Here is a 265,690-nt window from a genome sequence, read left to right as displayed (position 1 = left end):
TCGGGCTTCGGGCCAGGCCAGGCCACCCATGCCCAGGTATAGGTGAAATGCCGACGCTGCGCCCTCGGTGCTCCGGTGCTATATAAGCCACCCAAACACAAGCACAAAGTCCACACCACAGCAGTTGCCCTGAGGAAGGATCGAAGATGGAGGCGAAGACAAGAGCGACCGCCATTGCTGCCATGTGCGTGGTCGTCCTGCTGTCGTTGCCATCCAGTCAGCGGCAGCAGGCGGCCGCCGCCACGTCCGGACCCATCCAAGTCAATCATCTGCCCCTGCTTCCACGTCGGGACCCGTCCACGTCAAGTGTGCTACACATAGTGTAGGGGTGCAAACAGGATCCCGCGAAAGGCCCACTTCTAGTTCAATTTTTCAATCTCCTATTTAAATTTTGAGCAAAATTTTGAACAGAGATTTGAAAATGAATTAGAAGCGGGCTTTTCGTGGGATCCCATTTGCATCCCTGAGGCAGTGCCACCTCGCCCACGGGAGTTTTGCGTGCTTAATGAAGTGTGCTGACGACTGCAGCCCCACCACCGCCTTCAGCAGCCGTGGCCGTCGCCACGGAGGGCGCTACGGTGATGATGACGAGAACGCCGAGCGCAAGGTGGCCTGCTTTGTCATCTCCGTCTGCGGCTTCGATGAGCCGTCGCGCGCCGGGCGCTGACGGATACAGATTTTCTTGCGTCGTATGATGTTCTTGCGCTGCATTTGCTCCGGTTGATCCTTTGTTACTTCTTTTGTTATTATCAGAGGATTGATTCTGAGTTCTGCATTGCCGTTTGATTTGCAGATACAGCAGCTGCTGGTGACGACACGGCGGCATGTGTGCGTGAATGCAAGGACTGGATCCATATATAGCTAGCGCCAAGTGACTTCGATGGAAGAGCTGTTCCGTTTGAAGAAAAATAAAAGTTTGGGGAGCTGGTTGGTCATGGGATTTACGGGATGGTGAAAGGCTGTGGTGGTGATACAGCGATAAATAAATAAAAAATGTGTTCTGCTTCGGCAGGGCCCTTTCTGAAATACAGATTTCTATCTGACACGAATTCAACACATGAAACAATTGAAACATCATGGGACATAAGAAGAGATTTAATGGGACAGCATGGGATACGGAATAAAGATAGGATAGACTGCAGATCGGGGAGCGCTAGAGTATTAGGCAGTGAAGTTACCTTGTTCCATATTATTGTTTGGCCCTGCCTAAAATCCTTAGAACATCATCGAATCGGCCAGGGAAGACCCAATCGATTTCTAATAATCACTTCTAATATAAGAACTAGGCTTAACGATCTTGTCAAAAGAAAACCAACAATGAAACTATTCATGATTTAACGATAAGATCGAATATTAGTGTAGTTTCAATAGAAAAAATCTTAAGAGGCTCTTCAAATAAGGGTGTCATGTGTCGCACGACAGTGCGAGTAAATATTCCCGGCTCTCCCGGAGCCGGTCCCTCATTTTTTGTTCAGGAAGCAGCGTGTGAGGTTTTTGTAGAATCAACTGGTTGTGACTGGTGAGCTAAAGTTTTTTTTTTGACGGGGTTGTGAGCTAAAGTTACCCTCCGTGAATTAGGCCCACCTGCAAACTGGCCTTGACTGTCCGGTATGCCTGGAAACCTGGCGTAGTATTTAGGGCCGGCCCAACTACATTCAAACCCGTGGTCAATGGACCCGGTCAATATGATCGGTCCACACAGGACAGCTAACTACTGGAGCCCACTATTAAACACCCGATCCCGTCTTACTCATCCCCCCCGGCCCCTGCTAACCTAATCAGCATGCTTCGCTAAAAAAATTCCTAATCAGCATGCTGCTCCCTGGAAAACCATCGCGGCCATAAATTCAGCATCTTGCTCTTGGTGAAAGATTGCTTATCCACAAATGTATCGTTTCTTCGGCAAAGATAAGAGCGAGAGAGCAGACAAGCTCAGAGGACTTTCAGATGAGCGCTCATTGTTTAATAATTGTCCTCCTTAAGACCTTAACCATGCATCATCTTTTCTGGTCGTGTCTGGCAAGGAGCGCCAATCGGCGCTAAAGCTGGTTCAAATCTCAAGATTCTCTTCTCTGCATGCTAATGGCAAGAGGATGCTCCTTTTTATTTTAACCTTTTTCTGCATGATGTCCTCACTTTTCTCTGAAATCAATTCCTTTTACTCTTTTTGATGAGGCACCAAACCTTTTGGCACTCATGCCTGCCATGCCTTTTTTTCAAACTGGTATGACTATCTGAAGCAAGTCTGAATTAACTGATGGTGTGCACATGCAAGTTGGGAGCAAACATGCCATAGGCATCTAGGTATTACATTAATGAGTGCTTGTCAAAGGTGTCATTTCTGGATCTGGTAGTTTAGTTCAAATGAAGGTTAGATTTGTCAAACAAGGATAAGCTAAGCTTCATGAGGATGAGCTCATTATGCCGGGATGATGCCAAAAGGGTGCAGCAAATGGGAGGACATCAGGCTACCAGCCAGGGAGATCAAGTGACTATATAATGAGGACTTTTTCGTGCATTTTGTTGGAAGTACATGCTTTTAGCCCTGCACTAAGCCAGGTCTTGGTGAAGAATATAGCTAGAGTAGGATAGGATCTCAAAGTCTTATCTGATTGTGTGTGTCCTTTTGGAATATTCCCCGTTGGTTAGAGAGTCAGTAGAACAACATATGGTTTGCAGGAGCCGGCATCTGGTTCATGTGATGATGGCTACTTTTTTAAGTGTTAAAAATTTGTGATATCGTAAGATTGCAGCTATGTTTGAACATTTGTGTCAGTTTGTCACTATGGAATATGGATATGGTGTGCTGATCAAAAGGATAGTTCCTGAGTCCAATGTTCTCGCAGAGATAGCATGCGCGAACCGCAGAGTGTTCAACGATGTAGATGGCACCTTAAGATGGCTATGTGCATTGGTATACAAATCGAGGGTGTCATCCTTTTTGAAAAGAGGAAAAAAAGATGACACACTAGTAGCAAACTCATTAAAATTAGGAAGACGTGTCAATTGATATAGAGGCCACATGAACTATGTTCTTTTAATCCTTACATTCTGAGAGTTTACAATAATGGAAAATATCATGTGAAAACCATCCTTACGGTGCAAATTGTGCAAATCATAGAAACCATGTTTAGAAGTTTTAAATAAAAACCTAGAAAAATACCGTATGTTGGAGATGTGATGTTCTATGGACATACTAGTGAATAGTGTCAAACAATAAAGAACTTCTATTCATGCTGATTTATTTTTTCTGTCTGCAATTCTTTTTATAATTTTTATTTTCTAATGGTTTTCTACGGAGTTTTCCATGTTAAGATGATTTTCACCGGATATGACCCCTTACAGTAGACGTTTCAATTCCAATAAAATCCTGCATTTTTTAGCTTTCCAAAATCAAGCATTCAAGGTTGTTGAGTAGACACATCATTAGTGCTATCATAGAATGGTTACTCCATAATGAATGCAAGTTACTCCATAAGACTTCGGATATATGAAAAGTTGGAACTGAATTGTAGAATAGAGCCACAGCTAATGTGCTGACATCTGTGCCCATTCATTGGTGTTCCTAAATCGACTATTTCAACCATTGATTTACATAAAAAAAGAGTAGATTTTTAATTCCACTATCTGATTGGGAGGTTGATACTCAAAATACTACAGAACATACAGGGAGGGCCAAAGTTTAACATATTAATCCAAAATTTACATGAATGGACCCCAAATTGACCAGATGAGCTGCTATATTTTCTTCCCCTCTAACAAAAAGAAATGTAAATTTTGTAATAATGAACCATGATTGCCCATTTGCATTTATTTTAGTGCAAAAGTCAGGAGTACAATAGCACACCTTCCTTTTCAAAAAACATAACAGGACAAAACAAGTGTCATCCACGGAACAAGATCCAGAGAGGACACGCGACATGCATGGTAGAGTACATCAGGGGCGCCAGCATATCTATACACAGAGTACACGGTCACAAGACACGCAAGAACAAAACTGAGAGGAGAAAGAGGCCAATAGCCAGCCATGACCCATTCATCGAGTCCTCCAGTCCAACCCCAAAACCCTGCAAACCCAGAGACCACGCAACCGCCAAAAACGTGGGGGCTCTGCACAAAAACCCTTCACAACGAGATGCAAAACCCCAGGAAAAAGTTGCCGGCCGGGGTGGTCATCGCAATCGCAGTCCACTGACCAGAAAACCGCCGGTTCCAGCTTTTCTTCCTTTCATGCACTCACTCCCCAGTCTCTCAGACGCGGCCGTGGCTTTCGCAAGGATCCAGAAATAAAAGGAGACAAAGCTGCGCGCCCCCACTCTCTTCTCCCGGCGCTGTTCCCCACGCAGGCAGCGAAACGCGAGAAATTTTTTGCACCAAAGGGGGAAAACAACAGGAACACGGGCACAGAGGGACAGAGGCCGGCGGGCTCCTATGGATGTGCCACAGTCACAGATGTCATGGCAGCAACGAAGGAGAATCCAATGCGACGTGAAATGAAGCGACGGACGGGAAAAGAGGAGTGAAAATTACTCGGACAATTCACATAGGATCCCTTCCCATATTGCTTTATCAGTTTCTTTTAGTTTTAGGCTCCCAACCATATTGCTAATGCTGCCGCCTTCTCGAAAGCATACCTTTTTTTTTTGTTTATTTGCAGTTGCTCCTTTTGTCCATTGATTGAGTCATTAAGTACGCTGGTCGTGGAGTCGAGTTAACTAGCTGGAGCACTCCACTAGCTGGCGTTCCCGCTCCCTGCCGAGCTTCTCTCTGGCTTTTTGCGTGCGTCCACTGCGTGCTCGGCTACTGGAAGTGGAGACTAGTATACGTTGGCTCTGCTGCTTCCCTCCATTTCGAATTTCAAACCGCGTCCGTTCCCCCAACGCTCTCCCTCCCACTGGCCACTGCAAAGCCGCCCCCCGCCTCGGCCTCGCACGCGCAACACGCAGACCGACCGACCACCTGTCTCTCGCTCTTGCTCGTGTTCTTCTTCTTCTTCTTGGCGCACTCGTTTATTTTCTCTTGCGTGCGTTTCTCTGCGGTTGCTGCTTGGTGCTGCTGTTCTTGGCGGAGGGGAGGAAGAGATGGGAGGGTCCGGGAAGTGGGTCAAGTCGCTCGTAGGGCTCAAGAAGCCGGACCGGGAGCTGGATTGCAAGGTGAGGGCGACTCGCAAGTGGTTTGTTCATTCAGTTCTTTCCGGAGATTCTGTTGCCTTTGGCAAAGATTTGGTTTTCTCTGAGCTCGATTACATTCGGCTTCACTGAGTAGACGAGTTTTGATATTGATTTCTCGCTATTGGTTTAGCAGCATCTAGTTTTTGAGGTCATTTTTTCCCCAAAAAGGACGCAGAGGGGAACACCAAGATTGTTCCTTTTTTCCTCCTGGAATGGCAAAAGTCTGCAGTTGAAATTGCCATCTCTAATGGCCACGGAAATGTCTCTTTCATTCTCGTGCACTTGTCTGAAGATCCGGCAACAGTCCTTGAGTGTACTTTGCTGTTTCTGAAGTAGGGTTATGTACTACTAGTAGTACTTTGTTTAGCTCAAAATAAATTTCCTTTTGCTCTTCATCTCTAAGTTTGTGTCTTCTTCAGCAATCATAGCCGAGTTATATAGTACCAGTCATTATATCTCGAGAAGTTACTCTTTTTTTTTTGTTTCTTTTCTGCTTCTGCAGAACAAGCTGCAAGTTCCCTCTGTGAATGGAGGCGGCGCCAACAAGGGCCGGAAGTGGAAGCTGTGGAGGAGCTCCTCCGGCGACCACGGCTCCCTGTGGCGCGGCTCCAGAGGCGGCAGCCACCGGTCCCCGGCGTCCGAGGCCTCCGACGACGCCTCCTCGGTGGCCACCGCCGCGGCCGAGATGTTCACCGCCGCCCTCGCCACCGTCGCCCGCGCGCCGGCCAAGGACTTCATGGCCGTCCGGCAAGAGTGGGCCACCATCCGCATCCAGACAGCCTTCCGCGGCTTCCTGGTGCGCACTCTGCCACACTACTCTTCACGCCGCGGCGTTCTCTTCTCGGATTAAAGCATTTGAACGAACGCTATGTGTTTGTGTTTGTGTTTATGTTTATGCAGGCGAGGAGGGCGCTGCGGGCGCTCAAGGGGCTGGTGCGGCTGCAGGCGATCGTGCGCGGGCGGCAGGTGAGGAAGCAGGCGGCGGTGACGCTCCGGTGCATGCAGGCGCTGGTGCGCGTGCAGGCGCGCATCCGGGCGCGCCGCGTGCGCATGTCCACCGAGGGCCAGGCCGTGCAGAAGCTCATCGACGCCCGCCGCACCAAGCTCGACATCCTCCGGGAAGCCGAGGTTACTACCTGTCCGCTATGCGTTTGTCTGTTCTTCAATACGATTTGTGATTTCCTCTTTGTTTGTATTCATTCGTCGGACGGAATTTGAACTTTCAGGAAGGATGGTGTGACAGCCAGGGAACGCTGGAGGCGGTGAGGGTGAAGCTGCAGAAGCGGCAGGAAGGAGCAATCAAGCGGGAGCGAGCTATCGCCTACGTTTATTCGCAGCAGCTCGAAGGCGTTCCGAAATGCAATGTACTGAATCAAGAGCATCTTTGCACAACTCTACAGCAGTAGTGCTAGTCCGAATTGAGTTGACATTGTTTCTGTTCTGCAGCAACCGAAGAAGAACAATGGCCGGTCGAACCAGTCGGGTCTCCTGCTCAAGCATCAGCATTGTGACAAGAACAACGGCAGCTGGAGCTGGCTGGAGAGGTGGATGGCGGCCAGGCCCTGGGAGAACAGGTTGATGGAGGAGCACAACCTGACTACTGCCAGCTCGCCGGACCTTGTGCCGTCCAAGATCTGCAAGGATACCTTCGGTGCCCTAGGGGACTTCTCTGAACCAAATTCAGTGAAGGTGAGGAAGAACAATGTCAGCAAAAGGGTCAGCGCGAAACCGCCGGGAGCGACGCACCATCCTCGGTTCAAAGCTCAGTCTATCTCGTCTCTGAGCACTGAATTGCACAACGACGAGAGCTCAGCGTCGTCATCTTCTTGCTTTGCGTCCACTCCAATATCGTTCTCCACCTTGGTGACACCAGAGAAGACTGATGGCAGCGTCAGGGCAAGGCCGAATTACATGAGCTTGACGGAGTCCATCAAAGCAAAGCAAAAGCCTTGCGGTGTCCAGAGAACAACGGTGTCAAAACCGTTGGAGGATAGGAAGGCCTTGAGCGTCGATATGAAGGTTGCCAAGGCGTGATCAGCCAGGTGTTCATGGAACTCCATGCAGAGACGAAGCCAATTTTCTAGCTCTCTCTAGGGTGTTTTTTAGGTGTCTTCGCTTGCTCCATCCTTCAGTGTCACGGTGCTGCATTCTTGAGTTGTATGTGTGTTGCTGGTCTCATGTTCATCATCTTGTAGTTGCATTGCCCTATCTCAGGGCAGTCGATCGTCATTGTCATTGGCAGTGTCTTTGTAAGATAGTTCTTTGACTGAAAAAAAGAAGTTTGTGTGGATTTGTTTTCAGGTTGTCGAGAAAATTAGTAAATTACCAAGCCTTACCATAGCTGTTAGCACTATAATGTGGACTTAAACAAGGCGCAAATCTGTGTGTTATATGCTGAGGAGTATACATGAAGCTCAATTGTTTGAGAATACTAAATTATCTTAAATGTTTTAGGGTTTAGACTCCCAGAAGACTAGTTAGGATGCGATATTGTTGTTTCCCACTGGAACACTTAATTGAACAAATAGCCTACAAATCAGGTTCTGGAAAAACTGCTACAGCATGTGATCCTACGTGAAGAGCTCACGGTAAGCATGGCAAAGTAGAAAAAATTCAGTCTTCAGTCTGACTAGCTTAAAGAATGGTCAAAAGTTCTTTCATCACACCTGTGCAATTGCCAAGACCAAGAACACTGCAGCAGATACTCAGCTTTAGCACTAGTGTGCGGTTCTGCCTGCAGATGACATTTTTAACAAGTAGTAAACCGGTGGTTTGGCCTTAAATGCACACGATAGATTCTGCCGTAAACTGACATGGTTAGCCTTGTTTGACCTCCTTGAAAAAGAACAATGTTGTCCCGGAGAACAGACAAGACACATAATCCAGGTCAAAGAACATTGTTGTCCCAGAAAACAAAGGACTAGACCCCTACTGATCTATGGAAAATATGCTAGTAGTGCCAATAACTTAGGCAAACACCCAACAATTGAGGGCGCAATTCTCTTAAAACAGATTCAAACAAGTTCATTATCAACACTGAAAAAAGAAGAACAGTTGAATCGGTCACCATGGAAGTTGAAAAAAGAGGAAATGAAGAACAGTTCATTTTGAGGGATAAGAAAAATACTCAGTAAAAAAATTGAATCAGTTGCCATGGAATCACTAGCAACGTTTTTTGAAATGCTGGGGTAGTTATTGTCCATGCTCAGGCTGCTTGCAAAGTGGTGACCCTTTTGAGTTTTTTCAGTGCTTCAGAGCGTGCCTCGTCTGAACTTGTCAACATGCCACAATCATGCCGACGGGACGGACAGAAAAATTTACTAATCGGATTCGTCTTGGGTATACTGAAAGTGCATTGATTGTGCTCGAGGAGGATGCAGAATCTAACTGCAGGGTTTCAGGACCACGTTATTGGCACCCGTTCAGTCAATCAATGCCCCGCACTGCTGTGTGTCCGGACATGCTGCCTGGATTGGAGCACAGGGGGCAAAAACGTAGCCGCTCAATGAACTGGCAAGCAACATCACATAAATGCTCAACAATCGTATGTAGTTACTAATAGTATAGTGGTAATCTAATGATACTTAACAAAGTTGCAGAGAAACAAGTTAAATATTTTGCTTTGCATTACATGGAGCATAAACATCGCATGAAATTTTGCTACTCCGTGGTATTCCCTCCATTCCATAAAGATTGGCGCGGCTTTAAATTTGAGCTAGTTCAAAACCGTGCCAATTTGTATGAAAAGGAGGACTATATCTTTACTAGATCAGCACAGCGACGCCTTGCTGTCTCGGCAAGTTTTTTTTTTGAAAGATGCAAGTTATTTGTTAACGGTTGGTTCGAAGATGACATGGCATACTGTGTCCATGGCGGCAGTGTGTTCTCTGCAGGTGTCAGAAAGCATGACAGATACAGTAAACACTCTGAGGGTGCAGCGAAAGGAGATAATGCGGTCACTGTACCTGGCTCCCGGCGGAAGGCTCCTCCAATTAACTCCTCATCGGCAACAAGACCACAACACAAGCACAAATGAAGCTTGCCTAAGTTGCCTTCATGGAAATCGAAGTTACCAAGAGAAATTCGGCACTACTTGCCGCCGTATTAAACAGAACGAAGGTACTAGTAACTGCTAAATTGTACGTACATGCACAAAGCTACAGTCAGCAGCTGATTCTTGTACTTTGCACGTCTGCTGGAATCAACTTGAAAACATCAGATGCAATAGATTTTCTTCTTAGGATCAGTTTTACATTGCTGAACTGTGCTGCGCTGAGCTTATTTTAAAATCTGCTGTGAAAAAAATACACACGAAAGTAGAATAAAATTGGTTAGCCAAACACAAAAAATAGTGAAAAGCAAGTGAAAAAACAGGATTATGATAATCCAACACAATGTCAATTGGAGCCTAAGTCGTATCTACGGAGTTTTTAGAAGATGAAAAAATCAACTATAAGGGGGTTACTCTCTACAAAAAAAATTACTCCTTCACGGTAATGGTAATCTTATAAAAGAAGAACGAAACAAGTTGAAGCTCTCTTCTTACCGTGCCATGTAGCATCATATGGGTGTAGAAGATTAATCAAAATATCAATGTTTGTTACTCAGAAGAAGATGAATCAAAAGATCCATGTTTATAGTAGTATCCTGTAATTCATTAAGTTACTAAGGTTACTTACTTCAACCTTACTATGATGCATAGGTGTATGTATGTTTGGATGAAACCTTCAAAAAATAAAACAATCTTTGTTCCAGTTTATGCTACTTATGCATTGAGAAAACTCCAGATAAACCTTAAACGCTTGATAATCCCCACGGGAATGGAAGTCTTTGTGTTTGTGGAATCTATGCGGAGGGGTAACTTCAACTATGAATAGCTCGGAGAAAATGAATTGGACCGTTAGTAAACTGCATAAAAAAATTGTGCATGTGAGAAAACAATTCATCACATGTTCTACGATCATCAATTTGTTATTTTGACATTTCTTTTACCTTGTATGATTGGCGAAAGAATTTTTTGTCGAAATGAGCATTATACAGTCATCGAGGTTCACTTCTTATTAGCTCAAAATAGAAACAAAAATCAAAGAAATGTCAGCCCTACAAGAAAACTTAGAACCAAGATGTTTGTGTATCATCTCGTCCGCCACCATCCGCTGAAACTGAGCATCCATCTTGATTGCGACCTTGAATTGCTAAAGATAAAGAACAATCTAATATTTAATCCAGTAACATCGTAGAGGAAATCATATTAAATGGGTCTTTAGCTACTCTGTAAAACATTTTAAAAACAAGCAATATTTCTTCATTTTCAGATAGTCTAGAGCAGCTGTTGCAATTAATCTCCTAATATTAATTGGAAAACCAAGAATTCACCCAGCCATATATTGCAAGTAAGTATATACATTGATGACATCAAAAGCAACATACCCTTTCAGTACAGAGAAAACACACCCTTATGGTTCTTTCCCCCTTCATGTAACAAATAATACATGGAAAAATTATTTTTGAAGATAATTTCAATTTACAAAATTCTTGAGAATGCAACACAACATGTTTAGTAATTAGAACAAAATAAAATTATTTAATCATAAGTATACCTATTGGACAAGAATCTACAATAACAAGCATGTCCTTTATTCGAAGAACGATGACCATTATTTGAATGCACTGAACCACACAGCTTTTCTTAGAACCAGGGTCGTATGTATGAATTCAAGGCCTTGGTGCAAAATGTATTTTTTTCTTTAAAATTTATGAAAAATGTTGCATAACCAAAGTATACTCCATTTAAGTACATCAACGTACGATTTTTTTACCTGGGGATTGGCGAAACAAAAGGAGACATGAATTTATTAAGTGGAGAAAATTGCATCAATATTCGAATAGTCAGACTTCATAAAAAGTCACGTAGAAATATGCCAACTACCGTCCCTCGTCTTTGCCCGTGTCATCCCTTCAAGCGATTTGGACACTGGATAATGTCTTTAGAATTGGAGATTGGCACGAACTTAAATCAGTTGGAGATGAACATAATCACAATGCGTCGTAAAGGGTGTGAATGAAAGTGAATCCAGATTTCTTCTTTCTCCTCGTAATTTCTTTATGAGTCTTTTTTCTGTTCAACGAGATTCTTTTTAGACTGATTAAGAATAGATTTGGTGCAACTAATGCAAAGTTTTCATTTCCATGTTTGATAGTCTTCAACTGAAAAATAATAATTAACATAACTAGTAAGAATTATGTGTATCATTCAATTTGTAACTTGGATTATCTGCGGAAGGAATCAAATAGGTGCAATTGTTATGCGAAATTTGCCCAAGTAGGAGAAGACTCAAACATGTAGTTTTGAAGTTGAAAACTCAAGATAGAGTGTAATTGTTTTTAGCGCACAAATAACATAACTCGCTGCTGTCTCTATGCGAAACAATATAAAGTTGTACGGACCTCTAACCAAAATGAAGAATGTTAAGTAACCTACGTATTCAGTTTACAATACACCTATAACATGATGAACTCAACTAAAAAATTAAGCCACCATAAATGTATTTCGTGTATGTCAAATTACAAGTCCTAGTAAACATGTACAGAAATGCATTATGATCCTCTTATGTTTTTCTCTCATTATCTACTGTGTTTACAAAAAAATAATATAAAAATGTATTCTTAATTTTCATGAAGCCAGCCCAGAAATGAGAAAAAAATATTGCATATCATAATAGAAGTTAGGCTATGTTTGGTAACAAGGTATTTAAAAAACTAAAGCACTGACAAACTACAGTATATTTTACTCTACATACAAAATACTGCAGTTTTGGCAAACTTGATTATTTTGGAGTATGGAAAATACTTTCAAGCTATTTGGTAACAAAGTATTAAACTACAGTATTCTTATTATCCCAGCTTCTCCTATTCTTCTTCTTCTTCCAATCTTCCTCCGCCCGTGCGCTTGAGTAACAGCAGGGGATGGGCATCTTGGGCACATGGAAAAGAAGGCCGTTCACTCTCTGTTCGGATCAGGATGCCATCGGCTCCACGAGCATGAAGGGGAGGAGCAGACGGAAGAACGAGGCCATCAGATCCACCACGAGCATGATGCGCTAATTAACTTGCTAATGGTTGCCAGCGGCACAAACTAGGGATGTGCTCGCCACGGAGTAGCTCCTCACCATGGCTCCGCGTTCGCCGCCTCCAATCAGCCCCGCATCGTGCGCCGCTCGCGTCCGCCGCCTCCCGCCCGCCCTGCCCCGCGTCACGCCGGCCGCCTCCAACCCGCCCCACCAGCGTTGCGCCCGTCCCTCGGCGCGGCTCGTTGTTCGACGTCTCCAACCTGGCCAGCCACGGAAAGCAATCGCCAATTCCTCCGACCATGCATCCCCGGCCCCGCCGCCCCCCTGCTCATAGATCGCTGGGATTGAGACGATAGGCGGCGGCGGCTTGAGAACAGCAGCGATGTTCGCTGCTAGCTAGGCGGAGACGTTTTTCTCGCGTGCTCGGTAAAAAATAAAGAGGTCTGGGGTTCTTTATTTTATTCAGAGAAAATACTACGGTTTTGCAGATACTATGGTATTAATACCGCAGTTTTTAGGAGTAACCAAACAGTTCATAGTAATTAAAACTCTGGTAATTATAAAAACCGTAGTTCGCTAAAATACAGAGAAAATACAGTGCTACCAAACACAGCATTGTTTATGTATCAACATGACTCATGCTGCTTAATGCGAAGATGATTATCGAAAATGAATTGATCGCTATTGGTTTATTATTTGCAAATAATGTAATGTTTGAATTGTTTATGTTTATGTAGTTCGTCACATCATTTGTTGCTTTTAATATGGATTATACGTTGACACGTAATAATTCGAGTTTATGTGCACGATTATTTTTATTTTATTTTATTTTAGTTTTACGGTTTAGCGGTGGCTGGGTGGTTAGAAACAGGGGTGGAGCCAAGCCGCACAGCCTAGAGCGTGAGATTTTATTTTTGACTAAATTATGAAGGAATTCAAACTTAGTTCCGGGTTTCTTCTCTAATTTCTTTGTTTTTAACTTCTATATATAGATAAATTGGCCCTGCTCTTGAGTGTATCCTGTATCCACCACTGGTTAGATAGTTGGTGGACCGAACCCTCGGCTCTGTGTGTCTTATACCATCGATCACTAGGCACAAGTGGTGATTTTGTAAATCTCAAGGTCCAGAGTACTCTGGGGACCGTGTGTGCGAGGGCATTCGTACGTGGGGGTAATTGTAGGTTTTGCGTCGTAACTAGTGTTTCGTAGGCGGAAAAAAAATATCAATAGCGTTTGTTCTAGAATCCCTAAGCCTGCAGATGCCGATTGAAACGGCCGATGCGGAACCCGTCGCGGCCAGTGCAGGAGGGCCGTCGCCGTCGGTTGTTAGGCATCACCGGTAGTACTACTACGTGCGTGCGTGACCGACGCCGCTTGATACCCGTTCTGATACCCTTTTTTGATTGATCTGGAGGCGACGTAGGACATGGACGACAAAGGGAAAAACGAACCCAAAACACGAGGCTAGCTCGACGGTCGCTGACAACCGACGACGCGCCAGTTCTAGCTAGCCTTTCCAATTCCCCTCGGCCCGGCGCTCCGGAGAGTATCTTGGCGTAGAGTACAGACGGCCCGTCGCCGTCGCCCGTGGGGGGTTATCGCCGGGAAGCCGAGCGATTCGAGTCCGTCGTTCGTCATCGGCCGCGTCGTCGATCGTGGACCACGCACGAATTAACGTAGGCATCAATCAATCAAGCAATCAATCCCGTCGATTCCCGGACCGGCTTGGTCGTTTGGAGGTTTCCGGCCCACCGACGCCGTAGCAGCAGTAGCAGTGTCTTCAGATAGAACGGACAAGGAAGCACGATAAGCAGAAGTTATTACAGGACGGAAACAGAGCATCGACCAGCTACCGCGCGCTCACACCGCCTTAACCGATGTGGAAGGAGGAGATCAAACATTCAAACCTAAAGTACAGAAGCTACTCTCTGCCCATCACAGACAGCAGCTGGAGTTACTATAGCCCATGCACCAGCCAAACTCCTAAAAACAAAACAAAAAAAGACAGTTGGCATGGCCGCCAAAGAAAGAAAAGAAATGAGCCGGCGCGGGGGGGCCTCGCGAATAAACAGCGCCGGCCGGCCTGTGGCGTGCGGGCGTGCGTGCGTCACTCGTGCCAAACTCCGACGAGACGGACCGTGGACGTATCAACAAGGGGGGGGGGGGGGGGGGGGGTCAGCGCCAGCAGAAAAAGATCGCGATCTCGCTGCACAGCGATGGAAAAAGGTTCGCCCAATCGAGATCGGCCATGTATTTTTCCCCATCCCAGACACTACATGCGCGCTGTGCGTCGCATTGCGTGCTGCGCGCAGGTCGATGAAAAGCCGCAACGCTTTATCGAGCTAGCACGATCTCGATCCCGTGGTGGATCTGCAGAAAGTTTCCGGTAATGTCAATCACGGCAAGCTAGCTAGCAACATACACGCCTAAGATAGCTTTATCCGGGAAATTTCGTTTTAACCACGGCCAGAAGGAACTGCAAGCGTAGCTGCATTACGTTACGTGCTTGCTTGCTTTGGTCTGAAGCAGCTAATTCGATCCGTACTCTAACGTACTGCTCCGTGCGCGTGTAACCCGTGACCAAGCGCACGCGCACGCACGCCCGTTCCAGAAATTCTGACCGTGTCGTCGATCGTTACCTTTCCTTCTCTGCGAAGTACTCCGTAGGAAGAGCAGTATTAGTTACTCTATCCGTTTCTAAATACTTGCTGTGATAAAATCTCGTGTTGCTTGAACGATTGGTTTGCTTCCCGCGCACGGTCCCTGCTCTCCACGTACGTACGGTTGAGTTGATTTCGTTTCCCCGTCCTGGTGAGGTCACAGCAGCTGCAATGATCGACCGTAAAAGCGGTCTTGGATGTAATCTCGGTTGCTTCCTTGAGACATTCACGTCACACGTGACCTGTCCACACATTCTAGTACATCTACCTAGCTATGCAATCCACACGTGCGGATGCTTTTCTCGATCCTACATGGAGTCGTAATTTTGCTCGATCGATCGGCCGGGTTCATTCCTGCTCCGTCTTTTTCTGCAATTAATAACGAAGGCGATCATCTAGTAGCTAGCAGTAGCAGTCTTCTTATTATTATTACAGGCAGGGCCGGCTGATCAATTACTGGTCTAACATCCAAGGAAGATCAACACGGACTGACGGAACAAATACGTATGAAAAAAGACGGTTTATGTCGTTCTAAAAAAAAAAGACGGTTTATGTCCGAACAGTCAATTTGATTAAGTATAGCTACTCGAGCAGTACTAGTCTTGAGACACGGTCGTACTTAATTTGACATGCCCATGTACACGGAACAAATACGTTCCACGATTTCGATCCTAGTATACGTACGATATCTGACCATATCTCCGCGAGGCCCGTACGTATCTGATCGTATCTCTGCGAGGCCATGTGTCCGGTCCGGTTCCTTTTCCTTTTCTTTTGTGAGACGAGGTCCGGTCGGGTTCCGGTATAAGATCAGTACGTATAGAAAGTATTCAACCCGAGTTACGTACACTTAGTACCCCGCAAAACAGAAAGAAAAAAAAAAGCCGAGTTACGTACTGGCCGTACGCACTGGTTCGACCTGCCCGGCACATTTCATATTCACCCCACCTAGGACCAATGATGATAAATAAAGAGAAGAGGAAAACTTCGCCGCTGCCGCGCGGCTCGCGGTCACGGTCACGCAAGCGTACGCGGCGTGTGACCCGGCCAGGTCTCGCCAAAGGGAAGCGCACCCGGACGAGGCACGGAGGCCAGAGGAAAGCGGCCCCGGCAGAAGAGAGCTACGGAGTGAACCCAGCAACCACCACCGGGACGAGACGGGACCCCGACCAGCCAACCGACGCTGTATCTGTCCTCGATGGCTCCATCCCCCGGATAGGCCAAAGCTCCAGCCCGTCGTCGTGTTTGCTGCTAGCTAGCTAGCGCTTCCCGCTCCGCCTTCTCTGGATCGATCGGTCCATCGCCCGGCAGCTATATATGGCTGTTGTACACATGCGCCCACAGCTCGGACGGACGTGGGTCGACCGACCCGCAACGCAAAGCCATTTTTACACCTGCGATTCGGTCGGTTTGCCGGTGCGAATGATATCGAATCGAGCTGTTTTGTTCGTCACCGTGTTGGGCGCCGGATTGACTTTTAGGATGCTGGACTCGCGGCATGTGCGTCCGGTTATTGGTTGACTTTTGCGCGCGTAGCCCGTGTCGTTTCCTGGTCTGGACTCTGGAGAATTACGTGCTCTGGTTTATTTAACGTGACACACACTGACACACCCTGTAATTGCAGAGATGGAAGTTGATAATACTACTCACCAGCGGACCACAGGCACGTCGTACTTGCGTGCGCTGTTGCGCCCCCACGGGGGTACTTTCTACACCACCCCAAATTTATCATGTTTTTTTTTATTGTGTTTAATGGCCGTTTGATTTTCAAGTTCCATCATAAAACGTTAATGGCTGCCTAGTTAGCTACTAGCAGACCACAGAATCGCGATCATGGATTATATCTCAGGAGAACATGATCGTATATACAAATTGAAAGAGATCAACGGAGAAGCACTGTAACTACCGTGCACCGACCGAACACCGCACTCGTCATAATTTCCCATGATCGAGAATCGCGTCCCCATATGATTCGCAAGCCAACGAACAAATCCAACGAAAAACACTCCACTCCTCCCACCACCACCAACAACAATAACAATCATGTCAAAACACTCTCAATAAAATAAAGAAAAAGCAATCGCCAATCATAGGGAAAAAAAAGAGAGGGAAAAAATAGAGAGGAAATCAAATGAAACGCGCATACATATAGACCCAAAAAAAAAACGTGCATGTGCGTGCATTGCGGGCTCCTCCTCCCTGCCGCGTGGGGCCCGCCGGTGACGTGGCGCGTGAGTTCGGCGAAGGCCAGCTAGGCCGAGAGAGAGAGCGCGGCAGTTGGTTGGTCGCGGCGCGCCCACTCCCTGTCTCTCTCGATCGGCAGGCCCCACACGCGCGCGTCCACATCCGATCTTCCGAGCAGCACCGGCCTCGCCCGCTGGCAGCCCGGCCCCACGTGCGCACCAGGGCACGCACGCGCCGAGGGCCGGGATCCCGTGCGCCGGTGCGCGCGGCTATTAAAAGCTTCCCCCCTTTTCTTTCTCCCCACCAACGGCTCCAAGCGGACCACGGGACGCGTCCGGGACGGGAACGGACAGACTACAGAGGGAGAGAAAGGAGAAGGAAAGGAAAGCAACCGGCGCCGAAGCGGACAAAAGGGTTACACAGGAAGGAGGAAGGAGATCGCGAGGTTGAAGGTGGAAGGCGACGGCATGGTGGCGGTGAGGAAGCCGTCGTCGTCGTCGCTGCCGCCGGCGGCGGGGCGGCGAGGGGTGCGGGTGGGGCCCACGAGGCTGGAGGGCCTGTGGGCGGGGCGGGCGCCGGCCGTGGCGGCGGTCAAGGTCAAGTGGCCGGGGGCCGGGGGCGCGCTGTCGCAGATGCTCACGGGGAGGCGCGGCGGCCGCGGGGTCACGGCCGTCGAGGCCGTCGGAGGGGACGGCGCCGTCCGCTGGGACGCCGACGCCGACGCCAACCGGTTCCGGGTCGACGTCGAGCCAGCCTCGGCTCCTGCGCGCGGCGGCGGCAGCGGCGGCAGGCCTGAGCGCGGCGTGTTCTTCTCCATCCTCTATGTGAGTGCCGCTGCTTCGCTGTTTCTTCCTTGATACAGTTCAATCACCAAGCTCATAGAGTTCTCTCCACTGTTTATTTTTCTTCTTCTCGCGAAGTTGCGATTCCGTGCATATCCCGTGTTAATTCTGAGAAGAATATACGGTTTCTACCTTTGCTTCGAATTTTATGATATTAATAGCACTGTTTTTCAACAAACAAAACATGGTTAATTCAAGGTGCTTAATTGAGTCTGTTTATGCTCGATAAACATGCTTTGATAGTGGCTTCAGATTTTGTAATCTATTTTTCATAATGAAAGCGTTGATGATATTTTTAGAGTTGCCTTGGGGCCTGGGGGCGTAAGGTGTGGACAGCATTTCTTGTAAAATGCAGAGTAAAATGCAAGTATGTGACCGTAGCTTCGATGTGGAATGCGTCAGGTCAATGCATAGCTTTTTGCAAAGTAGCGGTCAGCAATTCAGCATTTGGGGGAGAGAAGTCAATGGTTGCGTTAAGCAGGGCTCAGTAATTCTTAACTCTAGTGCAGGTTTGAACAAGAAGTGGTCGGCCAATTTTGTCAAAAAGGCTTAATGTGAGGTTTGAAACTGTGCGCATGGCTGAGATGGGGCCACGTGGGGCGATCCTATTGCCTATTGGCCTGATCAGTTATGTTTGACTTTAATTGAGCTTAGTTTTTAGGTAGCATGATCTATGTCATGAGTCATGGCATTTATTTTTGAAGGTTATGGTTTAACAGTACCTCTCGCTTTCGTGTACGTTAAAGCTGCATTTCACAAGTGATGCTTTCTGGATCTTTTCGTTAATTTCGGTGTTGATGTGTGGATGGTTGGTAACTAAACTTGAGCATCGTCAAGAAATGTTCAGTCAGTAAGAGTAATTAGCAAAACTTCTTCATTAGCTTCGCATTACCTTCAAAAGAAATTACAAGGGCACAATTGAATGTTGGAATCTCACCTCACATGGAAGAGAACCATAGTTGGAATCAAAGTATATTTTATTTTAGGCTCATTCCAAAGTAGTAGGAAACTTGACGAGTACAAGCTAGTAAAATAACTTGGGCAGGGAAATGTTGTTCCTTGAGCGAGCAACCTTGCCATTTTCAGGGCAATCATGAAACTTACAATGGAATCAAGAGTACCAACCAAGGCATCTCTGCTTTCTTTACGTCCCATTCTGTGTATGCGTAGGCTTTGGGGGCATTGAGGCTGGCAATAAGAATAGCTTTGTGATGCAGGGATTCCAAGAACAAGGGAGAGGCAAGGACCTTGTGAGGCTGGAGGAGATTGGGACAGCCATGATAAGCCTGGAGGAGTGCTGCTGGGAGATGCAACTGCAGCAGAACCAGCAGAAAGGTGGAGGTGCACCTCAGCAGCAGCTGGTGGTTGTCCCCATCAGGGTGAGGAAGGATGGATGGGCAAGCGATGCCATACTTTATGTAAGCAATATCTTCCTTCTTTTACACATGCTCGTCCTCTCGAATTGTCGGCCAATTGCATTTCCAGTGGGATTACTTTGGGATTCGGATGTTAGGTGTAATCAGTGCTTGCTGGCTTGCTGCAATTGACGAGTTCTAACTTATAGGTACAGGATTATGAGCTTGCATTGGTTTCATAGTGGTTTCGGTCTAGGCTAAGGAGTCCTACTCCCGTACTCCGTATTTGTTTCTGGCCATCTGGTTTATAACATAAAATAATGCATGGACGGAGTCCTGGTTTCTGACAGATGATGAGTTCCCATTAGTTTAGGTTTCGGTCTAGGCTAGGAGTCCTACTCCGTAAGTACGTCCGGCCATCTGGTTTGTAGCATAAATGCATCAACGCAGTCCTCGTTTCTGAGCGTGCTTAATGAACAGGTCAACGTGGAGCTCGTGGATCTGAACACTCCTGCGGAGATCGATAGAAGTGTTTCTTTCAGAGAGAAGCCGAGAACCAACATGGCACCAACTATGCGAGAGGACCGGAAGAGCTTGGGCGCGCCGACCTATCATGAAGTTCTTGATCTGAAGCAGCTGCTTGATCTCGCCGACAAGCAAGGCAAGGTGGCGGTGTACAGGAACAAGAGGAACTCTGACAGCAGCAGTGTCAGCAGCATGAGCAGCAGCAGCAGCACAATGAGCCTGAGCAGCGCCAGCACCAGCACCAGCGGCGGCGCGAGCCCAGAGCCCGGCTCCACGTCGAAGCGCCGGTTCCTCCCCTGGAGGAGGAGGAGCAGAGAGTCGCTGTCCCAAGAACTGAACATGAAATGCACGGTGAGTGAGCTCCTGAGAACACGATGAAATTACAGAGTTCTGATCATCAATTCCTTCTGGTATGCATTGGCATTGCTTAATAACTGACGCCGATTTTATTGTAGGATGATGATCCGACGACTGGCAGCTGGGAGACGCGCGAGTTCATGAGCAGGGACGCGGAGACGAAGCTCAGGACGCCGGTATTCTTCGCCTCCATCGACCAGCGCGATGATAGCGCCGGTGGGGAGAGCGCATGCACGGCGCTCGTGGCCGTGCTCGCGGCCGCGCTCCATGCCAATCACCCAACGATGCCCACCCGACCGGAGCTGGACGCGCTCATCAGGGACGGCTCATCAGAGTGGAGGAAGCTCTGCGATGACGAGGTGCACATGGAGCAGTTCCCCAACAGGCACTTCGACCTGGAGACGGTGCTCGCAGCGAGGACGAGGCCCATCGCCGTGCAGCACGACAGGGCCTACGTCGGCTTCTTCCAGCCGGAGAGCTTCGCTTCGCTCTCGGGCGCCATGTCGTTCGACGACATCTGGCACGAGATCAGCGGCGGCCACCGTGCACCGGGCCACGCCGACGTGTACATCGTCAGCTGGAACGACCACTTCTTCGTGCTCAAGGCGGAGAACGACTGCTACTACGTCGTCGACACGCTCGGCGAGAGGCTGTTCGAGGGCTGCGACAAGGCCTACATGCTCAGGTTCGACGGCTCGTCAGAGTTGCACTCCGTGCCATCGTCACCTTCGGAGCCGGAGGAGGTGATTGCCACCGGAAAGGAGTGCTGCGGGGAGTTCATCAAGAGGTTCTTGGCCGCCATCCCGCTGAGGGAGGAGCTGCAGATCGAGCAGATGGGCTGTGTCGATGCAGTCGCGCCGCACCGCCGGCTGCAGATAGAGTTCCATTTCACAACCCTTCAAGAAGACGAAGGAAGATGATGATGATCCACAGTGGGGTGTTCGTGACCTGACTGTACTGTATACTAACTTAATCAATGTACATTTCCATACAGCGTAAAAAGAAACAGGAAATTACAGCAGCATTATTTATAGGAAATGTAAATGGGGAATTAGGAATTCTTGAGTTTTCTTACTTTTACGGGATGGGAATAGGATACATCTTTGGATAGCTGTACCTGTCAATTATACTTGCTTACCATTTTGTAATCAAGGTCAGAACTCGCTGCATATTACACGATACGAGAGACAGAATTCAGTGAGAACTATTTCTTGGCTTCTTTCTTTCGATTCATGCAAAATAGTTGCACACTGTATACATGGCCGTAGACATCATCGTCTCTAATCAGATTCAGCTGTCTGAATCTGTGTTTGAGAACTCTAGGTATCTAAAACGGAGGCCCATTTAGAATACAGGAATCTATTTGTTCCTGAAGTTCTGCATTCCAAGTTTATTCCTGCAAGACTCTATCTATATACAGATATTACAAGGGAGCTGAAGTCCAGACAGTCAGACACACGCCGATGTCTTCTCCAAGTGCTGTATTCCTAAGCTCAAGTCAGAGGAGCAGAGTTGGTCTTCACTCCAGAAGTCCAGATGCCTTGCATTGCGTTGCTGTCATTCAACTAACCAATGCTGCTTCTATTCCAAAGTCAAAATCACCAATGGAGGCTGCAGAGTGCAGACTCCGTGACTTTGAGTCAACATCAGAGGATGTGTGAGTATCTTCAGCAGCCGGGACTACTTACATCAGCATGAAGAGCTGCCATTGCCAGATATTGTTGGCACAAGTCCTAGAATCTGGTTCTTTATGACAGAGATACAACTCTCTATCTCGTTGTAGATTGTGAGGTTCTCTGAACAGCTCGGGCGCAGCATTGAGAAAGCATGATCCAGGACACCTGCTATGTTAGCAGGTGGATATCGAGATTCGCTCAGGTCCTGCACAAAATTGGAGAAGGAAGGTAAGGAGGGAGATTACCATGATAATAGTGCCAACATATGATCATTGGTGTCTGATACTTTTACCTTGATTGCAAGAACTGTGGCAACACATTTTAGTATCAGGTCCGATGGAAGTTGGGCATCGTGAAGAAAAGCTTCAGATTCCAGGCTGCAATGTGTTGCTTGATTTGATAGGCATGTTCTTTCTTCATTACCATTTTCTGAGATTGCCTATACAACACATCAGCAACACATTGAGTTGAAAATAGAATAATACTTCGATTCCTCAAAAGTTGAAAATGACAGCTAGACTTTAATCTACCTGTATGGCTTCACCAACCATCTGCTTGGCTTGTGAAAGTGAGTTTTGGACAAATACAGTAATATAGGAATCTAGTTCATCATTGTGACCACTGCTGTTGCTTGAGCGACCTCTAGATTGTACAGTGTCATCAAGAGATTGGACTGACTGCAATGGTAGCAGTGCATACCTAGTAACGGTACTTTTGCTGGGCAGCATTTCACTAGCTACAGCAGATTCAGCCTGTTGATAAATAGATTAATCAGAATTAGCCTGAGATAATGCGATCACGAGAAATTGCATTTTACATAACAGTCAAGGACCGAGCAGCATTTTATGTCCATGGTCATAATAACTATATAATAGCTTAAACCTGCATAAGCATTGCATATTCAACCTTCAATGATTTACAAAATATAAATTTGGACAGAGTAAAACCTTGAGCCTTTCATCTGATTCTATATGTGGACTTCTGGATGGTTCAGATACAGTAAATCCAGGGTTGATATGACCAAACTTCTGTTTTCGTGCAAGCTCCAGAATGTGCTCAACATCTACTTTGCGACCTGCATCATTTGTGAGGGACCTCCTCTTTTTGAGATCATCAGGTAGATTATCCAACCAGTTTACAGGCATGCAGTCAGTGTCCTGAAATCGTTCAATAAAGCATATCAAAAATATATCGCTAACTCACTAAGCTAAATCATTACTATCAGATCAGATTCTCAAATCTCAAGTACATCAATGAATTACAGACTTTTCTAAGTTCAAACATGGTAGTAATCCCTTTCCATGATAAGAACAACTACTAGGATGCAACATATCCATGAAAAGTGCTGAATGACGACATGCCAAATTCCATAAAGCAATTGGTATGTTATCCTTACAAACCTCAGACTTGCAGTTTTATTAAACCATAGCAGAACTACTAAGGTTGTAGTAAAGTTAGTACTTCTCAACAGAAACTGCTTATGGGCAGGTGTTTGGGTTAGAACATGGTAGTAATCCTTATATATGTTAATGACCAAAGGTTCAATCCACATTTGTACAATAATAAACACATTTTTAAAAAACTGATCACAGGGGCAGCTTTTGTGCACCATGAATGTTTATTCTTCCTTCCTATAGCAAAATAAAAATAAAAATTGTCTGACCTCTTCTGACACAGACAGATGGCACGATTAATTTTGACAAAATGCCTAATTGAATACAAAATGGAATAGGCATACTGATAATTGTCAAAATAAAACTAAAATAGCAAATACATACCTTCACTAATGCAACACCTAGGTCAGGCCTATCAAACTGGACCTTATAATAATCCCGCTCCGTCCTTACTACTTTACCATCACAAAGTTCTCTGGAATTTGGGTGACGAACAATGACATGCTGACCAACGGAAAATGGCCGAGCTAGGTCTGCTGGTAGAGAATCTCGTAAATCATCACTTAGTTCAGCATAGTATTTCCTAACATTTTCGCGATAATCCTCAAGTTTTTCCTTTTCAACTGCCAGAAAATGACCCGAAAAACGACGGGGTTTACCAAGAGAGCTGTAGGTAAGAGCAACTCATTCAGCGTAGTGCAAACAAAAACATGTACCAAACAGGGACAAAAAACCAACGCTAATACCTTCGAATTGTGCTCCACTCAGATCTAGTAAGCCTTGACAGATGGCTCAAATTTGCAAAATTCAAGTAGTTCACAAATTCATTATTCAGAAACCATGGATAATCAACTGCGCTGTAGAACCACTCGTATGTACACCATCTACGAAGTGATTCAGATGACAAGCAATGCAGCATTTTCCTTGCCTGAAAATAGTGAAAAGTTAGGAGAAATGTCTGGCATTGTAGTATTTGAATCTACAGTGTTGATTATTAATTAGAAGAATACCTGTAAATCATCTGCGCCTTCATTGCAAGATGCGTACTTTGTTCTAGACTGCATTTTATATTTTCGTTTTCTCCTCCTTGACATATTGATTTCAGGATCAATTTCCATCCGTACATCAGGGGACACTTCAGCAGAAGTATTTGCAGTTGACACAGGTAGATCTATTGCTCCTCTTTCAAAGTCAGAATTCAAGGCAGGCTGCTTGGTGGTATCAACCTGAGGTGCTTCTGGTAGGACTGAAGTATTACCAGAATTGCTTTGCTCTTCAGCCTGCACCTGTGAAAAAAGGTACGACAAAAGAGAACTGCATCAGACTAACTGGAGAGTAATACTTGACTGAGTTTTAATGTGCACTTGAAATGAATAAACACAAGGAATTTGTGAAATATGTTTCGAAGTCAGAATTCAAGGCAGGCTGCTTGGTGGTATGACCTGAGGTGCTTCTGGTAGCACTGAAGTATTACCAGAATTGCTTTGTCCTTCAGCCAGCACCTGTGAAAAAAAGAATGACAAAAGAGAACTGCCATCAGACTAACAGGAGAGAGTAATACTTGACTGAGTTTTATGGTGCACTTGAAAGGAATAAACATAATGAATTTGTGGAAATATATCAATAGAAGGACCCCATTACAAACAAATAAAGAATCACTTTCAATGAACACCACGCCTAGAATTTTTATGAAGTTAATGGAATGCAATTACATGCTAAATTTCAAAATGCAAGAATAGTAAGCATCTAGTTGAAGAACTGAAGCATCTTCCAAAGTGCAAGTGCCGATTAGTTCTAGCAAGAAAACTGACATCAATCAACTGGGTTAATTTCATGTCTTCTATGAATCAGAAAGGGACCTTCTAAAGTTTGGAATCGTTGTACGTTCATTCGCAATATCTTACCTCTTCATCTAGTAACTTCTTTCTCCTTTTCTTCCTTGCCTTGGAAGCACTGCATTCAATAACTTGCTTCCTTTCTTTAGATTGATCCACTGGAGAAGGCTCCTCATCTGTTCTGTGGGATGACGCCGAAATATTTGTTCCAAGTGTACCTGGATCAGTGGATTGCAAAAAGAGAAGCACCGGCTATGAGCAACATTCCTGAGATAATATATAATGTGAAGCAAGACAAAGGAATATTAATCTCTCCTCTAAAAACAGGAATATTAATCCCTGATAAGATGAGATGGCTAACCTGACCGAATATTAGTCTTGGCCTGTGGCATTTTACTTGGCACAGTCAGCAGACTCTCCAATACATCTAAGACCATCATCTCATCTGCATAACAAAATAGGAGCCAAATATGATGCTCATAATTATTAGTAGTACAAAGCATTAGTAATGAAGTAATCAGGGCAAAGGACATATGACAATGAAGCTCTACTGAACCATAATTAGGAAGCAGAAGAAGCTAACTTGATTTATAAATTACTCAAATAGTTCAACATGTTTCTCGCTCAGGCTGTATTTTGTCGGCCACCTAATGGGTATGTAGATGACTTGGTGCACAAATTACTCTTGTCCACTGGTTGTGAGCTAGAGCATTTACAATAAGATTTTTGTTTCTATGCTGGGGTACCAATTATTTGAGTAAAAATAAGCCACGTAAATTGGACCATTTTGTGATTTTTTAGTTCTGGAAAGAAGTTCGCTATTCAAAGAGAAACATTTTTTTAGAGAACAAAAGAAAACTGAAGAACCTAACTACAACCAAGCCATGAGACATTGATTTTGAGCAAAAAGGCACCTTAAGCCATACTTGTGTGACTGCATTAGCTATTAAGAAGTTAAAACAGACTTTCCTCATTCCTCAGGAACCAGCTCAAGGGATAAAGGGGTGTGTGCACAGGCTCAAGCTTCCAAATATGGCAAAGAAGCAACCAGCAGAAAGTGGCAACACATATCTGATGGATTAAGTCGTGCATGATTACAAAAGGTAACAACTGTTTAACTTCAGAAAAAGATAATGCAACTGGAATCATATATTTAGAGGAATCTGGGTAATTGATGAGTTTATTACCAGTGATAAAGGGAAGCAACAAAATCATTGTGAAAAATACCTGGAGAAAATAATTGGCTCTGATAATCAGCTATGTTTTGTCCTTCTTCAGCCACAATCGTGGTTACATGCTCAACTTTACTGAACTGATCTTTGTCAATGCTTTGCTCAATTCTTCTCTTCTTCAAATATTGGTGAGTCTGAGATATATCAGTACCTCCACTTCCTTTCATTTCCAAGAAAGTCTGACCCTGAACAACCTTATTTGCTTCTGTAATTACTGAACTTCCATCAGGAGAGCAATCATTCATTTCAAAGAAATTGCCATCTTTATTGATCTCTCCATTAGCTTTTTTTGTAGACGGGTTCTTGATTTGTGGTGTGCAGTTATCAGTAGCATTGATGTCAGACGGAACCATCACTGGTACACGAGGAGTACGTTTCGCAACAGGATTTCTTTTAATGTACCTGACAAGTTCTGCAAAACCACACGAAATTATCAAAAACATGATTAAGGGAAAAGAAAGAAAAGAAAAGGAGATAACATATTTGCCAAAAGATACTTGCCTCCAAAGTATCTTTTTTTGAAAGCAAATGAAAACCCACAAATTCTCATGTCCTGGTAGTCGTGCTGAGGGTGAGGTGCTGCATTTTCTTTCTGCTCTGCAGCATCTCCACGTCTCCGTGCCTTCCCGGATGCTTTAACCTTTTGATCACTTTCTTTATGGCGTGGGGATTCATTCTGCCATTGGAGATTATTAGTTAGGCTTTATGCTAATCAAAACTCAGAAACCAGGTTAATTCTGTATCAAATTATCATTCGTCTTGCGCTATACGTATATTTCCATGCTGTATTTCCTTCCCTAACCACATGTCCAATGAATAATCACACACATGTGGAACTTACATAGCACAAACTACAATGCAATGGATTGTAGTTTGGTAGTCAAGGTTAGCAATAACCCTCATCACTGTAAAACTTGTTTTAATCCACTGGGAAAAGAAGTACTGATGGGCAACACTATAACTGAACTAAGAACTTCAATGATATTATATAAACATTCCAGTGTTACAACAGTAACAAAAAAAAATAGGGCATTGACATCGCGAGAATCAGAAATAGATAGTAATTCAAAACATTCAACACAAGTAAAAGCATCAACAGCTTACCAAAACATTATGATAGCCAGTAACCAATGTAATGAATCCCATAGCTGTACCATCACGTTCTGGAAGAGATAGGAAAGTCTACAACATGAAATGTCAATCTATAAATATTTCAAGATTCCCTGATAAAATAACACCATGCCAATGTAAACAAAGATCATAGTGTGAAACTGAACATGACGGAAGCTGAATTATATACTAGAACCAATGTTTCAATGTTCATGGCATATGAAACTCCATATAAATAGTTAAATACTATTTCTATACGATGCCCTGCTCTACATGAGCAAATTATCATCTTTAATTTGCCAAACCCAGAAAATGGTAAAGAATGTGAAGGAGATGCTCCTGCTGGATGGAATGCTTCTGGGGCACCAGGATCCTTCTGAGTGGTAGGAAATAATAGCATTAGAAAATTAGAATACTCACCCGATGAACACTGTATAGAGCTTCTACCATATCTGCTGATTTGCCACCAACTGCTGCACTGACCTGCAAAGTTACAACAAACAACTTTCTCATTATCCGTAAAAGGTACTTGGGAAAGAAGAAAATACAAAGAGAACAGGGAAATTGGAAATCGAACCTTTTTCCAATTTTTCCCATGTTGACGATAGGCTTCATAGAAGCGCAAAAGCTCATCCTTGCTCCATTCAGGTCCTAAGTCTGACATTTTCCTCTTCTGTGAAATCGAAACATTTAGTGGAAGAGAAAAGAGCAGCGGATTGAACATATTATTGTAGTGGGATAGTAAATACAGTGCAGTACAACTACTGGTCACCGTGTAAAAACAATCTATTATTGTAGTCCTTCGATATCTTACTTTTAGTTTCGCCTTGCTTGAACTAGTAGGATCCTCGTTATGCTGTCGATCGTCAAATCCTTTTATTGTGATCTTGGGGATTGTTCGAGAACCTTTTGCCGGACCCATTGAAAATGTCCTTGACTTGAGATCCAATAAATATTTCTGCAAGCCAGAAATGCAAGCTCAGTAATGGAATAGTTAATAACATATACATAATACGTACATACAGTTACACCGGAAACCAAAACAACAATGCAACCTATAAGTTCTAGAATTTACACCCAACTTCAAACGTTCCACATTCTACTCCAGGGGAGGAAAATAAATTACACATGCTTGCAACCCAAGATAAGATCACTGAGCTGTAAACAGATGCAATGCAAGGATCAAATGAATAAACACCTTATTCTGCCATCCATTTTGTAATCACTAGTCAGATTTGAGCAAATAAAGGTATCTGCTTCGGAAAAGACAAGAAAGACCTGCTTTGGAACCAAATATGAAGAGGAATTCACTTGAAAAATCCAGACTCCGCGGAGCTTTAGTAAAAAAATCACAAAAACTTTGAATCTCGTACCTTAAGTTAAGTAACCAAATTTACATAAACGTTCTTAGAATCTACCTGGATGTTAAGATATCTGTAATGACACAGGGAAAGACCCAAAACTAAGAGAAGACCAAACCGCTGACGCATCCACATCAAACAAAAACTAAATTTTTCAGGGAATTTTCTGAAGTATTGAATTTGTTGACCCAATAACCAAAACCTTTGGTTGTTCAAAGCAATGTACTGTGGTACCAAGTTAGATAAGATTGGCGAGTACATAACAGAATTACGGATCCGTGAACCGAGGGACGAAATAGGAAGAAAAAAAATATCCGCAGCAGATACTAATGGGAGAGGCAAAGGAGCAGCCCAGACAAAATTCCAGCCAAAATCTTATCAAAAGATACCAGCAACGCAACCGAGCAAACATCTCATCGGATTTTTTTTAAGGGAACATCTCATCGGATACCACGACGCACGAAAAAATCACGGAAAAAAATCGCTCCAGAATGCCGAGAGAGAGGAGACGACGAACACCCAGAAATCTCCGAATTCCAAGCGCACAAATACTAACCTGCAACCAAATCGTCGAATCGTCTCTAAGAACCCCAAGCGCCCGAAGCAAAACATCTATATGCCCAGAGAGAAGAAACCATCCGAGAACCGTAACTCACGGACCGCAAATTCCCCATAGAATCTTCTCCAAGAGCAACGGGGGAAAACAACCCGAAACATCCAAACCAGAAACCCCGAAACGAGACCAAACCAGGAGGGGAGGGGAAATCCGCGAACGATGAAGCAAAAGCATCTGCCCGGTGTAACGAAGCAAAGCATCTGCCCCGATTAAACCAACCAAAGGCCCCCAAACGCCCCGCAAATTGCGCACAAAAACCGCCCAAAACCCACCGCAGAAATCCCCCACGGCCTTCCCAGCTCGAAAGCCTCACCCCGCCCACCGACCGAAACCCATCTCACCGGAGAGACTACACCGAAATTCCAACAGCGAGTTCTGAAACAAAGCTTCACCTGCCTCGGATCTGGAGAAAACCGCCCGCGGAGCACCACGCGGACCCTGCCGGGCGCAGCTCGTCGCCCTCAGCTCTCTTGGCGCGGCAGGCGACGGCGACAACCACCGCCGGACCGGGCCGCGCGCTCTCTGCCTCCGCCCGCGCGTCCGCCTCGAAGAGCGGGGTAGGGTTTCGGCCGGGGTCTCCTGCGCGCGGCGGAGACGGATCGGAGGCGGCGAGGGAGAGCGGGCGTGGAGGTGGTCGGTTGTGGCGTAGTAGTACTTGGGTTGCTTGGCGGGCGCAGGATACAAGTAGGGGAGCGGAAGCAGAGAGGAGACGCCCCGGTGGGAGGGTGGTTTTGCGAGGTGGGTTGTATTGCAGGGGTGTCGATGTAAGTTTTTGCGTTTGAAAATTAGGGTCGGGGATGGGGTTCGGAAGGAGACGAGTACTCGGAGAGACGGTGAGGCGTGGGCTTTGCTTGGGCTTTTGTGTGGGCGGGCTATGGAGGTTTGGTGGTGTTTATATACTGGTTGGGGTGGAGCCAAGACGTTGCAATTTCTTCTAGAAACGGCCGAAAAAGATTTTTTTGTATAGACTTGCCAAATACTTGTATTTCTTTATTTATTAACCGATTGGCTCGAATACGCGTCAGAATCGCCGGTCACCGGATACGATGCATTACCAGGGAAAGTTATCTAGCCATACCATATGTTCGGCTTGGTCACGATACGATCGAATCGCCGTCGTATATTTGTTATTACGATCCATTACACTGGACGGCATGGGATTATGAATGTTTACAAACAGACCCTTGTCAAGTCTGCTCGTCATCACCAAGGGTCGTCGCGTGTCCCGAGGCATGCTTCGCTGCCAACAAAAATTTCGCCCACCACATGCAGGCGGGCTTGGTCTTGGGACGATATCCTTTGCATCTAGAGGAAGAGTTCTCCATCGTTGCCAATGTTACTTTCAAGTGATCTTCATGTGACGAGGGAGGAGCGGAAATGCCTGAAACAAACCCTTCTGTGATGGATCATATTTGTGTCATCCAGTGTAATGGATCACATAGTGACCGTGCAGACAGACGCGAGAAGGGTCTATTTGTAACCATTTGTAATTCTTTGTCATCCAATGTAATGGATCATAATAACAAATATTTGCCGTGATTCGATCGCATAATTGCCAAGCAGAACATGCGAACATATGGTATGGCTTGATAACTTTCCTTGGTATTCTAGTATGTATCCTATCTGGTGACCGACGATCCTGATGCGTCTACGAGTTAATACGCCAATAAATAAATATAAGTATTTGGCAAGTTTGTACCGTATCTTATTGGTTGTTTCTAGAAGAAATTGGAACGTCATGTTTGACGTCTTGGTTGCCGCCCAAATGTTTTTGTCTTCATCAGAGGAACCCTTGATTTGGCATGGATGGTCCGGCCTATCTTTGGGCTCTCAGATATGAACCATAACGGTTCAATTCAGGGCTCATGTGCTCTAAGCCCCATTTCTTCCTGTTAGAGACTCATCCACTTCTTGCATACTCTTTCATTGCTAGACCGCAAGCAAGAACACCAAGAACTTTCCTCTCTCCACAAAGAACCTTAACTTTGAATCCCGTGAGGACAATGAGAGGTTGGAGTGATGAAATGGCGTTTCAATTCCTAAGTGTTTTGGTGTTAATGCAACATGATTAGTGGACTAATCGTGTGCTTTAGTGTTTCAGAGTTGAGATCAATCGGCACAAGACGATTTGTTGCTCTCAAAAAGGAAAGAAGCGTAGAAAGATTTACAGCTTTTTATTTACATTAAGTCGTAGAAAATCCGTACTATTAAGAGAGAGTCCACATGGGTAAGGTTTGGGTGAATCAACTTCAGGTACACAAATCTACTAGATTGCACCCACATAAAGCCTAAATCCATTTGTGAGAAGAGGGAAGCCAAACACTGTCCTAAGTGTCGTGACTGTTTCAGTATTGGGTTAATTGGATCTATGACACTCTCTGTTCCACCAGTTGGAGATCTGCCATTTCAAAAATCTGACTTGGAAAAATGTCACTCTAATTTTCTGATACCTCTATCAATGTCATTTTGTCCAATACCAGCACGTATATTGTCTAAAGAGTTAACTCTATACGAACAGTTTTTTTCCCCATCCCAAGTCAAACAGTTCTATTCCTCTTATCCCCCAAGCGCTCCTCATATCCCGTCCCAACTGTACTGCTGAACATATACTGTCTAAATACGTCTAGACATAGGCATAGAATTTTTTGAACCTTTATGGTGCCCTGAAGACTCGAACGTACTGCTGAACGTTGTAAATTGGGATATTATGGTAAATATTGTTGCACACGCTGAAATACATGTATTTTATGAACAATTATTGGTATTAAGTGGAAAGAATGGCATTGATAGAGGTATAAGAAAGTTAGAGTGTCATTTCTCCAAGTCAAGTTTTTGTAATGGCATATCTCCAACCGGTGGAATAGACAGTGGCATAGATCCAATTAACCCTTCAGTATTTGCCGGTAGTACCGCCTAATTAAGTGGTACTGCTGGGGGCCGGAAGTTCTACCCCGGTACTGGTCAGGTACGGAAATGCTACTGGACTCTGCTTGCGTATTGCAGTAGGGGGCGGTAGCAGGGCAGAACTTCTGGTCTACTACTTGTCAACTATTGCTCTTACTGAAACATGTCGTAACGGTTAGATTTTGAAGGACTATAAAAGGGGCTTCGTCCCCAATGGGTTTCTTGCCCGAGCACAGCCAAGAACAACCCCTCTCTCACTCCAAGAACACAAGAGCTTCATTTATCTTGATCTCCCTCCCTAGTCCCCCCCCCCCCCCTTGATTCATCTTTTGAGGTTTGGAGGACAAGATCAAGGTCTAGGGTTTCACCAAGTCAAAAAGTTGATTTCCCTTATTTCATTTGTGGATTTTGGGGTTCCTAGCCGGAAGGTGTTTCCTCAATGACACTAATCTTGTGAGGTGGTGCTTGTGGATTCGGAAAGGAGCCTTCAATTAAGTTGTGGAGACGTGTCATTCTCTTTGTTTGTAAGGGTTGGCGTTTGCCCTCACGTAAGCCATTAGTGGAGCTCACCTTGCCTTTGTGGTGTTGTGAGCGGAGAATAAAATGAGCCTTTGTGGCGCCTCTACCTTTATGGTAGAGCACTACTCCAAACGGAGACGTACACCTTCCCAAAAGATGGAACTCCGGGATAAATCTTCGTCTCCCGTGTGGTATCATTCTTACCCCTTTAATTTACTTACTTGCTAAGCCTAATTGTTTATCTTGTGCTTCGGCTATTGCTTCAGCCGTCGCATCATACTCATCATTTAGACGTTTAAGTGAACCCATGTACTGATGTTTGTATTCCTTAAAAGTGAAAAGAGAAGGTAAAATTGCTAGCGCCTATTCACCCCACTCTGGTCGACCGTACCGATCTTTCAAGTGATATTTGAGATCCAATCCGATAAAGATTTTGCCCCCTCTCTCAAGAACCCTAGGTGGGAATCTTGTGAGGACTAAAAGAGGTTGAGGCGAGTTTTTGAGATCCAGTTTGAGCAACCTTTGTTCCCCTTTCAAGTTCTTCATCTGTGCTCGTTACCGTTGGAGTTTGGAGGCTCCTAGACAATTGGAGTCACCCGGGAGCATCCAAGCTTGTGAATTTGGTGTAGTTTGTGAAGGTCAGATTTCACCTTTGAAAGGAAAGGAATACCCTAGTGAGCAAGGTCTCGTACCTTGAAGGTGGGCGGCTTGAAAGAGAGCCGGTCACTCCCATATTCGTTATTGGAGCCACCTCGCGGAGACGTAGAATCCCCTCAAGGATTCGAACTCTGATATCAAATCCTCATCTCTAGCTCCAAATTCAGTTTACTTTTTCCATACATTACTTACACAAGCTTACGTTTTGTTGTGATATCTTTGTGCCTACGGTAGTATTGCTCACGTAGGATTCTTCACCAACTTGCATTTGCACAGAACCTTGTAATAGATCCTTTAACTTGCTTTAAAATCTATAGAGCCCCTAGGTTGCTATCTTTGATCCTCTAGTCTCCCAAAACTAATTAGATCCAAGTAAAGGGAGGATCAATATCTAAAATTAACCTAGACGAATGGACCACCCCTAACTCCGGTCAGAGTACCACCATGAGACATGACTAAAGGAAAAGGGGAAACCAACACGGTGATGGGGAACAACACAATATCGATTATTTGTGAAGCGGGTGCCCTGAACTTGCGTTTCGACGACGGCGATGACTAGGATACCAATGTAGATGGTGACAAGGAGAATCTAAGAAGTAGCAAGATGTTGGCGATCCAAACCCATCGATGTCAGTCTCCTGAAGAAATCCCCTAGGACAACGACTACCAACGGATCTCCGAAGCTCCTTCTCCCGCCCCAGAGAAGAAGGGGAGAAAGAAAGCGGTTGGAAGGACAGAGACAACTAGGAGAAGGGTGGGAGGAGAGCGGTGGAGAGAGTAGTAGGAGGTCTGTTGTGTTCACCTCATCGCTCAATTGCATGTCACCATATGATACCTCTCCACGACAACACACGAGTTCACTACTAAATCACACTATCGCACTTTGTAGATTGTTTAGTCGAGTAAGCACACCAATTTAAAAATAATGAAGAGGGCGGGAAAGTAGAAAGAGACCGAGACACTTTGGTCTTGTCAAACTGAAAACTAAAATGTACTCCCTCCGATCCTAAACCGTCGTCGTTGTTTTAGTTCAAATTTGCACTAAAACAGCGACAAAAATTTGGGATCGGAAGGAGTAATGTACAAAAAGTTGGCAACCCTAAGAAAGAGAAATTCATAAAAATTGAAATTCCCTAAAATTGTTAATGGAAATGCAAATGTACTCCTAAACAAGTTTGTTATGGTATTTTTCGAGGGCCTGTACTACAAATTGCGCTCGTTTGGTTTTTAACTAAACTGAACTGTGGGCTCATCTTACCATAGGACTCCCGGACCTGGATTCAGTGAAATAACTTCACCTGACTTTGGATGTCTGATACGTGGGTCTCACGGGTCGTTGGTCCACATGTCAGCCACCTCCACATGTCAGCCACCCAAAGTCAGGTGAAGTTGCGTCACTGAATCCTTCTGACTCCCCCCACCAGTCTCGCCTTCTCTGCCGCGCCATCTCCACCGTCCACCGCCAATCCTCACCTCGCCACAGTGCCACACCCGCCGCCCCCATGGCCTCGGCCGCCCCTTTCTCCCCTCTCTCCGGCGCCTTCCTCCGCCGCCGCATCCCCCTCCTCCACCGTCGCCGCCTCCTCGCCATCACGGCCGCTGCCCCGGAAGCCCCCGCACCTGCTCCCACCCCATACCCGGCGCCGCCGCGTCCACGCGGGAAGGGCTACTTTCCGAAGAAGAACGAGATCCTCGAGCTCACCTGCGAGGGGATCGCCTTCAAGGGGAAGGGCGTCTGTAAGGTCGAAGGCTCCACCTTCGTCCTGCTATGCGACGGCGCTCTCCCCGGCGAGCGCCTTGTCGCTCGCGTCCGTCGCCTCCGCCGCGGCGCCTTCGCGGAGGCAGCCAAGCTCAAGACCCTCGAGCCCCACCATGACGCCGTCGAGGCTCCCTGCCCCCTCGCCGCCGACTGCGGCGGCTGCAAGAGCCAGTCCCTCGCTTACTCTGCTCAAATCCACCACAAGTACATCCAAGTCCGCGACTTACTCATAAATTTCGGCAAGTTTCATCCAGGGAGCTTGGAGAGCTCGGATCCCGACTCCATCCTTAAGCCCATCGTGCAGTGCGATGAGATATTTCGGTACAGGAACAAGGTGAGGTTTGTGTGTGGGGTTTAGGAGTGGGTTTTTGGGCGAAAGGTGACACCTTTTTGCTGTATGTTTGTAGATGGAGTTCTCGTTCGGGACGAAGAGGTGGATGAAAAGGGAGTGGAAAGAGGACGAGGAGGTGGCAAAGGGGGAAGAGGAGGAGGCTGATGGTTATTCGCTTGGACTGCACGCACCAGGGTTCTTCGACAAGGTGCTTCATGTTGAGACTTGCTTGCTGCAGAGCGAGCCAGCAGATAAGGTGATGAACTAGTTGAGGTTTAAGATGATTACTAGATCCGCGTCCTTAAGGAAGTGTTGGATCGAGTGTGTCAGTACTCAGTACCAACTTTAATTGGTTGCCGTGGGGTGGTAGAGATATATAGGTCACATTGTTTGTTTGATGGTAGCAGCATTTGTGCTGTTCAGTTGGTTTGCTCCATGCGCTAAAGCTAAGGGTTTTAATTCTCTGAATTTTGGTAGTGTGATGTCTTGCTACATCAGATAAAACACACATATGCATTGCTAGGATGATTTTTCTTATAATGCATAACTATATTGCTTGAAGCTATTCGTTGAGTTCTTATGATCATTCTTTACCAGAAGTCTAGAACTCTGTAGTCCGGTGATTGTGTCAAAGCTAGACTGTTTGTGCCGTATTTCACTTCCAATGCTATGTTGTTTAGGAATTAGTAAGGTTGGGTATTTTTTTTGGACCACCGTTGTAGAGGTTGGCTTTTGTTTGTTTGTTCACCTTTTTCCCTTTTATGTCATTGCACTATCATCGAATTAGTTAGCACACAGTACACTGGTCTTAGTGTTTGAATTTTGATTACAGACAGGCGATGGAATGCTGAATTGATTAGTTGCTAATTGCCATAGGTTCTTGCAGTTGTTCAAGAAAGTTGGACGGATCCGGCTCTTGGCCTCACGCCTTACGATGTCTACAAGCATGTTGGCTTTCTCAAGCATCTTATGATAAGAACTGGAAGGTATGGTGGCCAGAAAAAAAAAATCTGATTGTGCTTTTACCTGTTCCAACAGTAATTCAGCTGACGCTGTATATCTCCATTTCCATGAACCTCAGTGATGTAACTTGATGTTGATTACTAGTATAATAAAAAATCTGATATTTATTCATGCAAGTCGAATGTGTAGTATAGTAGCAGACATGTTAATTTATTTATACAACATAACTACAGAATGGCACTACAAATGTATTATGTACAAATTTCCCAATTAGAAAAGTATAGCTGGTAAGGCAGGGACAAGTCATGTTCTTTCCCACCAAACAGAGGAAGCACTTGACCTTTTGTTACCATTTGAGCATTTCTTTTTGTATGATGAGCACGTTTAAAGATTCCATTTTGTTTATATTTCTTTCCCAGAAATGTCAGCACTGGAGCTCCAGAAGTGATGGTCAATTTTGTGACATCATGTTATAAACCTGAGCTACTGGCGCCTCTTGTTGACAACATCACAAAAATACCTGAAGTGGTACATAATTGGATATTTCCTGACATGATGTTAATCGACTTTGCTAATATATCCTAGTAGAGCTCTTCTATGCAGTAACTATCTTGGCTGTCCAATATTGATATTCCTGTTCTGCTAATGCAGGTAAGTGTCGTAAATAATGTGAACACATCAGTTGGCAATACATCAGTGGGTGAACAAGAATATACCTTGTATGGGAAGCCAACCATTACAGAGATGTTGAGAGGACTCACATTCCAGATATCTGCCAACTCCTTTTTCCAGACTAACACAAAACAGGTTCGTTTATGAATTAATGCATTGCAACATGTTTTCCGGTCACCATTGCAGCATGTCATGTGTCTCTTATGTGTCCATGTTATTTAACTTTTGGTAGAAGCATGAAAGTAGCTTTTAGGAATTGCATATATTAGGAGCTTGCATATTTACCTAGCTGCAGAAATGTGCTTGTATAAATTAAGTTCCGTCTCTGGTGGTGTAATAGCTGGGTGCTTAGTACTTGTGAGTTTTTCCTGTGTGGCTGCATATGAAAGTAGAATGTTTTTCTTGTAGGCTGATGTTCTCTATAAGCTTATTGAAGATTCTGCTGGGCTTAAAGGAGATGGCTCTGAGATCGTTCTTGACTTGTTTTGTGGAACTGGAACGATTGGTTTGACCCTTGCTAGAAGGTAGTTTTTCTTATAGAGGCTATTGTGATCCGTGAGAGCACAACTGCTACTAATGAGAGGCCAACTTTTATATAAAACCGTAGTTACTAAACATTCTTCTTTTGGTCAGGGCAAAGCATGTTTATGGATATGAAGTTGTCCCTGAAGCTATTGCAGATGCTCAAAAGAATGCTGAGTTTAATGGTATCAGGAACGCTACATTTGTTCAGGGAGACCTTAATAAAATCAACGAAACATTTGGGAAGCAATTCCCAAAGCCTGACATAATCATATCAGGTTTGTCTCGGTTCTTATTTGCTTTTACTATCCGGCACTGAAATACTTATGGTTGAAAACTACAGTACTTTCTGAATGTTGTCCTAAACTATCCAATAGCTGCTAACATCACATTTGGATATAGATTTTGTCGTAGTGAAACACTTACGCAACCAAAATCTATTAGAATTTTTTAATTTCAGAGCTACAATACATGAGATGGAAGCTTTTCAGCCTAATTTATGTCGATGAATTCTTCAGATCCTAACCGGCCAGGGATGCACATGAAGTTAATCAAGTGGCTGCTAGAAGTTAAGGCCCCTCGAATAGTGTACGTCTCGTGTAATCCATCTACTTGTGCACGGGATTTGGACTACCTATGTCATGGCGTGGTATGTTTTCTCCTATTGTTTTCAGGTTTGTGGTATTTTGGGTCTGTTGCAATGCTTAGCTGCTTCTTGAATTTATTTATCTGCAGGAAGAGAAAGGCTTGAGAGGATGCTATGAGCTGAAGCGTGTAATACCTGTAGATATGTTCCCCCACACTCCTCATATTGAGTGTGTATGCTTACTGGAGCTGTGCTGATTCTTTTTTGATCTGCTAGAGGAGCCGCCAGAAGGTTTTCATTTGTTTTCTTGTCTTTCCTAATATCTCCTGCCAATGTATTCTTCTGTCCTTTTAGTTGCCGTTCTGCTCCTGTCTCAGTTCTTGTCATATTCTGAATTGGGACACACTTCTTAGTGTAGAGCATATATAGGTACACGGTATTTGATCTGCCATTTTCGAGACTGTTTCCATCTGGTTTGCGTGCACCTCGTGACTGAGGAACCTGTTCCCTTTTCCGTGAGATTCCAGACTGGGCTGCTGTACATGATCTACTACTGAAGCCATTTGAGAGTTAACCAGGCACGTTGGCTGACTTCTTCAGTAAACATATCTCGGGCAGAAGAGGAACTGAAAGATTGCCGTTTGCGATTTCGCCTATCGTTGAGTGTTCCGTACTGGCTTACCTTTTGTGGCTAAAGGCTTGGAGGTTGGAGCCTTTGCACCCTGCAGAAGCCGCTGGAAAAAGAGATTCCTACAATTATTCAATTTATCACTATATTCGACAATGACTAAGTTTCTGAATGTGTGAAAAAAAAGGCAGGTTTCATTTGTCTGATGTCTTTGAGTTTGTGTGGCAATTATTCGTGTTTCTGATGGATTTTGTAGAACATAAAAGCAGAACAGAAAATTAGAGACGGAAATGGAGACGCAATTGCTTTCCGTTATGGAGCTTCGCTTTGAGCCTTTGACGCGTCCGCTCCTAGCTTAGAAAATTCACTGGTGTAGAGAGACTAGCTGGTCTCCGCACGGCGGCAGCCAACACAACACAGCAGAAAATGTCAGCCGTCGGCGACGACCCCCTCGACTCCCTACCGGCGGCGATCCTCGCCGAAGTCCTCGGCCTCATCGCCGACGCCGGGGACATCGCGGCGTGCCGCCTCGCCTCGCGCGCGCTCCTCGCCGCCTCCTACCACTGCCCCCGCGTCCGCCTCCACGCGGCCTCCAGCGCACGCCGCCTCCGCGGCCTCAAGGGCAGGGACTGGGACGGGGCGCTCCTCGCCTTCCGCGTGGCCGCCGGGAACGTCGCCTCTCTCCTCGGGCCGCACCTGCGCTCCCTCGCACTCGACGCGTCCGAGGGGCAGGGTTGCCCCGACGAAGCGGCGCGGGTGGAGGAAGGGGAGTTCGACGAAGCCGACGACCTGTACCTCACGGGCGGGGAGTCCGTGGCGGCGTGGGCGGGCACTGCCGCAGGTCCCAGCCTCCGGGAGGTGGACATCGCCGACTTCTGGCCGCAGTCCTGCTGGCGCAAGGCGGAGGCGCTCCCTGTCATCTCCCACTTCTGTCAGTCTCTCCCCCTCTCTAAAATTGGAAATAGATTTCAGTTGAAATTGATGTTTTGACAGAAGTTTGGTATTCCTGGCGGCATCTTATACTATGTTTCTTAAGCGAAGCTGAACTCGAGCTAAATTTGTGTGTTGCCATTGAGGATTTTCTGAAGAAAATAAGATAGAGTAGTTGAGTGCGAGCATGTTGGAGAATTGATTCGCCTAAGGGTGTCCACAATGTGCAAAAATGCTATCCTTAAGGCCTAGGTGGCAAGGCTTGTGGTTGACCTTATGCATTGTGAAATTTTTGAAGTTGTCCTTAAGCTTATGGGTGACATTAGGCTTGTGGGCAGCCCATAAGCAATAGAATATTATTTCTCTTCTTCATCTCTCTCTTGCATGCATCTATTACAACAACAAATGTGGGTCCTATCTTATGGGAAAAGTGACCTTATACATTGTGGCTATTTTATACATTGTGGCTATTTTCACAGGCTTTGTGGGTCCCAGCTTATGGCAAATGTTGGCCTTATACATTGGTCATGCCCTGATGAATTTGTTTGAACAATATACTCGGTTTTTGGGCCATTTTTGCTGGGTACATTAGAAACAGGAGAATTTGTAGGCTTGTATAGTGCATATAGAGGTGGTCAAACAGGTTTTCTCAAACCGTCACTTGAACAACAAAATGAGTTAAAAGAAAGTGAAACACTAGATTGTCCGTACAATCTTTAGTTAGTACATGAACTAGTACTTGCCGGTCTTATGAAACTGGTAAAATCATGCATCAACTTGCCAACGAATAAGCACTCCACAGAAAGAATTAATCAAAGGGTTCATAAATTAGGAGATCTGAGAAAATCATGCTTTCTTTTCCAATATGGGGGCAATCACATTTATGTTAGGCCTGTTGCTCATAGATTTGAGTTTTAGGGGCTTTTAGTTTTCAGTTATGGATATTGCTTGATTCAAATGTGATACTGTCATGCTGAAGCAGATAACTTGGCAGAAATTTAGCTTATTCATGTCCCTGTAGCAGCCCAGTTTGAATTTTAAAAAAATGACATTTTGACCGTTTCATTAACTCAATGAACAAAAACAAAAAGGGACCATGTTTAGTTGATAGTGGTACAGGAATCCCACTAAGCTAATGTGCTTGTTTCAATACCTGGTAAATGACGATGTATTGAGATATATACTGTACATCATTTGCACAGTCAAGGCCACATCCATCATACTCAGTTTGATATTCTGTTTTATTCTACATATTTAACTGCTTGACTTAACACTGCTTATATCTCGGGTTAAATTTTGACCATGCAGGTCATAATCTTTCAAAATTGGGCCTGAGAAATGCATGGCTCTGTGTTGATGGGCTCAAGATAATGCCAAATCTGACTCATCTGGCACTTGAGTTCATTAGATTAGATGACGAGGACCTCAGCAAATTGAACGAATGCTTCCCTTGTCTTCAGATTCTCAAACTTATTAAAGTCGGAGGGCTCAAGGACCCCAAGATTCACTTTCCTCAATTGAAGACTTGCTGCTGGGAGGTATCAAATGTTCCACGGTCTTTGGCTATCCATGCGCCTGCCTTGGTTTATCTTGAGTTAAAGTGTGTTCGACCAGAAATTCTCATTTTAGATACTCCATCTATGTCTAGTCTGAAACTGACCATTGATAAACTTGGCCCAACTGTTATAGTTGGTGGCCTTGTGAGTTTGACAAATCTTCGGATAGAGTCCTCGGATCTAAATTCACTCTTGAGAGTGTTTACAGATGGTCGAGACATCAGGACATTAGATCTTGAGTTACCAGCTTCTGCAAACCGCTACGAACTTTATGAAGCGGTGGACCCAGAACTGTTTTCAAGAACCACAGAAGTCAAGCTGTCACCAAGGTTTTCGTATGAACTGATGAGGCACATTGTATTCTGCATGACTACTCACGACTGCCGAAGCTGTTTGAAGAAACTCCTGGTTCATCTGCCACAATCAAACATTACTACCTGTCCGTTTGTACCCTTGCTTAACAATTGTGCACCGTCATGCGAGGTGACTGTTCTTTTCCATGCCGCTACCAGCGATGCTGTTCGTCAAGCTGCATCATCAGTTTGGCCGATGGGTTTTCCAGACATTAGTTGGCAATGGGGTACTTGGAGTTGATCCTGCATGGTCACTCCATTTGAGACTAGCTGGCGTAGTTTCTTTGCTCATGGCATGGTGTTGATGGCCTGATGTGTATGATCTCCCAAAAAAGGATCTATGGATGATGCATATATGGCTTGCTTTGCCTTACCGTTGTGCGTACATGTTCCAAGACTAAGCAGCTATACATGCTTGTCTTACTCGATTATGTACTTGCATGCCTGGGCACTGTACCTCTGCCTGCTCTATAAATTCTGCATTTTAGCATTATGAAGCAGAAAGAAAATTAATAGTGTCGTCCTTTGCCCCAACAAAGCTGCATAAATCCTTTTCCTCCTATAACACGGGCAAAAACGTGCAGGATGAGGTCCTTAGTACATGCCACGCGATGATTTCTAATCATCAAGTGTGTTAACCTGGTGCGAAGTCAAGTTTTTTTTTTGTCTCTCAACTATTGACTGAGTTTATATTTGGTACGTAAACTCCAAAATTGGACAAGTTCGATCTTTAGGCCGTCAAACTTTTATTCCCTCTGCTACCCTCGGATCCGCCAATGTCGAACCACACAAGACCTGCTCATCTTTTCCTACCAACTGGCGCCACTACAGAACACATCAAGCACCGGCGACATGAGATACGATGGATTCATATCTAGTCCAGCTTTGGGCTGTTCTCCAGACGACATACTACAACGACAAGACAAGTGCCTCGTTGTATGTAGCAAGCATGTCCGTCTTATAAAAAATCTATTTGGCAATGGTGCTCCTCTAGATCTTGCATTATTGGAGGTTGTGCTTCTCTTCCAGTGAGAGGCTCGCTCGAGTTTGGCGGCTTTTGGTTTCGATGTGTGCAGAAACTCCTAAGATGCTATGCGATATTTTGTTGGAGTCTCTTGTGCATTGCTTATCGGATCTTGTCTTCTCCTGGTCAGTTTGGTTGTTTTTCTGTATGTTTATTTTAATACTGAGTATTAATTTCTTTAAAAAAAAAAATAGCTCCCGTATCCCACTAATGAAGAAGAGCAACGGACGGGCAAGGGAATGGTACATTCCAAGAGTCGGAGAAAAAACGTGAAGCCACACCCGACAAGTGCCTCGTTGTATGCAGCAAGATGTCTCACTGAGCCACTGAGGAAGAGCAACTGGTTCCTCAAAAAAGAAAAAAAGAAAAGAGGAAGAGCAACTGGAATCAAATTCATCCCAACCATAAATGGCGATGAATGCCAGCGGCCCTAGGTTGCTTCATCTTCGTCGGCGTTAGGGTTGCCGGATCCTTCCGCCCGTCGTCCCAGTGAGACATCTAGGGACGACCGGAGGAGGTGGCCTTCGTCGGTCGGTCGGTGCTCGGTCTCTAGGTTTTCCGCCAACCCGGTTCCTGGGTCCCCGAAATCTCCTTCAACTTCCACCTGGTAAACGCATTCACCCATTCGCAGTCCCGGATAGATGATAGATCTCATTTCTTTCGATTTTGATTGTGAGTAATACCCGATGCACTCCCCCCCCCCCCCCCCACCCCCCCCGCTATTTATTACAGGTTTCTTCTAGGGATCAGAGATAATTTCTGTCTTTTTGTGTTTACTAGCTAAATACGGATAACACAAATTAGACTATTTAACAAGGTGAAAACAAATTAGACCACCCAGAACCTCAATGCTGCCAAACTTAGCTCTATGCAGCACGCCCAATAGTTCATGTACTACTGCAAGTCTGCAACCCAATTTTACCGGGGTTTTAGTCTATGCCAAAATTAGCTTAGTGAGACTTACGTTAGTGTTATCTAACATCTGGGACCACCATCTCAGTCATTTGTAACAGATCTAACGGCTCGTATCAAAAGGGTAGGTGGAAAGACCGCCGCCACCAGTTGACAGCTATATAAGATAATAAGAAAGGTTTATGCTTCCACATTTTGGGTAACAGTAGATGATGCTGCGAGCAGCAATTATTGTCATGCTGTAAGTCTACGACTAACTTAGCCCCTTAGGAGTACATTTGTTCATGACATGGAGCCTCGAGAGGTTACCTGTAGTAGTTGGCTTTGTTCTTCAGGCCGGTTAGCCATGTAATGTCATAGGATGATAAGTAGAAGGCCTTGAAGATTTGGCTAATTATGCAGTATATATGCTTCTAATATTATAGCCACTGCTACAGTTTGAACAAGTTACATTTCCTGGCTTTGCAGCTAGATTACAAGTTCTACTTCATATTCTGTTTCAAATGATATATTGCAAGTGCACAAAAGATATCTATAAGTAGCATCTTTTTGAGATTATAAAGAAATTTTAACTTGTGTATTTTCTCTTATTAGCATGTTATCAGTCAGAACTAATTTAAGCAAGCCATGCAATTAACCAAGGTTACATTGGGTATTTCGCTGTTTTTCAGCAACTTTTAAAATCTTTATGCAGCAATTAAGTAGTTTGTGTGTTATTCATTAGTTGCATATATCCTTGCTTACAATTGATAATGTGATGGTAGTTGTATGAAATCATTTTGTTCTAACCATTACAAAATTGGTGTGCATGGTTTAGTTCCCAAATATGTTATCTACTCCATATGGTGAAGATGCCATCAGAGCTGCCACTGAAGCTGATGCCGCTGCACAGAACGCTTCCACCCATGTCAGTGCCGCCACCCAACCCTTTTATATTCAGAGCATTTTCATTGAACATCTTTTTCGATGCTTGTAATCCTGAGTTTTTTGTTATTCAGTTTTGTAGGGTTCACGAATTCAACTTTTGTAGCTATTTTTACATATTTAGTATATGCCATTATTTTTTGTGACTGGTATATTTATTATAATTCTTATGGTCCTTTTTCTTCTTTTAACCAGGTGCATTCCATTATCAATTCTGTTGTGGAAAAGCATAGTGCTATCTGGGGTGAAGAATTTAGCTCATTTGTTTCCTCGATGAAATTAATTCACCAGAGACGGGTCTCCTTAATGGCGGCTGAAATTTCTGACACTGTTTCATCCCTCATGCACAACCACCAGACCAATGTGGATGATTCTTCCAGTAAAGTCCAAGATCAGCTACTTCCTTTTTCCCTCGAAAAGAAGAAAAAAGAAGAAAAAAGGAAAAGGCTACGTCCTTTTATTGCCTCTGAACATCAAGTTCCACATCCTGATCCTCATGTTGCATCTGAATGTCAAGTTCCAGAGGCTACTGTAAATTCAACGGATGCTCAACAAAATCAAGCCAATGACAACACTGAGGGTCTAATCTCTGATGATATTGTAAATGTCCCTCCTAGTCCTATTCAAGGCCAATTTCCCAACTTTTCGACAGGCATACATGCTGTTGCCAGTGATAATAATTCTCACAGAGATAATATTGCTGCTACAACACCTGCTGATGCTAATCTCAATGGTGGATCATCTAAAAGTCAAAGACGGAGAATAAACAAGAAAAGGAAAAGAGAGCAACTGGAAAAGAAACAATTCCTGTTTTGCAGGCCTTCATGTAATCCCATGCTGCTACGCGGACGGACCATGGTCCACATGTCAGAGGCCGGCGACCCGCTCGACTCTCTCCCGGTGCGGATCCTTGCCGACATCCTTGGCCGTGTCGCTGACATCGGAGACATCGCAGCGTGCCGCCTTGCCTCTCGCGCGCTCCTGGCTGCCACCTACCAATGCCCCTCCGTCCGCCTTGATGCCGCCACCCATGCACGCTGCCTTCGCAAGGGCAGGGTTGGGGTCGAGGGCACCCCCTTCTGTGAACTCATGGGAAACCTCGCGTCGCTCATCGGAGCACACCTCCGCTCCCTCTCAATTGACGTCTCAAAGGGGCAGGGTTGCCCTGATGAAGCGATGTGGGTGGAGGAGGGGGAGTTCGACGAGGCTGATGATCTGCACCTGACCAACGGGGGAGTCTGTGCAGGCATGGGCGGACACTACCGCAGGACCAACCCTCCAAGAGGTGGAAATCACTGACTTCTGGCCGCAGTCGTGCTGGAGGAAGGCGGATGCGCTCCCTGTCATCTCCCACTTCTGTGAGTCTCTCTAAGTCTCTATCTCTAAGAAAATGCTCTAGTTCATAAATTTACTGTTTCTAGGTTGAATTGTATCTTTAGCTTTAACCTGCCTACGTAAGTATGTGTTTCTCTAAGAATTGATCTTCCATCTAAATTTGTGCTTTGCCTATCAGAATTTAAGGAGGACAAGAGGTAAAGTGTGCGAGAATCGGAGAAGAATTTCGAGATTTTTTTTTTAACCATTCGTTAATTTTTTTAAATGAACTCAATTTTGGGCTGAAGTCAGCTAACTTTGATGGGTACTTGGTAGAAATAATAATTCCATTGGGAACAGGATAGTTTGTAGGGCTTCTATAGTCCATATCAGCTGCACGCAGAAATAATCAACTAGAATGTTTTAGACGCAAGAAGATTTGATGACAACATGCTCTCCATTGCAGTAGTGGTGCTCGGTTTATGTCAAAAGCCTGCTGCTCATTGGTTAGACTTTAAAGTTCGAGGTCTCTTAGATATTAGTTGTGGATTTTTGCTTCATCTGAAAACTTGAAAATGGCATTGGCTTAAAATGTTGACTACTCATGTACCGGCAGATTGCAGCAATGCAGTTTGAATTAAAAAGTGCCATCTGCTCATTTTATTAACTCCATGGATGAACATGAGTAGTGTCTTGTTCATAGTGCTATATCTCATATGAAAACTTGAGCTTATGTAGCTGGCTAGCTGCTACGTGGAACCTCTCTATGTAAATACTCTTGTTTCAACATGTAGTACTAACTCGTGTTATTAGCACTAAACAGAGATACATAATTTTTGCAGCTAAAGCTGCATCTGCCATACTGGATTTATGGTCTATTTAGTTTAAGATATTTAACTGGTTAGCTTAACCTCGCTTGTGATGATCCCAGATTAAAATTTGTCTATGCAGGTCATAATCTTTTTAAATTATGTCTGAGAAATGCATGGCTTTCTGTTGATGGACTCAAGATAATGCCTAACGTGACCCATCTGACATTTGAGTTCATTAGATTGGATGATGAGGACCTCAGCAAACTGAATGAATGTTTCCCTTGCCTTCGGATTCTCAATCTTATTAGAGTTGGAGGTCTCAAAAAACCCACGATTCACCTTTATCGACTAAAGACGGCTTAGTTGTTGTTGTTTATTTACAGGCCTCTTGTTATCGTAGGGTATGTTTTGTCGTCGTCGCACTGTGCGCAGGTATTCCAAGATAAGCAGCTGTATATGTTTTGTCTTACTAGATTATATACTTGCATGTGTGATCGAATTCTGTATTGTTAGCATGTGGATGGAACAGAAAGAAAATGATCAGTAGTTGCACTATGCACCCCATGTCAACATTGTACACTGTATCTCTCCCTGCACACCTCTGTATCATTCCTGTCCCGCCGCGGCGTTTATGCACATCTCCTGAAATGTCCCTGGCCGTCCCGTATGACATGCTTAATCCTCCCCTCCTAGGCAGAATGGGATCTACTACCTCCTGAAATGATCAAATCTATGGTTGGTTGCTTAATCTTTCCCGCCAGTTCTTCTCTCAGAGGCAGCAAGTGCACCGGCAGAAGCTGGGGCAGGAGCAGCAGCGCCATCGCCATTGGCAACAGCAGCAGCAGGAAGACCAGGCCGGGCATTCGATCCAGCAGCAGCCGCAGCAGCACTCCCCGCAGCCGCACCACCCCGGCTTCCTCCGCCGCCGCTCCTCCTCGGTCGTCATCTCCTCGAACGCCAACTTCCGGTCCACCGGGGTCGCCGGCAACGACTGGTCGTACTCCTTCCTCAGCTGCTGGTACCCGCCCACGCTCTCCTTCTTCCTCGGCGACGTCTCCGCCAGTCTGCGCATCGACAAAAGGCGGCAATTGATGGCGGGGCACACAATGATCAAGAGCTAGTAACAAGCTTCCATGTGCATATGGAAATGAAAGAAGAATCGTGTCGTACATTGGGAAGGCGAAGGAAAAGTTGCTGGAGCTGCCGGCGGAGCCGCTCTCGTGGCGGCGGAAAGCCATGGCCTTCTTGGCCTGGCTGCTATCGTCGGAGCCCCCGCTGCCCGGCATAGCGCCGCCCTCCGCTACCTCCTCGAGCGCCGGCATCCTCCAGCCTGGCTGCTCCCCACCGCCGGCCGCCATGGCCTCGTCGTAGAAGTGGTCAAAGTGGGACCTGCTGGCGGCGGCGCCGCCACTGTTGTAGAAGTCGTCGGACTGGCTGTGGCTGGCGCCGTGGATGCTGAAGAGCGACTCGTTGGACGTGATGCTCCACTCCGCCTGCTTCGCCTGGAAGATGGACGCCGGGATCCTGTCCGGGTTGAACGTCCCGCCAACGCCGCCATTGTCCGGCTTCGCCATCGTCTGCGCCCCCGGCGCCTGCGTCATCGGCCCCACCAATGCCGTGTCGACGATGGCCTTTGGCGGCGATTCCGGCCATGACACCCAGTCGTCCGGTTTTGCAACAATCACCTCTGCGGCGCCGGGACCGGCATTGGCGGTGGCATCGTCGTCGTCGTCCGGCGGTGTCGTTACCAGCAGGGTGCTCATCTCGCCCGCGTCGAGGTTTAACACGATCCCGACCGAGGACCCCCGTGACCGTGACGACGATGAAGAAGAAGAAGACGAGTGCCTGTCGGGCTTTGCATCGGCTTCCGGCGGCGGTATAATAATGTCCGCGGGAGGATCAGGCACCTCTGGTGTCGACGCCGGCGGGTCGGCCGGCTGGGGCTCCATGAGCGCGCCCTGCAGATGCCATGCCATGCCATGACGATTACTCCAACTAAATCCTCGTCCTTAGCGCAATGACAACAACAATTACAGCAGAAATTACGGACCTGGAGAAGAAGGGGAGCCCCAATTCGGTCGATCGAGACGAAGGGGGTTGGATAGGATGCAGCTAAAGAGAAAGAGAGGGCACTGCCGCGCGTTCTGCCGAGGAGGGGGCGTGGCTGGCTAGCTTAGCTATTTTTGGTTGACTCGGGACACTACGTAAGGAAGCGCTACGAGCCCGGGAAGCCACCCAACAGGCAGCGCGAAACCGCACCAAAATACCAAATCAAGACATGGTGCATGCTCTTCTGCTCCTGTGCGCTGTGCCTGCTGCCGGCGTGCGTGCCTATTTGCAGAGCTAGCGCTAGCTAGTGATTCAGAACAAAGCTGCACAGCTTAAATCCTGGAGCACAGGACATGTTTGTGAACAACAACAAAGCAATCCACTAGGGCTTCAAGAGATCCCAGATCGGTCAAAACCTTCGAGTATAATCGCCAACACGCCCATGTATCAAGTACCAATCCGTCACTAGCTCACTGCTATGGGAGACGACGGCAAAGGCGCCGAGATTATTGGCCTTGCGAACTGATCCCCGATAGACATTGAACTTCATGAACCCATCAGGATTCAGGGTTCAGAGATTGCTCCACCCTTTTTCTTTGCCTGAAGGGAGGATGGGCACTAGGTCGTGTACCCCGAATCATCGTTCAACAGGCTTTGTTTCTTTACCCGGACGATTGTTGCCTGGAATGGAACATCTAGATCGGGATTGTTGCCTGGAATGAAACATCGCAGCTTCGGTTTTTACCCCCTTTTTCTTCGAGGGGACCTTCCGGGCTCTATGGACCGTACTAGGAGACGAGCTACTTCAGCGGCCCAAAATACTACTATGGGCCAAACAAGCCCCCTGCAGATGTGGCCCGCCCAGCAAAGCATATGTGGCCCGATCAGAATGGGTAGATTGTTGGATGCTTTTACCTGAATGTGACCTTTCATTAGCATACAAATTCGATTGGTTGCACCTGTGCGTAATGTTTCGGCACGTTTACTGGGGAAAAAAAATGAACAACACAATAGCTCTCTACCCATTGACAGATATAGATGTCCCACAGTGTCACACAGAAGAATTGACAGATGTTATCCACGAAAAGATACCCTACGGGCTACGGCATTGCCATTAGATCACGAACCGCACATAACGTCAATCCAGTGTGAACTAAAGGAATTAAAGCCTGAGCAGTTGCTCAAGAACGGGCGGCATCACATTGACGAACAAAAAACCGGAACTTGACTGGTGCGGAGAAATGAAAAAAAGGAACAAGATTTCCATTCCAGATAATAAACCAGCTAGCATCGATCCATAAGTTCTATGCTTTGGCATCATCAGCAGATCATGCATGGAAGACAGAGGCACAGATTAACACGAGTATATGGATCGTCCACAGATCACTACTCTCACAGTCCCTCCCTCCCTGAACCTAACTAACAAAACACTCGCTCGCTAGCTGATTAAACCGCTTTGAAAATCGAAAGTAAGCTCCAACAAAGGATAGTTAACCATGGATGCATGATGGATGTGGTAACTACTAAGACTAACAAGCTACCGTCAACTGAACTAATAAAGACCTAAAGGAAAAGCAGTACTCCTAGATTAGAGCTGAGTCGTCGTCGCCGGATGGGAGCTGGAGCTGGTCCTAGATGGACAGGTCCGGCCAGCCCATGCCCCAGAAGCCCTCCGGCAGCGCCTGCGACACCGGCTGCTGCTGCAGCCCGGCAGGAGCATGAGCCAGCCCCGCGCTGCCGCTGCCGCCGCCGCCCAGCAGGAAGCCGCCGAAGTGGAGCGGTGGCTGCGGGGGAGGCGGCGCGAGCAGCGAGCTGAAGCTGCCGCCGAGGTCGAGCAGGCGGCGGTCGGGGTCGACCATGGACGCCGCATGCAGCTGCAGGCCGGCCGGGATGAAGGAGAGCTCGTAAGCCTGCATCGTCCCCGGCGCCGGCGGGAGCAGCGGCAGAGGCAGCGGCGCGGAGACCGAGAGCGGGCGGACCGGCGCGGGCACGGGGACGGGCAGAGAAGCCATGGGCGGAGCTGGAGCGGCATGGTGGGAGTTGGAGCTGGAGGAGCGCTTGCGGCGGGAGGCGGGGACTAGGCCGGCCTTGCTGCGGGTGGCGCCGCCGACGGGGACGTTGCGGAGCGCGCCGCCGACGGTCCAGTAGCGGCGGCAGCCCTTGCAGAAGTGGCGCGGCTGCTGGAGGTTGTAGTTGTTGTAGTAGCAGAACTTGGTGTCCGTCGACTCGCACCGCGGGCACGCCAGCCGCTCCGCCGGCCTCCCCGCCGCCGCCGCCGCGCTCGTCCTCACCACCATCCCCTCTGCCGCCGCCGCCTCCTCCGCCAGCTGCTGGTGATCCATGGCCGTGATGAGAACCATCGATCGCACTAGTCCTGGAGTGTGTGTGTGTGTGTGTGTGTCTCTTGTGTTTGTTTGGGTTTTTGGACCAAGGAGCGAGAGGCCGAGATGGAGGAAGGAAAGGCGAATATGTAGCGGATCGGGGGGAGGCCGTGCGTCCTTTTGTTTGTGTTGTGCCTGTGGGAGGGCAGGAAGAAGACAAGCGAGTCTTGGGGTACAGCCACAGGGCTGTGGTGGGGTACTGGTACGTGGCAGGGCTGAGGCTGAGCGGGGGTGGCAGGGTGAGAGGGGAGGACGGAGACTGACTGGCGGGCGGGAGGGAGGAGGGGCAGTTTGAATAGGGGTTTGAGGCTTCCATTCCGGGGAAACGGACACGAGAGGGCAGCGAAAAGGCTGTGCTTTGTCCCGGATGGACGGACGGACTACGGCGGGCGGGCTGTTCGGTTCACCCTGCCGTGCCGACCAGCGGCCGGGGTGAGGAAGAACTCCAGTCAAAGAGATGGCACGATGATCTGGTCTGCATGCAGCTTGCATGCTGGGCCTCCCTCCTGCAGAATGTTGCAGCCCCTGACCTATCCCGCCCCTCTCTATGTATGTACTGTTTGATTCCTTCCTTCCCACCATCCACACCACCTGTCTCTCTTCTCTCTGGTTTGGGGACCGGGCAGCAGAGGCTCATGTACCGTAGCGTAGGACAAAATGTTGAGCGGTTCTTGGCCTCTCTGGCTACTCCGCGCTCTCTGTAGTCTGTACCGTTGCAATCCGCGCCCTCATGTTGACGATACCTGTGCACATATGTCAAGCTAAGCTAGTTTCCTAGTTTCCGGTTCTTAAACAGAGCTCAAGTTTCCTCTCCTGCTATAGTCTATACCAATATATTAAATTGGAGTTGGTGGTGATGGTACGGACGTCATTTCACTGAAATTACGAATCTGCCGCCGATGTCCCTACGTGTCTTTTAATCCCGACTACCACAGTCCTCAAGCGCAGAAAAAACACGTACCGTCCTAAAAAAAAGAAACCAACAGAGCCCTCCTCGTTCCTCCTCCTCTCCTATGAATCTCACCCCTACCACCTGCCCGATCCGGATCTCGCCGCCGCCCTTCAGATCTCGCCCGTGCCTGCCGCCGCTCTTGGTCGCCTCCACCTGCTCGTGTGCGTCGGCGGCGTCCGTGTGCAGAAGGCAGCTGCGGACCACCGCCTCCGCCGGCTCGTGCCGCCGGTGGCTCCCCACGAGACTTGGACGTCGATGGGATGAGCCTGAGGCCGGGATTGCGGTGGCCTCGTGCAAGGCAGCAGGGACCGCATCGGCGCGAGCCATCGGTGGCCCTCCGGACGGGCAGTGGCGCGCGGCGATCGGTGGCCGAACGCGATGTGTGGGCGGCGGACAAGGCTACTAGAGGGCGCAGGCGGGCGGCGCACAAGCATACCTGTCCGTGCATTGCGGTGTGATGTTTGGTGGCGGGATGAATCGGGACGGAGAGAGGAGTTTGCACTCAAGGTGGATGGAGAGGATAGTCAGAGGGAGAGCGAGAAATTGAGAGAAGAGATTTGAGAAATAAAATACGAAGCATGAGTAATAGGAGAGTAGGGTAAGGAGAAATATAGAGATAAGACATGTGAAAAAAGAAAGAGATCAAAGTATAGCGCACAAAAATAAACATATCATAATTGTTATATCAACATTTAATTTGATGTTTTGATATGAATTTTTCGTTCTTCCGTGCGTTTTCTATTACTTACTGGTACCGGTCCATGCATAGGCCCGACGAGAGATATGGCTCTAGAGTCATGCACCGATGTCGACGAGTACTCGTGGTTGGATCGAGGCTCTAGCGGAGTAGTAGTAGCTAGGTAGGGTGCCGGGTCTGCGTCAAATCAATCGGTCAAGGTCGATCAGTCACACACACCTGCGCGAATAACAAGCGATTCCTTGGTAGCCAATCTATCCCATGTTTGGCTACATGCATCCAAGGTATCATCGAATCGAATAGCTAGGCAGGCAGGCAGGCGTCTCTGTAGGATTTGAAGTCTGTCGTAGACTATGAAAGTCGTGGCGAAGACTGTACACAAGTACTCGTTTCACACCATAGTTGGTTATCACAAGTACTTGCGGTTCGATGTGCATCGAAAGTTTTCCGACGAGTGAGGCGTAAAAATCGACGTTAAAATCTCAAGGGATGGCTTGCGGTGCTGTGAAGAGAGAGTATTCGCAGCAGGCCGGCCAGCAATGCATGGCAACGTACGGGCCACGGCCCACAGATGCTCAGCGGGCCTGACAGCATAGGGACCGTCGCCGTAGGACGGTAGTACGTCCCTCTGTGTTTTGATCCTGCAGGGTGCAGGGCCGCAGCAAGCCGGTGGTGGTGGCGGGCGTAGAGACTGCAGAGTACACTACAGACCCAGGCAGGCAGCAAAGGCAGAGAGACAGGGGCAGGGTTTGTTTGTTTGGACTGGGCAATCGCAAGTTTGCAACGGCTGGCTGGCTGCTGCATTGCATTGCATGCGTTGTTGTTTGTCTCCTTGCGTGCAAACTTCAGCTGGTGCATGCAGTACCAGCAGCAGCTAGCCCCCCATCTCTCCTGTGCTGTGCTGTGCTTTCCCTGCCTGCCACCGGCACAGGAGGCCGAGCCGGGACCAGCGCGGCAGCCGTACGTCCTGCACAAAGAGTCGGCTACCCTCCCTCGTCAGCCTCAACGTACGCTACTGTAATTTGCTGTTTGCAATTTGAAGACGGAACGTATACAATGTTCATTGTGAACTTCTCATCAACGTGCAATCTGAAAACCTAGTGTGCACGAGGACTAGGCTGGTTTCCATGTCCTGTGTTACATCGTGATGCCTTGTTCAACATGGTTTACCTGTTGCTAGAAACGTTGTGTGTGCACGGTGGGTGCACCATTTAAGTTACTGCGAGTTATGTATCCTGCAGGCTGCAGTCCGGATTAAACTAGCTATTCCCATATTTTTTTCAACAAATTTTTATGTGGATTCCTTAAATTGGTGTACAGTAGGAGGAATGTAAAGGCCTCTCCCTGGATTGTAGAAACATGTCTGCTCTTTTGAGGACCTCTTCCAGGTGTTTCAAAGGAAATGTAAAGGTCGCTTTGAGTTGTAGAAATTAGAAAAATATATAAAAATGATGTTAAATTCTCCAAACACAAATTTGCTTTATGCCTTTCTCTTAGGGTTTAGGGTTTAGGATACTTACTTCCTCCGTCCACAAATAAGTGTATTTCTAGGTTTTGTCCTAAGTCAAACACTTGACCAAATTTGTCGAAAAGAGTAGCAACACATCGGACATCAAATCGGTATATTATGAAACTATATTTCAAAACGGATCCAATGATACTAACTGAATGTCATAAATATTGTTACGGATTTGACCAACGGTAGACCAGGTCGAGTCCGGAGCCAACCGAGTGGTCTCAGTCCACGTTGGCACTAACATATGCGGTGCCCACATGACAGAAACATGGTTAACTCGCCTAATACTCTATTAAGACTTATCTGCAACGGATTACGACTTACCCCAATAGGTGGTGAAATCTGCAAAAAAATATCGTTGAGACGGTGTTTTGCGCAATACTTCCTCGATAGGCCGTGGAATGTAAAATTTCCTCCTGATTTGGCAAACCTTGTAGCCGCGGCCTGTGCGGAGTACCTAGCTAGCCAGTCTTGGCAGAACGGCAGTTCTAGTTGGTCTGCAACCGTGGTAAGTCCCACTTGCTTTGATCGATCCATGGATAGATCAAGCTCTGTATGAATGGTTCAGCCTGAATACACACACGTGACCTCTGGCTGGGGGGACTTGACGTGCACGGTCCGCCGGGATGTCTGGGTCGCAAATCACCATGGATGCAATGCAAGTTATCGGTGGTCTAGCACAGGCGTCCCTGGTGATCGTTTCCCAGCGCGCGCCCCGCGGTCAAGCCGATCACATCAATCAGGCAACGCTGCCCGAAACTTCGCCTGGCCACACGACGAGATCGAGCCAAGCTAGCTACGCGTTTACTCCGACAGGCGGCCGGGTCGCAACTCGCAACTAGCAAGTTTACTCTCGCAGCGCCTACGCGACGGATCGATCCAAATTCAAGGCCGGCCGGCCGGTGTTTGATGGACGTACGGTACGTACGTACGCGACGCGTCCGCGTCGTGTCCCCGCCGCGTCATTGGCCCATGCATCGGTTCCTTTCCGTAAAACCACGTCTGTCATCTGGGCCGTGTTTCTTCATCTTCCACTTGGCTTCACTTTTCCTTTTCTCTACGCCTTCGCCGGTGATCAACCACCGCCGGCCGTAGCGGCGTGGCGCCCTTATCTACTCCGGAGTATAAAATTAGAGAAAACTGTACCGTGGGCCGGGAAGAGACCCATCTAAATTTAACACGTAATGGGTCCAACCAACAGAGGGGCTGATGCTTCAAGAATATGCGATGGGCCTGAGTGGCCTCGTTTACACGTACGTAGGGAACTGGACATCGGCCCATTAGGCCACACCACAGATACGCGCATCAGCCAATGTAGATTACTGGAGTACAGTACATCTGTTTGGATGTTAGAATAGGATTTAGCTACTAACTCCAATTCCATAAGATTTTTGTTTTGCGAAAAAATTCCATAGGAAATTAATTGCATCACTTCATTGCCATAGTTGCAGGACATGGACAGGGGAGTAAAGCAAATCACAATCCACTCAATTTGCAATGAACTTTGAGAATACTTTCAACCAACAAGTAAGCAGCGGAATAAACACAATCACATGCACAGGTGACACAATGATTTACGTGGAAAAGCTCATAAACGTGAGGAGTAAAAAACCACGGGACCGACCGGTCCACTCCAACTTTCACTATTAGCAAATGGATGCAATTGAGGCTTCTTTAGAACTTCTAGAGAATCACAAAAGCACCATTACAAGTTACAAACTTGCTATCACCGTCAACAACAACCACTCTTAACAGGAGCAAAAGGATATAATTGAAAATCAACTAAACAGAGAAATGCAGTTTCTGTCCCTTCAGTTTTCATATTACTGTTCTTAAACGGCTGGACCAAAATGCGTGAAACTTTGTAGATATGTAGTTCTATGAGTCTTCAACATGCTGTCAAAATTTCAGTTCAATCCGACATCGTTTGACCCCTCAAACTGACAATACCCCAACACTGCGCATCTTTGAAGTTTCAGCAAACAGATCTGACGAAACCACTCTAATCCGGCTCTCTGACCACTTAATACTCAAACCAACGGACCAAATCAAAGTGCTCTGAGTGCGGAATGAACTCACCAAGTTTGGAGCTGATCCAACCACGTTTGAGCCTCCGACGAACAAGCTTGATGAATATCAACACGAAGCTCGAATTTGAACAGATTTTCTCTTCCTCCCTTTGGTTGTTGGTGTGTGCTGCTCTCTCCCTGCTCTCTCACTCTCAGCTGCAAACAAAGGAACTCTCTCAGCTGAGGAGGCAGGGGTTAGGTTTTTTTGTGTATCTCCTCTCTCAAGGAGCAACCTCAACCGTTGGATGTGACCGAGATCAACGGTTCACGTGAGCTGGACTTCTTGAGCTTCATTGCGCTGCAGCTCACCACCTCCACGTGGAGGGATCACTCTTTGAGGCTGTGGGAGTAGAACATAAGTTTTTTTTTCCCTTTCTATGAAGGTACTGTAGGACTTTCCCCGCAAAAAGAAGGTATTGCAAAACTTAACGTGAACCCTAACGTGAATACCTGCAAACAATCATGAAAGTATAACCGTTTGCAGCGGAAAAACATTTTAGATTTTTAGTACCATATGACTTCGAATTTTAGACACCACGAACAGCAAACCACAAACCACAAGTAGACAATAGAAAAACCGAGGAGGTAATGAATCATTTCCCTTAGGAAGAAAAATCCAGTCACAAAATTGTTGTCACCAACTGATTACAGTGGCAATTAGCTCACGGCGTAATGTGAAAAGAACAAAATCAGTTCTACTCGTCAAGCGCTAGCTGTCCCTGCCGTGCTGTCGGCGGCTTGCTCCACCTGTCCATGAAACGGCTCATCCTGGCCAGTGCAACGTCCAGCGTGTCCAGGCTCATGTTGGCGAAGCACACCCTGAACCACCCGGGCTCCGAGCAATGGCACGACGACCCCGGCGAGATGTTAAGCTTCACCTCCCTCAGCATCAATTCCCACAGCCTCAGCTCGTCTTCCACCGTGGCGGCGCCCTGATCGCCATGGCCGAGCATCCGCCGCATGTCCATCCAGACGAAAAGCCCGGCGTTGCCTTGCAGGCAGGGCACGCCGGCGCGCGCGAGGCCGGCCACCATGTGCTCGTGCCGCTCCTTGAGCCGGCCGCGGTTCGTGCGCAGGTAGTCGGCAACGAAGGCGGCGTCGGAGAGCATGGCGGCGAGCGTCCGCTGCGTCTGGGACGAGACGAGCGTGAAGCTGGACATGCGCCTGGCCGCGGTCACCACGGCGTCGTTGTACGAGTAGACCACGCCGACGCGGAACCCCGGGAGCCCCAGGTCCTTGGAGAGGCTGTACACGATGTGCACGCGCTCGGCGATGCCGTGCGCGTTCTGGGCGCGGCGAGACTCGACGAGCTCGGCCACGCTGACGAGGCCCGGGGAGGCGAAGACGGAACCGGAGTAGATCTCGTCGGAGATGAGGTGGATGTCCTTCCGGGACACGAAGTCGAGCACGTCCTCCAGGGCCGACCGCTGCACGGTGGTGCCCAGCGGGTTGGACGGGTTCGTCAGGAGCACGCCGGCCACGCGCGTCCCGGACGCCGTGGCCTGCGCGTACGCGGACTCGAGCGAGGCCGCCGTGACCTGGAACCCGTTGGAGCTGTCGCAGTGCACCGGCACGATGTTCACCCCCGTCCTCCACCTCAAATCCCGATCAAACCTGCAATTAATTAACAAGCCATGCATATCAGGACAAGATGGAGCTTCGATCTGGCTACAAGCACGCTATGCTTCTCCTAGGAAGCAACGGAACAGTAACGAAGATTATACTGTTGCTTGTTCGCGTGTGCTTACCCCGGGTAGTAAGGAGTGGGGATGAGCAGTGCGTCGCCGGGGTTGGCGAGGATGAACGTGAGCAGCTCGTTGGCAGCGGTGGCGCCGGCCGTGAGCACGATGCGGTCAGGGTCAAAGCTCGCCTTTCCGCCCCTTATCTTCCCCATGAAATCCGCCATCGCCTGCAACAAGCAAACAATGATCATCATCCATCAGTCCACGGCGTTCGACGCAAGCAAGCAATCAACCGAAAAGCAGATCGAGCACGATGCTCTTTGCGTGTGTCAATTACTCGCGACGTACGTACCTTGCGGAAGGTCTTGAGGCCGTGGTAGTCCTGGAACAGGGCGTTGTCCCTGAAGCTCGCCACGCCGGGGTCGGCACCGGCGCCGGCGCCGGCCCACGAGGCCGCCTCCGGGTGGGCCTTGAGGAAGCCCTCGAGGAGGTCGAAGGAGACCTGGTTCTCGGCCAGGCCCATCTGGATGACGCCGCCAGGGTTGGCCACGGCGTCGTAAGGGTCGTCGTCGTAGGCTCTCCAGCCGGCGAAGTAAGGGGAGTCCTCGCCGTGCGCGCCCGAGGTCGCCACACGCGAGAGGCGGGGCGAAGCAGCAGCAGGCAACAACTTGCCACCCATGGCAATGGAACAGGGATTACACAGGAGAAACTCTTCCGAGGTTGAAAGGATTAAAGGTTGCGAAGGAAGGAAGCTGGCAACGGCTCGAGAATATGAATGCGCTCGCAAGGCAGAGCAGGTTTGCTGTGGTGATCCTGCTGTTTCTTGAGAGTATATATAGGCTGCGAAAGGGTGTCAATCAGCCAATGTACTGGTGTGAAACCACTTAAATGTCAAACTTAATGGTGGAGGGTCCAGAGGATACTCTAGCTTCCAAAAAAAAAATCTCTCTAGAGAGTTCTACCAGAAGAATGAAAATAGAGTTGTTTAACTATGCGGAAGAACGAAAATAGTTTACTACTTGCTCCGTCCAATAAAAGATGTCTCAACTTTGACTAAATTTGAATGCATCTATACACATTCAAAATTTGACAAACTTGAGACATATTTTGTTGGACGGAGGAAGTAGCTCATTTTCTACCGCTAACTCAAAATGCAGGAGGGCCGAGAGAACACTATTCTCTTGTGCATCTAAAAAATTAAAAGAAACATGTAAACACGAACATTCATCTTACAAGAAGGTCGAATAACATTAGGTCTGCAAAAATTGGCTCTTATTTGTAAATTGCTAACCGGAGAAGAGTGAAGTAGGAAGAAGAAAAAACCTCACTCTTTGCAAAGAGTGAACTAGGAGTAACGTAACAGTCAACCTCGAAATGTTGTTCGTTTATCGAAATTGATGCAGACAAATTATAGAACCAGCTTAAAGACACAATCCATGGTATAAGTCATTTCATCATCGACTCTTTGTCTTTTATGGTTAGCCTTGATCTCTGCTAATTCCTGGCGTAGTTATTATTACCTCTCATGATTCCTTTTGTCGAAAAGAAGGAAAACCCTAAAGCTTATTCATCGATTCATACACACAACCAATTTCTCACGACTCCTATCAAGTAACACTTAGATTCCCATGAAAAAGAGTTAGATTCCCGCGAAAAGGAGCAACAATTACTCCCTCTGATTCTAAATTCTTGACTCAAATTTGCCTAAATATGAATGTATCTATTCTTAAAAAACGTCTAGATACGTGTAATATTTCGACAATAATTTAGGATCGGAGGGAGTAGATTATATAACCCAGAAGATGACAATCCGTAGAGTCGGTTTTTTTTTTTTACAATCCGTAGAGTCGTGGTAATACAAAAGTGTATACGTTTTAAAAGATTAGAAAATTAAGCTCGAGATGGGACTAGTTTTGAATTTAGAATGCTCGTAGCGAAAGAAAACCCGGGTTCGGTTTCCTTGCCTGCCAAGTCTGCGTGAAACCCCCACCGTTGGAAGCATAGACCTTACTATTACAACGTCATTATCAAATTATTCCCCATCTCTGCTTCCTTCCCCTGTTTCCTTCTTCAGGCTTGAGATCGTTGCAGGTAGCTAATTAAGCTAGCTAGCTAGGCAATGTACACACTGCACCGCTCTGCAGCGTACAGCTGTTCGATCCGGCTGCAAAAGCAGCCTTCACTCGTCGCCTTTCCGCTTTCACCGGCTGGCTCACGGAAAGCGATCCGATATTCCGATCGAGTTGGCAAACTGCAGCACACGCAGCAGGAGATTAACCTTTTTTGTTTGTTTAATCTCCGAATATCGGGCGTTCGGGGCCCCCATGACCACGGGGAATTAAGCTGCCGGTGGTTTCGCCCCCAACCAAATATCCGCGGGAATATACATTTGCCGGCTCCGGTGCGAGCTTCACAGCTCGATTCGGGGAATTTTTCCGATCACGGTGTACGTCTTAGTTTCCCTACGTCTGGTCAATTTAACAATCAAGCAAGAGCTCAGTGACAAGTTTGACCTCCCTGCTAAATGGCAGCGATTAATTAAACGAGGCTTGGCTGATGATCAGCTCGATCGACCCCGTGATGACGTACGTAAAAGGGGCGACTTTGTCTTGGCCCCTAGCTACAGCTAGCTGTTGTCGGAGGTTAATTAGTTCAGGGCATGCCATTTGAATATGCACCTCATGATCCACGAAAGGCCTATGAAAATGGTACCTAGCTGCAGGGTCGTCCAATCATCCATCGATTGGGGGGATTCGCCTCTCTGTTGGCCGGAGTATAATTTTGTGCGTGCCTTTTGGACTTTGGAACGTATATATAGCTCTTGCATTCACTGAAAATATATAGTAGAGCAAGTGGCCAAGTATACCATTATAGTGCAAGACTAACTACTTCGTACTACAACTACACTAGTATTAGCAGCTCTATCCGAAGGAAACCTAGCAAAGCTTGCGTGCACTAATTACCATTGAGAAGTTACAAACAAGGAGGCGTACGTAAACGTACAATACTGCACCGACTACTAGGAGAAACAAGACTCGTCGGACACTCGGACGAACGCAATGGTTAAGTTCGTGAATCAGCTAACATGATGGGATTAAACCACGGAACTTCTTCAACGGTTTTGCATGGCTAGGGAGACATAAACTTAATTTGGCGCGTTGCTTGTTGAAAAGCACTTGTGAGATTAATTTTATAAGATTTGTGTCTAATCATAAGTCAGCAATACGACTTTGTCTTCAGCACCAGGCTACCAGCTAGCAAGTGCATGACATATATTTGAGAATATATATTTTGGCGAAGCAAGTCCAAGCTATACAATTAACAGCCAAAAAAATGCTAAAGACATTATGCATGTACATATTCAAGTTTTTCGTATGCTAGTAAAGTTTCATGGCAAAAACAGTATGTGCTTTAAATAAATAATCAGTTTTGCCAAGGAGAAATTGTCGGTTTTTAGTAAGAGATAAGTTGACGTACTTGTCTATTTGATGTTAATCCAATGGCATCACGTGTGAGAGGAGGGAGTGATGATAACATACATATCTTAATCCAACAGTTCTGATGCGTTGACTGAGATTTAAGATTTTACTTAAAAATCAGGCACGGAAATATAGCCATACCCATAAATAATAAATTCAAATGCTCACAAATCAATGTTTAAGCGCTAAACTTGTTTTTTCTGTAAAGAACTCGAACATTTGATACTTTTCTTGATAATTTTGGGCATCTAAAAATACTAGTAGTTATGTTTAATTTCAACAATTTTGACTGAAAACAGAACTAAAAAAAATCTATAATACGGAAGGGAAGAAGCAGTTCCTTCCCCACCTAAGAGCACCCTGCTCCCAGTGCACAATATCCGAACAATGATGGGCATCCTAATTCATGTTGATGGTCTTTTTCACAACTTCGCACGCCTTCCGCCTGTCGGTCGATTCGTATTCGTGCAGAGTATCCTGCAGATTCATGGGAACAGGGCGAAGGGATTGAGAGCGGTGTATGATGAGTATTACAATTTCTAGAGTGAACTGTGTTATGTTGGTATAGGCCTGGCTTCGTCAAAATGACATCCTCTTCTGATCTATCGATTCATTGCGGACATGGACTTCTGCAACGACGACAAAATCAGGATCTTAATCATGCATGATACCTAGAGCCAGGGTGTTATACCGTTAATGTAGGTGGCGTTCACATTGACACATACACTGTAATTCTTGAACTTTTCTCGTCCAACTTTTTTAGCTTTACATAATGGAAGAGAAGACTCTCCCGGTCTCTTGCACCTTGAGACGCGCACAACGGCTTCAATTTTTAACTTACAGTGTAGCCATTTGGCAACACTTTGTGACAAATTAACCTCTTTGGTGCAAAGAGACGCACACAGAGAGAGATGGTCGATGTAGAGCAGGAGCTAGAGTTTGCTCTTTCGTTGTCTAAATATTCATGCTACTGCTTAAAATGCTCCATAATGCTACTCCTGGTCGAGTAATAGTCTTTTATTAGACTTAAGCTTAGTGTATAATGCTAATGCTGCTTGTGCATAATTAGCGTAGTCAGATCCACGCTATCCATGTCGATCGATACACTGATACTAGTATGTTAGGTGATCCTTCTGTATCTCTGCGCTTCCCAATCACTGTTATTAATTTATTTCCAAGATAAACCTTCTATTTAGCCTGCACATTCTTTTATCCTTGCGGATCTCTCTCTTTAGCCATGCATGTTTGTTTTTAGGATCGTGAGACGTGGTCCTGCCTAGGATCAGACATCATCCCTTGAGCCAGTTCCACGGGAACCATTTCCTACCTTGGAAGCAGAATCAAATCAGGCAAGACATCTGTTAGGTGACGCTCTGATTGGCGCCTAGATCCAACTTTTCGCTAAATCAGACCTAATCAAATTTTCTCTGGATTACAATCTCATCAACTTCGTATTTTATTTTTTTCCCCTAAAGATACCAGAGATTGTCGTTGGTTAGGTGCCGGTATTAATTAATTACGTGATAATTGAGATTAAAAAAAATTAAAGATGATTATATCCCGTGTCGTCACTCGTCATGTATTTAGTTAGAGCTGAGCTGTAGAACAACATTGGGGATACTTGGTCACATGCATATACATCGAGTATATATGTCTCAGTTCTCACAGGGAGGACACATTCCGTTGCACGTTAAACTTTTCTGTTTCAGCTAAATTTGAAGCAGTACCGTATCGGGTAGCCGTTATATACTACAGTACTATGACAGGCTAATCCGCATACAACACGTATTCTACAAATTCGGTAGCTAGCCAGCTAAACATCCTGATCTCTAACCGACCCCATGGTGTGTATATACGAATACGAGTATGTACGTATAATTGTAGATGTCCCTTTTAAAAAGAGAATCTGTGTAGTTGCATGTGTGAAGAAGAATATATATATATACTAGCTGGCGGCTTGGGGTATGTACGCCCATGGCCAGCCGTACACACGACGTACGTACAGACACACAGTACAGCTCTTCGATCCGATCGATCGAGTGAGCATATACGGCTGCTGCACGATCGGAGGCAGCGATCGATCGAACAGCCGAGCGATATATTCCACGCGATATTTTGCGCTCACAGAAAGCTCTGCATGTATTAATATGATGGTCCATTTGAATATTTGATGAATTTTTGCAATCCAGGGGCACAGCAGCAGAAACAAGACAAACAATGCCTTTTTCGCGAGCTATAGCTTTCGAGCTGTCGGGAACAACGAACGTGCATGACGGGCAGGGCAGCAACGGATGTGCTGTCGGTTGCGTGGAGCTGCCAATCATCGTTAAGTTTTCTCAGTTCGCCTTGAGCCGTTGACCCGGTAGTAAATTACAAAACCCCACCGGGCTATACGTTTAAAAAATACAATCTAGACATTTTTAAAATCTGAATTTGGGGCCTGGCCATGATCTGAGTAGTGGGTTTTGACAACATGCGTAAGCGGTCCCGCTTGTCGGATTCGAGTTAGCCAGTGCAAACCAACTTTTGTTGTGGATGCGCTCATCGTAGATAGACATGCCGTCCATGGTGATCTCTGTATCGTCGTTGTCGATGTTGGTGGGAATCCTGAAGCCGGAGGCAATCTATGTTCGCCATCACGGCATTGCTGGTGTCATTGGTGATCTCCAAAGCGACGATGTTGCGCTCGATCGGTGCTGCCACCCATGGTATTCAAGGGAAGTACCTCGGAAATCCAGGGCCACGGCTCCATCGCTGTTGATGTGCTCGAGGCCGCCTTTCCCCTTTCTTCGTTGTCACCGTACCCCGCAACCTCCTCCCCTTCTTCGCATTGGAAAGCTTGTGTGGCAACCACAGGCGCCAACTCATACCTGACAAGCGGGCCCGTCTTGTTGCGTATGTTGCCCTAAATTGGGTGGTTTTGAAAGATTCTTGAATAATGATTATTAAAAAAACTACTATCTCTATTACTAAGTGTACGATTTTATAATTTTGTCCTGAGTCAAACTCTTTAAAGTTTGAATAACTTCATAGAAAATGTACTAATATCTAGAATATCAGATAAATATACTAGTATGAAGATATTTAATATGACAGATTTAACAAAAGTAATTTGGAGTTGATGTTGGTAGATTTTTTTGTATAAACTTGGTCAAACTTTAAATTTTTGGACTTGTGACAAATCTAGGACAATCTAGCTTTTAGGAACAGAAAGAAGGACGAATAACTTAATGTGGTCGGTTTCTGTAATCTAGTCATTTGGACCTTGATCTGGATAATGGGAGGTGAGGTTGCCGCTCGTCGATCGACCTTTTTCCCCTCGGAGATGTTGATGGAGAGCAGATCGAGACCCGGTCAAGGCTCGATGGAGTTACATGCATGATCAACGGCGTTTGTCATGGGGCTAGACTGTGAACACGCACGTGCTCCTATCTACTCCCTCCGTTTCATAATTTTTGTCTCAAATTTGCTCAAAAATGGATGTATCTATTCCTATAATGTGTCTAGATACATGTAATATTTCGAAAGAATTATGAAACGTAGAGAGCGCAGTAACACAACCCAAAACCATCTCAATCAGACAACCAATCCGGTACAATCGGACTAAAAAAGATGTCCGCAACAGAATTCTGGAGGGATCGATGCACAACCATCCAATTCACGACGCTGCACTAGGCATCGATCTCCCGAAGCTTGTAGCACCGGCCATTTGGGTGGGCTCGATCGATCGTGTGTAGTCTTCAGTTTGTCCTTAAGCCAAGACGGGAAATTCCTTCTCCTATACCGGCGCATGCGCGCACACATGTACTCTCTCGGTTTACATGTATCTTTCATAATTCTTGTCAAAATATTACATGTATCTAGACGTTTTTTAGGAATAGATACATTCATTTTTAGACAAATTTAAGACAAAAATTATGAAACGGAGAGAGCACGTTGTTCCATTTTATCGAAATTAAGTTGAGGTCGCTATAACGAGCCCGCATGCAGGCGCGCGTTTCGCACTTTCAGTTGGCCGACAGAAGATGCCAGTGAACTCAAGTTTTCAGATCCAACGACCAAGCTCAACTGCTCAAGCCTTTCCCATGTGATTTTCAGTCCTCCAGCGAAGTATAACTAGAGATCGATCGATTAGTACGTGCCCACTCAGAAGATCAAAGTTAATACTGGTCTGATCGAACTGCTGACCATCTGATCTGATCAATCATGAGATGTACACTACGGGTACGTACGTGATCCTCGGCTCCAATGGCTATGCCGCTGGCAAAGCAAAAGCAGCAGAGCTCGATCGAACGACAAGCCTCTCCCGTAGCCAGGCTGGAAAGTGCTAACCATGCTGACTCTCGACAAGAGTAAGACAAGGCCGGAGAAGCACGGGAACCGAGATAGATCGAAAGAGATCCCCTGGCCCAAGCCATGCACTCCCTGGAGTATGATATTGGGCGCCAGGTTGGCGATGACACATGTATGCACCCGGCCCAGCCAATCCCGAACAATACAACCAAGGGTTTGTCTGCTAAGCTCTTCCCTTAACAGGTCATTAAGGGACAGGAGACTGTGGGATCCCAGGTTCTGTCTGCTAAGTGTTGCGCCATCTAGCCAAGCAGCCTGATCACGTTAAGGGGGATGATGCTGTTGGGGAATGCACGGGCAAGGCAGGCATGTCCCGGTGATTAAGCAACGACATTACGACAACAAGGACGTGTTTTAATTTGTCTCTGATTGTCGAGGTTAATTAGGTACGTGCTCACTCACTCAGCAGCATGCTGCATGTACGGGCGTCAGCAGTCAGCACGGAGCATGCATGATTGGTCCACTGTGCATCCAGCCAACCACTTTATATTACGTTTTTTAAGCACAGACACATCCATGTCTAGACAAATTTGAACCATTTAATATGGAATGGAGTAAGTATTCCACTGTGTATGTCTGTGTGAACAGTTGGACACGCTTGGCACAGGGAGCGCGTACGCACGCACACTTGGCTGTCTCTGGAGTGGCAGGCGAGCTAGCCTGGCTGTACTCCTGCTGCAGGAAGGAAACTGTACTACGTCCAGGCTGAGCGCATACGGGCCTAAATTAAGCTCCTTCTCCTGCCACTTGCGAATCAAACGGAGAGCTAATGCAACGGCCAACGGGTGAGCATGCAGATCGATTCAGATTGGGAATATGCTCTTCTTGTCTCGCAACTCTCGCAAGGAAGAACTCTTCCCGGGTTCTTTCTACAGTTGTACGATTGTCCAGCAAAGATGCCGGCAATTAATCGGGGAATAATGAAGCATCATAGTCGATCTCTGGCTTCAACTTTTTCAGGTTTTTGCGGCGCCGAGATCGAGAATGGTACCCGTAAAGCTGATCGATTTTTGCAAGTACACATCGATCTGCATCAAAGTTGTTGTTATATTATTGCAGAGAAGGTTGTGTCGTATGATCGTCCCTTTGCGCTGCTCAAGTTGCTCGTATTTTAGTGCAAGACTGCGCCCATGTTCTATGATTGGTGATTACGTACACCGTGCAACTCTGCAGGTGCAAGTAGGTATCCATAATCCCGCGCTCGAGATTTGAATGATTACGAGGAGAGGACTAGTCGTCGTGGGTAGGCGATCAACAGACGACACATCTGAGAGCCAGTTCGCCGCTGGAAAATAATAATAATGATACGTGCAAATTAAAATGATTTATAGAATGATTAAATCGCATATAAATCAGGCATGCATTTGACTAATGGATTTGTACTCTCGACCCTCGTAGGAGTATATAGTTCACAGCTGGTTTATGGTTGATAGCAACACTCTTCCTGGACCGTGACAGATCGATGCATGGTGATCGATAAATGGTAACTGGCACTGTCTACAAGTACTTATTTAACACACTTTGTCAAAGGTACGTTACTACTGCTGGGCAAGCTGCCGTGTTTTCATCTCTTGTTTGTTGAGAAAAGCTGTTTCTTGACTTGTACATGCATGTAAAGATAGGGATAGTCAAAACACAAAACAACTACCGCTCGTCCTCCATTAACAATTATTTATAAATGGATCGATCTCCCAGTAGCTAGCTAACGGCGCCAGATGGATAGGCATAGGATAGAAGCTCCACTGTGACTTAATTTGGAACCAGTCAAAACATATCTAACATAATATAGAAACTATATATGCATATACTGGTATCTTCTGAGAGGATCTCTTGATTTCCTTGCAAGCTAAACTGTAGCATAGCATGCACGCATATGAAATGATAAACGTAACTGTTTTAAGGTTTAAGAATGATCGATTAGCATGCATGGTGTCATCCTCACTCCACAGGAAGATCGATTGGGTAGATTGCGGCGACGACAGATGCATTGACACGGGCAAAGAATTCGGCTAGCCAAACCCAAATTAATGGCTTTATTTTATTTTAGAGCCGAACCAGCTTCCCATCTTCGCAAGTCAACCATCAGATAAACCAAAGTGTCGTCCTCACCTGCAGCTGTGCCTGTGCCTGTGCCTATGCTGATTCTCAAGGGTTTGACTTTGCGATGCAGCTAGCTTCCACTCGATCGCTCACTCCACACTTAAAATTACTATAGTGCTAATCTTGGAAGTATTTTATCTTAGGTCGGATGGATGATGATTATGGTCCAGCTGAAAACCTGCTTTTGATGGCGATGTCATGCATGCATTCCGGGGGCTCTCTGTCTCCGTCGCTCTCCAGATCCGGTTTTGGTTTCTCGTCGGCAATTCTGTCTGAGATGACGCCCAATTCTGTGTCTGCCTAACAATTGCGTCATGCCGTATTGCTGTCATTATTGGGAAAAAAAATATATGCATCTGGCCCGTCAACTCATGTACCGTCTCAGTAACATTTCGTGGATGTTTGGATTACCTGGGTGACGACGATGGTGATACTGCCATATTATTGCGAAGCATGTCCCTATTGGTCTCCATTTTTTTGAGAAAAAAACTTCCCTGTTGGTCTCCAGTTCACACGATCAAAAAAAGGCAGAGGAAGCTTAGGGTGCCATAGACATCATGCACTGCTGGGCCTTTCGGGACTGGTGCCTATGATGTCTGGACTCCTCTCTGGACCTATAGGTAACGAAGCCCAGTACCACCAGAACAATATTAGTTGGGCCTTCGCTGACGAGCAGACGGGCTACCGAGTAAGCCGAGACCCGAGAACGATATTAGTTGGACCAAACATATTTCTCCGTTCCCCTTTTGTTGAGAAATTTTTTTTTCGTTCCTGTCAAACATATTCTTGCTTTTTGTTTCATGAGATTTGCTTCGGTGCAGAAATTTACATGGTAGTTAATTAGAAGATACGGACTACTCCGTACGTCTTTTAATTGAAAAGAACAACATTGTCTATTCCACGCGCTCAAAGTCTCGAATCACAGATTACATAGACAACCCGCTGTCTAAAATCTAAATCAAGTCCAAGTTCGATAGCCTCTGGATTGTCGACAGGAACACCTTAAGAAAGCATGGCATGGCGGCCGGGGATAAAGTTGGATGGTTTGATGCGGAGCATAACTAGTCAACAATTGAAATGACGTGTTAGCCTTTATCGAGGGGCCTTAAGATCTGTGAAGAATTTAGGAGTGTACCAAAACCGATGTCTTTTTTTCCCACAGCTTTTGCAATTCCAAGGAGACAATAGAAGTTTCGATATTTTTTTAGAGGAAAATAGAAGTTTCAATATTGCAGGAGTATGCAATTCGTGCCGCAAAATACAGAGTTCCCACTGAACCTGTGGTTCCGCTGGTCGCTGGGTGCCTATCCAAATGAATAACCCTTCAACCCTCTTTTTGATCCAGGGGGGAAAAATTGCATGCTTTTGTAACGTGGTAAGTAAATAAGAGCCAAAACGAGCTCTGGCTCTGACAGGCGCTTTGCCACCTGCGTGCATCGCGGCATATATAGCTACGTGTCGCTGGCACGCTGCGTGGGGTGTTTCCGATCGACTTGCCCCCGTCGGTGGATCCACTACGGTAGTTTAATTCTTGCTGCACCCTGCATGTGTCTGACGAACAAAAATTAATCGATCCACCATCGATATTCCCACGGGACGTAGGCGCGCGGCCTCCCAGCTGGCGTCACGATTATTAGCCCGCAACCGCAAGCCCCGCCTCCTTCGTTAACCGAGGATATGTCGAGTTACAACATCGCGCAATGCAGGAGTGTATCATCAGTGTGTGCAATGACGCAGTTGTAGTTCGGGAGAAGATACGAGAGAGAGAGGGAGAAAAAAAAAACGTTCCCCTCTTTCTCTGTTATAAATGTTTGTCAGTCGACGACGTCCCGTTGTTTAATTTTACCCGTGGGCCGATTCTACGAGGCGGGTTTACGTTGTCGAATAATCGTAGTACCTACCACCACATCGGCATGCATGTGGTCAAGATACAGGGAGATCTTAAGATTGCCTAATCAATCAATCTTCGCGTCATCTTGCATGCGATCATTAATAGGCTAGCAACGCAGTATTGGCACCACGGCCCACACGTAACACACGCATGCAGCGTACGTGTCACGCTTAATTACATGTGGTACGGAGTAGTTGTTGCGCGCGACAGACATAAGATGAGACTCCATGGAATTCGGAAATGCGGTCGCCCGAGAAAAGGAATCGTGGACCGGGCGTTGATGGCTACCTTAACGGTATTCATGTACGTACCTGTCTGTACTTATGCTTCTTCTCTGAAATCTTGGCTGAATTCATTAACCATCTTCTTTACTGCCCGGGCCAGGCCTTCTTCTGTTATTCTTAAAACACTGTTGAGTCTTGCCCGCCAATTAAATGTCTGCTCATGATAAACGTATGGCCTATAGCGTACTAGTAAAAAATTCAAACTTAATTTGCATGCACATGTGCCATTAACATAGTACATCATTCTACAGGACAAACCTGTGGACCGAACATGCATGAAAGTGAAGTTTCTGGATCGACATTAGCCAATCAAGGCAGCTATTGCTCGATTTTGATTGATTTCGTTGTCACCGCGAGAATTTGCACGGCCTGTTAATAACTATAGTTGGGCGCCGTACATAGGCCTAACACGCCGAAGAAGTCGCCGATCGAGAGGCCGAAGAAGCGACCAAGTGGCAACACGAAATACTCCACGAATTAACGCACGCGCGCATGATGCAGATCTGTACGGCCATGTCCAATGCTAGACGCATATCTAGCAGCTTAACATGAGAAAATTAATCATCAACAAAATGAAAAATCAGACGAGAGTTCTACCGTCCAGTGCTGGGCGCTAGCTCAAGCCGCTTAACCACTATATTAAGACATTTGTCCGCACTATGCTAGCCACGCTTTGTTTAAATGTAGTTAATTTTGATTTTTAACCGTCTTTTCAGCACTTCAACAGCAGATTTTGCCAATAAAAATGTGTCAAATACTTTTGCCAACACGAGTATATTCAACACTTTTAAAATGGCAAGAATATAAATTTTGACGCAGTTTGAAGCCAAATTGACGCACTTTGGAATGCATCCGGTAGTCTACCGTGACGTAGTGCTAGCACATGCTTCCCTCCGGCTTCCACGCCACTGAGCCAAGAAATCACATAACTTGGGCGATTCATTTGGAGGCGACGCTGCGAATGAGGCTGGGATTTGAGTCATCTCAACTGCAAATTAGCAAGGATCACAACTCTGGCATCGGCATGTAAGCGCCCCACTGGACATGGCCTAATACGCTGATAAAACTGTGGTCGAACCTCCATAAGAAAGCTCTTCTAATTAAGCTTATCGATTTGCTTCATGTACCCACAAGAAATGACCGGCGGTGCAAGGTGATAATCACTTGATTGCTTGTTTGGTGTAGTGTATTTTTTAGCCACTAGTGTTTTGGTATTTGAGGGGTTTGGGTGTTCACCCAAAACTCTCAAAAACCCAAAACACTAGTGTCACTAGTATGCGAAGTGTTTTAATTTGTTACAAAAATGGAATGTTTTGTGGGGGGAAACTAAGGATAATCCTCTCTAAAGTCTTCGTGCCTTGTAATGTTTTTCAATTTTGGGGTGGATAATACCCTTGAAAACACCCAAAAAAATCTACCAAACAAGGCCTGAGTGGTAATGACGGATCTGACAGGAACATTTTGAGTGTGGTGATGCCGATTCAAAGCCATAACCTCGCCTTCATCCACTTCGGCTGCATGAACGGTCTAAAAAATGATCCCAGATACATCCAAGGACATCACAAGCAGGACGCAACATCATGGAGCTCTGTGAAATGTGCCCAATTTCCTCTTCCCCACGCCTCCACATGCGCATTCAAACCTCACCGATCCAATACCTTAATATATAGATGTACCACGCCTCCATTCCGCCTCGGGAACAGAACAACCGTCCTCTGCCTTCCAGGACCGGCGGTGATCTGCTTTGACAACTCCCCCAACCAACTCCTGCCATGTTCGAAAATGACCATTTTTTGTTGTATATATAATTTCCACGGTGCAATTACCTCTAATAAAGTAGATGTATGATTTGTATGATTTTTCATGATGCACGGTGCAACAGGTGCAAGGACTCTTTGGATCACGGAAATTCTAAAACAGAGACAAAAGGCAATGGCTTGAGCCCTACTAGAATTGAAAACACAGGAACATATAGTACTCCCTCCAATCAATAATAAGTGTCGTTGATTTAGTACAAAGTTATACCATTGACAAAATACAAGGATTTTGTATAGAGATTAGTGTATGATAGTTTTCATAGACAAAAAGAAATTTGTATAGAAGTCTAACCTCTTGGTAGAATGGATTGGGTGTAGGAAAGCAATATATAGGAATTTTGGAGAACCAATACTTCTGAAACAAATAACCTCTACAGGACAAATTTCTATGGGCTAAAATAATACAAAAGTCATTTGAAATTTCTTCAATCCAAAGATGTGGGGTGTTCATAAGTTGAGACTTCCGTTTCAGACACAAAAATATATTGTTACATGTATTTACCCTTGTCATTTAAACATGAGTATAGAGGCATAGCAACAGCCGTAATATCTTACTTGTGCCTTCTAAGATTAAAATCCAGTCTGGAAGAAGCCGTGGCAAATCTGTGTGCCTTCTAAGATTAAAATCTTCTGCTGGAAAGCTCTTCGCAGCACATTGCCGGCTCGAGCTATCCTGGCGGATAGGCATTATCAAAATGTCAGTCCTCAATGTCTGGTATGTTCTAAGAGACCTGAAGATATTCGTCATGCACTTTTCACTTGTGAAAGAGCGCACAAGGTCTGGATGTTTTTGGGATTGGATTCACTTATAGCTGAAGCTTGCTCCGTCGATTGATCTGGATCAGTATCGCTGGAACACTTGATCTGCCGCAAGAATCGATCCTTGGCCATCCCTCGATCCAGCCTCTTGTTGTTGTGGCTATCCTATGGTGGGAACACCGCCAGATTGTGAAAGGAGAGCATGTACAGGACCCGAAAGGTGCTGCCGCTTCTATCCTTTCCTTGACTGTGAATTATGTTAAATCCTTTAGAAAGGGTGCAGCTCCTCGATGCCATTGTGAATGGTAGATGAGCTACATGGGTTGTTATTTACGAGTCAATGCGTTTCTTTGTGGGGACTTCTAGCCATCTCCTAATGAATGTTGCCGATGTAATCACATTGAAGCTTGGGGTCTCCTCCATGGTCTCCAACTTGCCGGACAGCTAGGCTGCACAAAACTAATCGTCAATTGCGACAACCTCAACCTGATCCAAGATATGAAGCAATGCTTTTCTAGGGGTCCAGTAGCTGTGGTGATCGATGAATGCATTTTGCTTGCTCGAGGCTTCTCTAAAATTGTGTTTGAAAGAGAGACCAATAGCGTAGCTGATAGCTTAGCCAAGGATGCTTCTTCCCGGAGCAGATTTGGTTAGATGATCCCCTCGAATCATTAGCCCCATGTTACTCCATGATGTAACTATAATATGATGAATGAGAAGTCTTGCCCCATAAAAGAACCCGTAATATTTGTGTTTCATTTCATGATTATTTTTAAAAAATTGTATTGGTGCATTTTAGCAAGTCTAGGACAACAATATGATATTGTAATCTACTATTCCCCCAAGTCGAGATTCAAAGCACGTTTTGTTTATAGGTATACTTAACCGACGTTGGAATTACAAGTTTAACATATAGCTGTAGCACAACTACGATGTGCCACACTTTTTTCACCCTTTAAACTATATGTCAGATCCATTTACTAGCCATCTTATCGATAAGTGTGGCGACCAAAAATAACTGTGGCTTGCCACATTTGTGACAAAACACTAACTTAATTGTTTTCACCATAGGTATTTTCACACAACCCTCCGAGAATACGCAATTTGCTATCACGCTTGTATTTACAAATTGTCCACTAGTGATAAAGAAGAAAAATACTACATTTACTCCAATGAAACAAATTAGTCAACGGTGAAGTCCCGTTTGGATTGGATCATCCATACCGATGCCGTTCGCTGGTAGCAACAGTTGAGATCTGAGATAAGATTACTCATCACTTATTTTAATGTACTCCTTCTCGTTCGTCGTTGCCATCACCTATTTCGCCTCTGCCCAGCCACCTCGGCGCGAGCCCGCCACGTCGCCTCTGCGCAGCCGCCTCTGCGCGCGACCGCCGCTACCGCCTCCGCCTGATCCGCCGCTGCCTTCTCCGCAGGAGCTCGCCACGCCGCCCATCAGCCAATCAGGTGAGGAGCAGAAGAACCGAGGAGGGTGGGAGACATGGCCTTTTTTTAACCGTAGATGACCCACTAACCAAACGTGAAATTGGTAAAACTGCCCCTAAAATTTAAGGGAGTGTCTATTTCTCAGTCGCCTAAGAAATAGTTATTTCTCAGTCAACAATCGTAGCCATCCAATCAAGATTTTTTTATCCATTGGGACTACAATAATCTTACATGAATCTCGATGATTGAATTAAAAGATTGTTATTAACTATTTCTCAATCACCTAAGAAATAGAAAAACCGAAAATTTAACTGGGCCAACCATTTTACTCCACTCACCAACGTGAAATTGGGTGAAACTGCCCCTGAAATTTGGTTGGACCAACCATTTACTCCACTCCAACCAAACACATCGGTCTCGTAGGCTCGCTCGTTCCGTGGCTCGTCTTCCTCTCGCGCGAGCGCCGCCACCCCTCCCTCCCCGTCCCGCTGCCGAGCGCCCCAGCCCCTTAGCTCGTCTTCCTCCTCGCGCGAGCGCCTCCACCGCAGGTTGATCTCCCCTTCGATTCTCTCTCTCTCGCCCTACCATTGCTCCTCCCATCACCCCACGAACGGATTCCGCCATTTAGCTCCCCGTTTCATCTTCCCCAAATCATAACTGAGGCAAAAATCTCCTCCTCCCGTGTATTCTCCACTTTGTGTTTAGTTGGTCATTAGGCTTAAAACCTCTAGATTGTTCAAATGTGATATTTTAGCAAAAGGTGGCATTTAACTTTCCCAAAAATTTGGGAGTTCAACTGAACCCGCATACCCAACCGTCCGCTTGTTAGATCTTTTCATTTGTTATATACTATCTGGCATTGCTCTGTATTGTACTGTATTGATGGAAGTTATGGCCGCATAGATGGGTGGATCTCTTGTATTTTTGTAGCCAACATTTGATGGCGAACCTTGCTGGTTGCGAGCTAGGGTGGGAGACATGTTTTGTGTTGTCTTGGCAAATATTTGATGGCTTCGAATGCCTTAGGTTTGTGAACCGTGATGGTTGTGAGCTAGGGTGTCAATGGTGTGATGTCTTTGTTGAGGGTAGCCAATATCATCATTTTCTGCTTATGTAGTAGTGTTGGAGCAAGTTAGGGTAGGGCTTCTTTTATCTGTGTGATTGGTTACTAGATTGTTTGTGCTAATTAGTGCACTGTAAGCCATAAGCTTCATCAATTGTCTTGCTGAGGTTGACGTATTCACCTTTTGAGGAAATGCTGTATATGTGTGTGCATGGCATGGTGTATTTGCCATTTATGGATAATCATTTCGATAATTTGACTCTAGTATTTATTGGCAATGTATATGACATTTTTGCTATCCAGATTACTAGTATCTTATTTGATGTTTTTCTATGATCCCTTTTTGAATTATCGAATTGCGATACTTGACAGGGTATTAGCTGCCGTTGCTGGTGTAATGGAAGAGCCACCAAGGGACAATGCGCACTCAAAAAATGGCCCTGAGCCTGAGCTGGAACCTATGATACTGGATGACAATGAGGAGAGTAGATCCCATACCATGGATGATTCAAACGGGCAGTCTTCTATGGATATTGACATAGAGGGGTCTTCAATGGGAGAGCAGATTCCAGCTGACATGAACTTGACAAGCCTAGAGAAATTTTGCAAGGAAGCATCAAGGTCATTTTTTGAGGAAATCGGTCTGATTAGCCACCAGATAAACTCTTATAATGAGTTTGTCTCGCATGGGCTCCAGGAGCTTTTTGATTCGCTAGGCGAAGTGACTGTTGAACCTGGCTATGATCCTTCAAAGAAAGGACCAGGTGGTTGGAGGCATGCCATCATCAAGTTTGGGAAAGTGAAACTTGAAGAGCCTGTATTCTGGTCTGGCAAAATTGGTATTGACGAGGAGTCACTCAAGCTCAAGCCAAGACATGCTCGGCTCCAAAATATGACATATTCCTCCAAAATGGAAGTAGAAGTGAATATTCAGGTCAGGAGTTTTCATGTTCATCATGTGCTCGTTGCTTATTATTTATGCTGTTATCTATTAACAAGTGTGAGGCATGCATGCAATCTGTAGAATTGATGCCCCAAAATTACTTGAAATTGCCAAATGCTTTCACATGCATGGCATGATACTGTTTTTAAATGCTGTTGACACTACACAATTCAATCTTGTTTGTATAAGCTCAGCCTGTAAAAAGATGCAAGGCCTTGGCTGTCTATCTACTGAGCTTATGATGTTTTCACTTGGTAGTATTTTTATTCCGTGGTATCCTAATTAATATAGCAAAATGGTCCATTGATAGAATATGAAATGGAGCAGTCAATGAACAAATGTTTGCTTGATGTTCCTAGAATAGCTCAGCACTTGTAATATATGTGGTTGTAGATGTCATTGATGTGTGCTATGTTTTATGCACTTGATCCTATTGAACTAGTGTGTCAATATATTTATTTACACCAATAAACTATGTGCTAATTTTTCTAGTGCATAATTAAGTTATAGAATTGATATGTCTGTGCTCAGATTTGCACCACGTAGGGGTCGCAGTCAGAGCCGATTGACTGACATGTTCTAAACTGTCACAGGTTTATTCTATGGAGAAAAGTGATAAGGCTAAAACAGGGAATGATCATTTTGGTCACAAGAGAGATATTATTAACGAAACTCATTGGGTGACTATTGGCCGCCTTCCAGTTATGGTTAATTCAGATTTATGCTGGCTGCATAAACTTGGGGAAAGTGACTGCCTTTTTGATTCTGGTGGATACTTTTTGATCAAGGGAATGGAGAAGGTATAACTATATTGATCTCTCTTTGCTAATTTCATTCTTAATTCATTTATCATGCAGGGAGTGTTACACTATCACATGTTTAAAAACTTTTCTTTTGTACACTAAGATGGACTACAAAGTTGTGAACTTTTGTGATTTTGATTGGAAAATCTTATCTTTGTTCTGCTTTTATGTAACAAAATAAAGGAAGATGTCCCAAATATCTATTTTCTGAAGAATTAGTGCCAAACACTACGAAATTTTTCACAAATAATTGTAAACACACATGGAGGGGTATCAAAAGGTTTAACCACACTGCCAAAAAAGAGTTAAAATGACCACCATCTGAATTGGTCTGCTTCCATATGTTGGACTATTGTGCATTAGCCATTAGACAAATACGATGTCAATAAGCTACAATGTGTTATTTGGACCAATGAACCAAACATAGCATTTTATTGGACTAGCTAAATACCGCTGCATTGCTATGGATAAAAATGATAATGCAAGCATGTTGAGCCATTATTGCCGGCTTACCCTGTTCCATACTTTAGCTCTGCTGCCACACCTACCCAAGTTCCGCCTAGACCGGTGTCATGCCTGGGCATTGGTGCTCCGTCTCATGTTCCATTTTTGTTTGAGATTTTTAGGAGGTGGTTACCTTAGTCTGTGTGAGGATCCACTTTCTTTAGAGAACTTCAGTAATGTGGGAAAAGGAGGTAGGAGGCATGGATGAATGTGCCTCACTAACTCCAATTTAGGTAATGATGTTGTAAATGGACATGAGCTTCTGCTGATAACATTGGCATAACTGAACTATGTTCACGATCTTGTTAGGAAAGTTACATATTCTCTTGGTGAGTGACTCTCTTAGAGTATCAATTGTTTGCTATAAAGAGAAATGTTTGTGACATATATGAAGTTCTTGAATCTCATTATGTCTCCATTGCTGTAAACCCTGCAGATATTTATCGCACAAGAGCAAAGATGCTTGACCAGGATTTGGGTTGCTGATCGACCTTGCTGGAATGTCTCTTATTTGTCTGAAATGAAACGAAGACGCGTATATATAAAACTGATTGATTCTACAACCAACAATGATTTAAATGGGGCCAAAATCATTTCCATTTCCTTCTTGTATGCCAATATGCCAATTTGGTTACTTTTTTTTGCCCTGGGAGTATCATCTGATAAGGAAGTATTTGATATGATAGATATGAAAGACTGTGATGCTTCTGTTATCAACGCGATATCTGCAACTATTCGTGAGTCTGATGAACTGTGTGAAGGCTTTCGCCAGTCCGATAAAGCTCGCAAATATGTTGATGATTTGGTCAAGAGTTCAAAATTTCCTCCAGCAGAGCCTTTTACTGATTATGTTGCTAAATATCTCTTTCCTGGTATAAGTGGGAACAGGAATAAAGCATTTTTCTTAGGTTACATGGTCAAATGCCTTCTAATGGCTTTTACTGGGAAGCGCAAATGTGATAATAAGGATGATTTCCGGAACAAGAGACTGGAGCTACCTGGTCAATTGCTTGGAAGAGAACTTCGTGCACATCTTAGGCATGCAGAGAGACTCATGGTTAAGGCAATGCAGAGAGATTTGAATAGTGACCGTGATTTACAATTTCCTCTGCGATATCTTGATGCGTCAATTATTACTAATGGTATAAATCGTGCATTCGCTACTGGTTCTTGGAGCCATCCCTACATAAGAAATGAAAGATGCTCAGGTATTGTTGCAACCCTGAGGAGAACAAATCCTCTTCAAATGATGTCAGACTTGAGGAAAAGTCGTCAGCAGGTTGCTTATGCTGGGAAAGTTGGTGATGCAAGATATCCGTAAGCAATTTTCTTAAACCAAATGTTTCACACACTTGCATGTCTTTCTTTTGCTTTATGCGCTGTAAACTAACCTGAAGAAAACACTTTGCAGCAATCCATCCTACTGGGGAAAGATGTGTTTTATGTCCACACCTGATGGTGAAAACTGTGGACTCGTGAAAAATCTGGCTGTTACTGCTATTGTTAGCTCTAGAGTGGTACAGCCATTGATTGACAGATTTGTTTCTTGTGGAATGAATAAGCTCGATGAAATTAGTGCTAAGGAGATTCCTAAAATGGACAAGATCTTCCTGAATGGCGATTGGATAGGATCCTGTACTGATCCAGCTTCATTTGTTATGCGTTTAAGGTGCATGAGACGCGCCAATCTGATTGATCCACAGGTTTGCTCTCTTTCCTATGGTTAGAACCATTTGCTAAAACTATATATTGTTTTTTGAATTTTGGTGTCTAGGTTCAATGTTACGTACCATATTTAGTTTAAGAAGAGTTGCCAATGACGTATCATAAGTTTTGGAAAGGTCAAATATGCATGCTTATTTAATCAATGATCGCTGTAACTTGAATGCATTCTGCTTCGATATAACAACCATTTTCATAGTTCATGCCTTGTTACTTCTACTATGCGATTTTGTGGAGCTTCATGATGTATTCTGTACTTAGCTATTTCTGAAGAATCAACATTTTACACAGTTTGGTCAACTATAGCCATGGGTGTAATCTCTTCGTGTTGGGTTCATAAATTTATTGTCTAGTTTTCTGGGTACCATCTCTGTAAATGTACTTTGCCTTTTTGTACTGCCTAATCATTACTAGGCATTTCTTTTGTGTTTCCTACCAAAATTTAGTTATTTGAGTAATGTAATTTAGAATACTTATCTGATGCACAATAACTGAGATACTGGTTGCTACATGTGTTTTCCCCTTGCATATTCTTTTTGCTAATATGTTACCCTAGTGCCATTTGTGGTATTACTCATGCTTCGTGCTCCGTCTGATTAGGTTGAAATCAAAAGGGACAAGCACCAATTTCCTGGGGAAGTACGGGTGTTTTCTGATGCAGGGAGAATCCTCAGACCTCTTCTTGTGGTCGAGAACCTAAATAAAATTAGAAAATCGAAGGACCGTCATTACACTTTTCAGGCACTATTGCAACAAGAAATAATTGAGTACATTGGTGTTGAAGAGGAGGAAGATATACAATGTGCCTGGGGAATCAGGCACCTGTTTCCGAGCAGTGGAGAGAAGGTGTCTGGCTATACTCACTGTGAGCTGGATCTTTCTTTTCTGCTGGGATTAAGTTGTGGTCTTATACCTTTCGCAAATCACAATTTTGCTCGAAGAGTACTGTACCAGTCGGAAAAACATTCACAGCAAGCTATTGGATACTCCACAACAAATCCACTTACCAGAGTTGATACTCATTCCCATCAACTTTACTACCCGCAGAGACCCCTTTTCAAAACAGTTACAGCTGATTGTATTGGCAGATCAGATTATACTATTGGAAGAAAAGATGACTTTGCTAGGCCAGAATATTTCAATGGACAAAATGCAATAGTTGCAGTCAATGTTCATCAGGGATTTAACCAAGAGGACTCCCTGGTTATGAACAGGGCTTCTCTTGAACGGGGTATGTTTAGAACTGAGCACATCAGGAGCTATAAGGCAGAAGTAGAGACCAAAGAGCCCATCAAACGACTGAAACTGAAGGAAAAAGTAGACTTTGGTAAAATGCAAAGCAAGAGAGGACGGGTTGACAATCTTGATGATGATGGATTACCATACGTGGGTGCAAGTCTTCAGAGTGGTGATATCGTCATCGGGAAAGTGTCAGAATCTGGCGAAGATCATAGTATCAAGATGAAGCATACGGAAAAGGGAATGGTCCAGAGAGTGTTGCTCTCAGCCAATGACGAGGGGAAGAATTTTGCCGTTGTAACTCTGAGACAGGTAAAACTCTAGTTAAGAATAATTATTATTTGGCACATTACATGAAGTGAAGTTTACTACCAATTTTAATATTCTAGTCATTTTATAAATAGTAGAATTCAGCATGTTTGTCTTATGCTCTACAGCTTGATTGACAGAAACCAACTGCAACTGAAATGTTTCTTAGTAGGTTGCCCTCCTTTTATGGGCGCCTAGTAAAGTACTTCCTCCTTTTCAAGGCGTCCTCAAATTTGGAGCTTCAACTTTGACCATCAGTGATACAATTAATATATTAATTATTCGCTGTAAAATATACCATTGGGAACTTTTTTCGAATACGAATTCAATGCTATAATTTTTGTGGCACATAACCCATATTTTATTGGTCAAAATTGATGACCAATGTTTAATCTTGAAATGCGTCGACACCTTATTTGGAAAGGAGGGAGACAGGGAGTACCATGATTCAATGAACTAGTGAGTTCCTGCTTGGAGTGAGAGGGGGGGGGGGGGGGGGGGGGGCTGGCTCCGTGATCATCTAGCTCTTGAGAGAATTTTGTTGTACTATTATAATTTGTCTCCCCTGTTTTCTTCCCATGTAATTAAGAGGGAAATGGAAGATAAGAATGTTTAGCATCAGTACGCACTGATGGGTACCTGACAGAAGTTTACCTGCCTCCTACAATATTTGCATTTCCACCCATTCAATTTGAAACTAACCCACTTTTTCCTTTTCTATTAAGGCCTTCATTTTAGTTTTTATGGAACCCCTTCCATCAATTTTCTTGTTAAACTTCCTAAATTTAGATGGGCCTCCCTCATGCCATCCTACACCAATTCAGCAGACGTTACTCCCTCTTTTTACTAGCTATTGACTTACTCCCTCTGATCCTAAATTCTTGACTCAAATTTGTCCAAATATGGATGTATCTATTCTTAAAAAGCGTCTAGATACATGTAATATTTCGACAACGATTTAGGATCGGATTGAGTAAAAGATATCTTTTGATGGAATGCGATCAAACTTTCTAAATTTGCCTAATAAGCATTTTGATATGTAAAAGGTATACTAGATTCATCATAAAAAAGATTATCATGCCACTTGTTTTTGAAATACATTATGTACCGTGCAAAAATAAGCAAGGGATGAAGGACCAATAATATAGCATTGTTTTTATGTGCGCACAGTTTGTTTTTTGTACAGCACACAAACGTTAATATTTTTCCACAGCAAATTTGCTAGGGCACATGATGCCGTGTGTGTGAAGGGAGGTTTTCACCGGATACGCCGCCGTAAATGTATACATAGTTTTTTGGGCATTTTTTTTAAACTTGGGAGGTGATTTTTTTAACTGGTAGCATATGTTCCCATGATCATTTTGGCATTTTCTTAGTTTGTAAATTCCAAGTACATAATTCACACACGGTTGCCTAGTTCTGGGGACGTGTTGATCTGGTCTCAGGGGTGGCAGATTTGATGCTAATGCTAACTCTTCACTTCACTGATTTGCCGCATCGCTACTTGATGGTAGCCACTTCCGTCTCTAGCAATATCAGTTACTTATTGCTGATCTTATTTTTCAGGTTCGATCACCTTGCGTCGGAGATAAATTTTCTAGCATGCATGGCCAGAAAGGTGTTATTGGTTTTCTAGAATCTCAGGAGAACTTCCCTTTTACTTGCCAAGGAATAGTTCCAGATGTGGTGATAAATCCACATGCCTTTCCTACCCGTCAAACTCCAGGCCAGCTGCTTGAAGCTGCTTTGGGAAAGGGAATCGCTCTTGGTGGTGCAATGCGATATGCAACACCATTCACCCCAGCATCACTTGAAGTGATCTCAGAACAATTGCACAAGTAAGTGCCTCCTTGCTTTTCTGAATTCGAAACAGACTCATATATCTACTGATTTGAAACGGTTGAGCATTGCAGTTATCTTCTAGTATTAGTTAAACTTTGTAATTATCCAGACATACTAGTACAGTTTAAGTTACATGACTACATCTCTGGTGAACTTTGTACATTACTAAAGTGTGCCCGTTATCTGGAATGTTGTTAATATATGGAGTAAAAGAACACCAGTGTTTTGAATTCAATTTCTTTTTTCTTTTGAAGATAATTATATATTGAACCTTTGTGATTCCGCAAATGCAACCATAGTGTAGTGGCTGGAGCTATCTCTCCTAATCGGGTGGTCACAGTTTCGACGTTGTTCATCCACAGCTTAAGTTCAGTTTTCGAAAGGGATATGTTTTGTCCAGTAAACCCATTTAGGGGTCAGGAAATGCAGTAACTGACAATATTGCCCGGGAACCAAAACCCTGGCTTGATATATTGCTCCCTCCATTCCAAAATATAAGGCTCGTTTGGCTTTTCACGGTATTCAGTCTGAAATAAATGTTATGTGATACATGTTTTGTCTGGTTTGCGCTTCTGTTTTTGATTTACATTTTCATATTATTTAAACTTGTTGGTTGAGCCTAAAAAGAGAGCAGCATCTGATTAACAGATTACCGCTCAAATTAATTTCTAGATTTTATGTGGTTGCCATAGCCCATGCACTTACATGGTATGACAAACTACCATATTTATTGTTCACCTCTATTTGTAAAAAGGACATTCATCTGTAATTATAGCATACAGGTTGGGGTGGGAACATTTATGTATCAGTCAACAGAAAGTGAACTGCTTAGCACAATCATCTGATATATTTTTTTTTCCACTTTTCAATATCACTGTTTTTTCATTCTTTTCCTAGTTTTGCTTCGAACGCAGAAGTACGTGTTTTTTTCCTTCCTGCTGTTATGTACTCCCTCTGTTCCATAATTCTTGTCTCAAATTTGCTCAAAAATGGATGTATCTATTCATAAAAAGTGTTTAGATACATGTAAGATTTCGACAAGAATTATGGAACGGAGGGAGTATCATTGTGTGCCTTCTCCAACTAAGACATTTATACTGTCACTATCATATAAGATCCTGTGCGAGTCAAATTACATAATTTTGCTGGAAATATCTTCCGAGAAACCATAGTATGTTACTATTTATTTGGGGTACAGACTTGTACGAGTCATTGCCTTAATGACCAAAATTGATGCATTTCAGGGCTGGATTTTCGAGAGGCGGAGCTGAAAGTGTTATCAATGGCCGAACAGGCGAAAGAATGCACTCATTGATTTTCATGGGTCCTAACTTTTACCAGCGGCTGACTCACATGGCGGAAGACAAGGTAAAATTCCGGAACACTGGGCCAGTGCACCCCCTCACAAGGCAACCTGTGGCAGACAGGAAAAGATTTGGCGGAGTGAAGTTTGGAGAAATGGAGCGGGACTGCCTCCTTGCCCACGGGGCAGCTGCCAACCTCCATGAGCGGCTCTTCATGCTCAGCGACTTCTCACAGATGCACATTTGCCGAACATGTGAACGGGTGGCGAACGTTGTCATGAGGGGTGTCCCTGGAGGAAAGAGGATCCGAGGCCCGTACTGCGGATTCTGCCGATCTTCAGAGAATACAGTTAGGATCGCCGTGCCGTACGGTGCGAAGCTCCTCTACCAGGAACTCTTTTGCATGGGGATCTGCCTCAAGTTCCAGACGGAAATCTGTTAGAACTTAGAAACCTGTCATCGAGTCGTGATGTATATACTTTGCTTGTCTAACCGTTGATTTGAGCTGGGCCGTGTACTCGTGTTTACTGCGGAACGGATAAACGAATGGGGGCTGTTGCTGGTTCGAGCTTTACGTGGATGTGTTTGGTTCAGTCAAAATGTGAACTAGGGACTACAGAAAATCGTACAACGTGGATCATGCTAGAATTTCCTGCATTGGAAGCTTGCGCATTGAGGTGCCCTGAAGTTCAGATGCTAAAACCATTTATCACCCCATCGGGAAATACAATTTGCGTTTCTGGAGGCAATACACTGTTGAACAAATAACGGAAGTAACAAAAGTAAACTGAAAAGATATGAAACACGAGCAGTAATTGCTCTACTTCCTTCAGTTTAGAGGCTCGACCTCTGTAATCTGACCATCTTGGGCATCAACTTTGAACGATGTCCTGCAATGACAGGGATCGTGTGCATTGAACCTGGACGCCTCTGTAGTATATGGTCATAATGGCACGACTAGCTAGCCCATTGGATTACACAGATTTTCTCCAACGGAAAATACGAGATGCACGTGCTGAAAGAATTGTGCGTGGATTAGAAAACCGAGCGAGTGACGACGACACGCTGGGTTCGATCTGTTAGCTGGAGATACCTGCGGGGAAAGAAAAGAACAGTTGATGGATTCAAGCTTTTTTCATTTTCACGACTGTCTATTTCTATTTCGCTTGAGAAATTTGTCGATTCTTAGCGCTGATCTAATGGTTGATATTAAGAATCATGAGCTGGCAATTTCTCAAGATGTAATGTTTGATATAACTATTACCTCCTGAGAGGTCCAAGATACTAACAGCCATGCCAGGGAGAGTATGGACATGCTCAAGTCATGAAGCAAATTGTGGTAACAATACTTAATTAAAGCTGAACCTATATGGAAGCAAACGCTAGTTAATTTGTTTTATTTGTCAAATGCATGTTTAGCATTATGTGACATAGTTTTGAAGTATGCATTGCAAACGTAGGCTTTGCTTTAATCTGTTCTTACTACTACGTTTTCTTACAAGATGAATTCAGAAATATATCAATAATATAGCAGCAAACTACACACTTGAAAACATGTGTACTTAAGTACATTTCAGAGACAGAGAGAGATCAAATACATTTCATAAACTTAAAAAAATATTTACTTTGGAATCTACTCCAGATCGATATCAAAGACTTGACCATAGGGACTAGTGCTGGTGCGTGCATTTTAGTAAAAGTTGAGATATTTTTTATTGGACGGACGAATTATTGAGTTAATCATACTACTGATCGATTCTTCCAGCGCCGATCGCGCGCCATTAACGAACAGGGAATTCCGGGACCATCGGCCGTTCAACGTAAGAAAATAAAATAAAAGTTGGCTCAAGAAAAAAAAGAAAATAAAAATTGCTACTCAATCGATCAGTGACCACATTCAATTTCAACCCCTCAAACTCAAACACGCAGATCCCAGCAATGTGGGATGCTCTTTCGTACGCGCGGAAAGACCGCCGTGGCCCCTGAAGATGAGCTGGAAGTAGTCATAGCAGAGTACACACAGACAAACAGTATTCAAGAAGCCCATGGCCCGGGGGAGCACCGTATGAGTTGGTTGGTGGTCGCTCGCGAACGCCTTAAAACTCCGCACTCTGGTCAGTCAAGAAATGGACAGGCAGTCCGGCCCATGGTTTCCCATTCGGCACCAGTGATTCCCGATCCGTATGCATGCCGACGTGAACGGTGAACATCGGTCGATCAATCAAGGAGCTAGCGGCGCACGAGTTGAAGCCATGACGGGCCGCGTGCATCGGGGGTCCATGGTTAGCAGATGATTATGCGAACCAATGATTTGCTTGGTTTCAAGCCATCCATGTAAGTACTAGTACTTGTCTGGCTAGCGACCGACCGGCCCAGCAGCAGCATGCCGGTGAGCTGAGCTCCACGCGTTGCGGTTGCGCTCACCGACAGTTGCTAGCTAGAGAGATTTGTTACGAAAAAGTTAATACTTCCTCTGAACTCATGTTGATTGTTGTTCATTTGGTGCAATTTTCTAGCATTAAATCTGCGACAAATAATATGGACGGTGGGAGCAGTAACTTTCTTGGGTCACGTTGGAGAAAGCTGTTAGCCAAAAGCAGACCGGTCGTTTTTTGAGTTCATCGTACCGAGGCCACTCAGCCACTGATATGTTAGTTAGTTAGCTGCTTATGATGTTAGTTGCTGCTTGCCTTTAATTTTTTGCAGGGTAGTTAGTTGCCTGCTTGTTTTTTGGTTTGATTAGTCTGGCGATGGGTTCAGCCGTTCAGGTCAAGCATTTTAAAACTAGATTGCGATTTTCTTCCGATAAGAAATGGTTACTAAAACAAATCGACGGCCTTTCCTCGTCTTTGCAACTACTGGTCAAGCTTGCTTTCCCTTTTACTCTTTTTTAAAAAAAAAAGCAACAGCTTGCTTAATTTTGATAGATTGGTTTTAATTAATCAGGACAAATGAAGTCCGGTCAATTTCGTCCACACCCTGGGAGAAGAGATCAAACAAAATTAATCAGAAACCAAATCTGAGAGTAACGTCAAATAGGAGTAGCTAGCACAGCCAGGTGGTTAAGATTTTGGTGTTCATGTACCTGTCTGTACTTTACGATGCTTCTCTGAAATCTTGGATGAATTCATTAACCATGAACCATCTTCTTCGCTACTCCAAGCTTATTCTTTTTTTCTTAGGCCACTCTCAATGCATAGTTTTTTTGTAAGGATGTAAACAGAACAGTTTGAGCCCGTTTAAACCCTGCCCACAAGGCCTTTGGCAGCAAAAGCCAAAACGCTAAAATAAAAAACGTGCAGAGAGTCTGCTTGAGCGGGCTTGGCGGCGCTGATTAGCGCGCCGTTGACGTCCTTACTCTTAGGTGTTGTCTCTTAGCCCGTAATAAATGCTAAGAAGTCATAACCCCAATACATTGTCTCTTACGGCGGTATCTAAAGTATCAGTTATTTAATATCTTTGTGACAGAGAGTTAATGACTTTGTGTTGGTTTGCGTGAAGAGACGGTCGCTAGCATACAGTTTCATCATTGGAAGGGTGCTATGTTAGCAAAATGCCTAAAATGACGTGCTAAGAGACAAACATTGAGAGTGGCCTTAGAGCAACTCCAGCCGTCCCCCCTGAAGTCCCCCTAAACGGGCTTGGGGAGCGCAGGCGCGAAAATTCTGACCCAGCCGGCCTCCCCAATTTGTTTTTTAAGCCGGGGCGGCCCAAAAAGTTAGCCGGCGCCCCAGGCCGAACCCAGTCCACGGGGAGGCGAGCGGGGCGCCGACACCTCGCGTTCTTGCGGTGGGCCCGCCTTCTCATTCACCGGTTTCCCACCGGCTTCTTCTCGGCGCCCGAGGCGATTAATCGCGGTCGCCGGGTAAAGACCCGCCGGTTGCCACGTGGCCGCACCCCCGCGCATTCTTGATGCACTATTGTCGTGTTCACACCGCTCGTCGGATTACCTTCCCCGCCTATAAATAGCATCTCCGGCGCTCTCCCTTCTCGCCATTGCTCCTCTCGCCCCCCATCTCCCTCCCTCACACCCCTAGCCATCCAGCTTCTCGCCTGCAGAATCGACGGCGCCGACGCGAACGACTGGCGCCGCCACTGGCTGATGGTGGAGGAAGCCGACGCCCTCCACCACGTCGGCTACCCGTGCCCGCCGGACACTCGGCTTCCTAGCGATTGGAAGCTGAGCACCAGCAGCATTCCGACGCCACCGGTGCCTCAAGGGCCGAGGAGGCAGGCCGCCATCACGGAGGCCTTCTTCCATGAGCTGACGTCAGCGTAGCGCCTCCTGCCGGTGTGGGACCGGCACGGAGTGGCCAGCGTTCTTTGAGCGCCGGCACGCGGAGCAGATGGCGCGGTACGAGCCCGCCGCACCACTGATGGGCCGCCACGACACCATCGGTGAAAGATCGGTATGGTCGACTAGAGGGGGGGTGAATAGGCGACTAACAATTTTACTTTTACTTTTCACTTTTAAGGATACAAGCATCAATACATGGGTTCACTAAAACATCTAAATGATGAACACCCCTAGTATGATGCAATAGCCGAAGCACGAGTACAAGCAATAGATAATTAATTGAAACTTACTTGATAGCCGAAGCACAAGATAAACAATTAAGCTTTGCAAGTAACTAAAGGGGCAAGAATGATACCACACGGGGAGATGAAGATTTCACCGGAGTTCCACCTATTGGGGTCGGTGTACGTCTCCGTTTGAAGGAGTGCTCTACCACAAAGGCAGAGGCGTCACAAAGGCTCACTCTATTCTCCAACTCACCACACCGCAAAGGTGGGATGAGCTCTCACAACACCGCAAAGGTGGGATGAGCTCTCACAACACCACAAAGGTGAGGTGAGTTCCACTAAGTGGCTTCCTTGAGGACGAATGCCAACCCTTACAAACTTGACCGGGCTCTCTCCACAACTTAATTGGAAACTCCCAATTCGAGGAGAAGGGCACGTCTCCACAACTTAATTGGAGGCTCCTTCCCGAATCCACAAGCACCACCTCACAAGATTAGTGGCCTTGAGGAGACACCTTCCGGTTAGAGATCTCAAAATCCCAAGAGTAACAAAATCCACAAAGGAAACAAGGGGAATCAACCTTTTGCTTTGGTAAAACGCTACATCTAGATCTCCTCCTCCAATCCTCAAAGAATCAACAAGGGGGGAGCTCTATGAAGGGAGATATAACACTTTGAAGCTTTAGAAATGGTGTGGAGAGAGTTGAGCTTCGGATAAGTTCATCCCGAGGTAGGGGATGACTATTTATGGGGGTCCTGAAATCTAACCGTTATGCACTAAGTCTGCCAGGGGAGGAAGTTCCGGTACACCGCACTTGTTCCGGTCCAACCTCCGCCAAATACAAATGAATTCCAGCAGCATCACGGAGGTATGCCGGACGTTGTGTGGAATTTCCGCCCAACCGGTGGTAGGCCGGAAGTTCCGGGCTTGGAACAGACCTGGCAACACAGTTAGACTTTGGGTGGCTCTCTCTCGCACGGGTAGGCTTTATGTGGGTGCAAACATGGTAGTTTGTGTACGTGAAGTTGATTCACCCACTATCTTCTCATGTGGACTCTCTCTTAATAGTACGGAGTTCTTACGACTCAATATAAATTAAAAGCCGCTAAACACCACTTTGCTTCTTTCCTTTTTGAGGGCAACGAACCGTCTTGTGCCATATGATCTCAAATCTGAAACACTCGAGCACACGGTTAGTCCACGAGTCATGTTGTCATTAACACCAAAACACTTAGGGATCGAAATGCCCTTTCAATCGGCCAGCGCCTCTGGTGGGGGGAGCCAGGCCGCACCCTTGACGGCGTGCTGGCCCACATCGTGGCCGGCAACCTGCCGCGGCTGGAGTATCCGCCGGTGGCTAGAGTATCCGCCGGTGGCTAGAGGGCCAGGGGAGGACGCCACTGCTACCTCACGGCCTCCTCCGGCTCCGGCTCCTCTTCTTCCTCCTCCCGGCCTCCTCGCCTCCTCATCAAGGACGAGTCGGGCTCCTCTCGGGGGCGACAGACGCCTAAGCCGGAGCCGGGGTGGACGCCGGTAGCGGAAAACGAGCGGCGCGCGCTCGAGTTCCGCCTCGACGGCGACCCGGAAGAATTTCTAGGACAACTGGCGGCGGAGCGCGCCAACCAACGCGAGGCCGAGGAGGCGGCCCGGCTCGGCCTTGCCATGATGGAAGCCGAAGCCGAGGCATGGAGCCAACAGGAGGGCGAGAGGGAGGCGGCGGCGGCGGCGAGGGCATGGGGGAAGATGCCGGTGCTGAAGAAGCCGAAGACGGAGGTGAAGGTGGAGCCGATCACCATCGACTCCGACGACTCCGACTTCGACGCCTACCTCACCGACTTCAGCGACTAGCGTGCCCGTTTTTTTATTTTAGAATTATGTAAAAAACTTTATGTTTAATTAAATTTTGTCGAGTTTAGTTAAATTTCGCTTGGTTCATTTAAATTCCGCCGAATTTAGTTGAATTTTTTCAGATTTTCAATTTTTGGGGGAGTTCATATTGGGGACGCGGCTGGATCACGGCAGAACCCTAAAATTATTTTTGCACCGACGCCCCCAGCAAACGGCCTAAAAAACAGCTGTGCCGGATGCCAAACGGGGGATGGCTGGATTTGCTCTTAGGAAACACTGCTGAGTCTTGCCTGCCAGTTCATTGTCTGCTCATGATAAACGTAAGGGCTAGAGCGTACTGGAGTAGTAAAAAAAATTCAAACTTAATTTGCATGCACATGTGCCATCAATATACATCATTCTCCAGGACAAACCTGTGGACCGAACATGCATGAAAGTGAAGTTTCTGGATCAACATTAGCCAATCAAGGCGGCTATTGCTCGATTTTGATTGTATTTCGTTGTCACCGCGAAAATTTGCACGGCCCTGTTAATAACACTAGTTGGCGGTACATAGGCCTAACACGCCGAAGAAGTCGCCGATCGAGAGACTGAAGAAGCTAGCTGCGACCAAGTGGCAACACGTAGTAGTACGAATTAACGCACGCGCGCATGCAGAAGACCCAGTTTGGTTTCGATCGGTTCCATCCAATATATGCAGAGTAATATAGTCCAACACGAACAACTTAACAGATCGTTAATCCTCCATTTGGACTGCTGATTCGTCGGGTTTCCTGCCCATGGAACACAGACGGACAAGTTGTGTTGCTTGACCGCGTCGTACGAACACTTAAACATCTGGACCATTCCGTAAAAAGCCTCCTAATTAAGCTCAATGCGTCCAGCCTAACAGCTGGCTCTCACAAGTATAGAAGTCAACCTGCAGCATTGATCAAGAGTGGTAGTACTACGGAGTATTTACTTTATAATCTACTCAGATCGATATCAAAGACTTTAACCATAGGGACTAGTGCTGGTGCATGCGTGCGAAGTATATACTACTCCCTCCCTCGTATCAAATGATTCAAATTTGCACAAATATAAATGTATTTATGTTTAAAAAATGTCTAGATACATATAATAAAAAATCAATTAATATTTAATATGAGACGGAGGGAGTAGTATTTTCTTATTAGTTAATCGTACTCCAGCGCCGATCGCGCGCCATTAACGAACAGGGCAGCAGTACAGCTTAGCTGGAGCATTAAGAGCAGAGACGTAGAAGGAATCACGCCCCTATACTTAATCCTGGCACGACGTGCAGGGTCAGTTTGGTAATCCCATCTCTGGAACGTACCAACGCCTACAGTCCTAGCACACATGAACCACCGACGAAAACCTTGACGGCGACCTGGCAGCTAGCGAGCGCCGCGTGTTTCAGGGCTTCTTTGCCGTACTTTACGTCGGGTCACGACGAACGACCGTCCGTTAATACTAACAACAAGCACTTTTCTCGCACGTTGTCCTCGCGCGTCGACGCTCCAACACGAAGCTTTATTTGCTTACATTTGTTATTGGGGAGTACGTAGATTATTAGGACTGATCGGTCCATCGCCCTCCCGATTCAGCAAAGTCCATTTCTTTCTTCGTCCTCTCGCAACAGATCCAGAGCCACCCGTTGCGTCGGTTCGTTCGTTGATATTATATAGTTCGTCATTTTCTTTCTTTATTTGTTCAAACATAGATGTATCTATGTCTTAAAAACGTTAGATACATATAATAAAAAGTCACTTAATATGAGACATACACAATAATTTTCATCACTTGCATGGAGTTCCTCCGTTTTAGTACACCGCTGGAATCGCTGGGGGTTATTCCACGTGGATCCCATTTATTGTGGATTTATATATACATATTGGAGTTAAATTAAATCAGCCTTCGCTGTCTTGGACACGATCCAGCGTAATCCGTGATTCTGTGTCACACTGAGATCGATCTCCTCCACATGCATGCGTGCCATGTAGCGAGAGATCTCCTCCACATATGACAAAATGCGATGGCTCTAATTTAGCTCGAGCTACGTACTCCGCGATCCTTTGCTTTGCGAAAATTAAAGTTGGAAAGGTAGAAGCCGCCGAGCAAAGCAAGATTAAGCATCTAACCTTTGCTTTTGCTTTATGCGTGAAAAAGACAAGATTGATTAATCGGGACAGAAGAGTGGACAACAAACGTTTGTTCTGTTGGGAGGTCAACCATTTTAAACACATTTTTTTCTTAAGCCGGGAAACTGACTTGCAAGCACAACTCGTTTTGGTCTCACACCAGGCTGGAATGATTCTGGAAACATTGTCAAATATAGCGCTTTTTCTTTGTCAAAGGTAGAACTTCTTTAATACACCTCTCCCAAAATAACCTGGCAAATAATGTAGTCTCTACTTTTATTCATTTCAAAAAGGATCCCAGACTACTGATTATAAATCCACCAGCTAAGCAAATGATATATCATCGTTGTCGCATGCATTTTTTCCTTTAATTTTATCTCATTTTTTTCTTTAATTATATCTCACTGTTGAAGTATGTAAATACCTACTGTACATAAATAATATGGATAGGCCCCAATGTTCTCATAGTCCTTTTGCCTTACTCAACAAACCTAAAAAAAACATTTAGTTAATCTCTTAGCCCCCTTATCGTAATATGTACACACCAAATTATTATGAAGTTGCATTCCAAGGTTGAATTTGATAAATTAAATAGTAAGAACGAGGAGATGTGGTCATGAGAACATGAATTATAAATTGAAAAATAAACATTAGTGTGTATGAAAATTGAAAAAATACACCCATGATTGTTAAAATGTTCTAAAAGGCAAAATTTAAGCGGCTAACTTGTTTCTTACCCACTTTGTGAAATTTTTCTTCTTGATTTTTTCTAGGCTTTGTATCACATTTACATGAGAGTTCGAGTAAACAATCATAAAACTAATGAAAACAAAGTCTCCAGATGTCAAAAAGCTCTTCACTAAATACGAATTGTACATGGTTTAGCCCTTTCATAAACCAAACAAATTTCCAAAACCAAAAGAACAAGCGTGTCAAACTATAAATGGGTAACACCTCCAAGAACACACAAAAAGAAAACCACGAGCGGAAAAAAGAGAAGACCCCTTGCTGACCATCGCCATGGACTGCATGCAAAATTGGGCAATGCCTCCCACGAGGGCCAAAATAGCGTGTCCATAGCGAAGCCACCCATGATTTGCCCACGCTTGCACAGGAGAAAGGGGGCCACATGCAAGTCAAACGCGCACCCCACGACGTCCCATTGACATGTGGGCCCTCCCCAGAAAAAGGAGCAATCAACGGGTGGATCTAAAAACTTAATCCAATCTCCAGCTTCTTCCATTCTGGTCACCTACCGGTAAGCTGACCGCCGTCGGTGGAGGGTTTATTCTGGGCAGGGAACCCCTCGCGCATATATTTACACGCAAGACACGCCAACGGGGAAAAGGGAAGGTAGGGAGAGAGAAAGCGAGAGCGAGAGAGAGGCCGCCGAGACCGGAAGGGGAAGGGGAAGGAAGGAGGAGGACGAGGAGGTTGGTGGTGGCTTGTGGAGAAGCTTCTAGAAGCCGCCATGGGGGACTCTAGCGGCTCTGTGTCGGTCGACGTGGAGCGGATCTACTTCGGCGGCAAGGTCCGTGCTCGCATTCCCCGTTTCCTGATTGATTCATTCCCCTCGATTTGGGGTGGGCGCATTCGTGCGGGGAGGCTAGCTATGCTTGATTTGTGTTGGTCCAGCTTTGCGGGGTTTCTGTTTGCTCTTTTTGTTTGGTTAATGCGGAGGCGGTTGGGTAGCGGAGCTTGGTCTTGCTAATTTCTGCCCCTTTGTTAATGTTCGTACCTTGTTCTTAATTAGTCGCAGAGCTTGCAAATTGGGGGATGCTATGCTTGTATGCTACGAGTACCTCTATTGCCGTTTGGGGAAATTGCAAAATCGTGTGGATTAGAAAAATTAGTTGCAATGCTGCTCAATAGTAGAAGGAACAAGAAGAAAACACGCTTAAGATTATTTACTTCATTAGCAATAGAACTATGCTACCCCTGATTAGTAGTATCTGAAGCAATCACAGGATGCTTGCTCATGTTATTTCTGTTTGTTAAGCAATGGATTGTGGTGGTTTTATGAAGGGTGAATTTCTGGCCAATTGGGGAACGGAAACAATGTCTACATTAGAATAGCCTGTTATTCCGTTGCTCAAATAGGGTTCTCAATGTTGCTAAATATATGTTCATCTGCCATGTTCTTTATCAGGCGCATCCTGTGAGAACGAGATACGGCTCTGTATCCGTTTCTGTATATGGAGATGAAGACAAGCCCGCCCTCATTACATACCCAGATGTAGCTTTAAATTGTGAGTAACGTCATGGCTTTCAGGGTTGTTGGTAAAATAAATACAAATTTTGCTATGACATGGTAGCTCATGTGTTACATTCCTGTTTGGTAGATATGTCTTGCTTCCAAGGATTGTTCTTCTGCCCAGAGGCTGCGTCCCTGTTGCTTCACAATTTTTGTATTTACCATATTACTCCTCAAGGACATGAGGTAAGTTATCACAGATCATCCTTTCTCTAGTTTACATGATCATTCCCTATTTTGGTCGTATTCGCTGTGGTGCTTACATAGTTTACCTTTCATGGCACCTGTTATGTCATACAGTTGGGAGCAGCTCCAATTTCATCTGATGTGCCTGTGCTGTCTGTTGATGACCTCGCTGATCAGGTTGCGGATGTTCTTGATTTCTTCGGGTACTGTATTTGATAATTGGCTTATATTGTCTTATTCTGTTGGTATGCAAAGGAGGCATCTGACATTATTTTGGCATTGTGCTTACAGTTTAGGGTCTGTCATGTGCCTGGGTGTCACAGCCGGTGCCTACGTTCTCACCCTCTTTGCAGTAAGTATCCGTAGCATGATTAGGTTTCTAAAGCTTGCCCTTTGAGTCTGGCTAACAGTTCTTTTCAAAAATCATTCTAGACAAAGTACCGGGAAAGGGTTCTTGGCCTAATGTTGGTTTCACCTCTATGCAAAGCCCCCTCCTGGACCGAGTGGTTGTATAATAAGGTAATTCTATGCTTCAATTTCAGTAATGGTTTTCTTATTTTTCTTGTTCCTTTGTGTAGCACTGGGAGTTCAGTGTATTCAGTGTTAACCTCGAAATTCCATCTGTCAGGTATTGTTGAACTTGCTTTATTATTGTGGGACACGTGGACTAGTGAACGAATGCCTCCTTCAGCGATACTTTAGCGCGGTATATTTTGTTTCTCATTAGCTTCTTTCGTTTACACACTTGTACCTATTTAATTTACCGTTAACATCTTTCTGTGTCATGTGCAGGAAGTTCGCGGGGATGGACAAGATCCGGAATCAGAAATTGTGCAAGCATGTAGAAGTGTTAGTCTCTTGTCTCCTTTCCGGCTTTCTGGAGTTGTTATTCAAGCTCTTATATGATTCATATCTACTGTTTGAACATATGACTGAAGCCATGGCTACCTTTTTTTTGCAGTTACTTGACGAGAGAAAGGGTGTTAATGTATTCCGATTCCTTAAATCAGTAAACGAGTAAGTGAATCTTTGCTAGGCATTATCTGTCCATACAAACAAATGAGTCTGAACTCACTCAATCTAACCACTATCAGGCGACGCGACTTAACTGAAGCATTGAAGAAGCTTCAGTGCCGGACGCTGATTTTTGTGGGAGAAAACTCACAGTTCCATGATGATGCTGTCCACATGACCACAAAATTAGACCGGAGATACTGTGCCCTAGTTGAGGTACTGTACAATTTTAATTCTGATGCTATCAGTTGATCCATACCCAGTATGATAGGCGCTGAGGAATCTTCTGTGGGGGCAAATTGCAGGTTCAGGCATGCGGGTCGCTTGTCACCGAGGAGCAGCCACATGCAATGCTTATTCCGATGGAGTACTTCTTAATTGGATACGGGCTGTACAGACCGTCCCAGCTTGACAGCAGCCCCAGGAGCACTCTAAACCCGTTCTGCATATCGCCTGAGCTACTATCGCCGGAGAGCATGGGAGTGAAGCTGAAGCCCATCAAGACTCGGATCTCCCTCAATGTTTAATATGGGCAAGAAAATCTTGGTTGTCCGACAATATAGTTCACGAGAACAAATACTGCTAGGGGCGTTGGGCCAGTCAGAGCACAAGTTTTGATACCTACAAGTACCTCGCAAGTTCTCATAGATCGATCTGTTAAATGGCAGTTTTGGCCGTGGATTGCTGCAATCTGCGTCGATGGGATAGGGGGGGAAACTAGTCTGAGGCTGTAGGGGAGGAATACGGTTGTTTGTTCATATGCTTGTAGTTCACATGTGTATATATACGTCATCACATCGTTCCACACAGAGAAGAATATATATGGTAAATCAGAATCCTGTCCAGAAACTTTGCTTTGCTGAAAGTTTAGCCTGACTGGTTCTAGCTCTGTGTCCTGTTGGTGTCGCTTCAGACGAGCTATTGCTGTGTCATGGATCGAGTGATCGCTGGGTGGTCTGGTTAAATGAATGTGGGTGAGTGGTGGCTCTACCGTCGATGGTTTAGACTTGAGAATCTCCCTGTCATGTATGGTTGGCTCCTTGTCACTTTCTGTTTGTTGTACCAACATGAAACACATGCAAAGCATTGTACAGCATAGCCGGTACACATCTCGATTACTCCTGCAGTCGGCATGAACAACTACAACAGATACAAGGGGAGATTTGGGGACAGGAATAGGTGAATTAAGGTAAAGAAGAACTTGGGAGATAATTCAGAGATTCTAACTTCTGCGAAGATGATAAATCAGGATTCCATCAAGCGACCTGTCTTCCAAGCCAAATTGCCGGTGAATCAGTTTGGATGTTTGGGGAGCAGGATCCATGGGGATGGGTTAATGGGTTACGTGACGGAGGGAGTACTAGATTTCAGGTAAGCACCATGCCTGTTACTCTCATGGTCGCATAATCCCCAGTTCTCTCGATTCATTATTACTGAACTTGAAGGAATCATATCTAAACATTTTGATCTTGCGATTTTTCATTTGGAGGGCTCTCGCGTCGCCCAGCTCGGGCGACTCGGGGGCGACCCCCGCCGCCAGCCACCGCCACCCTCCCTCCCTTCCTCTCCCCTCGCCGCCGCCGGAAATCGTGCGGCCGACGAGGATGCTGGCGGCGGGGCTGTTGCTGCTCCATCTCCCGTGCGAGCCGCCCAAAATCTCCACTCCACCTCGGGCTCCTCCAAGATCCGGGACCTCCTCGCCCCGTGCGTGTGTGTACCGGCCCAGGTCGCGCGTCCCGCGGGCTCCTCGGCCCTGCTCCGGCCAACCGCCGCCGTCGGCCTCGCCGCCTGCACCCGCTTCCCCTCGCCGTCCATCCCGTGCTCGGTCCCTGCCAAATCCGGGCCTCACCCTCGCCATCCCTTGTCCGGCCGCCTCCACTCCATGCATGGCCGCCGCCGCCAATTTCTGGCTCCGCCACCAACCTCTGTTGCATCCCTCAGGTCTGCACCAGCCTCATCCCCATCCCACCATCACCAGCCCCTTCCCTTGCACCTCACAGTTCAAAAACATCTTGAGGTTCACGCTGATTAGTGATGTTTCGCGCTCCTTTTTTCTCTCATCGTCCCTCCCTCCGTTGGCTATGGCATTGTCATGCCTTCGGTAACCATGGCTTGCAGTTGGCAGTTGTGGTGGCGGCATCGCTTAACGGCTGGTGTCGTGGTTTTGACCTTGAGATCTCTATACAACCTGTGCTATTGAGCTCTGGGATCCGTGGTTATGCAGATGGCAGCCATGGAGGCGGCATCCTCCCGTCGGAGATGGCCGTGATAGAGGGCGTGTGTGCTGTATGCGGCTTTTGATTTGTGAAACCAACCTTCCACCTTCCACAATGCTCCCGTGGTCCCACTTAGCTCCTCGCCACCGTGTTCAAGCTTAGTACATATCCCCACTGCGCCACAGCTTCATCGCCATTCTTGTCTCCAATGGGCCGTCGCATGTGATCTTCATTTACACTCCTCATGGGCTATGCCCTTCCATCTCGTGGAGATGTTTTCACTTGCTGCACTCTTTTTGATCGCGTTCTTCCATTGTGGATGTACCCCCCATCCATCGTGTGTGATCGACGAGCTTGACTCTTCTCCTCTCTCCTACGTACTCACCAACCATCCCCGGAATTTCCGGCGGTGTGTGCGTGGTGGTTGAGGGTTGCTGATTGTGTTGCTGTCCATTGGAGAGAGTTTCGGTTGTTTTGCCTGCTGGCCGTTGGAGTTGTTCGGAACGGCTCAACGCATGGTTCAAAGTTCATTTCTGTGCTGTCTTCAGGCATTTGCGCGGCCATTGACAGTCCCCTTTCTCTGCTCGTCGCCCGGTGTCGGCTACAACATGACCTCTGCTGTAATTGGAGTCTCCTAGTCGCAGATGTTTAGGAGTTTTCCTCTTTCGTGTGTGTACTGGGTTTTGGTATTTTTCATGTGTTCCTTGCTCCGGCAAGGTGTATTGCCCGTCGGGTTTCCTTTTGGAAATATATTCAGGTGGAATTTTCAACCCCCCGTGATCTCTCAAAAAAACTATCTCAACATTTTCAACTTGACTGTTCGAGAAGCAGAAGGAAAACATGTTCAACCAGACTTCACATACCAGTGCAGCCAGCACAATTTTGCAATGCAGTTGCTACAGGGGACAGCTTGCGTGCCTTTCCTGATGCATCTGTCATTGCTTGAAGCAAAGTATGTGTTTCTTCAGTTCACGACTGATATTAGCTTTTTTTCATGTATATTTGTATTGGCAAACCTGAACGACCCGCCGGTAAAAGCAAGATTGAAAAATAGCACATGTTAGCTCCTGAAAGTGGCGTGCACATTTCAGGATGTTCACAACTGAATTGTCACCTTGTTTCATATTCTTTCCTTCAGTTTTTGCATGGCATTTTGTCAAGACCGTCCATCCATTATAATTTATCCAGGAAAGAAAATCTTCAGGCCGTAAAGTTGAGTAGTTGTATGCCTTCAACTCCAGCCGTTTCGTTATTGCATCGCTCTTCACAGTTTAATTTTGCAGCAAACATCGTTCATACTATAAACGGTCCGCTTGAAACGGAAGAAACTCAAACTCGTATAGAAAGCACTTTAAATCGTGCGTCTTTCAGATGGAATTCTCTGGTTATAATTTTAGTTTTAACTATACCCTTCTGATTTCTCAGTTACTGTGTCCCAAAAGAGCTACTCGGTATATGAAATTTCTGATGTGTAATCTTCAGCTTTCGTCACATAAACATAATCCATCCAGTATTTTGTATTCCTGCATTAGAAACGGCATTACTGATTCCATGAACTCTCCGTGTTTGAAGACATGGTTCTAAAGCCGGCAGTGTTACTAGAACCGCACAAAAATAAGTTCCAGAATGTGCAGCATGGCTCAGACATCCAAGGAAGGAATTAGCAGCATCAGCTCTCAAGCCTGGCAGGGCGAAAGCTCTTAGGCGGCAACTGCGAATGTTTTGAGAAACAAGCCTTTGGTTTATCATCATCGCCGTCTCACATTATATCAAATGAACAAAAACAAACTACATTACCAAGCTAAGAGCAAAATGTGATCACAAAAACCGGCTCTGTGTACCGACTCAATCACAGCCACAGGTTCCTATCAACATGTGAAGCGTCCAGAGAACTCTTTCTCGGCCCAATGTAGCATCTCCGGTCAACGCCTTGCAGCTATCAGAGACGTGGCATCAGGCCCAAAACAACAAGCAAATATCATAGCTCAAATCGGTACAAGAAAAATCCCTCAGAGACCCGTTTAAAATCACGCACACAGCCGAATCAAGCCGGCTGCAAATGGTAATTTCCACCCCAGACCAAACCACAGAGGTTATGGTCGAAGGATGGACACTTGAAGCGGCGGAGAAGCAGCTGCTGTTTACAGTGTCATACGGCACTTCCTATGGTCAAGAGCTCTTCACTGAGACAAAGATGAATGGAGAAACAAAGCTAGAGAAATCGAAAGAATCAGAACAGCGCAATGCTCTTTTTTTTAGGGAATGAACAGCGCAATGCTCAGTGGAAAGAGAAGTCGATTTTGGTTTGAAGGCTCACGGTGACATGTGCCACCACTGCCAGAAACCTATGAATCATCATCGCATCGCATTCTCGCACAAAATCCAAGATCCAATGATATTATAAGGGAACTAGAAAGAACAATTTGATGGAAGAGAGAAACAGAAAGGCTTCAGTGTGTGTAACAACATGAATCGATCAACGGCGGACGAGTCCGCCTCACCGAAATCCGCTAAGATCCTTTCGGACCTGAATCATCACCAGCCAATCAACTCGAATCTCAGCACTCCAAATAATTTTTAGCAAAAACGAAGGACAGTACGGAGATCTTAGATGAAACAGAATGTAGAATTTGTGTGGCAAGTTACTAATGAAGCACCACCAGAAGCAAAGAAGGCGCTATCAGCGAAACTCCCAGACATCAGTCTCGGCCTCCCATGAATCAGAAGAACAGCTAAGCGAGTTAATCCGGGATTATGAAGGCCATGCCCTTACAAACTACCATGAACAAAAGGGAAAAAAATCACAGATCCAAACGAAACGAATGAAAATGTTCTAAAACCAATCCGACACCCGACGACGGGTGCGACGGGTGAGACACGGTGGAGGCTCTAGATCGGTGTACGCCCGCAACGGAACCGGCGCGGCACGGGCATGAATCCGCCCGGTTCTCTCGAAGGCGATGTGTTGCCATATTATCTTACGGAACAAAAATCAAGAGAAAAATTAAGCACGCAGCGCAGAAAAAACAGGAGGAAGAAACGATGAATCGAAGCGCCGCCAGGCATTCGGATCTGGAGGTTAGGGTTTAGGTTTCTTCCATGCGGCGGCGAGGGAAGAAGGCTAGCAGAGTCCTCTTATATAAAGGGGCGACGAGGCAGGACACTTCTTCGCGGTATAGCCCGCAAGGCGAAGGCTGGATGAGTTGTGGCCCAGGCCCTAAACAGCCCACCAAGCCTGCCTGCGGTTCACTTGTCCAACGGTACATCCAGCCTTGTTTGGTACGGCCTGAACGGTAGTTTGCGGCCGAAGGCCTGCGTGGTTTCAGCCCATGTTCACGCCGGGAGGTTTCAGCCGTCTCAGAAGTTTATGCCAGAACTTCCACTTCTAAAAAAACATGGACTGTGCTGTGGCAGTGGTCGTTAGTGTAGCAGCGGTACGCTTCCCGCCCAGATTGATCCCTCGAGCCGAGTGCGTGGAAGCGCACGAGGCGAGCCCGTTCCGTTTTTCCAGCGATCCATTTAAAATGTTCTGGTTTCGACGTGAGCCCGAGCGACATGCATGCAAAAAAAAAACAAGAATGAGATGCATGCTCCTGTCAGTCAAGATTCTTTTTATATCTGAAAATTTAAAATGTGTTATCTCTCAGATGGCACAACGGACTTACGATCCATTTTCACCGTTGAGTTCGTCACAACGAGGGCTTCAAAACTAGATCTCACTTGGGTATGTTTCGACAACTTTTTTTCGAACTCAAAAGCTACCGAGGACCAACACGTGAGTTACCAAACCTTGGCACAAGTAGTTACCCCGCTTCAAAAACTATATCACTTGAACACCAAGGTAACTTGGATATCTTGACAATTACAACAGTGCCATGGTCATGAACAGTAACATGAACATCATATTAACTACAGGAGTGCCATAGCGAGTAACTACTTGAATACCACATTAGTAACAATCCATTAGTAATTGTAAGACAAAATCTAGTTAACTATATCAGTGCATGATGCAAGCGGTAACTTTCACCCAAGAACCTGGATAACTATTTTAGTGATATGGTGGTAACTGAAACCTAGATAGCTGGATAGCTATATCACTGATAAGATAATAACTATAAGCTAAGCGGCTAGATAACCACATGAGTGTCATGATGGTAAAATGTAACATAAACGACTGGATAACTAATGTATATCATGATGATAACTGTAACCTAAACGACTAGATAACTACACGAGTGTCAAGATGGTAACTCTAACCTAAGCGACTGGTTAACTACATGAGAGTCATGATGATAACTGTAACTTAAACGACTGGATAACTACCTGAGTGTCGTGATGATAACTGTAACCTAAACGGTTCGATAACTAAATGAGTGTCTTGATGGTAATTGTAACTTAAACGGTTCGATAACTACATGAGTTTCATGATGGTAACTGTAACCTAAATGAATGGAGAATTCACTTTGATATGGTTGCAGACCACTTTCTTCAAGTTCAAATATTATCGACCCATAAGGAATCGAGTTAACTAACTATTCACACTTATTCATCGGCTGAAAACTGGATGATTCGGTGACTTCATTTGAGATCATAAATTACCAACTGATAACCGGATTATTCACAAGCAGATACAATATGTTTGGCTCAATTTCTTCAAAACCAGAAGTTACCAACAGGCAAAATTTAGCAGTTACCAAGCTTTTTCAAGTGTAGTTATTGGGTTCTAAACACTAGATCTCTCACTTGGTAACTACATCGGTGCAATAGTGATAACTGTAACATGGACAATTTTGTGGTAACTGTATAGGTACCACACTGGTAACTATAATGTCTGGCAACTATATCATTTTTGTGATGATAGGTGGTAACTTTGAACCAAACAATGGGTAACTCCATAAGTAATATGACTACTGTACCCTTAAATGTTAGGTAACTACATTTGCGAAATGATGGTAGCTCTATCATGGACACTGGATAACTACATACGTACCATGCTGGTAACTATAATGTTTGGCAAATATATCATTTTTATGATGGCAAGTGGTAACTTTGACACAAACACCTGGTACCTCCATAAGTAATATGATGGTAACTATACCTTTAAGTGTTGGGTAACTACATTAGCGAAATGGTGGTTACTCTAATCTGGAGAGCTTGGTAACTGTATATACTTTAATGCGGTAACTGCATAAGCCGCCAAGAAGCTAGCTACACCCATCCCACACGCGATGTAGCAATTGCCGATGTCGTGTCGGTCCCTAGAGTGTGTGGATGAAGAGTTGTTGCTTGACACGGAGCTATATGCCTACCCAGGGAATTTCTGTTGGTGCATCCGGCTGCGGCAACTCTCTGTCGACATTACGTCGGACGCCACGGCGTGCGGCGTTGTACGGCGAGTCGCTGATCGATCATTAAGGAAAGGATGGATGATCGATGATCATGGGCACTAGAAACCTCCCAGGACACTCTTGCCGCAGTAGTTGACTAGGAGAGAGAGGTCGACGGGCACGTGGAGAACTTGAGATTGATGCACGGGATGTATGCGCGCAGCGCCGATTGATGCCCAGGATGTATGCGTGCAGCGCCGTGCAGAGGCACATGACGGCCTCCATGTCCAGCAGGCCTGCATGAGTGCGCAACAGGTCTTCTTGGGCGGCGTCCCCAGCTCCAGGTTTATCAGCCTGTTCACCACGCGCGCGCACACCCCCAGCTTCAGCGTGTCGATCGGGCACTGACCTCCTCTGCCTCCTCCTCCTGGCCGGCTGTCGTCGTCGGATCCTCCTCTGCCCGATCCGCCACTCTACTGCCGCCGCAACCTCCGCTTGGCCCGACGCCGCAACCTCCTCCTTCGCCGTCGGGCCTAGGGCAGGAGCCATACAGCGGCAGCCACATGCGTCGGAGAAGGTGAAGAAGAAGACGTTCAGGACCAACGCGTGGCGATCCCCGCACGGCTGCGCCTCTCCTCGCCATGGCGCCTGGGGAGGTTAAGGGGAGAGGAGATGTGGGGAAGGTGGCTGTAGAGACGGGGGAGAGGAAAAAACTCGCGAGCGAGACTTGAGAGAGAAGGAGATGAAGGAAAAAAAAAACAGAAAAGTGGATATTCGTCCGCTGCGGATCGGACGTCACGGAGCGCGTCCGCGCGTAAGGCATCTCCAGCCTGCTGGAAAATAGATTTCCCGAAAAAACATTTTCTGGAAATTTCGCAACAGTGAATCATCGGATTTGCCAAATAAAATTCCCCTTCTACGGAGGTCGCATTATTTGGAAGGCATTTTTTCTTGTGTATTACTGTTCATCCGCTGGTGTAATTCTTGCAACTATCCGAGAGGACGCATAATCTGGCCGGTGAGATATGAACACATGATTAGCGTTTGCTGGCTCTGTGCAGCATACGTTCCATGTGGTAATGCAACCTTGTTTATCTTGTTATTTTATCTACTCAAGATTGGGTATTTTTTTCGTCTCAAACCTGGCCTTTGACGCGCTTCATTCAACACAAGCAGCCACGAGTTCCATGTGCTTTGTGCCTTTGTTAGCTAACTCTTGTTTTCAGTTAACCTACCTAGCTCGACCTGACGACCTATCTCTATCGGCCTCGTCGAATGATGACCGTGTCCATCACTCCATGCACCGACTGGCTGGGGGGGCTATACGTCCACACAAGAAGAAATATATCTTCTGCACCACACTTTACCATTTCCTGGCCTCAAGGTTAGTCGGAGGACTCGGCCCTCGTGACCTCGAGTCCCGAGAGACGAGACAGAGCTTTCAACCTTCTCAAATGTCAGGTTAGGTGCAGCTGGGACTGTCAAAGACTCGGAGTGTCTGAATTACTCCAAGCTGAAATTCTGCACCGACTATGTATAATTTTGTGAGGGCTTGCTGACCGTTTGACTTCAACGGCAGGTATTTTGCTGCAAGTTGGAAGCCAGCCATACATTCTGTATGTGTGTGCTGCTGTCCACTTTCTTGGTCGCAAGGATTGAATTCCTGGACCGATGTAACAAAGGAGTACGTACTTGCTGCTGTACCATGTCGCTAAACCTGTTGCTTCCATCCCATCCTTCTCAACGGAAAACATCGTGTTGAAAAGATGGGCATCCACATCCATTCCAAGCCAAGATATGTGTGAACATCTGGAAAGCAGCTCTGCGATATATGCAGTCCTCTGTTTTGATGCCTTTCTTGTCATGTAAATCAGTCAGCCAGAGGCGATAAAACGTGAGGGCTGTCTTGAGGCCTCCTTTGATTCAAAAGATTTCCTTAAAAATTATGAAGGCTTGAAATCGTTAGAAATTTTTTCTATGTTTGTCGTTTGATTCGTAGGATCAAACCCTACGGAAATTTTCCCCTAGGATTCATTTGTATTACATTCCATAGAAAAATTTACATCACTCCAAAATCTTGGAAGAAATCCTTTGGTCCAATCAAACAAACTTTGACGCAAAAAAAATCCTATAGAATTCGAGTGGTCATGACATTGCAATTCTATATTTCTCCTTTTCCAATCTTATGAATCAAAGAGGCTCTAAAACTGTGTTCTTGGCGGCTGGAACGTCACGTTCCAACAGAGACGGCGAAGACAGAGCAGGAGATTGTAGGATCAATGGTGAAGCGACAATTAATAAATTTCGTTTTAGTGAAACAAGTGGCGTTAATTTTGACATCGATCGATCGATTGCAGTGCAGATAGACCTCCATTGATATGATATGCTATATCTCGTCGTACTACCTGAGTTGGTTAGCATAAATGTGATGCAAACACGGGCTTCAGCTCCTGCGTTGGCCTTTTAATTCCTGGTTTTCAGTATTTCGGCCTATAGATAAAAAGGTGATATGAATAACTAAAAGGTGATATGTTATCTACCTTTTTCTTTTTCTTTTTTTTCCTTTTCATTCTGCTATCCAAACTGATGTTCCTGCTATTGGAAGCCCAACGGATTGGATTCTTCTCCATGACAGAAAGAAAAGGAGAGAATTGGTAGTACAGATACTATTCACTCTTCTTTTTCTGAACTAATACAGGTACTACTTGAAGTGTCCGAACAAAAAGATGGAGAAGGATTCTGTTGCTGGATACCTGTCTGCAGTGTCCTTGCTTTTTTGGTTCCTTTGCGATTAATTCAGGGCGTGAACAACAATCTCCCACTCGCCATCCACTTCGGATTTTGATGCTCCTCCTACCTTTGTCACCCACAAGGGCAGATTTAAAGGAAGAAACACAAGAAACATCGGTGTGTCCTGTCTATAATCTGGATTGCTGGCAGAATATCCATGTTCTCTTTCTTTTGGATGATTGATTATGAACACAACACGACAACAGAATTTTGCCACCTTCTTTTAAGAACAAGGCAAATAGAGGAACTAGGTGTCAATTTAATTAAAAAACAGCAGTAGGAAAAGAGATTTTTTTTGCGAGAAAGTAGTAGGAAAAGAGATTGAAGTTCTCCATAATCGATCGTATATACAGGGAAAACAAATCATTTTTTTGGGCCCCTTCAATGACTATTGTCTGAGTATAGTTTTGAACCTGGATTCCTAAACGGCAAAACCTGACATGTTTGTCCCTTTATTCAATGCCAGACAATTTTGGTCCCTGACATCAGTCAAAACGCTATCGGGGACGGTTGTTTCGCAAATGTGCAGCACGGTTAGCAAAATCTTTGAAATAATAAGATGATTTAGGAAAGGGTTGAAAATTTTAGATGACCAGGAATTAACAAACATTGTGAAATGAAAATATTTTATTCAGAAGGGAAAGTTGAAAAAACAAATTTCAAAAAATCTATCTATTATATACTAAAAGCAATATGAGAGATACCGAGGGGAGGTTTCATGTTGATACACGTCATCCCAATTATTTTGACCATTGGATAGAAAGTTTAAGGGTCATAAATCGTTTGTTACGCAGCTGAATCCCAATACACGTTCTGTTTAAAAAATGTCACGTTAAAACATGTCACGTTATCTTCAGTTTGCTAAAGAAAAACACGTGACGTGATAAACCATGTCCCCACACGATGACCATATACATATATATAAAAAAAATGAACTTTTGGTTTTATATGCGCTTTGCACGCAAGGTACAGCAGATCAATTAACACGTCCTTTCAAAAAAAAGATAACACGTACGATAATTCTCCGGCAGAGATCTAGGAAACCACCACGGCGCGGCGATGCGCGCTTGGCCGATCGCACAACGCCCAGGTGAGCAGCTCCTGTTGTTGGCATGCAGTCTTACGCGAAAAAAAGAAAACAAAGAGGATGCATGCATCTTAGTCCAGAGCAGCAGCATGCCAACGGCGTTGCGCATGGAGGCAAATTAGCTGAACTGCGCGAGTTGGAATTTCCGTTTTATCTATTCTACTATCTGTTACTCCCTCCGATTCATAATAAGTATCGACACGTCGTTGAAGTTGTACTAAATCAACAATAATGAATCGGAGTGAGTATATATAATAAAAGCAATGTGAGGGCACAAAGGGGCACCAAAGTGATCATTCAAAGCCCACATAGGCCTAACATTCTATCCAAGGCAAGTCTTTGTTTGTATTGTACCAATCGTAACATACTACGTTATACAGCAAATATGTACGATGACACAACTTTTTTTTTCATTATTTTTGTAATGGATCACGAGAATATTAAGGGACTGTGATAACGTGCGACCGTACGTGCGTTAAACACGCCGCGCGTACTATGCATGGCACAAAGCAAAGGCATCACGCATGCCACGAGCGAGACATGTCTGATCCACTCATTGCATGTGGGTGAATTGAAAACATATGCATGCGTGCAGTTTTTGCCAAATTGAATTTTTAAAATGTTCTAACTTTCAAATCATTTGCTCGATTTACGATCCGTTTTCATGATTAGCTTTGTCTCGACATGATCTTCAAAACTTGACCACATATTGCTATGTTTCGGCAAAAAAAATCGCGTTAAAAGTTGCCCATCAATAATATATGAAGTTGCCAACCTGTTACTAACAATTTACCACGAGATAAGTTCATACAAAATGTGAGGATAACTTGTGAATTCAACTTACCAACCCAATAATATATGAAGTTGTCACCCCTAATAATGACAAGTTAACATGGTAACTTCATACAAAATATTTTGGCAATTTATGAACTGAAGTTGCCACCCGGTGACGAACTTAGTTATCATTCACTAATAAATGAAGTCACCAGACGGTGATAAATGAAATTACCATTTGTGTTAATTATGAGTTACCACATGGCAACTTCTTTCAAAATAGGATGGTGACTTCAAACAAAATAGGGTGGTGACTTATGAATAAAGATACCATCTAATAATTTAAGAAACTACCACCTTGTTGGTAGCAAGTTAACAGAGTTATCACATGACAAGTTATTTCAAAATATGATGGTAACTTTTGCATTATTTCTTGGTAACTTAAGAGTTCAAATTTTTTTGTTGAAACATACCAAAATGGGATCTAGATTCGAAGCACTCGTCGATATGAAGACAACGGTGAAAACAGATTGTGAAATGGACAGACAAGATGCGCTACAAAACATTCTAAACCTTGAAAATGAACCAATACAAATGGCCCCAAATACTTACTAATGCATGATGCACACATGCACAAACACCCACTGTAGTGTGCAAGCTAACACAAACATTAATCACGGAGAAGGGCGCAAGACCGTACGCGCGCGGAGACGAACGCGCGTCGTGCGCGCGTTATGATTTGGGAATATTAAGTAGTAAACTATTTATTATCTTTTATACATATTACAAAACCACGGGGACAGGTATGAGAGGAGGCGCCATGCTGATCCATTTTAACCGTTGAATGTCATATTTGATGACTAAGATTTAATTAGGTGGATATATCTGATGGGCCAAAGACTAAAAATCAAAGTGATTTGGGTCCCACATAGGCCCAATATGGTTCCAAACGCAGAAAAGATCAATCAGTCTGATCCCCATCTTTGAACTGTTTAAACCATTATATAATGAAGCACAATATAGGGCACTAGCGAGAAAAAACAATGTTGATCCACATAGTCTAAATTTTTTATATAGCTTGGCATACACACGACATAGCAGTGCAAAAAAGTGATTGACTAATTCAGCCTGTAAAGTTTAAACTTTTGTACATGATAATATTCTCAGTCAGTCGTCTCATGATCAGTCATCTTAGGTAGGACCATCATCTCGCAACAGTCAATTAGTTTAACGCAAAGATTGATCAACCAATCAGATTCGCATTGTAAACTTAAAATTGTGAATTGCAATCTAAAGCCACATAAAATTAAAAGTCTGTGTCATATTCAAAACACGGTAATTTCATACTTCTAAGTGTAGTGCGATTAGTTAAATATGCTTTCCAAGATTGAGGTTTTTAAGTTGATCTCCCTTTGTAGCTACTATTCTTCAAATTTTATTTGAGTGTATATGTGCAGTGAGGTTTATTAATTTTGCATTTGTAAAAAATCAATCGTATTCATGGTTGGTGAAGCAAGTTTTCATTTGTTATTTTTATACTGGTCTAATAGCACATACCAGTGACACACCTCATTCATTTATTTGGTGCTTTAAAATAATACAAATACAATGATACATATCTTTTGTGAACCAAAATACCAATAATATAGATGTTTTCCGCGCAATTGCGCAGGACACCTTGCTAGTTAAAATGAAAAACAAAAAGCTTGGGAGAAAGGGAGTAGTACCAAACTATTATGGGAAACCTTGAAATTAGAGCCCCTATATTAGGAACAGTGGTGAGAATCAGGGAAAATTTGTGAGTTTTTTTTCCCCTTTGACTAAGATCAGTAACCAAATCTATCTGGTATCGAAATTTTAGTTCAGAGAGCAAAACTAAACTTGGTCAAAAGTCTGGGGCCTTAAAGAGGTTTCCCCTAAATGTTGCAGGTGCACCAATATGCCTAAATAGTCCCCTCAAATTTATTTATTTTGGACCCAAATAGCATCACATATAGTATGAACAGATTAATTAGGATAATGCACAGGAAGTGTCCTTTTCAGCACAGTTAATCCTCTAACACCCAACACCTCTAATAAGTTATTCCGGAGCAGTACTACTTGTGCTTCTTCAAATCATTGCAATCATGCACAGTAAAGATAAAGGCTCTAAGACGCTGATAAGTCGCTCTTGACAGTAAAGCATATACAGTATGCGAAATTGACTGATAAAATTATAACCACGGGTATAACATTTAACACTTTAGCCATTTTGTGTACACACTACTGAATCTTAATGAGGCACCTTCCTTTTACTTTTCTTTCGATCACTTTGGTTTGGTATGGATTAGGACAAACTTTATCTTGTCTATTTTATGTCTTGTAGAGACTAAAGAGATGCTTGTTGTTTGTTAGTTGTTACTTGGGTGTACCAATGGATGTCAAGAAATATGGAGTTCAAGGAAGCATAAAAACACACAGCACAAAAGGAGGTAGTACAAGCACACCAAACAGTTTTTTTTTTTTGCGGGTAAGCAGACCAAACAGTTGGCTGAAATTTTAGTTCTGGACCTAAAAAACTAGCACATACTATTTTGTATAAGTTATGTAAGTCTAGAAGATGCACAATACTAGCATATCTTCCTTTTGGGGTTGTTATAGTGATGGCCATTTTGTCCAATCCTGGATCTTGGTACCTAACCTTGATAAGTATGTTTGCTTGCATATAAAGGGCTCTTCCGTCCTCCCTGTCACGCCTGATATTTTGCCTATGTCCTTGATCCTTGAAAAGAAGAAAAGAACCTAAAGAACTGCATTACAAAGCTATAGCTTCACTGACACCAACTACCTTATACTCTAGCATTTCTTTATCACATCCTATCCCAATGAATCTCCTCTTTGGTTTTCCTATAGTTGCATTAGAGTATGAAATTCTAAGCCAAGTCAGAGCAAAACAGTATCTTTCTTCTTTGCTGCAAGTTGGAAATGAATCTTTGTTTTCCTCTTTCCTTGGGGAGTTAGTTTAGGGTGGAATTTTTTAACAGTGCTACTAATTTAGAGTAAAATTCATCTTCCAACCAGTATTCCTGACATTATGATATTTTGAATCAGATCATTTTCTACGCATTAAACCCTGTTTAATAGCACAAATTCTCAACTGAACCAGATTTAGTGGGGATTTACTCGTTGATTTATCTGAACAGACAGAATAGACTTTCCAGGCTCCAATCACTCGATTCAGTCCTACCATGCCTGCAGATTTTATGGCACCTCACATTGCCATCATGGCAAACGCCTTAGGGCGTGTACAATGGGGTGACGTCAGCCTTCTCTTAGCGATGCCACATAGGATAAAATCTGACGTGGAATAGAAAGAAATGAAAAAAAAAAGCAAAAACCTTCTCTTAATTAAGAGATGATCTCTTCACAAGAATGATAAGACAAAGATAAAGCAAATTTCCCATTGTACTAGATTTTGTCTTTTCTTAGCATTTATTTAGTTAATTTTATTCATCTAAGTATTAATTTTAAGATATAACACTAAGAGATAACCCATTGTACAACATGTTGTGTTGTCTTTTCTAATTAACATGGCACACCTAAGATAAGGCAGACTTATCAACCATTGTACATGCCAGATTTCTTCCAAACCGAGCCAGTGACGAAACACAAGACGTACTCACGTACTCTTCGAATAAGTTTAGCCATGTCGGACGATTTCTTTTGGGCAAATATACATAAGCGAAGCTATGATATTCCTGAAACGAGCCATACAGAAACAACATACAAGCCTGACAGGGACAGGCAACAACACATTATTGGCACCCTCCCCCCAAGACTCTGCAGATTCCAGCGGATTCCCGAGAGCAGTTAGTTAAACAGGCCAGCATTCCCAGCATCCGGATTGACTTGTCAATCCCATAAAAGGATTGGGAGATTAGATGATGCCAAGGTGTCCCCTTCAGCAATGGCACAGGTGTGAGCTCCCCAGCAAATCACTTCCCCCCTGCCACATCTTCCTTTCCTTCTCCTCTATTAAGCCCCCATTTGCTACGTCTCCTCCTCTGCAGTAGCTGGTAGTTGTCCATCCACACCGTCTTGTCGTTCCCAGGGCCATAGGATTCTATCTCTTTCTTCTTCTTCTTGTTCCTTGAGCCTTGTTGGTCGGGTCATTTTGTGCCATCGGTGGATCGGCATGGCGAGGAAGTGCTCGAGCTGCGGGCACAATGGCCACAACTCGAGGACCTGCAGTGGCCACAGAGGCATGGAGAGCGGCGGGCTGAGGCTGTTCGGGGTGCAGCTGCACGTGGGCTCTGCTGCTGCTGCTTCGCCTCTGAAGAAGAGCTTCAGCATGGACTGCCTCTCGTCGTCGTCGTCAGGGTCGGCGTACTACGCGGCTGCTGCGGCGGCGGCCGTTGCTGCGTCGAACTCGGCGTCGACGTCCGTGTCGTCGGCTTCGTCGTCGCTGGTGTCGGTGGAGGAGAGCGGCGAGAAGATGGGCCATGGCGGGTACCTCTCCGATGGGCTCATGGGCAGGGCCCAGGAGAGGAAGAAGGGTGAGTTCATATTCCTCTTCTTTATTCCTACTCTGATTTCTACTGCAACACACACACGCTGATTTCTTCTCCAACAGTGGGTCTGTCTTTTTTGGTGTACATAGATTTGCTATTTCTATGCAGACTTTGAAACAACGATCCATCATGCATGTTGCAGTTTAAGCTCTGGTTGAGAAAAAAAGTGTTGATGAGTGTTCATGTTCGGATCCTGTACTGCACACCGATTGTCATAATTCAGTTGATGTCGTCGTCTGTCATACAAGTCCATTTTCCCCCAACTAGTTCTCTTAAATCACGCACTTAATCCAACGCCTTAATTCATGTGATTTTCCATTTCCCTGTTGTACGACTAGTACTACTATATCTGAAGCTGTCAAATTCAGTCACACCCACACTGACCTCCTAGAGTGAATTCTCTGTCACCAACCAGGGGTCCCGTGGACGGAGGAGGAGCACCGGAGGTTCCTGGCGGGGCTGGAGAAGCTGGGCAAAGGCGACTGGCGAGGCATCTCCCGGCACTTCGTGACGACACGCACCCCGACGCAGGTGGCCAGCCACGCCCAGAAGTACTTCCTCCGCCAGGGCGGCCTCGCCCACAAGAAGCGCCGCTCCAGCCTCTTCGACGTGGTACACGCTGACGCTCTTGCTGTCCCGCAAATATACTGAACAACCGGTTCTTCTTTGCTGTCCTGCAAATATACTGAACAACCCGGCTCTTTCTTTGCTCTGTGTTTCTTTCGCAGGTCGAGAATGGCGGCGGCACGGCGCTCAAGGACGAGGCGAGCTCTGTTGTGAGCGTGGAGGGGTTGGGATTGTTCCCTGCTTTGTCTCTCGGCGGCGCGCCGTCAGTTACAGGACACCACGCGCCGAAGCCGCCTGCTCCTTTCCGAGTGGCGAATGCGAGTGCGAGCCCGTGGCAGGCGCCTGATCTGGAGCTGAAGATCGCGACGGCGGCACGGAAGGCCGAGGACCGGCCCGGTCCGTCGCGGAGGACGCCGTTTTTTGGACAGATCAGGGTCACCTAATAATGAAAAAGAAGAAGAAGAAAAAACATGGTCGATTTGAGGAGATGTTTGAGAAAGATTTAGGTTTGTTCATAGACGATGAAGGCGAAGAAGATCATGGCAGCTTTTGCTAGTGGCGTAGTAGTTCTATGTCAGTCAATATGCTATTGCGTGTACATGTTGCATGCTGGCATTAAGAATGCCAATCCATCGGTCGATCCTGTATCATCCTCAGAAGATGAAACTTTACTGGCCTAATTTAGCCATGCAAATAAACAGAAAGGGCTCTACCCAGTACCCACCCGATCAAGTTCGCATCACCTTTGCCATCTTTATGTGGACACAAAGGCAACGGACGACATGGTGATGGTTTTGTTTTTTTCGCCGGACAAGATATTGATATGAGCCCACAATATTCAGTCATTCAGTCTCCCGAGTAAAATACTGAAATGCCATCTTTCACACTCTCCATCGATGGACGCAAATCACACCGAGCACTACATAAATTTTACTACTGCTAGTTCCTGATATTGATATGATCGGCGAATAAATTACCGGTCACGTCCGTGTCGTTGGGGATTTGGGTACGATTCTGGTCACAAATATCTGGTAAACCGGCAGCCATGTGGCGGCCGTGAGCTCGTTCGTCGCTTAAGGTCGCACGACAACAACAACTAGTGCAACTCCTCCAGTGGTTGGATCCGTCGCTCTCCCGAATTGGATGCAGGCTCAAGCCACACACACAAATTCAAAGACTTTCAGATCGTCAGGTATCATCAATCCATCATTGCTTTGGTGTGGTGGCGATCGATCAAGCCATTTAACCTAACAAATCAGTAAAGCATGCACACTGGGCTAAACTCGAGTAAATAATTGCACCAAAGAGGTAGTAAAAGGCGGCTGAAGATTAGATTAGGTTAGGCCAGGTTAAATTAGTGGAGGATTAAAGGCAAAGGCTGGGATATGATACGCGCTGCTGACTGAAGCTATATACGTGTGCTGCACGTAGGGTCCTGCACATGCTGTGCACAAGAAAAATGGTTGGCCATCGAGGCAAAGCGATTCGAGGCAAAGGAAGATAAATATTGTACTCGGACAAAGCTGGGTGTGCTGCCATCTTATCTTTGATCGTCTGACCCGTAGGAGGATATGGCAGGATAAGCTTCTTTTCTTCGGAGCCCAGAATTGATAGTGTAGGAAAAGGAGTATTTGACAGTTCACAGTTGGATGGACACTAAAAAGAGTGAGAAAAGAGTTGTTAGAAGAGGCGGGGCAGTAAACGTGACAGTGTACATTTTTGCCTTGAATCCTACTCACCTCATTCAAACAATCTTGGCCGCTGTCATCAGCCCGAAGTCACGGGCGGTTTGGGACGGCGACTCGCACGGCCGGGCCAAAACACGTTAGCACGGCGTCAAAATCGATCCACCGAAGCGTCGTCGGGGGCAAAACGCCTGGAACACCAGGCACCTCCCAATTGGCCAGTCGCTGGATCGACCATTGGCTATGAGAGCAACCAGACAAGAGACTTTCAGAGAAAGACAGAGAACGCCAAGGGACCAGTTAATTAGGCGGTAGAGGTTGTGTCGTACGATCAATTATTTCTGGTAGTACACACGCAGGTCTCGAGCCCGCCGGGTCCCTTTCATGCACGCACTTATCACAAATAAAAGGTGTGTCCCGTAGAATTATGGCACACGAAAGGTAGATCGGACAAGTTTTTTTTTTCCCCTTGGATGATGTATTGTATGACCAGGAACCTAATTTTGTTAATGAACTTGTGAGTCACCCTGTAAGATGCATGATTGCTTCCTTCTTTGTTGAAACGATCTTCAGCAGGTAGGAAAAGAAGGTGCCTACGACGAGCTCGTGCCTGACTTTTACTTTCTCTGTGTTTGGTTGTTTGGTCATCCTTCGGCAGCTCGTAGGTTTTTCGGAGAATCATGTGATAGTAGTGGAGTGTTCATTTGAACAAGTGTTAGAGATTCCTGCACATAAAAAGAATCCTGAAAGAGACAGTTGAGCATCCATGGTTTAGGATCTAATCGTCCGTAAATGGTCAATCTCTTCGGCTGTTGGACTCGGAGAAATCCGTTTCCCGTGGCAGGGAAGGGAAGGGGAAGGTGATCTCGGCCATTGATCTGGTCTTGTGTGCACGAAACAAAAACTGGACGGCTTTTCAAGGACTGGGACATCCGAGCCAAGCCACTGTTGATTTCGGGGTGGTTGCTGTTTAAGCGGCAACAGGAGGATGTGTGGTGACTGGTGAGCAGTTTTCAGAAGGTGGACAGCTGATTAATTAGCGAAACAGAGACCGGATAACTCCGTTTTTCTGCAACATTAATGGGAGGGACATGATGCAGATTGCTGTCAATCGTGCAGAACTGTAACTGATATAGTAGAAGAACTATCAATGTTTCAGGGATCTCTGTGTTTCAGATAGCTAGTTAAGCGGTCAGGCTGAATGCAGAACGACCGGAAATAATTCCTCCGTTCGTCGGTTTGACAAATCGTTGGCAGGAAGCAGCTGTCATGCCGGTGGCAAAAAAAGTCGTGTCAGAACTTAAATGGGCCGGGCCGGGCCCAACAGACCACGGAGTGGAGGCCCGAACGAGAAACCGAAAGATGGAACGAATCAGCTCCGAGGCTCCCAGCCCTAAAGGCCTCCTGGCCCAGTTCAGTTCCTCCTATAGCTGGTCCGGGTTTCGCCAGAGATCGCTGCACGCGGCGGCCATACGTGTGGGCGGGCACTCGAATAAAGCTTTTATTACTCCATGGATTGTGCCTCCGTCCGGGGAGCAGGCGAGCCGCGGCTCTCGTCACTGCCATGACAGGATAGGATAAGGGTAGCCCCGGCCCACCCAAGCAGTCCCACCCACCTCGATCGATCCAGGCCGGGACAGAGCCACTGTGACCGGCGAGCCCGCGTCACCAACCTCCTTCTCACAAAGTCACGAATAACTTATTCGCCGGCGTCCGTACTACGTGTTGAATGCAGCAGTGCGTCGCTGCCCTCTTTCTTCACGTGCCGTTCACGGCTCGGACCTCGCGGCATCGCGGTGTCCAGAACCCGCGCGACGTGTGCTGCCTCCCCTCGCTCGCACATGACCCAGCGTCCCCCCAATCCCCATGTGATGCGACCCCTTCCCTTTGGTCCGTGGCACGTACAGTACGATACGACGACGACCCTGTCGCTTTTACTATCCGGCACGATCGCTTTGCATTCATCTGCCTGGTGGTGACTCACTGCCATGGACGCCATTACGTGTGCAAGCTTAGCTAAACCTAAACCTCCCCTCCTCGAATCTCGGGCTCCGTCCTCTGTTCTCGCCAACTAATTAAACCGTCCTTAACTGACCAGCCCGGTTATTTTATCCCTGGGGAGGGAGACGTGTACGTGGCCCAACCAGGATTGGCTCGTACTCCGTATTATACTACTCAGCCTCCAAGCGATAAAAAGGGTATCGACATTCCATCTGCAGCCAACGCTTTCTTATCCATCCATGAAGCACCAGGTATCCGCCTATCCATCCATCTCTAGTAGTTGTTCCTTTTCCTTTTTTGGTCTAAAGCAGACGGGTGGATAGGTGGACCGGTCGCGGTCTCGTGATGCCGGCGGGAGACTTGAGAGCGCCGGCCGGCCGGCAGCTTTGCTTGGGTTACAATCCATATATAATGCGGCCGTAATGATGCTCTTTGTGGCCTGTCACTGGCATTACTAAGTTGATTAATTAGGCTCATAATGTTATCCGCGCGCGAGCGCCGTGAGATCTTATCCGGAACAGAACAGGGTGCCACGTTGGAGGTGATGTTCTTGCCCATCGGTTTGGTTGGTGCTACTGGTACTTGGTAGGTAGGTTGGGATTCGCTTTGGCCGGCGGCGTCCGGCGAGCACGCAGTCGACTACAGAAGCTGACACGCAGAAATTCCCAGGGATAGAGAATTAGCTGATGGCTTGATGAATCATGGTGTGTCAAGGCCCCTAAATGTCATTGCAACAATCGTATTCTAGATATTGTACTGGTATTACTCACAAGGCATACAGAAGGTTGGCAAATGGGATTTTGTGATGAAGCTATAGGACTGTACAGGGAGGAAAACTAAGGCTAGCCGACAAATTGTTTGTTGTGCATGCCCTGTCGATCCAGAGCTTTATTTACCAAGTCAAGCTACCTAATACCAGAGTACACTGTCATGTTTTTGTTCCTAGTTGGAACAGAGTTATTTCCACATCACTGTCTCCGCTGCAATCTGCATTATCTCGTCGTGGCGTCCCACAGGGTAGTTTTCTAGTTCGATCAGTTGACGTTCCGTCTGTCTGCTCTGATGCTCTCCCTCTCAGTACCAACGCAGCCCCAAAACACAGTTATAGCCTCTTCTTATCCGTTAAAGCAACTTGCCTAATCGTGGCCTGGTGCTGCCAAGTCAGCAGGTCGCTGTTACTTGATCCACAAATTAAGTCTCAACTAGCTAGAGCAGTATCACTGTCTCTTTCCATGTTCCATATAATTGGGTCCACGAAAGTAAGTACTGGCCATTGGGCACAAGCTTGGACTCTGCGTCTTTGGATTTGATCCTGACACCATAAACTATGGTGGAGTAGTACAGCAAAACAGTTCGTGCTTCCATTACGCTCTAAATTGCATGCTTTGAAGAGACGTGTTTTCGCACGCAAATCGGGGCGTGTGTTCCTCTCTTGTCTGCTCGCAGCTCGCAAAGATAGGTTCCCAATTAATAAAACACAACTGGAACCACTTGTGTGAAAAGATGAAGCTAGTAACTAGGATTAGTTCTCAACAGAACATGCATATGACTCTGTGGTTTAAGAAAAAGCAGCCCACTGTCAAGTATGCTCGGAAATGCACCTTTACTTGTTCGCCCGGCGGAATCATGGATGGCTTTCCACTAAGCCATCATAATATATCATCCGAGAATAATCGTAGAGGCAAGCTAGATTGCACACTTGGTGTCTTTTACAAGCTCGCATGGACCATAGGATAGATTAGATAGATTGTTTAGGCCAGATCACGAGGGAGGATAAGGAAGAATCTGGTCGTACTGTATTAGACAATTCAGATAGCATGCTGGTACTAGGAGTAGTCGGGTAATATTACTAGACCCCCACTGCTCCACATGCCGTGCACACGTGCAGGGTCGTCTCGGAGCTGAAGGCAAAACCTTCGGACAGGATGAACGCGTGCATGGTTTCTATTCCCAGTAGCCACTAATTAAACAAATGGCTGTTTACATCACTGTGCATACACATGCATGGCGCTGTCAAGTTGAGCAGGGCCATGTGATGGGCAACAAACCCGAGGGCACGTACATATAAAGCCGCCCGCTGATCTTTCTCGGCTTCGCCCGGGGAAGAAAGGAACCGGTCAAACCTTGGGCGCTAAGCACCTGGCCTAATCTCCAAATTGACTCATCCACCTGTTTCTCTTTAAATTTCCGGATTACTCCGGTGTGTAGGATTGGAAGAGGGTTGGACGGAGAGCGCATTTTCATTCTGGACTTCTGGAGGGCTGATCCGTGAAAGGCACGGGAAGGTCAAAGCAAAGCCTAATCACACATTAATGACTAAGATTGGATTTGGCGTGCTACGGAGTATTGTTAACACAGGAGCCCTTTACATAGTCTATAAGATGACGACAAACCAGGCTAAATGCAATATGTACTATTCTTATGTTTCCTCTCTTTTTTTCTGCCGTCCCTCTCCATGCGTTGCGATCAATCATGCATGCTCTCCCGTGTACACACGCTGATGAACTCGTACACCGGCCAAAGAGAGTAAAGATGTTCTGCCGTGTGTCCTAAATCAGTTCGTCGTACCGCGACTGAGCTGGCCACTGCACGCATGCAGCTAACCACGAACAAATCTGGGCAAGCATTTTTGTTTCCCAGGTCGATGTTAGGATCCAAGCTAAGCATAAAGAGTGAGCACGGTTCTGCTTTCCTCCTTTGGCTTTAAAGCGGCAGGTGCAGGAGCACTGTACCTGGACCTTGGATGCACGTACGGGTCCATGTCTCGGTTCCTCGTTTTGGTGCCCGGTCCACGTCCAACGCACCGCACCGCTTCCAGCTCAGTTTCTCGCGTTTGGCGCTTATCCAGACCTGCTCATGCACGGCCGGGGCTTCCGTAAGTGCATTAGTTAATTCTTGTTTTTTCCCTTAGCTTGGGACTGGATCACCGGAGTACTTCTTTACATGGAGAAAGCACAAAGGAGAACGGGCGAAAGATCCATCGGTCGCTTGTACAAGATCTAGCGTGTGCGGGGAAAGAACACGGGATTATTTTGCCTGGAACGTGTGGGCAGGGAGGATCCCAGCGAACTCGTCTGGGAAGCAAAGCAATGAACCTGCGCGGCATGCCTGCATCTGCATGAGTGATCGCAGTACAGAAGCTGTACAGCCAACAGCAAAGGCGCCGTGCGTCTCAAGCTGCAGACCGGTCATGCCAGTGGCTGCTGCAGGCTTCAGGGGATAAAGATTGGAAAAAAGAAAGAAAGAGGGCCGATGCAATGCAACAAAGGGTCGGAATGACGAGGACCCGGTAGAGTCTAGCTAGGGAACCGGGGAACAAGCAAAGGTAGGCTGCCTAGGCAGGGAGCAAAGCCGTGCAAGCCAGCCAAGCAAAGGTACCTTGCTTGCTGTTCCTGGATACGGGCACAGCTAATTGAGGGAGGCTGCTTGATGAAGCCTCTAGCCGGCTAGTTGTGGAGTAGCTACCTATTCTTGGGTGATCTTGGGACAGCTCGTACTGGAGTATGTGCTCAAGCTCATCTCTATCCTTTGGCATGCATGCGTGGTGCATAACATGGTGAATGGCCAATCAAGGAAGAGTCAAAAGATGTAAAAGGAACAGCCAAACTCATTTTATTTGCATGCCAAATATGTCGAGATGCTTTTGGTGCAAACCTATTCTGCTTGTCTGAACTTAATACAAGTGCACGGCGCAAATGTGTGCGCCGTGGGGCGGAGAGCACGATGAAGTGCACCGACGAGAGTACACTAGACAGGGCTCAGGATACATGTGACACGCGGTGAGCTCTGCGAGCTTGGTGGGACACCAAAGCGGAGAGATCAGCAGCAGCAGTAACATGGCCCCAAATCTTAATGTGCCTGCTGCTGGCGCTACTGCTTGGCTTCCCAGCTATCCACACTTATCTCGAGCTGTCCCGATTCATGGCAGCACGGTGCGGCGGCTTTAACTCTGACATAACCACACAGTGCCGACTACTAGAACAGGCAGTCGATCTACTACCCCTCCAAGTAAACTGTGTTCTCTAATGGAGGAAAAACAATTAAAACGACCGGTCGAAATCTGGAAGCTCCGAAAACCGCGCAGAGCGCGCATGCACCGAGAGCGACAGGGAAGAGTGGAAGACGATTTAGTTCGATGAATGGTGGCGACGGTGGCTCGGACAGACGAGAAGGGGAGACGAAGATTACGAGGCCAGCCAAATGATCCGGCAAACAGCAGAAGCCAAACCAAGAAAGGACAGGGCTTTCAGATTAAACGCAACCAGCCGGGCCGCGCGCACTCGGTGCAACAGTGGATCCACTGTTGCACCGTGCGGCAGAGAGAGCACGTCCCGACGTGTCGGGTCTCGGGGGGAGTGGTTCGAGAGGACGGGCGTGGTACGTGTGGGCCCCCGTTTTTACCCGCCACGTCTCGTGAGAGCCGCTCCCGCCGCGTGGAGTGGCGTCGTACGCCTCGGCGGCACGTCTCGCTGTCCGGAGGCCGGCCGGAGCAGTAGCAGAACCTATCTCTCTCCTTTATCCTCTGTTCTGGTAGGTTGGATCTCCGCCCGTCTTAAGCACGCACCATCATCTGCGGCAGACCAGTTTGCTGCTGTTACAGGGGGGGCGCTGTAAATGAGGATAAGATGGCCGTACGGGTGCCACGGAGCAGAAGTATGCCCGTGCTGCCGTGGTCCGGCGGTTTTGCCTCTCGCGTGTGTGCGTGCGATGCCTAGTACGCAGCTGCTGTCGTTCATTCGTTTCCGACCGCTGGAGCAAACGCAAATCGCCTGCTACGGAGTACCCTTTTTTTTTTTCTACCGGTAGCTCACGAGTTTGTTCCTCGGTTACCGTGAACGGACAGGGATTTCGCACCTGGCCAACTTCACCGCTTTGGTTTTTTATAGCACGTCAAGCCACTTTGTTGTAGTACGAGCTTTTTGCCTACCGTGCTACCTTCTTCTGTCGCGTTGCGTCCTCCTTTTTTCTTTTCGTTTTCCCCCCTTGTGCATGGGATATGTGGCGTTCGGGACCTTGTCGTTGCACGACGCCATCCTTGCTTGCTTTGCTTCGCTCCCGGGCCATCAAAGCAGCCCGCCACCGTTCCGTTGCGTCCGTTTCGGCGGCAGCACGCGTCGCGTCCGGCCGGCCGCCACGCGCCGACACGCCTCCCTCCGTAATCACAAGCTGGACGGTTTTGGTTCCCTCATGTGCGTCCAAGAAACTCCTGCTCGGTACTAGTAGTACTTACGCTACGCATAAAGGGGCGAAACCGTAGATTAATTGGATGTCATTATCAATACGAGGACCCGAAACCGTGGAAGGAGAAAATCCTGGGGGCATAATTAACCACAGGATTTAGTATAAGCAGCAATCTACGGAGAATCTCGTCTCTTTCGTTTCCTTTCGTGCTAGACGACAGCGCTTTGATAGTCTCGTCTCTCCCCCGTACACGTGGGACGCCCCTGTGCTCCACCAATTTTGTGGTTCTCCGGATTTTTGCAGTACCTGCGTGCGTCAGTGCGTGGCGACACAGTGGCGGGGTTGCGGGCTTGCGGCCGCAGCCGCGGTATGGCCTGCCTACGTCGCGCTTGGCGTCCCTGCCGGCGTTTTGGATGATGCGGCCGCTGTCTGGATCGGACCCTTTTCCGCCGGAATGTACTGGTTTTCGAGTGCAGTACACCCGAGATAAGCCCTAAAATACCTGCTCCGTTTTTCTTTTGAGGGCCCTATTAAGACAAAATAAGATAAAGTACCAGTGCTACTTGGCTTTCCTTTTTATTTGTGTACGCAACTTTGTTAGTAAATTATTATTTCGCTACTTTGAGCAATCTCCAATCGGCAATCGCTACTTAGCTCCACATTTCTCCATCCAATAACATAACAGCACTAATATAGTTTGACTAGGAAAAATTGGAATGATAAACTATGCTTCCAATGTTAGAATGAACAACTTTTTGACAAAAATGTCAAAAGCTCTTTATACAAAAAAACAAAAACAAATGCAAGGCCTATAAATTTACAGGACCACAAGAACTAAATAAAAATTCCTTGGCACACCATAATTAACTTTTTTTCTGGTTTTCAATATAGCCAACGAAATTATAGAATTTTCTAGTCACGTGAAAATTATTTAAACATCAATCAACAATTAGGATGTATGTTATGAGGAGTTTTCTTCTATGGGAGGGAGGAGAGAATTCATGCAACAAGTTAATTCAAGAAAACAAAATGGTCTTGCAGTACTGAAAACTTCAAAATTTGAAATTTTGGCCTTGTATTTCCAAATGGAGGTAGTATAAATACTAAATATGGATGAAGAAAAGAACCTTTAACTCACATTGTCAAAAACTCAAAATCTATATGGACAATATTTTTTAATTTGAAGGTGTTACTGTATTTTTTCAATCTCTAAAGATGAAGAGCAAACGAAGAAAGAAAACGGTCAACATGTTTTCTATGTAATTTTATTTGTTATTGGCGGTTTTGCTACTTATTGTTCGTCACTTGTACGATGCTATGTTTTGCTCGATAAATATAAGACATGAGATGTTCTTTAGGTTTCTTTGCTCGATAAATAAACACACAAAACGACGCTAAATAGGATAAATATGCTGCATTGTGAGCATAAACATTCCTATGCCATCACGTAAATCCAATAGAAAATACCCACGGTTGGGTGTTTTAAACCTGTTAGTAGTACTCTGCAGTAATCCTTCTTAAGGCAGTTGCCTAATTTTTGGTAGATATTAAAAAAGAAGGCCTACATCTTCATTTCACATATTTACTTGTTAGAGTATCTGATAATTCCAGTGTTTTAATAGTTAAAACTGGATACTTCTACGCCCTCCAAAACAGGGATGCAGCCAAAGAAAGAAACAACCTGATGACAGGGAATACCCATAGCCTGGGAAACGCAAACCCAACTCAGACCCCATTCCCGGAGGGAGAGAACCATACCAGCGTCTGCGTGCATGCGTCCAAACCGCGCCACCACACCAGCGAGCGAGTCGACGAGTCCCTACCCGAGCTTTCTTCCAGAAGCTACACGAACGAATATCTTAACCCCGACCCCAATCTATCCACGTAGGGCACCAAATAAAGATCGTACCGTAGGGCTCCCCCCCTCCGGCCTCTTCGCCCCCCCACCCCACCTCACGACGTGTCCCGAAGCCCGCGCCCCTTCGAGCCACCTCGCCATCCGGATGCCTGACACCGTGCCTCCCCGCCCGCCACGTGTGACCGCTCCGTACCACAATGTTATCCGTGGCTTCCCCTTGCCCCGCTCACTGACGGTGGGTTGAGGAAATCTGTAGGGTTAAGCTGTCAGTGAGGTTCGGAGGACGGCAGCACGTCCACCGCTGTGCGAATCACGAACGGCGTCAGTTACTCGCTGTGTCCTTGGTACGACCCCCGCCGTGCGTTAACCATGGTTAGATCCAACCGTGGTTAACGACGTGCCCGATGGTGGTGACCCCTGCCCACGGTTAGAGGAGCAGTTTATAAGCCAGTGCCCCTTGGTGTTCATCTTCGCAATCCGTCCGAACCCATCCTGAAGCTCCAGCATAGGGCCGATTATTATCACACGAGATCTCGCCTAGACTAGTGTAGAGCAGAGCAAAACAGAGGAGCGGCAGCAACACTCCACCACCCAGCCATGATGATGATGAGCGAGGGCGTGAGTGTCCCGCCGTGGGGGAACCTCCCCGTGAGCGGCGGCGTCGACGGTGGGGGCGTAGGCGGCTGCGGCGGCGACGAGATGTCGCCGCACATTTTCGCGGCGCTGCGGCACTTCCTGCCGTGCAACGACGCCGCGGGGGGCTTCGGCGCCGACGACGAGGACGAGGCGGCGGCCATGGCGGCCGCCGTGGACGCCTACGGCGGCGACGAGTTCCGCATGTACGACTTCAAGGTCCGCCGGTGCGTGCGCGGGCGGAGCCACGACTGGACCGAGTGCCCCTTCGCGCACCCGGGGGAGAAGGCCCGCCGCCGCGACCCGCGCAAGTACCACTACTCCGGCACCGCCTGCCCGGACTTCCGCAAGGGCGGATGCAAGCGCGGGGACGCCTGCGAGTACGCACACGGCGTGTTCGAGTGCTGGCTCCACCCGGCCCGCTACCGCACGCAGGCCTGCAAGGACGGCACGGCCTGCCGCCGCCGCGTCTGCTTCTTCGCCCACACCAGGGAGCAGCTGCGCGAGATGCCGGCGCCGCAGCACTCCAGCCCCAGGAGCACGCCGCTGTCGCCGCTCGCGGAGTCCTACGACGGCTCACCGCTCCGTCGCCAGGTGTTCGAGAGCTACCTCAACAACAAGGGCATCGTGTCCTCGTCGCCCACCAGCACCTACCTGTCGTCCCCGCCCAAGTCGCCCCCATCGGAGTCCCCGCCATTGTCTCCCGACGGGGCCGCCGCCATCCGTCGCGGCTCTTGGCCTGGCGTCGGGTCGCCGGTCAATGACGTCCTCGCCTCGTTCCGCCAGCTGCGCATCGGCAAGGCCAAGTCGGCGCCCTCTGGCGGGTGGACATACCCCGCCTCCGCCGCCGTCGCGTACGGGTCGCCGAGGGATGCCGGGCTCTACAGCCTCCCCTCCAGCCCCATGGCTACTCCAACTGCCAACTCCAGCTTTATGGCCAACCTGGAGCCACTGAGCCTGTGCTTCATGGACGACGACGAGCCTGTGCAGAGGGTGGAGTCGGGGAGGGCTCTCCGCGAGAAGGTGTTCGAGAGGCTGAGCCGAGACGGTACCCCGTCGGGCGGCGCCGCCGCCGGAGTTGGAGGCCCTGACGTCGGCTGGGTCTCCGACCTCATCAACTGAGACAGCGCAGCAGCAAGTCGTACTTGGAGGCGTCCTTTTGTGAGTTGCAAGATGACACGGAGAAGGTTGCGGTAAGAACCAAGAAGAAAAAGATGGGCCAAAAAAAATATTCCTCGACCAATTTTCTTTCGTTAATCTCCAGTTTCTGCAAATTCCTGTACATAGCTATGTCCCATGTGAATATCCATGGTTCGTCGATGGGAGGCAAGATGGAAGAAGGGGCGGATTTGTTTTGGGGTGCTTGAGGTAGTAGGAATTTACCCAAAAAAAATTATTACTAGAAAAGGGAGGGTTGGAATGGATTGGAAGGTGGTAGTGTCCTGTGTGCATAGGGGGTGTGGTGATGAAGCATGGAAGCTGGTGGTGACGATGATGCGGCTGAAGGTGAAGACGAAGGCTTGTCTCCTGGCTTTATGTTGATTATCGTAGCTGAAGATCGATTTCGACCCCCCTTTTGTTGATTTTCACATTTTGTTAATGTAATCCTTCTCAAGGAACCCCCCACTCACAGCATATTTTGTACTACCTTAGCTGCCTGCTTAGCGGCGTTAATCTCTCTTCATCCAATGGAGATGAAGTCCCCGGTGTATTTGTAATCTTTTGCTCTCGAGTAAATTGTGTTTATCTATCCTCATAATATTAATACTATGTTCAGTAATTTCGTTACTATCTGTGTCCCCTCTTTGCATGTCTCGTTACATCTGTTCCGGCAACTGCGAGTCAATGAAATCTTGGACTCTGCTCGTCTCGGCGATTGTAGTGAAGTGGTAGTGACCGGTGCAGAGTGTGGACGGATCGTGGCAACAGTATGGGCGATGTTGGCTGTGTTGTAGAAATGGAATGGTTGGAACAGTATGGGCGATGTGGCTGTGGAACCTCCCGTGAGAGAGACCGGCGCGCGCAACGGCACCGGAGTCGCCGCCCGGTCATTTTCCCCTTTTCGGTGCGCGCGTCCCGGAAGGAAGAAGATTGGCACGGCCGCGCGCGCGTCGTCCATTCGTGGCCCGTCGACGTCGCACATGCGCCTTGACGCCTTCCTTCCGCAAGTTCTCGGCCACAAAAAACAGTTCTTTTCCTGAAATCGATCTCGTAGTACTAGCTACCACTCTGCTTTGGATTCTTGGAGTTGTACTCCGTTAGTACATTCTTGTTTAGTCTTTTTTGTACTAGTTCGCGTGTGTGTTCCCGTGCAATTTGACATGCTCGATGCGTCCACCGATCTTCGTCACCCTGCTGAAGAGAGACTACCGGCTTTCAAGTGTCGGAGAACGACGACGACGGTACGGTACGGAGGAGGTCGACTGATCGAGGGAGTGGGGTGGAGCAAAGTAAACGCACGCCAGCAGAGGTCATCAGAAATGCAGATCAGGGATGGAATGGAAGGAATGATGAGGGTGGTGGCGTGGCGTGGTGCCCAGCCCTCCGATGTGACATGTGTGGATCGCGGCGGGCACTCGAATACTGCTAGCAGTACTCTCGATCGGTTCCGTCGGCTGTCTTTGGTTTGGCCTCGGTCTCGATCGGGTGGGGTCTTGTTTCGATTCTGCGGCGTGGTGCGGCGTCCTTAATTTTTGTGTGGTGGAAGCCTGGAAGGAAATACTACTGCTGTCGCAGGGCATGTCCGGTTCTACGAGACAGCGGCTGTCTTTATCTCCCTTTTTGATCACAAGTCTCTCACGCTCGTCCGTTTCGTGATGAATTCTTTTCTTTTCCCTTTTTCTCTTTCTTCTACCGACCGATCGTTCCTTCATGCTTACGTCACGAACCTCGCGCGCAGCTGCTGCTGCGCCCACCTTATTCCTCTGGCGATTCATCTGCTTTGTGATTCTGTATCTTGGTAGCCAAAATTAAACATCGTGTTTAGCATGCCTAACTCACACTTTCCCTTTACCCGCCGAGATCGCTGGCTGTTGTCGTGGCGGTTCATCTGCTTTGTGATTCTGATGGAGGAGTAAAGGAACGATCACGGCCATGGGAAACGTACGGAGGCGAACTGTGAGCAGCACCGGTTCCCACTGAATCGCAATGATCATGTGCAAAGGCCATCACCATCATTCATCAAAACAGGCCAAGGGGCCCTGCTGCTAGTGGTAATTACCTGCAACGAAAGGCAAAAGGCCAAAGCAACAGTGAATGGAGGAGCAGACCAAGATGGAGAAAAGGGGCAGTCGAGGACGGCAGCTGCTCGAGGACTGACGAGTAGCAGTATTTCCCTTCATTTGGGTTCGTCAGAACACTTGGCTCTTGCATTGAGTATGTATCATGTATGGACGTCTCGTCTTTTCCTACACTGGGCTAAAGACCGTAGGCCCCGTTCACCCACCACTCCTGCTGCCCAGTAGTGTACTCTCGCTTGAGCTGTTTCGAGAGAGAAAAGTCTAGCTTAAGATCTGTCGACTCGAGGCACGCAAGTCCAATACGGGCTTGGAAATATCGACCTGTGCCGACTTGCAAGCCTGTAAACTTATTCCGCGCCGCAGGTTTCGTATCTTCACAGCAGGCGATGCCTTTCAGTACAGGCCACCAGATGGGGCCGTGTCCGTGAAAACTGATTAATGGAGCGTAAATCCTAAGGGGCGAGAAGAAGGTGATGCAAGTCGGCAACGGAGCCACCGACGCGCGCAGTGTGGTGTACGGCAGCGCGTCCATCCCCGATCGGCCAACCTTGTTTTCGTGGCCACGCATGGCTTTGCCGCTTCAAACGCGACAAAGTATACGGACGCTGGTCCCTGCGGGCTGGCTAACGCGGACGGTAGGGCGAGGAGTAGAATTGTAGAAAGATCTGGAGGGCCGCCACGCAAGCATCCCCGCGGCGGGAAAGGTCTCCCCTCTCCTCTCGAGCCGAGGCTATCCACCATCCACCACTTGCCGCACGTCGCGGGGTTGCCGGGTCACGTGAGAGCAACGGCGCTTTTTCCGCCGTGGCGGACCCCCGGGGTATACGTACGGCCGGGCCGGTTCGGCCCGCACGGGAACACAACAAACAACCTCTCCTGATTTTGCAACCCATCGTGGAGTAGGCTGGAGTGTCTTGCGCAGGGCATTTTTCATGACGATAATACGCCAAGTAACAATCGAAGTAACAATCGAAGAACCAACCCATCGGGTGGTTCGAGCAGTGTACTGTGTACCTGTAGCCAATTACTCATTCTTGGCCCTGGCCACGTCCGGGCCAGTTTTAGCAAAGCGACAAAACCACGTACAAATTTGACCAACTTGCATTGCAGCAGCAGGTGCGTTGCATGCAAGAGCCCGTCCGTCGCTTTGGATGGCAAGTTCACGTTCTGGATCGACCCATCCGGGGCGTCCTACTCCTCGATTCGCGCCTGAAATATCTTTCCTGCCACCACCATACCAGTACTGTCTACGCGTACCAGCTACTATAGGGGCTATGGCGCTTTGCACCCTTGTCGCCTAGCGTGGACGCCCTCCGCCGAACGTGCACGCGGCGCAGCAGTGGCTTTGTATGTCTACCGGATAAGGTTTGGTCGATCGAGCCAGCCAACAGGCCCAACAGCATGCATGAACCAAGGTAGGAAGGTACGTCCATGGCGATGACGGCATGTGGCACAGTGGCAGCACGTCCGGTGGATTGGATTTGGATAGCGGGCATCCGTAACGTGCGGGGTCGTGTAGATCCAGTGATGATCACTTGACGTCAGTCACGTCACGTACGTACGGCGCCCCGTAACGATACTGTGTAGAGCAGCGGAAACAACGGCGAGAGCAGGACAAACAAACGGGAACGGGGCAACCACGAGCCGCTTCCTCGCCGCGGGAAACGGCGGCCAACCGTGGCGCGCCAATGGATAAGATCAAGCTGCCACTAGCTTTTGCATGGGGTTGCCTTTGACTTCAAAAGTTCTGTTGCGCCCTCTTCTTTTTCCTGTGACTGCTGGCGGAATTTTGCCGCGTCATTTGCCAGCGTTTCGATCTCCTGGCAGTTTTACCAAAGCCATCTTAGGCTCGTGGGTTTTAAGGGCTTCAACTGGTGATTCTTCACAAATCCGTTTTAGAGATGACAAAACACCTGCTCCCTTCGTGCCAAAAAAGTGCTCCGGATTTCTATAAATTTTATGCAAATTCACGTCACTTATTTCGGGACGGAGGAAGTATATGCTTTCAATGGTGTCGCTATATCTAAGTTGTCTGACTTTTAAGCAAAAAATTTAAATCTAAGTTGACGAATTGGAACCGTCGAATTAGTATCTAGATCTCATTTCGCCGTTATTTTTGTATCATCCGTTTCGAATCTTGATGCACAAAATTATATCCGACAACTGAAAAATCAACTTGTCCCTGACTATAAAAATCGGTCGTAGATATAGAAAAACCGTATTTTCAATAGTAACATTAAATGTGTTTTTTTATCTGTCAGAAAAAAAAACATTGACGGTGCTTTTTCTTTGGCCTGTCTCTAGAAAGGACCACATGATCAATGCAAACCTAACCAGACAAGACGGGTTCTTGCACCTTGAATTTCGTTCCCCCCTCTATCAAATCGAGCGGCATTTCGCTGCACAAGATACGTATGCAAGACAAAACGATGTTATCTTTCTTGGCTTCTTGCAGCAGCAGCAGCTAGCTAATACGAGTAGCTAGTCTTAAAACTTTAAATTAAATTGTATAAACCACTCATTTTTGCTCACCTTGTTGCGGAGAACAACCACTCGACGTCTTTTTTGTGCAAAACACATGCTCTTCGTCTAATCCGTTGCAGATAAGTCATAAACCGAGTTTTAGTCGCTAACGAGGTTTCTGACAGGTGGGGTCCATCCGTCAGTGCCAAGCACTGCCATCATCATCCTCAGGCTGCCCTTGGCTGAAGCGTTGCCGCTGCCTTCGGCGGCTCCTCCTCGCCTTGCCCTTTTTCTCTGCGTCGTCCTTTTGGGAGTCGTCGTTGCAGCGGCCTCAATGGCGCCGTTGTCGACGATGCCGAAGGCTTGGCCGGCTTGGGCTTCTCCACCAGTTGAACGCCCGGAGCTGCACCACTCCTTTGCCACCCGCGCCCTTGTCCCTGACGACCGCACGCCCGAGCTCGCCCCGATGCCGCTCCGCCTCCTCCCTCAGCGCATCCCAGAGCAAGGACAACCGGGGCTGATCACGCACGGGGCGCGGCCTTGTCATGCTTGATCCTGTCCCATCACCCGGCACCGGCAGCACTGAACTCCCCCAAATCCAACTCTTGGCTCTTGCTCGGCTCCGACTATGACCCGCCTCTTGCTCCGGCTAGCCAAGTAGTCCGGGATGGCCGCCATGTCCTCCTCTCGCACTTGATTAGGTAGCTCTCTCCCGGCCATGCATGTCCCCAGCTGTTTAGTTTAAATCTAAATTGACGAATCGGAACCGTTGAATTAGTATTTAGATCTCATTTTACTCTTCGTTTTGCATCACCCGTTTCGAAATGACGCACGAAATTATATCCGACGACTGAAAAATCAATTTTTCTCTAACTATAAAAATCGGTCGTAGATATAGAAAACCATATTTTCAATGGTAACATTAAACGTGTTTTTTATCTGTCAGAATAAAAAAAAATTGACGGTGCTTTAATCAATGCAAACCTAACCAGACAAGACGGGTTCTTGCACCTTGAATTTCGTTCCCCTTCTATCAAATCGAGCAGCATTTCGCTGTACAGATATGCAACAACAAGGACAAAAGATGTCATCTTTCTCTCCTTGCAGCAGCAGCTAGCTAGTAGGAGTGGAAACATGTAGCTACCACATGCTACCGTGCATGACGTTGTGTAGTGTAAGGGTAGCATAGGTGGATAGGGAAGGACGCGAACAATGGTTCCGTACCGGGTTCTGATCACCCGGTCATGAGAACAACATGCAAAGCTGAAACCGGACGCAAGACCAGCGAAGCTGACAAGAAAACGAAACTATACAGCAACCCCTATATACCGAGTTCTCGCGTCCGTGATATAAATACTAGCAGATCGCTGTTTAGAGCTCAGAAAATTTCACGCGCTGGACGCGACGACTAAACCGCTACTGACGTACGGCACGGCTGCAATAAACCAGCAGGAAAAAAAATCTCAGAACAAAGCCTCTGCGTAGTGTAGCCCCATCACCCGGCACCGGCAGCACCGAACTCCCCCAAAACCAACAAGTTTACCGTGTGCGTCCGCGAGACCAGAGAGTACGCGGTGGTACGTCACATGAAAACAAGCGAGACCTTGTCCCTTCGATTTGAGAAGCAAAATGTTGGCTCTTAAAATCGACGCCAAATGCAGGCAGCAGTGTCGCAAAAAATCAGATAATACAGAGAGCATGGCACGGGCCATGCATGGCGGCCATCACGACGGTGACAGAATGCAAGATCTAGCGGCAAACTTCTCTACACTTGTTGTGCACCAGTAGTGGATTTGGTTGGGCTCGGATCATCATCGGAGTGCCCTGCCAACCTGCCCACGATGCTAGAGCATGGTGGACAGCAACACCTGCAGTCACTTTCAGTTGCAGACTTGCAGTTCGTTTTCCATCTTTCCTTGGCGTGAATAGATCGCCTTGTCTCCGGTCACGGAACAGGCTTGTAGCGAGAAGAAATGTCAAATGTGCCGTGGATCAGCGGAGCGAAGCAAGCAAAGCAAGCGCGTCGGTCGCTCCGTCCACATGCAGCATGGGATCGTATCGAAGCAGCTGCACATCCTCCGTCAGTAAACCTGCCTGCGTATGGGCAGTAGCATTCATGGCTGTCTCTCAAAGCCGGACAGGGTCGTGCCCTCCGGCCGGTCCAGTTCTCCCTTCTAGAACATGGTTGCATTATTACATACGGAGTACATAATTGAGTTTCAGATGCTAATGGTCATTGCAAGAGCCTGCTAATCACACGATCAAGGACCAACACGCAGGTAACCACCATTCTGACGCCGTACTTTCTTGGCACTACGTGCTCTGAGCGAGGGCGTCAAAGGCACCAATCATGGAGGAGCCCTGAGCGCCTGGCTGCCCGGCGCCGTGCCGACGTGCTGTCCGTCCGTCGTGGGCTCGTGGCCGGGGCAGAAGGACGCATGCGTTCCCCCAAGGGGGCCAAGTAGCATGAATGCCAAGCTTTGCTGGTTGCTTGCTCCCAATAATTTCTCGTCCTTCTTCTTGGCGTTTTGCCAGATCAATCATGGTTGCCAAATCCAGTGGATCCGGATTGCGTTCGGAGGGGAAGAATGTGGCTGTAGTGCTGCAAATGTCGACGTTCTTTGAGAAGATCGGCCACGTTGCTTCAAACCTCGTCTCAGAGTTAGTACACCATGTACTATGTTATGTATTCAATCCATTATTTCTCCATGGCTCCATGCATCTGCTTTGTTCATTCAGTAAAAAAGATGGCAGAGAGGGACTGCTGGGTTTTGAGATCTGATAAGAATGCGGACGAGATCTGAAATTCGATGACTTCTATCGTTTCTCTCCGAAGTTGAAGCGACCGCCCCGTATACGGGTTCGATCTCTTTGCTTTAGTGCTAGTTCCTGGATCGACTCACTAGTACACACAGTTTCAAGATGTAATATCATAAAACAAATGTCTCAATATTGCAACGAATCATTCAGAATTTAAAAGTACTTACAACTCGCATAACCTCACAGGTTAGCTGGAAATAAATCAACTGTTTACCAGCGGAAACGAAAGATACAAGGCCACATCAACACCAAGGTGAGAGCGTGGTGGAATGTAAGCCCGTAACCCAAATAAGCAGAATGTTCATCTTACTCGTCGTCGGAGCTTCCTGCATCATTAAACGATGCAACCACTAGGGTCAATACATTGAATGTATTGACAAGATTTACTAGAAGTTATAATAGAACCTACCAAGTATATGCAGTATTTGGTAAGGTGAAGTTCAGGCTGTTTGCTTAGAAGCAAAAACATAAATTACCCTACTACAAACGAATGTTATAATAATGTTAACTAATGGACACGGGGTAGACACACCCATGCTCCTATTAACCTAGAGCACATTGAAGTGGATTCATCAAGTGCCCCTACCCTGTTCAAACCATTCATTTTATTTAAGAAATTGGAACGAGCGAGACTTTCCTTACAGCTCCACATCTAGTTGCTCAAATTGTCCGTTGCCGGGGACACGGCTAAGTACTTAGTTTTGACGCTCTCGAGAGTTTGTACACATTCCCCACAACAAACCGACGTGTTAATCCCTTGCTGTCCTCAGGGTAGAGTAGCAACGGCATCGATTACGAGATTTTCAGAGGTAATTCCCTAAACCACGAGAAAATCACGCTCCCCCTAACGGCTACCTCAATACAATTCCTCGGGTCTAGGTTCATACAACTTACTCTTGTCTCGCCAGAGCCCATATAGCATTGTGGTTGTACTAGAATCTTCTAAATAGGAAACTAGTCCAGTCTCAGTTACCCGAGGTGGCATTCCACATGTGCAACGTAGGCGCTCCCCGAATCCACGGGAGAGACGTTCATGGACGATGAATCCACAGGAACTCGACTCAGAGGAACCCATAGAAATGGACCTGACGCCGCTAATCCTCAAAATCCTCAAAGCAGCCCACCCATGATGGTTCATTGAATTAGTTCTTTTGCCTTACATCTAACAAAAACATTTCATATAGCCAACGGCATAACAATATCATAATGTAGTTATTTTCCCACGATACTACCATAGCCTTGCATTCAACTACAATCGATGGCAATTTTGGTAGCAAGGTAATGGCGAGGGTAAACTATACTACCTGAGATTTATAGCTAGCATAGAAGTACGAGTAATAGTCTTATCAATGCATCTCTACCAACAACACTAATGCATAAATATTTTAAAACAACAATAATAATGGGATATGATCAAAGTGAATTTGCCTTGTCCAAAGTTGTGATTGTTCTCGCACTCTTCGCAACAACAAGGAATACACTCCACACAATCTAAAAATAAAAGAAACATGCACACAATAAACACAACATTCAATGCAAAAATCATGCCATGATGCATATGCTAAGATGATGCACACAAATGTTACATTTAGTGTAACAAGTTTTGTTTCTGATTTGGACAGATTATAAAATACCAAATAGGTAATTAATATGCATGAAACAAGGATATGGTTTAAATCAAAAATTGTGTGGTTTTTGCAACATAGAGAAATATTTAAACTTGTATGCCATGAATATACACAAAATAATTTCTTTTCTGGTCCTAATGGACAGAGAATAAGTTTAAATAATTTTACAGCAAGATAACATGCTCAAAACTATTTTGAAATAATTCATTTGAAAATTTAAACCATAAACCACCATTCTGTAAATAGCTACTGTCTAAGTTGTTCAAAACTGAAATTAAAAAGTGCCAAAATATTCTGCAAGTTGTGACGATTCCAGAAAGGTGCGGAATACAAATTTTGGACAAACGGTTTGAAAAATATGATGCTTTGAAGTTGTACGGTCTTTTCTGCAAAAGTGCATTATCTAATTCGGCCGAGTTAAAATAAAACAGAAAGCACTGCCACGTGGCAGAACGCGAGTGGCCGGAACCCTAGCGGCGGGCGGCGCGGTGCAGCGCGCGGGCGGGCGGCGCGTAGGCGCAAGAGCGTGGGTGCGGGGCGCGGGCGAGCGGCGGGCGGCGCGTGCGGTTGGGGCGGCGGCGCACGGGCGCGGGGCGCGGGAGCGGGCGGCGGGAGCGCGGGCGCGGGCGGAGCGGCGCGGGGTGCGGCCGGACGGGCGGAGCACGGAAGGCGGCCGGCGCCGGAGAAGATGGCTGGCGCGGGGTGGAGCACGGCGGCGGCGGCAAACTCAAAAGCGAGCGCGTCACGGTGCTCGCGCTGGAGAGGGGAGGAAGGAGATGGGCTCGGCTCGGGGAGAACCTCACCGGAACGGCGGCGAATCGCGAAGAACGGCGACGGCAGCAACGAAATCCGGCGAGAAATTAATCTCTAACCGGTGCGAAATTGATCGTGGGGTTTTGGGGAAGTGGTAGAGGAGTTCGGGGGCTTCGATATGACGCGCGAGGTTTCGGATTTGGTGGTTCGTGCGCGAAGAAATCGGAACAGAATCGTGTGCGACTCGGACGGTGCGTGTGCGACTCGGACGGTGCGTGGCTGGATTTCTCGGGAGACAGGTGGAGAAGAAGATGACGCGCGGGTCCCACCGGTCAGTGAGAGAAACCGGGCGGTTCGGGCTGGGCCGGTTCGGTTCGGTCCGGTTCAGTCCGGTTTTTCCTTTTTTTTATCTATTTTCTGTTTTTGAACCTCAAAATTGATTCGAAGCTCCAAACCACTCCAAATAAAATGCAACAAAATTTGTAAAATCATATTTTCATATGATCTGACTTTTGGAACGGGAATTTCCTGAAAATAAAATATTTAAAAATACCTTTGCCTATAAAGTGGTTTTTAGGCTACTTAGGCTATCGAAACAAATTATCTTTCAAAATACTTTCAAAAGCAAATCTATGGAATAGCTCTATATATGCATTAAATCTCTTTTTACCACAATACCCTCATGAGTTAAAATGCAAATACTCAAGAGCAAGATCAAAGCCCAAAATCAAATAAAGGCATTTTTGGAAAAGGGTTTTCTGGGCAAATTTTAGGGTTTTGAAAGTGATCAAATGGAAGGGTGACATGATGCTTATGATATGCAATGCATATGAAGTGTTTTAAAAATTGGGATGTTACTGTATGTTATGTGTGAATATGGCCTTCTGAGTTCTAAGAATCTGGAAAGAATATGGATGGACCGGATGGCAGATGGCTGTAATGCACCAGTGATGGACCAAAGTTTGGACTACGATTCTTCAACGAAACAAAATCCCAAATCAAATCAAGGCCGACCGACGGGCCACAGCTGAACTGATTCTGCGCAGGCCGGCAAACCCAAGAGTAAAATGCGCCACTTTTATGGGCCTCCTCCAACACGTGGCCCATAAGGCTGAGCGGCCACTGTTAACCATGATCTGTCATGTATTGTCGGGCGATGGTTCTCACTTCTCAGCCCAAAGTCAACAAATATGGCAATAAATTTGCCCTTGGCCCGTGGAGCATCTGCACCTTCCGTGTCAGCTTTGCTCATGCCTGTGTAGTAATCAAAACTCTAGTCGATTCAACACACAACTCTACAAAGTTAATCTAAGCAAGAAATCCAAGCACTAATGCTAAATCAGTGATATTTATTCTGGAAGACAAGAAGAATGTCCGGGGTTCGGACCCCTTCCAGCATGTCAAGTGGCTTGGACCACGTTGGTGCTGACTCGTGGGTCCCATCTGTCAGAAACTCGGTTAAGAGCGCAAATAGCCCATTAGGACCTTGTTGTAACTCATTAGACAAACAAGGGATGAAAAGCGCAAAAAATTCGTTCAACTGGTGTTTTGGGCAACAACGGCCGCGCGTGTCACGCCAGCAGTGCAATTTCCTCGGGAAGAACGAAAGAAGGCGTTGTGTGAACCTGAAAGAGCCTGCATTTCTGCGGCCCAAAGTTTTTAAAAAAGGGCACCTCGTTTCACCAATCGGGCTTGACCACACGCATGTAGCCTTGAACGGATCCTGACATACCAGGCAAAAAAGCCCAGCGCGTGTCACACCATCGGTTCCACAGCCCGCGAAAGTCCACCAGCACCACAACCTGCAGCCCCAGGGTCCACACGGGTCTTTCTTCTTTCTCTCGAATTTCGCTTTTCGTGCGCAGGATCACCTTTTCCCATTCCGGGATCGATTATGGGCGCCGATCCCGAGCGGATCACATGAGTACGTACGCACCCCCCTAATCATGGTCTCCATGGATGACGCGTCGGGTCCCGTCACGGGAGGATTCTTCACAGCGAAGCTGTATCCTGAATTTCATTTTCAGCGAGAATAGAACAGCGTGGGTGCCTCGTGCCTGTCTGTCTAGCACACACCTCAGCATGTTCTCTGGTTTCTCTGCTGGGTCGTGAAAGGAGACCGTAAAAGGAACGAACAACCGCTCTGGCAGCAGCAGAGAATCAACCGATCGAAATGGGAAACCACGCCTCTGTCTCTGGCCCGGTCGTTCGGTGCACTGCACTCTTTCCTCGACACTCTTTTTCTCCCTGTTTCCTTCCTCTCCCTAGGAAGACGGTTTTTAAAGACCCCCGCCCTGCAGGCTGCAACTGAAAGTGTAAGCGAGGTCAGAGAAGCAGAGACACGAGGAATTAACAAGGAAGCCCCGGTGCCGGTGGTCCGGGTCACACACACCACCAACCGCGGATATAATACAAGTAGCAGTCGTAGGAGCAACAAAAGCCTGTGTGTGTTCTCTGATCGTTCCTCCTCGTCTTGTCTCATCTCCTGCTCTTTCTCTGTCGCGCATAGCCTAGCTGGTGTTCGAAGAGGAAGAAGGCGAGGCGTGGTGGTGTCGATGGGGAGGGCGCCGTGCTGCGACAGGGCGGCGGTGAAGCGTGGGCCGTGGTCGCCGGAGGAGGACGACAAGCTGCGCGACTACATCCAGCGCCACGGCACCGGCGGCAGCTGGATCACCTTCCCCAAGAAAGCCGGTCAGCACTAGTACTCAGCAGTGTTCCATCCATCGCTGGCCATGTAGCCACTGCCGTGCCTTTCGTGCGTGTTCTTGATGTATGATTTGTGCTTTTGTTTGTGCTGGTGGTGAATTCTAGGGCTGAGGAGGTGTGGCAAGAGCTGCAGGCTGCGGTGGCTCAACTACCTCCGCCCGGACATCCGGCACGGCGGCTTCACCGACGAGGAGGACGCGCTCATCTTCTCCCTCTACAGCAAGCTCGGCAGCAAGTACGTGAATTAAACCCCCCTCCCTCTCCGCTTAATTCTCGATGAAAACGCAGAAAGCCTGAGGCTGCAATGCGTCGTAATCTCAGGTGGTCGCTGATCGCGTCGCAGCTGGAGAGGAGGACGGACAACGACGTCAAGAACCACTGGAACACCAAGCTCAAGAAGCGCCTCGCAGCCTTCTCCTCTCCCCCGTCGTCTTCCTCCTCCTTCCTGCCGGCGCCTGCGCCCATGGCCGTGGCCGTCGCGCACCCGCTCGCCCTGGCCGTGCCGACCGTCAAGGCCGAGACGTACGCCTACGACGACTTCATGGCGCCGCCGGCCGCGCTCCACGTCTTCGACCACCCGTTCGGCAACGGCGCCGATCAGCCCGGCTCCACGACGTCCGCCTCCGCAGCGTCGTCCATGTCCAACTGGTCGTCCGCGGCGGACAACGCGGGGGCCGCCGACGGGTTCTTCGCGGACTTCTGCAACGCCGGCGCGGCGGACCAGTTCCTCGGCGGCTTCTACTACCCTCTCGATCCCACCTTGTCGCTAGTCTAGCTCTTGCTCCGGTACCACAATCTCTGCTCCGACTGTAATGGCACGGCGCATGTTCTTTGTGATCCATCGATCAAAGACCTGTGTCCAGTCCGTCCGAATTACTCTTCATTCGATGTGTCGTGTCTCCATGACAAAGTTCAGATACAGAATCCAATTGATCCATTGGAAATTTTAAGTGCTTTCCTTATGTTTTAAACGTGGTGTTAATCGGTGGCACCCATGTGCGCCTCGAATCTTTCATCAGTGTGTGCTTCTTGTTCGTACACGCACGAAGCTTCCATCATCCATGTGGAAGAAAGAAGAAACCGCCGTGCTCCATGGCTTGCACGCAGTTTGCATGGGAGAGCCGCCTGCCTTCCTGCTAGAGATCGACGATGATGATCCATGGCCGATCTGGAGATTCGCTTTTCCGCGTGCATGATACTCGCCGGGACAAGTGGGCAGTAGTACCTAGCAACAAACAAAAAGCCCACGGAGAAAAGAAAGGAAATCAAATCCTGTAATAAAGCTGGGCAGACAGCCATGGCCCAGGCGAAGAACCCCGATTGGCTGGGCGGTTTAATTTAGTGTACGGCTAATGACGACGCTTGCTGGATGGATGGGATAATTGGGGCCAGATTATTTATTGCTCACGGGCTTGGATTGGCTGATCGAGCTTTGTTGAATTTTTTTTGGCTGGGGTCGTGGGTAAATGCCTTTTTTTTCAACGGGGTTGTTTTTGTTATCCTTGCTTGACTGACAGAAAGAGGACAATTTGCATTGGCTGGACGCGTGGGTTGTTTTTGTAGGGATAGGGAGAAGAGTGCTGATAGATCGATTCAATTTAACTTTGTTTGAGAGACATCAGACACGGCCGGAGGATCACTTTAAACTGGTAGAGTCTGAAAAGCTACCTGGTTGGTTTGCAGAGCCCGATATAATGTGGCCGTCTCGAGCGTGTCAGGAGAATCATTTTTAAGCGCGGTGCTCTGCTCGTCTGATCTCTTTGCTTTGCGTCTTCTTCTCCTCCCCCCTGCTGCCGGCCAGTTCCTGTCGACGGAATAGGAGACGTCCATCCGGCGATGAACGGATGTGGCCTCGCCTGGCTGCTAAACGCCGTAGTACTACGTACCAAACGGTGGCACGGCTTCCTGTCGAGTGGGCAACACACGCCGAAACCCAAACCATTTACACTGGTACTACTCCGAGTTGGCATTCGCTACACGCACATCTGGGACTCTTTGGACTTCTCGATTTTGGACTACTAGAAATACTCCTATCATCAGGTCCTCCCCTTGGCTTGTTTGCGCACGCTGCCGAAAAATTACGAGTTTTTGGCCGTATCCTCCGAGGGTCACACTCGCATAAGATTTTTCGTATCAAACACCCGCTGCCCAATAACACGTACGACTGCCCATTCGCTCCAAAACAAAATAGATCAAATGACGACGAAGCAACCAACACACATACCCCAGATCCAAACCCAAAACCCCCGTAATCCTATCCTCTCAGACCAACGACGCAAAGCCACCTTTTTAGGCTCCGGACAGGCACAACACGCGCCGCTTCGAGCTAAGCAAAGCGACTTCACTCCCACCAGCGTCGACTCGAAGTCGAGTGGACAGCGACCGATCCATCGATGGACATCTCTCTCGTCGGGGCTTTGCTGTCCCGTTCCCGGGCGCTTAACCGGGTCCTCAATATTCCTGCACGAGAAATCTAGAAAGCGAAGTGGTCAGGTCAGTCTTCGGCTGCTAGTTACAGGTACTCCGTAGTCCGCTACGAGCAATTACCAACGGAATTCATAGCCTCACTCTTGTTGAAACGGGGTACATGGCCTGCGAATAGAAACAGTTTCCACGACTTCAAGGGGATTTTTTTTTTGCTAGCAGGAGTAAAAGCTGAACTCGAGTCAATGATTTCTGCCGCCGCAAATGGAAAAAAAGAAACAGAGCCGTGGATGTCGAGTGTTTAGAGTTTATTACCAGTAAATGTTAGGGAAATGAAATTGCCGTTTGGCCGTTGCTATCGCGAGCAAAGGGTATTGAGAAGATTTTATAGTCGGTCGGAGCTTGGCCGTCTGACTTGAAATTGTCCTCCGAAATATGACAAGACATGAGCGATTTCTTAAGCTAGCTCTCTACGACCCACTTGGTTTAATTATGTGCGGGATAAACGGGATGTGTCGACTGTTTTCCTCTCGGCTCGCATGCAATACATTGGCATGTATTTCTATTTTTCTTTCGAGGGAATCATGCGTGTTTATTATACATTGGTTATACGCACAAGTTGCACGTAATGAATTTGGGAAGAACAGACGAGTTTTGGATTTTTGTGCGTGAGCGTTGCGTGTATGCATGCATCGGTGCGATGCACATAAAAATGCCTGTGGAGCGCGTCATCATGCGTGTATATTTGTTTACATAAGGGTGACATGAGCTTATCATTGTGTGGTATATAAATCGACCAATTTGTCAAAGAGTTTGAAGTGAGTGATAATTAGTACTGCACGAATATTAAATTTTCCATTGGAGCTGGCGATGAGAAGAAAATGCACCTGTAATTTTTCTTTCTTATGTATAATACGGAGTATTTGTTATATCTCCCTGCAAAGGTTAACAAAAGTCATCTTCATATATAATTGTAGTTGTAATAATGCTTTATATTTCGTGGAAGATACTTTCTCCCACACATTATCCGTTCCTAAATTCGTGTTGCTGTTTTAGTTCAAATCTGTACTAAAATAAAGATAAAAATTTAGAAACGAAGGAAGTCAAACACATGATTGCCCCCCCGCCATGCAAATGCAAACAGAAAAAGGAGAAGACTAAGGACGTGCTGTTTCTTAAGGCTAGCAAGGCCTATCCACATACTACTCTTGTAGCCCATTTAATTTCTCAACTAGGAGGCCCGACCAAAACGAAAGCCCATTAACAGTTCTGTCAACGCAAGCCGCTCCCGCACGTGACCGGCACGCGCATACGAATTATGTAGCAGCAGGCGAAGGATCCGACCGTTGAGATCTCCGCCCAAGCCTTTAAACCCCCTAAAACTGCGATCCAAAATATTCCCCAATTCCAAACTTCGCCTCTTCCCCTCGCCGTTCGGCCGCTCCCCCACCCTCACCCCTGCGCTCCTCCGGCGCCCCGCTACCTCCAGCCAGCCATGGCGATCTCCACTGATTCGCGTAGCGAGGAGAAGGTACGCATCCGGATCGCCGCCCTCCCTGAGCCGGACCCCTTTCCGCGTTTCTTGCTGGAAATCTTGAGGGGTTTGGGTGCGTAGCGGTAGATTCCCCGGTTTTAGTCCAGGGATCGGCGTGCCTGTGTTATTTTGATCCCCGTATGCTCGTGCTATTACGTGGACTTGGAGTCTTAGAGGCGATTTGGTCTCGTGTGCCAAATCTGAGAGCTTCCCCACTTTAGAGGAATCCATTCTATCCAACTGTTTTTCTTTCGGTGGACCGATGGCTAGGGTTAGCTGTTGAAAGAATCCGCGTCCTCTTTTCTTGTTTTGTTCAAGGGTGCATTATTGGTCCAGTAAAGCAAGCAAATCAACCAATTTTGGCATATGCTTATGGTTCACCTTACCAAGGCAGCCCCTAAGTTTCGGTTCATTTAAGTGATCTTCCTGTGCTCAGAGGGTGAGCCGACAAGTGATCCATTTAAGCTTCTTGTGATGGTTTAGCTGGTAAAGGTTACATCTTGTCGGTGTTGTATTGTTTGGACTATTTAGGCTTCTTGAGATTCATGAGTAAGCTGCTCTTCATGTGTAACGGAACAATAATTTTGCTTTGGTTCCCTCTCTCTAGGCTGCACAGCATTCTCAGGAGGAGAAGCGGTGGGTGCTGTCTGACTTTGAAGTTGGGAAAGCACTTGGGAGGGGCAAGTTCGGCCATGTTTACTTGGCCAGGGAAAAGAGGGTAAGTAAGATGGTTTGGTCATCTCTCTCATTGTTATGCTTGTATTCTCTTTTCCTATGTTATAGTAGGCAGATTAATTCAGTATCATAACTTGAGTGAAGCATTTTATGTGTTGGATTTTCTGGGAGCGATCTGTTTGATCTGCAATTAAGCATGACATTGAAGAACACTCATCTGCATTTATCTGTATGTTTTTTCAGCAGAGTTCAGAACCATAAATGTTTGCCAATCTGTTTTCCTTAAGTTTTCTTTGTAAATTACTACTGCCCCCGTTCCTAAATATAATATGTCCTACCTTTGTCCTAAGTCAAACTTCTTAAAGTTTGACCAAGTTTATAGAAAAATATACAAACATCTAAACTATCAAATACAAAAATATATTTTATGATGGATTTAATAGAACTAATTTAGACTCGTAGATGTTGATAGATTTATCTATAAACTTGGTCACTTAGTACAAAGCTAGTACTTCTTAAATTGAGGAACGAAGGGAGTAGCAATCTGTGCAAATTTTATGCCATATCCTGCACATTAAGTACAAGTTTGATGAACAATTTTCATACATATTACAACTCACTATATTGTGTTATATATACACTCTTGAAGCATATATTACACTATATATTAAGATACTCTTAAAGATGGCAATAATTTTGATCGTGGAAGGTCTTGAGTGTAGTCTGGAATTGTTAATATCTAAAAGAAATAAGTCCATTCTACCCCCCTCAACTAATCGAGAAGTCCAAAAAACACCCTAAACTATGAAACCGGGTATTTGACACCCCGAATTATCAAAACCAGGCACCCAACCCCCCTGTGCCTGTTTCCTGCTGGTCTGGGCGGTTTTGACCATGTTGACCGCCATGCTGGCATGCCAGGCTGGCAAGTGGCTGTCCCGAGCCCATCTGCCCAGACTTCTCTCTCCCGTCTCTGTCTTCTCTCTCTCTCTCTCTTCTGTTCTTTAGCTCCCGCGACCAGAGTTAGCCGTTATTCGATTCGGTTTTCCTTCTCTTTTCCTCCGCTGGTTTCCCTTCTGATTTTTAGCCTTAATCATCTTCTCAAATCTGTTTGCAATTCTAGTTGCAGTCTAGGTCATCTTCCATTGCTCTGTAAGAACAGAAGCAAATGCAGCAAGCTAAGCATCGAGCAGAGGAGCAGAAGGAGAGGGAAAAAGAAGAAGAAAAAAGCAGATGAACGCACTAAGCAGCAGCCGCCGGCGTCGGGGAGGAAGAAGAGGGGCGGGCGCAGGTTCCGGCAGTCGATTAGCAGCCGCCCCAATGCCCAGTGTCCGCCTCCGCATGGCCTGCGTCGTCCAGCCCCCGCCGACGCCAGAGCTAGGGTTCCCGATTTGGAATTTGAGAAGAGAGATAGAGGTCTAGGCGCGGGGTTAGGAGGGCTCGGGACAGACACTTGTTGCCAGCGTGGCGGTCAACATGGTCAAAACCGCCCAGACCAGCAGGAAACAGGCACAGGGGGGTCAGGTGCCCGGTTTTGATAGTTCGCGGGGGGGGGGGGGGGGTAAATACCCGGTTTCATAGTTTAGGGTGTTTCTTGGACTTATCGATTAGTTGAGGGGGGTAAAATGGACTTATTTCTATCTAAAACCGTAGTGTGGAAACACAGTAACCAACTTTGACAGGAATTATTAATATACTCTTAAAGAAGGGAAGAATTTCAGTATGCCTATCCATTTCTGCTTTTCCTAACATCTAACCGTTCCAGTGATCAGCGGAGCCTTACACATTTTCTTTTTGTGCAAACAGAGCAACCAAATTGTTGCTCTGAAAGTTCTTTTCAAGAGCCAATTGAAGCAATCTCAGGTGGAGCACCAGCTGCGCCGTGAAGTGGAGATACAGAGCCACCTGCGGCACCCCAATATTCTACGTCTATATGGGTACTTCTATGACCAGGTACTGATCGGATCAACTGCAATACAGAGTATTACATTTTGCCCTCTCGGTTTGGTCATAATTTCTTTGCGGTATGGATATTTTCATTTCGCAGACCCGTGTTTACCTAATCCTAGAGTATGCTGCAAAAGGAGAACTTTACAAGGAACTGCAGAGATGCAAGCATTTCTCCGAAAGACGCTCGGCAACTGTGAGCAGATGCTTTGCACATATTCTTGATAAACTTCTCATGTACCACTATTCCCAAGTACTAACTGAACTTTCCATGTTCTTTAGTATATTGCATCATTGGCCCGTGCACTCATCTATCTCCATGGGAAGCACGTAATCCATCGAGATATTAAACCGGAAAATCTTCTGATTGGAGTTCAGGTATTTACACTATTTTCTTTTGATTCTAATTATCTGGGATATTATGCCCTCCAGCATTTATGTAGAACTGTGATTCCATCCCATGACAGGGCGAGCTCAAGATAGCAGACTTTGGTTGGTCAGTTCATACCTTTAATAGAAGAAGGACAATGTGCGGAACGTTAGATTATCTGCCTCCTGAAATGGGTACTTTCCTTTCCATTTACTTCCATATCACAATTGATTTGGGGCCAAACAGAATGCACATATTTTCTTTTTGCTTTCCTTGTATCTTGATTGGTTGCAATTTGTCCAGTGGAGAAGACAGAACATGATTATCATGTTGACATATGGAGCTTGGGCATCCTATGCTACGAATTCCTTTATGGGCTCCCACCTTTTGAGGCCAAAGAACACTCCGAGACATATCGAAGGTAACTCATGATGAATGCAGTGTTTTCACTATTACCTTGTCAAAATATATCTCTTGATTCAAGAGTGTGTTTGAGAAATATATATCTCACTTACGGACCTCCTCGCCCATTTATAGTTATATTATTAATTATTCTTCGGACCTATAAGATATATTTGTTACCTCCATGTGTGTTTTAACTAATGTTAAACAAATTCTTGATCTACACAACTTGCATTTGAAAAAGACACTGTACTGATCAATGTATATCCCACTTACAAATCTCCTCGCCCATTTTATAGTTCATATTACTCCCTCCGCCCCAAAATAAGCGATGTGAATTTGTATAAGAATCTTCTGACTCTATGTTACCTCCATTCGTGTTTCTCGAGCTGCACATGGTGCTTGGCATTTGGAAAAGACAATAATATGCTGATCATCCGTGGTTTCTTGTATCCATCATCACTAACAGATTTTTGCACGACTCTACCAGAAACTATTTGATCGAATCACATGTTTACTCTAGTACTAGTAATAGCTAATGATGGAAAGACTATAGTTCCACTTCCATGTAACTTCACTTAGATTCAGAATCTGTTCCACTTAGATGCCATAACAAGTAACTGAAACTGCTTTATCCATCCAGGATAGTGAAAGTTGACCTAAAGTTTCCAGCAAAACCATTCGTTTCTCCTGCTGCAAAGGACCTGATTTCACAGGTATGTAGTTCCTAGCCGTTTTCTGATCAGGGTTGCAACAGGAAATGGTAACTGAGACAAGTGTGACTGACATAGCATCTTATAAATGTTCTGTTCTGGTAGATGCTCGTGAAGAATTCGGCGCATCGCCTTCCCCTAAACAAGGTCCTCGAGCACCCCTGGATCGTCCAAAACGCAGACCCCTCGGGCGTTTACCGAGGGTAGAATCCGGCTCCTGCTGCGCCGGCACGCTCTCTTTCATTCAAGCAGGAGAGCTCTGAATTCTTTTCACTGCTGTTCTCTTGCTTTCGTTAGCCCTCTGGCTTTCGTTAGTCCTCGAGCACAACTGTTGCTCCCAATTGCAACTGCATCGGCAATGTTCGTTCCAAGCTTCAGCACTAGGGGCTCAGTCAAGTGTGTGTTGTGAATGTGTATGGGGCCGTGGTCTGTATCCTACTCTGTATCTGTTGTTGGGCAACAACTGTTATTGGTTTATATATATACTGTGTATGGGAGTATATCAGAATATGAGTATGGGCCGTCGGCAATGTGTATGGGAGTATATCAGAATATGAGTATGGGCCGTCGGCAATGTGTACGGGAGTATATCAGAATATGAGTAGTTTCGAAGCGCCTTGCGAGGATGTGAACAGGACGTGCTTCCTGTCATTTCTTTCTAGCAAATATAATCGGTAGTGACAAGAAGATACTGGTGCCTATAAATGGCAGTGATCCCCGTCCACCTACGGACTCGATCGCTTGATCTTTTTTTTGGTTACAATGTTCTCTGCAAACAAGCATTTTTAGTTCGTAGCAACACTCCGGGTACTGTGATAGTATGACAAGACCTTGCGGGTGTATTTAAATCACAGGAACAGCTCGAATACAAAACTGAGCAAACTATAAAATATAATTGTGAAACCCTTATTGTATCATACATTAATTCTTCGTGGTACCTACAAGGCAAGCTAAAAAAAGACGAGAAGCTATACATATGCTCAATATATCCATCTAAATACTGTCGTTCCTCTCACAGTGGTGCAGCAAACCCATTACACTTTGGTGAGCACTTCGCCGGTGAGCCATCGAGCAGCTGCGTGTTGTGCAGGTGGTGTTGCTCGTCATCGTCGTGCTTCATGTTCTCGACATCCTCGTGGCTCAGGAAGCAGGGCTGGTTTGTCGAGCACAGTACCCTAGCCCACATCCTATCGGTGATCACGACTTTGTTCTGTTTCTCAGTGATTCTCTGCGAAGGTTGCCAAAAGTTTTCAGAGTATCAGAATAAGGTTGATATCAGGACTTCATCTCAACACAAAGCTAATAACTGTTTCTTGGACTTACATAGAATGGGATGTAGGCATGCCTGCCATTGACTGGAGCTACGGTGAAACCGGTGTACCCTGCCATGGCGCCATGGAGGGCGCTGTGCGCAAGCAGAGTGCAGTAAACGTTGTCAGAGGCGTTTGATCTGACTGCACGGATCATGTATGTTGGATCAATGTACTTGAGAGTTATAGGGAAGTTGGTCTTCTTTTTGAAATGATCCTGCATGATGAAAAAGACACGCACAAATTCAGCGGTGGAATCAGATCAGGGCTTTCTTCTGGGCTTCAAACTTTCAAGCTATTGATAGGTGGCTTATTACTAATTCTAGGATGACCCCTTCTATGTTTGTTGCAACGAATAAAAACCTGTTTTTATCAGAACTATTCAATTTGGGTATAATCCGTTTATAATAATCTCTACTCTACTTGAATAAGACAAATAGATAAAGTTTGGACCACAATTCTAGGTTGTCCACACATGGCCAGATTGACAAGGAAATAAGGTTTCTCGATGAACCAGAATCTGACCTTGATCTTCTGAGAAAGCCAAAGGCCAACATCCAGAAGCAGCTTATTTCCAGAAGCATCCTGAGTGTCCACAAAGTTCATGCTTTGGGCGATGAGATCTTGCCCAGCACCCTCGGCCACCACAATGACCATATGGCCACTGTCTTTGAGCCGTTTCTCGATGAACTCAAGGAGCCCTCCTTTTCCTTCAAGGTAGAATGGTGACTCTGGGATTAAGCAACAATCCTAACCACAGGTAGAACAAAGTGATCAGTCATTTGACTTGATATTACTCTGTGTTGATTAATACAATGAACTTATAATATGATAACAACATACCACATCTCGACTAGCCAGAGTAGCATACATGGCGATGAACCCTGCATCAGTATAATTTAAAGCTCCCTATTAGGTACTTCAAATTACATTTCTTCAAAATGTTCAGGAGCAGGTATACTTGAAGATGTAGAAGCAAGTTTGTATCAGGGAGAGAGGCATACCACTGTTGCGACCCATTAGCTTCACAACACCAATGCCATTCTCTGCACTCTCAGCTTCAACATGTGCAGCGTTGATGGCTCTTTGAGCCTCCTCCACGGCAGTGTCAAACCCAAAAGACTTGTCAATCACCTGTGGGGACAATTCAACATCGAAGTTACAACCAGGTGTTCTAAAAAAGCACTCTTATACACAATGCATGGTTTTACTGGAAAGAGGGAAGTACCGCGATATCATTGTCTATGGTCTTTGGGACACCAACTACTGAACATTTGAGGCCCCGTCTACGGACTTCCTGAAATGAAGTTTAACCAGATTTATGTAAGACATAGCATTGCGCATCTGATTGAGAGCTTCCTGCAGTAGCAATCATTCTTTGTTACCTCATAAATTACGGAAGCGCCTTGCTGGGTACCATCACCTCCAATAATGTAAACCTGGTTAATACCACGGTCCTGAAGACTATCAACAATTTTGGCAGTGTCGTGTCCTCCCCTTGAAGTTCCAAGAATGGTACCCCCTCTCTTGTGGATGTCATTCACGGATTTTGGTGTCAATGGAACCGTGTTTCGAGAATAGAAACCCTTGTATCCACCCTGCACATTGCACGTCCAGAGTTAGATTCAAATTGAAAATCATAATCAACCTATAAGTTGGCAAAATATTAGTACATGGCAGCATCATGGTATGGGCCACCAAAAAATGCTTGTTGGTGTCACTGTCAATCTTGTATACCCATAAAGTTTTGTTCTACAATTAGAAAATATTTTTAAGCACTCAGAATATAATATAATTAACTAGCCAGGCATCATTAGCATCGTAACAAAGCATAGGATAGCTTACAATACAAGTGGAACATTGTAATTTACACATGCCAACAAGAAGATGATTGCTGTCACAATGAGATAAACAAGACCAAAAGTCCTCACCTCTATGCCCACAACACTGGTGACACCGTACATATCGCATAACCCGCATACGAGCTCGCGGATCACTGTGTTGAGGCCGGGGCAGAGGCCGCCACAGGTGACGATGGCCGCGTTCACCTCATCGGACTGGAAGTACACCCTTTGCCGTGGTCCGGCACGCCGGAAGTGTGTGCCCCTCGCACTGGTCTTATGTACAACAATCTGCAAGCAATGGCATGGAACAAAAATACAGAGTTAGCACCAGCAGATTACCCTGAGACGGTCATCGGATTCTGTTTGCCCAAACACAAAAAAAATCCTCACCTTTTGCGTGACGGTATCGTCTGTGTTGACGAAGTACTGCCTGTGACAAACACGTGGTGAGATCGGGAAGAAATGTCAGCTGGGGAAACATGCGTGCTTGGATGGAATTGAACTGCTGCAGGGCAAGAAAGGTGGAGAATTCTTACTTGACGACCGAGTACGCAGGGTTGTCTTGCAGAGGATTCGGGTACGTCTGCAGATCAGCAACAGTAACAAACAGGTGAGCAAGTCCCCGTCAAAAATGAAAAATAACAATAGGCGAGCAATTGGTTTAAGGATACTGTACTATGATCAGTAAACGCATCGCCTATGGATTTTTTTTTAAAAAAAACAGTTTTCCTGGGGATTGACTAATTGGTTCCTCCTTGTTTCAAAAATTATAGGAGCAACTAAACTGCATGTTGATCAGTCCCACCACAAAATCAGTGGCTCAAATCCAAAACAAAACTAGCAAACCTTGATCAAATGATGCGGCAAAATAGCTGAACGGCGCCAAAAACGACCAGAAAGCAACAAAGGAAGCATGGCAGTTGCAAGCTCAACTCCACACGACGACGGCGAAAATCAAACTGACCATCAGGAGACCAACCGATCGAAACGCGAAACACAGCAAGGAGCACGGCAAGGAGCACTGTGGCACGCACCGGGAGCTCGGGCATGTAGTCCGTGAGGTGGGGCACGTCCTCGAGCACGTACCCCGCGTCGCCGCCCACCAGCTTCTTCTTCATCGCCCACTTGCACGGCGACGCCGGCGCGGGCGCCTTCAGGGCGGCGACAAGGGGCAGCTCCATCTTCTGGTCCAGAAGCTTCTTCTTCTGCTGCTGCTGCTCCGCCACCGCCACCGCCCCTTGAGCAGCAGCGGCAGGAGCGACGACGACGGATTCCATGGCCCCCTTCCCCGTCGGCAAGCACGAGGCAGTTAAATACACGCTAGAAAATAAATTTGTCCCCCGTCCGCGATTACCACAAGACAGAGGGGAGCTTAATTAGGTGGTCTGGGAGTAATCCCCAATTCCTCTTGGTGTGTCTGTGAGGAGTTGGAGGGGGGAAAGGCGCGGGGGTTTGTATATATATAAGTGGATTTAGCGTTGGGCGGCCGCCGTTAAGCGCGGGGTTTGACGGCGGCGACGAAGAGAGGAGAGGAGACGACGAGAGGCCAGGAAGGAAGGTTCGCGGCGGTCCCGAGAAGGCGTCCGGGGTTTCCGCTTATTTACGGCCTTTGCCATTACTCGTTGGGCTTGCGGCGGAAGAAATGCCGCCCCGGGATTTCAAACTATCTCATGGAAAGGAATAAAACCTCTCCGACATGTAATATGGTATTTCGCGTATACTGTTGATCCCGAGTAATTCAAATGAGTGTATATATACTACTGCTAGGTGATGTGAGTTTGACCTTTTATTTCCTTGCGTATTTTCATGAACATAAGCATTCTTTCACTCCGCGTAGAAAATAATTTAGTGCTTAAAAGCCCTGAAATTTGTATTTTTGTGGCGTAAAAATGTCTATTTTCAAAAATAATAATAATACAAGCATACCGAAGACCAAAGCATTCTATATGTGGAGCTTGGTGGAGATTCTTTTTATTTACAGTTCACTATGGGTGCAAGTGCACCGTTTTATATGCTTGTATTATTTCTTTAGGCCATTATAAGATTGTATTTTAGTTTGCATTTGAACATAGGTTGTTACTTGTGATAACATTAACACAAGTATTCAATGGGTAGTCTTCATATACATATCTTTCGGTCTTTTTGTTCGTTGTTGCATTGCACGAGAGAAAAGAAAGTTTGATCCATGTTTGATAAGGCAAACTCTTTTTTTTATCCCTCAATGCTTGTTTCGTGTAAACACACAATCTCAAAATGGCAAAGCACACGTGGATGATTTGACCCTATGTCAAGGATATGTGGCAAATATTGGCGGCCTGGTTTCTCTTGGAAGTGCACCGTTTTGTATGCTTATATTATTTCTTTGGGCCAGTATAAGATTGTATTTTATTTTGCATTTGAGCATAGGTTGTTACTTGTAATAACATTAACACAAGTATTCAATGGGTGGACTTCATGTACATATATTTTTTTCTTTTTGTTCGTTGTTGCATTGCACGAGAGAAAAGAAAGTTTGCTCCATGTCTGATGAGTCAAACTTTTTTTTTGTATCGCTCAATGCTTGTTTCACGTAAACACATTGTCGATGATTCGACCCTATGTCAAGGATATGTAGCAAATATTGGCGACTTGGTCTCTCTTGGACCATGTTGGCCCCTCGATGCTTCTATCAATGATTGGTGGTCACAGAGAATAGAAGACAACATAGAAACATGGGGGCAAGATCCGACGAAGGCAACCAGATCATTGATTCACATAGCCACGCAGGAGATTTTGAAGGATCGAAAACGACAATGGTGCTATGGGACAAAGGATGGCGCTCATGACTCCGTGCTCTCACTTGCAACATGCTATGATTTGAACCATCTTTCCCCCTTTGTCTGGTGCTACTAATCCTCCCTTCTTGAGGGACCCCCCTGACTCGCCCTTTCGTATCAAAATGGCCCATCATTTGGACCATTTTGTCAATAAAAATGGCTCAAGGAGAATTTTGTGGATATGCATAGTGGGTTAGAGAGGTTAACATGCAATCTTCAAACTTAACTTGTATAAGAATCTAATGAACATCCGACCAACCATTTTTTTCCCATATGGACGGATGAGCAACATATATAAACCGATGGATCAGATTCCATTTGAGCTACTCTCTCCGTTCCTAAATAGTACAATTTCTACCTTTATTCTAAGTCAAACTTCTTCAGATTCTTTTTTTTTTTGGAAAACTTCTTCGGATTTGACCAGATTTATAGAAAAATCGTCAAGCTTGAAGAGAACAAACTTTTTTTTTGACGGAACCTCGTCAAGAGGGCAGGGTGCTCCTGCAATTCATTAAGAAGAATAGAGTGGCTCCGTTTATAAGGAAAACCGAGTTGAAAACTGCACAATGCAGCTTATTCAAGGGAAGCCGTACGAAAACCTTGACTACGAGTATAACAAAGCACAGCCGACAAAACAAGTCACAACCGCAAAAGCAAACCGTCACCCGCTCCAACGACACCGAACAGGGAGCAACTCCTAAACGCCAGAAGAAGGTAGGCAGAGTTGGGCTTCTCCAGCGACCGAAGCAAAGAGGAGATCGCCTCGACAGGTACAACTCACGACCCGGCGTGCCCGCGCCACTCGAAGCCACAAGCCCTGGCCAAGCCCCTGCCAAGCTCATCTCATCGCAACACATCCACCGCCGCCAAACGAGGGCTCCAAAGGCAATGCCTCCAAGGAGGGAACGACGACCAAAGCCGTCGCCATTGCCCGGTCCAGAAAACCGGATCTGAGCTTTCGCTCGTAGACACCTCGCTTGCCAAGGGCGGGTTGCAATGGAGATGCCAAACGGTGCCTTCGAGAAGGTAAACGACGTCTGAAGACGCCATCGTCGCCGGCACCGACATTGTCAGTGCAAGGCTTTCGCCCGCATCCACCAACAACCCACCGCGAACGAGAGGAGAATTGAGCCCAAGAGATGACAATGCCTCACCAGAACCCACCGGCAGCCATGGATCTGATGCCCACTCGACGCCTAGTAGATCCATTGCCCCTCGTCAGCCCGCAAATTTGCCGACCACCTCGCCAACCCGTGCAGCCCTGCACCCCGCCGGCCGCGCCATGCCGGCCACCTCGCCGGGCCGCACCTCGCTGGCCCGCGACATGCCGCCCCCTCGCTGGGCCGCACCTCGCCATCCCGCGCCGCTCCGCACTCCGCCGGCCTGCAACACGCCTGCCCGCGCCTTGCCAGCCACCTCGCCGACGCTACCCGCGAAGGCAGTCCGTGCCACGGCCGCCCGCGCCATGCTCCGGTTGCTCCTGCACCCAACAGCTCCCGGCCCAGCCGCCCCATCAGATTCGGGAGCAAGACTCCAGATCCGCGCGGAGCAAGCCGCCGCCCCGCATGGGAGCCTCGCCCCGACGACGCCCAGGACAGGAGCTCGTCGCGGGCGCCTTGAAGAAGAAGAAGGCAGTGACAGAAACGAGGCCCCGCCGCCGCCGTCCGCCATTGAGTCTTTGCCCGTCGGCATCCTCCGGCGGCGGCGAGGAGGAGAGAGGGGGGTGGGGGGTGGCGGCGCGTGGGTGGAGTCGCCACCCGAGTCGCCCCAAGGAGCGACGCGGATTTTCTATATTTAGGAACGAAGGTAGCACGTCCCTAACAAATGTGGGATGAACTCGTACGCATATACAAAATGTTCCGCAAACAGCCATTGATTTAAAGAGACCAAGAATGTCTTTTTAATCAAAGAGAGAAAGAGGGGTGCAAATACAATATTTTTGTTAACAGAAAGACAATTAGCATTTGTAAGAAAATCTTACACATGCATGGATGTCCTGGTACACCTATATGCACGTCCTAAATATTTTCTCTGATTCTAAATTCTTGTCGTTATTTTCGTGCAAATTTGAACTAAAACAACGACAAGAATTTAGAATCGAACGAATAACCAGCAGGCCATACTGTAGGTGGAGAAGACGAGAAAAATTAAGTTTGTAAGGATTAAGGGTATGATTAACAATTTCTCATATCCTTTTGGGTACGGAGTCGCGGATGGGAAATGCTGTGAGGTCAGCTCACACGCGGACATGCCCAAGGGCCAACAGGGGTCGACTCTCTCGATCCGGAATTCTCGTGACCGAGCCTGGATAATGGCTTGGGAAAGCAAGGGCAAAACCGTACCAGCACAAGCACGTTGGGATTGACAATTGGATAATGGCATCACCTGTTATTTCTGCCCAGTTCTCAGGTCTAGTTCCTAGTGGATCCTCAATGGTGACGTGTCAACCTAGAAACACAAGATCAGCGACAGGTGCACCGCTCACGGGATACGGCGACTCCCTGTTTAAAGAAACGACAAAAAGAAAAAAAAAGGTAATCTCTCCGTTCAACAAAAGATGTCTCAAATTTGTCAAAATTTGGATATATCTGAACATTACTTAGTGTATAAATGATTCAAATTTAACTTAAAATTGAGACATCTTTGTTGGATGAAAAAATAGTTGGATTTCTAGATGAAAAAACTGTGAAAAATGTTTTGTCTGACCCGAAGATAAAAAAAGAGAAACCTTTCTAGGACAAACGGTGACGCAGGCACGAGACATGCAGCTCCTCCGACCACTTCCTTTTCATTGTCTCGTCTTTTCTTCTCTCTGCTCCATCGGATCGTTGATTTCGACCGCTCCGCATGTGAATCCCGGCAAAAAAGAAATGCTTCATACCGATTAGTTCGAACCCTGTGATAGTACTGCTATCATTTCGTTAGTTTATTTTCAGGATAAATATATTAGCTGCGCATGAAAATAAGAGAATAAGTTATGAGGAATTATTGCCGTTGCTTTCCTGCATGACACGTGGGGCTTTGCAGTTGTCCAGGTAGGCCGCGTGCCCATAGGCGTCACGGACTGGCAGGCATACCGTTGTTGATTGTTGACCTCATATTCTCATAATTCATTTCTCTTCCTCTCGAATTAAGCCATACAGATCTCATTATCTCGCACAATTTTTTCTCTTAGGAATGCTATACAAATAAAAATCACATTATCTCGCACAGTGTTCGTGATATTCTCCCTTTCCACATGGACATGCCGACAATGTTTGCTGCTGAAACTTGAAAGTCGTTTGTTTTTTAGTTAGACATCAGGCGACATTATTGGACATCGGATCTTCATCCAACGATAGCACGTGGAAGAGAGAAGACGCGAATGACTCTCAGTCTTAATTCAACGGTTTTGGTACGTCAATTGATATTTACGGCTTTCTGCTTAAAAATCAGGTATGACTGTTAAAATCGGGGGCTCGCATCTATTTCTTAAAAGAACCCTATACCATTCTTCTTGTAAAAATTAATATCACTTGAATTTTTTAGCCCCAAATTACCGGGAGAATTACGAGACTTGGTCGGTGGATGTTGTTACTTTACTTTTTTTTAACGGAAAGGGAACATAGCATGAACCCAATTGCGAATGCGTTATTACGACATACGTAGTTTGCCACTGCGTTTCCCGTGAATATTTGGTCGTAGGTATTAATAGTTGCCTAATATTGAGATCGATCGTTGCCCCCTTCCCCAATCCAAGCCGAATGATGAGCATCAATAAGAGTGCACATTTTAGACGCTGTCAGCTAAACACCTTAAGCACCAAGGCACACTGTACTAAAAAAAACTGCCGAATGATGAGCATCTTGGACGCTGTCAAAACACCTTAAGCACCAAGGCACACTGTATTAAAAAAACTGCATACCGAGAGTACATGCCAGGAAATGCTAATGTTGTGTTATGCTCCATTTGGCACTGTACTGGTTCCAAAAACAGATATATTCCCTCTATCCAACAAAGGATGTCTCAACTTAGATCAAATTTGAATGCATCTATACACTAAGTCATGTATAGATACATTCAAATTTTGACAAACTTAATACATTTTTTGTTGGACGGAGTAAGTATTACTTCTTGAGGACTACACTGTTGGATCTCTCTGTCTCTCAAAAAAAAGACTACACCTTTTGTCCATTATTTGAATAGAAACAAGTATACATCATGGAATCCTATCCCATGTTTCGTGGTACTAGCAAATTTGGTGTTGTAGGAGATGTTGGGTAACTTTGTCAACAGTAGAAGTTGGGTATTATTTTTACTTTGTACTTACTCTATTTCACAAAGGGTAGCACATTTGATTTGTTAAGATATGGTTTGGAGTATCCCTTGATAGAGACGACGACACATAAACGCGGTGATGTCGAGTGACACCACAGATTTGCCAAAAGCTTTTTTATTTTTCTTGTTTTATGCTCACTCCATTTCTGAATATAAGATGTCCTAATTCAAACTCATCAAATTTGACCAAATTTATAGAAAAAACTGTCAATATCTGTGAATCTTTTAAAAGAGATGGCTCCCCTGATGTACTTCCCCCCTCAGCGGAACCGTTGACATGTGAATCCCACCGATGGATGACCATTCAGAAACGCCAGTACCGTAAGTAATGGTGAAACCGGATCGGGTTCGGTTGGATATTGCTCATATCATATCATATTTCGTAATTTTTATGGGATTCAAAAATGGCACGGATGCGGATTCGGATGCAGAAATGGATACGGTACGGTAGCAGAGCGATGCTGGACCGGAAATGGATTTTGATGAGCGGATTGTGTGTGAGTGTAGTAGTAATAACTAATAAGTTCATAGTCATTTTTTTTACCCGGATACCAAACAATGGCTAAAACAAAAACAAAAACACACACCCATACTAATATACACATACCGATCCTAAATTCTTGTCGTTGTTTTAGTTCAAATTTGTACTAAAACAACAACAAGAATTTAGGACCGGAATGAGTAGTATAGAAACCATAAGTTTAAACATGGCTTCAAAGTAAAAACCGGATAATATCCGACTTATTAGTGTCGGATTATACTATCGCAATTTCAGGTAATTTGGTTCCGTCGGATAAGACTCTACCATATCCACTGTATCCGACCGATAGTTATTTCTCCTCCCATATTCCGGATATGGATTTAGATGGTAATTATTCTAACCACTTTTCACCGGGAACCGTACGCAGAGCTATTCCCCTTTTTAGGGCCCTACTGGTGTACGGAGCGACATCCGAGCATGATTCTTTGTGTCTCTTCTACACGGCCACCCGGCTGTACGTCCCTTTGTAAACGAAAAGTACCGTCCTTATGCCCTTATGGTTCAATTGGATCAGCGAGAACCTTTCTCCGATCAAAGAAACATCGAAGACCGGATGGAAAACCGGGGCAACGGCGTAGGAGAGGAGCCAACAGATGACAGCAGCAAACGGAATGGGATCCACAGCCGACCACGCCTTTTCTGAGTTTCTCTAGTCCCGCGGGTCCATGCGTGCGATGACAAGTGGAACGTGGGATCCGTCTTGGCTCCCTCAACCGCCCATTTCTTTTCTTTCCTAGCTTCCGCACTCATGATAGCCCCGTTACACACGCCAAAAGTCGCCTCAATAAAAAAAAATACTGTTGGTTTATGCTAATGGATTCCGATTCAGAAACCAGGGGCCCGTTGTTCCTTGCATGCATGATAGCCTCTCTCGCCCTCAGTTTGTGATAAGCGGATATGGGATAATTCTTGGAGCTGATTCGTGCAACACGCTATATAATAATCGTTTGGTCGCTTCTCCAATAACTTGGCGTACGTACGTCCATCTTCTTTGGTCCGGTTTTGCTCATGAAAACGACATATACCGATCGATCATCGATGGTATCTCAAGAAGGCAAGATTCAATTGCTCCTTCTGCAGGAGCACACACCACAACAGCAGAATTGTTAACCCCAGTGGCAAATTCGAGCTTGCCCTTTCGTTGTTAGCTCACCCAAATGGAAGGAGCTAGCAAACACCAACTTGCAAAGTCGCATATGCTTTCAATATACGGAGTACTGTCTCTAGGTGACCTACCCTCATCTTTGTCCCATGTTCATCTCCATCCATTGGTCACAGTTAACTGCTTCGTCTATGCGTAAAGTTCATGGCCATGAAAGCTACTTTCTCCGTTTCTAAATACTTGTTGTGGTTTTAGTGCAAATTTGCAGTAAAACCACAACAAGTATTTAGAAACGGAGGGAGTACATCCATCTGAGCCATGTTTAGTTAGTCAAATGTAACCTTCATGGAGTCATCAAACAGCATTATGCAACATGGAAAACTATTGTTGCTTTTTCCAAGCATGTTTTTTTTATTTGTCAAGATGCCATGATGGGATCTTTTTTAGAACAAATGACGGATTTCATTTGTGGTTTTGTGGTTGTTGTTCGTTCAGGCTGTGAGTAAACACCGTTGTTTCCCTTAGTTTAATCCACCAAGAAAATTCTTAGAATTGAACTGCAAAATACTAAATTTCTAGAATCCGATGAGGGTCTCAAAGTAGGATTAGTCGAGGCCAAAATGAGAATAACCGCTCGAGACATTTTTCATTTCAAGGATCTGAACTTTGAAATGGCATGCAGATATGGACAACATCGCCACCTCAATGAGTGTACGTACACGTAAATTGATTGGTCAGTCACTCCGGGCAAATCCTGGAATGCAATCTCCCCGTTTTTGTTTCTGTAAACATATAATGTCCAGTTGACTTACTACAGCCCCAGGAGAAGGCAAAAACTTGTTACTCCCCTTTGGTAGGCATCTATCAGACTATCAACGAACACAACACTTGTTACCCCCCCTTCCTTTATCATGCAACACAGTGCGTGGCAAGTTCATTACGCATAATCATTTTTCCTTGGGCAACGCATTTCCATAAAAATCGATTGGTGACGCGTACCCACCAATTTCGAGGCAGCCAAATCTGCGTGTTATTCCAAAATTCGTTCATCCAAAAGCTTAGGCTCAGAAACAGGTATTGGAGCATATGGGCGATAGGTTGGTGCGGTTATCAGTAGGCTTGTGATAACCAGCCAGAGAAAACCATGGGTCTGCCGGTTGGCGTTCGCGGAGAAACGCCGGCGCCTCCGGTTCATTAGTTCATTCTCGTGCACAAGAGGAGTCAAATCCAACGGCTGCCCCAGTTCTTGGGCCGGCTGACCACGATGACTTCCTTTCAGGAACCGGCAGCGTCATTCGCTCGAAAAAACAGAAAAAAAAAAGAAACCAGCAGCGTCAGCGACCGGCATCTCGTCCGTGTCTTTCTTCTTCCGATGTCGCTTCCTACCAACCGCGGCTGTGGTTCTTCCAGCCGCCTCCAGCCAGAGGGTCAAACAACAGCGGCCGGGGCGCCGGGGTGCTTTCCCAGCCAGACGGGGGCCATCGGAACATTCTGCGTTGATGCGCGCTGGAAATGGACCCGCTGCTGTTTGTTTGCGTCGACCGTGTCGGCAAAATTTCAGCTGTTACCTTCTGCAGACGTATTCGGAATCGTCTGTCTCGGTCTAGTACCAGGCCACACGATTGGCTATAATTGCAACGTAAATGGTGAATTCGCCTACAGCTGCTGCAGCCGGGCCCCTTCGTTTCCGTGAATTGGGAACCAAACGAGCGAATCCCGATTAGTAAACCTGACGAAAGCCATATAACTAAACGATGCTAACATTCAGGTATAAGTGCCCAAGACACAAACTGACTAGTGTTTCTGAAGCGAGTCCTATGCAAAATTTCACCGTCGTGTGGTCTTTCTTATTCATTTCCTTGCTCCAAAAAACTAGTTTCAATGATTTAGCTGAAAGTAAATGAACATTTGTACACTCTTTCCGGACTGCCACCGAAAGAGGACCCAGAATTTGTCCGAATTTACAAGCAGATAACTTATGAGAACAACATTAAACCACCAACTCAAGTGGATACATGTTCCGCAAAAAAAGGTGATTCCAAAGAGGCCTGGAGTAGGAGTTAATGATCAAAACTGTATGTTCCTTATTGGTCTGAAAATGTGACCACAAGTGATCTTGGAGGAAAAATATGAACAGTTAACTTGTCCAGAAGGCTGGGGAAATGCCTACTCATTTCGAGCTGAACTTGCCACGCACTGTATCGTAAGTCGGTACATTGAGAACTGCACATCAAAAGGGAGATATAATTAGAAGCAGTGTAAATCATACTTCCTCCGTCCCATATTAAGTGACTCAAATTTGTCTAAATATTGACGTATCAATATACTGAAACACGTCTAAGTACATTTAATATTTTGGCACTTAATATGGGACGGCGGGAGTACACATTATGTAAAGATAACTGGTAACTAGAGCAGAGCTCACCGTTTCCATGAGATGCCATTGTTAATGGTGATGAAATAATTTTCTCAGCGAAAGTTGATACATCTTTCAGAGTAACACCATCAAGAACCTTAAGAAGGTGCTCCACAGGTTTCCTGCAAAGATTAGACAGTGCAAAGTTTAATGCAGCAAACATTAGATAGATTCCAAGGCTACAGAAAAAATATACCACTTGTTGAGTTCATTTTCTTTTGCTAATTTGTGGTATAAACTACATGAACTTGCACGCGCAAGGTTCTTGATAGATGACATGTAAATTTTATTGGCTTGGAAAAATACAACGTGACTCATGAGTTTATGATATTGTCAGAGCACATATCAAGCAGTAGCTCGTAGGCTGTAGCACGTATTGTGACAATGCATTACACATCAAAGATCAGAGAGCACACATGAGCAGTGTGAGAAGACAAAGATTTACAATGACTAGCTTTGTGTCCATGCTTCGCTACGGAGTAGTCAAGAAAAGAAAATTTACAACTGAAGACAACATGATAGTCAGCCTATGAACCAATGCCATAAAGCCTGATGATAGGCTTTGCTGAATTTGAACTCTGAACCCAAACTCATGGAGATTGGAGAGGAAAGACAGCAGTAGAGACTATGTAAGGAAGGATTATGCACTTAAAGTTCTAACTCATGGATTTGTACAATCTACTTGTCAAAGATGTTAGGAAGAAGTGAACGGACGACCACCAACTCCAAACTTTATAAATAGGAAAGATATTGTGGGGGCAAAGAAATGTCCTTAGTCAACAAGTCCCTACAAATCTTGTGATCAATTACTTATTTCTTCCTATTATTTGCTAACAGTAATTTAGATAATTTCTGTTAGTACAGTAGAGTAGACTACAGAAGAATAGCCATGTCTACAACCAGCTTCTCTACAGATATCTTGCAGTTTTGTCATGCCGATAAGAAAACAAATAAGAATCATCATTTCAGAAAGAGTAAATCTACTTGCTGAGATCTCTAAGATAAAGAAGGCTCCCCTGGTATTTACTGTGGTTACAATGCATGCTATTAATTGGTATGTCATTGTCATCCTAAAGCTTATTGCAGGACCAGCTAAAATTTCTTGAAGATCTCATTACAGTATCCCAAGCACACCTTAAACTAATGTCTTTTCTCGACGTTGCAGGGAATAGAACCGTAGGCACCAAGCAAAATTTTAAGGACTGGCATAAGAGCAGAAGAGTTAAAATTATATACCTATCAGCAAATGCCAATACTTGGCGCCCCATGTCTTCAGTTGCTGATGCCTGTGAATTTCATTTGTTAGTGGACCGACAGGCACATTACAGAAATACAGCAGTATATCATGTCTGTATGCATACCTTTGATTCTAGGCTTGTCAAGATTGCTGATTTAGCTGATGCTTTAGCACGATCAAGTTGGGTTTGGTCAACTGCAATTAAGAATGATGTTTCAGGCAACTGCTGTAAAATGTCTAATGAACCAATATAGGAGTGTTAAGGTACCTTGACCAGGAGTTGCGAGGGAAGTCAGCTCTCTGGCTGCCAAGTCAATAGCTTTAGGAACAAATGCTGCTTCCTGATTTTGAAATGTTATCATGGTCAGTCGTCAAGTATAATACCTTAAAGAGATATGCTTTTTATGTATATAAAAACTATTCAACACATCCAGCATGAGCGATAACCGGTAAGTAGAGGTGCAAAAAGGTGACCCTGAGGGTACCCTCCAACTCTCTTTAGTGATGTGATTTTAAATTTTAGTTCATTTGGTTGAACTAAGTAGGGTCAGAGGGTTGCACCTCTACCGGTAAGAGCACCTGCATGGAGTTCTTACCCAGAAAGAGAAAAGCTACTCCCTCCGACCCATATTACTTGTCTCAAATTTTCCTAAATATGGATGTATCTATTTTTAAAGTGTCTAGATACATGTAATATTTCAACAAGTAATTCCGGCTGGAGGGAGTACCAAACTATTTCAAGTGTCAATATTCCAATTGAAGACATATACAGTATCGAAAAGAAAAAAAAATCCCACATAACAAACACCAGGCAAGCTTATGCAATCGAAACGATACTTACAGTAGATGTATGAATACCAAAAATGCCAGTGTTACTGTGAACATCCTTGAAAGCAGATATCGACTTGATTTGGTCAAATTCATTAACGAGGCGATCTGCACGAAGTATGCTACGAATCAGGCACTGATGCAGATATAACATAGTTTAGGTTGTAACCAGGATCTGAAGAATAAAAAACTTGCATTTATGCATGAACCTTCATGATTTAGTGTCTCTCACATATGATGTTTCATCATAAAACAGAATTACAATAAAATTGAACTACTGAACTACATCTTTACAGTTTACAATTTTTACAGTAGCTGGCTCAAGAAGTAGTGCTTGAAACTATTGGGCAGTCAAGAAATTGAATAATATGTGCTTTTGGCAACATACAACTTTCACCTATTCTCAATTTCTTCATAGGTATGCATAGTTCCTTAAAATATAACGAATTATTTAACCTTCATGGCCTGCTAAAGGTATAACTATAAAATATATGTGTCTGCTCACTTAATCTTGAATGCAAGCCTTTTCCAGATCTTCCCCAGGAAAACACACCACCACCACCTAGAAGTGTCTGTAAAAGATAGAATAGCTCGTTTTGAATTAAACCATAATGCTATAGTGAAATCAGTGGACATGCTCTATTTAACAAAATTATCAATGTGATGTAAAGAGTTTGTCTTATTAACCTGAAGAACTGATACAGTAACAAAATCTTTTTCTCTGAGCCACCCACCGGGGATCTCAAATGCCAGAGCAACATCTGTTTTCTATTTTTTGAGATGAATCCGAAGTAAGAGAGAATGTAAATTTTGAGACAGATTACAAAAATGACTTCATGGGTTACCGCTGAATCCGCAGTGCGTCTATACTCCCCGCCGACGTAATCCGATTTTGGTTTTATGGTACTAGCTGCCTTTGCAATATCTGAAAGAAGCGGCTCAGCAATAGATACCAATTCATCATGATCAACACCTGATGCAGCTAGAACAATTCGGGAGGAAGTGTAGTTCTCCTGAAACCAATGCAATAAAATACAGCTAGCATGTTAACAAGAATATCCAAAAACACATATACTACTAAAAGGACTTTGGAGATGAATCTCACAGCTAAGAAATCTTCTAGAACATCCGTGTTTAATCTGCTAATTGAAGATTCTGAGGCAATCAATGGGTTTGCCAAAGCACCAGAATAACCAGTAGAGTGAAGAGCCTCCAAAAGGAAAGTTTCTGGATTACTTGAAGCTTCTGCAAGCTCGGCCTTTAATTTCATTATCTACAACAAAAGAATTAAGTCAGCACTTGACAAAAAAAGCATATTCCTCCCATCTAGACTAGACTGAAAGCGAATATGAAGATGACATACCTGTTCCTTGACTTCCCAATCAAGCAAAGCAGGATTGCGCACAGAATCAACAAGCACTTCAACCATTTCAGGCATGTAAGTCTTCAAGGCAGCATAACTGTAGCTCATCATCTCACGGTTGGCCGATGCACTGGCCTTGCCACCTACTGCATCAATTTCACGCACAACACGCAAGTGGCTCCTGTTTGTAGTGGTTGTAAAGGCCAACTTCTTCAACAGCTGAGTGGCACCCAATGTTTCAGGTGCTTCATATACAGAACCACAATTAACATAAACTCCAACAGAACAAGTTGAACCCTAGACAAGAAAAACAGCAAGGTATCACTTAATTGACCACAGGAACAAACATGGAAACACCTATATTATAAAATATAATTAACACATACTGGAGATGTCTCGGAGGCAATTTTTACACCATTTGGAAGTGTTGTGACTCTTGTCTTGCCAGGCTCCACATGATCAGGTAATGGAGGAGGAATGGTGACTCCCGGAAGTGGAAAATCTGGTGGTGGCAATGCATTTGAGCGTGCACCTGTCAGCCAGGTCCAGAAGCCACCTGATGACCTCTGTGCAACACTTGTGCTAGCAGACCTAATCGCAAGATTCAACATTTGAGCATCCGCCCCATGCCGCTGCAAGTGGTAAACAAAGGATATTATGATTCTGGGGCTAAGTTGATCCAACGAATATGAATAGATTCAATTAAAAACCCAACAAAATAAGCTGTCTCTGGTGTATTATAACTAAAGCAATACGAGTCAGAGCTTCACAATGATGAAATTATCTGCATCAGCACAAAGAAGTGGTTATCTACATCAAGGGCGTGGCTCTATCCATGACTAGATACCAAAGGTTCATCTATGGAAATAAATGGGACTGGATAAACCATTCATCATCCCAAGTGCCCAACAATATTGAGTGGCAAAACGATTTCAAGCACACATACCAAGCAAATATATCATGAGCATGCCAATTAAATATTGTTGGTTCTGGAAAACCATCACCGTTTGTCTGTCAACACAGTAGTGAAAAGGAACTTTAACAATCTCTTATAACCTCACAAGAAAAGGTCTTCCAAATCATATATTTGGCTATATGCATCATGGAAACAACAGGAGATAATAAAACAGAGCACAAGTGTTACAATGGTGCTACTCTGGTATGGATCCAAAGCATCCTGTATATGACTGTATATGACATGAAGTTGAAAAAGACAACATAAGGCCATAGCATTAACATTGTGGTATTACAAAAACTGAAGCAGTTTAGCTCATGAAATTGTGAAACAACAATAGAACGAGAAACCTGGTCATATCTGAACAAATTCATTCCACTCCACAAATTAGCATGCCTGTGCAATCGGCCACAGGGATCACATGAAACTACGGAACATGACATACCACAAACTGATCCTTGCATAAAAAACCCATGCTTCTCCAATTAAACAGACCAGGGCAAACATTCAGACAACGGTTGCTACTTTGCAGCGTCCAGAATGCCTATTATACACACGCTCACGCATAAGATCATAAGTTGGCTTGATCAAACCACAACGGACGCTCGTCCGGGACCATCCGCGAGGCGACCATGAGCCGTGGCGGTTCGGATCGGGGGACGAGTGCCATGGACCCCTCAGATCTGGCGGAATGGAGGGGAGGAGGGGGTGAGGTTAGGGTTTCGAGCGGCGGGCGGCTGACCTTGAGAGCGCCGAGGCCGGAGGCGGCTCGGTACATGGTGCCCGGCGCCTGAGGTGGATTCGCTCGACGGAGTCGTCGCCGGCGGCGCGGAGGATGCGGCGGAGGCGGAGATGGGGGATGGAGAAGGCGAGCGAGAGAGAGAGAGAGAGAGAAAGTGAGACAAGTGGAAGGCGACAATTTGTGCATATAGAAGTGGGCGGATTCGAGGACCGTATTTTCCAACAGGCCGGGCCTTTCGGGCCGCCACATTTGACATTTCGTCTCTTACCGTATGGGGCCCAATGGGCTTTATTAATTTAGTGGCGTCGGGCCGTGGCAAAGCATTGGGCCGACCTCGCCTCCCGATCATCACATTGCCCGGCGCATCAGCCCAACCGCGCGGCGCTCGTCGAGACGGGGCATATAGCGATCACCGGCCGCCGCCGCGTGCTAGTTCTGCGTCTCCGGCGGTGACGGGGGAGATTCTTGTTCACCAGGCGTCCGAGAGCGGTGATGGCTGTGGTATGGGCCGGCGAGGCGACTGGCTTTGATGATCGCGCGCCATTGGGGGCGAGTAGTTGGCTTGCGCCTGCTCCGGTGGGGGAGCTTTAGGTTTCCGATGGCGCCCATCCAGGGCCTGGCGCCGAGCAGGTGAGTTGTTTGATCAAATGCCGGTTAGGTGTTTCTATTTGGTACCCTCCGGGATTTCGCTGTACGTGTTTTAACTCGTTGCGTTTGTTGTCTTGCTGCTGATTTTGTTGCATTATTAGCGATTGTGTTTGGCGAAATCGTTCCGTGGTGGTTCCCAGCTCCATAGCAGTCAAGTGGGAAGGTGATGGCTTCTGTTGTGACGGGCCAATGTTGAGTACCAGCTACTTGGCTGTTTTCAGTGCAATGCCAAGACTCAATACAGTATAATTTCTCCACTTTTTTGGCCAGGATACATACAATTTATTCTTCCCCCGAGGATGAGTGATTCATAGTATAAAGACAACTTTGTCGCGAGTGATCCTTTTGCATTCGGAATCAGCCCCTATTGGAAGTTCAGGTTCAAGTGGTTGCTACTCGAGCAAACATGTCATATTCCACCTGTTTTTCTCGGAAGAGCTTACCCAGTTTGAAGTAACACAATATTCTGAAGCAGTTGAACGCACCCACTCACCTTCTATTATTCTTTGGTTTTCTGTTTTTGGTAAATGGCTAGCATTGGTACATCGACTCTGTTTTTCATTGCCTATCTTTGTCAGGTTTTTCCATATGTAACGTTCCTTCTTTCAAAATAAATTTGTATGAGAAAACAGCACAGCGTGCCATTTATTATCAGAAGAGGGCAGAGATCCACCAAGGATTACATGTAGAAACACGAAAAATGAAAGACTGGAATTTGGATGGACGACGAGCGTATCATGAGTGTAAAATGAAATGAGTGCCACAATTAATCATCTTGCACTTGGAATCTGTGATGTCATCCTTGTTAGAGTGTTTTTTATGTCCTGAAAGAGGCCCCGGTGTTGTGCCATTTGTCGATGAGCATTTGAACCGACCAGATAGCAGTTCTTTTCCATTTATGTACATCAAACCTAACATCGTTGCTAGTGTTGGGAGTCAATGTTTAAGTGATTGCTGGAAACATCTACATCTACATCTACAAATCTGGATGTCACGCAATATTCTGAAGCAGCTGGACATGTCCATAAGAAAACATGCCCACTCAAACAGCTATTATTCTCTGGTGTTCTGTTTTTGGTATAAGCACTGCTATAACAAAAAGATGTCTGGCATCGGTAAATTAACTCTGTTTTTTAATCTGTCTAGCTTCCTCATGCATTGCCTCATGTAATGTTGCTTCTTTCAATAAAGCAGATGTTGCAGTGTGATCAGCTAATGATTGTTGCCCCCCCTTTTTGTCAAGTATGTAAATACTTAAATAACCATCAAGGGAAGCATGTGCAAGAAGCCTGTGCTTGATGATGTTTAAAAGTCCTCATGGCGCATGGGAGGGGGACTGTACCACTTGTGTTACCAGACTGACCACAACAGGTGCAAACCACATGGTTTTTATATGTGAGCATATGACATTCACATTCTTTTGCTATGCATCTGTATTCATCCGGCATCTGTCTTCTCTATTTTTTAACTGCGACAAGCTAACATTTTATTCCTGGAGCTGATGATTGTCCTGCATCTTCATTTCTCCCCGTTCATGGGATGTGTCGACATCGATAATATAAACTGAATTTAATTATATACATAAATATTGCAATTCAGAAAGCTATGACTTTTTCCCACTGGAGGCAATGACATCCACTGTTTGTCTACATTTACAGGTGAACTGTCAGTTCTTCAGAAAGATATCTGTTCGAGCTATATATGTCTGAATGCGACTGCATCCGTGCAATTCAACCGAAGAGATGAGTCCGGAATTCTAAGTTTCTTCAGGTACTTTATCCTTCTCTTGACACCATGATTGATGGGTACTTAGATATAAAATTAGTTAATGAATGGTAGTATACGTATTTGACTCTTTGCTGCTTCGGTTGAAGCCTCACATTTCTACACCTATACGAAGCAATGCATTGCTATAACTGTGAGCTTGCGACAGTTCTGTCGGTTGGCCAGTACTGCTACTGGACTCCCCAGTGTATGTTTATAACACAAACCTCCTACTTTTGTGAAACAACTCACATGGATAAAAATTAGAAGCTCAGCTTATCAGCTATACACGGTCGATTAGTCCATGGGGTGGTATTTATGAACCCTTCTGAGGTGTTACTACTACGTACTGTGTCATAATATTGTGCTGACAATGAGGCACACAGGAACAGGAACACAAATCCAATTAACACGCCAAAATGATGGCGATGAATCTCCCTCCCCTAGGCCCCAGTATCTGCCAAGTGTATCAAGAAGGGCCTTAATTCCCCCCCGCAGGCTGCGAGATGTCGTGTCAACATTGGTATGGGTTATCAGGTCGTAATTTATGGCCCGATTTGTCCATGAGAGGCACAATGCAACACGCGGGGAGGTGGATTGGTCGACAGAGAGACAAGAGGTTGGGGTTGGACTCTTCTCTCGGCCGGGGCAGGCAGGCAGGCAGTAAGGAAGGTAGTCGTAGCAGGCAGCAGGCAGCAAGCAGAGAAGCAGGTGTATCTTTTATTTTTGTTCTTTGGATGGATGGAGTAAAGCGCAAGTGAAGACGATCGATCCGAGCCGACCGGCCGGGATGAACAGAAGGTATAGTTGAACTGAACCTAACCAAGATATCTCTCCATCCTTGTCGCCCGCCATGTGTTGTTTTGATATCAGGCTCGTGTGGACGGACAACGCGCCCCGTCGTGGTCTCCCACAGCCTCACCCGGGTCCAGGGCACTAGCACTGCTGCCTGCTCTGACTGTTTTTTTCTTCTTCTTCCCATGACAGCAACGAGTATTGATGAGCGAAATGGCACCTGGGGCCCGCCCGGCTGCGTGCGGAGCTAGGGGTCATCAGTTGTGATTTGCAGAGCTTCGTGAGGTAAGCGTTGAGGTGACCACATGAAAAGAACAAAGGGTGGCGAAATTGGACAAGGGTTTACTGTTGCCGGACATAGACCGTAAGCCACGACTGCACCTTGGATCGATCATGCTCGAAAATTGCAGGTGTGCTTCTTTTCTTATTTATTTTGTTTGTGGACAGCTCGTGCAGAACTTTAAGGAACGAGAATTTAAATTTAATTCATTTCGACACACGCTTTTACTACTCTCCAAGTACTGAATGTAATATCACTGATTTGCTTCAACAAATTACTTGGTCTTACGTAGTTTCAGGTCACAGTAACACCATTTTTAGAGAATGAGGCATTGCAGCGCTAATCTTTAAATCACGCGCAGGGCCATTTCCGACTAAATTGTGAGTACTAAATCTATCCGAACAGTGTGGACCAGCATGGACAGCCGTGCTGTATGCTCCTCACGAATGGTTTGTGATGTCTGGGATCCAGAGCAAAACGGGCCCTGCTTGAAGCAGAAGCTTGCTCCCCTGGTCAGGCATGCGATGCAACACACGAGCATATTAATATTGTGCTGTAGCCCGAGCTTGTCTATATGCGAAGCTGCTGGGGTCCATCGAGTGTTGTACTGCTCCGTTTGCCTTGGGTGGGACGCAAGTCCTGGGATTCACCTCCCCAGCATCTCACTGACTCCCATGCCGAAAAGCATCATCATTTGAGCACACAAGGCCTCCTCCGTATGCCCATGTGAGCTTCTAATGGCCTACTTATATATATTTTTTTCACCCCGCTGCAATTGCAAACCCCATTATTGTGCATTGGAAAGAAATATCCCTTTTCATCATTCCATGCAAGATAAAATACCCCCTCCGATTTATATTACTTGTCGAAATATTACATGTATTTAGACGCTTTTTAAACATAGATACATCCATATTTGTGCAACTTTGAAACAACTAATATGGGTCGGAGGGAGTAGAATGAATATGTCTGCTCCCTTCTGTAATACTCACATGTTAATTACTACTCGTGTATACAACAAGTGCACATTTTCTTCGGTACTCAATAACCTACTGGATTATTACCTGTTTTCCGGTTTGTGGTATGTTTTGACTTTTGAGGTGCTTATTTTTAAGCTTTTGTGGAAAACAAATTATAAGAAATTGTCACTATGATGATGGGAAAATCAAATTAATTGTCAATGTTTTCTACATAATTGTTGCTCGATCCTAATTTGGGAAAAAAAATCCCTCCTTTTTAGTTTGTTTGGTCCATCTAAAAAATCACAATAATCATGGAGCACCTGTTTTTCTTAGAAAAAGAAAACAAGGACCACCTAGTTAAGTGCTAGACCAAACATTAACGCAAGATGCATTGCTATCCCATTCCCTGTCTACCATGCATTGCTTGGTTCCAAAGTGGTGACAAAAATTACAAAAATGTTAATGTAGATGTAATTATTATTTGGGTGTTTCCAAATCAAATGGGTTTACAAACTAAAAGTTTTGTATTTTTTAGTTATACTTAATAAACTGAGGAGTGAGTATATCATTTTGCAACTTGATAAAGAAAACAAAAGGTAGCCTAATACATAGCTTAACTACAGTTACACTTACGCCGTGTTTCTCCTATAGGCGGTCTTTTTTTTGGACAAAATACAACATTGACCGCTAATATCTACTATAAATGGTTATAACTTTTTTTAATGTAGAGGTAATTAACTTTTGGAGACAAATTCATGCATAGAATTTTTTTTTATATAATCAAATTGCTAATAAATATTTTTAGTCAAAATTTTGAAAGTTTGATTCTACCTATGTCTAAGATGACAACTTTTTTTAGTGAAGTGAAACCGGAGAGAGTATGTAAAATTAACTCGGCAAAACTGATTTACTGATATCCACCATAGTGCCCCATTATATATGTTTAATTCTGTTGTTTGTTAATAACAATTTGAGATGCATAGCAACCTATCTTGAGTCTAGGTACTAGCTAGATCGATACCCTCAATTCGTAGGGGGGCTTTAAGCTCACCCTCTTCTCTCTATGCGTGTGAGTGAGTGCAGTGCAGCAGTGTGTGGAATCTGTAGTAACAGCTGTGCTGATGCAGCAGTTCTTCTTGCCTTTTGCTTTTGGTTTTTACTACTAACTTTGCTAGCCAGCTATCCCCTGAAGTCCTATAAAAAAGTCCATGAACCGGCGCTGAACATCTAGTAAACAGAAGGCGCGTATGGTGTGGCATCATCTTACAGACACTTGAACAGATGAAAGGGGCGTGTGTGTCTTGTGTTTTGCTTGAGAGAGAAAAAGAGAGAGAAGCTAACGAGGGGGGCCCTTTAACTTTTGCTCAAGGGGGGGTGTGGCTTCAGTTAAAGTAGGTAGGAATTCTTGCTCTCTCCCGTATTAAACTGGTGAAAGCAGCAGCCTGCCTGCCTCGATTTTTTATATGTACACCCCCCGTCGCTCCCTCTGTTGCTCTCTCTCCTTCTTTGTCGCTCCGGCCGCTATCTCAACTCTACACCTTAGCCTCCACGCGGTTCGCTTCTCCGCCCTCTGCCGCGCTTCTCTTGCTGTCTTCGATCTCAATCTCTTTGTGTTCTGAATTGTGCTTCTGAACCATGTATTCCATGATTGTTAATCTGATCCCTTTCAGGTAGCAAGACCGGAGTATATACAGCTGCACACGCATGGACGCCGTTTCCTCAGCCCGCGCATGAACCAGAGACATGAGCAGCAGGGGTCACATCAGCAGCTCGGAGCTCATCGACGCGAAGCTCGAGGAACACCGGATCTCCACCGCCAGGCACTGCCCCAATTGCCGCCACAAGCTCGACTGCAAACCAGTATGTGTTGTCAATTTCGTTTTGCCTTGGTGTGTAGGTCCTAGGGTTCTTGAATGGTGCAATCCTTTTTTGATGGAGTTGATTAATTGGTGTAATTAACTGCAAGAAGGATTGGCTGGGGCTGCCGGCTGGCGTCAAGTTCGATCCCACGGACCAGGAGCTGATCGAGCACCTAGAAGCCAAGGTGAGGGAAGAAGGGTCGAGATCTCACCCGCTCATCGATGAGTTCATACCTACGATAGACGGCGAGGACGGCATATGCTACACCCATCCTGAGAAACTTCCAGGTACGTGAGAGTGTGACAGAGCTAGCTAGCTAGCTAACTAAGGCTAGCTGGCCATGAATTGAAATACAAATATTGAACCGTATATTTGCTAGCTTGCGCAGATATACTCCTTGCTTTTCGCAAACTTTAGCTTTGCTTTCCGTGGAGTGATCGGTTGATATATTGTATGTTGGGGGGATTATATATTTCGCCACGAGAATGAACTATGGGTTCGTGGTTCGGATTTGGGTATGGCATATATTCCCTTGTTGTTCTTGATGTTCTCTAGCAGCTCCATTCCCTCTATTCCTAGTGTTTCTCTACATGTGCTCTTAATTGGGGTATATGCAAAGAGAATTATTGTTTATGGAAAGTTGTGCCTAGTCTCATCTCATCCTCCCTCTCTCTCCTCCTCACCCATGTCATGATGGTAAGATGCTTCTGAAGTTTCCAAATAGGTTTCTTTCCTTGCTTGCTTTGCCTTCTCTCTTTTTCCAGACTAGAGAGTAGAGAGGTTTGTTGCATCTGCCAAGAAACACACACACACAACACTGACACAGGCCTGAGGCCACCCACTCACAAAGACAGTATACTTCCTGCTGCGCTCATCGGCTCATTGTGCAGGTGTGACAATGGACGGGCTAAGCAAGCACTTCTTCCACCGGCCATCCAAAGCCTACACGACGGGGACCCGGAAGCGGCGGAAGATCCAGACGGAGTGCGACGTACAGAAAGGCGAGACCCGGTGGCACAAGACTGGCAAGACCCGGCCAGTGATGGCCGGCGGGCGGCAGAAGGGCTGCAAGAAGATCCTGGTGCTCTACACAAACTTCGGCAAGCACCGCAAGCCCGAGAAGACCAACTGGGTGATGCACCAGTACCACCTTGGCGACCTCGAGGAGGAGAAGGAAGGAGAGCTCGTGGTGTGCAAGATCTTCTACCAGACGCAGCCCAGGCAGTGCAGCTGGACCACGGCGACAGGCTCGGGCGTTGCTGCCGCGGCAGCCACGCATCAGCTGCAGCTGCAGGAGCAGCGTCGGAGGGACAGTACTGGGAGCGGCAGCTCGTCTTCGAGGGACCATGAGGCGGCGGCGGTGTCGTACCCAGCCGGCGCCGCCGGGTATGCCGTGGCCGCCGCTGTCGAGATGCAGCATTTGAAGCAGGCGGCTGCCGGCGGGGACCATTTCAGCTTCGCGCCTTTCAGGAAGAGCTTTGAGGAGGTAATTCATTAATTATAGCTAGCTAATGGAATTACTTATAGTTAACTAAACATGCTTTAATTTCGTCCAGGCATTTCGATCTTATGCTTGGGAAGTACTCCCTCTGATTCTAAATTCTTGAATCAAATTTGCTCAAATATGGATGTATCTATTTTTAAAAAGCATTTAGATACATGTAATATTTTGACAACAATTTAGAATCGGAGGGAGTACATATATACTGCTGGTGAAATATGTTCTTAGATACAGATTAATATACGCCTAATATATGTGCGTAGCTAAGTATCGGTAGGTCCAGGTGGCAGGTGCACATCATGCAGATCATGCAAAGTCTCTGGTCATCTCGGTTTGTCTCGTCCATTCCCATGCACGCACGCATGCTCCTAGCTAGTTAGTTCTAATTTCTTCTTTGCGTTGAGGAGCAGATATATATAGACTGCAGCTGGTAGATGATTTCTGTTTGGTTAGATGGGATTGCTAGCCAGCTTGTTGCGTCTGGATAGGCTGTTTGTTTGGGTAGCTGAACTAATGTGTAGGATCGATGTGCCATTGTAAAGCAAAACGATGAGATGGATACTTGCATGCACATCACACAGCATGGGATGTGAGGGCCCTTTTAGTTAGTTCGAGCCTCACATCATTTTACTCAAACTGCAAGCAACAAACACTGGCTAGAAACCACCCACCCACCGTGAAAGCAAAAACGACCAGCAAATTTCTTTTCTCGAATAATTGACGCGTCCATTTCTCTCCTACCTAGCTAAGAAAAAAGATTATTTCAGAGAAAGCTCAAATGTATATGTAACGGCATAACGGAAAGGGGATGCAAATTAAATGAGCTAGTTACCTAGCTAGCTAGGGAGATATTTATATATACAAAAAGTGACTGTATATATACATTTTTATATGTAATGTACAGGTTGGTGGCATAGGTGGTGATCAGGTGCCATCCGATCATCAGCTTGGAAGATCAGAGCCGCACCATGCCGGACAGGAACAGCAGCCTCATCGGCCGGTGCTCGGAACGACAGCAGTGCCCGCTACAGCCTTCCTCATCAGTAGGCCGACGAACCCTGTCTCGGCCACAGTTCCGCCGCCGATTCAGCACACATCTGTCGTGCTCGATCATGATCAACAATTTCAAGTGCCAGCCATTTTTCTCCACCATGACAAATTTCAGGTGATTCCGTGTTCCATCTTAGCTGCTATAGCTTGTCTGCTTTATACTTTTGACTGAAGTATTTGTATATGTGCCGGTGGTGTAACTGAATTTTGCACGGCAAGTTTTGAGGCCACCATCCGTTCACATTGAGAAACTGTAAAATTAAGGAAAGATTGAGCTTACCCGCCTAAAAAAAAGAAAAAAACGAAAGATTGAGCTGACTAGCTATGGGATTCCTGTCTATACAAACTTAACGCTAAAGAATACATAGTCTCCTCTATTTTCCATTCTTTAAGTTGCATTACTCTAGTCTCTAGCTAGCCAGGATTGCTATATAAGAAGTATAATGCATTGTATTTTTTTATAGTAAATTGGATTTGCTTAAATTTTATATAACATGCTATATAAAATGAGATCCATTTCTAGACGTGGGTACTTTTTCTCTGAACATTAACATCAGTATTTGGTAATATTAATTGTACAATGTACGTAAATACATGTTGTTCTGCCAACTTTATGTTGTCTAACTTGCGTTGGAAGGTAAATTATATTAGTTTTTAATTAGTTCTTTGGATATACCCCAGTTTTGGGGAAGAGGAAATGGTTTAGAACTTTGCAAGAGCAATTTTCTAGAAATATGTACGTAGATAGCATAGTCAATTTTGGAAGGATTCTTTGTGTTCTAGCATGCATATTCTATTTTCTAGATACTAGATCATAAGCGTAGTCTGGGAACTTTGTTAAGGTACACAAAGGTGCGGCTAAGTAAACTTAAGTCCCTCTTGGCTAAATTTAAGATCATGTTTCTTTCATTTAAAGATGCTCATGCAATGTCATCAGCTAGTTTTTGGTTCCTTTTGCTGATTTCAGTTAATTCAAATATATATTTGTGCAGATAGAATTGCCTTCTTAGTTCCTTTACCTTTGTGTTTTCTCTTTACTAAAAGAACGCTCTAGTTACTGTTCCATTCCAACATTATAACCACAGAACATGCAACAACAGCAACAGCAACAGCAAAAGATTGATCACCGCAGGTCTGCTGGCTTGGAAGAACTGATAAGGGGCTGCACGTCTGCATGTACAAAAGGAGTAAGTTTCCTTTCACTTAAATTACATTTGGTTGCCTCCTCCGCATGTACATATGAAAACATATAAATAAAAACATATGTACGTAACATAACTTAGCATGCATATAGATGATATGACATATATAAGGTATGTGATATATACTTGCAAATATCTGATGATGACCATGTCATATACATGCATGCGCTGACCTTTTCACACGGTTTAAGCTAAGCACAAATAGTCCCTAATAAGTTAATATACATTTGCTTATCTCGATATAGATATATATAGGTTGGAAAGCTGCAAGTTGTGTCGCACTAGGCTTAGGTGTGGACATAGAAAAGAAAGACTGCTCCAGGGGGGTCCTGAGGAAACTTCAGTGTGGGGCCTAGTAGTTTCTGTGTCCCCGTAGCACTCTGAAACAGGTCCTTCGCCATGACAGCTTTTTCTCCTATTTGTTTCCTATTTATAAATTCGTCATTTTAGGTGCTTTTGCAGCATGCATGCCAACAAAATCGAGAGAGAGAGAGGAGAGAGAGATAGAGAGATCTCTAGTAGTGTCCTAGCTAGTGAGATAGAAGAGACATCATGAATATATGCAAACAAGGACCACCCTTTGCTTTGCTTTCGAGTGCCAAAGGGAGTGTCCAAAGACCAACGTAAAAAACAAGGCCATACTTTCTTGCTTTCATGGCCATATAGGGCGGAAATGAAAGCTTTTCCTCCGTACGTGTCGGTAACCTTCTTGTTTTCCGACTACAAGAGACCAGCAGTGATATAGTTGTTTACTCTTATCTCTTGTGAAAAGAGCAAAGTAAAGGGAGTATTGTTCCTTTTCTCTTTCTTTTGTATGAATCGATTCACGTTGGACCAATCACATGAAGCTGAAAAAAAAAACTTGCATGCCATATTGTGTTATAGTACTTGCTACGATCCATATTAATTGTCTCAATTTTGTCCAAATATGGATGTATCTATGCCTAAAAAGAGTCTAGATATATTAGTATTTCGACAATTTAATATGAATCAGAGGGAGTAATTCGTTTTCTCCTATTCATTACATTTTTACTTGATATATAGTTTTTGTCCAGATATCAATTCGATCGTATAAAACATGCATGGACACATGGTCCATGCTAAATGGTAAATATTCCAACAATAACAAATTGTCGTTAATTCGTGTATCTCTCGCGTGTAATCCAGCTTTGTCCAAAAAAATATTACAAGCTCCTCTTTCAAGTGATGCCATATATTTCTCACCTGAATCCTGATACATTCTGGAGTGTGAATGGGGTACTAAACATTTGAACACATATACTCAATGTTGATTCTTTTATTTTTAAGGTATCAGTGTTGATTATGTTTTATATACTGGCGTGCATCTATCCTGCCCTCTTTCAACTGATGCCGTATCTTTCTCACTTGACTGTACCGTTGCACTTCACTGGGGCTAGATGTTCCTTTTTGACTCACTTTTCCTGTTCTGTTGCAGGACACTTCAATTTCTCAGTCCCAAGAGACAGAATGGCCTTACCCATACTGGCCTTCTGACAACCAAGATCATCATGGATAGTAGCAAAAACAAGGCTGGTAAATAGTGACCATCAATACCAGATTAAAAAAAAAGCACTCCCAACAACGACCTCCTTCACTAGTATATGGTCTCTGCCTGCCTCCTTGTATACAGAGAGTGTTGCTTTCTTGGATAATGCACTGCTGTTGGGAGAAGAACCAAGATCTCATAGATTTTGGTCGTCAATACCCAAAAAAGAAGGATCCAGTAGTTTTACAGTGCAACACTCCAAGACAGAAGAGACAAAGGTGTGTTGAAAGAAAAGAAAAGAGGAAAACGAGGGGAAAGGCATTAATGAACCTTAGTCAAGTAGTATGATTTTAAGCGCATCATGGTTTATCACTCCTGGTGTGCATTTGATATTTTTCAATTGTAAAAAGTAGTATTGCTTGCATGTACATTAACCTCTCTTTTTTCTCCCGCTTACATTAGGTGAGCAGCTATTTTTCGTTGCTTAGTTTGTGCTCCAGATTCTCAAGGGGAAATGACTTAACACAAGTATTCCTTTTTTTTTCCATTCTAGAAGCGCAAAAATTGTTAAGTTTTGCTTATCGCTGTTACTTAACTATATGTAACGAGTTGAAATTCACACACCTGATTGTTTTCAAAGGAATAAATTTCTTAACATATGGAGTATCGTGTATGCTAAGTTATGCACTAACATATGTTTGTAGAGGTGGTTATGGAACAAATTGGCATCCAAAGTACTCCATGGAGTATATATATTTTTTTAAATTTTTTCGATAGAGTTTGCACCATAGAGTTTGCACAGTTTGGCTGTTTTATGGAATGGAGGGAGTACATAGCAACAATAAATCTATCATGCATGGTGACATTCGAAAAGAAAGGATCGATCAGCATGAACCAAAATTAAAAATTGGATTAATTATTTGTTGGTACCTCAGTAGAACTGTTTGTATTTTTTTTAAGAACTATTTATAATCCATACTGGTGTGTGCTGTAGATATCACTGAAATAATCAAGACACTAATATTGCACTTTCTTCCCCTTCCACCACGGTTATTACAGATATGCAAAAAATTGAGTGTTTCTAAAAAAAAATGAATGTTGATGAAAATCAAATATGGAGTACACCATTAATTTGCCAACCGTAGAGCACGGTCTAGACTCTAGACGGAGTACGTGCAGCTTGACAGCTTGAGTGTTGGATGAGCTATCTACGTACGTGATATATTCTGGTATTGTTTGGGCAAATAACCTATGCGTCTCTTAAGACTCAAGATAACCATGCACACTTTCTCTTTCTGGATCCAAGCTTCATCATCGACCGATACCTTGTAAGATCAATTCATAAATCATTCTCAACCGGCAGCATATACCTTTTGATACAATTTTTTGTTGTTTAATAATTTTTAGGTTCAAATGCATAGTGATTGTAGGAGCATACGAAACAAGCCACTGATCTTCATATTCCCATGCCTGCTATGATTTCATAATAGAGAAAAGAAATATTCTTCCATTGCAAGTCGATATCCCTGCCTCTGTTGTGTTCTTAATTATGGGCAGCCCTTTTTATACCATCACCGAATCTGATTAGGCAGATGATTCTTGCACTTGGTCTGATCATATAATACATATGCACGAACTAGCTAATGGAGTTGGACTTTTTAGGGCATAATACTGCTTCTATAATTGCTGCATGCTCAGAGAATCGAATATATATCTTTGTCGTACCAAGAGTTAGGTGAAGAAAGGAAAGGTTCTCGCGGTTCTATTTTACACTCCTGCCGTGTTCGTGTGTGTCGTGCATGTGGTTAGCATCTCAATGTGACAATATGGATATGTGCATGTGACAGTGCAGAGATCAAGACATAATGCTGATAGATCGAGCAATATTTTTTTCCTTTTATCTAAAAAAGATAGTATTTCCTATACACAAAATAAGTTGCTACTCCCTCCGATCCATTTTGTATAAAATGGACGACATTTTTATGGATCAGAGGGAGTAGTGTTTAGTCACCAATACGTAGGACAAAGTTGGCCCGATGGTACTCAGAGAAGAACTGAAGAACACATTATACACATGCATGTACGGGGGGTTAAGCAAGTTGGCAGAAGAAAAAAGGGTCGGAGAGTTGCAAGTACATACGTGCGACATCGTAAATCAGTGGTGTATATAATTTCTTGTCTGTCGCTTTCAGATAGGGAGAGAGTCTCTTTCATATGCAGTATGGTACTCAGTACGTAGGGAAAGGTAGCCTCCGTCTCTTTCTCTTTTCGCTCGCAACGAAAAACAGGTTCTTGGATTCTCTCACGGACACACTGAAAAAGCATAATATATTAATTGGACAAGAAAAAGGAAAGGGAAGTGGACAAGTACATCGATGATCTAGGTAGCTGAGTTAAAACATTGTTAGGCTCTCCCATGTGTGGCTGATTCGGTCCCATAAAGAAGTTGCAAGAAGAATTTTGTGCTAGTGGGATTGAGAATAACAGAACATGGCATCCCTTTTTGGATATATTCCCCCCATGGCCAGTCCCCAATGCATGCCAATGCTGATCCAGCTATCTTTCCTTTTAAGTAATTACTCCCCCCTTCTTCTGTGTAATCTAACCATCGTCCCTCTGTCTTGTTCTCAAACAAGCTAGTGTGTTCTTATGTGCATCCTGCCTCCAAGCGATCGGCGCTGCTTTTATTTGTTTCGTAAAATGATCGTGTCATCGGAAACCTAGTACTCGGCGATGATATGGATTCATTTTGGTACTAGAACAAATCAGGCTTAATTTGCATATGCGCATGTGTTTATTCTAGCAGGGGTGGACTCTTGCCGTCGGCCTTTCACGGAACGAAGCGTGACTGCTATGGGCCGGAGGTGGGCCCGTTTCCTTGTCTTAGCGGGCCGGCTCGTTTTGCTTCGTGATGGCACACTTTGATTGGGCTGCCATATCATAACTGTCAGAATCCAGTTTGGCGTGGGCTTATTCAGGCCAGGCCACAATTCCAGACCTGTCGGGACAGGCCGACAGCACCTCCTGTACTTTTTTAAGGCAAACCTATCGCACGCCCACGGCTTTTAGAGTTTTAGTACGTAGGCCGGCCCATTGATAAGTCACCTGGCAGGATAGGTAACGATATTGCGCTGAATTATTTTCCTATTTCTTCTTTTTTATCTTAACTGTGAACATAATTTTGTTCGCTCAGTTAAAATGTCCCTATTCATTAAAATTGTGTTCATAGATAAATAAGCACTCTTTTTTTTATTTTCAAAAGTCATCTCAAAACATGTTTATTAATTGCTACAAAATTGTTCTCACTGCAAAAAAAAAATGTTCGTAACGCCTTTCCTTTCGCTTCTTTCTTAATGTTTGTGTTCTTCCCAAGCTGAAGATATTATATTGAAACATCTTTCTGTAAATGGCGTAGCATTTTCATAAGAGAGGTGAACATATTTCTCAAAAATATATGAACAATATTGGTTAGCGAACAAAGTTGGAATCCTAGAAAAGATCGATCGAGACTCCCTCCCCGGTTCCACGAAGATCTTCGTTAATAAAACTGTTCATGTGGATTTTTTCCTGGCGTGAGTTGGAATCCTAGAAAAGAAAAGACCACCGAAGGTGGGCCGCAAGCCCGCAAAGAATGGCCCAATGACGGGTGAACCTTTCGTAGGCGGACGCTATATAAGTGTGGGATAGAACACCCTCGTATTTTAGGCTTTCTTCATCCGCTTTCCCGGAAAACAGAGACGCGTTTAGAAACCCTAGCCGTCGGTGGAAACCTTCGTTTTCTCAAAAGTGACTTCAGCGGTTTTCCTCAGAGTGGCCTCTCTTGTACGAGGATGTGGGGGAACACATATTAACGTTGAAGTAAGTTTTTTCTATACTACTTTTATGTGTTCATGGTGGTGACTTTCGAAGCTATAAACGAGGTCACACACATCAAAGAGCATGAGGTGTTTTTGTCCTTGTGTAGCTACCATGGCCGACGCGGCGACGTGACGCACATCAAAGAGCGTGAGGTGTCTTTGCCCCACGGATCATCGGCTCCAGATCTGATGGGTTACCGACCGAAGCTTCGCCGTGTCATGGTGACAGCGGCAATGATTTGGTTAGTGGTTCTTCCGTTTCACCTATTTAGCGTTCCTAATCTTCTTTCACGGTAGCGAAGCAGTGGTTTGATACGGGATTAATCCAATTCATGCGTGTTTGATTTGTTTTTTTGTTGTTTCTTCGTCGGTAATCGGAGAATAGTTAAGATGCGATGCTAGGTAGAGATGGCAACATCGAAATAATTTTTTTATAACGGTTAAATAACCCGTGATTATATCAGTGATCTTCGTGGTTCATGAATGTTTTGGTCCATCCGATCTGACATATTTTGTTTGCTTGATGATTAAAAAGTCGGATCGTCAAAAAGAAAAAAAATCTTTCGCTTGCTCAAGAAGCAAAAATTACTTGATTCTTTCACAGCAACAGCAAAGCTCGAGACGTGTGGCAGCACGACTTGTCCTGTGTGGAAGAGGAAACCCCTGGAAGCTTCGATCGATATATGGAGAGCTTTGATGCGACGCAAGCTGGACCGGATCTTGACCACGGTGACGTCAAAAACCAATTACTCCATATAAATATAATCGTCCTGACGCCAGGTAAGCCGCTGTCCAGGGGTCCAGCATCGAATCAGATCTCGGTGTCAAACACCGCAGAAATCCCAGAAAAGGTGCAATATTTTAGAAATTATTTACGGGAAAAGCACATCGGGAAAGAAAAACGTCCAAGATTTGGGTGTCGCCAGAAGGAGAAATGGATGCCCACATTGAATGGCGAGCGCGTCGTGCCGAGCTGTCCCGTGGGCAGGCCAACACGTCGCGTCGCGTCCTCGCAGGGCATAAATAGCGCACGGCTGCAGTCCAAGGAGAGAGCATCAGAGCACGAGCAAGCGAGAAAAATCCTAGAGGAAAACCCGGAAATTCCTGCGAGGAAGAGAGAGTGGTGGTGGTAGGAGGAGGAGGAAGCATGTCGTGGCAGGCGTATGTGGACGAGCACCTGCTGTGCGACATCGACGGCCAGCGCCTCACCGCCGCCGCCATCCTCGGCCACGACGGCTCCGTATGGGCGCAGTCCGAGTCCTTCCCCCAGGTCCACACACCCCCTCCGTCTCTCTTATCTACTCCATCTTGTGCCATCGCTATCCATGTTTTGCTGTAGACTTTACTACTACTAGTACTAGTTTAGCTGATCGATCCATGCTTGCCTTGGCTGAGATCTTGCGTGTCCTGGACTCTGCAATGCTCGCGGGCGAAACCGGAGCCCCGATCGATCCGCGGGGGATCGATTTTGCTGCTGCCTAATTTCCGCGTTTGCTTTGCTTGCTTTTGTTGGTTCTACCTGTGGCTAATGCGTTCGTTTTTGGGGAATAGTTACGGATGTGCCTTTTTCTTCTCGTGTTGTGCTCAATCCACTAGTATAAGCATGCGAAACTGCAGATTGCAAAGTCGTGTAATCTGGGGCCATACACACGAATTCAGTGTTTCCAGTTAGCCGTAGAACATAATACCAACAATCATGTATGGAATTGTCGGTACAAGTGATTTCTTCTGCAAACATGGGTTCGATCAAAAATTGCAGGAAGCATCAGGCTAATGTCTTTTCTGTACCCCTGGTTCTCTAGCTAGTTGAAAGCGTCAATTTTTTTGCCCAATTAGTATTTCTGACTGTATTGATTGTAGCTTGGTAATTTGAATGAACGGCGAAGGAAGATTCACTGCTCAATGTGCTTCTTCTGATGCCAATGTTCTGTACATCTAAAAAAGGAGACTACATCGATATGTTGACCAAGTATAAGTGAAATTTTGGCTATGTTTATCACTATGGTTGCTTAATTCCATTTGTGATGCAAAACATCTGTGGGACTCCAGAAGAGCGTCAATTTTTTTGTCCAATTACTATTTCTAACTGTATTAAATTGTGACTTGGTAATTTGATGGAACAACAAAGGAAGATTCACTGCTCAATGTGCTTCTTCTGATGCAATGTTCTGTACATCTAAAAAAGGAGACCACATTATGGTTGCTTAATTCCATTGATGCAAAACATCTCTGGGGACTCCAGAAGAACGTTATTTTTTTGGTCCAATTACTATTTCGAACTGTATTAAATTGTGGCTTGGAAATTTGATTGAACGGCGATTGATGTTTCACTGCTCAGTGTGCTTCTTCTGCGTCAATTTTGTACATCTAAAAAAAAGGAGACTACGTCAGTATGCTAAGCAAGTATTGCTGAAATTTTGGTTCTGTTTATCCTTTTGGTTGCTTAATTCCATTGTGATGCTAAACATCTCTGGGGACTCCTGAAGAGTGTCAAGTTTTTTTGTGTCCAATTACAACTTCTAGCTGTATTGAATTATGGCTTGGTAATTTGATTGAACGGTGACTGAAGATTCACTGCTCAATGTACTTCTTCTGATGCCAATGTTCTGTACTGTACACCTAAAAAAGGAGACTGTGTCAATACGCTGAGCAAGTGTAGCTGAAATTTTGGCTATGTTTATCGTGTTGGTTGCTTAATGATATTTCTCAATTGTGATGCAAAACATCTCTGGGGACTCCAGAAGAGCTTGCAATTCCGTTCAGATGTTCAGTTAGCAAACGTTTGCTCTCCTTGTATAGTTATATTACACCGTTCTCATGAGTTATGTCTTATATCATTTTGTTTCTACATTCCACTCCACAGGTCAAACCTGAAGAAGTAACTGCAGTAATGAATGACTTCAATGAACCAGGCTCTCTGGCACCAACTGGATTATACCTTGCCGGTACGAAGTACATGGTTATCCAAGGTGAACCTGGAGCTGTCATCCGGGGAAAAAAGGTAAAGAGATGACATTTTATTTTGTAACTGTGTTGCAATATTGTCTTATGATGTATTCAGTTGTAACTCATGAAGTTTATTGAGGCAAAGGGTCCACGACTAATCTCCTTTAAAGAAACCCTACTGTTACTATGTTTCTTCAGAATAAGTAGAGCATTACAAATTCAATCAGTTTACATGCATGAAGATATAGACAATTGTCGTTAGGAGGATAGACCGTAATCATTTCTCTGGTTCATGTGAATCAGAAACTGGAAGGTATTTGGTATTAGTCTCTTGGCCAACTGACTTAGTTGTATGAGCTAGCTGCTGCAGCTGCATGGCCTACATACTATCAGTTTGCATTTAGGAAACACCACATTTTTGTCATCGAACAACTCAGTCTTCACATCTTCCATATTGCCCAGTGCCAACTCTCAACTCATCTTTCACATTCCCATATTCCCATAGAAATTGTTGGGCAAGTCACCCAAGAGCTGGCCAATCAAGGCAAAAATCTGATTTCTCTGGAGAAAAAAATGTACGCATAATATAACTTGTGTAAGGGAAGACAATTGCTTGATGCTTTTCAATTAATGACCAAAGTTACGGCAATATCAAACTGCCTTCCAGTTTAAAACAGCATGATTAGACGTTATGCAGGTGGAAGCTATGATATATTTAGATTGGTGAATTGGACTTTTTTTTAACACAAAACAGTATGGCAGGCCCCTGCTGTGTAAAGGTTGTGAATAGAAGTTGGAACGCAAGTAGTACTAATCACTCGTTATTTTTAGGGGTGACAATTAGAACATTTTTTATACCCAGTAGAAACTCTTCTCTAGTGAAAAAATGTCCGAGTCTAGCATATTTTCTTGCAAATTGAGAAGCTTCTTTACCCTCCCTACATGCTTACAAGTTATGACCCAGGTTCTCACACTATCGCCGCGATAGTGCTGACTAACATAGCACCAGGTCTAGTCAGTGTGCCCAAATATTATGAATGCCTTCGCCAGTAAATCAGACACACTGCCTTATGCCTAGACTGTACAAAAGAAAATTTTATCATCAATTACCTTGCATTGGAAAGTGGATAGCAAAACTCTTCGTTGCAGTTTAAGTTCAACCACAAACTAATTATGTATGTATTGATCAATCTCAAATTCTCAATGACTTCATACTTTACAGATGACAAAAGATCATTTCCGCATTCAATGATCTGTAGCATCTTAAAAATCTTCTAGATTTGTAGGTTGTTGTGCTTTCGCTCTGGTGATAGTATTTCAGTTTATATGATCAAACCATATTCTTAACTGAAAGTAGACAGGCTGCATTTTTTTTCCTGACACTAAACGAGTACAGTAGTATTTTCCGTATAACAAAGTTGACAATTTTACCTATAAGATGCGTTTGTATGGGCTATTGGCTAATGTTAAATAGTAACATTTCTCGTACTGTATCTCATCAATGGCGCTTTCTTTGCAGGGACCAGGAGGGGTTACTATCAAGAAGACGACTCTAGCCATCATAATTGGAATCTATGAGGAACCAATGACTCCTGGACAGTGCAACATGGTCGTCGAGAGGCTTGGTGATTACCTTCTTGAGCAGGGCTTCTGAACTCAGTTTGAGCCAAATGGGTTTATGCCTACTGAAACCTACCATATATCCCTGGAATAATTAGCAGAAATTGTGATACCTGTTGAACTAGCGGTGGTTACTCATTATGTTTGGATTGCTTCCTCCATGCCATGGGGCTTACATGTAATCTTAAAACAATGTGGTTGTGATATTTTTGCCGAGTACCCAAGTCTGTATGCTTACTTCTACCCTGCCATGGTGGAAATGCCGAAATGATTCCTCTTATCAGATATTCTTGTAAATTTCGCAGTATAAACTCCAGCTACAAAAAAAATTATAAAGTTCAGAAACAGTACACTGAATCAATTCACAAGTGAACATTTCATGAACATGTACTCGCATAATCTTTCCTATTCATACCAGGACATCGTCAAGAATGTCGGCCCAGGCTCTTACTATATCATTAACTGCATGCTCCGAACGATGAAATGTTGCTTTCAGTTGCTCCTGCCGTTTCTCTGCTGCACCACACCCCTCTTAAATTCCTGCAACTTAAAACGAATTGCATCCTCTGTGGGGCAGAGTCACATGATATGCGTGCAGCCTGCAGCGGTATGTTTTTCGATTCAAACAGGGGCGTGAAATTATGTGCCATGAGAGGGACCGAACCTGCGTGTGGAATTGATCCCCGTTGTTGGATGGAGAGAAGGCAAAGCCACAGCCTGACATTCTCAGAGCCCAGTTGTGGCTCAACTTTACTTCACTTAACTTTCACCAACAGTGAGCAAATCTTCTCAGTTATTTGCACCAGCAGCAATGCGTTGTCTGCCACTGCACAGTATTGTTTCCTTTTTCTCTGAATAGCTAGCCGCAGTCCTTTGAGGAAATCCTCACCTTACGATATACAGGAAGAAGATCATTCGGCTCTGAATTCTGAAACGTGGACACTTGGACAGCAAGCTACAACTGTTAGAACTATGGGGAAAAGATCATTCAGGTCGTTCACATCTTATAATCATGATACTATTACAATGGAAAAAGAAGGAATTTCCTGGGTTTTAACTTCCGAATTGTGGCAGACAGATTGGGACCTCAGTCAGTCATCCTCACCAGATCGAGGAGGCAGCCAAGTACTGCTAGTGGTACTGCTCCTGCTGGCGATTTCAAATATTCCCGCGAGGCGTTGGTGCTGGCCGCCGTGGGGTAGTCCTAAAGCAGTGTAGGGCGGTTGCTGACTTGCTGTTGCTGTGGTTTTAATTGCGAGTTAGCGTGACTGGCCAGAGGAGGAGCGATTGTAGCAGGGAGCGCAGTGCCAGGGGGCAGGGGATTGAATGGAATTGCCTCAGGTCAGGTGTCGAATTTTTCTTGGGCGATGTAGCGGTTCAGAACTTCAGGCACAGGGCAGTCCCAGCAGAAGAGGGCGAGGAGAAAAAAAATGTTGGATCCATCCAAGTTCTTGAATTGGCCTGATCTTTCATCTTTCGTTGTCCTTGAAATTAAAGGAGAATTTTGTGTAACTGTCAAATCTTTTGGTCTCTGTCTAACATTCGCTTAATTTTTGCCAACGTTTTCTTTAACTCGGATTTGAAGTACACCTGACGTTTTTTCCTGGGTACGAAATCAGGGCATGGCTTGCTGAATCATCCAATGTTGCATATTCTCTGGTGACTGCTGAGTAATACTGCCTCGATCTTGACCAATTTAATTAGGTCAGTCAAGATATAACACAGCAACCTAGACTTACGCATAATCTCGATCCGGCCGGCTGTTCCAATGCAAACTCAAGATTTTTAGGATCTCTGATGAAAGTATATGCTATTCGCCAATTCGGTAGCGAGAGCAGAGATACTGGTCCTACGCCAAGTAGCCGCACGAAGCTTACTCCTGCTTACTAAAGAGAATCCCGAGGTGGGAACCAGTCGCCCGATCAGTAGCAATTTACATAGTACTGGAGTACTACTGATGCCGGAGATGCCCAACTAATGAGAGCTTTTTCCATAATAAAATGAGGAGTACCAAGCGGCAATTGATTTAGAAGGATGTTTTAGGTATTTTCTCTCATCTAACGGCTAATTATTTACTAACTGATCTGAAACTTGGCATTCATGCCGCCGCCGCCGCCTGAGATCGCGCCTGGCCGCCGGCATCTCGTTACTTTCCCGACCAACGATGACGTGTATTTGGGCTCCCTCGCCACCACTGCGACCATGGCAGTAGACATCCATGATCCAGACATCTATTCAGATTGGAACGCATGCAGGAAAGATGAGCTCTGCCATGAACTTGATCAAATCAATCACGTTTAGATCAGATGCTTGTAGCCGCAGCCACTGGGATCCTTTGCACCCGATCCATCAATGGCAGGTGGAGCGAGCATCCGCGAGACCGTGAGCAAGAGAGGAGCCAGGCCATGCTTGAAGGATTAATCCGGTGCATCTCCAGGGTGCCTCTCTCATCGTAGGCGCATGGCGTGGCCCTAATTAAATTCCAGCAAGAATTAGCCCTAAACTCCGGCAAGAATTAAATTTCAGATTACGTTTCTACCCGTAAACACGTGGTACTTCTAAGTTTTTTTATGTGGTACTCCCTCGTGTATATGTTGGAGTGCTAACTAAACACATCCGTTCGATCGAACGAAATGGAGGGCTCGTATTAATTCCAGGGTACTGTAAAAGAGTTCACTAATGAACCTACTCTCCTATGCATTGTTCAAACCCATGACGATCCATTGTACACAAGATTAATGAAGTCTAGGCGATACTTTGTTACTCCCTCCGTCTAACAAAAGATGTCTCGAGTTTGTCAAAATTTGGATGTATCTAGACAAAACTTAGTGTATAGAGGCATTCAAACTTGATCAAAATTGAGACATCTTTTGTTGGACAGAAGGAATATATACTTTATTTGTATTGAAGGGGGCGGATAGCTAGAGCGGGAAAATACTTTAATACACTCTTTTTTCCAATGGAATTCCAGCATCATTTATTAGCAACATTAGCTTATATTAGAACTCAGCATAACATAAAGTGATGCTCCGTACTGAGTATACTGTAGTCAGTAGGAGTATCTGCTCAGCTCACCTAGCAAATTAGTTTATTAACCCCGCGCGATGGTATCAAGAAGAATCACACCAACTTCAAAATTTCAAATGATAGAGACTGTCCTTTCATCAGATAATATACTATGCTAGTTGATGCTACTTCCTCAGACTTAAACTAATGGGACTTGCACATGACCCAAAAGCATTCAAACTTTCTGAAACTTACCAGTAGTTGCTTAATAAATGTAGCCGTAGCGTTTAGGACAGAGATAAGAGGAGCACCGACTAATGACAAAATTTAACGGCTAACATAAGTCACGCGCAAAGACATCTCGTGAAGCGTGCTAGTTTTAGATTAGGTATTAGCAGTTGAAAGATTCATAGGAGTGATAAGGATAAGGCCCACGCAAGAGGTTTTCAAATGGCAAGGGTTTACGCTGCAATTTTCTACTTCCTTTGTCGTACAAAGGATGTCTTAATTTTGACTAAATTTGAATGTATTTATACACTAAGTAATATCTAAATACATCTACATTTTGGCAAACTCGAGACATCTTTTGTTGGACGGAGGGAGCAGTAGTGTATATATTTCCCAACGATTTGTTACTTTCTTACTGATTTTTTTGTTACTTTCTTACTGATTTTAACCTGATACTACACAGCATGAGTACACATACGTTGTTGCTTGACACATTTGGAGTTTGCATCAGTAAAGAATACGCAGTACTCCTAGTATACATAAAATGGGGCACACAAGTAAATATTTAGCTTTGCTCATCAGCCACTCGAATCGCCTTAATTTCAGGGTAAAAAACTAGTACAACAGAAAAACGCTCGAATCAAACATGACATGCAGACAGTTAACGCCAACACACGTGAAGATCAGGAATAACGGGAAAAAGAAAAACATACGTACGGCTGCCGCGATATGTTGCTGGGCTCGATGCAGCTCTGAGAACATTTGTCATCGGTTCCCCTGTTTGAAAACCTACGTAACCTAGACTCCACTGATCTCAGGTGTGTAATTAGAGTTGTGCTACGGAGTAGTGTAGTACCAGGTTAGGGTGCTATAGGGTTAGCGTGTGTCCCTTTTATTAATTCGCGCGCGTGAGAGCATGCAATACGACAACGGAAAACGAAATCAATTTAGCAGCTAGCAGACAAACACGGCGACCAAACTCCGAATCGTGCCGCGATTTAGTGAGCAGCACTAGCTAGGCCGTGCTAGAAATGGCTTGCTTAATTTAGGTCTACAACGTAAATTGTCGTAGCTAGTCTATGAATTTACGGAGACTCGATCGTGTATACGCATGCGCGTGATCATGCATGCCGCTGGTCGATTCAATTATACTCCTACAGTACCTGGTAACGGAAATTTTTCCTCCGTTCAGTTTGTTTGTGGCAATCGATCCAGGCCGTCCCATCGTGGATCTCATATTAAGCATCGATCTAATTAATGAAGGTACGCACGTACGTACGGTATCATTAGATTTCTAATATATCGATCACCCGTTCGATCGACGCGCTGCGCCTGGTCGTCCTTGATCGAACCCATACCTATATGACACTACTCGATCGATCTGGCGAATGATTAACATTAAGGTTGTCTGCAAGGACTTTTAATTAGTACAGTACGGATCTTTATTTATGATCAGAGGGCCGCCAGTAGCTTGTTACTACTAGTTTATGCATACACCCCATATAAAAACGTATCTTTGCCGGTGGTAGCAGCAGCACTTTTTTTAAATTTGAAGCGAGAGCGATCGATCTAGCAAGCGGACAGGGCAGCTCAGATGTACGCTTGTTGGGCGTGGAATAAGAAGAAGAGAATCCCGTGGATAGGACCGTTAGAATGGACGCGAGTATAGTACCAGGAGGGAGACAATTAAGATGGCCCCAGCATATCGATAGGGGTCCGATCGATTGGAGGAGCGGAAGGAATATGCCCTGCTGCCTGCCTCTGCCTGCCTGTCCGTCGATCTCGATCGGCTCGTGGACAGAGTACACGTACTGTTTCGCGAGCCGTATCGTATGTACGTACTGATTGGGCCGATCCTCCGTCGGCGATCAAAACCGGTACGTCTCGGTGTCCGTGTCCATGTCCGGCCAGCCCTACGGCCAGTACCAGAGTGCGTCCAGAAATCAGACATGGCAAGGCGGGTCAATTCGCGATTATTTCGAGCCGATCGCGCGCAGTCACGGATGAGGCCGCTTTGTTTGTATGTTTGGAATAAACTCTCCATCAATCAACGACGTCCTTCTGTACGTCCTGCTGCCTCTGCACTGCATGCATGGCTCATGGCTGCATCCCCGAGCTCACCGGCCGGCCGGCGGATATACGGCTGCATTCGCATGCATGCACCGCGGGCCTCGCCCGGGGGATATACCAACACGCGCCTCGCGGACCGATGCGATCTCGACATGTGCACTTACGGCATCTAGCTATCTTTAGCTTAAAAATCGTATGCGAGAGCATCTTCAACGGCACATCCATAATTTGGATACCCAAAACCATTATGGATAGAAGACGGGGAAAATTTAGGTACTCAAAACTTTGTCAAAACTTGCACATCTTTTGCAGCATACCCAAAACTGAGTACCCATATCCCTTTTTTTAATTTCTTTTATTTTTTTGCCACAAGCTGCTCATCTTCCCCAAATCCAATTCCCGTCATGGCCCCAAATCGGACCCAATGAGACCGGATTCACAGCGCCGCCACCGCTGCACAGTCGGGGAGAGCTCGGGCGTGTCATAGCCTGAGAAAAATAGTGATTTCTAGATCGACTCAGATGAATACTATAGCCATTCAATTAATATTCCTTTACTATTTGTGCCGGCATGAATGCATGTTATTTCCATAGTCAAGTTAACCGATTGTTAATTAGAGATGTGTCGACATAGTTTGGCATCAGATCTTAATCCAGGTATTGCACGGGGGAGATAATAGGATGTTCATCATCTTTATCCAACGGCTATGATTTCTAAACTAAAATTAAAAAAAAAAGTTTTAAAATGAAGCGAGCACCTCGACCGACCAGCCGATGCATGGACGCGAGGGAAACGCTTGACCCGTCGTGTATCCCACGCCGCACACTCGCACGCCGCAGCGTGCTGGCAGGAGGGATGAGGCACAGGCGCACAGCGGCGTCGCGTCGTCCTTGTGCATGCATGCATTCAAAGTGGGGCTCACTCGCCCTGAACTGAAACGACCGGCGCGGCGGTGCGTTGCCCGGCGGTTCTTCGCGTTTCCGGTGTCGCTTTCTGCTCTCAGGACTCAGGCGGCCCGGTGGGGTTCGGGTTCCCATACGTGCGTGTCTGTCCGTGGCTTTGTATGCGATCCTACTGTTCCTGCTCCTTGGCCAGTAGCGACTGCCCTTGCCAGCCTCTCTCTCGGTTTCGGCGCCAGCCGCTACGGCTCAGCTCAGCTCTCAGCTGCCTAGTGGTGCGTACATGTGCGCTGCGTGGATGGCTCGAGAGCTGAGCCGGCCCGCGTTGTCTGAGTTTTAAAAACACTTTTGTTTACTCACATGTGCAAGCACGATCGGTAGGTGGTGGCATCATGGGCGTCGATAGGTGGATGCATGCCGAATCGATGCGTGCTTGCATGCAACCATGAATAAGAACGCAGCCTTTTTTTTAAGGCGTATGATAATTGCTGACGTGAAAGAGAGGGGTTGAAGAAAGTCATTAGCTTTCTGTTAGCTAAGAGATGATATCTTCACAAGAAGGATAAAATGCAAAGAAAATTCAAATCCATCATTGTATCAGGGCATACAATGGTTGATAAGGCAGTCTTTTCTTATGTGTTCCACGTTGACATTTAGAAAAGATAAGAAAACATACCCCTTCGTTCCATAATTTTTGTCGAAATATTACATGTATGCACATCCATTTTTGGACAAATTTGAGACAAGAATTATGAAACGGAGGGAGTATTGTACAATAAGTCATCTCTTATTGCCTTATCTTACAACTAACGGTTAGATGAATAAAATTAATTAAATAAATGTTAAGAAACGGTGAAATCTAGTAAAAGGGGAATTTGTCTTTTTTTCTGCCTTATACTTCTTGTGAAGAGATCATCTATTAATTAAGAGAAGGATTGTGTCTTTCTTAATTTCTCTCTCTTTCACCTATGTGGCATCGTTAAAAAAAGACTGACATTACCCCATCGTACACGCTCTTAGATTTTAACTTTTCTTAACATTTATTTGATTAATTTTATTCACCCAGACATTAACTGTAAGATATGGTACTAAGAAAACATGTTTTGTTGTCTTATCTGATGTGGAACGTATAAAAATTAGGGGTCTTATCAACAATTGTACATGCCCTAAAAGTAACTAAACAAATGCTAAGAAGAGATAAAATCTAGTACAGTGGCTTATCACTTTCGTGAAGAAATCATCTCTTCGTCGAGAGGAACGCATTTTTTCTATATTTTTTTCATGTCAGATTTTAATCTACTTGTCATCGTTAAGAAAAAGGTCGTCGGTCACTCCATTATACCCGCTGTGAAACACCCTACTATCCGATGAGGATGAGTGCGGACTGGGCATGCAAGAATGACATGGAAGCACATACAGGAGGAACAGCGATTAAAACGGCTGAAAATTAGCACGGTTCATAAAAAGATCCATCGATCCTTGGACCAGACGGAGCTAAGAGAGAGGCTGTCAGGCTGATCGAGACGGTAGGAGCTACTGCATGTGTGTGTGATGAGTGGTGGAACCTAGCACTAGCACCTGCTGCACAGGTGCGTGGGCCCCACGACGGACGCAGGATATCCATCGAGTGCTGCCCTGGCAAGGTCGTCTCATATATCTCGCGTCAAATCAGAACCTAATCATTGCTGAAAAGAAAGCTAGCTAAACTAGGCGTACGTCGAAACCAGGGGGGAGAGAGAGACGACGAAATGGAAAAGAAAGAAAGAAAAAGAGCAACTCTCATGTCACAACTCGGATTCGAGCCCTGGGACTTGGTTGGATGAAGCAGCCGCTCTCGCACACCGGTCTACCGTTGGTTCCTTCCCCTGGCTCTCTGGGTGCTGCTCACATGCATTGGGCATAGCTGGGACTTCGTTGGAGGGATGCACTAGCATGTGCTTGCCCAACCTGATCTTTAACACCATCTCGATGCTTGCGGACAGCACGAGCATGAGCTCACACAGTTGACCTGACAGCTGACTGACGCCCGGTTTCTTTTATCGATCGCCATGAGGTGGTTGTACTGTACGCACGCCATTTTGACCGATCACAAAAAACTGCGAAAAGGCTCTCGGATGCTTTATGCCCTTGCTTCATGGGAAGCAGTCCTACAAAACATGCTTGCCATTCCATTTACCAGGTTTTTCGAGGAATTTGCAGATGACTATACTGCCTGCCGGTCGACCAGCTGCAGCGTGAGTTTTAGCGAAATCTTGGACGACCTACTGCAGTTAATACTAGCAACAGAGACGGCCGGGCCCTGTCTCTCAGTATGCTGCCTTTCCGTATAGCGTGAGTTTTAGCGAAATCTGAATGCTGCCTTTCCGTATAGCTGGCTCAGAATATACTCCACCAGTATACCCCTCCATCCGTTGGCTCGGCCAGTTCGCGGCAACAGTGGGATCGATGGACCCCCGTCGATTTCATTCCTACCCCTCCGTGGCTCATGGCACAGTTTCTAGTACTCCCTCGATGTGCAGCGGAGTACAGTGCAGCACAGTCCCGTGGCAGCCATGAATGGTCACGGGAGGAGGCGATCCCCGATCCATCACCAGTCACCACCACACCCAGTAAACAGCAAGACAAGCGTTCGAAAAATGGAGCTGTTCACAGCAGTGATTTGTTTCTTTCGTCTGGATAATCGACCGAGGGGTGGTTCTGACAGTGTTACATGAGACTAGCTAGTGAACCCTACGGTAGCAAGCGAGTAGATGAATTGACCCGGGAATTGAGCAGTAGTTCAGAGAAACAAAGAAACTGACGCGTCAAAACAGTTGGAAGCAGGGGAAGAGAAACGAGCGACACAGAAGCGAACAGGGAGGAAAGCGCTACCGCTCTCGTGCTGTCGGGAAGTATAATATTAGCGCGGCTGTCTGAATTCTTCCGATCCCCGTCGTGGCCGTGTCCGCACGGGGAGGGAGCAGCCGAGCAGGCGAGCAGAGAGCCCCATCGCGAGCTGAGCCGGACCGGACCATGTTCCGGTTCGGGGCCCTCACGCAGCCTGCACGCTGCGAACCGGTCGGTCCGTTCCTTATCCACGATATATGACCACCCACTGATCCAGACGCGACCCGTACGCACGTCTGGGCTCATCGCCCGCTCCTCGAGCTCGATGGGACGGACAATCCCCTTCCGTACACGTTGAGATCATCAGATCGCTGTCCCTTTGAATTGGCTGTTGGAATCCTTAACTCGGTCAAAACACGGATGATTTGCAATTATTCTCTTCTTTCCTTGAGCCTCTTTGGAGTTTTGTGTGGAGGCTAGCTAGAGTTTCTTTGGAGCACTTGGTTTACACCAAGATCAATGTCGTCTTTTCAGCCATCATATACTACTCGTTGAAGATTGTTAATTAGAGGAAGAGCTAGCTACTAGCTGATACTTGAATTGACAGGTGAAAGATCAATCTACAACCAGGTGTACTGCTAATGCTGAAAAGTACAAGTAGGAGTACACTACTCCAGGAGCACTAGCAAACCATACGAGAGAATTTCATTTCCTGAACTGAGAAAGCAGGAAGCTTGATAGCGAGGTTAAGGCGATCGATCACATCAAACACTAAGCATGAGTAAGAAGAAACATGTCCCTATTAGGCTACTAGTATTACTAGAGGTACGCATTTGTACTTTATGGCGACGCACGTTGCCACTACACCGCCTTGCGAAAGTTGCAATGGCGACTAATGGTTACTGTCTGTCTATCGAGCGAGCTGATAATCGAGATGGCAGTGGTTCTTCACCAATCACCAGCCTTTCTGCAAGAACATGTCCCGGTCCCTGTCGGCGGCCACGGCCGGCTCCGACGAGCGGTCGAAACGGCTCACGACGGCCTTCTTGAAGCTGAACTTCTCCCCTGCTTCCTCCCGCGGCGGCCGGTTGTTGCTGTTGTTGCACGAGGAGGCATAGTACCTCTGCGTCGCGCCGCTCAGGCTCGCCCTCGCCTCCAAGACCACCTCGCGCAGCGGCACCCTCTTCCTCGGCGGGACGGCACCGCCCTCCTCCGGCCGCTGCTTCGGCGCGCTCTGCGACCGCGTCTTGGCATCCGACGACTGCGTGCTCGACATGTAGCTTCTTGGCCCGCTGAGCAGCGTCGACGGGCTGTTGTTGCTGTATCCCCCAACGCCGCAAACGCTCTTGGCCGGGGTCACCGGCGTGTAGTACAAGCTCGACGCGTACCGGGGCGTGCTCTGCGCCGTGGCCGGCCTTGGCTTCTCCCGCTCGTAGTACTCCGGGAGGAAGAAGCCGCGGCTCGGCGCGGCGATCCTGGGCGGCGCGCAGGGGAGGCCATGGCCGCACGGCATGAGCGGGGATGACACAGAGTAGTAGCCGTAGTCGTCCCCGCCGCCGGGTTCGGCCACCGGGAGCGAGGAAGAGCGCGACTTGGGGCGGGCAGTGTCCATCTCCACGATCTTGGGGCTGCGGTCGTACCCGTAGGACGAGGACTCGACGCTCGCGGAAAGGCGGCGGCTGTAGTAGTAGGGCGCCACACCGCTGCCGTGCTCGCTCCGCGTGTCCTCTTGCTGCGCACACAAGAAACCGGCACAGATTTGCTGTTAGGACTTCCAACCTCGGACGACAAGGACATACTAAAAGTTTCAGATTTTTTTTGCTTTGCTCGCACGCAAAAATGAGCTGCGTACCAGGGAGTAGCGCGGCGGCCGGACGGTGAGCGGGTGGAGGTGGAGGCGGAGGTCGGCGGCGCGGTTGCGGGCCGCGGCGCGGATGGCGGCCTGCGCGCGGACGAGCGCCTGCATGCTCTGTAGAGTGGCCGCCGCCTGCTTCCGCACCAGGTAACCCCGCACCAGCGCCTGCAGCTTCACCAGCGCCTTGAGCGCCCGCAGCGCCTTCTTCGCCTGCCACCATGAACAAATTCAACACAGGATTAATCAAACGAACTTGCCCAAATCATCGCGGCTCTCGAATCGCTAGAAAGTCGTTTGTTGTTTGTGGTTGCTCACCAAGTAGCCACGGAACGCGGTCTGGATCCTGACCGCGGCGGCGGCGCGGCCGTCTCCTCCGGCGCCGGCGAATGCCCGCGGCGAGGTCGCGGCCACCAAGGGCCCTTGGCTGGTGAGCCGCACGACCTCGACGGCGGCCTGGGCAGCTGCGACGGCGGCGTCGGCCGCCACCGCGGTGGCCGCGGCCACGGCGATGGCGTGCTTGCTCTGCTCCCGCTCGGTCTCCTTGTACAGGGACCTGAGCCACGCCGCCTCCGCCGCCCGCGCGATCGCCGCGACGCCATTGTTGGCCCCCACTTGCGCCGCCGCCGTCACCTCGGGCTCCGACGTGTCCCTCGACGACGACTTGCAGAAGCTCCACCGCTTCCTGTCCCCGCTCGGAGCAGCGGCGTTATTAGTAGTCGCGGGACGCCTCTGTTCTCGCTCTCTCCCCTGCTCCTTCTTCCCTCCGCCGCCTAGCAGGTTGCGCAGCCACCGCGCCGCCTTGCCCATCGCCGGAACACGTAGCTCCGGCCGGCCTTACAGAGAGACCCAACAGGAACGAGATCAACTCGCGGTATGCTCTCTACAGTCTACAGACTGAGGCGTGAGGGTCTGGAGAGGGAAGCCAAGGAGGCGTTAGAGATGCGCAAGTTTGAATAAGAGAGGGAAACAAACGGTCGACGAGAGAGGGGAAGACTGGAAGAGGGGGAGGAGCGGGTTTCAAATAAGAAGAAATGGAGGGGAGCAATAGAGGACAAAAAAAATGAAAACAAAATACTACTAGCAGTCCTCCTACTCCTCCATTTTTATTTCATTCTTTTGAATTTGCGAGTCCTACTCATAAATGTTGCGTGGGCGAGAGTTGCTAGCTTTGTGCAAAACCAACCTAGACCGGCATTAAACAAATGCAAAACGCTAGCAGATCCATCCAAGAGATCGATGGCATGCAAAAGACTACTCTCTCGTCGCTCCTGGTGTCTGCCATGGGAGTGAGGATGAGAACAAGCAGAGATCTTGGTGCCCAGCTCACCGTTCAAAAAGATGCAGTCCGACGCGAGTTCAAAAAGATAGGAATGGAGCATCAGTGGCATGGTGCTGCCGAGCTGCTGCTTACCCAGTGGCTCCCGTAAAACTAAGGCTGGTCGTATGAAAAAAAATTCATTAGTGGCCCACCATGGTCATAGTGGGAGTAATAAATGTGGTAACTAAAGTGTCAACTAAGCAATTTGGATGATGTGTCATGTTATTAATGGGAAAAGAAAGGATTGGGATAACTAGATATGTTACCATCACGTCACACTTTTCAACATACAATAGATCTATAAAGCTAATAAATGAGGTTTTTATGTTACCACAAATATGTTACTACTCAGTATTGAAGTAGTAACATAAACCAGTAACATATGTTACTTCCCCGTGACCAGCATAATAAAGCTGTAAGCTCATGTAGCAATCTTGCATGCACATATGCACCTCCTCTACGTTGTGATTTGTGAACCCGAAAGGTCAGTGTCATCATCAAGGATCGATAAAGCGGTTAAAAAAGGAAACGGGACAAAACTCTATCTAGTGGCCGGCCGGTAAACTCGGCCGGAAAGCGGACAAGTCGGGTGGGTGAGTTTGGGTGAGGCCAGGATGCAGTCAGGCTGCATGCGATAATATACTATGGAGTACTATACCCAGCAGTACTACCGTGCTCCGTGACGCAGTTCCGGGTAGGGATTGCGTCGAGTGGGAGACGTCGTGGCAGGCAAAGGCGTGCCAAGGGAACAAGCACGGGACGGTGAAAATTACCACTCCGTACAAAAGTTTTGGACTTTTGGGAGGAGGACGCTGGCTTCTTCTTTCGTCTTTTCACAGTGCGCGCGCCAGCTTTGGCGGTGCATGAGCATGATATGCCCGGCCTGCTAGCCCAGGTACGTACGTACGTAAGTAGAGCCGGAAAAACGAAGCCAACAACCCCGCCGCTGTCCTCGCGTCCTGCCATGCATCGAGACAACGCACACGTACATGAGAAAGCAAGTAAACACACGAGATCTCGGTCCATCTGCAAAAGATGAAATGAACGAAGCTCGTAGCTTCTTAATAACCGGCCACGAGTTGATCCCATCTATACCATCTCCTAAAAGTGGTCCGAAGCTCAGTGCCGGGCAACACAGGGGCAGCAGCAGTGGAAGCTTTTTGGCTCAAGTGTCCTGCATGGGCTCGTGCAACCGCTGCCGCGGCGCGCTCGTGAGTGGCACTTTGACTTGTAGCTAGCTGCGCGATATGCTCCGTTTTCCCTTTTTGAAAAGTTCATTCATGTGCACCGTTTCGGAAGGACGTGCATGCGCGTGGCACTGCATGCGACGGATCTTTGCGAGCACGTCATGGTAGCACAGGGAGGATCGCGCCATGGACGGGCGTACAATACGGTACAGTAGAGCAATGGGTCATTGGGGCCGGCTCTAAACTAGGGAATGTATACGGGTTCGCATCTCAGCTGCAAGTCAAAAATAACTCTCCGTGTATGGTGAGATTCCAATTAACCCTCGCCCATGGCTCTAATACGCAGAAGTAATTGGTGATGCAAGCGCGATCGACTTGCTAGTTCAGAATTCTGCTTAAATTTTGACTTCAAATTTAAAACATTCATTCGTCCAGAAACTAGATATATATGAATATGGAAGTGTCTATTTGTCAGTCGACTAAGAAATATCTATTTCTCAGTCGACGATCGTAGCTCCAATGAAGATATCCATCGGACCTACATTAGTCTTATAAAAATCTCAATGATTGAATCAAAATGTTGTTATCATATATCGACTGAGAAATACAATCTCCTAAGAAATAGCAAAACCGTATGAATATATGAGCTGAACATGTTGACCAGCCTCTCAAATTATATACTACCACTACTTTAATATTGCCGCATGATTTACTACTTCCTCTGTTCCATAAGTCCGGTCGTGATTTACTTTAAATTTAAACTAAACCCACTACAAGACCCATAATTCTTGTCGTGATTTAGTTCAAATTTGGAACCTTTAAACTAAATTCGCGACGAAAACTATGGGACAGAACGAGTACAAATGAACGTCCTCACAGCATTGAATAAAAGGAGTGCATGTCTGATGTTTTTCTCTGCGGGGTACGAAACTTAATATCGGCACTTTTTTTAATATTCTGGATGATTTACTACGAACGAACGTACTCACAAACATTGAATAAAAGGAGTGCAAGTCTGATGTCTCTCTGTGGTTACCGAACTTAATATCGGCTGGGCCTAGTGAACGTACGTTGCCGTGCATGATTTTAACGTGACACGCTCACACGCACAACGATCGATCTACTGTACCGTCTACGCGCGTACTGCAGCTAGCAGCAGCGCCGGCACGCGCGGGGCACACAGGGCTTGGCACGTACTGTACTTGGCAGTACGATTTTGATCTCTCCAAATCATCGTGACCGTGCAGTGGATTTTGGTCGTACTGTTCTCCGCTCTTCCTTCCTGAAGTCAACTCAGCCACAGTCGACGGATAGCTCACTCTATTGCGCCGGCCGTGCAGCAACAGCAGGCAGCAGGCTCTCAGCTCTCTCCTGACTCTGATGAGGCGCTGACGCAGGAGAGGAGCATGCAGCTGTAGGTGTGTGCCGAGAGAGCAGATGTGACATGTGCACTATTTGTAATCTTTGTAAACACCCATGGAGGAGTAGTACTATATTGCTCATTTACTGCTTTGTGTGTTTGACTGGACTTACTCGATTGTGTGGTACCAGCGGGTCGTTCTTGACCGGGTTTCATCCAGAGACCAGGCCACCGCATTTCCAGTCCAAACCATAAATAAAATCGTAAATTAAGAGGCAAACAGAGCAGGTGCTAGTGCTTGTAAGGTCAAGTCAGGGACACCCCCCATTCGGCCATTCTCCGAATTTGCTGGGACTGCGAAACGGACTTGCACGAATCGTCGTTTCCGAGACAGAGCACAACCGAGTAGCCAAACCCGGGAGTGCGAGATTAATTTCAGAGTTACACGAGCTGAAAACTTGGAACCAGAAATCTCTCGCTGCAAACTTGCCCCACGCAAAAAAGGGCACATATTTGGCGAGCCACTACGTACTGTATCTGAGAGTATCCCAAATAGTGTATCCGTTCCTTGGCATTTCTCGGCCGTCGTGTAGCACTACGGCGGACGTGACGAGCGAATATCGCATTTTACTTTTCTCGATCGATCGATCGAGCTAGCAATCACCTGACATGCGAGTCGTGCTTGCACGTTGTTTGAACAAAAAAAAGCGTGGAAGGGCAAAAAGAGAGGTGCGTATCTGGCGCGGGCGCGCGCATGTGTGTTTCCGTCGAAACATCTGAGCCCTGGAGGGAAAGAGAAAGGCGATGATCCAAAGCTGGTTGGCTCGAGAGCTTTACCTTTTGTTAATAACCCTTTTGGTTTGCTTTGCTTCGGGCGAGCGAGTGCCTTTTCCCGTACGTGTACAGGAGCGTCGTATTTACTGGACGGAATGGATGGAACGAAGACGGAGACGGGGGACGGTCTCGCTGCCAATGAGCGGCCCCGGTCAACCTAGACGGCAGCTTGGTTTCCGGGAGCCATCAAAGTGGTGTTTCGAGAAAATCAAAGTGTCGTTGCTGTGCGTGGATGGACGGGGTTCGTGGTTACGAGGAAAGCGGTGGTGCCCCGGTGCGGGCGCCATGTGCCATCCATTCCGCGAGACCGCGAGCGATCCGTTCCGTCGACCGATGTTGATGGGAGCATCGGCTTCGCATTGCATCGAGCGGCACGTACGAGCTCGATCGAATAGCGTTGGTTTCAACATCGACGTGTCGAGCGGTAGATGGCAACGGGGCCGGTCTGGACGGGTCGACCATATTCATATCCATATCCATCGTCAGACCAACTATTCATTCATGAAAATATTCGTGGATGCAAAACAATATCCATATCCACTCGGTATCCGGGTATCCATAGATTATCCATATCCATGCAACATACTCCCTTCGTCCAATATTAAGTGACTCAAATTTGTGGCCGACCCAGGATAAATTTTAAGGTGTGGCGGAGTTTACACGGCAAAAAATCATATCATAACTATGCGAAATCTCATTGAATTACTAGATATATACTTATATTACTTTGTGTTCAACAAAAATAATAATAATCTAAAAATACGATATTGCTGCTCAAAATATCTCAATAGATGACACTTACGTGGATGACCGATCACCGATTTATAATCTATATTAACCAAAAGACCATATAAACTTACGAAGTACTCCCTCTGTCTCGAAATAAGTAACGTCACTTATTTCGGGACGGAGGCATACTTTATTGCAGTAACGAAAGATACATCTATCGAGTAGTGGATCCAATTTATTTATTTTAATAAATACCGGTTATCCATCGATCATATTCGTGTCCGTTCCACGAGTTGACGGGTATCCGTTCGTGAATATCTATGAATTGAAAATTCGATCCATATCCGCGATCCATGGATGTATATCCACAATTTTGACCATTTGCCATCTCTAAGCGGAGTCGTCCAGACTGGGCCGTTTACTTTAAACCCGTGGTCTACCGTGTGGGAGGGAGAATGGAGCTGCGGACCAGCTGGGCCGGTGCATTCGCTAAAAAAAAAAAAGCTGGGCCGTTGCACATAGCCCGGAAATGAAATGAGCACCGGCGGCCGAGAGCAGGCGTAGAACAGAGAGCCGTGAGCGCATCGTCTTCGCGAGGCTTTAATGGAGAACATTTTCCATCCACGATCTGTTGTTTGAGATGATATGGGAAGGTTAGGGAAGGTTTTTTTGTTGGAGCTCAGGTGAGCTCCGTGGGGACCCTTTGTTCGAAAGAAAGAAAGGATAAGAATAGCAAAGATCCGAGACAGGTAGAACAAAAGCGCACCTTTTGCAATTCTCAAGTCTCAGTCGTGTGTGCAAAAGCTTATCCTTCAAGGGATCAACATAATGAGTCACCGCATTTGTCAAACGGAAATTAGGAAATAATATTGTTATTTTTTAGATTCACCGTCTAACCGCCTGCCCATGGCTGGCCAGCCACAAACTGACAAGAGAAATTTACTTAAAACCGTCGCAATTGGGGCACATGTCTAAGAAAACAATTTTTTTATTTTTTAAATTACCACCACTTTTGTCCATAAACGCACTTCCGTTCACTGATTAGCCAATTAATACCGTTTTGATGCAAAATCTGATAAGAGAGCCCACATGCCAGTGACACCGTGCGCCACGCTGGACAACCCGTACGAGCTGAACCCGACCACACCAGAGCCTAAAATGGTCCCGTCCCCACGCTGTCCCATCTCTGACCGACGGGCCCCGCCACCCATCCTCCTCCATGCCGAGCTGCCCCTTCTCTTGCTCCTACTCCGGCGAGCTCGGCGAGCTCGAGCCGCTGCATCCACTGGTCAAGATCCGTGCCCATCTCCTGTACCGCGCGCACTCGTAGTATCTGCCGCTCACTCGTCTTCTCCGTCTCTGGCAAAGACGCCGCCGCTCCTTATCTCCGTCCCCACAGCCTTCCGTGCCTCTCTGACGTGCACAAGAGCTGTGCATCGTCGGCCCGAGTGCGAAGCTGCGCTCTCCCGAGCCCGCGCCCCGGCGGCTCCCCGCTCACCCCTGTCGCGCAGGTGCTCGTCGCCGCTGCCTGCAACTGGAATCTCCCCGAGCCGTCACCTGCTGCTGCTGCTTCTGCAGATGGTCACCGGCGGCGGGACGCAGAGCTGCGTCAAGTGGCGCATGGAGTAGTAGGGCTCCTCCTCGTCCCGCTCGTCGTCGATGGCGGCATGGAAGCCCGTCTCGAGCGCCGTGCTCGCCAGGATGAGAAGGGGAGGGGTTGGGATCGGGGGAGGTTGGTGACGGCGCGAGGCCCGTGGAGGCGGAGCGCGGCGGATTCATAGGCGGAGGCGGCCTCCTTGCCGGTGCCACAAGCGCCGCCGCTGGCCCTGGTCCACTCCCCCGACCCCGACAGCCGCACGCCGCGGAGCACCCCCAGCCTGCAGGTTCGTCTTCCTCTTTCTTCTCCCCCCACCTCCCCCCCCCCCCCCCCCCTCATCTCTGCCCTGCTCGCCCATCAGGAGATCTCCCGCACGCCACAACTGCTGCTCGTAGTGGTCGCCGCCGTCCAGGAAGTGCACATGCACCACATGCGGCCGCTGCCGTCGACGTATCTAAGTGCCTACGCGCAGCGCGTCCAGCTCCTTGAGCAGGTCGAACTCAAGCTCGACAGGTCAGGTCTACGCGGAAGGCTTAGGGGCGCAGCCGCGCTGGTCTTGAGCGGGGGAGACGGTGGCTCGAGCTCGACGAGCTCGTCGGAGTAGGAGCAGGAGGCGGCTCAGCTGAGCAGAAAACGAGGGAGAGGAGAAGGGAAGCAGGGGAGAAGGAGAAAGGGACGGGCGCTGTCCAACGTGGCGCCATGGTGGACCTGACATGTGGGTCCTCCTGTCAGTTTTTTTGTCAAAATGAGATCAATAACGAAATCAGTGCGCGGGAGTACGTTTATGCACAAAAGTGATGGTAATTTGATTTTTTTTTAAATGTGGTTTTTCTAGACATGTGTCCCAATTATGGTGGTTTTAAGTAATTTTCTCGACTGACAAAAGGCGTGGCGATTTTTTTTGACCATTTTTAGTGTGACGAACTTTAGCAAGAAACTTGGTCCATAATCATGTGATTGAGCTAACAAAGTACTAGGAGTATTGCCAAACACCCTAGTCGTGTCAGAAGTCTAACGCACAAGTTCAGACAACAGGCTACACAACACAGCCTCCACCGAAAGAGGTCAGATGGGGTTCAGAGTTCAGCCATTCGGCTGGGTGACCATCTCCAGACAATTCTTCCTTTCACCTCCATCCTTGGCACTTGCCATTTTGCCAACCCAAACCCAAACCCAATGCGATCATCCGATTCCCCGATGATGTTCTATTTCTGGGACGCATAAACAATCCGTCCATAGACCTGCCCCTCTGCAGCTCCCGAAGAGCAACAAAGCTTGCACCGCCCAGCGTCCACACCCACCTTTGCCTTGCCCCCCACCGAGTTGCTCGATCAATCGCGAAAAGATGAGCGCTCCGAGCCAAATTTCACGTGCCTGACTTCCTCCTTGCTCTCGCAAAAACAGTACTGTATCCTTTCTCTCTTTCCCCCGCCGAATTCGACGTGCCTCCCCGTTTCTCCCTCCCTTTTCTTGAGCTCTCGGCTTGCTATTCCAGTTCTTGGATCACGGCTGCTGTCCCTGTGCCTCTCGAGTTCTCGGCCTGCTGGAATTGGGAGCGGTAATGGCGGAGCAGGTGGTGGCGGATCTCCGGGAGAGGTGCGCGACGCCGGCTGCGCTGCTGTGGGACGTGGCGGCGGCGATGGCCGACGAGATGCGCGCGGGGCTGGAGGAGGAGGGTGGGAGCAGGGTCAAGATGCTCCTCTCCTACGTCGATAAGCTCCCCACCGGGTTAGTGTATCCAGGCACGAGTGTATCCTCTGCACTCTGCAGCTCTTCTCTGTTTTTCTGATCAGAGGAAGCTAGCTTTGGTCTTTTACTTCTTGTTTGGGTTGTGCAGTTTTTTTTTTTTTTTTTTTTTTTTTTTTGCTCTCTGAAAAGGCCAATCTATTCAGGAAAAACAGTTTAGTACTCCGTACTACCATTTGCGCTCGTTGTCACATCTTGCTGTTAAGAAATTTTCAAGGTGCAGTTTACATTTACAAGGATCACGGGATATATTAACTGGTCATTAGGAGACAGAAATATCTGACCCTTATTATGGTCACAGCATTATAATAAGACCAGAATAGGATTGAACTCATGGATGTCGGGTCGGACATATTGGTCATGATATATATATATATATATATATATTTTTTTTTTTTTGGGGGAAATGCTTGCACCTTATCATGTCGATAACATTATAATATCATCCACTTGTGTGTTGTTTTATCAGGCTTCATGTTAGCTGACAGATAAATTTAATGATGAAGATTGCTGATTTCTGCAGAAACTTTTGTGTGTTCGAGTGTTTCACCTGTCCACACCTTTAGAATTATATGCCTGCTTATTTTTGTGCTACTAAATTCAGGAGAGAGGAAGGTTTGTTCTATGGATTGGACCTAGGAGGGACAAATTTCCGTGTTTTGAAGGTGCATCTAGGTGGAAATGATAAGCATGTCGTTAACCGGGAGTCCAGAGAAGTCGCCATTCCACCACATTTGATGTCAGGGAGCTCTTCGGTAGGTTTTATATGCTAAATTCGCGAGCTTGTTAAGATTTGTTGTTATTTCACCACTTCTGCGTCCTTGGTTTATTGTTTGACTATATTCATTACTTACTTGACAGGAATTGTTTGGTTTCATTGCTTCTGAATTAGCCAAGTTTGTTGCTGATGAAGACAAGGGTAATAGCTCATCAAACGGGAAGAAACGAGAACTGGGATTCACATTTTCTTTCCCAGTGAGGCAACTGTCGATTGCATCGGGTACCCTTGTCAAGTGGACAAAGGCATTTTCTATTGATGACGCTGTAAGGCTTCCTTGTGCAGCTCTTCAGTGCCCCGTATTGTCATTTCGTTCCAACCATAGTAGATATAACTCTGGGAGTTACATCTTTGATTATGTTCTGTTAGCTCAGCTGCATCATAAAAAAAATCAAATAGCTCAATTATGTGTAAATGAATCTTCCTTCGAATTAACATTCTCTGAAATCAGGTAGGTGAAGATGTAGTTGCTGAATTGCAAACTGCTATGGAGAAGCAAGGTCTAGACATGCATGTGGCTGCTTTGGTTAGTCTTGACAAGTTCTTATATTACTCTTTTTCTAAATTAGTATGATATACTTGTGATCTTAGAAGAAGAATCTCAGTCTGAGACATCATTTGATGAAATAGATTAATGACGCTGTTGGGACATTGGCTGGAGCCAGATACTATGATGAAGATGTTATCGCTGGTGTGATATTCGGTACCGGTACAAATGCCGCTTATGTTGAGAAGGCAAATGCTATACCAAAATGGGAAGGAGAGTTGCCCAATTCAGGGGATATGGTAAGGTTTAAATGTCAAAGTTTTTTCACTTGAAACCTAATTGTTGGATTTTTTTTTCCTGATTGTTTCGTTGTATTTCTAACTAATTTCTTCAGTGTTTTTCCTGTATGTCAGGTCATCAATATGGAATGGGGTAACTTCTATTCACCTCATCTTCCAGTCACTGAATACGATCAAGCATTAGATAGCGAAAGCTTAAATCCAGGAGAGCAGGTGAGCTCCCCAGATAAGACGCATGCCTTTGCATATTGTTGGGCATTGACACACTTGCTTTTGGTTTTGTTCAGATATACGAGAAGTTAACCTCAGGAATGTATTTAGGTGAAATTGTAAGGAGGGTGCTGCTTAAACTGTCTCTGCAGTGTGCAATTTTTGGTGATATTGATCACACTCACCTCAAAACTCATTTCCTTCTGCGGTATATAACTTTTTTGCTAATGCACAGATTCAGGATTTGATTCAAATGCATGTTCTTATTGATGCACATCAGCTTTTATGTTTTGAATTCTTTATGCAGATTCAAACTTGACATGTGCTCATAAATCTAGGTTTATGTGGTATACAGGACTCCGCATATTTCTGCAATGCACCATGATGAAACTCCTGATCTGAAGATCGTTGCTGAAAAACTGGAAGAAAACCTAGAGGTATGCTGACTTTATGATCATTGTGCGATAATCCTTCATCCACGTTCGTTATCAATCACTGTATATGCACAGTAAGGCAACATATTTCTACTCCAGATTACAGGCACATCCTTAGAGACACGTAAAATAGTTGTCGAAATCTGCGATATCGTGGCAAGAAGGGCGGCCCGGTTGGCTGCTGCAGGGGTTGCAGGGATCCTCAAGAAGCTAGGGAGAGACGGCCCCACCGAAAAGCATCGATCGGTCATCGCCATAGATGGAGGACTGTTTGAACACTATTCCAAATTCAGCAAATGCTTGGAAACTACACTATGTGAGCTGCTAGGAGAAGAGGCGTCAGAGTTGGTCGCCGTCAAGCACGTAGATGACGGCTCAGGAATAGGGGCTGCCCTGATTGCTGCTTCCCAATCTCGGTACAGAAATACTGAATAGTAGTAGGTGAAACTACTTGCCAATACATTTCTCTCCCCCTTCTGTGGGGTAAAAGAAAAAATCACCTAGCTTTCCAGCACGTACAATCTACCCATGTTGGAAATGTAAGAGGTCTATAACCATGTTGGAAACTTGAAACAAAAGGAGAGCTGACGTCTCATTTATCTCCAGTCTTGGCTACAACTACCTTTTCTAATCACAAAAAATAAAATAAAATCACAAGCTTCCTTTTAAAAGCATGAGCGACTATATGTAGGAATCAAACTGTTCCATACAAAGTTCACGTTAAATTCTGGTGATCCAAAACAAGCTTGCAGTACTTTTGTTCACCCACAAGGATAATTTGTGTAACTTAATAAAGCTCTCCAACTGATCTATGATGTAAAACCTTTCGTGACAAGAAAGGAAAGAAACCCCATCATACTGATGCAATATAGAAGCTGTGGGCCATGGTGATAAGCAAGGAAATCAACCCAATCACACAAAAAATTCAGGCAAGTGTGTATTAATATATCAGACCTCAGCAGGAACGGATATCGGGATATGTGGAAACAATATTCTGCACTGAATCCGGCAAATACAACAGTAGAAAACAGAGAAGAGATCCCATCATTTGCTCGTGAAGGTTCCCTAGAAACATACGGACAACACATACGGATATCTGAAACCACTGCCATGTAGAGAGCCAGATACGATCACTCTTCCATCGCATCCCCCACGGTGACCTCTGGCTTCGGTTTCAAAGGAGTGATCTTTGTGGACAATACCTCTGAGAAAAAAGAAAAAAAAGTTATAGATTGAATGACCAACTAAAAACAAAACATCAAAAAAAGGCGATACATATCCTTACCAGTATGTCCCTGAACAAAGCTGAATCCCTTCGAGCTGGCATAAGTCCTAGGGTTTGGCAACTCGTGGTTCCGCAAGTATTCTGTCTTACCCTGGCAAAATCAGTGGGAGGTTTGTCAAAGATTTCTCAGGCAAACTTCTAACCAGATAGCAGTTTCACCCTTTTTATGACAATTGTCCATAAGTATTATTTTCACGAACAGCATGCTCCATAAGTATCAACATCTTAGATTGTAAGAGCAGCCACAGGCAATGTGAAGCAATAATCATTGCCATAAGTATTATTGTCACGAACAGCATGCTCCATACAGGTTCCATTACCAAAGAGCACAAGAAAATTATGACATCATTTTTCATGTAACACTGTTCTTTGAATTGTTATCGTTTCCTATGCAGAACACAGATATTTGAAAAGATTGCATACATGCCATAGAAGATAAGATATAGTCATCAAAATGCCAATTCCGCACCTTTGTGATTACACAAACATCGACATTGCTGCCACTACCCAAGTCGTTGAAGATACCAGCGCGAATTGCTCCACATACAAGTTCTATTCCCTCGTCTCTCTGAAAAAAGGAACACGATTATAATTCAAGTAATTGAGAAGTTGTTACAAACAGAGTTATCAAATCAACATGTAATGAAGGAATATTATGTCACCACAAGTCTGACTTTATCTATATTAGCTAAATGCTCGTGTGTTGCTAAGTTATTTAAACGGTTGTGTCATGCATCATAGTCTCAACTTTGTATAAACTAATAATTATTATTTCAAAATATAAATCAACTATCAAAAGATAATGATATATATATATATCTTCTATATAGAATGGACGATAATGGCAGGTAATCTCGGTGAGGGTGAACGGACCGCCACCAACTCAGAGCTTTATAAGAGTACTAGCTAAATGTATGTGTGTTGCTATGAAATAAAGATACATATAATATACATGATTTAAAAAAAATATTTTTGTGCTCATATTTTCCAATTTTATGCTATATAAGAATTCTCTCAAAATATTTATTTGAGAAAACAATCATCTTAAACGTATGTCAAACCAACCAACTACAATCAAAAGATGGCGATCCACATTGAATGGCTAGGGGCAGTCGTGGTACGGTGAACGGAACGGACAACCACCAACTCGAATCTTTATAAGTGTATGAACATAGGAGTAAATCTATATGAGCATATAATCTAGAAGTGCCACTCAAAAAGCGAATAATAGTATCAACAGTTTCAACACAGAACAATACATGAACAAGAAGCTACAATGTGGAAAGCAGCGGTGCTTACTGTGAGGCCTTCTTTGTATTTTGATTCAAATACTGACATTGCAGCAAGGGACCCTGAACCCATTGTGGCAAAAGGCAGTGTGTCCACTGAACCATGTGGATAAACCTGTGCATGAAAAATCAATAACATGGTAGTTTGAAATGGTCAAGCCACGCAAATAAATATACTTACTGTGTGTAGATGTGGTCCGGTACAATCAACTCCACCAAGAACAAGTGCAGCACTAACATGACCTTGATAGCTTCAGCACAATGAGAGGGAGTGAGATTTCAGCACAAAGCTAAAAGAATCAGTACCTAACATACACATGAACAACTCTGGAAATGGAAATGAATGAGAGAGAGAGGCACCTAAAAAGGTGAGTCTTCAAGAGTGTAAGAGCAGTTACAACTCTTGATTCACGACTAGTTGCATAACGGTGGAGCTGGAGCTGGGAGCTGACCATATCTAGAGAAAAGAGAGAGCATTATGGTTGTCTTGTGACGCAAACAGAAAAGCAACTAAAATAGCACAGTACAAACTATTATAATATTTAATTCTCTGAGCTGTTAGCATGAGTGTGTTTCTTTTCAAACAGTATGTTTGCATATAAAAAATCTGGGATCATTTACAATTTTCACTTGCAAATTATTGTGAACAAGTATGCATTATAAAATGACAGTCTAGCATCAATATTTGCACCTAATGTTTATTTATTCGCTCAGGATACATAAAAGCATAGGCTTGTCCTACCTGTTACAGCCTCGGTATCAGCAGCAGTTCCTGCTCCACAACAATATATGTTAGGAGCCATATAGTGGATTTTCTCGCAGTTCTTGTCGGCGACTATAGGACCCTCAGTTGCCCTTGTATCTGCTCCAAGAACAACCCCATCCTGGAGAAGGTCAATTCATGGTCCAAATTACATCAGCCCTCTTAATAAGTTTAAAATATCAATTTGCAAAAGAGAGTTCCAAGTATAACCCTCTGCCCTAGTAAATTATAACCATTTACATGGTTACTTTCCCTTTCGTACATGAACTGGGGGGGGGGGGGGGGGCATGTTGGCGTATGCAAACCAGATCGAAATCCCCGCAATCTGGTTCCACAGGCTATGCTAAGTTGCCAACACAAAAGCTGGTGAACATGTTATGATATGCTTTAGTGTCAGTACTGAAGCACAGACATGCGCAATCCTTTCAGGTTCTTAACATTCCTAGTAAAAAAAATTAATATTGCAAGTTGTCATTTAAGATACAGCGGTGGTGCAGGTGATTTAAATGCTTGTGTATGTACCGCTATTCCTTGCCTGCTCTGGGGTAAATTATCTCTTCGTTAGCTTTCATCAAGGGTGTTAAACAGGAATTGCATGATGAAAAATTGCAAGTGCACAGAATGTTGGAATGCAAAGTTAAAGTTGTCAGCACATCCTTTTGTGTAGCGAGAATTGCAAACAGTGCTAAACACTACTGAAACGAACACGCCCCCACAAAGTCGCCCCTATCAACTAGTTCAGCATATTATACAGCCACAAGATAAAAACTTGACTTGCAGGGGAACAAGCTAGCCCTGCTAGCAGAGCAACCCAACCAGATTTTACCAATCCTACTTTGCTACTCGGGTGTCCTCGTGTAGTCCCAGAAGAATTGTAGGGATAGAATCCGACGTACCGCAAAGACGAGACCGACGATTGTAGTACCCGTCTTCCTGAAGCCTGGGACCTTGAGGCCCTTCTTCTCCAGCATGTCGTTCCTCCGGCACAGATCGAAGCTGAACCCGCCCTTCGCCGGGACATCCATGGATCCAACCATCCTGCGCAACGAAGACTTCAGTAACCCTTGTTTCAGGCTCCTCCAAAACGTCAATTTCGCCTCAATTGCAAGCCAAAACCCTACGCCGCCATCGCCGCCGCCGCCGATCGGAAGCAGCTTCTACAGGAGAATCGGGGCGAGGAGGGCAGATTGATAGGAAAACGATGGAAAGAAGGGGAGATCCCGCACCTGGTAAATCGGATGTAGCAAAAGCAGGCGCGGTCTCGCTTCTCAAAATCTCAATCGATAGCTGTTCGGAACTTCGGATTGGGGAAGAAGAAAGAAAGAACAGAGCAATATTCGACCGTGCGATCGTGCGCGAGATTGGTGCCGGCTCGGTGGGCTTGCGTTTCTGGGCTTGGGTGGGTTAGTAAAGCCATGGGCCTCCACAACAGAATCGAATCCAAACTCGAGCAAGACCATGTTTGGTCAATTTTTGCCCCCTCCCTCTTTTTCTACGCACTTCCTCTGTTCCTTAAAAAAATGATAGATTTCATTAAGACAAAGCTTTGATCATAAATTACTATGTTAAATGTGGCTATATGACATGAAACCACAAGTATCATGAAGACTTTTGATAACAAGTTTAAACAAAGATACTTGATTAAATTTAAAACTTCAACATGGTCCTTTGAAATCAGTGACTTTAGATCCATCATTATCATGTTGACGTTTCTCCGTGATTCCATGATAAAATTGTAGACTATCATGCTCATGAGTTTTAAAAGGTTTCATTAGCCGCACATTTTTTATAGTGAAAATCTAAGTTGTTCAGCATTTCTCGCAAGACAAGTTGTATACCATTACTCCTCAATGAATCTCAAGGAAAAAAGAAAGAAAAACAAGAAATAAAACGAGCCACGAGAACCATTGGCTCTATAGAGTAAGCAGTGACGTTTGAGGATGGAGCCAGGACACCAAATTTTTAGACAATGTTGCCTTCACCATAGACACGTCACCGTGAAAAAAACACAAAACAATTCGTGGTTACTTTCGTCTATCAACAACAAATTAGTTGACAGAGACGAGGAAAACCACGGAAGATCAAGTTTTTCTCTAAAACGACAATTACGGTTTTTCTAAGCGATCATAACCGGCAGAATTCCGCAATGAAGCAAACACGCGCGTACATCCGTTCTCTCGGCGGTTTCTGCCAGGGAAGAGAGCACGAGCTCTTGGCTCCATTCTATCTCAAGTTCCTGTTCTGATATGTATCATCACACGTCGGAACTGAAGTAAACTACTGAACCAACTCAAGCAAAGTGACAGAAAGCGGCAAGACAGAGTTTACTCCATATCTTTGTGCTACAAACATACTTGGATTAGATCATCTGACGAACACAGCTAATTTTAGACGTGCGTGTACATACATCCATCCATCCAAAACACTCAAAATACACTCGCCGTTAATTCCCTTCTCACGTGTAGATCGAACAAGAAGCGAAACGCGAATTACACGTCGTCAAAAAGGCCTAGCCCCGCTCGCCAGCTTAATAATTACAAGCGGGTCGGCGGCGCACGGCAGCATACTTGAGGAGTTCAGCAATCGGCGGCGGCGGCCCTCCTCTTCCTGCTCCCGGCCGTCAGCTGCCAACAGCACAAAACCAATTGCAGGTTCAGTAATATGCATGGCCGCTGATCAATCAGCAATGTCAGTAAGGGTTGCAGGGGAGGAGGGCTCACCGATGAGGCCGGAAGGTCGGAGCTCTTGAGCACTCGCAGCCTCTTCGCCGTGGCGATGAACATCCTGCACGCATGGACAGACAGATTGTTTAGCTGATCACATCAAGCAATCTATATTTTGTTCGTCAGGTGTCCAAAGTCGATCTGATTGTTTTCTGAAGTTACTTACTGCCACGGGACGTCCCCGACGAGCATCCTGTCGCCCTCGTCGTCCTCGTACACCAGCGTGTACTCGCCGCCCGCGATCGCGAGCTCCCCGTCCGCGCCCGCTCCCAGGTCCCTTTGCGCTACAGACAGCCATGAAACGTTTGCATCAGACCACAAGGACTGACAGTCTGGTTAGCGGTGTTTATCTCTGTATGTATGTATGTATGTACCGGCAAGCAGGCCGCGGAAGAGGCTGTGGACGGCGGCGGAGAGGCCCGCGTAGCCGCCGTGGGCCTTGAGCTCGATCTTCCTCCCGATCGGGACGCCGTCCATGTTGATCTTCACGAACACGCCCTTTTGGTTTTGGCCACCGCGCGCCTCTGCGGCTCCCTTGGCCGTGTTGATCTCGTCTTTGCTTGCTCTGTCCCCGTCAAGGGACGATGATTGAGGTGACGGCTTGGAGGAGGCCAGGTTCCGCCGGAACGAGCGCACCGGCGGCCACCCCACCACCGGAGCCGCCGCTGCTGACGCCGGCCTGCACAACGATTGCCACGGACAGAACATCAGGAATCACTTTCTATTTGAAAGATCGATCGAGACTGCGACGAGGACGGAAAAAAGAGTCATCTTGTTTGCTCACTTCGGCTTGCTGTAGCCGTTGCTTGCTCCTCCGTTGGATTGGGGAGCGAACTCAGCGGCGCCGCTTTGTTCCTCCCCGTTCTCCAAACCTGACACCACAAAGAAAGAAATCCGTCAGAACCTCGAAGATTTTAACAGCGAAGAAATAGCATATGCTGAAGAAGCAGCTAGCTACTACGAGTAGTACTACGGATCAGCAGGAAGAAGCAACGGATTGATCGAGATTTTAACCAGACCTGGTTGGAATGCTGGCTTGGAGAAGTAGGCCGGGAGGCCAAGGCTGAGCTCCAGCCCGCTGTCCCCGGCCGGCCCCCTGAACCCGCTCCACGCCATCGCTAACAGACCTCAAAGCTCGCAGCTGCTCCCACCTCAGCGACAGATCACTACTCACGAGCCACGACCAGGCACACGAACACACACACACACGTCTCGATCTCCTCCCGCCGTATATGATGAGCGGACGAAGATGAGAAAGCAGGGAGGGAGCAGGAGCAGGTGCTGGCCACCTGAGACAGAGCGCGCGCGGCGCCCGAGAGAGACCAAAAGGGACAAGCTTTGAGCGTTTTGAGGGCGCCTACGTATTCAAAGCGACCAGGCAGGCTATGCCCGGGGCACTCTGCAGCTGCAACAGCTACCTAGAGTAGGTAGGCAGAAATGAAGCCAGAGAGCTCTCTCTCTCTCGCTCGCTTGAATGCTGAGCTAGGCTATGAAAAAAAAGGCAGGGAGAGATTCCAGGGGCTGCTGGAGCAGCGGCCGTGAAAGGAAATCAGAGCATCTGTACAATCACACTCGGCAGGAGCCAGAGCGAGCGAGGCTGCAGCTAGGCGAGCAAGCAACTCACTCTGTCTCTCCTCTCCTTTTATGTGTGTGCGTGTGTGTGAGCACGGCTCAGATATGGATCGAGTGTGTGTTGGGGGTGCACTCAGTTGAGCTTATTAAATGGGAGCAAAAAGGCTTCCCAAAGCCCAAAAGCACTAAATAAATTCTTTCGTGGTTTGCTAGCTTCATGATGATTCCTTCTAGGGCGCAAACATATCTCTTCTTGATATATTCCCCCAATCCGATCGATCCGGCTAATGTAGCTAGTTTATGTGGCGCACCCTCCTTTGCCTCAACGTGAATAGCATGCATGTTAGGGGTGCCTTTTTTTTACACTAAAATAAGAACAGGAAAAGGTATCATGTTTGCTGTTGATGCATGACAGGAGCAGTAACAAAAAGGCCTGTGTTGTGTTAGTAGATTCTTGGTTCCATCCATATCGTCAAGAAACAAACAGAGGTAATCCCCACCATTGGCTTATCTCCAAGAGTATACAGGCATTTTAGTGGACGGTGTGGGTCCTGTTTGATTAGCAGATTCACCGGCGAAAAGTGACGGGAAATCTCGCCGGTGTTGGATACAGAGGGCGAATTGAAAGAGAGCTGAGGATAAGATAAGCGCAGCACTTACTACAGTACTGCTTATTATTAAACGCATTTTAGTAGGGGAAACATGGCATAATATATCGGCCACGCCGGAGCTTGAATTTGAAGAAGAGCTTTTTGAAGTGACCACGAATGATCTCATGCTAGATTAATTAATTTACTAGCACGCTACGCGGAAAATCGGTTGGGTTAATTAGCTCCTTTTGGTTAGTGCTCTTTGGTTGTTGATTACCAGGTACGGCAAATAAAATGCAGCACAAAGGGAAAGCGATGGAATCGGGTTGTTTCGTATATCTGTCGCACGTTGCTTCCAGAACGGGGCCTATCGTGACATGTTAACGGCAGAAAGGACCAAAGCAACAATCCAAGGAAAAAGATAGTACTCCAGTACATGGATGCCATGAAAGTTAACGGGCATCGGTACGGCATGTTAACTTCACGTTAGGTTAGAAGATCTCGGCTTTCTGATCATTATCACGCTAAAAAAGATGCATGCATGTCGTTAAATGCTTCTGAGAGAGTTAATTACCATTTCGTGAAGATGGAAGTGCGGTCTATATGTGCAAAGTTTGTTATGCTGTAGTTACCATTTCGTGATGATGGAAGTGCGATCTATATGTGCAAAGTTTCGCGGGATGTAGTCTGATTCCTTGAACATTTTTCTAAGAATACTGTTTAATTATACTTGCTCAGATTCATAATAAGTGTTTTGGACTTAGAACAACTTTGTATAGTACTAAATTAATAAAAAAATATGAGAAACTTATGTTGTTATGATTTGGAGCTATACTAACTTATGGGTAGAGAGAAATCCATTTGTGTAGAAAAAAAAACATACATATTACTCTCTCCGATATATAATAAGTGTCGGGAATTTAGTACGAAATTGTTCAACTTTGTACCAAACCGGAGGGAGTAAATATTTGCAAGCCTAATTACGTCATTGATTTCAGGTGTTGATACGTGTATCCAAAATTCATTATAGTTCACGCTGTTGTTGAAAAAAAAAAAAGCATTGTTAGAACCTGAAGATTAGCACCAAAGCCTGGGCCTGCTTCCGCCGCTGGCCAATGAGGAAGCGAAACGTAGCGCGTGTTTCCCAGTCGTTGTCAGTGGGGGCCCACATGGCTGGAGGGCGACTGGTGATGGACGTGGCGTGGCAACTAGACCTGGGCTCTACCCGCTGGCTGCGTCGTCGCGACTTGACTTGCGCCACCCGACCGGCCCAAATCTAGCCTCATCATTTCCCCTAGTACCACAAACAGGCAAAACTAGTCTAGAGGAGCCAGGTAGCCACGCACCAAGGCTGGCTAGAGAGATTCCAGCTCCTCTTTTCATGTTCTCTGTACCGCTCGGTTTTGTACTGCACTGCCACAGATTGGCCTGCCCACAACGGCACAACTACGCAGTGTAGCGGTTATGCGGCATCGCCCGATCTCGCAGCCAACAACGTGGTTTTGGGCTCGGCAGGCGTTTCATCGCGGCATTTGTCCACGCCATGCTGCCATGGATCTGGAGCTAAAGTGTGATGCGTCACTTCAATATATACCATAAATTTTTCAGGTTTGCAGCCATCCAAACTGAAATTATGTTCTGCCTGATGCACTTTGCTCAGCCTAAGCTGATGCCTTGGCCTTATTAGACACATAATCACTGATAAAAAAATTCTTCCATGGTGATGCCTGTGCATCAGGCTCGGTGCATACAGCTCCGCCCCTGCGTACAGGTCCGTGCCCGAAATGCATGCAACGGATTGCCCTCCTGCCGTTGGCCCGCTGCTCTGGCTTACGATTTAGTAGAATCCAGGGCGGGTGACCTCGCCCATCGTCGCTCTGATCTCGCGCCGCCGTCCGACGTACGACATGAATGCAGAAACGCCGACAAGGTCCCCTCCTCCAAGAACACCACTATTGCCCCTCCCTTGTGCTGCCCTCTCAATTAGGCCTGGTAACGGTGCGGATTCGTATCGGGCTTTTCGGTGCGGAAATAGAATTGGACCCAAATGGTGCGGCCTCAACCGGGTGGATATTAGAAATGGGTTGGATCGGTGCGGTTTAGTCAGAATACGGTTTGGTATGGTGTGGATTGGGTTGAGTCGAGGTATCGAATGGTCTCAAACTACGGGTTTAGACCCACAGTTCACCAACGGGGTCCATGGCCTGATCCGCTCGCTGCCGCCTGCCTCCTCCGACGCTTCGCCGACGGTGTCCAAGGCCCGATCTGCCCGCCACCTCCTGCCTTAAAACCGCAGTGTATTGGGTCAATGCGTTATGTAGGTCGATCAAACACTATTTGACGAGCTTAGGACCTATTGTGAGCCAGGTAACAAAAAATTATGACCTAAATATGTATTTTAGTAATTTTAGGACTAACTTATTACATCGTCAATAATATTATGACCGATGGTGCATTTTTACTCTCAATTTTATACCGCAGTCATGTCCAGCGGGCCCCTTAGCCGACGTGTATTCGGCCAACGCGGCACGTAGGCCGTTCAAATACTCCGTGATCCACTAGCAAAAAATTAGAATTTAAAAATACAATTTAGTAATTTTAGTACTAACTTCGTAACTCGTCAATAATATTACAACCGCATGTGTATTTTACTTTTTTTTTTCATCGGGAGGGAACGTGCTCCTCGGCACCGGAATGCTTTTTGGCTATTGCTATGAATTGGTCCCCTCGGAAAAGCGAGCTGCTCCTGCCATTATATGCATGTATGTTCACGGTCACTAATGGCTGTCCTCTCCGAGAGAATGACGAGGGGCGGAAAGGCAAGGACCAAGGAAGTATCGGAGAAACAACAACCACCGTCACCTAGGTAGCACGTACGATTCACGGCCGTGACTGGAAAACACAAAACCATGATCTCCCTAGATCTCTTTCTCCATGTGCATTCCTTCCATGCACCCACTCGCGAAGCTTTGCACGCAGCACACGGCCGGGCGGCGCCCGCGCGCACACACCGGCCCTGGTCCCTGTGCGGTTGGTGCGTCCTGCCGCGCTGAAAATGCAGCGACTCGGTCTCGATCATGTCCTGCGGCGGCGGCGGCCCCGGCCTCAATTCCTCCCTCGACCAGCGGTTTCCTCCGCAATCCCTCGCGTTTCTCCGATCGTGGGAGCGAGCCGTACGTTCACCAGAGGCCGCAAACTCCACCTTTCCCCTGCCTCTTTTCGCACTTTAGGGGGCTCGCGTCGCCGTGCACGTTTTCTAGGTGCCGGTACTGCCCTGTCCACGTCTAATCCAACATGATGCCATAGTACCACTCCAGTACTATTCCCTTCGTTCCCCGGCACAAAGGTGTTCGCCGCCTGTCATGATGGCACGGCCGGCCGGCATGCGCGTGCCATGGCCGGGCAGGCACGGTCGTCGGTCGATTGGACGCCCATATGCATATGCCTAGCCAAGCTTTACGAGTCGGTATTCCACCACAACGACCGTGTGCGTGCATCCGCCGCTCGTGATTTTTTTTTGTTTTTCGTACTGGAAAAGGAAGGAAAAGATGACGTGAGTGAGACGATGGATGGATTTAACCGCCGGCCGGAAAGCTTCGGCACCCTGTTGGAATTGCTTTTTTTTTTCTCAGGCAACGAAAGCTGCATACTTTCGCCTCGTACGTACGTGCGTACCTTCGTCATTGCCAACCCACCGGAACCAAAGATTCGATCGGGTGACGAGAACCTAGGCTTAATTTGGCTAAGCTCGATCTAGCACCTTTGCACGGCTAACAATCGATTAAGCAAATGCAATTGCTTATGTCTGGGCTTAGAGAGGACTAACGACGAGTTCAACCAGCCCTGCTGCCGCTGGCGTTGCAATCGCTGCTTTCAGTTCAGTGATCTCATACCTAGATCGAGAAGCACTCGATCGAGCTTTTTCAATACCGAAAATCCAAGTAGTAGTGCTACAAATATCATCGCTTTCCTCGCTCGTAGACAGGGAGTGAAAGAGGAGATCTCCTCCCGGATAACGCTTGCAAGTTGCAAAAGTGGAAGGCGCCATTCGGCATACATCACCGAAGTTCGCCACGAGATCAATGCTCCAAACAAGCAGATCTCCATTGTTATATGAAGAGGAATTAAAGTAGTGAACCCTGCACTCGATCGACTTTCTTTTCCCCTGGAAGGAATCCACATCTTGCATCACTCTCGATCTCGACCGCCAAGTGAAGGACACATAGATCGTCGATCGTGATCGATCGCTTTACACGGATAGATATATCAGCCGCGCATATGTATCTGCGATATTGGTGAAGGGCGCAGGGTGGTAGATCAGAATCATTAGATGCCCTGCCTGATTGCTTTTGCGCTGTTTACTCGTGTCGTTAAGCGAGTGTAATCTCGTGCCGACAGGCCGCTCCTGATGTACGGCTTCGTTCGAGAAGATCGAGAGGAGATATATAGATGTGGATTGATAAACTGTGTGAGACAGGATGCAGGTGCACGCAGGGACGGATCCATAGGCATACCTGCGCAACTTTGCCAAATTGGCCTTTGTGCCGTGATGGCAGCCTGATAGCCCATAACCCTCTCTTTTTTTTGACGAACTTTAATTTTTTTTTTTGACGAACTGCCCATAACCCCCTCACCAGCCCAACCAAAATCTGCGACGGTGACCGTGCATGAGCAGCACAGATTGGAAACTTGGAATCCAACTGCGGAGTCCCTTTTTAAGATGCCTCTTACCTTAAGCAGTTCGTCGTGGAGAATAAGATATGTGGTGCCAAACGAACGAATGCCTCTAGATCACCACGCCACCACGGACACATCGCACTGTTCAACTACTCCGTACATATCAAGAGAAGAGGACAAAAATGGCAGCTAGAGCATCTTTGCTCGCTGCCGAAGCCGTGCTAATTGTCACAACCAGGTTCGACGGCCGGCAAAAATTCTTTGCTCGTGCATAAAATTTGTTCGCAAATCAGACTTCGTAAATACTTTTTTGATAAAGAGACTTCGTAAATACCAACATGTACAGTATATTGCAGAGTGCAGACCAATTCTTCTCCAAAAGGCCTCATGCCTCGTGATGCATATTTACACGAGCATGCTATTTACAGAGCGAAGCAAGAACAGTTCATCGTGGCGAATAAAATATGTAGTGCCAAAACGAATGCCTCTACTAGATCGCCACGGAGACATCGCACTGTTCAACTACAAATAAACAGAAGAGGACAAAAACGGCAGCTAGAATACTATTTATGTAGTGTTTCTAGCTGCCGAAACCGTTTGTCACAACCAGGTTCCACGTCAGGCAAAGCTTCTTTGCTCGTGCACAAACTTATTCACTTTGTAGCTGCAAATCAGACTTCGTAAATACAAACAAGTAGTATAACACTGCAGACCAATTCTTCTCCAAAAAGCCTCAAGCCTCCTGATGCATACTTACACGAGCATGCTATTTACAGAGCGAAGCGAGAACGCGCCGCGGGGGCTCGAAAGACCGCCGGGAGTGCAGGACGGCCCAGTTGTCGATGAGAAGGATGTCGCCTTGCTGCCACGGGATCGCCACGCATTCCTCCTCCAGGATCTTGCCGCATTCGCCTATGACATCGGCGGGCAAGGGCGAGCCGTCGCCGAACGTGACGGCCTTGACAGGATCGTTCCGGGCGTCCTTCCACCCCGTGTAGGCGGCCACCATGCTGTTGAACCATATCTTCCTCCCCCGGGCCTCGTCCCACTTCACTGCCGGTATCGGACCCATCACCGTCTTAACTCCGTCGCCGGTCCATTCCAGCTTCATTCCAAGCTTCAAGGCCCTGTGTTGGGAGGATATACGGGTCAAAGTTCAGCTAAGACCAGCACCGTGAGTGAGTTACAAAGGTATTGGTGAAACTCCATTTCAGTTGACAATATGAACTTCCAACATCTTCATGTCTTTTACGACATGCCGGGCTCATGACGATCTAGATAAAAATGCAGTACGCAATATCATTGAAAGCCATTCAAGTACCTGAAAATTATGCAAGGGTTTTTACTAGACTGTACATGTGACGAGAAAATGACAATACAGTGGTGAGCTCTAGCCTCTCGACACACCTTGTAATCGACTCCCAATCAACTACCAACGTTCATCATGGATATTTTTTTAGATGAACATTCATCATGGAATTTCTAGATCAAAGCATGAAATTTGCAAATCAAAGTGGCGCGATTCTGAACTTTGATCATGCCAAATACAAATTTTGTCTTTACAGAAGGATATGACGATAAAAATAAGCCACCTAGTTTTGGAAATCACAACTGGGAGCAGCTTCAGAACATCTGACAAACGACTGATTTAACAAGTTCTGTCGATAACCAAGCCACACCAGCACCCCCCACAAACGCAGGACTGTGATTAGTGCCAAGCACTTGCAGTAGTACACTGGAAATCGATGGGGGATGTCCATTGTTTAAAATAAAAGCACTAGTTATTCAGAAGTAACCAGTTTAACACGTAGCTTTTTAAACAAACTTTGGACTTACTATGCAAGTTTCATTACACCGTAAAATGGTTCATTACACCGTAAAACTTTGCGCAACAAAAAAAAAGTTTCATTACACCCGAAGTTGCACTGTAAAAATGTTTACTTGGTAAAATGGTGCAGGTCATTCTATCTAGCTAAACGCAACGATGTTAAAGTGGATTTCCTTCACGAAAAAAGATGTTAAAGTGGAGTAACAGAAAAACCAGACCTTTCCTCGGCAACGGCTTTATCTTTTGTGAGAAATGTAGAATGCCATCCACGGCCAATTGGAGAAGATGGGTCGTCACCCTCTCCTAAGACCCTTGTGTATATTAGGCCATCCTTCTCCAATTTCTCCACAAATTCCGGGAATCTGTCCTTCATCCTTTTGTAAACATAATGGCTCAGCACTATTGGTGTCTCTCCACCACTCTTGGGCTCCACTTCACAGAAGAAGAACAATTTCGACGGAAAGGTTGGAACCTAGAAAAATAATATGATCTGGTGAGTTCCGATCGTGAAATTCCATATGAGATAAGTTTTGCATAACTGAAGTTCGTATGGTAACATTTGATCCTGAACAGGACGACAAACTAAACTGGACTGCTATGTTGGCCTCTTGTTTAAATCTCAAAATGCGAGGTTTCTACATCTTGGTACTTAATTGTTCTGAAAATTCAGCATATGCAACTAAATAACCGATGAGTTGATTGGTTTGCACTTACTTCTGAGCTAGTGCAGCATCGTATCAAGCCTAACCATCAGCATTCAGCATAGATGACTATCCTGATGATAATTGTAAGATAGAGTCAGGCTCGTGGCCGGGGCAGGATGTGTGCAGACCTGTGCCATCTCATGGTGGAAGGGGATCTTCTGGTCGGGCGGCGACTCGTTGGCGGTGAACACGCGCCCGACCACGTTGCTCCGGGGCGCCGCGCCGCCGACGTACGGCAGCTCCTCGTACCCGAACGCCTCCACGGCGCGGTCGAACTCCGCCGCCGTCCTCACCGGGAACCCGCGCAGCAGCACGGCCCCGGCCGCCCGCGCCAGCGGCTCCACCCTGGACGCCCGCTCCGACCGCACGGCCGCCAGGAACTCCTCCAGGCCTCCTAATCCCCCCGGGCCGCCGCGGAAGCTCGGGACGAGCACCGCCGGGAAGGCGACCCCCTCCACGGCCCGCTGCTGCGGGAGCCGCGCGTCCTGGAAGAAGCTGCTGCTGCCCGCCATCAGGGGGTTTGGTTTGGTTTCGCTGTTGATACGGTGGTGTGCGTGCGTGACTGACTGACTGTGGATGTGCGAGTGACTGGGCTGGGAGACGTGACGATGATGCTCGATGGGATGAACGTGGACGGGTTTCTGGAATAAGGGTGCGGGGAAAGGTTGGAGTGGCATGTGAGACTCGTCCGTGTGCAGTGAAGCTGGACGACGAGACACACACTTGTCGACGGCAAACTTTTTTTCGGGAACATGTGGATGGCAACTTATAGCGTTGGCCAGCCACGGCACGGCCTGCACCACTACTAATCGGGCTTACCTCAAGCCCCATTGACAGGAGGAGGCCGAGGCACGGTCCACCACCCCGGGCCTGTTTAGCCCGACGGGCCTCTCATACACATACAGTACATAACACGAAGCAAAATAAGTATAAAGACACAAAAATGCTAAATGGGTCAGGCCGTGTCGGCCCGCGAGGCCGAAGCCCAAGCCGTGTCACAGGCCAGCATGACTAATTTAGCCCCATGTCGGGCCGGCCAGCCGTGCCACAGGGCTTTTTACGAGAAGCCCGGCCCGGACCAGCTATAATAGCAACACGAGGCGTTTATATATTGTGAAATTAGTACAACGTGCGCTCAATTCCTTCGTCCCTCTTTTTCTTAATATATACTCCCCTCCGATTCTAAATTATTGTCTCAAATTTACACAAATTTAGTTATTACTGTTGCTATGTATGCACTACGTGTCTATGTATGCATGGACGGACCCACGTCGGAGGCAGCTGCCCCCACTAAATTGTTTCATCACCCTATATTTGTCCATGTTATATCATGTATGTCCTCACTCGGCTAAGTAATTTGCCCCACTCTGTTAATATTTAGCCTAATCAATGATTATTAGTCCAGGCGAACATTCACAGACTCGCCAGCCATAGATTTTTGCTCCCAGTCAAGTTTTTTTCTTGGATCCGCCCATGTACGTATGTCATGGTTATTAATTTATTATGATATTATTTGCGTCGTTCATTGTAATTTTGTCATATTTATTAACTTATTATGGACTACACTTTTTCGCTGTTAACGAGCTTAACGAGCGCCCGACGAGTATTAAACGAACCGAGCCGAGCAGGCTTCAGTGTTCATTAAAGTTATCAAGCTTAACGAGTCGATCTAGCCGAGCACGTTCGTTAGCCAGCCCTATTCAGAATGCTTGCTTTGACTGTGCACGTGTGTTTCTAGCTTGGTATCGTATTTCTGCGTTGTGAGATCGATACGATGCAGCGTGGTCTTTATATAGTGGTGGCCGGCCGCCAGTTGCAAGCAAAAGCAAACACACCGTAGATCAATTAATGCAACAATTAATTAATTGTAACCTACATGCGTGCGTGTTGCTTGCACAATTGTAATTTTCCAATCTTGGACGGGCCAAATGCTTAAATTTTACTACATACCTAATTATTCCCTGATAAAAAGGTAAAAAGAAAAAAGGTGGACTGAGCCCCCCCCCCCCCCCCCCCCCCCGCGCAACTAACATGGCTACGCCTCCTCCACCGTCTCCCACACCTCAATACTGGGTCCTAAAGAACTCCTGGGCGCACCACTGGACGAGGAAGGCTGCATCCGCATCAAGCGCGATGTCATCGACAGGCGTGGGCTCTGTGGACTCGCCATGCAGCCGTCCTACCCCGTCAAGATCTAAGGGCGTCTCCAAGGGTTAACCCCCATTTGTTCTACTTATTTCTCTATTTGAGGGGTTTTGGGATAAATGGGGATGAGTAAAATATCAAGTTGTCAAATGGTAATTTCTCATTTATCTCTTCATGAGTCTTTCACATGTGGGTCAAAAAGAAAAGTGGACAAGATTTGATTGAGTTTTGCCAAAATGGGGACTCCCCGTAGGGAACAAGTGGGGGGTGAAGGATTTGAGGGGTTTCCTTGGAGATGTTGTAGAGGGGCTACCACGACAATACTCAAACTCGCGGGTTTTTGACTAAGGAGAGCATAGGGTGCACCAGCAACCTCATCATATTGACTAACAGGGACTTAGGGGGCCACAAGGATTACCCAGGTTCGGGGTGTTGGGAATATGCCCTAGAGACAATCATGTATGATGTAATTCCCAATGTATTCATAAATATTATTAAGTTGTCCTTGTTTGAACATTTGATATGTATCATTGAATATGTGATTTGATTGTGGAACTATGTATTCATGTTATTCATACTAAATTGTCCTTAGTCATTGAGGTTGTGCTGGACACATAACCTAGACTAATGTGAAAGTTGGCTGATGACTCGGTTCCACTTGTCATGGGCATGGTGATGTCATTCCAGCTTACACGGACTCGGCTAAAGAGTTTAGCGAGTCGGACTGACCCATATTGAGATGTAACGAGTAGGTCGTCATTTGCATGTCTCAATCAATGTAATCCTTAGACCTGAGGTTATCGCACAATCCGAGTTGTGGATCACCAACTTAGGTTCTGTCAAACGTTGTTCCGTAACAGGGCGGTTATAAAGGCAGAGTTCGGGTTGACTGAGAATCAAACTGTGTGATGTGGATAACCAAGATGGGATTTTGCCTCTTCGACTGGAGAGATATTCTCTGGGCCCTCTCGAGTGATATGATTCGGGAAGCATGGCCATGCGCGACTTGGTTAACTGTTAATCGGGTCGATCGACTAAGAGTTAGTCGGATGAATCGTATATCACAGATCAAGAAGAGAGTTGAACTATTAAAGGGATGACGATTAATCGCCTATAGTTCGACAAGGTATATCGTGAGGCAAAAGGAACCAAGATGTATGTCACATTGGAAGGTACGTCGTCATGACTTGATGGTACTTGGGAGTCGGCACGTTCTGCTAGGAGCCGCTACCGATTGATCGATTGTGAGTCGGACTCCAATCGTGTCCAAGTCGCCATGAGCCTGCGGGGTCACACACTTAAGAGCGGGAGCAAGTATTTGGTCGGGTTGGACTCGAACTGGAATTGGGCTGACAATGCGAGTTGGACTCGCAGGGTGGATGGGCCACAAGGCTTGGAGCCCACTTCCACTCGATATATAAGCAGGGGCGTGGGATGCCTAAGGGGCACGGTTTTTCCACTCTCATGCGTTGAGAACTCTAGCCCGATTCAGTTCAACCGTCGCACCGGCCTAGCAGTCCGCCGCCGGAGCTCCTCCTCGCACGTGTGGATACCGGCAGAGGTGCTGTACGTTCAGCACTTCGACGATCGCGGGATTGGTTCGGCTGGATCGGATCGAGAGACTGCACTGCATCAAGGCGCCGCATCAATAATCCGCAACTGCGCGTCTAGTGGTAATACTCGTGGCCTTCTACCTCGGCTAGATCTTGGGAGTTCGCGTAGGAAAGGTTTTTGTTTATCTCTACGCGCCCCTTCACGGGGCCCTCAAGGAGGTAACACCCCTACGTCCTGCTTTGGTGTTTTGTATTGATCAAGGTTACAAGGAAGCTCTGGAGCTATGGTGCGCATATGGGATCTAGCGAGTAAGAAAAGGATGGCCCTTCCCGAACTCCCCTCCTTAGCCTTATATACAGTCGGCTAGGTATCGGACGTGACAATCGGAAAGATTACAATCGGATCAGTACATTCTGGTATGATTAGATTACGTTCCTTAGCTTGAGCAGCAACTAGGGCACTGGACCTTCGTATATTTGATGGGCCTTCGTGTGGGCCCCTGTTGAGCTGTAACAGGTATACAAAGGTTGAGTACCCGAAGGGTCATTCCCTCGTCAGATGCCCTAATTGAAGCTCCGGTCCACAATATATATCGATCAATATGCCTCGCTCCTACCTTTCACGTACCATCAGGCTGGCCTGTTAATTACAACTTCCTCTGTTACATAATTCTTATTTCAAATTTGCCAAAAAATAGACATATCTATTCTAAAAAACGTCTAAATACATGTAATATTTCGACAAGAATTATGGAACGGAGATAGTACAACCTATACTTGAAGTCCTCACACACTGTAATGGCCATGAATCAACACGTCCTCTAATGGCTTTCCATGCATTATATAGACTGCTATATATATATATATATAATATTGTAATTATGATGTGCATGCACTAGCTGTATTATCTATATACAAATTATACGTTTTGCAAATTCCGTAGACACGTACGCTACTTTTTTATTATTATAAACAGCAGACCGCCCATATCAATCAAATATGTATGGGCCCTCTCTGGCTCACCTCTCTTGTTCAGTGAAGCTGGACGACAGGACGACGACGAGACACACACTTGTCGACGGCAGACTTTTCTTCGAGAAAATGTCGATGGCAATTGATAGCCGGCCTGCACCGGTACTAACCGGGCTTACCTCAAGCCCCATATAAACAAGGCTGTGTCGTGCCCGCCCACTAAGGTCAAGGCACGGTCCAAAGCCTGGGCCCGTTTAGCCCGACAGGCTACATACATAACACAAAGAAAAAAGAAATATAAAACACAAATATGCTAAATGGATCAGGCCGTGCCGGACCGTGAGGCTGAAGCCCGAGCCGGGTCACGGGCCAGAATGACTCGTTTAGCCGCATGTCGGGGCGGGACGTTTTTTTCGAAAAGCCCGGCCCGGACCAGCTATAATGGCAACATGAGGGCGTTCTATTATTAAATTATTTTGTCTCAGAAAAATATACTCCGTACCTCTGTTTCTTAATATACATATCTAAGTCAAACTTTCTCGACTTTGGCCAATTTAGTAGCAAAAAAATACCTATATATGTAAAACCAAACAAATAAAATAAAAATTATATTTGATAATAGTCCTAACAGTACAGATTTTGTGTTGTACATATTGGTGTTATGTTGTAATAAAATAAAATCCTTATATGAGCCGGACCGTAAATTTTACGTGGCGACGACAAAATTAACATTTTCCAAGCACGAGTCAAGATGCCCACGTGGCGCGGTCAATCCTACGTGATAAAGGAAGACAAGTCAACAAGTCAAGCCTCTCATGCCATGGTCAAAAGGACAATTGAGCTTAAGTAGGGGGCAAGAAAGGTGTGAGGAGGAAAATCTTAGTCCATGGTGCACCATGTACCAAGCCCCCTTTTCTTCACTTGGTGCACACAAAAGTTATGGACCAAGAGGCTACTTTAACCATTTTGCACTCACTTTTCTTTCTCCCTCTCATGCTATGGTCAAAACGAGAATTGAGCTTGAGTAATGGACAATAAAATGTGTGAAGAGTGGACCCTTAGTCCATGGTGGACCATGTACCAAGCCCCTTTTTCTCATTTGGTGCACACAAAAGCTATTTACCAAGAGGCTACTTTTACCATTTTGCACTCACTTTTCTTTCTCCCTCAAGAATAGCCATGGTCTTTGTTATGAACCCCTAGGTTATAAATACCCCCCATGGAGGAATGTACCATTCACTCTCACTTGAATAAACTTAAGGGGAGAGGGCTAGAGAGCCTCTTTGAGAGGAGCTCTAGTTGGGGATCTCAGGAAGCCTCGTTCGGCCCGAGCCCGAAGGAGAGAGAATCGGGTTAGAGTTCTAAGGGTATCTCGACCTCACTACTTGGGAAGCCTCGTTCGGCCCAAGTACGAGACGGCCCCTTTCAACCTCTCGCTAAGTGATTCGGGGAGCCTCGATCGACCCGAACGCTTTGGCTAACGACCCCCTCGAAGCCTCTCCTAACATAGGACTAGGTCCACCGAACCTATTCAAAAAATATCGACGTGTCAACTTGTCCAAGTGTACGGCGACCTTCGCTATAAGGCCGGCGTACACGCCCTACTTTTATACTCGCACTCGTGCCATCGAGTTTTGGCACCCGCTACTCTAATTGTGTTCGAGAACAACAACAGTGGCGCCGACCTTGGCATCGGGTCCCCAACTTGCCGCGAAGTCTACACGGTTGCAAATGAAGAAAGCAAGTGCCTAGGGGGCTCCGAGGAAGAAGGAATCCTCACCAATCCGGACGTCGCCGCAAGCATGGTCGCCACGATGGAAGTCGCGGTTGCCCCTTCGCTACCGGCCGTCCCGGAAGGAACTGAGGTGCTCGAAACCGTCGTAGGCGGTCCTCGACACTCACCAACGTAGTGGCAAGGATCGGCGAGCTGCCTACGGTTGCCGCCCCCGCAGGGGATACGGAACTCGGCATGCCTCGCTCGATGGGCTTCACGCCACCTTCCGTACAACTGGTAGTGACCTTGCCCTCGGAACCTACAAGAGGAAACAATGTGGCGTCGGTAGGATCCGCGCCGGAAAACCAAGGAGTCCCGGCCTACGACCCCTCAAACCCAGGATTGCCTCCGCCGGCGCTCGCCGTGAGCGCCCATGGAGCTCCTTGGTATCATCCCTATTGGGGGCCTCCACCGCAAGGCGCTCTCCAAGTCACACATGATCAGCATCAACCTCGCTTTGCGAATGCCTCGCAAGCGCCCCTCGCTCCCCCCGTCGGGGTCGAGCAAGGTGGCAACCAGGTACCGCCTCAAGCTGCGCCTCGCGAGGACGAGACCCCAGCGTACATGGGAGCGAGCCAGTGGCAGAATCCGGAGCCCGTGCCGGCGGCGAAAGGAATTCCCATCGACGCTCCGACCCTCCAAGAAAACGCCGAGATCATTCTCCAAGCGACCCCTCTAGCGACGAAAGCAACGAGGGAGGACCTCACCACCGAAGGAACCAAAAGAATCGGCCGACTTGCAACCCGCTCACACGGGAGATCCAAGACGCGCCTTTTCGGCCAAGGTTCAAGCCACCTACAATACGGCCGTACGATGGGGAATCGAATCCTCTTCAATTCTTGGATGTCTACTCCACCGCCATACGGGCCGTCGGGGGAGGTCCCATCGAGATGTGCAACCTCTTTCCGCTCGCGCTCACCGGAATGGCGCAAACTTGGTTTTATAACCTGCGGAAGAACTCCGTGCACTCGTGGGAATGCCTCCAAGAGGTCTTCATCGCCAACTTTCAAGGAAACTTCAAAGAACCCGTGCAGGATCATGAGCTATACGCCGTGAAACAAAAACCGGGGGAATTCCTCCGAAGCTTTTTCCATCGCTTCGCGAAGGTACGAAGCCAAATCGCCAACCCGCTGTCGACCACCGTGATTGACGCATGCATGCAAGGCCTTCTTCAAGGAGAAGTGAATCGGGCCCTGAGTCGCAATCCTACAAGGACGACCGAGGAGCTCTATCGGATCTTGCAGGAATACGGTCGGGGCAAAAACGGGGACATTGCTAAGAAGGACGCGCCACGCGCCACTCCCGAAGGAACTCTCTCGTCCGAAAAAAACCCCTGCGCCCGCTTCATCTTCCAAGAAGAAGAGGAGGTGGGGGAAAAAGCCCCCCGGCGACCAAGCCCGGAAAATCTTCGCCGTCGAAGGACAAGCATAATTCCAAAAGAGTTGGCAACCCAAGAAGCCACCTCGTCCCGCCGAGGGAGGAACTGGAAGATGCCTCATCCACAACTCAGCAAGCCATAGCACCGAGGAGTGCAACACTCTCATCGCGGCTCGTGAAGAATTCCAAGCACGAATGCAGGCCCGGCGCAAGGATGAAAAAACAGCCGAACCTCCGCGCCCCACCAACGTCCTCGTTGCTGACCCGGCACCTAAGGAAGATAACCTCCCGTTTCAGGAACCCGTGCATCACGTCGAAGCGGCAACACAAGGAGTATGCTCGCGAAGTCAATGTCGTGGGAACCTTCACCCCGACACCACCACCAAAGTGGGCAAGCGTGCCAATTGCCTTCACCGAGGAAGATGCCAAGGGGATACGCTTCCCACACGGCGACGCCCTCTTCGTGATGGCGATCGTCGCAAATTGTGAGCTCAAAAAGATTCTTGTGGATGGTGGAAGCTCCGCCGACATCCTATATCTGAGCACTTTGAAGAAGCTGATGGAACCACAAGGGGGATCCCATTTCGGATTTCATGGCTTCTAACCATTTTTCGGAGTCTGGGCTCATTCAAAACTTCATGATCATTATCATTAGTTTCCTCTCTAGCTGATGCAGGATGCACGGGAACAGTTTCTGGTGCTGCGCTACACTCAAATTCGAGAGAAGGTTCAATAACCTCATCGAGCTCTACCTTCCTCCCACTCACTTCTTTCGAGAGAAACTCCTTCTCTAGAAAGAACCCGTTCTTAGTGACAAACACTTTTCCTTCGGATCTGTGATAGAAGGTGTACCCAATTGTTTCTTTAGGGTATCCTATGAAGACGCATTTTTCCGACTTGGGTTCGAGCTTATCAGGTTGTAGCCTTTTTACATAAGCTTCGCATCCCCAAACTTTAAGAAAGGACAGCTTAGGTTTCTTGCCAAACCATAATTCATACGGTGTCGTTTCAACGGATTTAGATGGTGCCCTATTTAAAGTGAATGCGGCTGTCTCTAATGCATAACCCCAAAACGACAGTGGCAAATCAGTAAGAGACATCATAGACCGTACCATATCCAATAAAGTACGATTACGACGTTCGGACACACCATTGCGTTGTGGTGTTCCAGGCGGCGTAAGTTGTGAAACAATTCCACATTGTCTTAAATGCGTGCCAAACTCGTAACTCAAATATTCACCTCCACGATCCGATCGTAGAAATTTAATTTTCTTGTTACGATGATTCTCCACTTCATTCTGAAATTCCTTGAATTTTTCAAATGTCTCAGACTTGTTTTTCATTAAGTAAATATACCCATATCTACTCAAGTCATCTGTGAAGGTTAGGAAGTAACGATATCCACCGCACGTTGTAACACTCATTGGTCCGCACACATCAGTATGTATGATTTCCAACAAGTCACTGGCCCGTTCCATTATGCCTGAAAACGGGGTTCTAGTCATCTTACCCATGAGGCATGGTTCACATGTATCAAATGATTCAAAATCAAGTGATTCAAGTAGTCCATCAGAATGGAGTTTCTTCATGCGTTTTATACCAATATGACCTAGACGGCAGTGCCACAAATATGTTGAACTATCATTATCCACTTTGCACCTTTTGGCATTAACATTATGAATATGTGTGTCACTACTATCGAGACTTAATAGAAATAAACCATTCACAAGTGGTGCATGACCATAAAAGATATTACTCATATAAATCGAACAACCATTATTCTCTGATTTAAATGAATAACCGTCTTGCATTAAACAAGATCCTGATATAATGTTCATGCTCAACGCAGGCACCAAATAACAATTACTAAGGTTTAAAACTAATCCCGAAGATAAATGTAGAGGGAGCGTGCCGACGGCGATCACATCAACTTTTGATCCATTCCCGACGCGCATAGTCACCTCATTTCTTGCTAGTCTTCGTTTATTCTGTAGCTCCTGTTTCGAGTTACAAATGTGAGCAACTGAACCAGTATCAAATACCCAGGTGCTACTATGAGTACTAGTAAGGTACACATCAATAACATGTATATCAAATATACCTTTGACATTGCCAGCCTTCTTATCTGCCAAGTACTTGGGGCAGTTACGCTTCCAGTGGCCAGTCCCCTTGCAGTAGAAGCACTCAGTATCCGGCTTAGGTCCAGATTTGGGCTTCTTCGCGGGAGTGGCAACAGTTTTGCCACCCTTCTTGAAATTTCCCTTCTTACCCTTTGCCTTCTTGAAACTGGTGGTCTTATTGACCATCAACACTTGATGCTCCTTTTTGATTTCCACCTCCGCGGTTTTTAACATCGCGAGGAGCTGAGGAAGTGTCCTATCCATCCCTTGCATATTGTAGTTCACCACAAAACTTTTATAGCTAGGTGGTAGTGACTGAAGAACCCGGTCAATGCCTAATTCATTAGGAATCTCAATTCCCAGTTGTCTCAGGCGGTCGGCGTACCCAGACATTCTGAGCATGTGCTCGCTAACGGAGCTGTTCTCCTCCATCTTGCAGTTAAAGAATCTTTCGGAGGCATCATACCTCTCCGCACGGGCTTGGGTCTGAAATAAAGTATTCAGTTCCCCAATCATAGCATATGCCGAGTGGTGCTCAAAACGCTTTTGGAGCTCAGGTTCCATACCAAGCAAGAGGCCGCACCTAACTACATTGTGGTCCTCAGATTGAGTCAGCCAAACGTTCCTAACGTCAGCAGACTCAGTTGCTGCGGGTTCTGCACCAAGTGCTGCATCAAAAACATAAGCCTTTTTGGCAGCTTCGAGGATAATCCTCACATTCCGGAACCAGTCCGTAAAGTTGCTTCCATTGGACTTCAGTTTATCTTTCTCTAAGAGAGTATTCATATTGAACGTAGTACGAGCCATTGATCTACAGCATATTTGCAAAGGTAATTAGACTAAGTTCATGATAATAAGTTCAAGCTAATCAAATTACTAATGAACTCCCACTAAAATCAACATCCCTCGGATTGTTTAGTGACACATGATCCAAATCCACTACACCAAGTCCGATCATCACGTGAGATGGAGTAGCTTCAATGGTAAACATCAGCATGTTGATCACATCATTCATATGACTCATGTTTAACCTTTCGGTTCCTTGTGTTCCGAGGCCATGTCTGTACATGCTAGGCTCGTCAAGTTAACCAAAGTATTCCTGCATGTGTAAAACTGGCTTACACCCGTTGTATGCGAACGTAGAGTTTATAACACCCGATCATCACGTGGTGCTTCAAAACGATGAACTTTTGCAACGGTGCATACTAAGGGAGAACACATTATTATCTTGATATTAACAATGAGGGATCATCTTATAATGCTACCGTCAACTAAGCAAAATAAGATGCATAAAAGGGATAAACATCACATGCATAAATAATGTGACATGATATGGCCTTCTCTTCGTGTGCCTTTGATCTCCATCTCCAAAGCACGGGCATGATCTCCATCATCACCAGCATGGCGCCTAGGTCCTCGGGCGTCATGTATAGTTGCCTCCACCAACTATTGCTACTACGACTATTGCTACTACTAGCGATAAAGTAAAGCAATTACATGGCGATTAAATCATTGACACGAAGGTCATACAATAATTAATGAGACAACCATACGGCTCCTGCCGGTTGCCAAACTCATCGACATGCAAGTCGTGAAATATTACAAAACATGATCATCTCATACATCAAATATATTATATCATATCTTGGCCATACCACATCACATGCCCCTGCAAAAACAAGTTAGACGCTTCTACTTTGTTGTTGCATGTTTTACGTGGCTTTAGGGGCTGCACTAAAAGAACCGTTCTTACTTACGCAAAAGCCACAACGGTGATATACAAATTGCTTATTAACCATATAGACCTCCCATTGCAAATCAGATTTCAACTATAGTGGGAGAGACAGACACCCGCGAGCCGCCTTATGCAATACAAGTTGCATGTTAATTGCGGAACCGGTCTCTTGTGCGAAGACAAGTAAGGTTGGTCCGAGCCGCTTCATCCCACTATCCCGCAAAATCCAATAGTGCACAAAGGAGGTAGCAATATGAACATCAACGCCCACAACTAAATTGTGTTCTACTCGTACAAAACATCTACGCATAGATCTAGCTCTGATACCACTGTTGGGCTCGTTGCATAGGAAACAAAAATTTTCCTACGAGAAGTGCGGAAGAAAACCCAAGAATATATATACTAGATGTATGTAACGAGAGGGATCATGAACACCATACCCTCGTAGACCGCTAAGCGTTACGATCACGAGATCGTTGTTGGTGTAGTGGAACTTTCAATGAGATCAATCTCAGTGCCGAACGGACGGCACCTCCTTGGTATCCACACGTTCAGCTTCACGTTGTCTCCTCCTTCCTCGATCCAGCAAGCGAGAGGGAGAGGTAGACGAGATCCCGGCTTCACTTTGTCTCGCGATATATTACTTGCCCGAGATTTGATCGTCGGTATCGCCATACCTAGTTTAATCTCGTTACCGGCAAGTTCTCTTTACTCGTTCCGTAATATAATACCCCCCGCAACTAAACACATTAGTCGCATGCTTGCAAGCTCATTAGGATATTATATTACCGAGAGGGCCCAGAGATATCTCTCCGTCACAAGGAGTGACAAATCCCAGTCTTGATCCATACAACCCAACAAGCACCTTCTGAGATACCTGAAAAACACCTTTATGATCACCCAGTTACGAGATGACGGTTGATGCCCACAAAGTATTCTTCCGGTACTAGGGAGTGGCATGATCTCATGGTCTAAAGAAATAATACTTGACATAATAAAACATAAGCAACTTAAACTTAAGTGACACGATCAAAAGCTATGTTTAGGTTTGGGTCTGTCCATCACATCATTCTCCTAATGATATGACCTCGTTATTAAATGACAACACATGTCTATGGTTAGGAAACCTTAACCATCTTTAATCAACGAGCTAATCTAGTAGAGGCGTATTAGGGACACGGTATTTGTTTATTTATCCACACATGTATTTGAGTTTCCAATCAATACAATTATAGCATGGGCAATAAACATTTATCAAGAACAATGAAATATGATAATAACAAATTTATTATTACCTCTAGGGCATATTTCCAACAGATACACCCAGATCGAGAAGATCGTGTACGCGCTTCTCATGGCCTCTCGAAGCTCCGTCATTACTTCATGGGCCACACCATCATGGTGCCAACTACCTTCCCACTGAAGGAAATCTTCGGCAACAAGGAGACCACCGGAAGAATCGCCAAATGGGCAACGGAATTGGCTCCTTTCTCGTTGGAACTCACGGCGAGAACGGCCATAAAATCCCAAGTCCTGGCTAACTTCGTGGCCGAGTGGCACGCTCCACTAGCCCCGCCCGAAGAAATCACATCCAAGACCGAGCCCCCCGAACCACATTGGATAATGAGGTTCGACGGCTCTAAGCGCCTCGACGGTGCGGGGGCTGGAGTCATACTCATCAGCCTTGCCGCTCCCGAAAGGAGATCATCAGCGCCCAACCGGCCTCTTCCCTATGAAACTTCGAGGGATCATAAGCGCCAACGAGGCCACGTCTACATAAGGCTTGTAAGTGCCCGTCGGGCAATACCTCAAGACAAGGAAGCAAGGATTAAAAAAACAAGTACTTGAGGAAAAATTAAGAGTGACACGAGACACTCACACGACTCATCGTCGTAAAAGATCCGCTGCCCCTGTGCCGCTCACCGAGGAACGCGGAAAGGCCTCCGTTGGCCCGAGCATCCTCTAAAAATGTCCACGGACATAGGTCGCTACTAGCGACTTGTTTCTTGGTGGATCCTAGTGTGCCTCGAGGCCATCCACCAAATAGAACCAAGTCTCCCGAGGACCGGAAGCTCCTTAAAACGCATTTAAGTGGAAACCGTAAATAAGCGAGTTATGCATGAGCTTACTGAAAGATCGGTATGGTCGACTAGAGGGGAGGGTGAATAGGCGACTATCAAATTTTACTTTTTTTTCACCTTTATGGGATACAAGCATCAATACATGGGTTCACTAAAACGTCTAAATGATGAACACTCCTAGTATGATGCAATAGTCGAAGCACGAGCACAAGCAATAGATAATCAATTGAAACTTGCTTGATAGCCTAAGCACAAGATAAAAAATTAAGCTTTGCGAGTAAGTAAAGGGGCAAGAATGATACCACACGGGGAGACGAAGATTTCACCCGAGTTCCACCTATTGGGGTCGGTGTACGTCTCCGTTTGGAGGAGTGTTCTACTACAAAGGTAGAGGCGCCACAAAGGCTCACTCTATTCTCCAACTCACCCACTACAAAGGTGGGATGAGCTCTCACAACACCACAAAGGTGAGGTGAATTCCACTAGTGGCTTCCTTGAGGGCGAACGCCGAACCCTTACAAACAAGGAGAAGGGCACAACTCCACAACTTAATTGGATGCTCCTTCCCGAATCCTCAATCACCTCCTCACAAGATTGGAGGCCTTGAACAGACACCTTCCGGCTGGGGATCCCAAAATCCCAAGAGTAACAAAATCCACAAAGAAAACAAGGGGAATCAACTTTTCAATTTGGTGATACCCTAGATCAAGATCTTCTCCTCCAATCCTCAAAGAATCAAGAGTGGGGAAGCACTAGGGAGGGAGATCTAGGAATTTGAAGCTCTTGTATTTAGGGGAGAGAGGAATAGCTTGGTGGAGAAGAAGTGCCGAGGTAGGGGATGACTCCTATTTAAAGGGCGCCTCAAAATCTGACTGTTAAGAGTATTTCGCGCAGCCGGGTGATAGAGAAGTAGCAGAGAGGTACTACCGCTCCGGTACCGCCCCACTACCGCTAGAAGACAGTAGCGTTTAGGTGCGGTTCCGGTACTGGGGTGGAACTACCGGCCTGGATATAGCTGCACTGCCGCCCTGGAGACATTTAAGCACTAAAGCCTTAGGCTAAGATTATGAGGTGGTCTCTCTCCAAGTAAGGAAATGGCTTTATGTGGGTGCAAATATAGTAGTTTTGTGTACGTGAAGTTGATTTACCCAAACCTTTTCCATGTGGACTCCCTCTTAATAGTACGGATTTCCTACGACTCAATATAAATAAAAAACCGTAAATCCTTCTACGCTTCTTTCCTTTTTGAGGGCAACGAACCGTCTTGTGCCATTTGATCTCACATCTGAAACACTCGAGCACAGGGTTAGTCCATGAGTCATGTTGTCATTAACACCAAAACACTTAGGAATCGAAATGCCCTTTCACTTACTTACCTCGGAGAACCATGCTAGCCGTATGCGAGACATCGCGCGGGCCTGCATGATAGTAATCGGGTTAAGGCTCCATAATAATCGCGGGAAAGCATAGCTTCCTGAAGTCCGAAGAGGGAGAATTCCGCATGAAATTTCCCGAACGGCAGGTCGAAATGTCCGGATCACTACCGGCATATCGATTGTGACCCTCACAAGGGTACTAGGACACATGGCTCGTAACCATGGCCTAAGGCACTGAAGCCAAGTCGTATCCCAACGGCGACAGCAATTGATGACACAAAAGTGTAATCATAGCGAACGATCACGAGCTGTATAAACTGAGGAAATATAGTACTTCACAAGAAGGAAATATAGTACTCCGAGAAACACATGTTGAGCCAAGTTAACATTTCCGATAATTGTCGACTACATGGTGAAACATGAGAAATACATGCTGAGTTAAGTTAACATTTCCGATAATGTTGACTACATAGTGAAGCATGAAACACAACAAAAAAGCTGTCTTACAACCTCTATGACTAAAAGCCTAAACATGCTAGCCATGAGGCTAAGTCAAGTGGAGATATGCAACATCGCATAAGTAAGCAGCTGAGGTGCATCACCACCTCCGAAGGCGACGAGGCTCACGCCTCACCATCACCCTCCTGAAGAGCAGGCTCAAGGCAACGCATGAAGCGTCGAGCCCGAGTGCGAAGAGGAGCACCCTGGTCCGTCAAAAACTTCTTCGCCCCGTGAGACAGCACACCCTCAAGCCCGTTCATCCTGGCACCGCCGTCCAGGACTGCCGCAACCGCCGACGAAACAAGTCGAGCACCCGTACTCAAGAGGCACTTCTTCACGGTAGGCTCGATGAGCTCCACCTGGGAAGTAAGCACCCTACTCGCCTCATCCACCGTGCGACACGGAGGAAGGTCCGGCTGAGAAACGCTCCTCAAGCAAATCATCGTCTCCCAAATCTCGGTGGCCTGAGCAAGCAAAAGCGAAACCACCTTGGGACGACGATCCGAAGGAGGGCGAGCACGAGGAGTGAGCATCGGGCCATCACTCGCTGCAGCCAACTCCACCTTGAGGGAAGTAGCCTCCGCTCGAGCGTGCTCCCTATCAAGGTTGGCACCCACCAAGTCCTGCTCAACTCGACGAGTCTTCGCAATCTCGTCCGCCTGACGCTCCTCAGCGAGCCGAGCCCTGGTCTCCATGGCCACGAGCTCCGCCGAAACACGGGAAAGCTCTCCGAAGCCAACTCGCACAAGGCAAGGGTAGACTTGGACATCTCCACGTCCAAAGTGGCAGAAAGTGCCCCCACCTGAGTCTTGAGAGCAGGAAGGGCGCCCACGGCCTCGACCAAACCCCTCACCTACAAAGAAGACGGAGTTAGCCCAAAAGCAAAACCAAAGGACCGAGGGAGACATGTCATGGACGCTCACCAGCTCCAGTGTCATGAGAGGGTCTCTCACCCGATCCTCGGTCGTCGGAAGCACTCCGTCCCTCGCTTGAGCCGGGGGCTCGCCCTCGGGAACCTCGGGAGCCGCGATCCTCGCACCTGAAAACAAACCAAGGAAACCATGTCAGAATCTTCAAAGAAGAGCGACACAGCCAAAGAGAAAGGCACTCACCCGAGGTAGGAGCATCCTCCTCGGGACGCTCGCGACCGATGGAGAACATCGGGACACCCGCACCGCTGGCTCCGGTTGACAACTCCACCACCGAGTCGCTCCGCACCTGAAGCCCTGTCTGGCGAGTGAAAGCCTCAACCTCGTGGCTCGAAGGAGGAAGCACGTGCTTAAGTCCAATCTTCTCCTTCATGTGCAGGTCCAAGGTCACCCTCAAAGGGGACCTCGATGTTGGAGATATGCCCTAGAGGCAATCATGTGATGATGTTATTTCCTATGTATTCATGAGTTATTGTTATTGTCCTTGAACATCATCACTGATATGTATCAATAAATACGTGATTTGTTTGTGAGACTATGTATTCTATGATGTTGTTCTAATGGTCCCTAGTCATTGAGGTTATGCGGACACATAATCTAGACTAGCAATGTGAATCAGTATGATGACTATGTTTCACAAGTCATAGGGCAAGGTGTTGCCGACTGATAGCATGGACTCGACAATGAGATTGTTGAGTCGGACAGACCCGCACTGAGACACAACGAGATGATTGTCATTTGTTAGTCTCAAGTATGATGTATATGCCAGTCCTACACCTGAGGTCATCGTATGAGCTTGGGATGTGAATCGGCCTACTTAGGGGTTGCCAAACGCTACTCCGTAACTGGGTGGTTATAAAGGTAGCTTTCGGGTTTGCTGAGAAGCATGCTGCGAGTCATGGTTGATCAAGATGGGATTTGCTCCTCCTGTTCGGAGAGATATCTCTGGGCCCTCTCGAGTGATCAGATTCGGAAAGCATGGCCATGCGACTTGGGTTAAGTGTTAACCCGTTCGGGAATCTGTATCACAGGAACGAGAAGAGACTCGAGCTATCCACAAGGATGACACGCACTCGCCTTGAGCTCGACACACATATCGCGAGGCAAAAGGAATGTTGCACATGTCACATTGTATGGTTCGTCAATATACCTTGTGGTTACTCGGGAGTTGGCACGTGCTGCTAGGCGCCGCTACCAACTATCGACTTGAGTCGGTGCCAGTGGACGAGTAAGGTGTTACTCGGGCCCGCAGTCCGAGCTCGTAGCCGTGGCCGACTGACCGCGAACCTGAAGGGTCACACGCTTAAGGGGTGGGAACCGAGTTGGATCGGATCCAACTCGTATCGGGCTTGGACTCCTAATGGGCCTCAAGTGTTGAGCCCACTATGGACGTCTATATAAGTGGAGGAGACCAACCCGTCTAGGGTTAACCCGAGTTTAGGCGCGAGTTAGACTCGGCCGTCACACCTCCACGCCCAAAGCCTTGCGATCGGATCTAGCAGTCCGCCGCACGGAGTTCCTCCCTGTACGTGTGGATACCTCGGAGGCGCTGCACCTGCGGCGCTTGGACAAACTGTTCGTGGGATCGGCGAGGAGGAGTAGGCTGTTCGACTACTCGGCATCGACGCGCTACATCGACTCTACTTCCGCTACGGGTCTGCGCGTCTAGTGGTAATCTCGTGATCCATTATCTACAGCATTGTTCCGGGCGGAAGCGGTAGAAAATTTTATTTTGTGCTAGCGTAGCATACCGCGTTCCCCAACACTCGACTCACCCACGACGGGATCTGCCGAATCCGCCGGAGCATAGTCATAAGAAGGAGAAGGAATCGGGGGAGCCTTCCTCTTGCATCTTGGGGACCGGCGCAACAGGCACCGTCATCCCCGTCTTCACCTTCCCGCAGGTGTCCCGCAACTTGGACCCTACCGCCAGCATCGACGGTGTCGCCAAGCGGGAGTACCGATCGCCCACTCGAAGGAGGTGCCCGAACTTCAGATCTTGTCGCATTGGCACCATCTTCCCAAAGCACTTCGCGATGATGTTATGACATCCCCCGCCGCTGATCTTGGTCTCGTAGCCACGGGGCTCCGGCCCTCCGTACGGACCTATCAGCTGCACGTCCCACAGCGCCGCCCTCTCCTCGGAAAACGTCGCTAAAAAAAGACAAGCCAAAGTTGTTAAGTACCATCGCAAGGGAAAAACAACCAAAGCCCGAAAGGAAAAAGGAAGCGGCACTCACGTGTGGTGACGGCATGTGGAGGACGGAAAGACCGAGGAATCCCAAGCTCGGACCTCGGACGGCTCCCCATCATGAAGCGCCCCGCCATCACCATCTCCTCCATGAGGTCGCAGAAGCTCCTCTCGGCGGACACCTCCTTGATCTTGGTCACCTTCCAAAGGTCGGTCGACCGAAGCTCGCCTGGGTGAGGCACCTCCTTGAGGCCCCCAGCCCCCGAATGTCGAGGAAGATCGCCTAAGTGTCGAAGACGCGTCTTCAAAGCCCGAAGGAAAAACCACTGGGACTCCCACTTGTCAAACAACTTCACCGTGCTCCTCCCCGGCATGAGCATAAAGTCGTCTCCAAAGCCGGAGCGGAGCCTCAGGTTCACCGAACCAAAGGCGCTCAGGGTAAAGCCGTCGGGAGTAAGCAACTCCCTCACCTCCACGGTAAAGTAGAACAGCAGCAGCTTCATCGAAGGCTCCTCGTGAAGCGCGGTCTCGCACAGCCAGCGAAACACGTTCAACTTCATGATCGCCGAAGGGTGAAGCTGGGCCAACTCGATGCCATACGTCTCCAAGAACTCCAGCAGGAAGGGGTGGACGGGCACACACAAGCCGGCATGGAACCAAGCCGAAAATACCACGATGCACCCTGGACGCTGCTTGTGGTCGAGCTTGAACTCCTCCCCATCGGGCAAGATACCGTCCCCCTTGGGGAAGTATCCCGCCTCCTCCAGCTGGACAAGGTTCTCGGGGCTCGTCGAAGACGTGAGAAGGTAGTCGTGAGCCCAACCGTCCTCCATCAGAGCCATCGGAACCACCAGAGGATCCCCACGTGGGCGAAGGCGACCTACTTCTTCCTCGACGGTTGGTTCGCCGCGCGCTCCGCCGCGGAGCCCTTGGACAGCTCCCTCTCGGTCGCGGGCTCGGCATCGGGACCCGCCATCTCACCTACACAAACAAGGAATCAACAACGGTTAATAGGAGGTACGGGGAAATCTCAAAGAGACTAGCAAGCAAAAGAAAAGAAAAGAAAAGAAGGGGAGCCAAGCTCCCTGGGCCGCTCAGCCCGTGCAGGGGCCAAGCCCCGCGGGCCCACACCCAAAAAAAAGGAGAAAGGAACAGGGGCCAAGCCCCGCGGGCCAACGCCCTCGGCCTGCCCGCACGCGCAAGGGGAAGGAGGGGGAGCCCAAGCTCCGCAGACCTCCGGCCCACAGGCCCCCCGGCTCGCTCGCGTCTGCAGCTTAAAAAAAAGAGAGAGGAAGGGTGGGGGAACTGTCCCCCACGCCAACCAACCGTTCGGCAAAATGCCCGCGCCGCGCATCCTCGCGCCTGCCCGCGCCCGCCCGCGCCCGTACCACGCATGACCGCGCCCACGACGCGCATGTCCATGCCCACGCCGCGCGTCCTCGTGCCCGCACCTCGCCCACGCCGCGCCTGCTCGCGCCCGGCCACCCGCACTTGCCGCCGCGCCGCGCCGCGCGTACACCGCAACTGCCCTGTCACGCGCTGCCGCGCGCGTCCCAGCTGCCAGCGCCTCGCCCCGTGCACCCGTGTCGACACCAAAAGGTGCCCGCGGTCGCACCCAGACCACGCCAAGCCCCACGGGGCCTCGCCCGAGCCCCTCGCGCGTCCTAACCGCGGCGCCGGCTGCAAGCTCCGAGGGTGTTCGACGAAATGATTAAGAAGCCGCCCGACGTCAACGAGAAGGAAGTTCACCACGGTGGAGCTTCTCCCACCATCGCACGAGCAGGGGGAATGGCGAAGCCGACGTAGGTCTCCCGGGAAGACTTGGAGGCACCGCCTACACCTTGCTCCAAGCGGCCTCGCCCGCGCACCTCGCCCCCACGACGCCTCAACAAGGACAAGCTTCCGCAAGGGCTCCCTGGGTACCAAGACAACCGCCGTCGCAACCGAGGAGTGGCTGCGCCCCTGCAAAACGCACAAGAACCCAAGTCCCGAAGAAGTTTCGGGCGCTGCCGAACGAGGCTTCGGCGCCGAAAAAATCAAACAAGACCGGTGTGAAGCTCCACCATGGGCCTTGAGCTCCATTTTATAGGCCACAGGGAGCTCCTTGGCGTCCGGGCCGGCTAATGCGAGGCCGACACCTCGCCGTCCTTCCTACTGCCCAAGACAAGCAAAAATAGAAGGAGACAAGTCGCCTTTTTCGAAAAGAAGGAAAGGGAGGTGGGGGGAGCACCCCTGCGAAGTCCCGACCAGGGGCTGAGCCCCTCAAGTCACCCATGGTGACGACGGCGCCCCTGGAAAGGTGGTCGGTCTGACCTGGACCGTACCGAGGAAGAAGAAAAAGGAGGTCCGTCTGATCTAGGGCGGGGAACCGCCCTGGCCGTCGGATCTTCCTCACTAAATCGAACCGTTATTCGGGCCCAACCAGGCCTCGGCCAAAAAGACGGCCCAGAAAACAGCCCAGGTAAAGAAAAACAGGCCAGGAGACAGCCTGGGCGCCGGCCCCGCTACCAGCCCATCTCGCGCGCACCGGCGACCCAGTTGGCCGACGGGATTCGGATTTTTTGCAGGAAAGCCCCAGATTTTGGGAAAATTGTTATTAAGACCTCGGAAATTTCAGGGAGACCCTCGGGGTTCCTGATTTTTGCAAAATAGTCCTTCGGGACACCGGTTTTCTCGCAGAGAGGCCCCTAGGGTCCCGGTTTTTTGCTAAAATACCCCCCGAAGTCCGATTTCTCGCAAAGAAGACCACCAATGGCATGAAATTTCTCCGAAAACGCCTCCAAGGCTCCTTTTTTGCAGGAAAGCCACCAAAGTACCATTTCCTCTCGCGAATGGAAGATCTCGGGAGTCTTGCATCGAAGGTTGACCCGAAGGCATTCTCAATGCCTCCAGCTCAAGGGGGCTATTGTTGTACTAAAATAAAACCCTTATATGGGCCGGGCCGTAAATCCTACATGGCGACGACCAAGTTAACATTTCCCAAGCACGAGTCAAGATGCCCACGTGGCGCGGTCAATCCTACGTGACAAAGGAAAACAAGTCAACAAGTCAAGCCTCTCATGCCATGGTCAAAAGGAGAATTGAGCTTGAGTAGGGGGCAAGAAAGGTGTGAGGAGGAAAACCTTAGTCCATGGTGGACCATGTACCAAGCCCCCCCTTTTTCCACTTGGTGCACACAAAAGCTATGGACCAAGAGGCTACTTTAACCATTTTGCCCTCACTTTTCTCTCTCCCTCAAGGGTAGCCATGGTCTTTTGTCATGGACCCCTAGGCTATAAATAACCCCTCATGGGGGCATGTACCATTCACTCTCACTTGAATAAACTCAAGGGGAGAGGGATAGAAAGCCACTTTGAGAGGAGCTCTTGTTCGGGATCTCGGGAAGCCTCGTTCGGCCCGAGCCCGAAGGAGAGGGAATCGGGTTAGAGTCCTAAGGGTATCTCGACCTCACTACTTGGGAAGCCTCGTTCGGCCCAAGTACGAGACGGCCCCTTTCAACCTCTCGCTAAGTGATTCGGGGAGCCTCGATCGACCCGAACGCTTTGGCTAACGACCCCCTCGAAGCCTCTCCTAACGTAGGTCGTTCCCGCAGGGTCGACCGAACCTATTCAAAAAATACCGACGTGTCAACTTGTCCAAGTGTACGGTGACCTTCGCTATAAGGCCGGCGTACATGCCCTACTTTTATACTCGCACTCGTGCCATCGAGTTTTGGCACCCCTTACTCTAATTGTTGTCGAGAACAACAACATGTTAGTTTACCAAACTCGGTCAAAGTTGATAACCTTTGACTTAGGACAGGACCGGTAGTGTTTGGTTGCTAGAAGAAGGTGAAATGTAATGAAATGGTTTAACATACGAGCATCAATCTTATGTTCGGTTCCTATGATATATATAAAGCTGTAATTGAACTATCTAGTTTCTCAAAAAAAATCTATTAATATATTATTGGAATCAATCTTATGTTCGGTTCCTATAATATATATAAAGTTGTAATATATTACGACGGTGACCCAGTACCCGACCACCGCCACGGCGTGGTCTAGCTCCGTCCCGCAGTTGACGTCGAAGACGCCTTCCGAATAGAACTAGAAGTGGGAGCCGCTGGCATCAAGAGCCACCGAGACGAGCTGTTTTCCGATGGCCTTCATGAGAGTTGTCTCATCATTCGTTGGCACTGTACTGTATCACATATGATTTCACATGGTTTCAAAATTATGTTAGTGCAAGACATTTTGCAATGGATGGAAATTCATCTTAACACCTATAGTCGATTGTATGACCACCAGCATCATGGTTTGCAAACGGCGAAGCTGCATGTATGCCCGGGGGGCCGTTGCCCCCCCCCCCCCACACACACACACACAGGGGCCGTTGCCCCCCCCCCCCACACACACATCCTTTTATTCCTTTTATCAAGGAATGATTAGGGCCACACCGAGACCGACTCCGCCTGCAAAGGCGGGTTCTCAGACGCCGCCTTTCGCTACATTGCCGAAAACTGTGGGGTCACTAGCGAGGAATCCTACCCCTACAAGGGCCGGCAGAGCGACACCTGCGATGTCAAGAAACTGCCGGCCGCCGCCACCATAGACGGCTACGGTATGGTGCCGCCAAACGACGAGAGCGCTCTCATGAAGGCGGTGGTCGCGCAGCCTACGATTTTTCGTGGGCTATAGCCCACGATTTTTAGGTTTTCGACCAATTTTCCGAGTTGTTGTCGGTTTAGTATAGAAATTTGTTTTTCCCATTTTCGTGGGCTATAGCCTGCTGTTTTTGTTGTTTTCGTGCACTATGACCATGGTTCCAAGATTTTCCGAGAACGGGAGAAAACCATGAGCTCGCCCAAGACGAAATAAAAGGAGGTTTTCGCTGCATGCATGAAAGTGTTTTTCATGTTTGCCAATTTGCTTTTGAGAAGATAACAAGTAGGTGTGGCTATTTCACAACCGCTTGATTTTTAAGAAAATATACTTAAATCTCAATCGACGCATTAGAGCCGATGGAGTAAGAGATGGACATCCTCCCCACTTTCTGACTACCCACACATTGTCGTTGGGCTCGAGGTGGTAGACGCGGGAGGAGGCGTAGGCACGGCTGAACTCTTCTGCGGTGAGGTCGGCGAAGCCGTTGAGCCAGAGCTTGTAGGGGGCATCGCGGCGGGCGTTGAAGTCGTGGACCAGGTGCGCGTTCTCGACGAACACGGTGAAGCGGTCGCTGGACATGGCCATGTCCGTGTCCTGCACGCGCCAACGCTGATACAAAGCCCACTGGGACTCCCCCGACGCGAGGTCCGACTCGCCGAAATCCATGGCGCTCGCCTGCGCCGCCAACAGCAGCAGGAGCACGCCGGCTACGGCCATCGCGGACGTGAGCACCAACGCCCTCGCCATCGTACGTGCGTTGCGTCGTCGATCGGCAGTAGGGCATCTCCAAGGGTGAGGGGGCCAAGAAAAACAAGTGGACAAGGTTTGGATGAGTTTTGCACAAATAGGGACTCCCCATACTCTTTCCAAATTTGGGAAAAAAATGGGGGGTGAGTACCACTTTCATATTAATGCATCAGTATGCATATTTGTTCATATTAATGCATCAGGAAGTCCACGATATGTACTATTGTTTGTTCTTTGTAGCTTCTAGGAACAGATTAATGCTTTTACTTGTAAAAGGAGGAGGCTGGATGGGCAGTCCAGAAAATGTTTTCTTGGTTTTGTAGTGAACATATAAAAGCACCATAACGTGCATATTTTATTTGCCAATCAAAGGGTTTGCAACACTTAATTTGCTACTAGTTTGCTTTTCTGACACAAATTTCTCTGTGAGAATAAATACTAGGAGCATGGATAGTTGTTGCCTGGCCCAGAAATCAATTTTGGGGTTTAGGAGTATGGATCCAAGCCACATTTTTTGCAGACACATGAGGATTTGTGTGTTTTGCCAAAACAAAGCCGAAGTGTCTTTTAGCTTTTTCCAATACCTCCCGCAAATCCTTCTGGGGCACCTTCTTTCTGTACTGGATCTAGAGTTGTACAGAAAAAAAAATTGGTACAGGCATCCGTAAATTGTCAAATTCTGTAGCAACTGCTTTTTGAGTAGAACATATAATAGAGTCCGCAAGTAAAACAGATGGAGTAATAGAATTTGACAAATTCTGTAGGAACCACAAATTGAGTCCATCGAAAGACTTGGTTATTATATCTGTCCTTTTGGATTTGCAGCAACGCCGGGTTCTCACCTGGTTTCCACACGCGCGCCACAGCACACCGCAACAATTCTTTCCTCAAATCGAACGATGAATCAGCATGTGCTGAGATGGTATAACACCAAACAAGCAAACCCCTCGCTATTTGGAGTCTGGACACGTCTTTTTCCCGAAAAAAGGTCGCTCTTGAAACACACGGAGACGAATTTTATAAACGCCCAATTTGAAGATTGAACAACGCATATATATAACAAGATGGCGATCCTCAACCATCATGGTTCACGTCAGCTCGTAGTTCTGCGCAGAAACTAAATGCACGCGACGCCTTCCAGACCCCTTGAGTTGCACAATTTCTGTCCCCGTGCTTTGGCAGAAACCAAAAGAAATATTCACGGAATCTCTTGCGGTCCATGTCAGGGAATTCCGTCCGGCGATGAAGAAAAGGACACCGCCCTTCCTATAATTCTAAGGCTTTTCGTTCCATAGTTCACCGCCCCTTGTCGAAACCTGCATCGGAGTTGCCCTTCGGGACAACGGGCGCCGCCCCTCCAAGCCGAAGGCGCAGCAATCAAACTTGTGGCAGCCCGTAGCTATACATGTATGTATGCCGCCCGAGCTCGATGGTTCCTAGATTATCACTTGGTCCGTCGTCGCTGTTACCTGACGACCGAGTTTTAGGACCTTCTCCAATCAAAGAGCACAATGGAACCGAGAGAGCGCCTGGGACTCCTCGGCGAGAAACGTGGGAATGCGACGCCTCTTCCAATCACGCCGGGGTCATACAAAATTGCTTTAGTTTTCAGCTCCTGCATTTTAAATAAGCTTTTAGTTCGCCATCACGAGTAGGAGTATATTCTCTCTCAACTATAACTGTAATTGGTAATACTACTAGATGGAAACAAAACCAGTGGTGTGAAAAAGTTTACCGGGCCCGATCGACCACGACGGACGCCGCGAGCAAGGAAAAGACCGGAAGAACACGCCGCGCGGTCTCCCCGTCCACGAGAAAAGAAACGAATTTTCGCGCGATCCAGCCGACCGCGACTGATGAACGACTTGTTTTTAATGCTGGGTTTCAGCGCGCGGGACTGCAGCCTTTACTGACAGGCGCACCGCTGTCCGTCCTTCCCCAGCCGTGGGCGAACGAACAGCTCGGCCACCGTTCGTTCGTGTTGCTAGCTAGCAAACGCTCACAGGGTACAGTGGCATCGCGTTTTTTTTTTAATACAGAAGCGACGCACGATGGAAGTACTTGGCCGTCGAAGAGCAGCTGACGCTGGGGGCCTACGTGCAGTGTTTGTCTCTGTGGGGAGGGTCACATGGACGGACGGGCGAGGCGCACCCGGGGGAGGCCTCACCTTCCGGGGCCCCCATCTCGCGCACGTTCTCCAGGTCCCATGAGATCGAACCACTGACACTGACATGTGGGGCACCACATCAGTGGGGGCTAAGTTGGGCCCGGCTCCCTCGTGAGGGAATACTCCAGCTTTAAAGTGTCTTGTCGGCTCGCGGCTGGGAGGAGGAGGGTCCCGCCGTTCAGGAAAGGTGTGCGCACGCGCGCAGGTACGTGGCTACTCGCCGCGGCGCACCCCGCGCGCGCGGTCGTGACGTCGCCTTGTTATTACCGCCTGGCCTGCCTGCTGGGGTCGTACTCCACCAGAGTCAGAGCTGCCAGTTTGTCTCTTGCCCAGTCTTTGCTCGCCGCTGTTTCGCGTCCGGCGTTGTCGTTCCTGTGGTTTCACAGCTTGACATTTCCCAAGACAATCCGAGGAAAAGGCTCCGTTTGATGGCTGTGTGTAAAGTACTGTGAGAATACCGCGGTATTTAATTTTACGTCAGTTTTGTTCGGAGTGCTATCTCAGAAAACTGTAGTCTCAAAACTGAAGTATTTTTTTTACCCTCTTTGTCCCATATCAAGTGACTCAAATTTGTCTAAAAATGAATGTATCTATATATCAAAAAGCGTTTAGATACGTTTAATACTTCCTTCATTTCATAAAGGTTTGAGTATTTTGTTTCGCTAAGACAAAACTTTGAGCAATGATAATTCTATTAATATGTGTTTTTTCCATCCATCAAATTTGTATCAATAGATTTGTCATTAAAAATTCTTATTAATAATCATGATTTTGTATCATAAAAGTTACATATTAATAGAGTAATTTTTGGTCAAAGCCTTATCTTAACGAACCAAAACACGCAAACCTTTGTGAAATGGAGGGAGTATTTCGTAACTTAATATGGGACGAAGAGAGTATAAAAAATGTTGGATCGAACACATTGTTTTTTTTACTGCGTATGGAGGAAAAAACTATAGGTCGTTCTAACAAACCGTCGCTCCCTATATTCATGTGTTTATGTTTTTTAAGTCCCGTGAATCAAAGAGACCATACAAGTATTCCTTAGCCATACGAGTATTCCTTAGCCATACAAGTCTTCAATCCATTTGTTTCTTTTTTTTCTTTCTTCTTCTTCACTCCTCAAGAAACGTTGTACTCACTCTTTCTAATTGAATTAGCAACATTTTTTTTTTGTATACCTTATATATTCCAAACAGACTAGAAGTATGAGCACAACATCATCCTGAACAAGTCAAGTCAAAACAGCGAGGAAGAAAAGCAAAAACGACCGAAAAAAGAAGAAGAAGAGGAAGAAGAACCAAAAAGAGGTTATGTTCCTAAGACTATCTCACAGATAGTTGAATTAGCAACATCGACTGCCTTTTTCTCAAAATATCTAGTTCCTCCGATGCTAAATTGTTGTCGAAATATTATATGTATCTAGACGCTTTTTAAGAATACATACATTAATATTTGGGCAAATTTGAGTCAAGAATTTAGTAGAAGTATTTCTTAATTAGCCATAAACAATGCTCACCAAACCGGACCAAATATGACGGCCTTAACTGGTACAAGTGGACTCACTACCGTGGCCGCCTGGCCGGTTTGTTTTGTTAGCCAAGATCATACATAGTCCGACCTCCGACCCTATGCTGCTGCAAAACATTTGGGACCTACCATCAAGCCGTCGAACAAAGGAAAGCACATGAACAGAACAGCCAAAGCCAGCACCCCAGCTGCAGTGGAACATTTCCAGTCCACTTGGCACAGTTGGCCGCGCATCCAATCTGGCCATGCTTTGATTTGATCCACTTTTATACGAGTAAAACCCACCCTTGCATCTGACCGAAAAATGGAAAAAAATATATAGTACTCACGGACAGACTACACATGCATGAAAATCCCGTCCAACAGGTAGTACTACTGTACTCCTAGACGACATACATGTTTTCCCCGTTCCGTTTGTAGGAGTACCCGTTACTTTTTGATTGGAACTGTAGTAAGATAGAGCCAGCGGGCAGTGGCCTGGACCGCAAAATCGGTTTCATATATGAGCAGCGTGGCTTTAAATTGACAAGTGATTCCTTGATGTGCGTTGCCACCGTACTCTAGTCCACAGAAACAAGCGTTGATTAGGTATACCTGTGTTGAATTAACCCGCGGTTCAGGCTCAGCCAGGTTCATCGTGGACTGCTGACGCGGGGGTAAACAATGGCATAATTACAACCACAACCTTTGATTCAGCTAATCAGTACTGATAGGCATGTGGCTGGAGCTACCCACCCACAGATGCTACTAACCGTCTAATAAAGGCGTGTTCAATGCTGTCTGTGTTGCCGATGCATTGCCCAGAAATAAGCTTCCAAGCTGCTGCTGCTACTGTACTATTTTTGATAAGAAATATTTGGAAATTAATATTGACTTTCTTCGGATAGTGTTATCCGATGCTCTCTGCCATTTCGTTCTCACTTTTTCAGTCTCAATAACAGCAGGAACTAATTACTCCATAATAGTCCAGATTTTATTTCCAACTGATCAGCAAAAAAGGGAAAGATGATTTTCCACTCATGCATTTAATCCAACGATAGAAAGTCACACCAATGACTCGGCTGATCACAGATCGATCGCCATGGGTTGCGAACACCAACTTTCCAGCCCACCGCCATGATCGACCACACACAAGTCTGTCAAGGTTTTCATCCGAACTCCTGAGCTCAAATACCACTTGTTATATTAATCGTCTTTTAGTATTTTAAGAGCACAAGCGCAAAAAAGGGACACACTATTTGTTCACGAGGTTTGCATTGTTAGTGCAGTCACTCCTCCCCAATTGAATTGTTTGAGTTACATCTCATGGTACCCATTTATATTTAAGGGAGTTCTGATTACATGTACTCGGCTCAAGTTCTAACACTAACCGCTACACCAAGTCCACCTATAAATCTACGTACAATATTTGGCATAACTCCAACACGCACCGCTCAACTTAAGCTAACATAGGCAACCTTGGCTACGACATCATGTGCGGTTGCCAGCATGACACCGTGGTTCTCCTTGGTCGGCCATTTTCTGTCGTAGCGATAACGGTGCCGATGAGCGATCTCTTTCGCTGAAGTCAGAGCGACCTTATCTGCACCGAGCTTCGCGTACACGACAATTTGGTCGATGTGTGCTCGGCACATATCTCCACGGGGTTCTCGTCTCGTTGCGTTCGCGTGATGAAGTCGGAGTTATCGGCTCGATCTCTTGCACGCGAGGCGATGATAATGATGCCGCGGGTGCTGTCGATGTGGGTGTCTCCGAGCGACATGTGTTCGCCGCTTGTTCTACAGCGCTTTTCTCGACTCAACTGGAAACTTCTTTCTTTTCCAATTCTAGGAGTTCCTTTTGCTCGTAGAGAAAAGGAGTTAAACGAATAAATGTTCCAACGGTTTTTTCACCTTTCCTGCTATGGTAAGGATTGAACCTTAATTCTCACGTATACTCCATCCGTTTGATATTAATTGACGCCGATTCAGTGTGAATTGTCCTAATTATTGAAAAAACTTCACGAATTTAAATATAGCAACTCTCAATTTAGTCGTGCCGAAGAGAGCAATCGCATAGGTTCATATCTGAACTCTGTACGATACACCTGCGGGTATGGGTCCTCTACGACGACCAGACGGTTCGCTCCCGAACAGCGTGCGGCAAATCACCGCGCGGAATTAAAAATTACCCCGTCCACGGCGTCCACCTACCTAGCCGAGCGTTCCACCCGCCGGACGAAAAATACAAAGCGCACTGCGCCCCGCCCCCTTTTATAGCGCCCCAGCCTCCTCTTCCTCCTCCGCGTTCCCGTCCCGTCCTCCCCCTCTCTCCAGCCTTCACACGCCCCGTTGCGCGCAGGGACTCCGGGCTGACGAGGGAAGCAAGCTAGCAAGCAAACCGTCCCGCTCGACGGCGTGCCGGCCGGCCTCCGCGGAACTCGCAGCCATGCTCTCCGCTCGCACCGCCGCCGCCTCGCCCGCCGCCTCCCTGGTACGGACGCTAATTCCGCCCCCTTGCTGATCCCGCTCGCTCTCTCCGGGTCTCGTTCGCTGCTCGCTTCGAGTTTTGTAATTGCAGTGTGGCCTCTGGAGGTTTTTGTGACTTTGTTTTGCTTGTCTCTGTTTTGTTTCACGCTGCAGTGGAAGCGCGCGGGTGGCGAGGGGGGAAGCGGCAACGGCAACGGCAACAACGGATGCACGAGCTGCAGGGAGGTGCGGAGGAGGGCGGCGGTGGTGACGGTCCGCGCGACGCCGCCTAGGAGGGTGGAGGCGGTGGCGATGGAGTCGGCTGCCGCGGAGATCGCGGAAGCGGAGGCGGAGGCGGTGGCCATGGAATCGGCGGTCGCGGAAGCGGAGACCGCGGAGGAGGAGGCGGAGAAGGAGGTGGCGGCGGCCGGCGGCGGGGTGGAGGACAAGTACGGCGAGGACAGGGCCACGGAGGAGCTCCCCGTCACGCCATGGGCCTTCTCTGTCGCCAGGTGAGCGTGGGGACGGATCGGATCGGGATCGGATCGCCGCGTGCGGGATCTGGGTTGGGCGGACTTCTCCACGGCTCGATCTGGGTCCGCCGGGTTCCGTTTGATCTCTCCTCTTTGCCGTTTCAGTTCCGGGATCGATTTGGGGGCGGGTTAGCTGTACGGTTTCCCACGCGTGATGCTTTGCTTAAGCTGATACTACTAGTACTATTTTAGTTTAGTCCAGTTTAGACTTTTGACGTGCGTGTGTAGAAGTCAGGATGCGTGTCCCGTTGCTAGCTTGCGTCAGTAGAAACAAACCGTGAAACAATCTAGTAATTGCGTAAATGGACTCCAGTAGGTTTCTGCGTAGCTGGGGGGCGTGTTCAGCAAAGCGGAACTGTCCCTTTCATCTTCTGGTGAACCCAGGGCGATCTGAGTTTTGTCGCACCCAGTATGGGTTACCCGGTATTGTTGGAGTCGCCCAGCTGGTCGCATAATTTTTTTTATAGAATCATCTTAACATTTTTAATTCATTTTCTGGAGAGAATAGTATCGGTTTTTTTTAGAGAATGTAAGCGGATTTGGGTTGCAGCTGGGCGGATTTTGAGTAGGTCGCGAGTAGTTGGCCAAAGCAAAGAATTAGTTGTTTTATTTTAATTTCTTCTTTTCTTGCAGTCTTGGTCATGGAATATAGTTTCTAACCTGGCCCACGGCAATATCTGTGTGTCTTGTGTTCTCCGCTACCCCTGACAGCGAAATGTGACTGCAAGTGCAAAACTGCAAATTGATACAAAACTGACAACCGTATGGAGTAGCAGCAAATAATTGTGCTAGTTAACTGAAAGTAAAGCATAAGAACGGTAACTTCAGCAAGGAAAGTCAAATTTGACCACGAAAATAATAATATCAAAAAAGCCTTTGCTGCTATAGAATGTCAGATCTGGTTGCAAGATTGCAATGGACCAAATAACATTTGCTCCATATGAAACAAATGCTAATGGACTTCTTTTCTTGCAACAGCGGTTACACCCTTCTGAGAGATCCACATCACAACAAGGGCCTCGCCTTTACTGAGAAGGAGCGGGATGCACACTACTTGCGTGGCCTTCTTCCCCCAGGAGTTGTCTCACAGGACCTCCAAGTATGTGCAGTCATCGCTAGCCCTAGATAAGCTGTACTTATTCTGGTTTTCTTTTTCCTAAGCACCTTTGACTTCTATACAGGTAAAGAAGATCATGCACAACCTTCGTCAGTACAAGGTCCCTCTGCAGCGCTATGTGGCCATGATGGACCTTCAGGTAGCCCTATTAATCTAGCTGATTCTGTGTACTGTGGATTTGTCCATACTGCAAGGAGATTGACTGTGCAATGCAGTTAAATCATTTATTGATTACGACACTGCACAATGCCTTGTGATTTCAGGAGAGAAATGAAAGACTCTTCTACAAGCTTCTCATTGATAACGTGGAGGAGCTGCTCCCGGTGGTTTACACACCAACTGTAGGTGAGGCATGCCAGAAGTATGGGAGTATATTTAGGCGCCCACAGGGTCTGTATGTCAGCTTGAGAGACAAGTACGTTTGCCCAGCCTTGCTTGAACTTACAAGAATTATGTATTTATTTTCTTTCTGACTGTTTGATTGGGACTGACTAGAGGTTTATTGTAGGGGGAAGGTCCTTGAGGTGCTAAGGAACTGGCCTGAGAGGAACATTCAAGTTATCGTTGTTACTGATGGTGAGCGCATTTTGGGGCTTGGAGATTTGGGTTGTCAGGTATGTTTGTCTAATTAGCTGCTTACTTCAGGAACTTTGCTTATGTTTTGTTGAAATGATCTCCTGCAGGGAATGGGAATTCCTGTTGGCAAACTTTCTCTGTACACTGCACTTGGAGGAGTTCGCCCATCAGCTGTAAGCATTTACATATGTCGTTGCAGTCCCCTTTAATGCTTCCAGTACGTTTGCTACCAACAAACTGCAAATCAACCAAATAATTGCAGTTTCCTAAATGTTTACTCTGCAGTGCCTGCCTATTACAATTGATGTTGGTACTAACAATGAGCAATTGCTTAACGATGAGTTCTACATTGGGCTTAGACAAAGACGTGCTACTGGAGAGGTATGCACATCTACCAACTTTGCTTGGGAGAATGAAGACGTTGGCAGAATAAGTAAGACATAAGATTAATATGTGCATTGTCCTTGATGACAGGAGTATCATGAGCTCATGGAAGAGTTCATGGGTGCTGTTAAGCAAATATATGGTGAAAAAGTTCTCATCCAGGTCAGTTCAGATACCTAATAATCAACTGTTTGTTACATGGTGATTATTTTGACTTGTTATCACAAGAATAGTGAGAATGTATGTTCTTTGTGCCAGTTTGAAGACTTTGCCAATCACAATGCATTTGATTTGCTTGCAAAATATAGCCAGAGTCATCTAGTTTTCAATGACGATATCCAGGTAAGAGAACTGCTTATTGTGTTCATGCTGTGGTGTTTTTAGTTTTACAGATGCTGTCCTTATTCGTATTCCTATCTTTCAGTCTATTGCCTTCTGTGTTGATATGAAATGTATGGATTGCAGGGAACAGCATCTGTGGTCCTTGCAGGGTTGTTATCTTCACTGAAGATCGTCGGTGGGAACCTAGCAGAGCACACCTATCTGTTCCTTGGTGCTGGCGAGGTAAGTAAAAACTTCTCTTAGCATATATTGCTCAACTGTGTGAACATGATGTATTTTTTAGAACACGTATGATTATGCATATGACTGCAGGCTGGAACTGGTATTGCCGAACTCATTGCTCTTGAGATTTCAAAACAGGTAGCTAACTATAATGTTTCACAATCTCAACGTGGTGTACATAGTTTCAGTACTGGTGCTACTGCTAATACATGTTGATTTTGATCAATTTGTAGACAGATAATCCAATTGAAGAGTGCCGCAAAAGGATTTGGCTGGCGGATTCAAAGGTATAGAGCCAAAGGAAAATTGTTAATACTTGTACAATTTTTCAATGCTGCAGCTGACAGCCTGACACAATATTATTCTATTATTATAATCAGGGTTTGATTGTTAGCTCCCGGAGAGACTCGCTTCAGCCATTCAAAAAATCTTGGGCACATGAGCATGAACCTGTGACAACGTTGTTAGATGCTGTCAAGGTATTCGTTGTTGATGCACGTTTAAGAGTTTAACCTAATTAGCAACTGATTCTTTCATTTGAAATTGTGCTATTAATATTGTATTTCTTGTATCTTATTGAAGTTGTTTCATTGTTTCTCTAGTCCCTCAAACCTACAGTGCTGATTGGAACTTCTGGAGTTGGCAAAGCTTTTACAAAAGAAGTCATTGAGGCTATGGCTTCCTTCAATGAGGTAACACTTGGACCTTGGACATGTTCAAGTTGCAATTTTGTGGAATCACCGAGATGTTTGAGTAACTCGTGATATCTGAAATTCTAAATACAGAAACCTGTCATTTTCTCGTTGTCAAATCCTACATCACATTCTGAATGTACGGCTGAAGAAGCATACAGATGGACCAAGGTGAGTTTCCAAACATGTACACAGCTAGCTGCAAATTTTGTCTAATCAAACATTGTTACTCGCTAAATGACTTCTATCCTATGATTCCTATAACATTTGAAATGCAACTATGATTAATGAGAGATGTTCCATGTTTGCTTTCTTCTAATGCATGCATCGCCATAGTTGGTGTAACATAATTGGCATAACAAAGGTGTTCACTAAAACATACAAATACCACACTTGCAGGGTCGTGCAGTGTTTGCCAGCGGAAGTCCATTTGACCCTGTGGTTTACGATGAGAAGACTTATGTGCCTGGCCAGGTATTTCTAGTTTAAACTTTTCCAAGGAAGAGTTATCTTGTTGGTCTGAAATCTTGCCTAGTCAAAACAGAAGTTCTTCATGCTTAATTGTTTCGGCTGTTCACAACAGGCAAACAATGCTTACATTTTCCCTGGCCTTGGCCTTGGTGTTGTTATCTCCGGAGCAATCCGTGTACACGAGGACATGCTTCTTGCTGCCTGTAAGTATCTTCGATGGGAAACTCATGAATCATGAATTCATTCACTGTCCCAATCACCGAGCATTCCCCCCCCCCCCCCCTCCCTCCTAATGTCATTCATATTATTGGAGGTTCACGAGCGTAACTGTATTCATGTTTCATTCCTGTACAGCGGAAACACTAGCTGAACAAGCCACTCAGGAGAACTTCGCCAAGGGATCCATCTTCCCACCCTTCGCAAACATCAGGAAGATATCTGCACTCATCGCTGCTAGCGTGGCAGCAAAAGCCTATGAACTTGGTATGTTCTGAAACCTCGCCTGCTGGCCTTTCAGGCCCCCATGGAAAACATGTTGACATCGATTAACTTCTTTTTTTGCAGGCTTAGCAACCCGCTTGCCTCGCCCGAGAGATCTGGAGAAATATGCAGAGAGTTGCATGTACACCCCAGTCTACCGCAGCTACAGGTAATGCTGCTAGGATCAGTTTTGCAGTAATAAAATGTGCTGTCGCAGGATGCTGCGACGCTGTTTGTCGTTTGTCGCAGCAACAGTTGGTTCCGCTGCCTTATCTGTATACATATGTCATGTCTATTGTAACCTTATGGAAGAAGTCTGAAAGAAAACCTTGTGTACCAACATTTGTTAATCTTGTCGCTTCAGTGTAACTAGTGGTAATAAACACACACAGCACTGGTTCTCACGGTGATGTCCAGTGCCCCTCACGTTTTAACTGAACTTAGAGCCGTAACCCTGAAAATCCATGCAAATTAGCATGCATTAGACCAGTAAAATCGCAAAATCTAGCACTACCGATGTTCCAACATAGATGATGTCGTATTTGGGGATTTGCACACCAACGACCATACAAGCTATGGTTTTTACACAACTTACTTAATAGTATCAAGTTACAAGCAAGAGGCAACAAATCAGTATGGTAGCAAAAGAATTGAAAACGTGCGTGTCTAGTGAACTTGCTGGAGTGTCCTATCTCCGAATCTTGGTCCTTGATACCTTCTCTCAAATCTTTGTTCGGATGACCAATTGCTCCATGCGCATAAAACTCAGCCGTAACCCTATAAACTGCGGCGCACACTTGCATCCTCACTACTTCCGGGCAAGAGTGATGGTATACCAATGATCCAAGTACAGGGTCTCCCTGCAGAGATGGATGGTAGTAAACCCATCCTCACTCTCCGAATGCCCGCCGGTGATACCAGCCCCTTCGGCATCGTTACACAAGGCGTCACGAAGAGTCAGCCTGGGAGGGCTGTTGCAGGAGCCATACGACTGCAGTTGCAGCGTCCCACAGGACGAGGACAGGAGCTCAAGCAGGAAGTTGACATGGACGGGCCGCCTCCCGGAGCACCTGACTATGGCTTCCGTCATGCGGCGCCAGAACCGGGCGTCGAATTTGGAGCTGAGCAGCTCGCCCACCATCCTCGCGCCCAAGAACGTCCCGCCCAGCTGCCGCGCCATCTCCTTGGCCATGGCCGCCATCCTCGGGTGCTGGGCGGGGTTCGTGCCGCCGAACGCCAGCGCCTTGAAGTAGTACCAGTACTACTCCTGCGGCAGCGGGCGGAGAAGCACGGCCTCCTCTGTCCCGATTGACGCGTGGTCGGCGTCGCGGCTCGTGAGCAGGAGCTTGCTCCCGGCTGCCAAGCTGCAGGCGGCAGGCGACGCGGCGAGCGCGCTCCATGCCGACGCGTCCATGGGCCAGGCGTCCTCGAAGATGAGCACGGATCGCCGCGCCGAGAACCTTTCATCTGATAGGATTGTGCGCAAGCCGGCGAGGTACTCGGCGCCGTCGCTGGCCCAGACGGTCTGGCCCGGGCGCCCGCCATTCCTGACGACTCGGTCCGCCTGGAAGGACTCGACGAGGGAGAAGTGGCCGCGCACGCGCTCGTCCTGGCAGGCGTGCTTCACGAGCGTGGTCTTCCCCGACTTGACCCAGCCGATTATGGGGAGCACGCTTAGGCACGGCGCACCGGAGGCCGGCCGCAGCAGGAAGTTGACCACGCGCTCCGTCTCGACGTGCCGCCCGAAGACGCGCCGGTCCATGTACAGCGTTGTGGCCACGGGCCGGAGCACCCGTCGTCGCGGGTAGCCCTGCACCAGGCTGACGAACTCCCTCATGCAGTCCCGCGTCAGGCTCTCCAGATCCTCGATTGCCGCCGCGGCGAGTTTGTCTTTGTCTTCGCCGTGCTTACTGTCCCGGCGGCGGCCGAAGATGAGGCGTAGACGCTTGGCGCTGTTGAACGGCGAAGGCAGCGCGCCGGTTCGCTGTCGACAGTCCGCGTCGGCGTCGGCACCCGTGGCTTCGAGGGCGAAGCGGCCACGGTACATGCCGTCGGAGAGCACCTTGAGTTGGGAGAGGAGGTGGTCGTTGGTGATGTGCCGGCCCTCGGCTTCCTCCACCGTGCTGCCGATGCTCGCCAAGAGCCGCTCGAGCCTGCGCCGGTGCGCGTCCTCTGCCCCGCCGTTGCCGGTAGCCAGCCAAGAGAAATTGGTGAGCGCCAAGGAGAAGAGCCTGGAGAGAAGCTCCGACAGAGCCGCCGGAAGAACCACGTCCCTGGCGAACTCCATCTTGATTCGATCAATCTGAACCACACACGCTCGAGATGTTCAAAATTTTATAAGAGAACGAACGACTAAAGTTAGACTTCAGTTCAGTTCAGTCTCATGATGGTGGAGACTGATGGGGATTGCTTCTCGGTTCCTTCTGACCGACGACTTCCATGTACAGGCCGATTGTCACTTTCCTCCGCGCCTTGCAGCTCACAACCGAAAGTGACTGCGAGAAGTGAAACTCTGGAACTCGTTCAGAACATAGGCCAAACCCAGAAGCTTGGTACACATTCAGAGAGAAGGACATTGATTGCTTTCCCTGACGAGCAATGGATGGCATCTGCACAACTATGGTTACACTGATATACATATAGCAGGTGATTACCCGCGTTGCCGCGAAAAATTCTATATGCACGTCTGGATATGATTTTAGAAACAAATGATAATAATATGATTTAATGTAAAATAAATATGAATATTGTAAGACAAAACAATTTATCATTCATAACACCTATGCAACAAAATAATATGTGTAATTTTGATGTGCATGAACATTAACAATTTCGAAAAAACCGAAAAGTGAAATTTCGTCAACCTGAATATTTGTAGATCTTAGAAAAAATGACATACATATAATGAAAATATGTGTGTTTGGTGAAATATTTATATGCAACATGAAGATGAAAAATTTAAGGTATCAAAATATTAAATTTGAATGAACCACCAAAATGAATTCCTAATGTTCAATAACACATGATATGGATGGTGATGTGGAGCCTTTGAATGTCCATGATGTGTATGATGTGGACACCTTGCATGTCAAGCTTGCAAACATTAATTGTAGTTAGTGGGAATCAACTTTATAGGTTATATAAATTAGCACATTAGTACATTACCATCTTCCGCCCTAGGGTATTATTGTTGTGACTTGCGAGATTACATGTCATATACTAGGTAGACAGCGAGACAAGACAGAAGAGGGCAAAAAAAACTAGAGCTTCTTTCAGGCTTTGCCGTCGCTGTAAGCGCTCAGATCTGCATGCGTGTCCTTGTAGCGCTGGGATAGGTATGCAGAGCAAGTTATCGGAGGGAACCTGATCAAGAAATCGAAATCGTAGACGTTTAGACTTGTACGGGGCTGATGAGATGAATTAAGATGCTGCAGGTGATCAGTTTTAGTCATCGTTAGAAGGAGCTAAGACTTACTTTGGAGGATTTGTCTCCGATTTGCAGGTTGGCAGGCACTCGACTATGCAGTCGTGGCTTGGTTCCACAAAGTAGGCAATCTGTTCCAAGAGAAACAGCTTGATTAAAACTAACCTTTTTTTTTATGTTGTTTCGCTGGATTAGCTTAAACCAGCTTTTATGATACCAATAGCATAAATGAAGATTGCATGTTGTACTTCTTTTCGCTAGTTCAACTCATGTCGGATATGCAAAATAGATTGCTTTTACAGTAGAGGTAACTTACAGAGTAACGCTCTTGTCCACTGAGTACCACTCGATGTAAAGTTGACCTGCAAGTGTGGAAACAATTTTATTAAAAGATAATAGTGTGACAATAACGAAACCACAAAAAATATTTATGTCAGTTAATTTACCCTGAATACACAGCTCGCTCTAGAAGCGACAATGTTTTTTTCTTCTCAAATTAAGCAAATAAGAAAGAACAACAATACTGCAATGCCGATAAGAACTAAGAACATGCCATAAGAGATTGTCTAACCTGAAGATGCAGTTACTCCACCGTTCGAGCATATCACCAAGATTTACAATAAAGCCACTGTGAATCAAAGGCAACAAAAATGTAAGGGTCTTCACCTTATGATGAACATGTCAAAATTTCACGCCTTCACCAACTAAGATAAGTGAAATTAATTTGATTAACAGGCTAACCCTTTCACTGGAGCTACATATTCCCATACGTGAGGCTGAGCATTGCTGTCCTTGCATATCTGTAGAATTCAGAGGGCAAATCCTAGTTAATAAAATGTAAAGACAATTTATAAGAGAAGATAGGTCCAAGATACATTACTTGAAGACCAACCACGTCATCAGTTGCTAAGAGAGTGATCAGGCCATAATCCGAATGTGCACCCGCTCCATAAACTCCCTTGGAAGGATTTGACACTTGACCTGGTAACAAAAAAGACATCAAAATGGAAGGATCCATCATGATTCTTTCTGAATAATATCATTGACACGAAAGAGTGACCTGTTTCTCGTCCACCTTCGTAGTGCAGGAGCCTTAATGTGGCTATAGGATCACCAAGCATTTCAGGTGTATCGAAGAAGTCCTCATCTAGGTTCAAAGCAAGAGCAATGATCCTTGCTACTGATTTTGCCACTCTCCTGCAAAAGCAGGCTAAGTAAGAACAGTATCACCTCTGATCCAAGAACTAAAACTCCATTTACAAGAGGCTACAATAAGACGATCCAAAATGACATTTCCTTGAATACTTCGAAGCCATTTTTTAGCTGCAAACTCAGGTACAGGAATTGGGTATGCTACTTATTCCTTGGGATTGAGTTACTTATAACTTTATGGATCATCATTTACCACTTTCAAAATCTTAAGTTTTAAACTAATCAATATACACTAGGACTTCACAGAGTACAAGGGGTAGTGTACAGTCTACTTACAATGCTTCCCTGTGATATTCCTCCATCACCTCCCTCCATTTGGGCAATACTTCTGTGAGAGCAATAAGAAAGTATATATGAAACAAGTAAATACGATGATGAAGGAGCTACTCTTAGGTGCCAAATACCAATTACACAATGCCCACGGTACCAGTTACAAGCTTGCGATAGATTGGAAGATGTTACAGTTCAAACCATGATAGATCCTGTTATAAATTTATCATTCATTCTTTATAACAGGTGCTTTAGTAACAAATATAATCAAATCAGAGACAACTTACCTTCAGAAGGCCACTGATTCGGACCATAAAATGGCCTGTTTGATTGTGGATCATCTGCAGGTACCTCAACACCTATATAATACCCTTCCTTGTAGTCACCTAGAGAGACATTAAGTGTCAACTGTAAGAAACTCAACTTGCGGTGCAGTTCCTCTATACCATGTTGGTGTCTCATGAAATGCGAACTTCGGCGTAGCAAGTAGCAAGGCACGTGCAAATCAATAAATTACCATTCACTTGATTTTCTGGATCAAGAATCTCATCTAGCATAGGTGTATACCCCCGATTCTTCTCATTTCGGAGAAGCTTCATTTTCTCACTGTTTGGGAGTTCAAAGAACTTCTTGCTCTGGGCAAAAACCTCATCCATTAACTCCTGGCTTATTCCATGATCCAGCACGTAGAAAAAGCCTGAATCCAGACATGCCTAAGATAAAATATGGAACGTCAAAAGCTATTAGAAGAAACAGAACTAGTAGCATAGTGACCGTGACGCCAACACTAAATATCAGAAAGGATGCATCATGGCATGCCAAGTGACCCATTTTTCGCAGTGCCAAATCTGCAATGCAATAAGAGCAGAATATAGTATGCAATAGCTCATATTTTGGATGCTGGAGAGTAAATTTCAGATATTCAAGAGAGCAAGCAACAAGACAACATGGCACAGATATAATGGCAAATGAACTAAATTAATAGTACAGCTAGAAATCATTAATCTAAAACAGAAACCCTTACAGCATGTAATACTTTGATTAGTAAACTGATGTATTAGTAAAGTTCAACTAGTGACTGCTGTACTTCAAGACTAGGATTATGATATCGAAGTTGAGTGGTAAAGTGCTGTATTGGTAACTACATGTTTCACAATAAGCACACATGTGCTTTTACAGAATACTCCCTCTGTTTCTTAAATTAGGGTGTATATTGTTTCCTTGGACCGAGCCTTTGACCAAGAATTTGTCTATTAATATTTTTTTTGTGAAATAAAATTGATATCATTGCATTCGTATTCAAAAGTATTTGTTTATGGTTATGATTTGTATCACATAAGTCACATGTTGACAAAGTAATCCTTGGTCAAAGGCGGTCAAAAGAAACAATATACGCCCTGATTTAAGGAATGGTGGGAGTATATGATTGTTTTTTTATAAACTTTCCTAGAGGTCAAGAGGTCGTCTTGGCATACTCAGGGATTCTATTAAAAATTGTATGAAACTGCAAATAGTTTGTGCATTGCTAAGACTCCACTTAATAAAGAGCAACAAATATAGTCCATGTCCTTACGGGATGCAATTTTCTTGAGCCTTAACTTGCAACTCACTTTCGGTGACACTACCCCTTCACAATTATTTGTTTCTGAATGCAGAGTACTTAATAGATCATGTACGAGGTCAAAGCAACAACCAATTGAAAAATGGGAGTAGAACCCAATACTAGTATGGTGTGGTCAGTGAAGCATAACCACTGCAATAGAGAAAAACAGAGGTCAAGCCCATTGCTTTTGCTGAGCTTATGCACCAACTCTTGTCCTCTACAAGAATAACTGCAAAGCAATGCATTAACCTGCCTTCTGAACAAGCATATGCCTACCATATTACAGTTTTCTTTTAATTGAAAACGTGCTGGACGAAACAAACTCTGCATACAGATAATCAGGCAAATAACCCAAGATTCCAAGAAGGATAGAAAATTGAGCCGTGGCCGACTTTCTGTAGAAGGAAAGATGCAAGCTTCCCGCTACTCATACAAACTAAAAATCCTGCGATTATCAAGAAAATGAATCGTGGGAAGACCTGCTTGAGGAGCGCGACCGATCTCTGGATGTCCGGGTCCGACAGGCTGATGCAATTCAGGCTCGTGCTCGAGGTCGAGCTCTCCATGTGCCGCCGCCGCGCTCTCCCCGCCCCCTACCTAATCCCTGCGGCTTCTGCCTCTCCTCGCAACCGCCGCCGGCCTCGATTCGCGGCCGCGTGTGTAGGCTCTAGAGACTCTGGTAGTCTTTTGTCGCCGCGCGCAGAGGTTGGGGCCGCCGAATTGGAGCCGGACGGCGATATATAGGGCGCCGACGGCTGGGGTGGGTGGAAGAAGTTGCAGGAAGGAAGGTTGTTGAGAGCGAAAAAGGGCAAACGCAAGTGATCTCTTGGTGGCTGGGAAAAGACTTGGTCTTTGGACCAAGAAAAATAATTCTTCTTACTGGCAAATTTGTGGCTGTATTATTTGCGTTCGTCCTCCTCTGGGACACTTTATGCTTTTGTTGATGTCATCATCCGAATCTAATCAGCTATGGATGGATAATGGATGGAGTCGTATTTGATGGCAACGAATTTTCCTCTTGTCTTCGGCTCTTCTGAAAAGTGACAG

General features: G+C 46.3%; 27 protein-coding genes, 1 long non-coding RNA gene, 6 other non-coding genes and 1 pseudogene across 45 annotated transcripts; 16 read left to right on the top strand and 19 right to left on the bottom strand.

The window, feature by feature from the left end:
- Positions 1 to 4,712: 4,712 nt before the first annotated feature.
- Positions 4,713 to 7,471, top strand: LOC100839684 (protein IQ-DOMAIN 1). Its single transcript, XM_003564786.4, has 5 exons — positions 4,713 to 5,153; positions 5,674 to 5,967; positions 6,072 to 6,299; positions 6,398 to 6,535; positions 6,618 to 7,471. The coding sequence occupies exons 1-5, from the start codon at positions 5,082 to 5,084 to the stop codon at positions 7,203 to 7,205; spliced, it is 1,320 nt and encodes a 439-aa protein (XP_003564834.1). The 5' UTR covers positions 4,713 to 5,081; the 3' UTR covers positions 7,206 to 7,471.
- Positions 7,472 to 17,373: 9,902 nt separating this feature from the next.
- Positions 17,374 to 21,344, top strand: LOC100834893. Its single transcript, XM_003565405.4, has 4 exons — positions 17,374 to 17,910; positions 19,146 to 19,346; positions 19,764 to 20,159; positions 20,264 to 21,344. The coding sequence occupies exons 1-4, from the start codon at positions 17,554 to 17,556 to the stop codon at positions 21,083 to 21,085; spliced, it is 1,776 nt and encodes a 591-aa protein (XP_003565453.1). The 5' UTR covers positions 17,374 to 17,553; the 3' UTR covers positions 21,086 to 21,344.
- A 14-nt stretch (positions 21,345 to 21,358) lies between these two features.
- Positions 21,359 to 30,233, bottom strand: LOC100834481 (protein ALWAYS EARLY 3). Of its 3 annotated transcripts, none has more exons than XM_024459016.1 (17): positions 29,782 to 30,233; positions 28,227 to 28,370; positions 27,990 to 28,085; positions 27,833 to 27,895; positions 27,407 to 27,484; positions 26,804 to 26,978; positions 26,298 to 26,714; positions 25,432 to 25,515; positions 25,140 to 25,288; positions 24,678 to 24,737; positions 24,246 to 24,515; positions 23,982 to 24,163; positions 23,620 to 23,902; positions 22,789 to 22,998; positions 22,372 to 22,593; positions 22,134 to 22,280; positions 21,359 to 22,046 (listed from the first exon to the last, which is right to left on the bottom strand). In XM_024459016.1, the coding sequence occupies exons 2-17, from the start codon at positions 28,332 to 28,334 to the stop codon at positions 21,855 to 21,857; spliced, it is 2,736 nt and encodes a 911-aa protein (XP_024314784.1). In that variant the 5' UTR covers positions 28,335 to 28,370; positions 29,782 to 30,233; the 3' UTR covers positions 21,359 to 21,854. The 3 variants fall into 3 exon arrangements, with proteins under 3 accessions (XP_024314784.1, XP_010230576.1, XP_010230577.1); XM_010232274.2 differs by having other exon boundaries at positions 24,246 to 24,521; positions 29,782 to 30,231; XM_010232275.2 differs by having other exon boundaries at positions 24,246 to 24,521; positions 29,786 to 30,231.
- Positions 30,234 to 34,791: 4,558 nt separating this feature from the next.
- LOC100834589 (uncharacterized RNA methyltransferase BH0687) lies at positions 34,792 to 38,773 on the top strand (the record flags this gene model as incomplete). Its single annotated transcript, XM_014898503.2, has 9 exons — positions 34,792 to 35,562; positions 35,636 to 35,815; positions 36,436 to 36,545; positions 36,942 to 37,050; positions 37,174 to 37,329; positions 37,603 to 37,718; positions 37,828 to 37,994; positions 38,235 to 38,365; positions 38,452 to 38,773. Coding segments are annotated over 9 exons (1,848 nt in total), but the record flags the coding sequence as incomplete, so codon positions are not given.
- Positions 38,774 to 39,219: 446 nt separating this feature from the next.
- Positions 39,220 to 42,200, top strand: LOC100828976 (F-box/LRR-repeat protein At4g29420). The gene is made up of 2 exons (XM_003564750.4): positions 39,220 to 39,861; positions 41,169 to 42,200. Exons 1-2 carry the CDS (start codon positions 39,357 to 39,359, stop codon positions 42,008 to 42,010), a joined length of 1,347 nt encoding a protein of 448 aa, XP_003564798.1. The 5' UTR covers positions 39,220 to 39,356; the 3' UTR covers positions 42,011 to 42,200.
- Positions 42,201 to 43,003: 803 nt separating this feature from the next.
- On the top strand, positions 43,004 to 47,310 carry LOC100832026 (annotated as a pseudogene).
- On the bottom strand, positions 47,249 to 48,630 carry LOC104583037. Its single transcript, XM_010234700.3, has 2 exons — positions 47,926 to 48,630; positions 47,249 to 47,819 (listed from the first exon to the last, which is right to left on the bottom strand). The coding sequence occupies exons 1-2, from the start codon at positions 48,516 to 48,518 to the stop codon at positions 47,525 to 47,527; spliced, it is 888 nt and encodes a 295-aa protein (XP_010233002.2). The 5' UTR covers positions 48,519 to 48,630; the 3' UTR covers positions 47,249 to 47,524.
- Positions 48,631 to 50,046: 1,416 nt separating this feature from the next.
- LOC106865987 (dof zinc finger protein DOF3.1) lies at positions 50,047 to 51,324 on the bottom strand. The gene has a single exon (XM_014898385.2). The coding sequence runs from the start codon at positions 51,162 to 51,164 to the stop codon at positions 50,436 to 50,438; it is 729 nt and encodes a 242-aa protein (XP_014753871.1). The 5' UTR covers positions 51,165 to 51,324; the 3' UTR covers positions 50,047 to 50,435.
- A 5,663-nt stretch (positions 51,325 to 56,987) lies between these two features.
- Positions 56,988 to 58,901, bottom strand: LOC100823860 (1-aminocyclopropane-1-carboxylate synthase 7). Its single transcript, XM_003564734.3, has 3 exons — positions 58,454 to 58,901; positions 58,168 to 58,328; positions 56,988 to 58,033 (listed from the first exon to the last, which is right to left on the bottom strand). The coding sequence occupies exons 1-3, from the start codon at positions 58,778 to 58,780 to the stop codon at positions 57,115 to 57,117; spliced, it is 1,407 nt and encodes a 468-aa protein (XP_003564782.1). The 5' UTR covers positions 58,781 to 58,901; the 3' UTR covers positions 56,988 to 57,114.
- Positions 58,902 to 74,622: 15,721 nt separating this feature from the next.
- LOC100822006 (DNA-directed RNA polymerases IV and V subunit 2) lies at positions 74,623 to 84,559 on the top strand. Its single transcript, XM_003564728.4, has 8 exons — positions 74,623 to 74,778; positions 75,666 to 76,227; positions 76,830 to 77,036; positions 77,980 to 78,860; positions 78,955 to 79,246; positions 79,866 to 80,816; positions 82,380 to 82,651; positions 83,900 to 84,559. Exons 2-8 carry the CDS (start codon positions 75,691 to 75,693, stop codon positions 84,399 to 84,401), a joined length of 3,642 nt encoding a protein of 1,213 aa, XP_003564776.1. The 5' UTR covers positions 74,623 to 74,778; positions 75,666 to 75,690; the 3' UTR covers positions 84,402 to 84,559.
- A 9,244-nt stretch (positions 84,560 to 93,803) lies between these two features.
- LOC100845470 (protein NDL1) lies at positions 93,804 to 98,917 on the top strand. Of its 2 annotated transcripts, XR_002963455.1 has the most exons (12): positions 93,804 to 94,003; positions 94,622 to 94,721; positions 94,815 to 94,912; positions 95,027 to 95,115; positions 95,204 to 95,264; positions 95,345 to 95,431; positions 95,541 to 95,618; positions 95,705 to 95,761; positions 95,874 to 95,929; positions 96,007 to 96,142; positions 96,232 to 97,297; positions 97,416 to 98,917. XR_002963455.1 is itself a non-coding variant. In XM_024459418.1 (11 exons), the coding sequence occupies exons 1-11, from the start codon at positions 93,944 to 93,946 to the stop codon at positions 96,451 to 96,453; spliced, it is 1,044 nt and encodes a 347-aa protein (XP_024315186.1). In that variant the 5' UTR covers positions 93,804 to 93,943; the 3' UTR covers positions 96,454 to 98,917. The 2 variants fall into 2 exon arrangements, 1 of the variants encoding a protein (XP_024315186.1); XM_024459418.1 differs by having other exon boundaries at positions 96,232 to 98,917.
- Positions 98,918 to 99,778: 861 nt separating this feature from the next.
- Positions 99,779 to 99,899, bottom strand: LOC112271228. The gene has a single exon (XR_002964222.1). It is a non-coding gene; the product is annotated as a small nucleolar RNA SNORD14 (small nucleolar RNA).
- Positions 99,900 to 99,952: 53 nt separating this feature from the next.
- Positions 99,953 to 100,102, bottom strand: LOC112271220. Its single transcript, XR_002964214.1, has one exon. It is a non-coding gene; the product is annotated as a small nucleolar RNA snoR2/U65 (small nucleolar RNA).
- A 44-nt stretch (positions 100,103 to 100,146) lies between these two features.
- Positions 100,147 to 100,332, bottom strand: LOC112271267. The gene has a single exon (XR_002964253.1). It is a non-coding gene; the product is annotated as a small nucleolar RNA Z112 (small nucleolar RNA).
- Positions 100,333 to 100,415: 83 nt separating this feature from the next.
- LOC112271193 lies at positions 100,416 to 100,507 on the bottom strand. Its single transcript, XR_002964187.1, has one exon. It is a non-coding gene; the product is annotated as a small nucleolar RNA Z152/R70/R12 (small nucleolar RNA).
- An 80-nt stretch (positions 100,508 to 100,587) lies between these two features.
- LOC112271192 lies at positions 100,588 to 100,687 on the bottom strand. The gene has a single exon (XR_002964186.1). It is a non-coding gene; the product is annotated as a small nucleolar RNA R11/Z151 (small nucleolar RNA).
- Positions 100,688 to 100,770: 83 nt separating this feature from the next.
- Positions 100,771 to 100,895, bottom strand: LOC112271211. Its single transcript, XR_002964204.1, has one exon. It is a non-coding gene; the product is annotated as a small nucleolar RNA snoR83 (small nucleolar RNA).
- Positions 100,896 to 112,011: 11,116 nt separating this feature from the next.
- Positions 112,012 to 114,082, top strand: LOC100840296 (transcription factor MYBS3). Its single transcript, XM_003564704.4, has 3 exons — positions 112,012 to 112,655; positions 113,086 to 113,282; positions 113,399 to 114,082. Exons 1-3 carry the CDS (start codon positions 112,295 to 112,297, stop codon positions 113,678 to 113,680), a joined length of 840 nt encoding a protein of 279 aa, XP_003564752.1. The 5' UTR covers positions 112,012 to 112,294; the 3' UTR covers positions 113,681 to 114,082.
- Positions 114,083 to 124,422: 10,340 nt separating this feature from the next.
- Positions 124,423 to 126,383, top strand: LOC100838769 (zinc finger CCCH domain-containing protein 2). Its single transcript, XM_003564699.4, has one exon. The coding sequence runs from the start codon at positions 124,560 to 124,562 to the stop codon at positions 125,715 to 125,717; it is 1,158 nt and encodes a 385-aa protein (XP_003564747.1). The 5' UTR covers positions 124,423 to 124,559; the 3' UTR covers positions 125,718 to 126,383.
- An 11,387-nt stretch (positions 126,384 to 137,770) lies between these two features.
- Positions 137,771 to 139,175, top strand: LOC100835199 (transcription factor RAX1). The gene is made up of 3 exons (XM_003564687.4): positions 137,771 to 138,189; positions 138,310 to 138,439; positions 138,526 to 139,175. Exons 1-3 carry the CDS (start codon positions 138,054 to 138,056, stop codon positions 138,977 to 138,979), a joined length of 720 nt encoding a protein of 239 aa, XP_003564735.1. The 5' UTR covers positions 137,771 to 138,053; the 3' UTR covers positions 138,980 to 139,175.
- Positions 139,176 to 142,001: 2,826 nt separating this feature from the next.
- On the top strand, positions 142,002 to 146,888 carry LOC100832120 (serine/threonine-protein kinase Aurora-2). Its single transcript, XM_003564676.4, has 9 exons — positions 142,002 to 142,159; positions 142,770 to 142,880; positions 144,644 to 144,790; positions 144,885 to 144,980; positions 145,067 to 145,162; positions 145,252 to 145,348; positions 145,458 to 145,575; positions 146,200 to 146,272; positions 146,375 to 146,888. Exons 1-9 carry the CDS (start codon positions 142,124 to 142,126, stop codon positions 146,474 to 146,476), a joined length of 876 nt encoding a protein of 291 aa, XP_003564724.1. The 5' UTR covers positions 142,002 to 142,123; the 3' UTR covers positions 146,477 to 146,888.
- Positions 146,889 to 147,090: 202 nt separating this feature from the next.
- On the bottom strand, positions 147,091 to 150,986 carry LOC100828068 (ATP-dependent 6-phosphofructokinase 6). The gene is made up of 11 exons (XM_003564661.4): positions 150,458 to 150,986; positions 149,960 to 150,006; positions 149,814 to 149,853; positions 149,511 to 149,711; positions 148,965 to 149,177; positions 148,808 to 148,876; positions 148,584 to 148,713; positions 148,423 to 148,463; positions 148,105 to 148,329; positions 147,593 to 147,796; positions 147,091 to 147,497 (listed from the first exon to the last, which is right to left on the bottom strand). Exons 1-11 carry the CDS (start codon positions 150,698 to 150,700, stop codon positions 147,282 to 147,284), a joined length of 1,629 nt encoding a protein of 542 aa, XP_003564709.1. The 5' UTR covers positions 150,701 to 150,986; the 3' UTR covers positions 147,091 to 147,281.
- Positions 150,987 to 160,015: 9,029 nt separating this feature from the next.
- Positions 160,016 to 165,901, bottom strand: LOC100826527 (mitochondrial-processing peptidase subunit alpha). Its single transcript, XM_003564656.4, has 13 exons — positions 165,741 to 165,901; positions 164,430 to 164,675; positions 164,044 to 164,340; positions 163,786 to 163,953; positions 163,526 to 163,693; positions 163,368 to 163,448; positions 163,186 to 163,252; positions 162,694 to 162,788; positions 162,121 to 162,193; positions 161,977 to 162,047; positions 161,852 to 161,901; positions 160,625 to 160,737; positions 160,016 to 160,422 (listed from the first exon to the last, which is right to left on the bottom strand). Exons 1-13 carry the CDS (start codon positions 165,774 to 165,776, stop codon positions 160,370 to 160,372), a joined length of 1,518 nt encoding a protein of 505 aa, XP_003564704.1. The 5' UTR covers positions 165,777 to 165,901; the 3' UTR covers positions 160,016 to 160,369.
- Positions 165,902 to 168,575: 2,674 nt separating this feature from the next.
- Positions 168,576 to 169,706, top strand: LOC112271143. Its single transcript, XR_002964061.1, has 3 exons — positions 168,576 to 168,953; positions 169,140 to 169,357; positions 169,589 to 169,706. It is a non-coding gene; the product is annotated as an uncharacterized LOC112271143 (long non-coding RNA).
- A 1,875-nt stretch (positions 169,707 to 171,581) lies between these two features.
- LOC100823359 (NAC domain-containing protein 75) lies at positions 171,582 to 177,960 on the top strand. 5 transcript variants are annotated; one of them, XM_010232270.3, is made up of 7 exons: positions 171,582 to 171,742; positions 171,860 to 172,049; positions 172,156 to 172,336; positions 172,940 to 173,535; positions 174,455 to 174,715; positions 175,701 to 175,787; positions 177,259 to 177,960. In XM_010232270.3, the coding sequence occupies exons 2-7, from the start codon at positions 171,933 to 171,935 to the stop codon at positions 177,337 to 177,339; spliced, it is 1,323 nt and encodes a 440-aa protein (XP_010230572.1). In that variant the 5' UTR covers positions 171,582 to 171,742; positions 171,860 to 171,932; the 3' UTR covers positions 177,340 to 177,960. The 5 variants fall into 5 exon arrangements, with proteins under 5 accessions (XP_010230572.1, XP_010230573.1, XP_003564693.1 ...); XM_010232271.3 differs by having other exon boundaries at positions 172,159 to 172,336; positions 177,259 to 177,890; XM_003564645.4 differs by having other exon boundaries at positions 172,159 to 172,336; positions 175,686 to 175,787; positions 177,259 to 177,890.
- Positions 177,961 to 182,107: 4,147 nt separating this feature from the next.
- Positions 182,108 to 186,017, top strand: LOC100846284 (profilin-2). The gene is made up of 3 exons (XM_003564634.4): positions 182,108 to 182,436; positions 184,030 to 184,167; positions 185,632 to 186,017. Exons 1-3 carry the CDS (start codon positions 182,314 to 182,316, stop codon positions 185,764 to 185,766), a joined length of 396 nt encoding a protein of 131 aa, XP_003564682.1. The 5' UTR covers positions 182,108 to 182,313; the 3' UTR covers positions 185,767 to 186,017.
- A 9,427-nt stretch (positions 186,018 to 195,444) lies between these two features.
- Positions 195,445 to 197,908, bottom strand: LOC100844448. Its single transcript, XM_003564628.4, has 3 exons — positions 196,932 to 197,908; positions 196,614 to 196,826; positions 195,445 to 196,493 (listed from the first exon to the last, which is right to left on the bottom strand). Exons 1-3 carry the CDS (start codon positions 197,421 to 197,423, stop codon positions 195,717 to 195,719), a joined length of 1,482 nt encoding a protein of 493 aa, XP_003564676.1. The 5' UTR covers positions 197,424 to 197,908; the 3' UTR covers positions 195,445 to 195,716.
- Positions 197,909 to 204,693: 6,785 nt separating this feature from the next.
- On the top strand, positions 204,694 to 208,200 carry LOC100837243 (hexokinase-8). 2 transcript variants are annotated; one of them, XM_003564605.4, is made up of 10 exons: positions 204,694 to 205,044; positions 205,137 to 205,369; positions 205,992 to 206,142; positions 206,249 to 206,431; positions 206,617 to 206,691; positions 206,796 to 206,951; positions 207,066 to 207,164; positions 207,239 to 207,369; positions 207,517 to 207,598; positions 207,695 to 208,200. In XM_003564605.4, the coding sequence occupies exons 2-10, from the start codon at positions 205,203 to 205,205 to the stop codon at positions 208,028 to 208,030; spliced, it is 1,380 nt and encodes a 459-aa protein (XP_003564653.1). In that variant the 5' UTR covers positions 204,694 to 205,044; positions 205,137 to 205,202; the 3' UTR covers positions 208,031 to 208,200. The 2 variants fall into 2 exon arrangements, with proteins under 2 accessions (XP_003564653.1, XP_024315271.1); XM_024459503.1 differs by having other exon boundaries at positions 204,694 to 205,369.
- Positions 208,201 to 208,486: 286 nt separating this feature from the next.
- LOC100839896 (proteasome subunit beta type-7-A) lies at positions 208,487 to 212,318 on the bottom strand. Its single transcript, XM_003564614.4, has 9 exons — positions 212,159 to 212,318; positions 211,829 to 211,970; positions 210,912 to 211,053; positions 210,530 to 210,626; positions 210,351 to 210,420; positions 210,180 to 210,284; positions 209,350 to 209,448; positions 208,881 to 208,971; positions 208,487 to 208,799 (listed from the first exon to the last, which is right to left on the bottom strand). Exons 2-9 carry the CDS (start codon positions 211,967 to 211,969, stop codon positions 208,726 to 208,728), a joined length of 819 nt encoding a protein of 272 aa, XP_003564662.1. The 5' UTR covers position 211,970; positions 212,159 to 212,318; the 3' UTR covers positions 208,487 to 208,725.
- A 914-nt stretch (positions 212,319 to 213,232) lies between these two features.
- On the bottom strand, positions 213,233 to 215,379 carry LOC100833982 (auxin-responsive protein IAA2). Its single transcript, XM_010232266.3, has 6 exons — positions 214,675 to 215,379; positions 214,440 to 214,527; positions 214,030 to 214,334; positions 213,822 to 213,939; positions 213,653 to 213,716; positions 213,233 to 213,556 (listed from the first exon to the last, which is right to left on the bottom strand). Exons 1-6 carry the CDS (start codon positions 214,769 to 214,771, stop codon positions 213,509 to 213,511), a joined length of 720 nt encoding a protein of 239 aa, XP_010230568.1. The 5' UTR covers positions 214,772 to 215,379; the 3' UTR covers positions 213,233 to 213,508.
- A 5,486-nt stretch (positions 215,380 to 220,865) lies between these two features.
- LOC100843245 (clavaminate synthase-like protein At3g21360) lies at positions 220,866 to 223,761 on the bottom strand. The gene is made up of 3 exons (XM_003564624.4): positions 223,155 to 223,761; positions 222,541 to 222,794; positions 220,866 to 221,621 (listed from the first exon to the last, which is right to left on the bottom strand). Exons 1-3 carry the CDS (start codon positions 223,701 to 223,703, stop codon positions 221,261 to 221,263), a joined length of 1,164 nt encoding a protein of 387 aa, XP_003564672.2. The 5' UTR covers positions 223,704 to 223,761; the 3' UTR covers positions 220,866 to 221,260.
- Positions 223,762 to 242,660: 18,899 nt separating this feature from the next.
- LOC104583035 (thiol protease SEN102) lies at positions 242,661 to 247,143 on the bottom strand. The gene is made up of 2 exons (XM_010234699.1): positions 246,801 to 247,143; positions 242,661 to 242,761 (listed from the first exon to the last, which is right to left on the bottom strand). Exons 1-2 carry the CDS (start codon positions 247,141 to 247,143, stop codon positions 242,661 to 242,663), a joined length of 444 nt encoding a protein of 147 aa, XP_010233001.1.
- Positions 247,144 to 253,141: 5,998 nt separating this feature from the next.
- Positions 253,142 to 258,538, top strand: LOC100832025 (NADP-dependent malic enzyme, chloroplastic). Its single transcript, XM_010232265.3, has 20 exons — positions 253,142 to 253,342; positions 253,492 to 253,829; positions 254,829 to 254,949; positions 255,032 to 255,106; positions 255,231 to 255,382; positions 255,476 to 255,581; positions 255,651 to 255,716; positions 255,829 to 255,924; positions 256,018 to 256,089; positions 256,186 to 256,269; positions 256,393 to 256,491; positions 256,582 to 256,629; positions 256,725 to 256,778; positions 256,872 to 256,970; positions 257,094 to 257,183; positions 257,277 to 257,354; positions 257,583 to 257,657; positions 257,767 to 257,857; positions 258,009 to 258,137; positions 258,219 to 258,538. The coding sequence occupies exons 1-20, from the start codon at positions 253,298 to 253,300 to the stop codon at positions 258,305 to 258,307; spliced, it is 2,007 nt and encodes a 668-aa protein (XP_010230567.1). The 5' UTR covers positions 253,142 to 253,297; the 3' UTR covers positions 258,308 to 258,538.
- A 115-nt stretch (positions 258,539 to 258,653) lies between these two features.
- On the bottom strand, positions 258,654 to 261,073 carry LOC104582511 (putative disease resistance protein RGA3). The gene has a single exon (XM_014899081.2). It carries the CDS (start codon positions 260,419 to 260,421, stop codon positions 259,396 to 259,398), a length of 1,026 nt encoding a protein of 341 aa, XP_014754567.1. The 5' UTR covers positions 260,422 to 261,073; the 3' UTR covers positions 258,654 to 259,395.
- A 168-nt stretch (positions 261,074 to 261,241) lies between these two features.
- LOC100834781 (2-oxoglutarate-Fe(II) type oxidoreductase hxnY) lies at positions 261,242 to 265,466 on the bottom strand. Of its 4 annotated transcripts, none has more exons than XM_003564597.4 (11): positions 265,123 to 265,463; positions 263,558 to 263,753; positions 263,328 to 263,426; positions 263,047 to 263,098; positions 262,619 to 262,755; positions 262,439 to 262,539; positions 262,300 to 262,358; positions 262,130 to 262,186; positions 261,875 to 261,920; positions 261,610 to 261,689; positions 261,242 to 261,497 (listed from the first exon to the last, which is right to left on the bottom strand). In XM_003564597.4, exons 1-11 carry the CDS (start codon positions 265,207 to 265,209, stop codon positions 261,407 to 261,409), a joined length of 1,005 nt encoding a protein of 334 aa, XP_003564645.1. In that variant the 5' UTR covers positions 265,210 to 265,463; the 3' UTR covers positions 261,242 to 261,406. The 4 variants fall into 4 exon arrangements, with proteins under 4 accessions (XP_003564645.1, XP_010230565.1, XP_010230564.1 ...); XM_010232263.3 differs by having other exon boundaries at positions 262,634 to 262,755; XM_010232262.3 differs by having other exon boundaries at positions 261,248 to 261,497; positions 262,451 to 262,539; positions 265,123 to 265,466.
- Positions 265,467 to 265,690: the final 224 nt, after the last annotated feature.

Source organism: Brachypodium distachyon, chromosome 2 (assembly GCF_000005505.3).
Source record: "Brachypodium distachyon strain Bd21 chromosome 2, Brachypodium_distachyon_v3.0, whole genome shotgun sequence".
NCBI lineage: Eukaryota > Viridiplantae > Streptophyta > Magnoliopsida > Poales > Poaceae > Brachypodium > Brachypodium distachyon.
Note: the sequence above shows the minus strand (reverse complement) of the source record. Positions and strands in the feature narration are given on the sequence as shown.

Excerpts from the sequence above, each read along its gene's own strand:
- LOC100839684 (XM_003564786.4), top strand. The coding sequence starts at position 5,082 with ATGGGAGGGTCCGGGAAGTGGGTCAAGTCGCTCGTAGGGCTCAAGAAG. Across the intron at positions 5,154-5,673 it reads ACCGGGAGCTGGATTGCAAG|AACAAGCTGCAAGTTCCCTC; the intron begins GTGAGGGCGACT and ends CTGCTTCTGCAG. Across the intron at positions 5,968-6,071 it reads CAGCCTTCCGCGGCTTCCTG|GCGAGGAGGGCGCTGCGGGC; the intron begins GTGCGCACTCTG and ends ATGTTTATGCAG.
- LOC100834893 (XM_003565405.4), top strand. The coding sequence starts at position 17,554 with ATGGTGGCGGTGAGGAAGCCGTCGTCGTCGTCGCTGCCGCCGGCGGCG. Across the intron at positions 19,347-19,763 it reads CAAGCGATGCCATACTTTAT|GTCAACGTGGAGCTCGTGGA; the intron begins GTAAGCAATATC and ends CTTAATGAACAG. Across the intron at positions 20,160-20,263 it reads AACTGAACATGAAATGCACG|GATGATGATCCGACGACTGG; the intron begins GTGAGTGAGCTC and ends ATTTTATTGTAG.
- LOC100834481 (XM_010232274.2), bottom strand. The coding sequence starts at position 28,334 with ATGGGTCCGGCAAAAGGTTCTCGAACAATCCCCAAGATCACAATAAAA. Across the intron at positions 26,715-26,803 it reads CAAAAAAAGATACTTTGGAG|AACTTGTCAGGTACATTAAA; the intron begins GCAAGTATCTTT and ends GTGGTTTTGCAG. Across the intron at positions 22,047-22,133 it reads CCACAGTTCTTGCAATCAAG|GACCTGAGCGAATCTCGATA; the intron begins GTAAAAGTATCA and ends AATTTTGTGCAG.
- LOC100828976 (XM_003564750.4), top strand. The coding sequence starts at position 39,357 with ATGTCAGCCGTCGGCGACGACCCCCTCGACTCCCTACCGGCGGCGATC. Across the intron at positions 39,862-41,168 it reads CCCTGTCATCTCCCACTTCT|GTCATAATCTTTCAAAATTG; the intron begins GTCAGTCTCTCC and ends TTGACCATGCAG.
- LOC104583037 (XM_010234700.3), bottom strand. The coding sequence starts at position 48,518 with ATGAGCACCCTGCTGGTAACGACACCGCCGGACGACGACGACGATGCC. Across the intron at positions 47,820-47,925 it reads TTTTCCTTCGCCTTCCCAAT|ACTGGCGGAGACGTCGCCGA; the intron begins GTACGACACGAT and ends GTCGATGCGCAG.
- LOC106865987 (XM_014898385.2), bottom strand. The coding sequence starts at position 51,164 with ATGGTTCTCATCACGGCCATGGATCACCAGCAGCTGGCGGAGGAGGCG.
- LOC100823860 (XM_003564734.3), bottom strand. The coding sequence starts at position 58,780 with ATGGGTGGCAAGTTGTTGCCTGCTGCTGCTTCGCCCCGCCTCTCGCGT. Across the intron at positions 58,329-58,453 it reads GCCTCAAGACCTTCCGCAAG|GCGATGGCGGATTTCATGGG; the intron begins GTACGTACGTCG and ends TGCTTGTTGCAG. Across the intron at positions 58,034-58,167 it reads CCCACTCCTTACTACCCGGG|GTTTGATCGGGATTTGAGGT; the intron begins GTAAGCACACGC and ends AATTAATTGCAG.
- LOC100822006 (XM_003564728.4), top strand. The coding sequence starts at position 75,691 with ATGGAAGAGCCACCAAGGGACAATGCGCACTCAAAAAATGGCCCTGAG. Across the intron at positions 78,861-78,954 it reads GTTGGTGATGCAAGATATCC|CAATCCATCCTACTGGGGAA; the intron begins GTAAGCAATTTT and ends AACACTTTGCAG. Across the intron at positions 80,817-82,379 it reads CCGTTGTAACTCTGAGACAG|GTTCGATCACCTTGCGTCGG; the intron begins GTAAAACTCTAG and ends CTTATTTTTCAG.
- LOC100845470 (XM_024459418.1), top strand. The coding sequence starts at position 93,944 with ATGGGGGACTCTAGCGGCTCTGTGTCGGTCGACGTGGAGCGGATCTAC. Across the intron at positions 95,116-95,203 it reads GATGTTCTTGATTTCTTCGG|TTTAGGGTCTGTCATGTGCC; the intron begins GTACTGTATTTG and ends TTGTGCTTACAG. Across the intron at positions 95,432-95,540 it reads CCGAGTGGTTGTATAATAAG|GTATTGTTGAACTTGCTTTA; the intron begins GTAATTCTATGC and ends TCCATCTGTCAG.
- LOC100840296 (XM_003564704.4), top strand. The coding sequence starts at position 112,295 with ATGGCGAGGAAGTGCTCGAGCTGCGGGCACAATGGCCACAACTCGAGG. Across the intron at positions 112,656-113,085 it reads GGCCCAGGAGAGGAAGAAGG|GGGTCCCGTGGACGGAGGAG; the intron begins GTGAGTTCATAT and ends GTCACCAACCAG. Across the intron at positions 113,283-113,398 it reads GCTCCAGCCTCTTCGACGTG|GTCGAGAATGGCGGCGGCAC; the intron begins GTACACGCTGAC and ends TTTCTTTCGCAG.
- LOC100838769 (XM_003564699.4), top strand. The coding sequence starts at position 124,560 with ATGATGATGATGAGCGAGGGCGTGAGTGTCCCGCCGTGGGGGAACCTC.
- LOC100835199 (XM_003564687.4), top strand. The coding sequence starts at position 138,054 with ATGGGGAGGGCGCCGTGCTGCGACAGGGCGGCGGTGAAGCGTGGGCCG. Across the intron at positions 138,190-138,309 it reads CACCTTCCCCAAGAAAGCCG|GGCTGAGGAGGTGTGGCAAG; the intron begins GTCAGCACTAGT and ends GGTGAATTCTAG. Across the intron at positions 138,440-138,525 it reads TACAGCAAGCTCGGCAGCAA|GTGGTCGCTGATCGCGTCGC; the intron begins GTACGTGAATTA and ends TCGTAATCTCAG.
- LOC100832120 (XM_003564676.4), top strand. The coding sequence starts at position 142,124 with ATGGCGATCTCCACTGATTCGCGTAGCGAGGAGAAG. Across the intron at positions 142,881-144,643 it reads ACTTGGCCAGGGAAAAGAGG|AGCAACCAAATTGTTGCTCT; the intron begins GTAAGTAAGATG and ends TTGTGCAAACAG. Across the intron at positions 144,981-145,066 it reads CCGAAAGACGCTCGGCAACT|TATATTGCATCATTGGCCCG; the intron begins GTGAGCAGATGC and ends CATGTTCTTTAG.
- LOC100828068 (XM_003564661.4), bottom strand. The coding sequence starts at position 150,700 with ATGGAATCCGTCGTCGTCGCTCCTGCCGCTGCTGCTCAAGGGGCGGTG. Across the intron at positions 148,877-148,964 it reads GCGCTTCCGTAATTTATGAG|GAAGTCCGTAGACGGGGCCT; the intron begins GTAACAAAGAAT and ends ACTTCATTTCAG. Across the intron at positions 148,330-148,422 it reads CTCTGGCTAGTCGAGATGTG|GATTGTTGCTTAATCCCAGA; the intron begins GTATGTTGTTAT and ends ACCTGTGGTTAG.
- LOC100826527 (XM_003564656.4), bottom strand. The coding sequence starts at position 165,776 with ATGTACCGAGCCGCCTCCGGCCTCGGCGCTCTCAAG. Across the intron at positions 164,676-165,740 it reads CCGGCCTCGGCGCTCTCAAG|CGGCATGGGGCGGATGCTCA; the intron begins GTCAGCCGCCCG and ends TACCACTTGCAG. Across the intron at positions 164,341-164,429 it reads TTGCCTCCGAGACATCTCCA|GGTTCAACTTGTTCTGTTGG; the intron begins GTATGTGTTAAT and ends TTTCTTGTCTAG.
- LOC100823359 (XM_010232269.3), top strand. The coding sequence starts at position 171,933 with ATGAGCAGCAGGGGTCACATCAGCAGCTCGGAGCTCATCGACGCGAAG. Across the intron at positions 172,337-172,939 it reads CCATCCTGAGAAACTTCCAG|GTGTGACAATGGACGGGCTA; the intron begins GTACGTGAGAGT and ends CTCATTGTGCAG. Across the intron at positions 175,788-177,258 it reads CGTCTGCATGTACAAAAGGA|GACACTTCAATTTCTCAGTC; the intron begins GTAAGTTTCCTT and ends GTTCTGTTGCAG.
- LOC100846284 (XM_003564634.4), top strand. The coding sequence starts at position 182,314 with ATGTCGTGGCAGGCGTATGTGGACGAGCACCTGCTGTGCGACATCGAC. Across the intron at positions 182,437-184,029 it reads AGTCCGAGTCCTTCCCCCAG|GTCAAACCTGAAGAAGTAAC; the intron begins GTCCACACACCC and ends TCCACTCCACAG. Across the intron at positions 184,168-185,631 it reads CTGTCATCCGGGGAAAAAAG|GGACCAGGAGGGGTTACTAT; the intron begins GTAAAGAGATGA and ends CTTTCTTTGCAG.
- LOC100844448 (XM_003564628.4), bottom strand. The coding sequence starts at position 197,423 with ATGGGCAAGGCGGCGCGGTGGCTGCGCAACCTGCTAGGCGGCGGAGGG. Across the intron at positions 196,827-196,931 it reads CCGCGTTCCGTGGCTACTTG|GCGAAGAAGGCGCTGCGGGC; the intron begins GTGAGCAACCAC and ends TCATGGTGGCAG. Across the intron at positions 196,494-196,613 it reads GGCCGCCGCGCTACTCCCTG|CAAGAGGACACGCGGAGCGA; the intron begins GTACGCAGCTCA and ends TTGTGTGCGCAG.
- LOC100837243 (XM_003564605.4), top strand. The coding sequence starts at position 205,203 with ATGGCGGAGCAGGTGGTGGCGGATCTCCGGGAGAGGTGCGCGACGCCG. Across the intron at positions 205,370-205,991 it reads GTCGATAAGCTCCCCACCGG|GAGAGAGGAAGGTTTGTTCT; the intron begins GTTAGTGTATCC and ends TACTAAATTCAG. Across the intron at positions 206,143-206,248 it reads TGATGTCAGGGAGCTCTTCG|GAATTGTTTGGTTTCATTGC; the intron begins GTAGGTTTTATA and ends CTTACTTGACAG.
- LOC100839896 (XM_003564614.4), bottom strand. The coding sequence starts at position 211,969 with ATGGTTGGATCCATGGATGTCCCGGCGAAGGGCGGGTTCAGCTTCGAT. Across the intron at positions 211,054-211,828 it reads TCGTCGGTCTCGTCTTTGCG|GATGGGGTTGTTCTTGGAGC; the intron begins GTACGTCGGATT and ends GACCTTCTCCAG. Across the intron at positions 210,285-210,350 it reads CCGGACCACATCTACACACA|GTTTATCCACATGGTTCAGT; the intron begins GTAAGTATATTT and ends TTTCATGCACAG.
- LOC100833982 (XM_010232266.3), bottom strand. The coding sequence starts at position 214,771 with ATGGCGTGGAGCGGGTTCAGGGGGCCGGCCGGGGACAGCGGGCTGGAG. Across the intron at positions 214,528-214,674 it reads CAAGCCAGCATTCCAACCAG|GTTTGGAGAACGGGGAGGAA; the intron begins GTCTGGTTAAAA and ends TTGTGGTGTCAG. Across the intron at positions 214,335-214,439 it reads AACGGCTACAGCAAGCCGAA|GCCGGCGTCAGCAGCGGCGG; the intron begins GTGAGCAAACAA and ends ATCGTTGTGCAG.
- LOC100843245 (XM_003564624.4), bottom strand. The coding sequence starts at position 223,703 with ATGCCACTCCAACCTTTCCCCGCACCCTTATTCCAGAAACCCGTCCAC. Across the intron at positions 222,795-223,154 it reads TCCACCATGAGATGGCACAG|GTTCCAACCTTTCCGTCGAA; the intron begins GTCTGCACACAT and ends TTATTTTTCTAG. Across the intron at positions 221,622-222,540 it reads AAAGCCGTTGCCGAGGAAAG|GGCCTTGAAGCTTGGAATGA; the intron begins GTCTGGTTTTTC and ends CTCCCAACACAG.
- LOC104583035 (XM_010234699.1), bottom strand. The coding sequence starts at position 247,143 with ATGGCCGTAGCCGGCGTGCTCCTGCTGCTGTTGGCGGCGCAGGCGAGC. Across the intron at positions 242,762-246,800 it reads AGTCAGAAAGTGGGGAGGAT|GTGAGATGGCGGGTCCCGAT; the intron begins GTCCATCTCTTA and ends TTGTTTGTGTAG.
- LOC100832025 (XM_010232265.3), top strand. The coding sequence starts at position 253,298 with ATGCTCTCCGCTCGCACCGCCGCCGCCTCGCCCGCCGCCTCCCTG. Across the intron at positions 256,270-256,392 it reads TTTTCAATGACGATATCCAG|GGAACAGCATCTGTGGTCCT; the intron begins GTAAGAGAACTG and ends TATGGATTGCAG. Across the intron at positions 257,858-258,008 it reads GGACATGCTTCTTGCTGCCT|CGGAAACACTAGCTGAACAA; the intron begins GTAAGTATCTTC and ends ATTCCTGTACAG.
- LOC104582511 (XM_014899081.2), bottom strand. The coding sequence starts at position 260,421 with ATGGAGTTCGCCAGGGACGTGGTTCTTCCGGCGGCTCTGTCGGAGCTT.
- LOC100834781 (XM_003564597.4), bottom strand. The coding sequence starts at position 265,209 with ATGGAGAGCTCGACCTCGAGCACGAGCCTGAATTGCATCAGCCTGTCG. Across the intron at positions 263,099-263,327 it reads GAATCAGTGGCCTTCTGAAG|AAGTATTGCCCAAATGGAGG; the intron begins GTAAGTTGTCTC and ends TTGCTCTCACAG. Across the intron at positions 261,921-262,129 it reads TGGAGTAACTGCATCTTCAG|GTCAACTTTACATCGAGTGG; the intron begins GTTAGACAATCT and ends CCACACTTGCAG.